Source organism: Lemur catta, chromosome 1 (genome assembly GCF_020740605.2).
Source record: "Lemur catta isolate mLemCat1 chromosome 1, mLemCat1.pri, whole genome shotgun sequence".
NCBI lineage: Eukaryota > Metazoa > Chordata > Mammalia > Primates > Lemuridae > Lemur > Lemur catta.
Window position 1 is genome coordinate 87,467,021 of NC_059128.1, and position 206,089 is coordinate 87,673,109.

General features: G+C 38.1%; 1 protein-coding gene and 1 non-coding gene across 4 annotated transcripts; both read right to left on the reverse strand.

Annotated features, from left to right (window-relative positions):
- Positions 1-9,959: 9,959 nt before the first annotated feature.
- On the reverse strand, positions 9,960-143,192 carry NEDD4 (NEDD4 E3 ubiquitin protein ligase). Of its 3 annotated transcripts, none has more exons than XM_045529783.1 (29): positions 143,157-143,192; positions 123,871-123,944; positions 113,993-114,071; positions 113,853-113,891; positions 90,063-90,116; positions 49,471-49,521; positions 48,006-48,067; positions 45,478-45,580; positions 38,002-38,168; positions 36,039-36,156; positions 35,786-35,953; positions 32,614-32,679; positions 29,929-30,048; positions 28,403-28,606; positions 26,649-26,729; positions 26,370-26,424; positions 26,204-26,262; positions 25,087-25,152; positions 20,967-21,196; positions 20,153-20,274; positions 19,993-20,063; positions 18,433-18,528; positions 18,022-18,095; positions 17,699-17,759; positions 15,278-15,337; positions 15,085-15,192; positions 14,345-14,441; positions 11,569-11,641; positions 9,960-11,065 (listed from the first exon to the last, which is right to left on the reverse strand). In XM_045529783.1, the coding sequence occupies exons 3-29, from the start codon at positions 114,035-114,037 to the stop codon at positions 10,963-10,965; spliced, it is 2,553 nt and encodes an 850-aa protein (XP_045385739.1). In that variant the 5' UTR covers positions 114,038-114,071; positions 123,871-123,944; positions 143,157-143,192; the 3' UTR covers positions 9,960-10,962. The 3 variants fall into 3 exon arrangements, with proteins under 3 accessions (XP_045385739.1, XP_045385729.1, XP_045385750.1); XM_045529773.1 differs by lacking the exon at positions 143,157-143,192 and adding an exon at positions 134,290-134,481; XM_045529794.1 differs by lacking the exons at positions 90,063-90,116; positions 113,853-113,891; positions 113,993-114,071; positions 123,871-123,944; positions 143,157-143,192 and adding an exon at positions 74,478-76,056.
- LOC123631150 lies at positions 11,991-12,094 on the reverse strand. The gene has a single exon (XR_006733020.1). It is a non-coding gene; the product is annotated as a U6 spliceosomal RNA (small nuclear RNA).
- Positions 143,193-206,089: the final 62,897 nt, after the last annotated feature.

The following is a 206,089-nucleotide window of genomic DNA, read 5'->3' on the forward strand; positions in this document are numbered from 1 at the left end:
AACTGAGAGGAGCAGAACAAAGACCCTGACTCAGCCACCCTAGCTAGAGAATCTACCAAGCCCCTTAAGTCTGGTGTTCTAAGCCAAAAGCACCGTGATCCATTAGCCTTCTAATTAGTTGTAATGCTTAACTATTTAGAACATTTTATCCATTGCTGGCATTTAAGTTATTTTGAGAATGTTGTTTACTACAAGTCCTAGTTTAAGAACCTAATAGGTTATATGAAAAAATGCAAGTCTGGTTAGGTCCTATTGCCAATTAGTCCCTGACTCTGGGATGGACAGCCTGCATTTAGTTTATCTACACCCATCCGATCTTGGAGAGAGAAAGGGACACTGACTATATGATTGATCCTCCCAACAGAGAGGTTGCCTCCAAACCTCACCTGCAGGTCAGGCTTAGTGAGATGGAGGTGAGCTCATTAGTTTTAGACATAAATTCCAAAGTTGTATAAAGCCTGAGTCACGAGACCACCCAAAGAGGTTGACTTCACTTCTAGATCTGCTCCTAATTTACTATGTGACCAAAGGCAAACCTTTGTGGCATCTTGTTTTATCTTTCAGCTCTATCAAATGAGACTGATAACATGTACCCTACCTACGTTACTGGCATCTAATAAAATGAGACAATAAATACAAAAATATGTTTGAGAGAATTGAAAGTGCTACCTAAGAGTGATTCAGTGAATTCTGTGTTCTAGCTCTCTTCAATGTCCTAATTAGGAAGAAAAGGAACAATTAGAAAGCTTTCAAACATACTTGTTATGGGTTTAAAAACTATCCACTCAGTGGCTGAGTCACTCTTCCAACCGCAGCTGTATGTATGTCAGATCATTTTAAAAGGGCTGGGAAACCAGTGTTCCACCAGCTGAAAAGACTTCCAGGCCCCCACAACTTGGCAAACGGGCTTGGGAACGAGGCCATCCCCACATTGTTGGCAGGGAAGGCTGAGGTTAGGTCAAAGGAAAAAAGTTATTGTGACTCTGGAAAAGACTGTAGACTCAGAGAAGCAGTGTCTGTTATATTTAACTAGGGATCCAATATAATTAAGGAAAACCTCACATTTATAGCTGTCCCTCTTGGTGTAAGCATATTTGCTCTCTGAGTTCATGCCCATGAATAGTAAGCATCTTTCGGGCAATTCAATACTTGGAAGTATTTCATGCCATAGAGATTTGTGAAATACTTTCCTACACAAGGCCCCAAGTGAAATCTCATGCAGATAAAATAATTCAAACAGCGACCTGTGCTGCGACAAAGACAACCACTGCTCACACCAGAAACTGTCCCGGCTGTTTCTCTTGGTCTGCGGTTGGCTCCCGGTGAACGGAGCCCAAGATAAAATGACAACACTGGGAATACTGGTCCTCCGGGCCCTTGGTCTCCCATTTCTGGGCTCTTTTCCAACCTAAGGGAAGTGTCCCTTTTCCTAGCCTCTATTAATACTGGAACAGGTCCTGCCTTTTAGTATGAACACATTTGGGGTCAGGAATCTTTTCCTTTGTATTATAATTTCAGTCTTAAGTATGGAAGTGAAAGGCCTTATTTACTATAAACTTCAGTCATCAGCGAACAGGTTGGGGCAAACTCCGTTGCTCTTGACTCTCACCAGTCCTGCTAGGGAGGCCAGCCCCAAGAAGGAACCACATTTAGTCATTTAGGGCACCTTAGGCTCCCTTAATGATTTGGAGTAGCAGCGCAGAGAGAGCGTTGCTGCCGCCCCCCAGGGTTTGCAGGGTTTGCGGCCTTACCTGCTGTCCCTTCCTGGAGCTGCCAGAGTCTTGTTCCAGGCCGTTGCTTGAGACCACACAGCCTCTGGTCCTGTCCCTGCCGAGCAGCCTGTACCCTTTTCTCCTTTGTGCCCTTTTAGGCCTCCCTAACTCATCTCCAATCTGTACCTCCTCTTCCCTGAGGGTCTCAGAGCCCATTCTCATTGTGCTCCTCCCTCCCCAGGGCCACCCGGGCGCTTTAGGTCCCCCCACCCACCTGAACTTCCTTAGGGAGGTAACAGGCCTGTTTCCCGGCAGCGAAGTTATCCACAGGTGCAGGGCTGGAGCTCTCACAGCTCGGCCTTCAAACACCTGGATGCTAAAGTGAAGCGTGGTGAGAGGACCCCTTGGCAGTGCCAGGCGCTGCAGGGTCTCAGATGGGAGGGAGCACAGAGAACTTCGGCCTGGCACAGGGCAAACTGGGAATGGGAGTCCGGGTCATCAGTGGGCATCAGGCTACGAGTGTGCACACGTGTGTGTGCAGGTGTGGGTGGGAGGTTAGCCCCGAGCGGAACAGGGCACCAGGGGAAACTGTTGGCAATAATTGCAGATCTTGGTTTAGCTAACAAAGAGGGAAGAAAAACCTAAAAGCTGGTTGTGGCCAGAAAAATGCTACCAGTTACATTCTTTCTAATTTCCCCCCCCACTCACCACTTAGATTATTCTATTAAATATAAAATGTAATTAAATTTACTCAGAAGTGATGTTTGATAATTTGATCAGCTTTTGTACTTTGCCGCACATATAATACGGTCCCCTCACGGGCTCACGATTGTTTGCTAACCTCCAGATCTCGACCCACCTTTACATCCACAGCCGCCTGCCACGGCCTCCCCTCTGACGTCTCCTTTTGGAAACTCCGTCGTCCCTTTCTGTTTCAGTGGTGGCACCAGCACTCCCCAGCTGCCCAGTCGGAGACTCAGGTGTCAGCCTGGGCTCCCATCTGCGCCCACTGTGCCCTCCCTCTCCAACAGCAAGGGCAGGTTCAGCCTCCCCGCTTCTCTCCCTTCCAACTTCTCAGCCCTGACTTCAGACGCTATCATCTGTCCCCGGTGTCACTGCAATGCCTGCTCCCAGTCTTGCTGCCCCTCGAAGGGCAGAACGAGCTTCCTACAGCACACGTTCTATCACCCCATCCTTCATCCTGTAACTTTCCAACGGTTCCCCCACTGTGGACAGGATACAGATCAGATTCCTTTCACCATCAAACCCCTGCTATTTCTCCAACCCGACATAATCTCCGCCATTTCATTCACTGGGAGTAACGCATAATGATCTCTGATGAGTCCTTTGTTTTATTTCATGCTAACTTTCTTTTTCACAGGCCACACGCACTGCTGAAAATTAGAGGGCTGGTTCCAGTTCAAAGTCTTTAGCCGGGCTGAGCTCCATCTGTAGTCTATTAGCCCTCCTGATCGCATTTTGTTATTCTCCTTGCACCAGAAAAAACAAACAGATGCCTCTCCCACAGTCTCTGCCTTCCCCTCCGTGTCAGAGGTTGGCTCCCAGGTGACCCCCTGTGACCCTGTGGAGCTCCCTCCTCGGCGGTGGCTTTACCCTACCAGTTGTCCTGTCTCATCACCACCCCTGGTTTCTGGCTGTTGCTTTTTCTTTTTTTTTTTTTTCTCCCCAAGACGCTTGGGCTCAAGCTACCCTCCTGCCTCAGCCTGAGTAGCTGGGATGACAGGCGCATGCCACTATGTCCAGCTATGGCTGCTTCTTTCTGCTAAACCACCGCAGTCTCTGCCAGCCTCCCCCATCCTGGCGATGCTTTGTCAAGGGCCTAGTCCTGGCGCTCCACACTGTTCCCACACGTTTGCTTCTGCCCACAGCTTCCATGATCTTCAGTACAGGACATTTTGGTATCATTGTTGGGGACCACCTCAGCAAAAGAGAGTGGCTGTCAGCAAAACTCCTGCTCTATCTCCAGCAACTACAGTGGCACTCCGGGTGACTTGGGGGCCTGACTTACCTCCCCATAAGCTGCATCAGCCTCTCACCCAAGCTGCTCGCAGTAAACACAACCTACATGAAAACAACGTGCTCACGGTGCAAACACAGCGCCCCTTCCAACCACATCACCCCTTCCAACCACGCCACCGTCCTTGAGCTTCTAAGCGTAAATTTTGGAATTGCCAAAAAATGACTCTGTAGATCAGCATGTTGCTTGGTTTTCAATATTTGGCTCTCCTGGAGGAACTTCTTCCGAGTCTCCGGGCTTGCTGGGAGGAAGCAAAATAATTTAGCACATCACCAAGTGAACCACCTCTAGCTGCTTCTCACTTCCCTTATGTTTGACCTCAGGCCTCTTGATTCCGGGACTGTCCGACACGGTAGCACCAGTCAAACGTGGCTATTTGAAATCTGGCCAGTATGAATTAAGATGTGTTGTCAGCGTAAGATATATACTAGATTTTGAAGACTTAGTACCCAACGTGGAAAATATCTCATCAATAAGTTTATATTGATTATATATTAAAATAACATTGTGGATATATGGGGTTAAATAAAATAGATTATAATTAACTATGGAATTTCTTAATTTCTTTTCATTTTTTAAAATGTGGCTACTAGCAAATTTAAAATGACATGTCTCCTGCTTCCTGTGACTGTTGGATAGTGCTGGACGGGGCCTGACTCAGGCTGGGGTCTCGGACGTGTCTACATGCACCTCCCACCGGTTTGCAGTGCGTGCTGCGTGTTTCTCCCTCCCCCTGGCCTGGCAACGTCTACATTAGTAACTAGAGGTCTTGCCAATGAATCCTAAATTCCTTTTCACATTGTCCCCAGATGGAGACGGGGTGAGTAAGTAAAGTGAGCCCCGGGGGAAACACAGATATCCCAGAGTCCTCGTAGTGACAAAGTTAATACAGCTTTCTCTTTTCTCTTCTCACACTTCTTTTGAAGAGGTAGACAGGGGTAAAGCATTCCTGAATTCCTCACAGCTGAAAACCACAGCCCTTCAACATCGATTCACAAGCACTGTACCATTATAACAAACAGCAATACTAAAAAAGCAAACCCAGTTGGCTGCTGTCTATACCGTTGAGAGCTTGGTTATCCTTTTGAAGGGCCAAACGTAAGATACTTCACTGTCATCAAGTCTGGAGGAATATTTATGCTATGCTTGGACTCATGCCCAGTGACTGGGTATTAACAGAGTCATTAATCTGGATCATGTTTTCAAGTCTAGCATCAGTGAAAATCCTGTTTGTTTAAACTGAGATTATCCTTAGTTCACTGTGCTCATTACCTCTTATTAGTTTGAGAGAATATGCTTGAATCTCTCATTTACAAAATGTACTTGTTAAAGAAAAACAACTCTTGGGGAGGCATGGGGTCAGCCTTGATGATAATGGATCATTTTTCATAAGTGAACTTAAATCAGGTCCCGAATAATGAATTGAGTGTTGCTCACGAACCCACAGTTGTGGCTTTAATCTCTGGTTAACTTCATAAGGGGAAAAAGTCTGCTCCAGAGTCATGTGACTGCACAGGAACTTGCAGTCACTCAGGGGCGTTTTGAACCCTCTGCCCTTCTCTCCAGAGGTTTAGAGCAGCCTCAACACACCTGCCATAAATGATCCACAGCTCTGGGCTGTGAACTGCTTTCTCCCTTCATAGCTCTGTTTTGGTTGGGACCTCCCCTCATAATCTTGCTTATGATTTTTACTGGAAAGAAAACCAACCTGCCAAACAAATAAAAGCAGCAGCTATGGCTTTTTCTTTCTCCTTATATAATAAGAAAGCTGACAAGGATGAGTTGAATCTAATTTCAGGCCAATTCAACCTTGATGCTATTGAGAAAAATGCAAACCAATGGCTCACCTGAGAGTAATGACTTGGGAATTTACGGCTGCTGACATTGAATTCTGCCGGCTGATGTTAGCATTACTTTATCTATCTGGCTTTTCATGAGCAAAGAATGGCAAACCAAACCACACATTATAACATTAGCTGTATTTAAGTGTTTTTCAAGCTGAATCTCCACAGTCTTACTTTTCTATCCTTTACCTTTACCTTGTGTGGAGGCAAGGTAATATTCTAGGAAAGATCTCATGTCCCCCAATCCTGCAATTTGTGAATGTGATAAAAATCTCACTCCCATGATTGCGTTATGCCTGCGGCACAGTCAGTCGACCTTCAGAAAGGGAGATTATCCAGCTGGGCCTAATCTATTCAAGAAAGCCTTGACAAGCAGAGAATTTTCTCCACCTGGCGGCAGAAGGGGACATCAGAGAGGTCTGGAGTATGAGAAGCCTTTTTGGCCAGACGATGGAGAGTGCCAGTGCTGAGGAATATGGGTGATGTCTACAAGGTGAGTGCCCCCTGCTGTCATTCGGCAAGAAAACAAGGACTTCAGAACTACCCCTGCTAGGGAACTGGATTCTGCCAACAACCTGAAGGATCTTGGGAGGAGGTAAGAGCCCAGACCTCTTGATTTAGGCCTTGTGAGACCCTAAGCAGAGCACCCAGCTGAGCCCAAGTGGACCCTGACCTACAGAACTGTGAGGTATTAAGTGGGTATTGTTTTTAGCTGCTAAGCTTGTGGCACTTTGTTGAGTAGCAAAAGAAAACTAACACACCTGGGTCATTTGTTTGTTGGATTCCATTGCTTTTCTTTTTCGTTGTGGTTCATAAATTCGCTGAGTTTACAAGCTGTGTGGCCTCAGGTGTATTACTTGTCCTTGAGCCTATAAAACCTGCCTTAGTGAGTTTTTATGAAGATTAAATGGGATCCACATAAAGTGTTTACTGCAGAACCCAGCACCCAGCAGGGTCTCAATCAAGCTCCTCTGTGAAGGAATATTTATATGGTCCCCACAGTCTGCTGAAATATAGAGCTTCCCGTCTATCATTGCATGGTTCCGGGCATGTTGTAGGTGCCTCGTACATGTGCGCTGAATGGATCTATACACAAACAGTATTTATCAGATCAAGGTCACATTCAGTAAAGATTTGTGTTGGGAAATGAACATATGAAGATGTACACAAAGTAGCCTTTGTCCTCAAACTGCCCAGAAATGTGTAGGATGGAATTATATAAACAAAGAATTGCAATACAATGTCACCCATGCTCATATATACTGAGGCCAATGCCGAGGCCACAGTGCCATTCCACTGCATCCAAAAAAAAAGAGTGATTTATCAAGTAGAAATGAGGGGCGAAAGCTTTCCAGGTAGAGCAGGTGCAGAGGAGTTTGCAGTGATTAGAGGCTGGAGGGGGCCTGGGTGAGGTATGATGGAAGGAGGAACCGAGACTGAGGACGGATTGCATTCCATGCTAACGGGTTTGGGCTTCACGCTCTGGGGAGCTCCCAGAGGTTTTTTTGGCAGTAGAGACCTGGTCAAATCTGCATACTATTAATAAAAAGGAAACAGCGGTTGTGATGGAGGGACTGCATAGGATGGATGGCAGGGGAAACGATTGGCAGAACAGAAGCAGGAGGCTAGCACGGGGATAGTCCTTAATCTTTAAGGAAAATACACAGAAATCCACTGAGGTCCTTTCTTCACAGAGAGATCCTGAGATTCTAACACCTTAGTTTAATATCACTTGTAAAATAAATGTCTGCCCTGGTGAACAGCCAAGCAGGAACTTTCTGTACAGGTGAGGCAGGGTGTGGGCTGGCTACTGCCCGAGCTGGTTAGAATGGGAAAGGGGGAAGCAGAGGGCCTGAGCCCCGGCGAGTAATAATAGCTACGGTCTGCACCGTGGTGGGGGGCGGGGGGGGGACACACGGGGCTGGAGCAGCAGCTTCCTGGGCTGGCTTGAGGAGCTGGGGGTGGATCCCTTTCTCACCAGAAAACTTCTCAGTGCCCAAAGAGGAGGCAAAGATAAAATACTTAGTTCTGAATTAACATTCAGAACTCCCCAGAAACAATGGTATGAATCGTGGTTGGCTACAAGGCTGGCTTCTTTCATGAGCAGAAGTGTGTCTGAAATCCAGTCCATTCGTAACTTTATTTTGTTGTCTTCTGGATATTTCACTAGCAACTAGACTTTTATAACATTAACTTTGTGTAAAGTGGAGATTGATTATGTGTGGTTAAGAGTTTATAATCATGTTAGTTTATCAGACATAAGTTCAAGATTGTCTTGAGAGCTGGGCGTGGTGGCTCATGCTTGTAATCCCAGCACTTTGGGAGGCCGAGGTGGGAGGATCACTTGGGGCCAGGAGTTCAAGACCAGCCTGGGCAACACAGACCCTGTTTCTACTAAAAACCAAAACGAATAAGGATTATCCTCAGAATTTCATGTGTTGCTGCAAAGGATTAGACCAGAAGGCATCACCCAGCCTACTGGCTTGGAATCACGTCTCTTTAAAAATGAACCACAGTTTTGCTTTTTAAATTAGAATAGCACTTTATTTGTGGAATCAAGGTTTTAAAAAGTCATTTTATACTTTATGCAATAAATTTTGATACATCAATCTTGATATATATTTACCATATCAGAAGATCTTAAAAAATAATGTCAAATAGTTTATAATCAAAAGAATTATGTTTCACTTGATATTTATATGGAATAACTTCAACATTATAAATAAAACACTAAAACAAATACCATTTAAATTTGACTTATGATGAAGTGCATCTGTAATACAATTGTCTGTTAAAATGTTTTAATTAGAAAAAATATAGGCTTAAATTATGTGCTTATAAGTTTCTAGAAAAGTGTGACATCCTTGCTTTATGAAAATGACCCTGCTGATTCTCCAGCAGTAGAATACATCTGGGATACTTTTCTACTGAGGATGAGGGGCTGTGTTTCTCGATACAGGTTTCTTCTGGACTGTCAGCCCGCACCTGGGAGGCCAGGGGGGTGAAGGTCTGTGGCTGGGGGCTGCGGGAGCGAGTCTGGTTTCAATAACACCACGTTTTATCTGAGTCACAGGATCATTCAACTGAGTACCAGTCAGATGAAAAGAAAGCTTTCTATTTTCTCAGGCTCCCATATCTGCCATGATATTTCACAGAAGTGATATTTAAACAATCATGTGGTAAAATCTTGTTTTCACAAAAACAGTTTTCACATTCAATTCTACATAATGAGGACATTTCCAAAATGCATTGGCCCATATTAACATTACTTTGCTGATGTGGAGAAAATGAATTCTGATGGTAAGATCCATATATAGAAAAGCATATTCATATATATCTTTATTCAACATCAGCTTCATTCCTACTTCCTTGTCTATCAGAAGTCACTTTATTCTTAAATAGATTCTTCTTTGGGAGTAGAGTCAGTCTGTACACCTGATTTGATAAAACGTGACAGTCAGCACCAAGCATCTTCTGATTGTATAATACTTCACGAAGCACTTTCCAATTTCTCATCTCGCTGGAACTTAGGATGATCTGATATGACAGTGAGGGTGGGCAGGATTATTCTCATATGACAGATGAAGAAACATGAGTCCAAAGAGGTTAAGTGAGTTGCTTCAGTTCACATGGTTGGAAAGTGACAAAACCAGGACTACACCCGGTGCTCATGCTTGAATGCTGGTTGACACTGGTGAAGACAAAATGCAGGGTGCCTTGATCTGGGAATTGCTTTCCCTAAACCAAGCTGATGATGTGGTGTTTAGAAAGTGGTTTTGCCACTGTCACATTTGAGACTCTACTAGGTGTTGACAGGAACTCATTCATGTTATGCCCCAACAAACTTAAACCAAGAACTGGAGTACTTTTTACAATTCTCACAGAGTGTGTGTGTATATATAATATGTATTTAAGAAGATTCATAATATATATTTACAATTATTTCTACATACCAAGATACCATATTGAGAAACAGGTTTACTTTTTTGTAAGAGTGTTTGCTATATAATCATTCCAGTATAGGTATGAAACATATAGTCTTGGCACACTTTCTCTCTGTAGGTATACTGCAACCTAGAACATTTTCCCTTTTGCCTTATTCTGCTTACCCCTACTTTTGATTGTTTACAAATTCAGTTACACATTTGTAGGTTCCTCGAGGATAAGGACTGAGCTAGATTTCTTTGAAGCTGACAACTCTTACCCCAGGGCCTAGCACAGCGCTATGCATATAGCAGGCATTCAATAAATGTTAGTTGAATGCATGCACATGGTCTTTATATACTTCAGTTTGGTTAAAGTAGGATTATACCTGTAGCATTTTGCCTAAAGAGTTTTGGATTTGTAATAAAACATTTTCTTTAAAAGCATAAGAAATATGGCAATTTAATACAAACTATGCATTATAGCTACTCTTTGGTTATTTTAAACAAATTATTTGGTTTTTTTTTTTTACTAAAGTAATACTAAAAATATAAAAATGCAACTACAGAAATTAGCTTAAACTGTAAACATAATAAACCCTGTAAACATATTTACTACATAACTGTACAAGTATAAAGAATGTCTAGTAAAGGCAAGTACTATACATTTAACTCAGTTCTTCAAGGCATATTTAAAAATACTGCTTTGTGGAGCTTTAGTTGAATGTTTGAAGAGAAAGACTTTAATACTTTTTACCCATTGCAAATGTGAATTTGCTTCACACGTCTTATGAACCACGTTTAGTAAAACTGCATATTAGCAAAAGCCAAATACTTTTAAAGTGAAAAAGTAAACAATCTTTTGCAAGTGAGTCAGTTGACTAAAAATATAGGTAACACACTTTCCAAGGTTCTTCTAAAAGTCTGGGCAGTAAGGTGCATTAGGAAGGTCTACAAAATAATAAATAGCTGCAAGTAGCACTAAATACATTGTAGGTTACTCAATATCAAAGTATTTTTTTCCCCAAATTTCAGTTTTCCTTCTCAAAACCATCTAACTTTCCACACATGACACTTATCACAAATATTTCACAGTTATAACTTCAGTAGTTTAAGAAAGAACCGCCTGGCAAATACTATACAAGAGGTAAATGTCAAGGATAAAACTCACTATTTCAGGCACACAGGACTTGCATACTATAGTGCGAACTCCAAAGATATAACGAAACAACTGTGTAAATGCCACACTGGTGAAGTGATTTTTAAAGAGTGATTGAGATCAGGGTAAAATTGTCATACTGTTTCTTCCAATGCTTTTATATGATGTCCTCCAATATCTGGGAAGAATCAGTGGCCAAGTTTTAGTAGTTCCATGGAAAATTTTAAGCCAAGATTTTGCTTATAAAACTGCGGCAGTAAAAACACCATAGATTGTTATTTGCAGTCTAATCAACTCCATCAAAACCCTGAGTGTTTTCAATTGCCATCTGAAGTTTATCCCATAATTCTTCAAATGACTCATAGGGTGGCAAGTCCAAGCGATTAAAGCTGAAGGAACAGAGAGGAACTGGTTACGAAAGACAGTGACAAAGTATCGCTCCGGCAAACACAGCAATGCTGCTACTCATGATACGTTCCAACAACACGGAAAGACGTGTTCTCACCAGGGGAGTGTAAGACATAGAATTAGCCTCTAGGCATGGACTCTCTCCCATGACTCCTTGGTGAAGTTCTCCTGCCCCCACCTCCACCTCCAAATGTCTAGGTTGCTCTGCCATCTCAACCTCCCAAATGGGAAGTTCTGGTCCCTCCTTGGATGGCCTGTCACTCATGAGATAAAGGGAACATATGGTCAACAGTTTAGATGGGCCTCTCTGATCTTCAGCTACCTGGACGTCAAGTCCAGACTGACCCGGTTAAAGAAATACCTGTTCCTGGGTTAGTGTCACTGACTCCTTATCCACAGCTGCCACTGTCACAGCATAGAGGGGGCTAGACTGACAGAGGAACTTTGCTTTCTAGGGATTGTTCTATTGTTCGCAACTGCTTACCAGGTGTGAGCTCTTGGCAGCTTTTCAGGGGTACCCCACTGTTCAACCGTAAATGACTGTGGTCCGTTTGAGCCTATGAGGAAAAAGAATTTCTTTGGTTTCATTTACTTTACACAGGAATCTGCAGGCATTTCATAACCCACTTTTTCTAGTGTAGAACTTACATATACAGGGAACTAATCTGTTTGATTTTTTTTAAACTTAAATGAACACTGTCCTATGCTTGATGGCTTCATTGTTCAGCTGGGAAATGAGGATTCCTTGTCAGGTCATTTGTGACCACCGTATCACTCTGCCTCGCTGTTTCCTGGCCCTGTACACAATTTCATTTCCATGTGCAATTTTCTTCATGGGTACACAGAGAAAATGAGCATTTTCTTTCTTTCTTTCTGTTGAACAACCTTTGAACTTCGCGAACTGTGCAAAATATGGAGCACTTCATGAATTTGCATGTCATCCTTCTGCAGGGGTCATGCTAATCTCTGTACTGTTCCAATTTTAGCATATGTGCTGCTGAAGCAAGCACTTTCTTTCCCTTTTGAGTACCACTGAAAATAGCTTTAATTTTTTCTGCTTATACAAATAATCTCACTGTAAAAACTTAATGCAATAGAGTAAAATACAATGAAGGATGTAAAAAAAAAATCACCTCAAATCCTACCATTAACTCTGGGTATATGTCCTGTCATGACTCTTTTTGTGCACGTGCATACGGAGAATTTTATGTGCATGTGATCATGTTATACCGTCTACAATTTTCTTTTATTACGGGACATTTTTAGAAATTGTCTGTTTCCTCAGAGTTTTCACTTAGTTTTTCCTTCTCCAACCCTCAACATCCCCCAACCACCAGGTAATCAATTTTGACGACCCAATCTGTAACATTCTATACTTTTCTTCATGTCTTATAATCATTGCAAGTGTGTGTGTGTGTATTTGCCAGAAATAAAGCCTAACTTTTCACATATCACCCATCACAATTATTTTCAGTTAAAATTTTAGTACTTTTGTCATTGTTTTCCATAACATGGAATCATATATATTTCTGTCTCTTGATTCTCTTACCTAAATAATCCATTGTGAAAACTCAAATAACATAAATTTAACATACTTTTTATTGGCTATACAATATTGCATTGTAATTTTAACATTTTGTGGCAACTTCTTTCTGTAAATACATAAGAATTTGAATGTATATTCTAACACAAACAACTTTGGCTCTGTGTGCAGGAAATTTGTCCCAGATTCCAAACAGTGCTGGAAATCAGTGGATGGCTATAGGCCTGAGTTGCATAAAAGAGGCAAGAGGAGCCAGAAACGGCATTTGCTTGCCCTGCCTAGATTTTTTTCTGCTAACTGGCTAAAGTAGAGATGAGAAGAAAGGAGTCAGATGAAACCACTAAAAGGACAAAGGCTAAGAAGTCCAATTAGGCAAGGAATGAGCAAGTAGCAAAGCTAACCACTGTGAGTGGCTACTCTAGGCAGAGAAGTGGCAGCTGTTTGACCGGTTCTGCAAACACACATAAATGAAGCTTAACAAGGAGACCAGGTCTGTCAAAGAGAGAGGGGGACGGCAATCCCATCACATGGTAACAGCTTCTATTTGCATGAAAAATTCAGCTTAGCGATATTCTAGGCAGCAGTTCCTGACTTCTGGTTCCCAGAACAATTCTTATTTGTTGTTCTGAGTAGGGCTCTAACTTCAGCTACATCTTTTCTAAAAGATTTATTCCTGCTATCTTTAAAAGTAAATATCATTCCAATAAACGGAATATGAATCAATATGAGAACAGTTGCTATTATCTACATCAAAACTAGCACTTTTTAATAAAATGTACTTGTAATGTGTCAATCAACTGAAAAATTTGATAGGATGTACAAAATTTCACTTTATAGAAAACTACATTAATATTAACTATTCTGAAAAAAAGATATACAGTCTCATCCCTAGACCTGAGGAATGAGAAATAGCAGCATGACTTTCTCTACCCCTCAACTCTCACCACAAAAGAAAAAAAAAGATTTCATGATCAAAGAAGTTTTGAAAAAAGCTTTTTTTCTTTTTTACAGTAAACGTTCTGAACAAGTCTTGAAGAAATCTATTTGTTTATGCCAGCATTTCCCCAAAGGTATTCTACTATGATAATCTTTGTTTTTTGTTGCATACTTATTAACCTTCTGTGGAACTTTAAATACTTCCCTCGACTATCACACTCAGGTAATGGTTTTTCTGTAATGGAACCATAGTGGGAATAGAATTTAAAGTTCAAGAACAGAAAGTAACTAAGCTCTCTGATGTTTCCAGTTTTCTCCTTCATTATCTGATCAGAAGGTGTAAGTGTATCTTGGCCTACTTCAGTGTATCTGATTGTATCATTTAAAAATCTTAATTCTTTTTAATAAGCTAAATGTTAATATAAATGATAGACAGTTAGGCCGGGCATGGTGGCTCACGCCTGTAATCCTTGCACTCTGTGAGGCTGAGGTGGGAGGATCACTTGAGTTCAGGAGTTTGAGACCAGCCTGAGCAAGAGTGAGACCCCGTCTCTACTAAAAATAGAAAAATTAGCCGGGTGCAGTGGCATGTGCCTGTAGTCCCAGCTACCTGGGAGGCTGAGGCAGGAGGATCACAGGAGTTTGAGGTTGCAGTGAGCTATGGTGATGCCACTACACTCTAGCTGGGGTGACAGAGAGAGACGAGCTTAAAGACTAATCAGATGTGAAAAAGACAAGTGGCATCACTCCATTTCTTTAATGATCTATGGAAAATCCTTACCATATAGTTCAGCAAATCCATTCATAGGCACACGGGACGTGCCAGTGACAAACTGAAGTAATCTTATTCTTTTTTCTGAATCCATCATTAAAACAGCCTGAATAAGATAAAAACGTCATTTATGGAATAGCACTGGAGGAAAAGGTAAAACAATTATCCTGAAAAATATGTTACCAGAATTTACTTAGAGCGTTAATAAGCACTTATTAAATTTGCATGTTTCTTTTAGATAAATTTACATTTATGGGTAGTTTATAAAGTTCCTGAAAATGACAGCTCCTTAGAATAGGATTATAACCTCATGAAGTAACAAAATTTATCTTCTCATGTGATGCATGGCTTTTTAAAAATTGTATTTATTGATACTATTGAATGGCATGCACATTTACCTATGAGAAAATTTAAAAGAGCCATGCAGGAGTCCCTAAAAATACGTTGCAAGTTACTGCAAGTTCCTTAGAGTGCCTACTGGAATAGGAAACTACGTGCCTAGCTCAGCCTGTCATTACCATTTACTACATTCTGAACACTTTACTTACCTATTTATAAATATTACAGAGGTTGGGACCATACCCAGAAGGGGTGTGTATAAATATTACAAAAATCAAAGATAATTTTTGCTGGACTATATTATTCTGTATTATGAAGATACAATCCACAAGTACAGTTAATCAAGGGTGAACTTAAAAATGATTGAATCTGTCCCAAAGCAAGTTATGAAAATGTAAGTTCTAAGTTACCTTCCAAAACCACTGGATGACCTGATGGTTGGCCCCGTAGCCGTTTTTGTACTTCGTATGTTCTCTCCAGTCGTTCACATCCACATCCCCCAATCCACACATAAGAAGCTACATCATAAGAAACGTCAAACTGTAAGCAAGAAAAATACTAGGTACACAATTCCTCTTGTAGCATAAAAATAATATTTCTTACCTCTAGTTCATTTTCATCAAAAATTTTGATGAGATCCTGTGGTATCAGTTCAAAAAATCCCTAGAAGAAAAGAATGTATTTAAAAACTGGTTAGCAGGCTCAGCGGACGTTCCCCTGCTTCAGCTTCTGAGCGCTGTTGGAGAAACCCCACATCCACGTGGATTCCCACCGCTACACAGTCATGGGCTGTTCACTGAGATCTCAATATTGGCAAGAAAATGTTTGTGTCCACAGTGTGTTCTCTCTCATTTACTCCTCAAAGTGGCTGCTTTAAAACTTCCCCGTACTTCTCAAGCCCTTCTTCACAGTAGTTAAGTTCCATTTGAGAGAGAAAATAGGCAATTATGTGGGAGAGAACTCCCTCAAACTTCTGCAAGCCACATGCCAACCGTCTCCCGTATCCATCGTGGCCTCCTTCCCACTGCAGTGGCAGAGAGGGGTCCCTCCTCGTCCCGCCAGCCCTCCACCTGCTTCCTCAGGAGGGCCTCTCCCTAGACTTCTCTCTCCCCACTGGCTCACTCTTTACTCATTTAAATGTGTTCAAGCCATATCTACCTTAAAAATAAGACAAAAAAGCAAATGCCTCTCTTCCTTCTCTTCACAGCCACATTCTTGACAGTGTTGGACACTCCCAACCCCGTGCTCATCTCCTATCCATCCCCCAGCCCACTATGGTCTGACCTTGACACCACTGCCAAAGACAGCTTTGCAGCTGTATCTAATGAACACTTACAATCTCTTGTTTGACTTCTTTGCAGTATGATATTGTTGAAAACATCTTTGTTCTTGAAACTGTCTGCTCTTCATACCTTTATCTGTCTGCCTTGAATTTCCTTTGAAGTCTCCCTTTTACCAGCCATTCAACTGTCCATTCGTATAAATGATCCATTAGAAACAAAACTGGAGATGCTGGTGGTCCCAGGTCTCCGTGTGTGGGGAATCCACTACCACTGCTCTTTCACGTTTTCCATCTTAAGTCCACAGCTTCCTTACATGTGGGCAGATGATCCCCAAATCCATACTGCCACCCCAGATCTCTGTCCTTTAAGGCTCCCTCCCTGGACACCATTCAGATGCACACACAGCTCTCTTCCCAGCACCACCGTCTCATTCCTGTCCTTGCCATTTCTCACTAGGATCACTGTGGCACTTTCCCAGCTCTGCTGGGGAGTCTCTGCCGCTAGTTTTGCCCTCCTCTAACTCACTCTACATACCACTTCCAGACGGATCTAAAATGTAAATTGAATCCTGCCATTTTATTGTTCCATAGCCTTTTAAAAATTTTTATTTCTTTTAGAGATGGAGTCTTGCTCTGTTACCCAGGCTGGAGTGCAGTGAGGCTGTAATGAGCAATTATAGCATTGTAGCTATAATTGCTCATTGCAGTCTTGAACTCCTGGGCTCAAGCGATCCTCCTGCCTCAGCATCCTGAGCTGCTGGGACTACAGGCACGAGTCACCTTGCCCGGCTATGTTTAATAGCATTTAATGCCACCTTCCTTCCCCTCACTGGACTCAAGAGAAAACTCCCAACTCCACTGCTTAACAAACAGGCCCTTTAAAATCTGGTCTGCTCAGCTCTTCGGGTTTATTTTTCCGCTCTTGCATCCTCTTATCCAGCACACTAAACCGCTTACATCTTCTTTTATGTGTGCACAGCCTATCTTATTGCCAGATTTCACACACGCTGTTTCCTCTGCTTAGAACTGCATTTCCCCCTGCTCTAGGGTTGGCTAATTCCTCTAGACCTTCCTCGTCCCTTCTGCCTATTCCAAACCTCTCTTCTGTGCTCGCCTGGGTATTTCACTTTTTAAATCCTACGTTCCTTGATACTGCTATGTCTTTTTTGCATAGCACAGCACCAGGCACATAGTGCTTGATATTGAATACATAAAGCATGTGATACATACTTAAGTTAGCTTAAGAAATGAGTGCTCTGATAATAGCCTATATGTTCACCAATTGGGGAGGTTTAAATAACTTATGAATTTATATTATGAATACAACACAGCCACAAAGATAGCTATATATTTTGACATGTAAATGTCTCCAATAAATATTTGATACGGGAAGAAAGCAAGTCACAAAACAACATGTATGATGGGATCCTAATAAACAAGATATTACACTGTCCCTATAGTACTCTGTGCCTTTGCTCTCCTGAGGTTGCTTAAGGTGAGACAGTGGGACTGGTAAAAGTGCGCAGAATGGGGGCTGAATGTTTATGGTCTAGACTTTTTGAAAGATTGAATTTTAACAGTGAGCATCTAAAATATTCATCTTGTTAACATACAATATAATTTAGAATGGTTTTATAAAGCAAGCCGTATACTTGTTTGTCTCCAATGTGATGAGGCCCTATATTTGAAACTTACGGATGTACTCTGAAATTATAGAAGAGCAAACAAAAGAAAATGAATACCTCTTTAAAAGCAGCCATTTGCTTCTGGATCCGGTTTACAAATCGCCATTGTATTACAAGACTAAAAAGAAACAAAACATTTCATTCTTTTTCACATGAACCAAGAAAAAAATTTTAAGGCATGTTTATTCCAGTTAGAAACAAAACATAATGACTAGCTTAAACCCAAGGCAAAAGCTGAATATGAGTGTGAGACACTACATTGCTATGGAAAAGAACATTGAGATTCTGGCCAAGGGGGAAGAGAAAGAAGGTAGGAAGAGTCTTTGTGGAATAAAATACAACATTATTTCCAGTAAAATATCAACTAATAAAATACTTACTAAATATATTCCTTTTTGTTCTTATTGGTGACAACTATTTCTGATCCACCATTTTTCAACTCATGTTGATGTGTCTAAAATTAAACACAATCCCTTGATATGTTATTTTAGTGAGAAAAATGTTACAAGTATATATACAGTTATACCAAAAACCTGGTGTTTTAAATTAAATACAGTCAAAAGGTAAAAGGTAAGAAAATTTAAAATATTAGTTTTATTAAAATAAATATGGAATGAGTCAAATGTCAAAGAAAGCATACATTCTTGCTGAGAGATAGCTTTTGTTGCTGGAAAATAAATGTAAAAACAGGCCATAGAAATGTGTTGAATATATGCATTAACATCTAAACTTAAGTTATAACATTTGTTTTACAACTTAGATACCATTTTAATCGATCAAATTTCACAAACCTGTCCAAAAAGTTCTTCATCTATGACAAACCTGAGGTCCAATTCTGTTGGATCATTTTCAAGAATCCATCTTAGGGAATTGTAATATTCACTATCCTAGATAGAAAAATTGCATATTTAAAATTTGTATATATAAGAAAGACACCTGAACTTGCAAAAAAAAAAAAAAGTACGCTGAGGGTCTGAGTAATTGGGTGAAAGATGAAAAGGTCAGTTGGACATCCTTTCTGTACACACATGCATGTATTACAAAGAGATGGATGTCAGGTAAGTGCAAGAATAAACATGCATCAATCAATAGAGTGTTGCCTGCTTAAAGGTCCAGAAATCTATCTCGATGTGAGAGCAGTGGAGGTATAGGTTTTTTGTTTTTTTTTTTTTTTTTTGAGACAGAGTCTCACTTTGTTGCCCAGGCTAGAGTGAGTGCCATGGCATCAGCCTAGCTCACAGCAACCTCAGACTCCTCGGCTTAAGCGATCCTACTGCCTCAGCCTTCCGAGTAGCTGGGACTACAGGCATGCGCCACTATGCCCGGCTAATTTTTTCTATATAGATTTTTAGTTGTCCATATAATTTCTTTCTATTTTTAGTAGAGATGGGGTCTCGCTCTTGCTCAGGCTGGTCTCGAACTCCTGACCTCGAGCGATCCACCCGCCTCGGCCTCCCAGTGTGCTAGGATTACAGGCGTGAGCCACCACGCCCAGCCGGAGGTATAGGTTTTATAACCCAGTTAAAGGGTTACTAAAGCAGTATTCAGATAAATCATAACTTCCATGGATATTCAGGAACATTCTGGCAACTTTCTCATAGGCCTGCGAGACTCTGTGTGAAATGTTTAAGTAGCTATGAGGAGGTCGTTGTTTATGCCTGGCCCAAGTTAAAGAAAAATCTCAAATTAAATACAGCAACTCAATTAACCAACTCAAATAACTGTAATCTTATGATTTATTAAAACATCATATTGTTTGTACCTATAATGTATAACAAGAATAAAAAATGTACTTGGTACTAAGGAGGAGTCTTAGAATCCATTTGTACACACATTACATGAGGCTATTCAGCAGCACAGGCAGCAAACAAGGCTACAGTTAGACATTTCATCCTTGGGTTTCTGTTTCTTTGTAGGAGCCTAACCACATGCCCTTGCCTTTGGACTGCCGTTTAAAAATATACCACCACATAAGATCATGATTCAAATACTGATGCAAAAGATATGTAACTTGTTGTATAGCATGTTGAAAATATTTAGGGGGAAGTTTACTGATATGTGCCACTTACTTTGAATGAAAGAAAAAACTAAGATGGATTGATGGATATGTGATAAAATGAATATAGAAAAAAAAGCCAATTATGGGTGATGGATATGCAAGTGTCTACTATGAAATTATTTCAACTTTATTATATGTTAGAAAATTTTCATAATGTTGGAGGAAAAACTTCATTTGTATTTTAAAACTAATTTATTAATTTCTATATCATTAAGAGTTCATTCCTCAAAATGTTCAAGTTGCTTGTTAAATTATACTTCCTTTATATTAAGTATAAGTGAAAAAGACATACCACTGATTCCATATCATGAAGCGTTATTGGCTTGTGTAGCATCATCTTGTAAAATGGGCGGATGAAGAAACCTTGCAAAAATTCAAATATACTTAAAGTGATTACCAAGTGAAAGAAAACAGATAATTACATTAAAAAAAGTTTTATAGTTAATACGAACCATCCAATAGTTTGCCATGGTAAACTGCCATTCCAGCTACCCGACCAATAAACTTGAAGTAAGAGAGGTGATCTTCATTACACAGTCCAGAGTTTGGATTTATCTGTAGGGTATAATTATCCCTGTAAAGACAACCACATTTAAATGTTCCTCTTGAAAAATTTTAATGCAGCAAATAATTATAAATGATCTCCCTCTTTTTAGAGTTGTTTACCTCTCTGAGAACTACATTTAACCATTGGATTTAATGATTTTAAAAATAGTAATTTCTATCAAAAGGTGGAAATTATCCAATTGGCCATCAATGGATGAATGAATAAACAAAATATAGTATGTACAAATAATGTAATATTATTCAGCCTTAAAAAGGAAGGAGATTCTGACACATCCTACAACATGGATGAACCCTGAAAACACCATGCATCAAAGTAAAATCAGCGAGTCACAAAAGAACAAATACTGAATGATTCCACTTACATCAGGGACCTAGAGTAGTCAAATTCCTAGAGATAGAACATAGAATGGTATTGCCAGGGAGTGGGGAGTTAGTGTTTACTGGGTGCAGAGTTTCATTTTGGGAAGATGACAAAGTCCTAGAGACGGATGATGGTGACAGTTGCACAACAGTGTGAATGTACTTAATGCCACTATACTGAATACTTAAAATGGTTAAATGATGAATTTTATGTCATGTATAAGGTCATTTCTGAAACATTAGTTATAATCTCCTTTTTCTGGCATAACATACAACTCTTATTTTGAAAACAGTGATTTTTTTTCTTTTTCTGTATACAGTCAATGTAAAGGTACTTACGTAGCAGAATATTCAAACAACCCATAATAAGGGTTAAACATTTCCTTCGAGATCAGGAAGAACCATTCTCTGGCGACTCCTCCATAATCCAATCCCTTTTCACCATCAAACTCAATCCACAGTCGAGCCTTTAGGAAGTCAGCTTTCTTGACGCCCATGATTCTCCGGTAAGAGTCCTCGAGAACAGTGGCACGGCGAAGCTTCATTTCAAATTTATTTGGAATGTCATTCTGAGAACCCAGAGAAGAACTGGTTTAAATCAATTCAACATAATGACAAGTTTATGTCTCCTAAAAGCTATACCATTCACTGCACTCCTCCCTGTGGGGTCCCCTTTTTTTTAAGGAATATTCTCACACAACTAGGTATATTATCTTAATTTTCCTCTAGGATATGAAAGAGTTCATGCATTTTCTCTAATCACTTAATAATACAGACTTCTGGTTGTTAGATCTAAAGAAGCCATTGATAGTGATGATAATGCCCACATGAAGGTATTTCACGAAAAGCCCTTTCCGTATTAAGTTTCAATGAGCACTGTTCTGTGACCCACAGTCTAGCCATTGCCTACAACGTGTTGCTTGCCTGTCTGCTCAGGGTTCTCCCTACTTCCCTCGTTCCTCTTTGGAGTCTGTCCTGCTTCACTCACCAATAGATGCTAACATTTACAGACTGTGCCAAACACTGTTCCCCTGGAATGGTGAGTTAACTCATTTAACTTCATAACAATGCTACAAAGAAGCTACTATTATTGTATCCATTTTAGAGATGAAGAAATTGAAGAAGGCAGAAGTTAAGAAAGACTTTCCCCTGAATCTCTGCTTTTAACTAGTGGGCTACATTGCCCCATTAATCTTGTGTACATACTTTGTGTATGTGACAAATGTAGATAACTATGCCTTAGGCAGATCTTACTGTGAATTTCACAAAAAATATATGAGTATTTTATTCCTGAGTGTTTCCTGTGCAATTTTCAGGTGGAAACCAGTAAGAGAAAACAAGGTTCTGCCACTTCAAAAAAAGAAAAGGAGGTTAGCTCTGAGAAAAAAAAATCAATTTCATCTCAATATATTTAGGGAAAATGGAAAGCCCTGTAGAAATGTAATAATGTAAGCAGCTTATATAAGCATCGTAAACATAATATAAGCACTTTCCTCTGCTGCTTATGCTATTAAAAAAATGGTAAGCCTAGAGAAAAGCAATTTTAGACTGGAGACGAGGCAGCCAGTGCAGGTAAGCATTTATCAGATGCCTACTCTGGGCCAGGTCCCTTGCTGGGTAGGGACTACAGTAGGCCAGGGACAGGGGAAAATAGGGAATAAAAACATGGCATAAGATGTGCTTGCTTCCTCAAGGAGTTCATAATCTGGTGTGTATGTGAGAAACTGAGACTTAAAAGGGTAGGATAATTGTTAATAGTAGAGATACAATATTCTACGAGGTCATGAAAGATTGAGCTAGTAACTGTGAAGAGGCCATTGAGGAAACTTGGAGAGGAAGCGCGGGAAGGATGGAGGAATGACCTGTGTGAGGGGTCTGGGAGATTTAATGCTAGAGGGTATAGAAGGAGAAGGAGGGAAAAAAAGGCAGGGATTAGAGTGAAAGAGGAAGGTGGGAAAGTAGTCTGGGGCCAGAGCAGGGACACGTGGTAAATGGCAGACTGGGAGGAGAGTTTCTGAGCAGAGGAGTCACATGATCAGATTGGTGGGTTTTGAGAAGCTGATGGGACGGGGGTAAAGGGTGGTTTTAAGGAGGAGGGACAAGAGGCACTCTGGTCAGTGAAAGACCCCTGAAATAGCCCATGTGAGAGAAGACAAACGGAGCTATCAAGGAGCAATGGTAATGGAAGAAAAGAAGGCTACAGGAGAAGCCTTAGTGTTTGAACTGAGTAGCAGACAAGAGCATGGATTCTGGAATCAGACCTGTGTGCAAGTCCTGACTGCACCTGTCACTAAGTGTGAGACTTTGGGCAAGTTACATGTCTTTTCTAAGTCTTAATTTCCTCTATAAAATAGGGATAATAATATCTACTCTTATGGAGTAGTTTCAACAGTTAATGTGATAATGCATTTTAAGCGCTTATACAAGGCCAGGCACGGTGGCTCATGCCTATAATCCTAGCACACTGGGAGGCTGAGGTGGGAGGATTGCTTGAGCTCAGGAGTTCAAGACCACCCTGAACAAGAGCGAGATCCCATTTCTACTAAAAATAGAAAAATTATCTGGGTGTCACAGCACGTGCCTGTAGTCCCAGCTACTCAGGAGGCTGAGGCAAGAGGATCTCTTGAGCCCAAGAGTTTGAGGTTTCTGGGAACTATGATGACGCCACTGCATTCTACTCAGGGTGACAGAGCAAGACTCTGGGAAAATAAAAAGTGCTCACATGGTGTTTGGCACCACTGTACTCTAGCCCAGGTGACAGAGCGAGACCCTGTTGCTTAAAAAAAAAAGAAAAAAAGAAAAGACAGCTCAAGGCTTTCAAGCACTGGTTTTTATCTCTGTCTTGGTGTTCTGCTTTTTTTTTTTTTTGCTATGTGTCTAGATATAGATTTTATTTTTGCAATGCTGCTTGAGACTTTTTGTTAATCTGAGGATTCAGATTCTCTGCCTCCTCTTCATGATCTTGATTCTTTCCTCCTGGAATGACTCTGTGTCTCTTAACCTTTCTTTTATATGTTTATTCCTTTTATATACCTTTGTTGCATTCTGGATAACTTCTGTACAAAGTTTCTCTCTTAATCACCAGTATGATATGTCATGTTTGCTAAGAGCACGGACTCTGGAACTAGAGACTTGGCTTTTCTACTTAGTAACCATGGGACTTGATCATATTACCTACTCTATCAGTGCCTCAGTTTCCTCACCTGTAAACTGTGATAATAGTCCCTTCCATACAAAGTTATTGTAGAAGTTAAATGAATAACACATGTAAACTGATAAGAATAATTCCTGGTATATAGTGAGAAATCAATAGATATTATTGCTTTCATTATGGTTGCTGTTCTGTGGTCTGTCACCAAAAGCTTGTCTCCTATCTCCTGCTGCCTGGAAGACATTAACAATAAGATATTAAAATGTATTTCAAGCACTCAGACTAGCAAATGGAGAACCTAGTGCTTCTATTCCACCAGCGTATTCTCTTTAAGAATGAAAACCTCTACCAGAACAATAAATAAAGATTTAAAATCCCAAAGTTAGAAGTAGAAAACCAATTCTGGGTAATCTTAAATTCTTTAAAATGGATTTAAATGGTTGCTAGTATTTAAGGAATTTATTGGGACATAAAATATTTGCACTAAACTATCATATTTCATTTTTGTTAAAATTTTGGATGAAAAATCTGTGGTAGCAGACACACCATCTTGAATCTTTGGAAAAGCAGGCTTCTGGCTTAGAGTGTAGGAAAGTGTAACCCAATATAGCCACCTAGTGGTAGTATCCCTAAACTGCAGGGAAAGGGGGAAAGGATGAGCAAATTAGAAAGGCATTAAAAATGGCTGACACCAACAGAAATGAAATAGTGAAATAGATGGACAGATGATGAGTTTAGTTCCAAACATTGAATTTTCAGTGATGGAAAAAAGTGTAGTGAACATAACTGATAAGTGTAGGGAGACAAGTAACAAGACCACTGTTCCACTCACAGTTATATTTTTTCAATTATGTAGAGATATATTTGAAGCTATAAAGAATGAATGACTATCACTGGAAAACAAGTCAAAGTATTAATATTATAGTAAAGGAATCCAGACAGTCCTCCAATATAATCAAAGACTAGGCCAGAAGATAATCTCCCAAGCTACTCTTGCTCAGGTTCTATGAAGACCGAGCCCCACAATCCCCACAAGAAAACAGCAGGTTAGAGCTCTTTAAAGCAACCTTTTAACACTATTTTCTATTTTATGAAATATTTTGAAAAACAAAGACATAAAATAATTATGGTCTCTAACGAGATATAACAGCTACTCAAAAAATAAGCATCCTTTCCCTATAAGAAACTATTCACTCAAAGTAGATACAAATGTAGAACAAATATTCTGTTACTTTTTACAATGCATTTACCATTACTTTCAGCCTATATAATGATCATTCCTAAGTACTTATTATAAACATCACTAACCTGCTTCTTCAACTTTCTTCGGAAGAACTCATACTTTCTTTTGTAATCCCTGGAGTAGGGCACTGCCTTTAGTTGAAAATTTTGGAAAAATAAAAAAGGTTTAGGTTGTTTTTCTTCTGGAACAATTTTAAAAGTTCCCCTTGGAGTGTTTTATGAACAGAAGTTAAGGGTATTAAAAGAGAATATTTGGACAGAAAAGTTTAATTACAAGAAAAATAAATATAAAACCTTAAAATGTTTAATTTCTCTAAGATAAAATTGTATTCAGCAATTTCTGTGGCTGTAATTTTCATCATTCAGTATTCTTAAAATGCAACATGCCAGAAACAGGAAATTTCTTCCAAGTAGAGAAATATTAGAAACAAAAATTTCCATTTCTAACAAGACTTTCAAAGTGATTTCTCCATTGAAGGAACAATTTGAAAAGTGTACTTTTTCCTTGACTCTGAGGAAAGTAGCCTTTTTTATCCATTATTTTTAAAAGACTACACATCAAGCTACTAGAGAGTAATCTAGAAAAACCTCTACAATTTTACTTATTTTTTGTGAATTAGAAACAAGTGAAATCTGAATAAAAATGGAAAAAGTAGCTATATATTATAAAAGAGGATAATAATTCTATCACTAATCAGACTCAAGAGTAGTATAATCACTATACATGGTAATGTTTATACTTAAATGTGGCATGTCTTATATACTGGGCATTTATTAATACAATGATTTCTACCCCAAATTCCAAGACATGACCCTGGATTTGAAAGGGTGCTGCTGCTTCCTCATCCTGATACACCCTGGGCTCCTCTCCAACCTGTTGAGGACTCTCAACGTTCTTTTTCAGACAACGGCAAGTACCAGCTGAGCTCAGCAGCCGGCCACCTTAGCATTTTGAAGGTCTGCATTCACTAGTCTCCCAAGGCTATTGTGTAGGGTAAGGATAATTAATGACTTTATAAAATCTTTTCAAATAACAAACTGCAGTAGAGGTGGTGGGGAGAGGAGAGAACGGCACATGTGCTCTCCTCTCAATGCCTGAAGGGTCATGCCCTTGGCCATTTGGTCTTGCAGGGACAGGAGAGAGGACAATCCCATCACAGCACACTGACACACAGAGACTTACTGGTCCAGTTATTGCCACATTCTCCAACCGAGGATCTTCCCATTGTGTTCTTTTTATATCTGAAGGGAAGAAGGAAAAAATGTCCTTATGCACAAAATTCAGTATTATAGTATTAAAAATTCAGTATTACAAAAAATAATGTAATGAAAAATCACACTGTACATACTGTGATTTATGTAGAAGATTCTTCCATCTGTGTGAGTTCTCTCTTCCCATCCTGGCTAAAATTAAGAATGTATTTCAATTATTTTAGGACAGGATTTTCAATATATGGATAGAAAAACAGTATGGCTATAGGGTTAACTTAATTTGTATATTTCATTTTTAGTAGAAGGCATCAACACTTTTAATAATCATATTAAGTATAGTTGTTAAAGAACTATATCCCAAAATACAAAATGTTTACGATAGCCCCGTTACATTGGGAGCAGTTCTGTAAACTTACAGGTAAAGGCCCTAGGTCAGTGGAAGAATCAAGTGACATCTTTCCTCTCAGATGAGCTGGAATTTTCAATCTTGGATCTTCCTTTTTTGGTAGAGTAAGGAAAAAGACAATACACATACATAAATTTTAAAGTAATGAAAGTCAATCTGTTACCATGCTTTCTAATACCCATGGATATTTAAAATATTCTCTTGTAACATTCCATTTATGCTTTATTTCTTTAATCTGTGACATAATTTCTTCTTCTCAAATCTATCACTCTCAGGCTATAATATTAAAAGAAATAAGAATCAGTTCTCAGAGAGGAATCACTACTAACTGATCATCTTTTTCACAGAAACCATTCAGAGTATTTTGCCCCACTCTTTAGGAATTGTGTCACTACATAGGACTTTACATATAAACTGGTGAAAGAATGGAACACTAAATTGGACTACATGTTATCTCTAAGCCCCTGAACATGCTTTTTGGCACCTATCTGTTCGAGTGTTGATTGATTTTTTTTTTTTTTTAATTTTACTTTTTGGGAGGCAGAGTCTTGCTTTGTTCCCCAAGGCATGAGGGCAGTGACACGATCATAGATCACTCCAACCTCAAACTTCTGGGCTCAAGTGATCCTCCTGCCTAAGCCTCCCAAGTAGCTGGGACTACAGGTACACACTACCACGCCTTGCTAATTTTTCTATTTTTTGTAGAGTCAGGGTCTTGCTATGTTGCTCAGGCTGGTATCAAACTCCTGACCTCAAGCCATCCTTCCACCTTGGCCTCCCGAAGTGCTAGGTTTATAGGTATGAGCCTGGCCAAGTGCTCATTTATTAATATTTTTGAAAGATAGGAAGGTAAACCCCAAAAGGTTATTAAACTCAATTCAGATTGTTAAAAAAAAAGAATAAAACTCAAATTATTTGGTTTCATTTATATATATTATTATTTTAATATTTTATTAAATAATTTAAACAATTTTAGTTTCATTTATGCTATATTAGTCTTTTTAACAGTTAATTAAAATCTATCTGCTGCTAATTTTGAATAATTTTTCTATTAGTGGTGAACCAACCATTAAACAACTTTACACCTTATCTTAAAATATAAATACTTGTTCTTCCTAGTCTTAACAAGAGTTTTTTGGTATTAAATGAGATATGGATTCAAAAGCACTTTGGAATTATGAAGCCTCATATAAAGGTAAAGGATTATTACTACATCTCTTCTTAAGCATTTATGGCTGGTGAGCTAAAAACTGGAAGTAGGAAGTAAACATGAGTATCTCCAGAACAATCCAAAACTATACATATATATTTTTTTGAGGCAGAGTCTTGCTCTATTGCCCCGGATGGAGTGCAGTGGCATCATCATAGCTCACTGCAACATCAAACTCCTGGGCTCCAGCAATCCTCCTCCCTCAGCCTCCTGAGTAGCTGAGACTACAGGTGTATAGCACCATATCTGGATAATTTTCTTTTCTTTTTTTGTAGAGATGGGGTCTTTCTATTGCCCAGGCTGGTCTCAACCTCCTGGGCTCAAGCAATCCTTCCACTTTGACCTCCCAGAGTGCTAGGATTACAGGTGTGAGCTACCACACCTGACCCCAAAACAATATTAAAAAGAGACATAAGCATATTCTGAGTATAAATAATATTAAGAATTCAACATATCTTTCAGTGAATACTAGGAAACATAGGTTATACTGAAGATTATAAAGAACTATACATAAGAGATTATTATTATGGTTATAATTTAAACTGAAGAGTTACCCAGGTAGTGGTTTTGGTGTTGTGGTCAATAAAGAAAGGCCTCCCATTTGGTGCATGTCGGACTTCCCAGCCTTTAGGAAGGAATCCTTGCTCGATTTCCGATGGCTGGGTCACCTGCTGTGCTGAGTCACTCATGGGGACCTGTGGTTGGGGGCCTGCAGAAGAACTCTGGCTTGATGGCAGCTGACCGGTCTCCATTGTGGCCTAACACATTAATTAAATCGTGTTGTAATATTTTATAGAGAACTCACAAATAGCTGCAGTTAAAAAGGTAACTTAACCTGCAAGTAGAATACACCCTTACAAATGGGCCCTAAACATTTGAGGCTCATTTTCAAATGTAGTTATGACATATTCATCTTTCCCTAACATTTTAATAACTTTTTTCCCAATAAAGTATTTTGTCAAACTTTATTTTTACAATAATTTATAATTTCTCAACTAATCCTCAAGTGGTCAGATGGTGGTTAACATTCTGTTGTGGATGCATCTGAACAAGGATGCTGGATCCATAGGCTGGAGCTCTCACTGCGGGGGGACCCACAGTGCTTGCAGGAGGAGGTTGTCTTTGCTCCCGAAGGCTCATAAAGTGAGCAATTCCTCATACATAGAAGTAGATTCAAAGGCTGGGCGGACAAAATAAATGGCAAATATTCACTATAGAAATGGACAACTGAAGTGTAATATATTCACATGATGGAGTATTAGCAGTTAAAAGAAATACACTACATCTATACCAACATGGGTAGGGCTTTAAAACAATGTTGACCAAAAAATAGATTTAGATTTGCATAACATCTATGCAAAATTTAAAACACATGGTCATCAATGATATTTTACATTGTTTAGATCTCTACGTAAGTATGTAAAATAGGCTAGAAGAACACACAGCAAACTCAAGCTGGTGGTTCCCTCTGGGGAATGGGACCGAGAGCTTGGCTAAAAGGAATTTAGCCTAATCTGTAAGACTCTATTTTTAAAAATAAAATGCCTAGAAATGAAGATGGTAACTTGTTAATGGTAGTAAATTCTGGGTGTGAAGAATGTTATGTGTTTGCTATATTATGCTCTGCACTTTTCAGTGTTAAAAAATTTCTCAACAAGAGAAATGGTGATAAGATAAATATTTTGCCAGACACTTACAAAGAAGTATTATAAAAGGCACTCACTGTTGCCAAGGATGAAGTGTCATCATCATACATTTCTTTAATAGATACCAATCACCAAGATTATTTTTTAGTAAAATGATGATCTTTAACCATTCAAATTATAAAACCGCCCAAAGACTAGATCATTTACTTTGTGCTTTTATTCCCACTTGGACTTATTTATGTAACAAGTGGTAATCTTTATATACCAGAGATCCACAGGAAATGATGGACACTCAGCTTCAACGTCAGAAAATAATTAGAAGATGCCAAAGTATCCAGTGTATACTACACAGTGATGTAATTAATAGTTTACACGGGAATGTGACCATTTAAATCCTGTAAGAAAATAAGTTAATAGAGAAGATTGCAGGGTACCTGCACAGTGGGCTTTGTCCAAGTGGTAGTTCTGGAATTGTGATCCACATAATATGATCTTCCTCTTTCATCTTGTTTTTCTTCCCAACCTGGTGGTAATCCAGATGAAGTAGGCAAAAGCTAATGTGAAGAATAACAGGAGATTGAAATATTAATTAGAAAAATCCTTTAAAAGGGATCACACCCCTTCTTCACAACTAGCTCTCCTTAAAATGAACTATATTTTGTTTTTTATTTTGAACTAAAACCATTTATTACAATGGAAAATGGGTAAATATTTCCAATTTAAAATGAATCATATTTTAAATAATATTTTAAAGTATACCAAATAAACTATATAGTATTTCACTTGGGAAAAAATAGAACAGACAATAATGATGAGAGAGATAACATCACAAATAAAACATGTCAACAATAACAACCACACACAGTAAGTGCTTTAACATACAGTATGTCATTTAACCCCCAAATTTTAATGAGATAATTGCTAATACCGCCTATTTTATAGAAGAGTAAACTGAAGCTTGAAAAATTGAAGTAATTTACTATGATACATTGTTTATAAGAAACGGAGCTGAGATTTGAACTCAGGTAATTTAACTACAGAAATCAAACTCATGTGCCGAGTCAAGAGTTACCCCTGCCATGTTTCTCTAAGGGCTGGGAGATGCTGTTTATCATAGTTTGTTAAAAATGAACAAAGAAAGTTCTGGTTTTTTTTAGGTTTACTTAAAATAGTCCTAGGTCTAGTCCTTCTTTTGTCATTCTGAACCACATTGACTCTTCCAGGCTTGGCTCGGCTCCCTGGAGTGCTTTACGACATAAAAACCACCACTGCTGGTCTTTCCTAGAGACACCATGTTGTAAGTACGCTGCTGACAGTTATGATGAGCTGTTAGACTACAAAATGACGAAATTAAAAGTTGCCCAGTTTTACAAAAGTTCATCAGCTGGTGAATATCTGTGCATCATAGTGGATATGTCTATACAACGGAATACCATGAACTAGTGAGACAGGCAACAACATGGATATATCCAAAAAACATCATGCTAAGTAAAAGGGGCCAGACACATAAGATAACATATTTGCGATTCTCTTTATATGAAATTTTTAGAAAAGGTAAAACTGTAGCAACAGAGCAGAAGAGTGCTCGTTTGGGGCTGAGGGAACTTTTTGGGGTGGTAAAGTATTCTTAAACTTGATCGTGGTGATGTTTGCACAACTGTATACATTGACAAAAATTCTTTCATTTACATTCAAAACTGGTGGATTTTATGGTAAATTATGCTTCTGTAAATTATATTTCAAGAAAGCGCAAAAAAACCTCCAATCAGTGTATTGAGTAAAAGATGCATGGAAACAGCTTTTCTGGTACATAAAAGAAATTCAACGTTTTCACTGTATGGAGGACATTCTAAGGTGCAGTAGGAAAAATGCCAAGGGACTCTCTTGAGCAGGCTCTGGTCTAATGGAGGAGGCCAGACAGGTGACCGTAAGGGAGGGCAAGGCCGGTGAGGGCCACCTCTCAATGGCATCTACCCTCCTGTTGATGGTCAATATTGACCAGGCCAACGGACTGCACATGTGGGTGCCCCTCCTTCCTCAGCACAGGACCCGTGTCCCTCTCTGAGTCTGGGCCATCTTTTTAAACAGACGAACTACTCTTGGGCTGAGGATCTTGGCACCTCTGCACTCCTATGCTGGAACTTCTACAAAAGCAAAAACATACTCTACTTTTCAAAACTGCTATACAGACAGTCATTCAAAATTACAAATGGTTGGTGAAAAGAGTGAGGAGGCCATTCCAAGTAGGGAAATAGAATGTGCACAGGCTCAGAAGGAGGAGAGAATTAGGACATGGGGTCAGCCTATTAGGAAGAGAAAGCACAGACAGGGATGAAGGCAGCAGGAGGCTTCTGTGGGTGGATAAGGGTAGGCTGAAGTGGCTGGGAGTCCAGGAATTTTAATTTGGTTTAAAAAACAAGTAGGGGCTGCGTAAAGGAGAGGCAAACTCAGAGTAGTTTGGGTTAGGAAGAGGCTGGAGGCTGGGAAACCACAAGGGAGCCAATGGTGTAGGCATGAAGTTCTTAAGGTCCAACCTGCAGCTCGGAAACCACTGAGCAGGAAGCAGAAGGCCCCAGCAGAATGGTGAAGGTGAGAGTGAAGGGAAGAGAGAGATGGGGGAATGATGCGCTCTAACCTGGCTGCCAGGCCTGCCACCGCCAGGGCACACCTCACTGAGTGACCAAACTCTGACTGACGGTTCACGTGTACACAGCAGAAATGGCTGTTAGACACCGTGGCTGTACAAAGCCGGATGCCACGTGCCATGTGCAGAGCAGAGACAGCTGGACACCACGATTCCAAATTGCATGGGGCACACAGCAGATGACTGAGCTCCAGCCAGCACAGGGCTTCAACCAGCAAGCCCAGATACCACCCACAGCCACCGGCGCTCAGAGGCTTTGCTTTCTGAATATGAGAGTGACAGTTCTCTGAGGTTTATCTTTAAAGATCCTTCTCCGGGTTCCCTCCCCCAGCCTCACTGCCAGGAGCCTAGAGTCTGTGCTGTATTGGTTTCCTGCAAGGCAGTCAGACCTTCACATTTAGGCTTCTAAGAAAACAAAAAAGGTGCTGAGTTTTATATTTTTATCGATGACTTGAGGGGAGAGGATGAAACTCACCACAGGAAGTGTAGGCTGTTCCTCAAAAGTATAGGCTTGTAAGCTGCCTCTTCTGCTGGAATGATTCTTGTAAAAAAACACAACAGAATGATGATACCTTTAGATCTCTGGCTTGTCTCTGAGCAGCAGACAGGTAGTGAGGGTGAGTGTGACGGGGCGGGAGAGACGGGGCTGGCTAGGACGTCACTATGGAGACTGCAGGCCACGGCCCTCGCCAATCAGCGCCATGTGCAGACGCCCTCCCACATCCAGCTCCCACTGCTCCCCCAGAGCCAGACTGCCCCCTGGATGCTTTGCCTTGAATGCCTAACAGATACTCCCTCTACGCGTCAGATCAGGATTTGGTTTTCCCCCATCCACACCCATCAAACCCGTTCCTGCTCTGGTATTCCTCCTTTCAGGGGGCAGCACCCACATCCTATTCAGTCTATTTCTTTACTGATTCTCAAATATATCCCCTCTCTACTGTAGTTCAAGTTTGTTCTTTTCCTTTAATTTCAAGCTTTCATTATTTGTCACCTCGGTTATTATGGCAGCAACATCCTAATAGGTTTTTCTGCTTTGAGACTTATTTCCTTACGTCCATTCTCTAGCCTGTGCGCCGCAGCCAGAGAGCATCCTACACACAGGTCTGGTGCTGCTTGTTTCGAGCCGAAGCCCATCCCAGCACAGAACACGATGCTCACGAGCTCCACCACCTGCCTCCTCCTGACCTCTTCAGCTGCCTCCCAGCTCACAACCTACCTGCTGGGCATTCCAGATCACTTGTTTCCTGAAAATCCCAGATTCTTTCTTTCCTTGTACCTTTATATACATGCTGTTGTCGCTATCTGAACTGTCTTAGTTTTGTTATTTAATGATGTCAAATTTACAATGCACGTATAAATTAAATCAGAATATCCACAGCAATGCTGTTTATAGTAACAAAGAGCTGTAAGCAATCTCAAGTCTATAGATAGGAGACTGGTGAATTACCTTAAGGGTTACTTGTACCGTGAAGTATGCCAGTTTGATGGTTGTTTTTGTTGGTTTTAAAGAGTACATCTAGAATTACTGACATGATCCAATGTCCAAGATAGGGCAAGTGAAAAATGCAAGTTATCATCTGTTTAAGATGATCTCAGGTTAAAAAATTATATACAAATACATGTGTAAGCATACACGTTTATGAATATATAATGTTTAAGACAATGTATCTATTAATAGTGACTGATGGAGCATATGTTAGAGGTAAGATGGAAGATTTATCTTATACACCTCAATACTATCTCAATTTTTAACCATAACCATACAATGCTTTGAAAATAATCAATTTTTTGAATAGGTAATACTCACACATAGTATAAAACTCAAAAAGATATACGCCCTGTTTACTCTCTTCCTCTCTTAAGAGGCAAGCAATGTTACCAACTTTCTGTTTAGTTTTCAAGAAATATCTCACACGTATTTATTCTGTTGTTTAAATAATTTAGATAAATGGTAGCATATCAAACACATTATTGTATACCTGGATGGTTTTTGTTTTTTTTTCTTACTAATATCTCTTAGGGGTTGTTCCATACAACATAAACACTCAAACCCACCTAATCTTTTCAGTGGCTGCACAGTATTATTACACTGTATGGGTGTCATGTACTACTTTTATAATTATAGAAAAAATATCAGGAGGAAAGGGAACGAGATCCTATGTGATTTATCACCAGCAAATCAAAATAGCTTACCCTTTCAGTCTTTGACTGACCTTCTCCACTGTCATGAGAAACAATGAAATGAATGGAAGACAGGACAGATAGGAAAAAGAAAGGACAGAGGCCAGGCAGGCAGATCTACTCCTGGATATTCATACAGCTATTCACATACAGCTATCTATGGTGAAGCTTCTTGAAGAAGGCGCTGGAACAGAAGTTAGCAACCTTTTCCCATTGAGGTCTAGACAGTAAACACCTGTGATGGGCCATATGGTAGATGTTATTAATATCAATAACCTGGGTGATACAGTATGAAAGCAGCCAGGGGCAATACTTAAATAGGTGTGGCTGTATTCCAGTGATACTTTACTTACGATAACATGCAGCTGCTGATTTGGCCCACAGGTAATAGGACCCCTGCACCAGGATATAAGACCCATGAAGGTATGGGATTTTTGTCTGTTTTATTTACTGATGTATCCCCAGTAACTAGCATATAGTGCCTTGCATATGATCAGCTCTCAATATTTACTAATTGAATGAAAACCAGGGGAACCCCAACCGGAAATGATCAATAGCATCCTCAGAGAACCGTCCTTGTCTTCTACTGAATCTCACTTGATAATACAGATTAGACAGCTAACCATGAATGCCTCACTCTGGCAGCGTATGCTGGAATGCTTGCTTCTGAACCCTACAGACAGCAATCTTTACAGTGGTTGCTGAAGTGAGAATGTCATCTCTCTCCTTGCTAAGTTAAAGTACAGCAGCTCTTATTCACGTGTGTGTTGGTGACATCTATGATATAATATTAAAACTTCATTATAACTGAGAAAGAGAAAAGCAGCCCCTGACACCCAGGAAATGGCCTGGCACTCATAGATAGGATCAAGACAAAATCAAGACCATTCTATAATCCCATCTGAATAAAGACAAAATGTATATGTTGCCCAAGCCACAAAATACCAAGTATTTCCCTATCTGGCAAATGTGAGTGACTGCTCTTCTTTGACAGCCATAGCTTTAGCCTCACTATAGATAAGGTTGGAGATACACAATCACAGAATTACCACTGCTTCCTGACAGCATCTAATGCAGACCAAAGTCCTGCTCCCTAAAACCTTACTCAAAATCACCTAACCAGAACCCAATCCTTTAAGTCTTTTCTAACACTCTGTTACCAAGACACCTATGGTGTGTGTTCTCCCTTGCTGAAACAAGTAATAAACCCAACTTGTTCAACTGCAGTGTTCTTGGTGGTTTCTGGCTGGAGAGCACTAACATAATGGACATTTGGACTCATGACTCTGGTCCATACCATTCGTGGAGATACTGAAAAATGACCAGGCTGTGAAGTCTCAAAGCCCCTAACATATTGTTACATTCCATTTAAGACAAACTTTTATGTAAAAGTTAACTGTTGAATGGTATAATACGTATAATATAAAATCTTAAAGCCATAACAAAGTCTAAGGGCATCTTACTGAGCTGGACACTGGCTGGCTGGTGGCTGAGTTTCCACACACAGTGAGCCTGGCGTGCAATTCTTCTGCAAGGTGAGTCTGAGCATCCAAGGTACTTGACGGTGGAGGTGACGGGAAGGCCTGATTGCTATACATGGTGGCTTCATCTTCTCTTATAATTTCCCAGTTCTAAAATGAACAGAATAAGCCATACATGCTTTAATTTATTGCCATAACATGTGTCTATCAATGAGAACTAGGAAACCACTCGTACCTCGGAAGACTCCCGGTTGTCAACACTTTCTGTTTCCTCGGATATTTGCCGCCTAGTGGTAAATGCACGCTGTGCTTGAAGTTGAATGTTACCATTCTCAGCATCTGTTAAGTTGTCCCTGTATTGGAAGTGTAAAAAGCCATCACCCTTGTCTTAAGATAGTTAAAATGATAGTCAAAGACTCTGTTATCATTTTTAAAAATATTGTATTAGATCAGAATTTATTGTTTTTAGCCAAAGGCTATTTCAACATATATAGATTAAATGGTGGGCACATTGGTACCTTCAGAGTCCCTTATGGAGTTAAAAAGTTTTTTGTGAAAATGTGTAACGTGTCTTTGATATTTTAGTTCATCGCTGTGTCTAGGATAATGTCTGACAGATATGGGCACTCAGAAATATTTGTTGAATGAATGAATATCAGAGGGTTTCATAAATCATTTCATTACATTATTATTTTAGCACATTGTTACAAGAGTAAAATCTAAAGTAGCTCTACAGTTACACATACATCTTTGTGAATCAGACAATACATTTTCTAGAACTCGTTTTAAGCCAGGAATACAGCTCCCCATGCATGAATGCAGAGGGCAGAATGACAGAGAGTGTCAGGATTCTAGAATTAAAAGCTTAATAGTTTAGGGATTAAATGACACTTGTTTTTTATCATATCCAGTTATGGGCCTGGAGTGAACAAGGATAACAGCAAAGGACTGTCTGAGTTTAGAAAACCTACAGTAAATCAGATTGAACACCCTTACCCCAGTCATTTATAAGTTATATTACTACAGTTATTTGCAGTTAATATAATTGGACTACCAGATCAAGAATTTTGTTTAGATATACAAAGTTATTATTAATTTATTTAATGCCATAAGAGCCCAAGATAGTCAGAAGACCAGTGCTTACTGTACTGTAGCTGAAGAAAACATAATTTTGACAGATGGTTCTAAGGGAATACCTCATTTTTTTCTCCCTGAATATTTGATTTTGGCTACCTGAAAATGACATTAGCCATAGTGAAAGAAATGTGATTCTGCTCAAGTCAGGCTTGCCATAATACTGAGGTATGCAATAGGGCAATTTTGCAGAATTTTATAGTGTCTTTAGTTCTGGAACCTGTATGTCATTCCACAAAGCTTGGTGCCTTTGTGCCATGAAGAACTTGGATTGCTGACTTTTTGGAAGGATTTAAGAACAGAAAATATCTATGAAAGTGTTTGGCATATAGCAGATACAAAATATCAAAGCCAGAAATTAGGAGGCTAATGGACGAGTAAAAAAATTATAAGCACATATCAAACGGTAGAAGACTAAAGAAAAACTTCATAAGACTATAGAGAAGGAGAAATGGAGGACAATTTAACAATAAATATGAATAATGGGAGAATTTACAAATGTATATACTGTCCGATGATGGCAAAAGAAAAATATCACCGAGGAGGCATAAATTAGAATATGTCAAAGGTCATTCTGCCCTTGATCTGTGCACGTTGGAAGTTATACATACATTGACCAGATTGTCAAACGGGTGTTTAATGTAAGACCCTTATTGTTGATCCTTTATATTTTACAAATAATTTATATTTAAAAAATAAGGTACTGTAGAAATTAACATTTTATTATATTTTAACAACAAACTATAAAAAGTCTCCAAGATTTTCTAAATCAGTCTAAAGAGAAAAATGTACCATTTGTGGCTATGTAATAATTCAAAATTTATTAAAATTAAGAAACAATTAAAAGAGTAGCATCTGTGATTCAAATAATTTGAGTATTATTAAATCATTTTAAAAAAAGAAACAGCTCAGGTAGTATTTTTTAAACCCTGGGCCATAAAAATCTGGGTAGTCTTTCAGTTTATGGATACCTATACTGTTATGAATCCATTTGAGACATGACTCAAAATGCAAATTAGTCAAAATGTATCCAGATTACAAACGTGAAAGCCATCAGCACATACTGAGGGGTTGGTCTTTTCCATTGTGTTCTTCTAGATTCATGGTTTACATAGTAGGTCCTTCCAAGGACATCCTGCCTCTCTTCCCATCCTGGAGGTAGAGGAGAAGGTTCTTGTTGCTGCTGCAAATGGCAAGCAGCATCTGGTTGGTCCAAAACAACCCAGCCAGGCTGAAAAACAGGATGTTAACAATTAAGTTTGTTCTTGAGTTTTTTTAACCTTATAAGTTATATGCTAAAACAAATTTTAAAGGAGATTTATTATATCCAGCTCCAGAAATTATGCATAGAATTAGCACATCATCAACTTTTCAGACCATCATATGAATATTTTATGATAAGGAAGACTGCTTTGCAAAATAACCATTTAAATTTTGTTTGAAATTGTCTTTAAATTTTCAAAAAAAGTTTTAAAATAAATCTATTTTAAATTTTCACACACACAAAATAAGTATGTGAGGTGATGGATTTAATTAGCCTGATTGAATCATTTTGCATTATAAACACATATCAAAACATCACATTATACCATGTAAATATATACAATTAATATTTGTCAATTAAAACTAAAATTTAAAAAACATATAGAAAAAGGGACCAAAAAATCTTTTATATAAACAACAATGCAAACTTGGAAAGCACTGAGAAATTGGGAAGCCTAGTTTAAAGTACTAGTGTAATCTTAGGCCATTCTCTAAATTATTAGCAACTGAATAAAGGACAGGGATGGTGTCATTGGCCATTGTCTTTTTCACAGAGAAAGCACCTTGCTTATGGTGGAAATCAATAACTATCCGAGACATGAAAAAAAAATCATTAGATAAAGGTCACATACCTAGAGGCATGACAGGGAAGGGCAAGTGATTTAGAAATAATTGCTACAGTGAACTCTTTAGTGATTGAAAATTCATTATAATTCTCTTGTTTGATTTTTCTCTTTCTGCTCTGGATCAAGGCAAGGCATTTTGGTAAAGTCATAAAATAGCCAAAGAAAGATAAAAAACAATGTATTGGAAGTTTGGTTTCTCTGAGACTACAAAGACTTAGCTAAGGTAATTAAAGTAAGGAAATAATTGAAAAGGGTAGCAAGAGTTAATGCTATTGCACAAGAAACCTCTTAACAGAAAAGTTAGTAGGTAAAAGATTCTCCTACATACTGATATGGTTAGGAAAGCATTAGAGACTGAAATAAACTAGTGAAGGAACTTTAAAATGGTCCTAAACAGACATAAAAGAAGACCTAAATAAATGAAAAAACATAATATTATCTTGGCTAGGAGGACTCAATCTCACAAAGGTGTCAATTCTTCCCAAATTAATCTATAAATGTGCCAAGATTCCAATCAAGCTACTTTATGAATTTTTAAAAATAAGGATACAAGCCAATTCTCAACTTCAAATAGAAACACAAACGTGGAAGAATAACTAACCCAATTCTAAAAAACAGCAAGGAATGAAGATTAGCCCTACCAGATAAAACATTATAAATTACAACAATTCCTGTGTGGCACTGGTGCACACATAGAGAGACAGCTCAATAGATCATAAAGCTCAGAAAGAGACTCAATTTATAGGAATTTAGTATATGATAAAGACATTTCAAATCTGTGGGAAAATAGGCAGGTTACTTAGAAAATGGGTATCTATTTGGGAAATATTTATATTCCTACTTCATACCTTGCACTAGGATAAGTTACAGATGGAGTAATATTTAAATGTTAAGAAGTCAAACCAGAAAGTATCAGAACAAACTTTGAGAAATTTTAAAAATATATTTTAAGAGTGGGAATCTATTAATTATAACGCTATACCCAGAAGTCATAAAAGAGAAGATCCATCAATTTGATTACAAAACCCCCAAATTTGTACATGGCCAAAACTACTAAATAACATAAAAAAGACAAATGCCAAACTAGGAAACATTTTTGGTGCTATGATAATAGACAAAATATAATTTCTTTAATATACACAGAGTTTCTGTTCTAAGGCCTTGGAGACCAGTGGTGAATGACCACCGTGTGCCAGGCAGGTGACAGCTTAGCAGACGGAAGAGTATTTCTCTATGCTGGAAGGCTGGGCCTGAAAATGAGGGGTCAAGGGAAAAGAGCTGGGAAGGAAAGGAATATTTTTTGGTAGGAGGGAGAAAAGGATAGCGGTTTCCGCAGCAAGGCTGGTCTGTTCTGACTAGCTCCGGGAGGGAGCGGGGGGCGGCTGTAGGCTGGCAGAACAGAAGGTGAGGGGCTGGGGAAGAAGACAGAAACAATTATTTTGGGAAAAGAGATCTGGATGAGAAATAAAATTGACACCCTTTCTTTTTCTTCTTTTTTCTTTTTACCTCTTCTCTGAACTCTTTAATTTTGTTTTTTCTTTTTATTGCACAAATTCCATTCTCTCCTTTCCCTCTATCCTCTTGCTTTGTTTTTGCATCTATGTTTATCTTCCTTCTCTCTTTCCTTTCCCTTAAATGATCATTATATAGGATCCAGCATATCTAAAATTAGTCTTGCACATATTGAGTCAGATTTTATTTCCCTGGTCTCAATTTCAAAAGCATGTGAACTGAATTTTTATATTTCACTCTTTTGATAAAAGAATGAAATATTAATTTAAGATTTTTTGGTTGAATATGATCATTGATTACTTTCCTATGAAATAATAAAATTTATTAATAAAAGGGTTCTTATTACAGCTGTAAAGTATTATAAAAATATCCAGAGCTAGGAAAATGGTACCAAAAGAATATTTCTTTAAAAGCTTCTTGAAGCTTTCTCTTAAAGATCTGCTTATTGGGCTGGGCGCAGTGGCTCACGCCTGTAATCCTAGCACTCTGGGAGGCCGAGGTGGGTGGATCGCTCGAGGTCAGGAGTTCGAGACCAGCCTGAGCAAGAGCAAGACCCCCGTCTCTACTAAAAATAGAAAGAAAATTATCTGGCTAACTAAAATATATATAGAAAAAATTAGCTGGGCATGGTGGCGCATGCCTGTAGTCCCAGCTACTCGAGAGGCTGAGGCAGGAGGATCGCTTAAGCCCAGGAGTGGGAGGTTGCTGTGAGCTAGGCTGACGCCATGGCACTCACTCTAGCCAGGGCAACAGAGCGAGACTCTGTCTCAAAAAAAATAAAAAGTAAAAAAATAAAATGATCTGCTTATTGTATTTATGTTACCCAAGTAAATTCAAGGAGAGAAAGAAAAAATTAATTTAATTAAGGGCCCTTTAAAAAAACCTGTTTCAAGTTTGAGGGTAAAGTTGTATAATTGAACACTGTTTAGAAAGACTGAGTTTTTATTTTTTTTGGATAGAATACCTCCCTATTAAATACATATGAGCTACTATTCTTTACAAAATAATTCTCTATCAGCGAACCTCACTTAATTACTAACCTCAAAACTAATATGCAATTGCCCACAATGAAACTGAGTGAAAGAGGGTCAGAAAGAAACCACTCAGAGATAAAACATTTTATATGTTAATTTTGTAAAATACATGTAACTAACCCTGAAGTTACAAAAGGTACAAAAATCAAACGTTATATAATTATCTACCATAGCCATACTTGACTAAGGAATAAAAACTGCCTAAGAGTGAGCTTCTTTTCAAAATTACAATTGTTTTCCTTAAATAGTAGAATTTTATATATTCAGTCACAAACTAGATGTCAAAGGCAAGAGTTCTCTGGTCATTAGCTACACAGAAGGTAAATAAGCACAGATTCATCTGTTTGAATTCCTAGGGCCTTTCATAAATAAACTCCTACACGCTTACATCGCCTGAAATTATAAGGTGCGTTCTGAGGGAGTTCAAACATTGAGATGTGAAACCACAAAATGAAGTGAAGCAGTTCTCCCCACACAAACCGAACTGTGAATGAGGTCCTATGATACGTGCATGTGGGCAAAACTTGGAGCAGGTTACTAAATAATGAAATGCTGTTAAATTTTTTTTAAGTTACTAAATAAAGAATTCTCTTTCTTTACACCAGACATCCTTCATTTCAAACAGAATTCCATTATGCAAGATACCCTAGAGTACCAAAAAGGCAGGTAGAGAAACTTCTAAGAAATAAATATCTTTGACACTTTAAAAATGATTATTATATAAAAAGTCAGAGAAAAACAAATAAGAAAAAAAGTTAATGAAATAAGTGAATATAGAATTAAGAGAGGATAATAAGTTCTTTGATCACCTAACTAAGGCTACCTATACTTGTGATTTGAAGGGAGAAAGTTCTATTATTATAGATTCTCTCACAAAGCAAAATAGCATTAGTGCATTTAAAAAATTTCCAGATTCATCCAGGGTCTATTCCTTAAAAAAACGAAAAAATTCTAGAAAGCTTTGTTGCAAATTCACCGCTTGTTCAAGAGCTTTCTTTCTCAAGGCATGTGAGCACGTGAAGTAGATGCTAGCCCTTGGGAAGGTCCCTCAGCTTCACTGTTCTTATGGAGACCTAAGCAGACCCTCAAAGAGGCAAGAAGGTTGAGGAAGGCACCCAAAAAAAGAATCTTCCAAAGCAATTTGGTGCCATGCGCTGTGTGCTTTTAAGCGTTGTTCAATAAACGATAAAACTTTTTGATAATGTGCCTTCAAAGGGAACCTCAAAGAGCAGGTATTTCTTGCCCCCTTTTCAAATTATAATTTTTCCTGCTGAAAAAAAACCCAGGAGCATCTGCTGCAACTGTGTCACTCTGCAAATGAAGAACCCGAGGTTCAGAAAAGTTCAGCAATTCACACAGGGTCTGACTGTAGCAGAGCTTGCAGCTGAAATTCCAGTCCCCCAAAACATATCATACTTACAAATCAATAGAATCAACATTGTTAAAATGTCCATACTGCCCAAAGTGATTTACAGATTCAATGTAATCTCCATCAAAACACTAACATCATATTTCACAGATCTAGAAAAAATAATTCTACAGTTTGTTTGGAATCAGAAAAGAGCCTGAATAGCCAAAGCAATCTTAAGCAAAAAGAAGAAATCTGGAGGCATCATATTATCAGACTTCAAACTATACTACAAGGCTATAGAAACCAAAACAGCATGGTATTGGCACAAAAATAGAGGCATAGACCAATGGAACAGAACAGAGAACCCATATATAAAACTGTCCACATACAGCCAACTAATCTTTGACAAAGCAGACAACAATATACACTGGGGAAAAGAAGCCCTATTCAATAAATGGTGCTGGCCGGGTGTGGTGGCTCACGCCTGTAATCCTAGCACTCAGGGAGGCCGAGGTGGGTGGATTGCTCGAGGTCAGGAGTTCAAGACCAGCCTCAGCAAGAGCGAGACCCCGTCTCTACTAAAAATAGAAATTATCTGGCCAACTAAAATAAATATATATAGAGAGAAAAAATTAGCTGGGCATGGTGGCGCATGCCTGTAGTCCCAGCTACTGGGGAGGCTGAGGCAGTAGGATCACTTAAGCCCAGGAGTTTGAGGTTGCTGTGAGCTAGGCTGACGCCATGGCACTCACTCTAGCCCGGGCAACACCTCGAGACTCTGTCTCAAAAAATAAATAAATAAATAAATAAACGGTGCTGGCAAAGTTGGATAGCCACATGCAGAAGATTGAAACAGAATCTGTATCTCTCACCACTCACAAAAATTAATTCAAAATGGATAAAAGACTTAAATGTAAGGCATGAAACCATAAGAATTCTAGAAGAAAATGTAGGAAAAATTCTCCTAGATATTGACCTAGGCAAAGAAATTATGAAAAAGACCCCAATGGTAATCACAGCAACAACAAAAATAAATAAATAGGACTTAATTAAATTAAAAAGCTTCTATACAGCTAAGAAAATAGTCAACAGAGCAAACAGATAACCTACAGAATAGGAGAAAACATTCACAAGCTATACATCCAATAAAGGGCTAATAACAAGAAATCTACAAAGAACTCAACCAAATCAAAAGAAAAAAATAAACAACCTCATTAAAAAGTGGGCAAAAGACATGAACAGAAGCTTTCCAAAAGAAGATAGACAAATGGCCAATAAACATGAAAAAAATGCTCAATGTCACTAATCATCAGGGAAATACAAATTAAAACCACAATGAGATATCACCTTACTCCAATTAGAATGGCTTTTATTAATATTAAAAAGTCCAAAAACAATAGATGCTGGTGTGGATGCAGAGAGAAAGGAATGCATATACATTGTTGGTGGGACTGCAAATTAGTTCAGCCTCTATGGAAAACAGTATGGAAATATCTCAAAGTACTATTAATAAAAGGAGACCTACCATTCAATCCGGCAATTCTACTACTAGGTATTTACTCAAATGAAAAGAAGCCATTTTATCAAAAAGACAGCTATACTGGCATGTTTATTGCAGCACAATTCACAATTGCAAAGATGTGGAATCAACCCAAGTGTCCATCAATTCATGAGTGGATGGATTAAAAAAATGTGGTGTATGTATATTGTGGAGTACTACTCAGCCACGAAGAAGGATGACTTAATGCTTTGTGCAACAACTTGGATGGAACTGGAGACCATTATCCTAAGTGAAGTATATAAAGAATGGAAAAACACACACCAGATGTACTTGCTATTAAACTGGAACTAACCTATGAGCACACAAGTGCATAGAGGGAAGTAAAACTCAGTGGAAATCAAGCGGGGGTGTGGGGGTGGAGGGAAGAGGGGATGGGCAAAAAACTACATAATGGGTACAATGAACACTATCTCGGTGATGGGCACACTTATAGCCCTGACTTAAGCATTACAAAAACGATCCATGTAACCAAAAACATTTGTACCCCCATAATATCTTGAAATAAAAAAATAAAAAATAAAAAACCCCCACAAATCCCTATCCGATTCTATCCCAAATACATACTCTCTGCCTCCTCTTCATTCGCCTCAGATGCAATGTAGCTCTACCCAAACACTTGACCTGGACTATTCTGTCAGACATAAAAATTGTTAAATTCTACTCACCCCAAATAAATATGGCTTTTTATTAGATCACTTGAATTCTCTCCCTCTCTTTTTCTCATTCCCCCTCTTTTCTATGAGCCACCCCCCCACAATAATAGGAAAAGTAACAGGAATTCCATTTCATGAGAGAGTTCCTAATTAGTGAAGTCCTTTCAAAATGCCCATACATTTAACTTCCAAATACTAAATTGTGTTCTTACTTTAATGGAGAACATGACATAGTTTAGAAAACTTTGAAAAACTAGAAACAGTTAATGACCTAATTACAGTAAGTGTTTTCATTTATAAACATTGTATTCTTTACTCCCTAACCTCAAGAAGGCCATCAATAACTGCCATCCATTCTACAGAACTATCCTTAGAGGAAAGACATTGTTAATGAATGCTTAGGTGAAATAAATGTCCAGGTAAATAATTTTTATTGCACACATTAACTTCACTGAATAAAGTTATCTTTCTTCAGACTATAGTAAAAATAAGGAATTAGATTTTTTTTCTCAGTTTGACCAAATATTTATAACATCTCACCTCTAATTCCTCAGCCTGTTCTGCGTTCTCTTCTTCTGAGCCACTGGTTTTAGGTAAATAAGTCATTTTTAATCTCAGATAACCTTTAACTCTTGATTTGTGACTGTAGGAAAGAAAACAATTATTCATAAAACTTTAACACTAGAAAGAAAGCACTCATTTAACAAGAGTTATTGAACACCCACTAGCTACAAGGGGATCTATTAGGGGAGATTCAAAGATAAGCTCCAGTATGGAAGACATCTAGGAGAAGGTGTAGGTGGTGGAGAAAAAAGAAACACACACAAATAAATAATTGTTATGCTATAAACAAGATGCTAAGAAAATTTAAGTGAAAGATCAGAGAGAACTTTAAGAAGTTGGCATTTGAGCTGGGGCTAGAAGATTGGGGAGCATTTTGATCTGTGGCAGTGGAGGGAAAGGCATGAGTGGAGAAAGGAACAAAAACAAGGAAACAGATGGGAAATGTGGCGTGTAATTAAGGAAATGGCAGTAGCTGAGTTTGGCTGGATTATAGGATACGTAAAGCGGAGTGTAGGAAGCAGGACTAGTCCAGATGATGAGGTTATGCAAAATAAGAGAACTTTTTAGACTTTGTCTTGCACACGTTGGGAAGCCACTGAGAGTTTTTGGGATAGAGAAAACCATCCTCAGAGATGTGCTTTAGGGACACTAATCTGAACATACTGTATTAGGTGACATAAAAGTGGACAGCAAGGCCTGGTAACTGTCTGAAACTGTTACCTTTCTTTGACAGCTGTTTGAATCTGTCACACATTAATTTATCTAATCTATTTTCATATTGTATCTCCTCTTTAAATAATGAGGTATCTAAGCTAAAGGTTGCTGCCCACTGTAGTAATATGTTAAATCTTTTTAAAAACCTGTCCTTCATAAGCTTCTAATTTAAGGCTTAATTCTATCTATTGCCTCCACCAATTCTAACATCCTAAGATTTACTTTAAAAATCCTTGCTTGTCCTAACTATCCATATAGATTTTTTTTTTTTGGTGATTTTTACAGATGTCAGATATGTAACAATTACCCTTTGTCCTTCTATACAAGAGTCCTAATCCTTTTATTCTGTCTTCAAGAGATGACCTACTGTCCACCCCCATGCCTCCCTTAATCTTTTTAGTTGTTGTTCTCTATTTAGTTCTCAGGAATTTGGCAAATTTCCTGAGTCAGTAAAATCCCCAATACTTATTTCCAAAGCTACTAATGTGGCTTCTGTCTTTATATTTATAAGGGTGTGAACACTGACTTGTTGCTACAAAAGATGGTATAGAAAATATGCTCAGATAATGTATTGTTCAAAAGTTTCTCTACCATTATATGTTTCATGTCTTTCCAACTAGAATATAAGCCTGGGGGTTTTGACTTAATAGAACTCAAACAAAACTAGGAAAGTAGCACATTTTCTATCTGCATAAAGTTTTTTCTGCACTTGCAATAATATCCAATGCAGACAAAAGAAATAAATTGTATTTTTTAAAGATAAGGACACTAGAAAGCATTGGACAAACTGAAAAGCAGGCTACTAGAGCAATCAAATAAGAAAAAATATTTATTTAGTTATTCTTGGTAGGGAGATGTCACAATCAGTTTAAAATTAAAGGAAGAAAAGAGATTTGCATTCCAGATTGCTATGAAAATGAAATATGTGACTTCTTTTATAGAGAATAAACATTAACACAGTGAGCACTTTTTTGTTTTGCTATTTATTTTACAAAGAGTAATTTTTAAAAATCATTTTTAAATAAAAAATTTTACTAAGTTCCAATAATACATTTTTCAAATGCATTTTGTAGTTTAAGAAACAAGACAAATACTACTGTTTTCACAGATGTCCTTTCTCTGCTTTACTCTGACCTTTTTGACAGTATATCCACACACATGTTTTGACTAGATTTAATTTGATGATGTGGTACAGAAGATCAAAAGGAGTTTTATTTACAGCTTAAATTTTAAAATTCTGACAAAAATCAAGTAATTCAGTTTAGGAAAATGAAATTTTAGGTATGCTATTTGGGTTTTAAATTCCAGTCTTCTCTCATGTTATTTTCTCTAAATATTTGAGTCTTCTTAAATACTTTTTCCTATAAAGTATTCAAAATGTAGATAGATTTTTCTGAAATCGAATTTGTACATGTCTAACTCAGATACTGGCTTCAGATGAATTGATGCTTTTGATTTTTTAAAGTACAGTATGACAAAATTATATAAGCTTCAAGATATAAAATAAATATAAAATAAAGACAAATTTTAGCCTTCTAGTCTGATAAATATTAGGAGCATAAATCTATTCCAAAGGGGTATGATCACTTTTCTATATTTTCAGAATTTTTTGCAATGTGCCTATAGCACTTCTTAATCAGAAATAACAATAACGCTTTTAAAAAGATAATAATATAATATTTAGAAGTAGCTTATTTACAAAGGCTTAAATCTGATTTTTCAAAGAGGCTACTGTAAGGTATAGTAAAGAGCTAAAAAACTTCATATGCTATTATTTTATATGTACTGACCTTCTTGGGTGAAGAACAAAATCCTTAAACGTATATGGTCTCTCCATTCTTGGATTTTCTGTCTAGAATAAAACAGTGGGTTTTCAAGATATATCTATAACACCAAAAACATGTACTTTTCAAGAATATTCATGAACTATGCTAAGGCACAATTGAAGTTAGAAATTAGGGAAAAGTACCTTTAGTTTATTAAAGGTTACAATTAGTAACTTGACAGTGCTTTCATTTTGCTGCACAATAGGAATTACAGCCAGCATCACAACTCAGTCTAAAACTAGCTGTGCAGGTAGGTTGTGGAGCCAAAAGGAGGGCAGAAGAGCAGCAGTGGAAGCACAGTGTAGAGTGGTTAGTACATTGGCACCCCAAAAGAATACAGAATATGTACAAGTCAGCAGGTTGGTTTGGTTAGAGCATAGAGACAATTCTAGGAAAACAAACAAGTAAACCACCTGGAAAGTAAGACTGGATTAAATATGTTATTGAAAGCTTATGATCTCTAAAGACTGTAGAAAGCCAATAAATAAAAGACTGATTTAAAAGAATGTTTTCTCTTTTAAAAAGTTCAGTAGTGCTTTGTCTGTTTTCATTATCCTTCTCTGCTGTTTTGCATCGTTAACTACCCCATTCTGTCTTGAAACTTTTTCCTTAAATTCTTGTGACACTGTTTCTTTTCCTGTCTCACTCCTCTGTCTTTTCCTACTCCCCTGATCCACCCACGCTGACTGGGGTTCACAGCTGGCCCTCTGCTTTCCTCTCTCTTATCAGGACAGCCCAACATTGTCAGAGATTCTGCTGTTACCTCTAGTCCCTTTTCCCTACATAATTCACTTTTATGTCTCTGTCACCTGTCTACTTTAAACCTTCACTTTCCCTATTTTCTATTGAAATTCAATATGTCCAAAAATAAATTTCTTATATTTCAAAATGTCTTTCTTCCTCACTTTTCCACATGAGATGCCACCCTTATCTTCTAAGTTCAACTTGTATCATCCTTACTTTTTCTTTATTTTTCCAACCTCCATGTCAGACACTTGATCCAATAATGTTTTATTCTGAAATGTTTCCTGAATCGGTTTTCCTCCATTGCTAAACGCGTAGTGCAGATTCTCAGTGTTTTACATTTATATTGTTGTAAACTATCTCAGTTTCCTTCTGTGAGCCTAGGCTCTCCCCACTCTGGTTATTCAGCAGAAGATTTCCCAACTGATCTTCCTTGCACAATGCTTTCATAATGCCAACACATTTCAGTGGCATTCTATTTCTCACTGGGGTTCATGTAAGGAAATCTTAAACAGCAAATTGAAATGGAAAACTGAGATGAGTTTTTAGAAAATAATATACTTGAGAAATAAAAGCAGTATATATTTAATAAATTGAATATTTATATTAACTATATTATGTATATGTAACTATTAAATTAAAAAGAATAAACACAAAAAGCAAAATAATAGACACCTATACCAACCGGTAATGGATAAAGTGGAACATCCACTTGACCGAGGAAATCATCTCTTGTCTGTAAAAGAAAGAAGAAAAAAGAAAATTAGTAATATGCTTAATTCCTTTAGAAGATTTTGATGAGATAGTGCCATCATTCACAAAAAATATGTAAGTTTTTTGTTTAATCCTATACAGCGCCAATGGAAAAAAAAAGTAATGTGGTACAATTTCTGGTAATGGCAGATTAACATATATCAGATTAATCTTTCAGATAATGATTATATACTCTGACAAAATATAAAAACAACTATTTTGAAAGCACAATAGAGTGACCAAGAACAAGCAGAAAATAGAGGAAGTCAATCCTTGAAAAAAGAAATTGCACTAAGTAGGAGTCAGTATATATCTTTTCCCCTGGCAATAATCCACAGTCCATATTGTGTGGAGCATTTAGAATTTAAGCAGAAATCAGCAATATCACTGGCTTGAGGAGTCAGAAGACCTAGTCTGGGGATCACAGCGTATCTGGCCAGCGAGAAGAAAAATCCCAGAAAGGAAGAAGCCATAAGGGTCCCTCTAAATCTATACAGAAACTCTATCCAAATCCCTAGTTTAACCCTCAGTTGCACAAGTGAAAGACAACAGCTGGAAGGCCGAAAGGATTAAACACAGCATTCAGTTGATGTTCACCAAGGGGAAGATAGAATTTGGAGTTCAGCTAAATTAACTTATTAGGAAAAAAAATCGATACTCTTCAGGGAAAGGTAACAAAATTCATTGTCTCTGTTACATACTATGTACATTGTCCAATATACAATGGAAAATTATTAGACATGCAAATAAATGGAAAATATGACCCAGTATCAAGAGAAAAAGTAATTAATAGAAACCAACTACAAGATGACCCAGATCTTGAAATAAGCAGAGAAATTAAAACAGCTATTTTAAAGATATTCAAGGACTTAAAAGAAAAATTAGAACATCATGAATGAACAGATGGAGAATCTCAGCAGTGAAATGGAAACTATAAAAATGAATGAAATGTATGTTTCAGAGCTAAAAAATGCAATATATGAAATAAAAATCAGTGGATGGGTTTAATTTGTGCTTGAAGATGACTGGAGAAAAGTTTCATGAACTTAAAGATACATCAACAGAATTTGTCCTACATGAAAAATAAAGAAGACTTGTGGAAAATTTTTGAGCAGTCTCATATACGTGTAACTGGGGTCCTAGAAAGAGGGGGGTGATAGGGCAGAAAAATAAAAACAGCCAACATTTTTCCACATTTGGAAAAACACAAGCTCAGACTAAATCAGTGAACTGAAGCAGGATAAATATAAAGAAAACATGGGTAGGCACATTATTATTAAATGCTGAAAACAAAAGATAAGGAGAAAATCATGAAAGCAGCAGATAAAAACAACACATTACACACAAAGGAACAAATGGATGGCTGACTTCTCATCAAAAACAATGGAAGCCAGAAGACAACTGAATAATGTCTATTAAGTGCTGAAAGAAAAAAATTACCTGAAATTCTGTATCTAACAAAAATATCCATCAAAAAGGAAAAGAAAATAAAGAGAATTTTGGATAAGTGAAGCTAAGATAATTTGTTATCAGCAGACAAATTGCTGGCATTACAAGATATGCTAGAGGAAGTTATTCAACAGGCTGAGGATAAGTGGTACCAGATGGAAATTCAGATCTAAATGGAGGAAGGAAAAGCACCAAAAAATGGTAAATAGGTGGGTAAATTTTTGTTTTTTACAAAGGACCTTCTTAATCACTTAAACAACAAATTGTTATTTACAGAAAAAAATTATATCCCTACATTATGGTTTTAAAACATATGTAGATGTAATACAAATGGCAACATTGCACAACAGACAGGTGGAGTAAATGAATCCCTATTGTTTAAGACTCTTACAGTTTATATGAAGTGCTATGACTGATATATGTTAATCATTAATTGATGGCAGAGCTAAAAAGCCAAGGGAAGAATTAAAATGAAGTATCACAAAATATTCAACTAATCCAAAATAAGGCAGGGAAAGAGAAACAGAGACACAAAAAACAGGACGAACAGAAATAAACAGCACATTTTAAGAACTAAACCCAACCAGATAAGTTATGACAAACTAAATATTTCAGTTAAAGATAGAGATTGTCAAACTGAATAAAAATGTAAGACCTAACTGTATGTTGCCTACAAAAGACACCTATCTATTATTATTTAAAAATATTTTTACTAAATCTTTATTCATTTTCTCACTTTTCATTTTAAAATGATTTCATATTTATAAAAAATTACAAAAATCATGCTAAGAATTCTCATATACTTCTTACCCGCTACCCACATGTTAATATCTTACATGTCCATAGTATAATGATCAAAACCTTACTCACATTTTACCAATTGTCCCACTAATTTTAGTCCAGGATCCAATCCAGAATCACACATTGCATTTAATTGTCCTGTCTCCTTAGTTTCTTTTAATCTAGAAAGTACCTTAGTCTTTTTTTGCTCTTCATAATCTTCACATTTCTGAAGAGTACTGGCTAGTTATAGAACATCCCTCAATTTGGGTATGTCTAATATTTGTTCATGGTTGAATTTAGATTATGCATTTTTTTTTGTGAGAATATCATAAAAGTGATGGTTGTGACCGGGCAAGATGGCACAGGCCTGTAGTCTCAGCTACTCAAGAGGCTGAGGTAGGAGGATTGTTTGCACCCAGGAGTATGAGGCTGCAGTGAGCTATGATTGTGCCTTTGCACTCGAGCCTGGGTGACAGAGTGAGACCCCATCTCTAAAAAGAAAAAAGAAGTGATGTTTGTGCCCTCAGTGCATCATATCAGGAGGCACATGATGCCAATTTGTCCCGTTACTGATGATATTAACTATGACCATCTGGGTAAGCTGCTGTCTGCCAGGTTTCTCTTCTTAATATCTTCCTCCTTTTAATTAATAGTATCTGGTGGGAAAATACTTCAAGGCTGTGTAAATATCCCATTTCTTATCATACTTTTGCCCATAAGCTTTAGCATTCATTGATGATTCTTCCTTGCAATAATTATTACTGTGGTGCTTGCCAAATGGTGACTTTCTATTTCTGCCATTTCCATCATTCCTTTTATATTAATTAATTGGAGTTCTTCCCACTTGCCCTCATTTACATAGTCAATTACTTATTTATATTAGCACAGATGCATTGAAATTTATTTTATCTTATGAGATATAATCCATTCCTGTCATTTACTTTGTTATTTAAATTGTCCCAGGTCTGGTCATTGGGAGTCACTTTCAGTTATTCCTCGTATATTTTTGATATGTCCTCATTATTATTATTTTTATTTTTTTATTTTTTTGAGACAGTCTCATTCTGGATTGCCTGGGCTAGAGTGCCATGGTGTCGGCTTAGCTCACAGCAACCTCAAACTCCTGGGCTCAAGCAATCCAACTGCTTCAGCCTCCCGAGTAGCTGGGACTACAGGCATGTATCACCATGTCCGGCTAATTTTTTCTATATATTTTTAGTTGTCTGGTTAATTTCTTTCTATTTTTTAGTAGAGATGGGGTCTCGCTCTTGCTCAGGCTGGTCTTGAACTCCTGACCTCAAGTGATCCTTCTGCCTTGACCTCCCAGAGTGCTAGGATTACAGGTGATATGTCCTCATTGTTTTCTGAGCACTTCTTTACTTTTTGGAACACAAGATGTTCTAAGTTCAGCTTGTATTTTCCTTATCCCTGCCCTACAATCAGTCATGTCTCCAAAGAACCCTGATAAATTTTATTGAAGAATGGTATTTAGATACCAAGATCTGTCTTCAAGGTGCTCATTGCCTCTGGGCTCAAGATATGAACTTTAAATATAAATACACAGATAAATTGAAATTAAAGGTTTGAAAAAAGATACATCAAGTATATGGCAAGTATAAGAAACCAGGAGTGGCTATAATAATATTAGACAAATTAGACTCCATTATAAGGAGTACAGCCACAAATAAAAAGGGACATTTCATTATAATAAAGGGGTCATTTCATAAAGAATTCCTATAAATCAAAAATATGAATCAATAACAAAGAGAAAAACTACCCAATTAAAATGGGCATAAGGCTTGAACAGATATTTCAAACAAGAAGATAAGTGCATGGGCAATAGTACATGAAAAGATGCTAACCACTATTAGTCATCAGGGAAATGCAAATTAAAATCATAATGCAGTACCACTTCAAACCCCCAAGAATAGCTAAAATCAAAAAGTCTGACAATAACTCATATTGGTCAGAATGTGGAGCAATCACAACTCTCTTACTCTATGACCAAGAAATTGTATTCCTTGCTATTTTCCCAAGAAAAATAAAAACAAATATCCACTAAAATTCTTGTTCAAGAATGTTTATAGAATTTCATTCCTAAGAGCTCAAACTGGAAACAACTCAAATGTCCTTTAGCAGTATATGCATTTACTAGAATTACTCAGCAATGAAAAGAAATGGACTGATACACAAAACAATATAGATGAATCTCAAAGAAAAGTTTAATGAAAAAAAGAAGACACAGAAGAGTACATGCTATCTGATTCCGTTTACATGAATTAGAGAAGAAACAAAACAGGAAGACTGGAAGAGCAGATGACAGCTGAGAGACATGAGGGAGTAAGTGAAAGTCCTAATACTAAACAGTAAGTACCCTCCCCACTCCAGTGCCTTTTTCACTTGGCTCCTAGAATACTGGCAGACAAATATACTCTTCCTGGGAAAGAAGACTCCTGTATGGAACAACGAAGCAACCCAGTGGAAAAAACCCTATAGATATTGAAACCTGGAAGTCTTCCAATAAAATGACTAATTCTCTCTGCTCACCCCAAAGTTATGTCCACTAGTTAATAGCTCTGCATGAATAAAAATCTTCCAATAAATATTGGAATGTTATACATTATGGAGAGTCAAGGACTACTTCTTAAAATCTCTGAACTTATAAATCTTTTCTACAGCTTCAGTCCCCATTGGAGAGGCAGTGCTGGTTACTGAAGGAAAGAAACATATCCCAACCCATCTCTCTAAGACATCATCTGTTTTTATTGCTCCATGTTCCTTGTTCATCAATTGTCTTTGTGAACAAAAGTACAGAACGAAAATCCCACATAGTGAGAATTTCCTTGTCTCAAGTACCTCTGGTGTATAAAAATACAATTTAAATATTTCTTGCAATATGTTATCTTCCTTCTTTAAAGCAAATGATCTCAAATGAGTTTCTTCTATATAAAATGAAATGATTTCAAATAACTGTGTTTTCGATATTTGAAGAATGAACAAAGTTTCCAAACTAAAAATCAATATGCATGGTCTGAGAAGGAGTCAGAGAATATGAAACCGGGAACTACCCTGGCAAGTCTGGGACATATGGTTGCTACAAATATAGGACAATTAGAGGTTCTTTTTCCATTTACAAAGGAAAAGGAATAGTTTTAAACTCATTCCTATGAAAGCAAGTCAGTCTGTGATGTTCATTAATATTTCCCTAGCCAACCAATATTGTTCCAAATTCTGAATATCAAGCATTTCTTTGCAAGAGTTATTTCCTATATTTGAAGTGCAATGCAGCCTACTTCATAAAACAAATTTGCATTTGGTAAAATATAAGTAATTTAAGAATGCCTGAAAATCTGAAAAAGAATTTAGAACACCAGGTGATTTTAAACAGGACCATCTGTACTGGGCACAGTTTAGTCAGTAAATAATACTTTTTCTAATATTTTAATGACATTAATTTCAGCTTCTTAAAACAATTTTTAGTACATTAAAAAAGTCAAATTGCTACTTTTGTCAAAATTTTAATTAGAACTATAGAGCTCTAATTTTAGGAGAACAAACTCTTATTAACTTTGATAAGGATAAATAGTGGCTGAATGTTCTGCTTTAAGAGAATCCAATGCAAGAAAAAATCAGAATTTTAAAAACAGTTAAGTTAAAGTGTCACAGCTTTGCAGAATCCTTTCTTTAAAAAGAGTTTACAGTAAGTCTGAATTACAAATAATTTCCCAAGGTAAATCTATTGTATAAAAAATTATTAAAGGAAGAATCACTTCTTCACGACCAGAACTCAAAAATATAGCCCAAGTTTTCTGCTGTAATGCCAAACTTTTTGTTTCAATCATCCTTTTTAATCAGTGAAAATGAATTTTATACACGAACATTAAATATAATATAGTTTATGGTTTTTCAGTTTTCAGACTTAGCTATCAGCACTTTACTAACTGATTTTTAAAAGTAATTTTAGAACATAGTAACACATACACAGGGCACAAAATTAAAAAGGAAACAAAAGAGTTCCTAGCCTCCGGTGATCTAATTCTACCCTCTGTCCTTACAAGAAGCAATAGCTGTTATTTTTTTTTTTTGCGTCTGAGTATCCTGTCAAGAGTTTTCTTTGACATACTGTTATGCATCAACATTGTCTCTAATACTTTGTCCGAATATCAAGTACCTATAGAGATGCTTTACCTTCTTAATGGTTGTATGGCATGCCATTATAAGGAATAACAAAATTTATTTAACTAGTTTCCTACTGGCAGACATTTAGATTGTTTCTAATCTTTTGCCATTATAAACAATACCTCAATCAATAAACTGGTATTTATCATTTTGCATTTTGCATATATAGCCAAGATAATTTTTATTTTGTGAAATGAGAAAGACTAAAGTAAACTAATCTGAAATAGAAACAAGTCTCAATGACGGATTGGCTGCTACAGAAGGAAACATTCTGAGTGAGCCAAAAAGTATATAGAAGTTTAAGTTACCTTTTTTCTCAAAGATAAGATCAAGATCAAAGATTCAAGATCAAGAGGCTTGCATTTGTATGAATATTTTAATTATTGCCAATAACTATTGTCTTCCCAGAGCTGTATTCAAATCCTTTATGTGCAAATGTCATGATTTCTCTGTATAGATCATCTAATTCTCAAGAAAAAAAAGAACTGTACAGACAGTAAGAAGAGAAATTGAACAAACATATAGCCATAATTAACCATATTACTTAAATTAAGCTAAGAGATCAAGAGATATTTCAGAGATCATAAAAGACCAGAGTTAAAAATTCTGAAGTTGAAACACTAAAACTGAAATTGTCTAAGAACCTCTTTAAGGTGGACTTTAAACTTTCATTCTTCTAAGAGGTTAAATGTTTTCTTGATTTGGACACATAAAAAGATATTTTGAGGGCCAGGTGCAGTGGTTCACACCTATAATCCTAGCACTCTGGAGGCTGAGGCAGGAAGCTTGCTTGAGGCCAGAAGTTTGAGACCAGCCTGAGCAAGAGCCAACTGCCACCCCAATATCTACTAAAAATAAAAAAATTAGCTGGGTGCTGTGGTACACACCTGTAGTTCCAGGTACTCAGGAGGCTGAGGCAAGAGGGTCGCTTGAGCCCAAGAGTTTGAGGTTGCAGTGAGCTATGATGACGCCACTGCACTCTACGTGGGGTGACAGTGCAAGACTTTTTGTCTCAAAAAAAAAAAAAAAGTAGATATTTTGACAAAGAGGATACTCACACATGTGACTCTCTAAGAAAAATAAGGAGAATTCATATAATGGATCATTTATAGTATTTTGAAAATAAAGCAAGCATATATTTTCTGCTTGCAGATTTTATAAAAACCATTATTTTAAATGAATATCCTGGCCAAGCATGGTGGCTCAGGCCTATCATCCCAGCATTTTGGGAGACCAAGGTGGGAGGATTGCTTGAGCCCAGGAGTTTAAGACCAGCCTGGGCAACATAGTGAGATTTTTGTCTTTAAAAAAAAAATTGGCCAGCCATTGTAGCATGTGTGCCTAGCTACTTAGGAGGCTGAGGTGGGAGGATTGCTTGAGGCCAGGAGTTGGAGGTTGCAGTGAGCTATATGAACATACCACTGTACTCCACTCCAGTCTGGACAACAGAGCAAAACCCTGTCTTTAAATGAATGAATGAACACCCTTCCTCTCAAAATCCAATCCATACTACATGGACTCATACTACATACTAAATATAGATAGATAGAAAAAAAGATTATTAAAACCATTGTAAATTTAACTGTTTTCTAAGGTAAGCCAATTTTATTAAATCAAATTGCATTTGTATAGCTTCTGCTTTCCTACTTACTTATTAACTTGCTGTATACTAAGACCTGCTTATTTTAAACATTTTTCTAGAAGTTCAAGATTTATTGATTTAATCTTTTTAGTATGCCAAGGGTGAAATGGCATAGGTTAAACAGTTTAATCTGATGTGTGCTATAAAATCATAGTGCTATATAAACTGGGTATCTTTGCATAAAGTGACATTCAATGTCCCAAGCTTGTGATTTGCTCAGCGCCCAGCCTATCTGGTAGAATTGACTATAAGACACAAACTGTACAGTCAGCCCTCTGTATCCACAGGTTTTACATCTGTGGATTCAACCAAACAGGGATGGAAAATATTTGAAAAGAAAACAATGAAAAATAATACAAAAAAATACAGTACAAAATCTATTTATATAATATAGGTTATATACAAATATTATACCATTTTATTTAAGGGACTTGAGCATTGCCTATTTTAGTAGCTACAGGGGACCTGGTACCAATCCCCCCTCTCTCCAGCAGCACCAAGAGATGACTGTATTTTGTTCTTTGACAATAGCTTCACACTACTTGAAAATTCTACAGCCCTTAGCAACCCTCACATCTTTAAAGAGATTTTTACCTAATAGACTGGGGTAGGGTGGGAGTCAGGAGAGACCACTCTCTAAATCAGTTTCAGTTTGAATTATCTTCCTCTGAATTTCAGTTTCTTTGGAGTTCTCCACTTTTCAATTATCACTGACTTGTGAAAACAGATGATATTTACCTTGACAAGTTTATCTTTACATGCTTTAAAGTTTCATTTGTAATTTACTGTGAGGATTTAAAAATATAAACCGTTTCTTAATGTGTTACAGAAAAGAAGGAATCTGAAGCAGAGAAAGGGTAACAGGAATGAGAGGTGGTGTATCGAATATGAAAAGGACTTTGTAATTACTTTCAAAGTTAAAATTTAATATATCCAACACTTTTAAAAGCAATTTCATATTGTAAGTTCCTAAACTAGATGACTATAAAAAGTGAGAAAAAGGTTTTGCATTTATTTCAACTTTCCTTCCATCTCTAAAAAGGGGAGGGGCTCATCTCATTGTTTCAAATTGATATTTCTAAACAAAGGAAAATAACAGGAGGACTAAATGTGTAAAGTTATAATTTAACCAGGAAATGCCCACAGCTAGATACTGATAAAATGGATAAAGCTTTTCCTTTCAGAAAGAAAAGTATTCAACTCTTAATTGAAAATAGTCAAAGAGATTCTGAGCTTTCTAATAAATCATATTAATGCTTTCTTTCTAGAAATATCTGCCAAACTGCTAAGGAAAGGAAAAGGTAAACTTTTGAAGAGATGGAAGCTAATATTCTCTGGAGAATTATCTCTGCATTTTTAAATGAGAAACTAAATTCGTAGATGGCTGCCACTGTTGCAGAAGATGCAGTGACTTCAATTCTAAGAAACCAAAGCGTGGAGCTGTAAAAAATCTCAGATATTTAATTTAAAAACAAGCAACTGAGAAAAGATGAACTTTAAAATGGGTAAACGGAAGACCATCACTTGAAGTGGATAAACGGAAGCTTCTGCTTCCAACCTAATCTAGAGTTGCAAGATTCAGGTTAGACTTGAGTGTGTGTCAGAATCACCTGGTAGGCTTTTTAAAGACAGATCACTAGGCCAGAATTTCTGATTCGTTAGATCTGGGATGCGGCCTGAGAATTTGCAGTTCTTGCAAGTTCTCACCTTGAGAACCACCACTCTATTCAATTCTTGGAGAAAACCAGGAAGAGTAAACAATGATTGTTCACAGCTGACGATAAATGAGCAGGACATCTAAACATGGTCATATAATTGGGATACTTGGTTAAACCAAGATCAAAAGTTTATTTCCTGCAGGACTTTAAGAAGTTAGATTTACCACTGTGCATTGTGATATTCCAAGATACAGCACGTGGCATTATACAAACTTATTTGTTGATGGGATAGGTTTTATATGAGGTATCTTGTAGACTGGTGAGGAACACATTTCAAAAATACTAGCCCAGAGGAAAAGCCATACATTCCTTAGCCTGGGATTCTAGGCCCTCTGCGTTTGTTTTTCCAATCCACTTTGCAGCCTTATCTGTTAATATAAGCCTCCCTAAGAGCTGAAAAAAATCCTATATTTTGCCCTCTCAAACTCACTCTGCACCCTCTTCCTGGAAAGTTTCTTTCTCATCTCTGCCTGTATAAATCCTGTCTGCTTATGAGGCCCAGCTCAATGCCATTTTAATGAAAATTTTCCTGATGAGACTAAATTGCTAATTTCCTACTCTGTAATTCTCCTTCACCTTGTATCTACTTTAACATCTGTATTATAGTTCTCTTCCACTCCAACTACATGGTAAATTCCTTCAGGTCAACAAATGTTAGTGACAGGCTTCTATAGCCAGACTTTGTGCTAAGTGTGGAAGGACGTTTCTGATATCATGGAGCCTACAGTCTTGCATGGTTGACAAATATGCACATATAACTAAATCATGTGTAAAAATTATAAAGGAAAAGTACAAAATTCTATGGATGTATACAAGACAGGGATGAAGGAAAATTTTTATTCTTTGTTATATCCCAGTGTGTCTTGTCTTTATAGATATGTAATACTGAGAGATAAATTCTAAATTAGTTTTTTTTTAAAATTAAAATGGCATGACTTCGTGGTGCTATATCATCTCTGTCTCAATTAATCCCTCCTTTGTAAAAACTAGCTATGTAGACCTGAGGAAGTACTCTATGACATGGAGGGAATTTACCAGGAAGAAAATAGTAATGGTTCTAGCATCAAGAAAATAAATCAGGAATTGTGACAGGAAATGCTACAGTGTCAGAAGTAGATGATATCAGATTTCCCTTGACTTTTCCGGCACTAGACCTTTTAAGTCCCATTTGCCCTTTTCCAAAGGGTCAGTATGTTCAACAGAGTTGGAGCAATAATCATAAGGGTTAAATGACCTGCTCAAATCCCTGCTATCTGACTTCCTTCTTCAACCTGGCCTTGACTTCAGCTTTCTGCCACCAGTTTGGTAACTGGTAATGTTTGGGCCTGACACTGGATTATTGATTCCCTGCCCATGTTTTTCACAGCTCTGACTATGTCTTATGCTCCCAGATCATTTCTTGGCTTTCCTGCTGCAGGGACTGAACTATGCTTTCTTCAAGTTGTGGGAAGTTGTCTTCCTTAAAAAGAGGCCCAAGTTTTCCCCTACACATTTGTCCCTGGCTGTCCCCAGCTGTTCCTGCCCTCTCCTGCCCTCTAGTGGCCATGAGCCACACTCCCATCCTTGGCATGTGGAATCCAGCACTTGGAATCCGTACAGAGTTGGTAAAGTTTGACACATCAGAATATTTTACATGAATCTCTATTGTTCAAGTTCCATAATATTAAACCCTAATTCTATTGATACTACCTCCAAATTAAAATACATCCATGAGAGGTGAAATGCACAACTCAAGTGGATTTAGATTCAAATAAAACTACCCCATTTAATAGTTTACATATAAGAATGTTTAAACAATGTTTAAAAGGAAGGTTAAAAACAATTCCTAAGTTCTTCCACGTGGTGAAAGGCCCAGCAACATACTGCACATATAGGAAGTCATTATTTAGCTCATCATTAGGTTGTTAGATTTATTGTTCCAGATTCCAGTTATAATCATCTTTAAAGGTTACTGAATCTGAAATTTATAAACTACTGAACTTCATACTAAATTTTTTTTCTGTGTATTAAACAGCACTAGCATTAGTAGGTGTAGAGAACACTGTCAATAATTCAGGATTTATCAAAGCTGAAGCTATTCAACTCTTTGATCCTTTAATAATTTCAAACCATCTTATCTATATGTTCTTTGTCTTCCTTGCCTAGATTGCCCCATCAAAACATTGGGATAATGTCTTCTACTCTTTGTATTTCACAACAAAAGACATTTTAAAAGCAAAATATGTTTGTTATATTTTCAATAGTCATTTCCCTAATCATCAACAAATAATATTAAGCACAAATCATGCACAGTAATCTATGAAAACAAAGATTTATTCTCAGTGCAATGAACACAAGTGGGTATAAAGATTGTACATAAGGCCAAAGAATATTTCTAAACAAACAAAATAATTATCAAACAATTCCCAAAGTAGCTTTTCTTCTTCTTCTCTCTCTCTCTCTTTTTTGTAAACCTTGGTATGAGACTACTTTAGGTAGTGGCAGAAAAAAATATTTTCTCTAACAATTTTTACTTTTTGAAATGAATAACCTTTTCTTAGTTTTTTTTTTAAAAGTCAGAATTAGAAATTGATTATGCTTATAATTTCATTACCTGGTTTTCTGATCAAATGTAAGTTTAGCTGATCTATAAACAGCTTTTAAAATTTCCCCCAGGGTAAAAAACTCATGTAATTTTTACTGAAGAATATAATGTATCAATGAAAACAAGAAAAAAAAAAAAAAGAAGGGAAGTGGGTTACTGTTGTTTAAGAAAATAAGAACTCAATGGATCCCTTTAAAACCAATATTTTTCTTGCTTAAACATTAAGGCAGGTACCAGTGGAGAAAAATAAGGCTATTGGGATTCGGCTCCACTTCTTCAGCCACAAGCACCAAATACTGCAGCTGTAGGAGCCTTCCTCCTCCTACACTGGAGCATTGTCAAAGTTGCAGGAGCATCAGTGCCTTGTGGCTGCAAACCTAATGTTCTAGAGGAATCCTGTCCGACAGAACTTTCTGCAATAATGGAAATGTTCTGTGTCTGTGCTGTCCCATGCAGGTGCCACCAATCACATGTAGCAATTGAGCATCTGAAATGTGTCTAGCGCAAAGCAGGTTCTGAATGTTAAATCTGATGTAATTTAATTTAGACCTCAATGGCCACATGTGGCTATGGCTACTATATTGGACAGTGGCGTTTTAGGAAATTTTTAAGTAAAACAGTACTTTCTGACTTTAAGATTTTATTCTTAGTGCTTCTCTTCTCTGAGATTCAGACACATCCCCAGAGCTGACTGATTCCCTACCACACTGTATTCAGAATCACAATTCCATTTTTTTCTTTTTTTAACTAGGTTGGTTCATCCTACCTGAGGAAAGGTTGAGATAAGCTTTTTTAGGATGCTTCGGGGAAAGAACCCATCATAAGGAAAGAAGGGAGAACCACACACCAGTGGGATGCAGCAGTACCCAAAAGTGACTGATCCTGTCACTGCATGTGCCTGGAAATGCTGCTTGACAGGACTGGATTTGTCAAGAGTGTGTGGGAGCCATCCTTTGGGAACCCAGAAATACTGAAGAGCATATTGTAGTTGCTTGGGATCTTGGGTGAACAGGAAAGATAAGTCAGTGAAATTTGGGTTAAAATTGTTAGTTTGTCTCCACTGGTCCCTGCAAGCTGCTGAAGCTTGGGAAACTTAAATTATATGTAGTGAGTCAACAGATTTGACTGGCTTATTTCAGAATTATGGTATCAGCATAATATATTTCAGTGGTTTTACCACCTGTTTGATAATATTTACAAATAATACTCCAGAGTAAAACCCAAATTAACTTTAGAAGGCTAACAAAAAAAATCCTAAGAGCCAAATGCATAATTACTTTCAGTAAAGGGAAGGATAGCTATAAGAAAGCTTTTTAAAAACCCCACCAGGCTGACAAAATTGGGTTGCTTAAATGAATCATATAAAATTGAGTTTTTATGTATGTCTCAAAGAGAGTAACTATATGAAATTAAAACCATAATAGCTGAATTACTTTGCTTTTACCCTATCAACAATGGCCAACTAAACATTTCAATATAAAGATAAATGGGCACCCTAGGATATGTTTCCTTTTGTAAATGTAATCTTTTGTTTAAAACATAAAACAAAAACATAGATAACAGCTAGAAGATGATTCGATTCCTAAAGATCAAGAATAAAATAAAAACCAAGTTATAATAGTGGCTTTTACAAAATAAGGTGTTTATTTTAATGTCTTCACATATAAAATTCATTTAAATGAAAACAATGCCATTAGTGAAAACTCTGGTATCTTAAGTATTGGGATATCTGGAATTCTTTATAAACTGAAGAGAAAAAAATCTACCACTTCATGGCTACAAGCTGATTCTATCAATGACATAAGATCATCTTCATGAGTCAGTATTTTCAATGATGGATAAAAACCAAAAGAGTTAACTTTAAAACTACCAATAATTGCACATTCTATGTGGGGCTTGTGGCCCACATATGGGACTTTCTAGCTGCTAGTTATCTTCTCCTGTTAATTTGCTGTATAATTCTTATTTATTTTTGTCCTCCTTTAGTACCTCTTGTCTTGATATAGTTTTGTTCCCATGAATATATATATAATCAAAATTTGTGAGTATAAGTACAAAGAATTGTGCCTTTAAGATTTAATAAGGCTTTAGAAAACCTGTATTCCTTTGAAAATATAATAAAATAGGAAATTTAGGAAACTTTACAGAGCTGTTTTATGAACTGGAAATTTTAAATCTGTTTGGGAAATAGTTGGTGCTCAATAAGAAGTAGCTATCATTATCTACCTTGTATTGTTGTGGGAATATCTAAGGGCACACTGTAAAGTGCCATGATATGTAACATAATAACTGGTTTATATATGTACAAACAGAATCATATATGCAATTAAGAATCCAAATTAACAGTTCAGTAATAGGAAATGCATGAAAAGAACACATCATTAAAAAGTCATGCAAAAATATGCAGGCTACAAGTCTGGGGAAGCACTTCTTCCAAAACTCTAAAGCAAAGATCATGGTACATTAATTAAGACCTGGAGAAGCTATAAGAGGATTAATGCAACTACCCAAATACATTTTTACCTCTGCCCAGGAATGAGGAAGGTAGTATCCCAGATGTTTGAACCCTAAATGCACTGTGGTGATTAAGGCAGAGATACGGTGTGATTAGGTGATAAATTCCAAGTCTGAACTCAAACTTCTTAGTTTTAGGTTCCAAAGGAAAAACCTCAATTATACTGGTAACAAATATGTTATTAAAAGTTATCTGATTTAAAAAGCAGAAAATCCTATGGCAAGTAATTGACATGTTCAGCCCCAAAGTGATGTGAACAGCATAAAATAGATGAAGAATTACATAGACACAAGTCAAAGAAGCATGTGCCCATCTTGAGCTTCGTGAATAAGAAAATGACCTAGATGACTTAGAGATAGATACAGTCAAAATAGCTTAAAATTACTGTTTGTTTTGTTAAATGCTATTATAGTTGCATAATGGCTTTATATAGGTAAAAAGTACCTATCCATCACAGATGCATTCTGAAGTATTTATGAGTAAAATATGATGCATAAGGTTTTGTTTTTAAAGTTTCCAGAAAAAAAAAGAAGAAAGGAGATGGATGAAAAGATTAACAAAATGTTGATATTTTTTTAAACTGAGTGAGGCACACATGAGGTTCATTGCATTATTCTACTTTTGTTTGCATTTGAAATTTTCCATAATAGAAGGTTTTAAAACATTTGAAAAAGAAGAATAGGTAGCTTATAATGTTGTAGGTAGTTTATAATATTTATTGAAGAAAAAGAACATGAGGATGAAATTCAAAGTGTTACAGGAGGTAAAACACAATGTGTTATTTAATCAACAAAAGTCATCGAAAGAACACAGTAATTATAAGTCTTGTTGGGTCACAAATCATAAGAAAAGAAAAAGAAATAATTAAAAGAGAAACTGATTCTCTAGTAACATGTTAAATAATAACTTCTAAACTTAGTTTTCACTCAACAATGAGAATAAAAACGAACATGACCTAGACTATATGTTCTTCAGAATATAAAAATTATTCATCAGATTATAGTCAGACTGTAATTCCAAATTGAATTTTTCCTTTAGGCCACTTTTTTTTCTTCTTTTTGATGCTATTTTAACCAAAATAACCTTCCCCAAGCAGCTTTATCCTATAGGATACTACTGCAGGATAAAGGTCTGTTGGCTAGTTGTAGAGTAGAAAGGTGTTGTAGAATACCTATAGAGCTGAGTTTTGGTCCAAATATGACATTTAATAGATCTAAGATCTTGAGCAAGTCATTTTAACTTTTCTGAGCTTTGTTTCTAACATGGAGATAATCACTATCTCAGAGTTTTTTGAAATATGGCATATAAAATATGTTAACTGCTTTAAACTTTCACAGATATAAAGAGTTTAAAAAAGGATATATTAAGATTTTCTCTAAGTTAAAAATCATAGTTGAGGTTTCAAATCTCAGTGTCAGTGAACATCCAATATTAAACTCTTTCAGTCAACCACTATGGTCTCTTCCTCCTCATTCTAGTCCCAAACAGGTTTTTAATAAGTTGATTCTCTTCCTGAGTGACAGACATGCTTATTTACACTTAAATGTATTGCCAAGAATGTAAAACGTTGAGAAATATGTTAAGGAAACAACATTTTCTATTATAGTGAGTATTTACTTTAGTCTTTGTAGGAGTACATGTTTCTAGAATACATACAAGGTATGTCAGACAACAGGTATGAAAATCAGGGATCTCATTTATTGTAAATTAATTAAATATCATCAACATCTTAAGAATTCAGTAAGTAAATGTTACTTTTAAGACACGGTTTACCCTGAATTAACTCAGTTGCAGAACCTATAGAAAGGAATCACCTTTGCTCCCAGTTTATCACTAACCACAGTTGTAAAACATAACTGGGCAATGATTGGAAGTTTCTCTTCTGGAGAAACAAACTGACCTCACAGAAATGATACTGACAGTTGGAGGTCTCCCAGCAGTGAAGCCCACCAGTTAAAAAGCCCCACCTCATTACAGAACCTCTAGGCAAGTTCATAGTGACTCACTCTCAAATATGAACAACAGATACCTGGAAGAAAATGTCTATTAATAAAGAGAAATAAATAACAATAAAACAGCAAAGGGACCAATAGGAACCAGAGACAAGGTAGGACCAGAACAAAACTTAAAAACCAAAACAAAGCCTGAAGTAAAATATTCTCAGAGAAATAAGAGATTGTATTTATAAAACAAAGCAGGATGTTAGGAATAGGGAATCATCAGAAAATAAGAAAGAAGCTTATAAATTAAAAATTACCAAAATTTTAAAATTAAAGAGAAGGAGAAACTCAGAAGAAACCTTCTAGGATGTAAAATAAAGAGGCAAAGAAACAATACGGAGAGAAAATTATAAGATCAATCCTGGAAGTGCAAACTTTGGCTAATAAGAATTCTAGGAAGAGAGAATACAGACAAAAAGAAAGAAAACCTTCAATGAAATGACAATTGACTTTTAAAATAGGCACATATGTTACCTCGATAAAAATGAAAATTAATTAAAAATCATACCGGCAATCACATATCTCAATGTTTAGGTGTCTGCCTGCCTGGCGAAGGGATATGGATATCACTATATATTATAGTATTGTTTTCTGGTTGTTTTCTATGGATTATGCTGTCTTTTCACTTCAATTATAAACTCTTCAAATCCAGGAAGACTATTTGCCACTTATGGCAGGCACATATTCTATTTCTGATAAAGACTTGTTAAACTCATTTGCTTTGAAGACGACTTGAGTTTCCATTAAGCTCTGTGACTCCTTAAGAGGGTTCAGTCTCTCAGCCTTGGTACAAAAGTAAAGGTCATTCTTAGCTAAAACAGTCACTTAAAACTCCAGTAACTACTCTGAGAATCCCAGCTTTTCCATCAAGTCTAGAGGGAAGTCATGTTAACATTAGACAATGATAAATTTAAAGCCAGTCAAATGGCCTTTGTTTAAATACCCTTAAAAGTCTTTCCTCATTCAACCTTCTTTTCAGAAAACTTGATCCGAGCCTCCGTCCAGACACACAGTTCTACGGTACCAGTTAGTGGAATATGTAGGCTATGAATCAGACTCCACTGTGGAAACTAATCCTTGAGTCACGATCATAATATTCCATTGGCATCCACCCCAGGGACAAGGTATTCATTTAAGAGTGCCACCCTTCCATGCAAAAGATGAAGCATCGAGCAGCTTCCACTCGTCATCACAGTCATCACTGAAATATCCTAGTTTGGTTATCTGTTTGTGCAAGGCTGTCTGGTCACCCTCACCTAACAGGATCCTGTAGTCACTTCTACCCTATTCCCAAGGGTCCCTGGCTTTATCCATTCATTTAATAAATATTTATTGAGTGAGTATATTAAGCTAGGCACTGTTCTATGTACTGAGGATATAACAATGAGCAAGACAAAAAGTCCGTGATTTAGGGAATTATAGTCTAGTAAATTAGAGCCCAGAAAAGATTACCCATTCGCTTAATCCATTCTCTAAAATCCTTCTCTATTCAATTCTAGGGAATTTACACTTGCTTGCCTCCTTGCCTATTTCTATTACATATTCCCAATCTTTAACTTTTTTTTGCTGCATGTACATCCGGTATCTGAAGTATTAAGATATATGTTTTTAATCAATTATTCATTATAATGGCATTTCAGGGACTCACTAGACATTTCAACTGTGAAATATATTACTATTCTCATGAAAGAATGGTCTTAATTCTCAAAGTGTGTTTGGGGAATTAGCAGCATTGGTATGATCTGGTAGCTTGTTAGAAATACAGAAATCTCAGGCCCCACCCTCAGACCTACTGAACCAAAACCTACATTTTAATATGATCTCCATGTTATTTACATGCACATGAAAATTTGAAAATCACTGGTCTGACATCCTAATAAGCCATTCTCCAATTGTGATACTTAATAAAGCATTTGAAGGCATCCTACAAACAAAAATTTGAGAGGAAAGAAAAAAGGGAAGTAATCCTGAGTATTAATATGATATATAATATTAATATGAATATCAATATTATTTTAGCTACATCATAAAGTGTTATCCTCTCAGCTTTTGTAAGGGGGCAAAAGATTAAAACTCTGTTAAGAATGTTTCTGTACTTAATGAACTGTACTTAAAAATGTTGTCCATTATACTACCAATATCCTTGAGGTAAATTTCTTTTTTCTCAATAATATATTTTTCTATTAAGGCCAATCAAAATGTTTGAGTATTACGGTTTTATAATACCAGTAAGTCAAGAGAAGCCCTAATTGTTCCCTCCCCTCACCCCCAGATATTCTAGAGCCTAACTAGAAATGTCATAGATTCGCTCTTTCAAGGTGCTCTTTGCTGTGACTGGTCCAGGAATTGAGATACAAGGTATATAGACATGCAAGCTGCTTGCCCTTCCAGGCTCTCAGATCTGTTGCTCTTGTTATATCCCAATAGTTTGGTTAAATCTTAGCAAAGGCAAAATCACTTTTCAACAACTGCTCCCATTTTGAGAGCCTCCCCTAAAACATCTCACTGAACTGAGACAGATCTGCTCACCCCTTGTTTTATAATTTTTTCCTTATATCTCTAAGTATTTGTCTTTATCTGACCATAGATTCCCAATTTCACACAAGGGCAAACAAAGAATACTGAACCAGACACTTGAGCAATAGTTCAGATATTTCCCGGATATGCTGACAAGACCATTGGTTCTCTTTCCCAGCACTCATTTGCTCTTTCTGCTGACTACCTTCCTGACCTCAACCTGTTGCCTGGCCGTGCCCAGAGCCTGTGCCAAGCCCCCTTTGCCAAAACAGCTCCCTGGTCCATCTTGCTCCCCTGCCATCCGTGACGGGAAGGGAGACTGGATCCAGAAAGCGAGGGCTTACAGCAGTGAGCACATGGTGGGCTCCATATCCTGGAAGAAGCCAGTGACAGAGGCAGTGACTTATTTGCCAAGTATTTCCTAGGAATAGGCCTTAAAACACTGACTTGTTTTCTACACGGAAGCTCTATTTTGTTTTGTCTCGTTTTTGGTGGTAGCAGGGGATTGAGACAGTTAGTATAATGCTGTCCAAAATGAGTGGTGATAGTCATAAGTAGTTTCAGATTCTCACTTCTCATTTCATATTGCTGAATCTCCATTTCAGTTTTCACTGCCCACACTCACTTATTCTGTAGTTCCAAGGTGAAAGAACAGAGGGCCACAACCTGTTTTTTGTTTTTGTGTTTGGGAAAGAGACTGTACTCTCCTTGTTGAGAGGGATTTGTCTTATATACCATGTACATCTTATATGCCAGGTTAAACTGTGTCTTCTATATAGCAATCATTAAATATACCTTGCCTAAGCTATTTCACACTTATTTTATAACATTCAGCGAGCAACCTACATTGACTCTGTTACATTCTTTCTTCAACCTGCCTTTCAACCCCACCTCCTCCTGAGCCTCTGCTGAAAGACCTCCTAATTGCTATATTGGGTGGGTACTGAAATTCTCTGTGGCACTGCATGCTTTTCTCCTTCCCTTCCCTCTACTCCACAATGCCATGCTCTCCTAGCCTCTCTAGTGATCCTTCCTTAGTCTCTGCTTTATCTCTTCTTCCATCACCTCATCAAAGTTGGCGGTCCCCAGAATTTCAATTTATCCATCTCACTGCATTCTTTCTCCAGATGGGTTCCTCTTTACCTGAGGCTTTGCTATACTCCCAATCTGCACTTGCAGCCTCACCTCTCTCCCGAGCCCTGGTCCTGTCTCTCCAACCACCCTACATGCCAGCACACGACCAGGGCAGCCTTGCAGGAACACAAACTTAACAATATGTAATTTCTTCTTCACCTTCCAAATCTGGCCCCTTCTCCTGAATTCCCTACCTTAGTTCATGACATCACCATTCATCCAGTTGTCTAAGTTAAGAAAACCTTGATTCATTTATAATACTTGGTATCATGAAAATGTATATTTTAAAAACATAAAAATGAACAATTTACACTCTCAAATAAAGACTTCCATTGCCTAACCACTGTCTATTAGCAGAAGATACACTACTCTGTCTTTAGCATGAGGTAGCAGGTCTAATGGGATCCCAACCTACTTCCAACAGATCAGCTCCTCCCACAGCCCTAGGCCACTCTGTGCTTTAGCTGCACTCAACCACATACAGGGTGACATTCTTTCACATCTCTAGTCTTGCATGTGCTACTGCTCCTGCCTAAAGCAGTGATTCTCAACAGGGGCCAATTGTGCCCCTGATGGGACATTTGGCAATGTCTGGAGACTTTTCTTGATTGTCACAGTGGGGGAGAGGGGTGTTACTTGCATCTAGTGGGTAGAGGCCAGGGATGCTGCTAAACATCCTGCAGCCTCCCCCTACAAAGAGGTATCCTGCCCAAAATGTTAACAGTGCTGAGACTGAGAATCTCTGCCCCAGAATATCCTTCTTAATTTCTCTGCCTGGTGAACTCCAAGTCACTCATCAAGATGCAGCTCAAATGTCACCTCCTCTGTGAAGCCTTCCTCTACCAACCAAGTCCTCTCCTCTAGAAAAATATGGTCACATCTTTCTCACTTTCTCATACACACTTCTATTTTAGCACATCACACAATAGACTGAAATTTTTTTTGTTTACCAGTGTGTCCCTATTACTAGAGCTCCTATAACTAGGAGCTCCCCTGAATAGAGACTGTATTTCACTCATCTTTTATTAGCAGTGCTTGGGATGGTGCCTGGCACTCAAATGTGTGCTGGATAAATGAATTAAAGATGGCACATCTACGGAGCATAGTATGTCCAAGCAAACAATTCAGCTCTCTGAACCTCTCTGAAATTAATGATTCCTCAGTTCTAAGAAGTATATATATACACACAAGTATACATTTTTCATCAAATTTCTAAAAGTGGTCATTGTTACATCAGTTTAGAGTCAATATTTATAAGACATATTGGTTATTATAGGAAAGATTAGGTGCTATTAAAAATAAATTTAACCAAATGTCTTTAAATATTCTGCTAAATTTAATAAAATAAGGACAGGGAAAATAATGAAACACTAAAATAAGTATGTATTTTAAATATTTATTTTAGGAAGAACCAAATAAAGAAAAGATTGAAATATATAATCTTGAGATTAGTGTTAAAGGCTTTGAAATAATTGAGATTATAAATTGAAATATATAATCTTGAGATTAGTGTTAAAAGCTTTGAAATAATTGAGATATAAATGTTTTAAAGTTCTATTACACTAGACTTAAGCAATTTACCTACCCAGGATTAAGTAACAGATAATAAACAAAAATTTTCATAACAAAAAGAAAAAACATAAAAACATTTCTAATAAAAACAGGCATATAAGTGAAGAATAGAAGACATGCACAAGCTTGGGCAAAATGCTAAGGTGCATTAAATAATAGGGTAATTAAATCTGAGCATTCTAACAACAAAGGAGATTCAGGAAACAACAGAGAGGGAAAAATAAAATAATAATAAAATTAACTTCTATACAGATTTTAGAAATCTGAATAGTAATAATTTTTGTAACTGTATAAGTATCTTAGTTCTTTAACCTATTTCTGACAAAATATTAAAATGTTAAAACCTCAAATATTTATTTTCACATTGAAAGTCATTATATAGCCTTTACAAAAGTAATATTGTATTTCAAAAGGCATATATAATAAGCATAGGCCAGCTATTGTTATGTTCTTTGCTGTGCTTGAAATAAACATTATCATGTAGACTACAAAGCCCCATCTTCATTTTAAGTTGTAAACACAACACAGCCTGTGTCCCAGATTCAGGTAAAAGCTCTCACCAGATTTTAAAAATTAGTCATTAATGAGCTGCTCAGTGTAGAGAGCTAGAAACTTAATTTTATATGCTAGTGACTGGTAGCTAAACACATAAGAAAAGAATCTGTAGACCTCTCAGTGCTTTAGAAATCAGGGTCTCTGACCAAAGCAGTGATTTAATTTCACGGCTGCTTGGTACAGATAGCTGACATTACTAAATGCTACTCTAATATCAACTTGTTAAATGTGAATCCAGACTCAGCATATCAGAATACTAACCCAGACTAACTGGAGTCATGGGAAATATTTTTGGAGCTGTTTATTTATAAATGAGTTACAATATACCACTATAATTAGATTAATATATAATTATTGATAAACACAGGATTATTTCTAAAACCCATTATTGTTGCCACTGATATGTTTAGAAAAAGCAACATTAGAATCTTCCTCATAAAATAAGACCTTAATTTACTACTTATCAATTAGATCAATTTAGATCTACTATAAATTGAATTTAACTGTCACTATATTATTTATAATACTTTATAAAGAGAAGTTGTCTAATAAACATTAAAAGGGGGGGGAATTTAAAGCTCTTTAGCAAACTGTACACTTCTGAACTACATAATCCAATAAACTACCAAAAAAATAGAATCTTCCCAAAGGCAGACATTTGATTGTCACACACAAAAAATTTAAGTTAGTTTACCTAAGTATAAATAAAACAAATGAAAGTGTATATTTTTAGTAATGCAAGAGGCATTTAACTCAAATTTCATTAAAAATACATTTAAAATACCCCTTTGAAAAGCATCGATAACAATAAACTATAATACTACCACAAAATCAACTATTTTAAGGATATTTCTATGAATATTTCTAGGTTAATTATTCCTTTCATGTTAATTGTTTCATTAAGTGTAATATAAATTTACAAGTAACATTAATGCAATTAGCAAACTATTAATGTTTCTTTAAAGTGTCTCTTTTTTCTGGGGAGAAAACAGTTAACTGGATTATAATCTCCCAAAAGCTGGTTTTAGAAAAGTTTTCTAATGGAATGAAATATTCTAAAACATAGATCGGAATTTGAAATTGGATCTTTTTTTCATCCTCAGTAAACTAGTTGTTTATATTAACATCTGGGCATTGCTAATAACGATTATATTTACCAGATTTCAAGAGAAAGAAAATAAACTAGCAATTACTTAAGACTTTATTTACCTAAAGCTACTTGTCCAGAAGTTTAAAAAAAAACTTAAATATAGATATTGGATGTTATAAAAACATAGATAAACAGATAGGTTTTTTCCTCAAAACTATTATGTACAGTCATCTAGAATTGGTTTAGTTAGAAAATTTTTAAAATTTCCTGGAATCCGGTAAGATGTTCCAAATACAGAAATTTTAAAAATCTATTTCAGTCAAAACATTTTAAATACCTTGGAAAGGCCAAATTATATAAAAAAAACCTCTTGGCTAAGGGTCATTAGAGTTAAATTACTAATATAATAAAGCAAAACTGTCAAAAAACAAGGTAAATAGAAAATTAAAAGAGATGCCTAGGAATTTAAGCCAAATTCAGAAATATAAAACTTAGAATTCAATATTATTGAAAGAGTGAGTTACATTTTAGAAGGCAGTATTAACTAGTGGCTAAAGAAAAATAGGGTAGAAACAAAATTCCTGTGGTTAAGCATATATACAAATGCAAATGACATTTATTTTTCCTCTGGTTTAAACATGCAGCATAATAGTTTTTATCAATGGTCTTATAAATACATGTATTTCAGAGATGTATTTCCTCTATGTTCATTTATAACAAGATCTTCACATTTTGATATGGGGTTTTTTGTTTAAATATTTTAAATGACATTCTATATTTTACTTCATTTCATAATGATTAAGGAAGGAAACTAAATAATCATTTTTGAAAAGAATAAAATATTGAGTTACACGCTATCATACTACGCCATTTGAGGGAAAAACATACCAACATAAAATGCTGTGAAATAGTTTGTTATTTAAAGCTTATTTTTAAACCATAGCAAGTTTTGGCTTAAATCACTTAGTAAAGGTTTTTTTTTTTTTTAAAGAATACATATTTTGCACATTGGTAAAATAACAAATAGAGTAAAAAACTACAGGGGGTTCTTCAGACTGATAAAGTTCATGACTACAAAACACTTGTTAGTTAAGGCCCAGGAAAATATATAAAACTGCTTAGTTATAATAAATTTTAATCAAATACTACATTAAGCTATTCTAGTATAAATTAACATTTACTAAGACCAAAGGAAACTTACCTTACAAGAATTAGATAGTTCATTTGTGAAACCTCTGTTGCTGTCTCTTGATAAATTATCAACTTTACCTTCATTTCCAGATGCAAACTTTATGAGTAGTTGAGATGGTCCCCCCTTAGAACAATTGTGCTTAAGGCTGGATAAACAGGAAATATTTGGATAAGTTCCTCCCAATGAAATACTTCTTTGTAAAATAGCATGGTTTTTGTTTTTCTGTGAATTTGGTCTTTCCAACTCTCCATTGATATTTATTTCATAATCTACGTTCTGGGAGGATGGTAAACATGCAGATGTCCTACGCATGAGCTTAATATACTCGGAATCAGAATTAAGCCTGATTTCTGACATCTCTGGTTTACAATCACCATTTGCTGTTTCACAATCTAATGCAGTTGCTTCCTGTTGGGTGAAATGCACTGAAACAGAAGAATATCCTTCAGATGACTTTTCACAGACAGTCTGTTTTGGACTATTATTTGAAATAACAACTTTCTTTCGTAATGAGCCCTTCACATGAAGTGGCCGTATGTCTCTGACTTCTCCAGCAGTACAAACTGTTTTAGATAACCGAAGTCCATTGACAGCTGTTGAAAGAAATCCCTTAGCACTAGGACCTTCTTCATTATGTGCAATTTCACTAGGAGAAATAACAAACTGGTGTGAAGTTTGATAAGATCCTTTGCTTAGAAGAGTACCTGTACTTGTTGGAGAAGTTGGTGGGGTATTTGAAGAACTCCTAGGAAAAATGACTAAGGATGAGCAACGTTTCAGTGGAATTTTTGCATTCCTGCTCACCGGCAATTTCATAATCTCTAATCCATGCTCCAAGTCATCCTGGACAAAGGGGACTGTACTTGTATTTCTTGAAAAAATGTCACATGGAGTAGTATTCCTGTTTGGCACACTTCTGTTGGAGGTGCTGTCAGAAGATAAATTTCCATCATCACTTGGTGGAAAAGTATAACCACTACTGTCACTGATGACACTGTTAGTGTATGAACCTCCACTTGTGATACTTGCACATGACCCATAATCACTACCATTGCTGCTGTAAGATCCATTATCACTGGTTGAAAAGTTACTAAGGCTACCACTACAAATGGCAGAACTGCTTAAAAGGTTACCATCATTCACAGCATTCAGTTCATTATCAACCACAGCATTGTTGTAAATGCCATCCTTCAAGATACAAGTAAATGAAGCATCATCACCATCAGCTAAGACATTGCTAGACTGAAGACATCCACTGTACCTTGTTGGCTGTAGCGAAATCTGTAGACAGCTGCTCTTTTTATTAACATTTTCAGATGACGGAACAGATGATCTTTCCTGAGACTTAACGTTTTCCTTTATTAACGGTGCTAGTGCAGTCTGTCTGGGAGTCAGCTTCATTTGAACAACATTAGATGTTGAAATCCGTGTTGGTCTTTTGAAGCACATGTGAACATGGCTATCCAAATCATCTCCGGAGGTTTCTGACAAAGGATAAGTATTGCTTCTTCTGGCTGCAAAGTGCAATCGTAAGCTTTGTGCCATTTGTTCTCATTTCCAAACATGTTAAGGGCTGAAAGTCATAACAAAGATCTCTGTCCGTAGACAAGCTAGAAGCAGCTGCACTGCATCGAAAGAAAAAATCATTTATGGTGCCTAAAAAAGCTATTAAGTAGTAGTCTTTATCCTAAGTAAAACATTAGATATCAGATATCACAGAAAGAAAAGGACGACCCATTCCTGAGACTGATGTTTCCAAAATGTCTTGAATCGCTTGTAGTCAAAATGCCTTCACTTACAAAGCACTTGATTTCCAGCGACCTTTAAGCTGAGCTCAGCTGCAGCACACTGACTCAAACACAGCCAACCTTGTTTCAATTATACCTTCTCCAATTTGCATGAATGAGTAACACAAGAACAACAATCTTCTAGCATTTCAAGTTGAAACAGTATTTTTTCACTCCAGCTCTACTAAATGAACATTTAACTATGTGAATCACAGTGCCTATACTTTCTCCAGCAGAGTTTGACCACTAATATTTTTACCCATAGGTATAGAATTACAGGAAGTTGGTAGGAACGAAACCCCATGTATTTGAGTATCAAATCGAAGATTGAATTTCCTAATAGTAGCCATACCAGGAATCTGGTCAAGTTAGTTTATGTAGAAAGGAATATGGACTGTTAAATTTTTTTAAATGAGTAAATTCAAACAGTTGTATAAATTTGGAAATACCAAAACTTCGGGGTAAATTAAAACCGTAGCACTAAATCAAACAGATAAATATCTTAGCTTCCAAAGTACAGTTATAAAAAGTGAAAGCTTAAGGATAGAACTACAAAATTAGCTTGGTAATACTATTGCAAAAATTGAGCATAAGTCTGAGAGGAAAAAAAAAAGTTTAAGAGAAGCTGTCACCAAGCATTTTCTCCTGTAATTTTAAGGCCTTTTCCAGCCAAGTAGTAGAGTCTTTAAATGATGCCATTTATATTTTGACTATTAAAACTCTGCCAAGAAATAGCCTAAGCAAACATTCCATTAAAAACATATGCAGATTAGACAAAAAAAAAAAAAACCCCTACACCCCAATATAGTTGAACACACGGGATATTTTATTCCACTGTCTCTGCAATTCATTCACTTAAGAGAGTGTTGTGGTAAGTAAAGAAGTCTAAAAAGGATTTAACACATCAAATAAACATATCTCAAAGCCAATGCTGTTCTGAAAAACTCTAAGAGCTCTTTGCTGGCCCCTACTGGTGCTTTGAAACAATACATTTAGCTTTTTGATATCTATAAAGAAATACAAACCATGCTGCATATTTCTTTATATAAACAAAGTACATACTTGTTTACATTTTTTAGTACCAGCACTGCCCTAGAGGTAGGATTACTTAACTAGTGCTGATAAAGCTCCCACAGTAGAGAACAGTAGACTGTTTGTCCTTTTAGAGGTTGTGATTTTGTGCATATATTTTTTTCTACTTTGTATTTATTTAACCTTTACTTTATTTTCAGTTTACTAGGCAATAAAACTTTAATATTTTAATTTCTCTCCCAAATGTCATAGACCAAGGTTGGTATTCTATTTGAAAGAAACAAATTTATTTTTAAATAATACTCCAGGGTATATTTAAACCCCTTACCTGAATTTTATAGCTGGAACTCCAGTAATAAACATATACTGGCTCATTCATAGGTAAGTAAAAGGTAAAATAGTTCTGTTGTTTACACCACATGGTACTACACCCAAGTCGTATTTTTCTAAGTAAGTTTTTTTCTAAGTAAAAGCAAATATGTAAAACATATACTCATACTTTGTTTAAAAAATAAAATTGCTTAAGATAGATCTGTTTTCAATCATTTTTTAAACAGTACTTTTAATCAATTAAGACAATAAAATAGCAATATGGGAATTGTTCAATTATATTTGACAATAATAACAATGAGATGGTATTCTTTTATTAATAGCATGTATATAAATTTAGTAATATAATTATTATGTAATTTTGGTTTTGTATAACCTATCTCCCTTATGATTTTACAGACTTCAGTAAATATTCCCTTACCATCCTTTTTTTTTGAAAAAGGAAGAGTCCTAATCATTTTACTTTGCCTTCAAATGACTTCAGCTTTCCTTTTTAGATTCAGTGTGGGGTCTAATAACTCAAAGAATAGATCACTTCTAATAGGCTAAGATCTAACTGCTCATGCCCATGGCCTAAATCTTCAAGTTAATAAGAAAAGCTTCTCTGATTGTTAATATAAAATACTGAACTCCAGGTATTTGGCCAGATAAATGTTTTCTCTTTGGCAAGCCTCACTACGAGCATCAGTTTCACATCCCCTAACTAAATTTTAAGCTTCCATAGTGTGAGAACCATAACTAAACATTTCTTCTGATCCTCTTGAGCTCATCCTGGGCACAAAGTGAGCACCAGAAAACACCCAGTTTACCAGACAGGAGATTGGATGGATGGATGGATGGATGATGTCACCACTGTCACTTTGACTGCCTAATGTTTTCCTTTAGGATTTTTTTTTAAGTTGATCCAGCTGCTACTTCTAAAGAAATATCACAAAGCACTGCAGCTGGACAAGAAGAAATAATGCTCAAAAAATTTACAGCAAGAGTTTCAGCTAAAGAAAAATAATGTAAGAGAATCATATGCACTTCCTAGCACTACAGCCTGAGTTTAAATTCTAGAGAGGCTGAATTGCATTGCTGGCTCAGGTCTGGGACTGCATAGAATCTACACTACTATTATAACAGTCGCACAGCAATCAAGGAACCTGAGGTAAATGTACCCCTCAGCCCAGCAAAGTGCAAAAGAAGAGCATCAACCCTGATCTCAAGTAAAGAGCTAGCCCTCATCTTGGGGGAATCCATGCAGGTCCTATAGAATTTTATATTCTGGAATGAAACAGATAATGTCTTAGGACTGAAGCTCAGGAACCTACATTCTGAGCTGTTGGTTATTGATTATCTCCACAGAAAATAATGTAATTACCTATATGGTAAGGATAGGCTCTGGGTAACCCTAATTGTTGACCAGAGCTTTGAAGGCCAAAGTCCACTGTGTTGGTTAACTTGGCTAGACTACGGTGCCCAGTTGCTTGGTCAAACACCAGTCTAGATATCGCTGTGAAGATTTTTAGATGCGATTAACATTTAAATCAGTAGACTTTGAGTAAAGCAGATTACTTTCCACAATGTGGGGGGGCCTCATCCAATCGGTTGAAGGCCTTAACAGCAAACATTGAGGTTTCCCAAGAAGAAGCAATTCTGCCTCAAGACTGCAATGTAGAAACCCTGCCTGAGTTCCCAGCTTCCTGGCCTGCCCTGAAGATTTTGGACTCAAGTCTGCAACATTAACCCTTACTTGCCTGCCAAACTTTCCCACAGATTTCTGACTTGCCAGTCTCCACAATCATATAAACTAGTTCTTTAAAAATCAGTCTCTCCATATATATATATATATGCATATATATTTTTTATTTTATATATATATATATATAAATGTACTGGTTCTGTTTCTCTGGAGAACTCTAATACAACCATGAAACCCGAGAAGCACAGGAGTCTCCACTCAGAATATAAGTGGCTCTTAAAACTTAGGTGGCTGAATGTGTGCAGGTATATCTCTTAGTATGGTGACACAGAAGTGCTAACTTTTGCATTGGTGGATAGAATTATTTTAAAGGCACATCATTTTGAAATGTTCTATCACTACGACTACCACCACCATCACCAAACTACTGTATTTTATAACCCTCAAGTCTTAAAATGGGCTGGGAAAAAAAGGAATATAAGTCTATTCTTTCTCAAAAGCAAATATCACTTGTACTGAAACGGTTTTCAGATGACTAGAAATTGTTTCTGCTTGAAATTATACTTGTGCTCTTTGCCCTACATTTCCAAAGAGAATTTACTAGGAAAATGCTACATTTTTTAATTTAGTTGTGAATGCCATAGGAGAACAAAGGTAGAGTGACATTTACAGTGGCATAGGGTCATTTGTTGCTATATAATCAGGTCTGTTACCCCCACCAATGGCTACAGTTACTGTAACATCTCAAGTGATCTCTATGCTTCAATTACCTGCTAGGACTAGCAACAAATCAGAGGAACAGAATGACACACACCACCATGTTCTAATTATCTCCAGCTCCTTTTTGCTTGTAAAGTGAGCTTCTTGAGAAAAGCTACATTTCCAATGCACAGCAGAGCATGTGACACAGTAGACACACTAAATGTTGTATCTTAGATAATATAAAAAAATATGGCATCAGAGAGCTTTAAATGCTTGAGTCCATTAATGTTAAATAGCACTTTATATCTGTATCATGATGAAGAATTTTCTGAGTGCTCTGATTGCCACTGTCTCATTTCATCATCACAATATACTTATGAGTTAGGCAGGGAAAATACTGTCATCCTCATTTTTTAAACATGAGAAAATATTTTCAGAAGGATTAAATGATTTGTCTAGGGTTACAAGCTAATGCACCAAATCAGAGGCAGGACTATAATAGAACTTCTGACTCCCTGGTGTGAGAACCTATAATATCTTGACTAACATAGTCCTTGTTTTTGCCTTTAGTTAAAAGTTTAAAAATTTTTATTTGTCGTATTTATGAATCTAGAAATATCTAATTGTTAATATCAGAGGCAATGCTTCTTTCTTCCAACTTATCATGACAGTCTGTACAGTACTGAATACATAGTAAATAGTCAAGGAATGTTAATGCACTGATCAGTGTTTGACAGTCAGTATCAATTTTAGCAATTAAGAAAGAGTCACACCATACTAAAGCTATTGGCAAAAGACAGCTAAGTGGATTTTGGAGAGACAAGATGGCTGACCAGAGACACCAGCTGCCAGATCATCTCAGAAAGAAGGAAAAGTTTTAGAAGAAAAAGAAAAAATAAACAAACAATCACAGATCGGGTGTAATTCTGAAGGAAAAGTGCCAGAACCTACAAGAGATTCCACAGGAAGAAGTTGCGGAGCAGAACAAGGAGGAGCAAGATATTGGCAGAGGACAACCCCGGAGAGGCTTAGAGTCCAGTGAAAAGGATAGGTAGGTGGAGCTGTTTGTTTCTCCCTCTCTCCCTCACATCTCTGGCAGTCAGCAGGTTCCTGAGATGCTGAAGGGCCTTTCTACCCTCATGAGCCCCAAAGCTGCTGTGGCCAGTGTACTGGGAACTTCTTGAGGACAAAGCACCAGCCTGCCAGCCCCCTTGGGGCACTTCCCATTACCACAGACCCAAGCCGAGATGGCAGGCACCATATTGCTTCTCCACCCACTATGTGCCTTTGTCCTCCTCCGGGGGCTTCAACCTCTCAGTTTTTGCCTTGCTCGTTCCCACACAAACATTTCCCACCTCTGGCCCAGACTGTGGAAGCCACAGGGGGCCAGTGGGCCCCAGGGGATCTGCATGATCCCCGAGCCTGGACATTCCGGGCAGGCTGCCTGGTAGAGAGAGGGACAGAGATGACCAGAGTGCTAGCTTTTCTCCATATGGATGCTTTTCCTCCCCTTCCCCTCCTCTGCCCATGGCTGCCAAGAGAGATGACTGAGCCAGGGCTCTCAGAAGCTACTACTTCCTCCCTGTTGGTTCATATACCACACCAGGGCTTCCACAGAGAGAGGGGCTCAAACCTTTCCTCCTAAAGATCTGCATAGGACAAAGGGGTGCTCAGACTGTGAGCCCCCTGCTCACTAGCCCTCCCCAGTGCTGCCTGCCTGGCTGCTCCATCAGAGCAGGGCACACCCTGAAGTGGAGGGACAACAAACCTGCTTGAGCACCCCATAGGCAACTCAGGACCAGCACATTTCTCCCTGGCATGGTCAGGGATTGATCTTCAGGGATCCAGGGACAGGCCAGCAGGCCAAATCCCGTACCCCTAGAACTTGATCATGTTGGGGGCACGGGAGGGAAATTTGTAGCTAATCTCAGGAGGCAAGGGAGCCCACATGGACAGAACTAAAAAGAGAGTGCAGTGTCGGTCCCAGCCACAGTGCACTGGTGAAGCACCCCTCCCAAAAAAGGAAGGCTGTGCTCTCAGGCCAGAAAGGGATCCTGGATGGGGCAGCTCCCAGCCCAAAGTGCCGTCAGGGGGAGCACAGCTAGTCTGAGCCTCTGCCTGCTGGCAGAGGGTGGTGGGAGACTGCAGAGCAGGGGAGTGGGGAAAAGAGCAAAACAAGCTCCTGACGGCCAGATTGTGAATCTCAAATGGCCCTGCCTCCAGAAGCAGACTTTCTGCTGGGTGGGGCCACTTCAGCCCCTCCCTGGCAGCTTTCCCCAGAATTTAGGAGCAAACCTTTGACTCCTGCTGAAACAGCTACCTTATCAGATTTTGTGGAGCCTGAGGGCAAGCTCACTCAACCCAGCCCAGCCCAGCTCAAGCCATCCACCTGCCTCTGCTGTGGCAGAGAATAAGGACTCACCTAGAAGTTCTAGGGCCCCACCCACCACATGGGATATTCAAGTGCTTCTCCTCAGGGGCTACAGCTGGTCACAGGTCCCAGAAACAACATTGCAGTTTGTTCCTTTTGGCAAGCACCATCTACTGAAAGGGAGGTCAATTTGCACAGCCCTTTATAGCATTTACTGACTCAATCATGTAGGGTGTGGTTGATTCCTATCCACAATCACCATCTACTGTCTCAGAGATTAAACTGGGCAGGCCAATATACTTCACACTGTTAAGAAGACCACATGGCTGGGGAAAGAGAAAGGATTTCAAAAACCTTAGGCCTCCCTCATTAAAGAGAGACAGGGACTCTGCCCACACACATAGCTCAACACTGCTACAGCCTACAAACAACTAGCAACTCAGAAAACCACTACATTAAGGGTATCTATAACCAAGGCATCCATCCAGAACCTAGATCATCATGAAAGCACCCAAAAGCAAAGACAGAGGATCCTACCCAACATATGCTACAGACACTCCTTTACAAATGTGTGTGTGTGTGTGTGTGCGTGTGTAAAGCCCCATCTAAAGAAAAGAAAATCCAAAAATAAGAAGTGGCACCTGCCCCAGATGAGAAGGAATCAGTGAAAGAACTCCAGAAGTATGAAAAATCAGAGTGAAAGAACACCCCAAAAGGGAACACCATCTCTCTAGCAATGGATACCAACAAAAATGAAAATATTGAAATGACAGATAAGGAATTCCAAATATGGATTGTAAGGCAGCTCATTGAAATCGAAGAGAAAATGGAAAACCAACTCAAAGGAACCAGAAAAACAATTCAGGAAATGAATGAAAAATTCACTAAAGAGATCAACATATTTAAAAAGAAGAAAAAGAACATCTGGAAATCAAAATTTCGTTTAAGGAAATACAAAACGCAGTGGAAAGTTTTAAGAATAGACTAGACCAGGCAGAATAAAGAATCTCAGAGCTTGAAGACAACTCTTTTGAATTAAATAAGTCAGTCAAAAATAAAGAACAGAGAATTAAGAGGAATGAACAAAGCCTACAAGAAATATGGGATTATGTAAAACAGCCAAATATAAGAATCATAAGCATCCCTATGGGTGAAGAAGAAAACACACAAGGGCTGGAAAACCTATTTGAGGGAATAATTGAGGTAAACTTCCCTGGTCTTGCTAGAGATTTTGACATCCAGGTATAAGCTCAATGAACACCTGGGAGATTCATTGCAGAGAGGTAATAATCAAGACACATAGTATCAGACTGACCAAAGTCAACATGAAGGAAGAACTCCTGTAAGCCATGAGGAGAAAACATCAAGTAACTCACAAAGGAAAACCCATCAGGCTAACTGCAGACTTCTCAACTGAGACTTTACAAGCCAGAAGGGATTGGGGCTCCATCTTTAGTCTTCTTAAACAGTACAACTGCAAGCCTAGAATTTTGTATCCTGCAAAACTAAGTTTCATATATGAAGGATAAATAAATACTTTTCCAGACAAGCAAATACTGAGGGAATTTGTCAACACCAGACCTGCCCTGCAGGAAATACTCAGAACTGCATTATATTAATACATGGGTCTGTACAATAAATGTCCACCAGTGTAAAACAACCCAAAAGCTAAAGCTCGGAGTTCATAAAATAGCACAAGAGATAAAAGAAAGAAATAAGGTACTATCCAATAGGATGAACAGAGCAACATCACAGATGTCAATTCTATCAATCAATATAAATCGTTTGAACGCCCCACTCAATAGACACAGGCTGGCTGAATGGATGAAAAAATACAACCTAAGTATCTGCTGTCCCCAGGAAACACATCTAACCTACAAGTGCTCATATAGACTTAAGGTAAAGGGATGGAAAAAAATATTCCATGCAAAGGGAAACCAAAAGAAAGCAGGTATGGTCATTCTCATATCATATAAAGTTGACTTTAAATCAACAATAGTAAAGAATAACAAATATGGTCATTATATAATGGTAAAGAGAGCAATTCAACAAAAAGATATAACAATCCTAAATATTTATGCACTTCACACAGGAGAGCCCAGATTCATACAGCAAACTGTACTAGATTTAAGCAAAGAGATAAATATCAGCATTGTAATTTCTGGGGACTTCAACACCCAACTGACAGGACAGGACAGATCATCCAAGCCGAAAATAAATAAACACTGGTCTTAAACGGGACTCTAGAACAAATGGGCCTACCGAACATTTTACTGAAAAACTACTAAATATATGTTCTTTCCGTCAGCACATGGAACATTCTCCAAGATTGATCATATCTTAGGTCACAAAACATGTCTCAAGAAATTTTAAAAAATAGAAATTATACCATGTATCTTCTCAGCCACAGTGAAATAAAACTAGACATCAACTCCAAGAGAAAAACTCAATTCTACACAAAGTCATGGAAATTACACAACCTGCTGCTGAACTACTATTGGATCAATAATGAAATTAAGATGGAAATAAAAAAATTCCTCGAACTGATGACAAAGGGTACACAACATATCAAAATCTATGGGATTCAGCAAAAAGCAGTCCTGAGGGGAAAATTCATAGCCTTAAATGCCTACATTAAAAAGACAGAATGATCACAAATCAACAATCTAATGACATATCTCAAGGAAGTAGAAAAGGAAGAGCAAACCCAACCCCAAATCAGCAGAAGAAAAGAAATAACTAATGCCAGAGCAAAACTAAACAAAATGGAAAACAAAACAAAACAAAAAGTACAAAGGATCAATGGAACAAAAAGTTGGTTCTTTTGAAAGGATAAACAAAATTGATAGACCTCTCACTAGATTAACCAGGAATAGAAGAGAAAGGACCCAAATAAGCTCAGTCAGAAATGAAAAAGGAGATATTACAACTGATATCACAGAAATACAAAATATCTGTGAATACTATGAAAATCTCTATGCACATACACTTGAAAACGTAGAGAAAAAGGACAAATTCCTGGAAACATACAGCCTCCCAAGACTCAATCAATAAGAAATAGAACTGAACAGAATAACAATGAACAATGAGATTAAAGCAGTAATAAAAAAGCTTTCAAGAAAAAAATGCCCAGACCAGATTCATTCACAGCCAAATTTTGCCAGACCTACAAACAGCTGGTACCCATATTGCAGAAATTATTCCATAACATTGAGAAGGAGGGAATCCTCCCCAATTCATTCTATGAAGCCAGTATCACCTTGGTACCAAAGCCAGGAAAGGACACAACAAAAAAAGAAAACTACAGACCAATATCCCTTATGAATAGAGATGCAAAAATCCTCAACAAAAAACTAGCAAACTGAATTCAACAGCACATCAAAAAAAAAAAGAAAATCCACTATGACCAAGTGGGCTTCATCCCAGGGATGCAAGGATGGTTCGACATACATAATCAATAAATGTAATTCACCACATAAACAGAAGCAAAAACAAAGATCATATGATCATCTCAATAGATGCAAAAAAATCATTTGATAAAATTCAACACACTTTCATGATGACAACCCTCAAAAAACAAGGCATAGAAGGAACACATCTCAAAATTATAAAAGCCACATATGACAAACCCACAGTCAACATCATACTGAATGTGGAAAAGTTGAAAGCATTCTGACTAAGAACTAGAACAAGACAGGATTGCCTACTGTCACCACTTCTATTCAATATAGTGCTGGAAGTCCTAGACAGAGTAATTGGGCAACAGAAAGAAATTAAGGGTATCCAAATAGGGAAAGAGAAGGTCAAACTATCACTTTTTGGTGACAATATGATCCCGTATCTAGAAAACCCCAAAGACTCCACCAAGAGACTCCTGGAATTGATAAATAAATTCAGCAAAATATCAGCTTACAAAATCAATGTACACAAATCAGTAGCATTCCTATACACCAATAACAGTCAAGCTGAGAATCAAATCAAAGACAATATCATTCACAATAGCCACAAAGAAAATAAAATACCTAGGAATATACTTAACCAAGGAGGTGAAAGATCTCTACAAAGATGACTATGAAACACTGAGGAAAGGAATCGCAGATGACACAAACAAACAGAACATATCATGCTCATGGATCGGTAGAATCAACGTTGTTAAAAAGTCCATAGTACCCAAAGTGATTTATAGATTTAATGCAATTTCCATCAAAGTACCAATGGCATATTTCGTAGACCTAGAAAAAATAATTCTATGCTTCGTTTGGAACCAGAAAAGAGCCTGAATAGCCAAAGTAATCTTAAGCAAAAAGAACAAATCTGGAGGCATCACATTATCAGACTTCAAACTATAGTATAATACAAGGTACAGTAACCAAAACAGCATGGTATTGGCACAAAAATACAGACGTAGACCAATGAAATATAACAGAGAACCCAGATATAAAAACATCCACATACAGCCAACTAATCTTTGACAAAGCAGACAACAATATCCACTGGGGAAAAGAAGCACTATTCAATAAATGGTGCTAGGAGAATTGGATAGCCACATGGAGAAAAATGAAACAGGATCCATATCTCTCACTACTCACAAAAATTAATTCAAGATGGATAAAAGACTTAAATGTAAGGCATGAAATCATAAGAATTCTAGAAGAAAATGTTGGAAAAACTCTTCTAGATATTAGCCTAGGCAAAGAATTTATGAATAAGACCCCAAGGGCAATCATATCAACAATAAAAATAAATAAATGGGAGTTGATTAAATTAAAAGCTTCTGCGCAGCCAAGGAAACAATCAACAGAGCCAACAGAGCAAACAGACAACCTACAGCATGAGAGAAAATATTCACAAGCTGTAACATCCCAACAGGGGCTAATAATCAGAATCTACAAAGAACTCAAGCAAATCAGCAAGAAAAAAACAACCCATTAAAAAGTGAGCAAAACACATGAAGAGAAGCTTTTCAAAAGAAGATAGACAAATGTCCAGAAAACACATGAAAAAATATTCAACATCATTAACCATTAGGGAAATGCAAATTAAAACCACAATGAGATACCACCTTACCCCCATTAGAATGGCTTTTATTAAAAAGTCCAAAACCAATAGACGCTGGCATGGATAAAGAGAGAAAGGAACGCTTACACACGGTTGGTGGAAAGACAGATTAGTACAACCTCTATGGAAAACAATATGGAGATTTCTTAAAGAACTGAAAGTAGATTTACCATTTGATCCAGCAATCCCAGGACTGGGTATTTACACAAAGTAAAAGAAGTAATTTTATCAAAAAGACACCTGCATGCGAATGTTTATTGCAGCACAACTCACAATTGCAAAGATGTGGAATCAACCCAAGTGCCCACCCATTCATGAGTGGATTAACAAAAGTTGTTATAGGTATACTACGGAATACTACTCAACCATGACGAAGGATGAATTAATGCCTTTTGCAACAATTTGGATAGAACTGGAGACCATTATCCTAAGTGAAGTATCCAAAGAACGGAAAAACAAACACCACACATACTTGCTATTAAATTGGAACTAACCGATGAACACACATGTGCACAGAGGCAAGTAAAACTCAGTAGAAATCAAGCAGCAGGGAGGTGGGAAGAGGAGATGGGCGAAAACCTACCTAATGGGTACAATGAACACTATCTGGGTGATGGGAACAATTATAACCCCGAGTCAGGCATAACAAAAGCAATCCATGTAATGAAAAACATTTGTACCCCCATAATGTTTTGAAATAACAATAAAAAAAAGACAACTAAGTGTGGTGGAAATCACAAACACAAGCTATCCCTCCTTGTGGACTACATGCAAACAACTCAAATAAAATAGTTCGCCAACAATACATCCAATGATCAGACAGAATTCACATCAGTATCAGTAAAAATAGGAAAAATAACATAGTATTAATAACACCAAGATCTAGAAATTCAACTCCAAAACATGTAGGTACACTCAGACATGAACATAAGGAGACATAGCGAGAATGTCCATTGACTGGTAATAGCAAAAAACTAGAAATAACACTCATATCTTTTAAGGGGGATAAATATATAAATTATGGTTTTAGGACATTTGCAGATGTCACAAAAACTATGCATCAGTAAAAATGTGTCATCACGGATCAATCTCACAAATAGAACATTAAGCAAAAAAGCATGTCAGAGGAATGCATTCAGAGAGATACTATTTTTATAAATTCAAAAATATGCAAAATGAAAAGTTTTTTAAGGAATACACATACATGATAAAATTATTTTTAAAAGCAAAGAAATGATAAACACAAAATTGAAGACAATGGCTACGTCTCGTAGGGGAAGAAAGATGATGTCACAGGGGAGGGGTTTAGCGAGGGTTTCAAAGATTCTGGTAACGTTCAGTTCTTAAGCTGAGTAATATGTACACATATTTGTCTTATTTAAAATGTTTATATGATACATACTTTTTGTTTGTATATTTCATAATTTAAAAACAAAACACACATACAAAAAGACCCAAAATATTAAATTTCAACTAGTCCTATCTAGAAGGAAAACAGATCTGCAGAGACAGGTAAAAAAAGGAAAACATTTCCTACTGTATATAAAAAGCAAAACCACAAACAGAAACCAAAAAGCTCTGCAACTGACCATATCTGATAACCAAATCATCAACATCTGTCACTCAGCCTTAAACAATCGGATTGCCAGTCAGTGGCAAAGAGTTTCTTTTGGCAGCAAAAAAGTACCTTTGCTTATTTTTATGTTAATTAAAGATTTCATTGGCAATGTCTTCAGTTACTAGTATAATTAGCATTTCTTGAGGGAAAAAATATGTATGTAGTCTAACACTAAAAACAGATTCCTTTTAAAACTCTAGGTTCTTTGTTCACTAGAAAATGAATAAAACTGCTCTGTTTTGGTACTTGTCTATAGTAACTGATAAGCTTTGGATATATAACACTGTTCTCATACTTACCTGTTCAAATCTTAACAGGTTTAAAATATAAATGTAAGATGCTAAGAAGAAGGTTTTAAACTGGATCCCAAAGAGACAAAAATTAGGAAAAGTATAGGACTTCAAATTAGTCTTTATGAAATCAGAAATCAGAACTCAGAACTATCATTTTACAAAAAAATGATACCAAGTTTAACTTTACTTTTTGCCTCTGTAAGATTTGGCAATCCTTTAGAGGACTTCACTTACTCACTCTTTATCAATGAAAAGAGGATAGATTTCCTGTGTGGAAGAGTGGGGATAAGACAGTGGATGGGATGTCCACTGCACACAGGTAACCCCAAGAAAAGCCACCGCAGTGAGGAGGCACAACCCAAGATACTTCAGGTGACATCCCCGGGCCTTGGCCTGCTAATCAGGGTTCATGGGATGAGTGGGAGGGAAGGAATACAAAGGGGCGGGCTCTTACCCTGCCTTCTCCTGTCACAACAGGCCTTGAGTAAGACCTTAAAATCCGTTAACAATCAGGAGAGGTGCTTCGGAGAATGGAATGGTAGAGACTAGCATAAGAAGGAGGAAACAAACTGTGTGTCTTCCTCACCATTCTGCCTACAGTCTCCATAACCACCTGAATCATCTCTCAAATCACAGATTCCCTACCCACTTCCTCAGCTGCTCTACTGAAATATACCCTTGTTTCATGAATATGAATACACAAGCACAATTGAACTTACCAATCGATTTTCATCAAACACTTCAAAAAGGAGCCGGTGCTGCTGAGGATGGACCTAAGTAAGAAAAACACAACGTTTCTTTAAAAACAAGTGAACATCAATCCACAGATACTAAAAAAAAAATGCTCGAAAATGCTGCCATTTGTTCATTCTTATTATTTATGATGTATTTTAAGTTACATGAAATACTTAATACAAGGGCAACCCAGTCCTGGGTCACTCATTTTCTTTCTTTCTTTGAGACAGGGTTTTACTCTGTCTTGCAGGCGCAGGCTGGAGTGCAGCAGTGCGATCACAGCTCACCACAACCCTGAACCCCTGGGTGCAAGCGATCCTCCTGCCTCAGCCTTTGGAGTATCTAGGACTAAAGGCAAGAGCCACCATGCCTGGCTAATTTTTAAATTTTTTGTAGAGGCAGGGCCTCACTATGTTGCCCAGGCTGGTCTCGAACTCCTAGGTGCAAGTGATCCTCCCGCCTTGGCCTCCCAAAGTGCTGGGATTACATGTGTGAGCCACTTTGCTCAGCCTCACTCATTTTCTAAAAGTTTTACCATGACAAAAAACTGGATTTAGTTGTTCATTTTTCAGATTTTTCTAAAAAAGAATGAAAGGAAACAAAATAAAATTTCAAAAGATTATTTAAATGTTTCTAACACTTTAAAAATATAGACTAGATTTTAAAGTCTTATGATCAGTTACATTTAATCACTTTTTATTTATCAGTTTAAACAACCCAAAGTAGAGGTTTATTTTATGGAAACTAGTGTTCTGAGTCCTTTTAGTATTGACTCAATAAAACCATTTTTTGCTTGTACTGTATAAAGTACATAAGCAGTCAAAAGTATGCACTGAGTTTTCACTGTTTAGATTCTGTAGCATGTGAGTAAAAATTACATGCAATGTTTCATTTTTCAAAGCCAATGCTTTCATTTTATGGAAATGTTTCAACATTAAGTTAAAAATCTACTTAATATCAAATACAAAGAAAATCTTTAATACTTTTTTTTGTGCCAGAGGTTAAGGTGATATACAGAAAAGCCTCATATTTATGTTGATTTTTTTCCCTACAATACGTATATCACATTGAACACTATGATGTCTGGAACTTTGGTGTGTATGTCAAGTACTGATAGTCTTCAGAAAAAAAGTCCTATACATGTGACAAAGATATTTAGATACCTGACCCAATGCCTACTCTCCCTTCCTTCTGAAAATAATCCTAATTTTACCTGCAGCCATGTGCCTAGGCTCACCACACTGCACAACTCTTGGGGAAACCATTAATTTTTTTTAAATAGAAGTATAACACATATTCGGTAAAGTATAAAGTATACTAACCTTAACTACATATTTTGATAACATTTTACATATGTATACTGTGTCCTTGTCACCCAAATCAAGATATTGAATATTCCATTCTATTCTATATATTGTTTTCTATGAATGGCACCCTCTGAAATTATTCACCCTGGAGACCCTGAATATTTGTATTTAAAAACTCATCCCTTGCACCTAAGGGGTAACTAACGAGGCCAACCTATTGCCAGTTGTTCAGTGGTACTTCTGGGAGAGCTCCTCAAAGGTGGCTGACTCAGGTAGGAGAGATGTCCCTTTTGCCCACTGCATTTCTCATTCCTGCCTGGAATTTGGTTAGGGTAGCTGGAACTCCTACTGCCACACTGTAACCATGGAGCAACTGAGGATAGAAGCCCCAGTCAAAAGTTAGACATGATGGGGATAGAAAAACAGTGTAAGACAATAATCTTTTCAAAGAAGATGTAGAAGAACTTTTAAGGAAGAGCAGAAACTGAGCTGAGACTGGAAAGATGGGAGGAATTTAAATAAGAAAGTGTAAAAAACATTCACAGCAAGGAGGTCATATGAGGAAAGTAGGTGTGGGGGCAGAATGAGCATGCTCTGGGGAGATCAGACTGACAGTATTTTTGTATTAGAGAGTGCAAGAAAAATGTGGTTAGTTGGGGTAGAGCCAGGGTGGGGGCACTGAAATCCAGAAAAGGAGCTAACACTTGGTTGGCAGGGGGAAAAAGCAGTTTTAAAAGGAGAAATGACATGATTTAAGTCACATACAATAATATTTTATCAATGGTATACAAAATGAATCGGACTGGAGAGTGATCCTGTAGTCTACAGGGACTGCGGCTCCAGTAACTCAGGCATGGAGTGATTAGAGCTTATCCCAGGATGCCCCAGTGAGAGCAAGAGGGAGACAGGGCTATAAAAAGACATTCTGAAGGAAAAACTCAAAAGTATCAGTGTCTGTCAAAGTACCTAGCAGACATTACAGATGTTCAATGAAGTACTCCTAAGAAAATACATAATCTGCTGTCCTGGTTCAGGCTGCAATTAATAGTTCCCGAACAGGATTCTCTACCTCAGCTATTTTATCTTTTTAATCCATCTTTCTTCCTATACCTGGAGTGACTTAGTTAAAACACAGTTTAGGCCATCTTTACAGCCACTGTTTCCTATGTTCTAAATGATAAAATCCAAAAGCCTGAGCATATAATGGTCCTTCATGATCTGAGTCCAGTTTGCCTTTCTGGCCTTGTCTTCTACAACGTCCCCCTGCCCACCCAACACACACACCCTGTGCTCTAACCACGCTAGAAACTCATACTCACGGCTCACTGCACTCTCTGATTTGTACTGCGGATACGTGCCGAGGTCTCTCCACATGCAACACCTTGTCCACTGTACGTGTCCAAATTCTACCAGCATCCAAGCCTCAGTTCAAATGGCAACCCCCACAAAGCCTTATCTCCCCCTCCATTCCTACTCCTCCGTTTTCAAAGTTGTTGATCACAACTTACCACATTTTGCTTTTCATTAAAGGTCACTGGGCATACGTGATAACTCCCTACTGAATTATAAAGACTTACTTACATCTTTTTGTATATCAGAAGCCCACAATAAATGCAAAAATGTAATTTAAAATGGATAGTAAGAATACTGATTCTAAATAGTAACCTGAACAAAAACATTTATCTTCTCTCTCCTATAGATGTGGTTTAAATCATAGGAAAGAAGTCTGTAAAAAATAGAAAACCATTACAGCAAAGATAATATGAGAGGGCCATCAGCAAGGGAGCAATTTCAACAGTTCTTAGTAGACAGATGAAGCAGGAATGGAAATAATGAAGCAGGGAAGAGGAAGCTGAAAATCATCCAAAGATCACCTGTGTTGAGGCAAAGAGGGCAACTGTCCCAGGGACAGAATGTTTCATATACCATTCTAACCTCTGGATGGTACACGCACACACACACACAGACACACACACACACATCATTCTTAGAGATTTCCTCTTTGTGTCTGATTTCAGGTAGAGATTTAACAAAAATGTAAGCATCAGTTTTAACAAATAAAATATAGATAATAACTAAATAACTAAAAACATAGCATGTAATTGTTGAATGTTGATGCAATTTATGTATAGAAACAATAGATGATTTTTCTATTTTATCACCATTATGTCTAGATTACTAAAGATCACAGATGTACAAACAGGAAAACTGTCCCCAAAGGAAAAAGAGATAATTTAGGAAACAAAAGAAAACCATTTTAAAAACTGTAAGTAGTATCTTTAGAAATATTTAGGAAAGTCTTGCATCCATAAAACAAAAACAGGATGCTAAAAGAAAGGGAACAGTTGGAGAACAAAGAAGAGGTCTTGGAACTAAAAATGACTGTTCAATTAAAATAGAAGTGGCTTAAGATAAATTTGTGGAAATCTCCCAAAATGTAGAACAAGAGGCTAAGTTGAAGGAAAAAATGAGATAAATTTAAAAAGAGGGTTTTTCTGAACAGATTCAGTAAAAGAATTAACTCCTTCTACCCTAAAACAGAGGTTGGGCAATCTATGTCTTATGGGCCAAATCTTGCCAGTCACTTACACTTGTTTTATGGCTCACAAGATAGAATTTTTTTTCCTTACGTTTTTTAAATGGTTACATTTCAAATAGATGTATAAGTACCTATAAAACAGCCTTGAATCTGCCTCCTGGCCCACAATACCTAAAATATTTACTATCTGGCCCTTTCAGAAAAAGTTGGCCAACCCCTGTCCTAAGACATTCACTGTATGTTATCTATTAATTTTTCTCTCATGTATCTAGAATGGTGCTGGTTAAGACCATCCTTGGGACATGTGAAAAAAATAGTTACTCAAATCATTTTCTGATTCTGTGGTTCCTATGAGGAATTCTGAATATCACTCTCAATGGCCCTGCATCCAACTAGCTGGAATCCCCAAATTTTAATACTAACAGAGGAAAGAAAATTATTAAAAAAATTATTCACAGAAAATTTTCAGAGCTGAAAGGAAACAGCAGTCTTTTGATTGAAGTGCTTACAAAAGCTAAACACAATGAATTTTAAAAACTGTACATACAAGTTTTCATATCACTGTGAAATTTTAAAACACATTCTAAAACACTAGAACAAAAATAATTATTAAATTTTTCAGAGAGAGAGAGGGAAAGAAAGAAAAGGAAAAAGAATCATATTTTTTAAGAGTAACACAAAACTAAAAGATGATAAAGCCAGGCCTTTAAGTTTCTGAGAAGACATTACATTCAACCTAGAATCCTATGAGTGGCCAAATACAAATTCATCTACCATAGCTAGAAATCAACTTGGGACATGCACATATGAGCTACTCAACAATATAGGAATAATGACCAGAATAACAAACAGAAACAGTTAAGAAGTTTTTCCCTCTGGGAAGGAGGAACAGGAGGGAGGACAGGGCACCAGAGTTTGTTGCTTTTCATTATAAGCCCTTTTATACTCTCTCATTTTTAAACAATGTACAAATTCTTTGATGAGATTTTTGTTTATTAAAAATAGGTGTAAAGCTATGGTCACAAAAAAGAGAGTCTACACGATCATATTTTAAGGAAAGTTGAAAGCAGAACAAATAAAAATATTAATGATAGGCTTTTTGAAAAAAGGATAAGAATGTCAGTCTATAAATGCATAAAACAACAGAGAAAAAAACTTGCCAGAGGAGTACCCCATTTTCCAAAAAGAACAAATGTTGATAAGAAGAACAAGTGTATTATTCTGTGTTCACAAAGAACCTGAAACAATGTTCCTGGAAATTTTGCCAGTGGTTGTAGGAAAAAACAATATAAGTACATCTTGAAAACAGCTTTCTTGAGATATAATGCACATATCATATATTTGACCACTATAAAGCATACAATTCAATGGTTTGCAGTACATTCACAGAATGTGGAACAACCACCACAATTTTAGACATTTTCGCCACCCCCAAAAGAAACCCTGTGCCTTTTGGCAGACACTGTTCATTTCCCTTCAACCTCCCTAGGCAAGCACTAATCTACTTTCTGTCTCCATAGATTTGCCTATTCTGAATATTTCATAGAAAGGGAACCATGCAATATGTGGTCTTTTGTAATGGGCTTCTTTCACTTAGCATGATGTTTTCAAGGTCCACTGAGTTGTAGCTTGTATCAATACTTCATTCCTTTTTATTGATGAATACTATTTCATTGCATGTATATGCCTTAGTTTGTTCATCCATTCATTGGCTGATGGACATTTGGGTTGTTTCTACTTTTTGACTATTATGAATAATGCTGCTATGAACACCTGAGTACAAATTTTGTGTGAACATGTTATAAGAACATTTTAAAATAAAAACTGTGTAAAAAATTAAAAGATTAGACAAATATTTTTGTAAGTATAAAGCATTATATAAAGTATTCTGGCATTTTAATTTACACATTTTATGTCTTTCTGCTTGGTTTCTCTATATAGATAGTTCTTTCTAATCAACAAATATAAATGATAGATATATGGCCATGGGGGAAAAACCCCAAATTGTACAAAAGGATATACAATGAATTATAAATCTCTGTCTTATCCCTGTCCCACCACCCCCCCAGAGCAAATAATGTAGTTTCTTAGGTCCTTTCAGAAATATTTTCTGCAAATGCCAGCATATAAAAGAACATTTTGAAAAATTTCTGTTTTTACACACATAGTATCCTATACACAGTGTCCGTACCTTTGTTCCTTCATTTAATGTATTCTGAAACTAATGCTCTATCAATTCATATAGATCTGCCTATTTTTAAGCAGCTGATTAGGATTTCAATGTATAGATGTATAATTTACTTAGTGCTCTACTGATGGATCCTCCCCCCTTCTTCCTAGCTAATAGTATCTGATTTTATTCAAATATTGGATGGCAACATATTTCAGGGACAGACGGCCACCCCTCACCCCCAGGGGCTGAATCTTGACTCCTCCAAGTGTCCCAGTAATCCCATTCTCACCGATGTCTGGGTTGGAAATATGCACACGGCACAATTTTGGCTCAAGAGGTAAAAGTCAAAATCTCCTGGTGGCGGGGGTGGGAGGCATCTTTTGGGGAAAAGGTTCTTCACTTTTTAAAAGAGTCACAAGGGGAAAAGCTCCCCCTTTTCTGCCTCTGGACATCCTCATGTGAGGATATGGCATTTGGCATTGCTATAAGCATCTGTGACCATGGAGAGAAAGCCAAGAGAATCCCAGAGAAGCTGGGTCAGACGTGACTTCCTTCAGCTGCTGCAGTAACCAACCTTCCCCTATGTTTCTTGTGTTTAGAGATAACCCATGTTGTGTAAGCCAGTTTTAGTTGTTACTTCAAGTCTATTACTTGATGCTGAAAGTGTCCTAAATGACACACTTTCTCAGGGGATCCTTCATTAAATGCCTTAGACTAAGCAACACCCACCCTCCCCCTCTATTCACGCTCCAGTAATCTGTGTTTTCCCTTTCCTAATAAGCATACTGGTAGTTATTTTGAGTTATTTGTGCACATTGGTCCACACTAGACAGTAAGCCTCATTTGTGGATAGATACTATGGCCATCTCATTAATAAGCACTAGCAAAGTGCCTGAGAAACAAGCATAGAAAAATACCATGTCAAATTTTTTTATGTGTGTGTGTAGGTATAGAGTATAAATATATGGATAAAAATAGATTTTAAAAAATCCCAGAAGATCACACAATCAATGGTAGTTTTACGGAGATGAAATTGTGGCTGATTTTCATTTCTCTTCATAAAAAATATCTACCATGTACAAATTATATTACTTCTATAACAATACAAATGTACACATGTACATATGTTATGTAAATCTAACATGATGAATATGAGTGTTAAAGGCAGAAACAGAGCACCAGGGGGATGTAGAAAATGGAGCGGGCTTTTTCAGATGCTCGTGCACTATTCTTGTGCACGGAGTACATAGTGTGCGCATTGCACCTAAAGTGTTGGACATCTTCCCTTCTGTTACCTGTCTGCCTGGTCTCATCTGAGCAACTTCAAGTGTAGATTTTATTATAATTTGCTACTGAGCACTAACTTCAATTTGGAGTTTCCTCTGTTTGTTAACTTACCAATAACAGCTCTCCACAAAAACTTTCTTTGAATGTCATGTTTTCTCAAAGATATAAAAGCTCCCTTCAACTTCTGACCACAGTTTCCATTTGGCTGAATGCCCAACAACCCAGTTTTTATGTAATACTTTATCTCAACAGACACTTTTATGGTGAATACATTCAGTTAAAAACATTTTGGGTCATGTATAAATGATGATATAAATGACAAAGAGGAAAATCAGAGACCATACATAATAATGTCCTTTATACAGAAGATATTAAATCATCATGTGTTTTCAGTTCTTTTTATAGCTGTGATGAATTAGCATTGATCCACATGAATTTATCTAGGTATCCTTATAATAAATTAGAGAAATTTCTGATTGAAACAAATGTGCAGCCTATGATCCCAGAAGAAAGTAATGCTAGCTAGAACATTTGGTAATAGCAAAGTTATGGAAGAAAAAAAAAAAAAAAGAATAAAAGGCAGTAGGGTCCTAAGCCTGGTTTATCAATTATAAATTGCCTTCTTTCAAGATATAAATGAATGGAAAGACGTCCTGTGTTCATGGATTCAAAGGTCGTAATATTGTTAAAATGTCCATACTACTGAAAGCAATCTACAAATTCAATGCTATCCCTATCATAGCCACTGGACCACCAGGGAGTTTCAATGCTATCCCTATCAAAATCCCGAGGGCATTTTCTACAGAAATAGAAAAAACAATTCCAAAATATGGAACTCTACAAAAGACCCTGAATCATGAGAAAAAGAAGAATAAAGCTGGAGGTCTCACAGCTTCCTGATTTCAAAATATATTACAAAGCTATGGTAATTAAAACAGTATGATACAGGCATAAAGACACAGATCAATGAAATAGAGAGCCCCAAAATAAACCCACAATATACAGTCAACTTATCTTTAACAAGGGTGCCAAGCATATACAATCGGGAAAGGATAGTCTCTTCAACAAATGGCTTGAGAAAACTGGATATCCGTATGTAAAAGAATGAAAGATTGGACCCTTATCTTAAATCATACACAAAAATCAACTCAAAATGGACTAAAGACATAAACATAACAACTGAAACTGTGGAACTCCTAGAAGAAAACAAGCAGAAGCTTCTTAACTTTGGTCTTAACAATGATTTCTTGGGTGTGACAACAAAAGCGCAGAGAATAAAAGCAAAAATAGACAAGTAAGACTGTATTAAATTAAAAAGCTGTAGAGCAAAGAATCAACAGAGTGAAAAGGAAACCTATAGAATTGGAAAAATTTTGCAAGCCATTATCTGATAAGGAGTTAATTTCCAAAATACAGAAGGAATTCCTACAACTCTAAACTAAGAAAACTAATAACCCAATTTTTAAAATGGGCTAAAGACTTGAATAGACATTGCTCCAAAGAAGATATATAATTGGCCAATACATACATGAAAAGGTGCTTAAAATCACCAGATCATCAGGGGAATGCAACTGTGCAGCCTCTATAGAAAACAGCATGAAGTTTCCCCATAAAATTAAACAATAGAATTACCAAATGATCCAGCAATTCTACTTCTGGGTATATATCCAAAGAAAATGAAATCACTATAATTAAAGAGATACCTGAACTCCCATGTTTACTGCAGCATTATTCACAGTAGCCAAGATATGGAAACAACCTAAATGTCCATCAAAGGATGAATAAAGAAAATATGGCATAATATATATACACAATGGAATATTACTCACCCTTTAAAACATTAGGAAATCCTGCCATTTGCACCATGAATGAAACTTGAGGACATTATGCTAGGTGAAATAAGCCAGTCTCAGAAGAACAAATACTGCCTGAGTCCACTTACATGAAGTATCTAAAATAGTCAAACTAATAAAGCAGAGTAGAGTGATGGTTACCAAAGGCAGAGAAGGAAAAGGGAAATGGGGAGTTGTCCAATGGGTATACAGTTTCAATTATGCAAGATGAATAAGTTCTAGAGATCTGCTGTGCAACATAGTGTCTACTGTTAACAATACCGTATGGTACACTGAAAAATTTGTTAAGAGGGTAGCTCTCACATTAAGTGTTCTTATAAAAAGGGGGTGGGGAGCAGGAGGAAGCTTTTCTCTTTGATTCAAGGGAATAAACTTTATTCCCTTGATTGTGGTGATGGTTTCTCAGATGTATGTGTATGTTTAAATTTATCAAATTGTATACATTAAATATGTGCATTTTTGTATATCAACTATATCTCAATAAAGCAATTACAAAATTTTTAATAGCCTTCTTTCTTATTTTTGTGGTAACATCTCTAATTCAAAGGTAGTACCAACTTTCAAGCATTCTTTCTAATAGGAAAACAAGATCATCAAAATGAATGGGAAGATTTTTAATTATAATTTAAACAATTTTTAATTTTATAAATTGTAATTTTAATTCTTCTAACAAATATCCATATTTTCTATTTCTACTCATATTGGTTTTGGTATATTTTGTCTTTTAAAGAATTTATCCATTTTAGCTAAATTGTTAAAATTACTGGCATAAAGTTGTTCATATTACCTTATCATTATTTTATTTTATTTTATTTTATTTTATTTTATAGACAGAGTCTCACTCTGGTGCCCGGGCTAGAGTGCCGTGGCTTCTGCCTAGCTCACAGCAACCTCAAACTCCTGGGCTCAAGCGATCCTACTGCCTCAGCCTCCCAAGTAGCTGGGACTACAGGCATGCGCCACCATGCCCAGCTAATTTTTCTATATATATTTTTAGCTGTCCATATAATTTCTTTCTATTTTTAGTAAAGACGGGGTCTCGCTCTTGCTCAGGCTGGTCTCGAACTCCTGACCTCGAGTGATCCTCCCGCCTCAGCCTCCCAGAGTGCTAGGATTCCAGGTGTGAGCCACCTCGCCCAGCCCTTATCATTATTCTTTAAGGTCTGTATGATGTTCCCTTCTCTCATTCCTGATATTGGTCATTTGGGTTCTCTCTCTTTCTCTTGTATGAGTTGGCTGTGATATATGAATTTGATTAATTTTTTTAAAGAACTACCTTTGGTTTTAATTATTTTCTACTTTTTGTCCATTTTCTAGTTCATGGATTTCCACTTTTATTTTCTCACTTTTACTTTTTTTTTAAAGCTTAAGATGTAAGCTTAGATCATTGATTTTTAAATCTTTCTTCCTTTAAATATAAGTGTTTAAGGGTACAAATGTCTATGTACTAAACTAGCTTCATCCCTCATTTTGGTATGTTATGGTCTATCAATCAGTTAAAATGTTTTCTATTATAATTTCTCTTATGATTTCTTTTATGACCCATGACTTTTTTAAAAACATGGTGCTTAATTTCTAAATATTTTTTATTTTTCCAGATATTTGTGTTTTTGAATTCTAATTTAAATGAATTGTGAGCAGAGAGCATATCCTGTTGAATTTCAAGCCTTTTAAATGTATTCAGACTTATTTTATAGCACAATATATGGTCTATCTTGGTGAATGTTTCATGGGCATATAAAAAGAAAATCAGTAAGTACACAGATGATTTGAACGACACTATCAATCAACTTAACCTGTTGGGCACATATAGGACATCTAATAGCCATGGCTATTCTACATATGCCAAACAGGTTAAGTTGACTGATACTGTCTTCAAATCATCTATATACTTACTGATTTTGTCTAGTTGTTCTTTATTGAGAGAATGATAAAGTCTTCAGCTATTGTGGATTTATTTCTCTATATAGTTTGTCAATTTTTGCTTCATAATTTTAACGATTTATTATTAGCAGCACATACATTTAGGATTATACGTCTTCTTGATGAATTAGCCCTTTTTATGATCACAAAATATCCTCTGTCTTTAGTAATACTCTGCCTGAAGTTAATGTTAATATAGCCATTAACAATTTTGCTTCTAGTGTTTGCATGGTGTGTCTTTTTCTGTCCTTTTACTTTTAACCTGTCAGGGTCTTTAAACTCAAAATGTGTCTCCTGTAAACAGTATCTAGTTGAATCTTGCTTTTTTATTTTAATTATTTATTTTTGGGGGCATAATTACTGACATGCTTGGCTTTACGACTATCACACTTCTATTTTTTTGTTTGTTTTTATTCCTTTTCCTTTTTTTCTTTTTAAAAATTATTAATTATTTCTTGGTATTCCATTTTATTTCCTTTATTGGATCTTTATATATAATTTTCAATTTTAATTCCTTAGTGGCTGCACTAAAGATTACTATACATTTCCTTAAATTATCACAATTTTAATGGCCAGACAGTTGAGCCACTTGGATTTCTTTATGATCTCATTCAATAGAATCTACTGTGAAGAGCACAGTTGACTGACAGCCCCCAGCTGGGCATGTACATTTGAATCTACCTGCTGTGTTCTCGTTGCTTGCTCAGGGCCAAAGCCTGAGCACAGTGGAGGTTCTAGAACCAAGCCAATCTTGCCCAACACTGGACTCCTCTAACAGACAACCTTCGCTTGGAGACTTCCCATCAGCCTAAAGGAGACTTTCTCAGAACTGTGCTTTGGCATGAGGCTCTTCCTACCCAATCTTTCACCCTCTCCTTGCATAGGTGTTAGATCTACACCATGATGAGAAGGCTCTCTCCAGCTGGGGCCTCCTCCAGCTTCAACCGTCACAGGTGCTTCCCCTGTAAACCTCCTCCATATCTAATCCCATCTTGTTGTCTGTTTCTTGGAGGTCTCAAACCAATACAGATGGGGTGTGTAGTGGGGTATGCGGACTAACCCACACCATGTGGCTGGTAAGGAGTGCCCCCTGCTGAGTAGAATGGGAGGGTGCACATAGTCCCTGGCACAAGGGGGTGGCCCAATTCCTAAAGATTTCTCTAGTGGTGTCGTAGGGCCATGTCCTGGTGGAAGGAAACACCCCTGTCAGGGTGATGTTTAAGGCACTTGAAAGATATGGGAAGAACGGTGCCTACAAGGACAGTGGAGTTGGCTAGTTATTACTACATTGTATCTATGTCTTCCTAAGAGATACTGAGAAAACAAGGGAGGTTAACAAACAGCTAAAGGTTCTATATGAGAGCCTATCGGTAGCTTGTAAGGAAGCCTTTATCTCCTGAAGTATAAAAGAGGACACAACTGAGGAGCAGACTCAAAGTGGACAGTCAGAGCTGTAGAGCTCCAGAGACATTTAAGTGCTCAGCCACAGCAGCTGTATTATGCTAAGGTTGGGGCCCTGGTAGGGAAGACTTGGGATCCTGACACTTAGGAATAGGAGAATCTGGGTGGATGTTCCCGAGGATTTGGGTTCTGCAGGTCACTAAACGCTCACAGCTTACAGAGTAGCACATCCCTCTATAAGAGCTAGCAAGTCCCCCACATAGGAAGACACTCAGAGGCTTCTCCCCTCAAGGAAAAGGGCTTCCCTGCTCAGTTCCCCCCTCATTTCTCTCCTGGCTGCCCACATAATAACTTGCATTAAATCCCAGCGTAACCCAGCTGGACCTGATAAAGGATGAAAGAGATGACATCTTGAAGAAGCTTCAGGAATTAGCTAGCATGTACAAGCAGGAACCAGAGGAATCCCCATGGATTAGGATGCTTGCTCAAAGGGCTAGAAACTTAAGACTGGCACTTTGTCAGGACCCTGTCAAAACTATGAGATGAAGCAAACTTGCTGCAAGTGTGGTCCCTAGAAGCTTGGAAAAAAATGGTGATCCATGCTGAACCAAGCAGAAATGCCCAAGTTGCCATGGCAGATGGTAAGGGAAGGAATAAAAAGGCTTAGGGAAGTGGACCTGCTGGAATCAATATATTACGTAAGGCCAAAAGACCTATCAGATGCTCATGTTCCATGGGTGGGCCCAAAGGCCACACCACGAACCACAGTCATCAGAAGTGTGTTTGAGGGAAGGGCAGCAACATCACCAAGAAGTTTGGTGGTGGCTCTATTCTGCACGCCAAGACTGATGTGGTCACAGAGCTGGGCTCATTAATAGCCATGAATGGGGACTGTCCAGCCCCACCTCCAGTAGTAGAGGCACTCAACTGCCAGGAGCAAGGGGGCCCACAATCATTGTAATGACCAACCAGCTCAGACTCGACCTGCAGAGAGGAGCAAAGGGGGCAGGTGACCAAAGAAGGTGCTGCTAAACATCTATAGTCATAAGAAGGCAAAAAGGGAGAAGCAGAAGGCTAAGGAAAGTTGCTGCATTGAAACAAAAATCATGATCCCTCGTTCAGTTCCCTAAACTTCTGAGATTTTGAGAGCCAAAGGCCACTGTCTGAACAAGACACACACAGTCCCTAGGAAGGACTCTGAATCACAGCAGGAAATGTACATTGTAATGATTCTCCCCTACCTTCTCCAAAGGAACCCAAGGCCATTTGTTTGGGTGACTGTATATGAGGGAAAATGAATACTCAGACTTACTGAGGAATGATGGAACAAGATCTATGTTGATACCCAGAGACCCAATGCACCATCATGGTTCCTCTCTTAGAGCAAAGACAATCAGAACCAGATAATAAATGGAATCCTGGCTAAAGTCCAGCTGATAATGAGTCACCCAGTGATCATTTCCCTGGTTCTTTTTTTTAAACTCATTTTTTTGCATCCATTAACCAACCTCCCCCATCCACCCCTCCCCCTTCCCTTCCCAGCCTCTAGTAACTACTATTCTATATTCTATTTCTATGATATCAACTTTTGTAGCTTCTACGTATGTGTGAGAACATGTGGTATTTGTCTTTCTGTTCCTGGCTCATTTCACTTAAAAGAATGTCCTCCAGGCTCATCCATGTTGCTGCAAATGACAGGATTTTATTCTTTTTTACAGATGAACAGTATTCCATTGTGTATATATATCATGTCTTCTTTATCCATTCATCTGTTGATGGACGCTTAGGTTGATTCTATATCTTAGTCATTGTGAAGTGCTTTAATAAACATGGGGTGCAGATGTCTCTTTGATATACTGATTTCCTTTCCTTTGGATGTATACCCCAGTAGTGAGTCTGCTAGATACGACAGCCTCCCATACTGTTCTCCATAACGGCTTTACCAGTTTATATCCCCACCTATAGTGTATAAGAGTTCCCTTTTTTGGACAACCTCACCACTACATGTTATTTTTTGTCATTTTGATCATAGCCATTATAACTAGGGTGAGATGATATCTCGTGGTTTTGATCTGCATTTCCCTGTGGATTAGTGATATGGAACATTTTTTAATGTATCTGTTGTCCACTTATATCTCTTCTTTTGAGAAGTATCTATTCAGAATATTGGCCTGTTTTCAAATCAGATTTTGGTTTTTTGCTGTTAAGTTCCTTATGTATTCTGCATATTAACTCCTTGTCAGATGCATAGTTTGCAACTATTTTCTCCCATTCTGTCAGTTGTCTTTTCATTCTGATGATTATTTCCTTTGCTGTACAGAAGCTTTATTGTTTGATATAATCCCATTTGTCTATTTTTGCTTTTGTTGCCTGTGCTTTTGAGGTCTTATTCCTAAAACCTTTCCCCAGATCAATGTCCTGAGACATTTCCTCTATGGTTTCTTCTAATGGTTTTAGAGTTTCGAATATTGCATTTAAGACTTTAATCCAGGCCGGGCGTGGTGGCTCACGCCTGTAATCCTAGCTCTGGGAGGCCAAGGCGGGTGGATCGCTCGAGGTCAGGAGTTCGAGACCAGCCTGAGCAAGAGTGAGACCCCGTCTCTACTAAAAATAGAAAGAAATTATCTGGCCAACTAAAAATATATATACAAAAAAATTAGCCGGGCATGGTGGCTCATGCCTGTAGTCCCAGCTACTCGGGAGGCTGAGGCAGTAGGATCGCTTAAGCCCAGGAGTCTGAGGTTGCTGTGAGCTAGGCTGATGCCACGGCACTCACTCTAGCCCGGGCAACCAAGTGAGACTCTGTCTCAAAAAAAAAAAAAAAAAAAAAAAGACTTTAATCCATTTTGAGTTGATTTTTTTATATGGTAGGAGATAGGGTTCTAGTTCATGCTTCTGCATGTGGATACCCAGTCTCCCCAGTTCCATTTATTGAAGAAACTGTTCTTTCCCCAATGAGTGTTCTTGGCACCTTTGTCAAAAATCTGCTGGCTATAGATACATGGATTTATTTCTGGGTTCTCTATTCTGTTGTATTGATCTATGTGTCTATTTTTAATGCCAATATAATTCTGTTTTGGCTACAATGGCTTTGTAGTACATTTTGAAATCCGGCAGTGGGATGCATCCAGCTTTGTGGTTTTTTTTGTTGTTGTTCAGGATTGCTTTGGCTACGTGAAGTCTTTTGTGGTTTCATATAAATTTTAGAATTGTTTTTTTCTATTTTCTGTAAAGAATGTCAATGGTATTTTGAAAGAGATTACATTGAAACCGTAGCTTGCTTTGGGTAGTATGATCATTTTAACAATATAGTTTTTCTAGTCCATGCACATGAGATGTTTTTCCATTTTTGAGTGTCCTCTTCGATTTCTCTCATTAGCGTTTTGTAGTTTTCCTTGTAGAAGTCTTTCACCTCCTTGGTTAAGTTTATTCCTAGTTATTTTAATTTTTTTCATAGCTACTATAAATGCGATTGCTTTTTTGATTTCTTTTTCAGCTAGTTTTTTGTTGGTGTAGAGAGATGCTACTGATTTTTGTATGTTGATTTTGTTCCTGCAACTTTACTGAATTCACCAGTTCTAAGAGGTTTTTAGCAGACTCCTTAGGTTTTCTTATATATAAGACCATGTTATCTGTAAACAGACAATTTGACTTCCTCCTTTCCAATTTGGATACCTTTCATTTCTTTCTTTTGCTTAATTGTTTGGGCTAGAACTTCCAGTACTGTGTTGAATAGGAGTGGGATAGTAGGCATCTTCATCTTATTCCAATTCTTGGAGGAAAAGCTTTCAGCTTTTTACTGTTTAGTATGATGCTATCTGTGGGTTTGTCATATACAGACTTGATTGTGTTATGGTACATTCCTTCTATACCTAATTTGTTGAGAGTTTTTATCCCAAAGGGATGCTGAATTTTATCAAATATTTTTTCTGCATCTATTGAGATGACCATACTGGTTTTGTCCTTCATTCTGCTGATGTGATGTATCACATTTATTGATTGCTTATGTTTAACCATCCTTGCATCCCTGTGATAAATCCCACCTGATCATCGTGTATAATCCTTTTGATGTGCCATTGGATTTGGTTTGCTAGTATTTTGTTGAGGATTTTTGCATCTATGTTCATCAGGGATATTGGCCTATACTTTTCTTTTTTTTGTTGTGTCCTTATCTGTGGTAACAATAGGGACTTGTTGGGGTCTTCTACTTATCCTTTCCCCACAAGAGAAGTCCCTCCTCGCTCCAAGCCAATCCTGGCAAGGGAGACAAGGTAGCAGAAGATAAGGTTGCTTCTGCCACGTTCTTACTGTACTCCCATGTTCTCATAGCCTCACTCCGCTCCCTGTGCTGCCATCCTGGGCTTCCGTGTTCCACAGGGACCTTGCAAATGTTCTTACTGTACTCCAGTGTTCTCTCTCAGACACTCCAGTCAAATTTTAGTTGTTTACTCGTTGCCTTGGTCCTTTTCTGTGAGGGGTACCAGCACCAGGTGCCTCTATTCAGCCATCTTGCTTATGTCATTCAGGCAGATTTCTCCCTGGTTCTTAAGTGTATACAGGCATATCTCATTTTATTATGCTTCACTTTATTGCACTTTGAAGATGCTGCATTTTTTACAAATTGAAGGTCTGTGGCAACCCTGCTACCAGGAAGTCTATTGGTGCCATTTTTCCAATAGTGTGGGCTTACTTCCTGTCTCTATGTCAGATGATCATTAGCATTTTTTAGCAATAAAGTATTTTTAACTGAGATACATACATTGTCGTATTAGATCTAATGCTATCGCACACCTAATAGACTATAGTGTAGAGTAAATGTAATTTTTATATGCACTGGGAAACCAAAAATTTTGTGTGAATCACTTTATTGCAATATTTGCTTTATTGCGGTGGTGTAGAACTAAACCCACAATATCTCCGAGGTATGCATGTTATTGGGATTCACATAACTGGCAGCTGGATCTGCACCCCACCACCATGGATCTATGGCCTTAGGGATAAGAGTTATCATAGTGAGAAGGCCAAGTGGAAGCCTCTAAAACTGTCCTTGTTTCTGATCAAAATAGTAAATCAAAAACAATACTAATTAGATATGACACCAAAAGCACAAGCATCAAAAGAAAAAGCAGATAAACTTAACATCATCAAAATTTAAAACTTTTGTGCTTCAAAGGGCACTATCAATAAAGTAAAAAGCCCAGAGAACAGGAGAAAAATTCTGCAAATAGGTATTTTATAAGGGACTTGTACCTAGAATATATAAGGAACTATGACAACTCAATAATAAAAAGACAAATAAACCAATTACAAAATGGGGAAAGACTGTGAATAGATATTTCTCCAAAGAAGATATAAAACTGGCCAAAAGCACATGAAAAAATGTTCAACATCATTAGCCATCAGGGAAATACAAATCAAAATCACATTGAGATACCATTTCACGTTCACAGAAGGGCTATAACAAAAAAGGGCAGATAATAAGTGTTGGCAAGAATGTGGAGAAATCCAAACCTTTATACACTGCCGCTGAGAACACATAATGGTACAGCCACTTTGAAAAATATTTTGGCAGTTCCTCAAATGGTTAAACACAGGAGGTGCCATGTGATCCAGCAATTCCAATCTTAGGTATACCCCCAAGAAAATGAAAATATATGCTCACACAAAAACTTATACACAAACATTCATAGCACCATTGTTCATAGTAGACAAATAGTAGACATGACCCATATGTCCAACAACTGTTGCATGGGTAAGTAAAATATGGTAATCCATACAATGAAATATTATTTGGCAATAAAAAGAAATGAAGTACAGGTTGAGCATCCCAACACCAAAACTCCAAAACGCTCCAAAATCCAAAACGTTTTGAGCACTGACAAGATGCTCAAAGGAAATTGGTCATTGGAGCAACTTGGATTTTCAATTTTTGGATTTGGGATGCTCAACCAGTAAGTGTGATGTAAATATTGCAAAATCTAAAAATATCCAAAACCTGAAATACTTCTTATCCCAAGTGTTTTGGATAAGGGATACTCAACCTGTATTGATACATGGCTACAAGATGGTTGAACCTTGAAAACATTATGCTAAGTGAAAGGAGCCATACACAAGGGACCACATATTTTATGATGCCACTTATATAAAATACCCAGAACAGGCAAATCCATAGAGACTGAAAGTAGCCTGACAGTTGCCTGGGAAGAGGGGCAGGCACTGGAGGAAAATTGGGGGGAAATGGGGAGGGACAGCTAGTGAGTATGGGCTTTCTTTATGAATGATGAAAATGTTCTAAAATTGATTTTGGTGATAGTTGCACAATGCTGTGAATATATTACAAACTATTGGCTTGTACACTTTAAGTGTGTGAATTATATAAGAATTTTATAACTTTATAATTTTATAAGCTTTATCTCAATAAAGCTGTTTAAAAAACAAAACAAACAAAAATATTGCAACCCAGTGGGAATGTCAGAGATTAGTGCCACCACTAAAACCGTAAAGAATCCAAGGATGGTTCCTGTAATATGTCCATTTATTATTCATTTATTTATTTTTTTGAGACAGAGTCTAGCTCTATTGCCTGGGCTAGAGTGCTGTGACATCAGCCTTGCTCAGAGCAACCTCAAACTCCTGGGCTCAAGTGATCCTCCTGCCTCAGCCTCCTGAATAGCTGGGACTACAGGCACGTTCCACCACACCTGGCTAATTTTTCTATTTTTAATAGAGACAGGGTCTCACTCTTGCTTAGGCTGGTCTCACACTCCTGAGCTCAAGCGATGCTCCCACTTCGGCCTTGCAGATGCTAGGATTACAGGCGTGAGCCACTGCGCCCAGCCAATATGTCCTCCATTTAATCTCCGGTCTAGTCTCTGCAAAAACCTAACAGACACTGGAGAATAACTATACAAGCAAACTCAACCAAGTAATAGTACCAACTGCCTGCTAGTTCCTGGATACAAGGAGTCCAGAGTGGTCTAGCAGCCAGTGTAGACTGAGGTTCCATGGGGCACTTGCCGTGTCCCCAGGAAAGATTGTGCTCTCTTTGAGGACTCAAACCTCTAACCCTGCAGAGCCCAGAAAGGTGTGAATGGGAAGCATGAAGTCCTGCAGTGGATAACTGACAAATTGGAAGTGGCACCACTCCTACTCCTACTCCTTTGTTCCTGGACCCATGTATACTTCCTGTTGGGAACACCATTTCACATTGAGGTCTCTGATTCAATGAATAAACTATCCCAAAGAATGACACCACATCTTTCCAGAATACTGCCTCCAAACTCGTACTTCAGTTGTGCCTTCAGTAGGACATTCCAGTGCTCTATGAGGATACTTGCTTGTGGATGGTGTGGTAGGTGATATGACCAATGGATCCCATGGTTAGGGGCTCATTCCTGCACCTTCTTCTCTATGAATTGGGTCCCCTAGAAGGACAAATTGATGCATGGATTTTCAACCGTATGGATTATATATTCTGTAACCCCCCAGACAGGTGTGCTGGCTGAGGTTATGCAGACAGGAAAGACAAACACATACCCAGAAGAGGTATGAAGACAAATTACTGGCCCTTTCAGAATGGAAGAGGCTTAATATAGTGAATTTACCACAAAGTGGCTATGGTCATAAAGGTTAATAATCTGCAGTTTTATTTTCTTATAAAGCCTCTTGTCTGGTTTTGATATCAGGGTAATGCTGGCCTCATGAATGAAATGGGATATGTTTCTTCCTCTTCTACTTTCAGTAAGATGTTGTGTAGAACTGGAATCATTGGCCGGGCGCGGTGGCTCACGCCTGTAATCCTAGCACTCTGGGAGGCCGAGGCAGGTGGATCGTTTGAGCTCAGGAGTTCGAGACCAGCCTGAGCAAGAGCGAGACCCCGTCTCTACTAAAAATAGAAAGAAATTATCTGGCCAACTAAAATATATATAGAAAAAATTAGCCAGGCATGGTGGCTCATGCCTGTAGTCCCAGCTACCTGGGAGGCTGAGGCAGTAGGATTGCTTAAGCCCAGGAGTGTGAGGTTGCTGTGAGCTAGGCGGATGCCACGGCACTCACTGTAGCCCGGGCAACAAAGCGAGACTCTGTCTCAAAAAAAAAAAAAGAAAAGAAAAAAAAAAGAACTGGAATCATTTATTCCTTAAATGCACAATAGAATTCAATAGAAGAACTATTATATCTGGGCCTGGAGTTTACTTTGTTGAAAAGTTTTAAACTTCAGATTCAATTTCTTAAGAGATATAAGACTATTCAGGTAATCTATTTCTTCGTAAGTGAGTTTTGGTAGTATTTATCTTTTAAAAATTGGTCCATTTCATCTAAGTTATTGAATTTATGGGAATAAAGTTGTTCACGATATTCCTCAATATCCATTTCATGTCTGTAGTTTCTGCAATGATGCTACTTTCTAGTTTATTAAGGTGGAAGCTTAATGATTCAAGACTTCTCTTCTTTCCTAATATAAGCATTTAATGTTATGTATTTCCCTCTAAGCATTGTGTTTGCTGTAACCTATATATTTTACTATTGTATTTTTATTTCATTCTGTTAAAATATTTTCTAATTTCCTTTGAGAATCTTTATTTGACCCACGGGTTATTTGACAGTATTTAACTTTCAAATATTTGGAGATTTCCCAGATACTTTTATGTCATTGATTCCTACTTTATTTCCATTATAGTCAGAGACCATTTGCATAATTTCTATTCTTTTAAAATTGTTAATGTTTGTGTTTGGGCCCAGGTTACTTAGTAAATATTCCATATGCACTTGGAAATCTATGTATTCGATTGTTGTTGGGGTGGAGAGTCGGTAGATATCAATGAGGCAAAATTGATTTGATAGTGCTGTTCAGGATCTGCTATATGTTTACTAAATTTTTTTGTCTACTTGTTCTACCAATTACTGAGAGAGAGAAGACTGTTGAAATCTCCAAGTATAATAATGTATTTGCCTATTTTTCCTTTTGGTTGTATCATTTGTTGGTTTGGACATTTTGAAGCTTTGTTATTAAGTGCATACACAGTTGGAATTGTCATGGCTTCTTCATGAATTGGCTCTTTTTATCATTATGTAATGGCCCTCTTTAACCCTAGTAATTTCCTTGTTCTGAAGCCTATTTTGTCTGACATTAATATAGGTACTTCAGTTTCTTTTGATTAATTTTTGTATGCTTTTTTTTCCATCTTTTAACATCAACCTATCTATTTCATTGTATCTAAAGCTTTTTCGAGGTATAATTGACAAGGAAAAATTGTATATATTCAAGGTGTACATGTGATGACTTGATATACATATACTTGTGAAATAATTGCAATCAAATTAACATATGGATCACAACATCTTTACTATTTTTGTGTGTGTGTGTGTGTGTGTGTGTGTGGTGGGAACACTTAAAATCTGTTCTTTTAGTAAATTTCAAGCATACAATATAGTATTATTAACTATAGTCACCATGCTATACATTCGATCCCCAGAACTTATTCATTTTACAACTGAAAGTTTGTACCTTTTGACCAACCTCTCCCCATTTCCCCTATCCCCTCAGCTTTCAAGTTGTTTACAGCATCAGATTAAATCCAATACCCTATTAGTGCATCATGGCTAAAATTGGAAATATCAATATGTTTCTTTTAAAACTCTTAGAAAAAACAGCAACAGCAGAATAACTTTTTAATGATAAATAATAAAAAGCTATCCATGTTTAATGGAGACAGGCTAGATGCATTCCCATTAAAACTGGCAACAAGACAAATATACATCTATCATTATTTTGACTAAACAGTATTTGACATGGGCAAGCCAATAATATTAGAAAAGAGAAAAGAGTAAGTGCAGAGAAAACTTTGATACCTTGAAAATACATGTATCTCTGAGAAAAATGCAATAAAATAAGTAAAACAATAATAAAAGTACAAATAAATATAAGTTGAACAACCTGGGAACTTTAAAACTCTCTCCTAAGCAATATTTGTGCCAAAGAAACAATCAAAACCAGACATTATCAAATCTGGAATTTATTCTGCTGAAAGAGTAAAAACAGATATTTAACTTCATTTTTCTCCACATGCCTATCCAATTGACTCAATACCATTTCCTCAAGAATCTAAAATTTCCAAACTGATTTAGAATGCTATTTCTATGCCATAGGAGACAGAGTGGGAAAAATCTTTCTCTAAACAAACAAAAAAATCCCAGAAGCAACCTAATTAGTACTGTTGGCTGGATTTTCAGCAATAGCTTCTTTGACTTTTGCTTCAGCAATTTCTTCCCATCTAATCCACTTTATTAAAATAGAACAAAACAAAAGAAACAAAAACCTTCACACATGGAATAAGGAAGAGTGGCTTCTGTTTTCCTAACTGAAACCAAGTGTGGTGCCACAGAAGCCTCCAGAGAGGCTGGTGTTTCAGGAATGGTCGGCTGTATCAAACACGGCCAAGAGCACGAGTAAGATCAGATCACACAAACCTGGCAACACTGATGACCTTCACAGAGCAGTTGCATCTGAGCAATGGGGGTGTGAGTTAGATTAGAGGGGGCTAATGAGTGTATTGGAGAAGCAGAAATGATGAGGGCAGACCATTCTTTCAGACATATTAGTTATTCGGGTGAAGAAAGAAATGAGTAAACAGCTAAAGGGGAATAGGGAGTCAAGGAAGACTGTGTTAAGAATGATACAAGTGGGAATAATTCAACAGAAAGGGGAAATTACTGCTGGGCCTCTCTACCACTGCTGGCAGCGTGTTGATTCTCGCAACAGTAAGGACTCTGATAAATAGGCATGAGGGGACATTGTCAGTTTGAGGGCACTCCTGAGGAGCCAGAAATACTGCTGACTGAGTTTGCTGTTTGGAGGTGGGGTGATGGGGAAAGGCAGAAACGCAAATGAAGGGTACGGACTGACTGATAGGTCCTCCTCAGCTCTTGCCTGGTCGGGCTATTTAATAAGTAAATCACTGGGGAGACACAAACATTGCATCATCATCATGGGAAAACACTACAATCTACTACATTGGAATAAGACTACCGTACAGTCTCCAAATCAGTTCTATTGGAATAAGATAATTCCAGTTTTACAATACTCTTTTACTTTTCCATTACTTTACATTTATGTTTTTCATAATAAGATAAAAGGTTCCAGGACCATGTCATACCCAATTTTAATTCTTTTTAAATTTTTAAAACTCCAAGCAAATTCTAGGATACATTTTAAAATATTGTGAGAATTTATAATTCTAACCTATTGAGAAAAAATGTTTTTTCCACTTTAATAAAATAAAATGCATACTTACTCTGAATAATATTTCTTCATTCCACTTTGGATTCAAAGTCTAAAAAATAATAAACATAGTATAACTAATTTTTTTATATTTTGTCATATAAAAATATAAAAAGTACATTTAAAAAATTTTCAAATACTATTAAGTCTAACCTTTTTAACGGTTTTCGTTTGCACACTTGTAAGAACTCCATTCATTGGGTCATATAACGTCACTCTCACATAAGGATCACTGTTAAAATTTTTAAAAAAGAGAAAGTTTTAACTGTTGCTTACTCCAAGCTCAGATTATAAAATTCACAGAGTTTTCCTTGTTAACAATTTCTACAATTATTTCCTATGCTTAAACATCAGGGTTCCTTAGGCAAGGTAAGCAATTATAGTAATTTTTGCATCTTGTTAAAAAGCTAAAGTACTGTTAGTGAAATAGAGAAAAAATGAGAAAGAAACCATTTTAATCACAGATCTAATGGTTTATAACCTTTTTAGATTTTTAAAATTTTGTTTGATTTTTATTACATTCTTTTGTCTTTTTAGTCAAGATTGGTTAACTCAATGATTTTAAGACTGGTTTTGCAAGACCTCAGGCTGCTCTAAGTTATCTCATGGGTGTACCCTCTTCTTAGAAAATAAAGGCAAACTGCTTTCACCTAAAAATAATTATGTCTTATATAACTACTTCTACAAAAAGACATGGAGAAGGAAAGTCTTGTGACATAGGTTTGCAAAGCACAACTCTGGCAACTTTACTTGTCCATGGTCAAATTTCTCCCATTTCCTTTGAGTATCCCAAGTACTCACCATTCACGACCAATTCCCCTCAACCCCAGTTTCCTCATACCACTTCACCTCTTACTTTAATTGAGCAAAATCAAAGCCATCAGACAGTTCCCAATATACTGGTATTTATCAGAATCCATCCTTACCCCTAACCTAGTGATTCAGGAGTCGCCCTCCTGTTTAAGGCCAATCCCCCTGTCCAGTTCCCTCCCACCTCCTCTGGAATCTTGCATCATCTGTTTTCACTGCTCTCTTTCAGACCTCCAGCTTTTCCTTTGACCTACGTTGTCCTAGGCTAACGTGTTTTCTTAACTCCTCCTCCCCTTGACTCTCCCTCCTTCTCCAGCAAAGCAAATGTTTTCCCTTATCAGTCAAACTTACTAAGAGAATAATCTGTAATAATAATCACAACAATAACACATATAGCAATTACTCTGGCCAGACACTGTTCTAAGCAGGTTACACACATTAATTCTTTGAATCCCTATGACCACCTGTGAAGTATGTACTATTCTTTTCTCTATTTTTCACACAGCTAGTAAGCACAGAGCCAGGATTGAAACTCCAGTACCTGGCACCAGAGACCATACTTTTAATCACCACAGCATGCCACCTGCCTTTCTTCATTTCTTTAATTCCCATTGCTCTTCACAACCTTACAGTGTGGTTTCTGTCTCTTCCCTTCAGACCCATTCTTCTGAAAATGCTCTTGAAAAGTCACCCATCTTGCTAGAGCAATCAATACTTTCCAGGTACTTATTTTTTGGCCTCTTTATATTTGATACTACTGACCATGTTCTCTTTGAAACACTCATCTCATTTAGCTTTCATGACACAACTCTTCAGTTCTCTTCATACCTCTCAGTCTCTTACATATGCTCCTTTTCCACTATCTGCCAGTCAAATACTAATATTCCCTAAAGTATTGCCCTGGCCCTCTGTTCTCTCTCTGTTTTCCCATTCCAATCTTGATCTCATGATTTTTACAACTATATACTAACACATATAAAATGTAAATGTAAATATATATCCCTGATCTCACCATCCAGCTAGACTGTTCCACCTGTCTGAGAGTTTTGCCCATTTTTAATTGGCTTTTTTAAATTATATTATTGAGTTGTAAGAGAACTTTATATGTTAAGGATTAATGGCTTTGTCAGATAAGTTTGTTTCTTATTGTGGTAAGAACACTTAACATGAGATCTACCCTCATATTTTTAAGTGTACATATGTTATTGTTAACTTTAGGTACAATGTATAGAAGATCTCTAGAGTTTATTCATCTTGCTTGACTAAGCTTTATGCCCATTAATTAGAAACTCCCATTCCCACCTCACCCCCCTGGAAACCACCATTCCACTCTTTGATTTTATGAATTTGACTATTTTAAATACCTCATATAAGTGGAATCATGTGGTATTTGTCTTTCTGTGACTGGCTTATTTCAGTTAGCATAATATCCTAAAAGCTCATCCATGTTGTCACATATGGCAGAATTTCCTTCCTTTTTATGGATGAACAGTTGTCCACTGTATGTATGTATGTATGTATGTGTGTGTGTGTGTATATATATATATACACCATATTTTCTTTATCCATTCATGTTGATGACATTTCCAGATAGATGTCTGAATATATTTTCCCCCAATCTGTAGCTTGTCTTTTCCTTAACTCTGTTTCTCAAAGAACAAAAGTTTTAAATTCTGATGAAGTCCATTTCAACATTTTTCTTTCCTTTATGGGTTCATGCTTTTTGGATACTAGTCAAGAAATCTTTGTGAAAACCGGCAGAGCAAAGATTTTCTCTTGTGTTCTTCTAGAATTTTTAACATCTTAGTGCTTACTAATTTTCTGTATGATGTGTGGTAAGAGACAAGGTTCGTTTTGTTCCATATAGACCAGTTTCTCCAATACCATGTACTGAAAAGACTATCCTTTCCCCTTGAATTATCTTAGCACTTTTGTTAAACAGGAACTGACCATATAAATGTGTATATGTTCAACCACACATATTTCAACACTTCTATTTCTTTAAACCATATATCTATTCTCATGCCAATGCCACTCTGTCTTGATTACTATAGCTGTATAGCAAGTCTTGAAATTCAGTATAATTAAGTCCTCCAATCTCGTTCTTTTTCAAAATTGTTTTGGCTAGTCTATGTGCCTTGATTTTCCATATAAATATTTGAATCAGCTTATCAATTTCTCCAAAAGAACATGCTGGGATTTTGATTGGGACTGTGACAAATCGAATCAATTTAGAGAGGAATACCACCATCACAATGTTGAGTCTTCCAATCCATGAACACGGTACAGTTATCCATTGATTTAGATATTCTTTGATTTCCCTCAGCAATGTTTCATAGTTTTCAGTATACACTTCTTTAAATTATTTAACTGATGTTGATACAGTGACTTTTTATCTTGTGGCTTGCTAAATTCACTTATTAATTGCAGTAGTTTTTTTTTTTGTAGATTCCTTAGGACTTTGTATATACACAATCATATTATCTGAAAATAAAGACAGTTTTATTTCTTCCTTTTTGATTTGTATTACTTTTATTTTTTTTTCCCTTGCCATACTACATGGCTAAAACATCCCATACAGTGTTGAAGAGAACACAGGGGCAGACAACTTTGCTTTATTGCTGAGCTTAGGTAGAAAGTGTTCAGGCTGTAACCATTAAATATGTTGTTAACTACTGATTTTTCTCTTAGATATCCTTAATCAGGTTGGCGACATTCCCATCTGTTCCTAGTTTGCTGAGAGTTCATATCATGAATGAGTGTTGAATTTTTTGTCAGATGATTTTTCTGCTTTCATTAAAATTATTGTGGCTTTTAAAAATTCTATTAATATAGTGAATTACACTGATTAATTTTCAGATGTTAAACCAACTTGGCATTTTATTTTGCTGAGAGTATTTATCATGAATAGGTGTTGGATTCTGTCAAATATACATTCCATACTAATTGTGTATATTTTCATACACATACTTTTTTCTTTGTTACTATATCAATATGATGAGTTACACTGATTAATTTTTGTAACATTGAACAAACTGCATCCCTAGGAAAAACCTTACCTGGTAATATATTGTTACATGTTGTTCAATTTTATTTGTTAAAAATTTGGCAAGAACTTGCATCTATGATCATGAAGGATGCTGGTCTTTGTGATGTCTTTGGCCTAATAAAATGAATTGAGAAGTGTACTCTATTTTCTGAAACTGTGTAGAATTTGTATTATTTTTTCCTTAATGTTTGATAGATGTGTCCAGTGAAGCTATGTGGGACTGAAGTTTTCTTTGTGGGAAGGCTTTTAATAACAAATTCACTTTCTTTAACTAGTAAAGGGAAATTCAAATTTTCTATTTCTTCTGTGGTTAGTTTTGGTAATTTCTGTCTTTCAAGAACTTTGGCCAGGTGTGATGGCTCATACCTGTATTCTAGCACTCTGGGAGGCAGAAGGGAGGATAGCTTGAGGTCAGGAGTTCAAGACCAATCTGGGCAAGAGCGAGACCCCATTTTCATTAAAAGTAGAAAAAAATTAGCCAGGCATAGTGGTGTGTGCCTGTAGTCCCAGCTATTTGGGAGGCTGAGGCGAGAGGATTGCTTGAGCCCAGGAGTTTGAGGTTGCAGTGAGCTACGATGATACCACTGCACTCTACCCAGGGTGACAGAGTGAGACTGTCTCAAAAGAAAAAGCAAAAACCCCCACAACTTTGCCTACTTCATCTGAATTGTGTACAGTTCTTTATTGATATGAAGTTGTACAAAATGTTCCCTTTTTGCCTTTTTCATTTCCATTGGATCTATAGCAATGTCCCAGCTTTCATTCCTATTATGGATAATTTGTGCCTTCTATCTTTAACTTGTATCAGTCTAGCTATTGATGTCTTCAAATAACAAACTTTTGATTCCAGTGATTTTTTTCCCCATCATTGTCCATTTTGTCCTTCATGGATTTCTGACCCTTCTATTTATTATTTCTTCTGCTTACTTTGAAATTAATTTGCTCTTCTTTTTCTAATTTGTTAAGGTCAGAATTCAAACCATTCATTTATATCTTCCTTCTTTTCTAAGTCAAGCATTGTAAAGACATAAATTTCCCTCTAAACATTACTTTTACCCACATCCCACAAACTGTGATACTGCTGTACTTTTATTTTTATTCAGTTCAAAATGTTTTCTAATTTGTCTTGCAATTTCTTCTTTGACCTATAGATTACTTAGAACTGTGCAGTTTAGTTTCCAAATGTTTGCAGTTTTTCTAGATCCTAATGTTACTGGTTTTTAATTTAATTCCATTGTGTTCAGAAAACATCCTCCATATGATTTCAATCTTTTCAAACTTTCAGAAACTTGTCCTATGGCCCCACACATGGTCTATGTTGGTGAATGTACGATATGCACTTGAAACAAATGTAATTTATTGTCATATGCCCCAGCATATTGTAGCAGACAGACTCTAGGGTAGCTCCTATTATCCCCACCTCCTAACGCTCATGCCCTTTGTGTTCCACCTTCTCCCAAGTGTAGGAAGGACCTGTGTATTCTAACCAACAGATTACTGAAAAGGTGACAAAATGTACGGAATTATGCTACATAAGATTGTAACCCATCTTGCTAGAAGTCTCTCTCTCCTTTGCTAGATTTGAAGAAGCTGTCACCTTGTGAGCTATCATTTGAAGAAGGCCACATTGCAAGGAGCTGACGGTGGCCTCCGGCAGACAGCCATCAAGAACCTGAAGCCCTCAGACTGGCGGCCTGCAAGGAACTGAATGCTGCCAACACCCACATTAGCTTGGAAGTGGGTCTTTCCCCAAGCAAGCCTCAGATGAGAGTGCAGCCCTGGCCAATACCTTAATTGCAGCTGAAGTGAATTCCCATAATTTTATGTTGCTGCAGCATCCATTCCAAATGTAAACTGGATTTTCTCATACCAGAAGCAGGGCTCAGTCACCCTTGACAGTTTCTAATTCTCCTTCTCTTCCCAGTTCCTTAATGAGGTCGATCCAGGTATCTTCCTTATACAACTGCCTCCTGGTGACCACCTCCCTATGGAACAGCCAGATACAACCTACGTGACTCCCCCCACGGTCCCCACACCCCCGAAGACTGCTCACATATGCCACAGTGATCATCTCTCAGTCACAGTGTAACTCCATGGAACTCACACCTGCTTGCTCTAAACCCACCAATCAGAAATCCCCGGGGGAAAACTGCTTCGGTAATGCCCTGGACCCCAACAAAGGCCTCAGCCCACAGGTCCCTTGTTCACACGCTCTTTCTCTCTCCTGTTCCTCACAGCTAGTTGAAGGTGCATGTCCTGGATGGCTCCCGCCATCCTGTTGGCCCCAGGAGGCATACTGCCCTCTTCTCTTTTGCATCTGTAAGTGATAAACTGCTTCTGTTATTTCACGTTTTGTGGAGTTGCCTCCTCTGTGTCTCACCTGACTGCCACACCCAAGCCTAACTTCTTTCCTGGTCAGGACTCTCCTAGAGAGTGGCTATCTGCTAACTTGTTAGGAATAAACTGCACATAGGTCAGACAAGAGCCACAAGGGCATCTTTCAGGATATAAAATTTTCCTGCAAGAGGGACACCTGGGCATGGGTCGGACACAGGCATTAGGCCATCCTCCATGATAAAGAAGTACCACGAAAGGCACACTGTATGCGTCTACAACCAACTACCTGGAGTCCTGTCAGAGCGGGGGTAGAGTTTATAACCACTATCCAGAGAGACCTCAAGACCAAATTAGAAAAAAAAAATACAAAAGCAGCTTTGCAAAACTCTGAAGCAGAGGACCCAGCTAAATAATGCAGGGACTTCTGAACCACAGAAACTGTGAGATCATAGCTGTATGTTCTTTTAAGCAACTAAGTTTGTGGTGATACTGTCATGCAGCAATAGATAAATAACATACATATGATCTATGCTGGTGAATGTACCAGGTACACTTGAAAAGAATGTGTATTGTACAGTTGTTAGAAATAGTGTTCTTCAGGCCAACATTGTTCGTAACATTACTCAAATTTATGTTTTTGTTGATTTTTTTTACCTAGTTGCTTTATAAGTTGTTGAAAGAGAAGTGTTAATGTCGCCAACTATGATTGTGGAATTTTTTTTTTATTTCTCTCTCTAATTCAGTCAAATTTTAATTCATTTATTTCCATGTTCTGTTAGCAGGCACATACACATTTATGACTGTTATATATTCCTGATATTATTATCATCATGAAATGTCTGAAAATATTTTTTGCATTGAAATCTAAATTATCAGATATTAATATATCCACTTAAGTCTATTTGCATAGTATGTCTTTTTGTATCCATTTTCTTTCACCTTAGCTATGTCTTTATATTTTAAGCACATCTCTTATAGACAGTATGTAGTCGGGTCTTGCTTTTTAATTTATTCTAACAACCTCTTCCTCATATTTACTTTATTATTTTTTAAGGTAATTATGGATATGATTGGATTTAGGTCTACCGATTTATTATTTGTTTTCCATTCTTCTCCTGCTCCTTCTCTTTTTTTGATCATTTATGCTTCCTTTTCTGGCTTTTTATTTTTTCAAGAATTTCATTTTAAATTTTCTATTGATTTTTTATCTATAATCCTTTGCATTATTTTCAGTGGTTTATGTAGATATCATCACAATATATACATCCTTAATTTTTTATTCAACTTACATTTAATATTGTAACATTCTACCAAATAGGTCCATAGCCCACACCCACCCTGTCTTTATTGCAACTTTATTCAATAGTTGTTGTATGTATTCCATTAACATATAATACTATAAAACAATGTTGTAAGTTGTAATTTCAATAGGCATATGTTTTATTTTAAAAAGGTATGATGAAAAAAGCAAAAAGTCTTTTGCATATCCCTAGATATTTACCACTTTTGATGCTCTTTATTCCTTTCTGAGGATCTGAATTTCCATCTGGTACCAATTTTCTTCAGCTAGAAAAACTTCTGTTAACATTTCTTACAGTGCAGGTCCGCCAACAATAAATTCTCATAGTTTTCTTTTTTCTGAAAATGTCATTATTTTGTCATCATCCTTGAAGAATATTTTCATTGAATATAGAATTCTGGATTGATAGTTGTTATTCTATTGTTCCATTTTCTCTTGGCCCCCACAGTTTCTGGTAAGAAGTTAGTCCTTAATTGAATTGTAGTTCCCCTGTATGTAATATTTCATTATTTTCTCTCTCTTTTGTCCGGATTATTTTTTTTATACATGGCTTTCAACAGTTTGACTATTATGCACCTCAGTGTGTTCGTAGTCTTTATCCCGCTTGGTATCTCTTTTCTTTCTTCTTTTTGACAGAGTCTCACTCTGCTGCCCTGGATAAAGTGCAGTGGTGCCATCATAGCTCACTGCAACCTCAAACTCCTGGGCTAAAGCAATTCTCCTGCCTCAGCCTCCCGAGTAGCTGAGACTACAGGCATGCACCACCACACCTGGCTAATTTTTCCATTTTTGGTAGAGACAGGGTCTTGCTCTTGCTCAGGCTGGTCTCAAACTCCTGAGCTCAAGCTATCCTGCCGCCTCTGCCTCCCAGAGTGTTAGGATTACAGGTGTGAGACACCGCACCCAGCCTCACTTAGTATTTCTTGATACTATAAATTTATGTCTTTAATCAAATTTGAAAAAAACTTGGCCATTATTTGTTCAAAAAATATTTTGCCTCATTTTTGTCCCTCTTCCTCTCCTTCTGGGACTCTAATCATACATGTTAGACTGTTGGATATCATCTAGCAAATCCCTGAGGCTCTGTTCATTTTTCCTCTGATCTTTGTCTCTCCCATCTTCTAATGCAGTAATAATTTCTACTGATTATCTTTAGATTCAGTTAATTTTTCCACTTCATCTCCATTTGGCTGTTAATCTATCTAAGAATTTTAATTTCAAATATTGTATTTTTCAGTTCGAGAATTTTCATTTTTTATGGTTTCTATTTCATTCCTGAGATTTCCTATCTTTTGTTTTATTGTGAGTTTACCTTCTTTCCTCTGCTGAAAATGTGTTCTATTTTCTTGGTTCTTTACAGAGCAGGTAATTTTGTATTATATCCAAAACATAAATATTAAGTTTTGGAGACCCTGGAATCTGTTATTTTCCTCTGATGAGTTTTTGTTTCTTTGTTTGCTTGTTTTATCATTGCTATAGTTTGGATGTTTGTCCTTTCCACACTTCACGTTTAAATTTGATTCCCAGTGTGGCAATACTGGGAAATGGGGCCTGTGTGGGTCATGGGGACAGATCCCTCATGAATGGATTAATGCCCTCCCTCAGGATGAGTCAGTTCCCATTCTATTAGTTCCCACAAGAGCTAATTGCTAAAAAAAAAAAAGCTGGCACCAACCCCCCCCCCATTTGCATCCTCTCTCGCCATGTGATCTCTTTGCACACTGACTCCCCTTCTCCTTTTTACCACGAGCTGAAGCAGCCTAAGTCCCTCACCAGATACACATGCCCAATCTTGAACCTTCCAGACACCAGAATCATAAGCCAAATAAGTCTCTTCTTTATAACCTACCCAGTCTCAGGTATTCTGTTATACAACACTAAATGGCCTAAGACAAGCATAATATGAATTACCTTGTTTGGACAAGAACCACAAATCCTGTTTCTTTGACAGTAACTCTGATCTCTGTTCAGAGCTTTTATCTTTAACTGAGTTGCTGAGCTTTCCAGCTCTGACCTTTCCAAAATCCTCACCATTGCCTTGTTTCCTTCAGATTCAATCTACTGGTTTCCCAGGCCATGACGATTACAATTTTTCCAGGTTCTGATTCCACCTGCCCTCAGACTAATTCATAAAGTTGGGAACTTATTCAGTACAACAGGCTTCCTCCAAACATGGGAGGATCGGCCTGCTCTGGTCACTCTCCACTGCCTTCACATTGCTACTTTTTGCATTATGTCCAGAGTTTATGGTTGTTATCTGCTAAAGAATTAGTCTATTAGAATTTTACCAGTTTCCAGAAGTAGAACTCAATAATGTATCTTATAACTACCAGTTTGATTTGTGCCTTTGCCTAATTTCACAAATTCAGTAACTCACATACCAAAAGATTTAGTAAACCACAAATTGGAAATATTATTATCTCACTTTACACAACAATTTAATGATAATATTGATTTTTCATTTAACCAAAGTTTAGGAAAAACTAATTAACAAATGCAAAGTTATAAAGTTACAACTCAATTTGACATACTTACCTAGCTCCCAAGATGTCCTTCTTGGCAAGGCCAATTCCAGCTATAACTTTCACCCTCACAATTCGTGAATTTTCCTAAAATCAAAAATTTGTATTTTATTTTCATGTACTTGTAACTTAGCTAAGACACAAGCCTTTAAAAATTATATATCAAATAAAGTAATTGGGATATTTAAATTAATTGGAGAAAGCTTTTTCAAGAATTTGATTAACAGCTATATAGGAGAAAATGAAAACTAAATTATTATTTGTAGATGACCTGATTATCTATAAAGATAAGCATAAAACTGGGGTCAAATTGTTACATTGAATAAAAATTTATCATTGCTTCCAAGAAAATCTAAAGCCAAAGAATTGGAACTGATATAAATTTAACATTATTGCCATGTACATAACACAAAATCAAGAGTTCATGATTATTTGTAATACGTACTTAGAAAAGGTTATCATTTTAAAAATCCCACTCAACAGACTATAGATAATATTATAACACAGTGATATTATGTTAAATATTTTGAATATCATAATGGTATTAAGAATTTATATAACAATGTCTTAGATTTAAGAGATACATATTGAAGTATTTAGGGATAAAGTGTCATAAAGTCTGCAACTTATTTTCAAATGGCTTAGAAAATAATAAGTTGAACATGAATGTGTATATGTGTGTGGGGGGTGTGTGTGTGTGTGTGTGTATCTCTGTGTATGAAAATAAAGAAGAATAAGCAAAATGTTACCAATATGTGGATCTAGCTGGGTATATAGTGTTCATTATACTACTCTTTTAAATGTCCTGTAGATTTGAAGTTGCTCAAAATAAAAAGGTGGGTAAGAAAATATTATAAAACCGATGCATATTGTTAAAAATTCACAAGTAAACAAAACTGTTAGACAAATAAAATTAATAAGAAATGTAGAAAACCTTTATGGGTAAAATTATAAAATACTGAAGAACATAAAGAAGACATAAATAAATGGAAAAATTCACTGTGTTTATGGATAGAAATATTTAATATTATTGTCTGATTTCTCCAAAGTAATCTGTAAATTCAATACAATTCCAACTCCCTCCTTAAATTTTTTCAAGTAAACAGTAACTTGACCACTATCTTACACTACATACAGAAACAAATACCAGATAAAGTCTAAAAGTGAAAAAGAAAACTTTAAAAAATTCATAAGAAATTTTAGAATAATTCTATGACATTTGCATAGGAGATTAAAACAATACAAATGCTAATGGAAAAAATTGTTAAATTTCACAACATTAAAATTATATACCTTTTGTATAAGAAAGGATACCATGTGCAAATGAAAAAACAAGGAGATACACAGGATAGAAGTATCTAAAATATGTATCACTGAGACAAATGATGTTTATGCAGAATATGTGAAGAACTGAAAATTAGCAAGTAAAACATAATTAACCTAATATAAGAAATCATAGAGAACGGACAATAAATACATGAAAAGATATTCAGTTGTACCAGTAATCTGGGAGAACTTTAATACACTGTGAAAGTGTAAACTGATAAATTGTTTTGAAGAGAAGCTTGGCATACCTACTAAAGTTCTTAACTCATAACCCAGGAACTCTACTTTTAGATGTATACCTAGATAAATTTGCACCTATGTACACAAGGACATAAGTACACCAGTATTCACAGGAGCATTTTTTAAGATCAACAAATATGAAATATCGTAATACAACAGACAGCAAATTAACTGGTTCTCTTCTAAAATTACTCTGTTGGGAAGTAGTGCTTGTATTTCCTTCTGAGAAGTCTGAGTGGGAGAAAATATACATGTCACAGATTATTTATTCTAACATTCATTTATTTCTAAAGACTTACAACCACCCTTGTTCCTGGAGGTCTCACTAAATAACTTAGATATAGTTATGGCCACATAATGACATTAAGATTAATGACAGATCATATAAAAGACAATGGTATAGCTGAGTGTGATGGCTCACGCCTGTAATCCCAACATTTTGGGAGGTGGAGGTGGGAGGATCACTTGAGCTCAGGAGTTTGGGACTAGCCTGGACAACACAGGGAGACTTCATCTCTACAAAATTTTTTAATTATCCAGGTGTATGTGGTGGCACTAGCCTGTAGTCCTAGCTACTCTGGAGGCTGAGGCAGGAGGACCGCTTAAGCCCAGGAGCTCAAGGCTGCACTCACCTAGGACTGCACCACTGTACTCCAGCGTGGGCAACAGAGCATGACCCTGTCTCTTAAAAAAAAAAACCAACACAAAGACAATGGTCCCATAAGATTATAATACCATATTTTTAATGTACCTTTTCCATGTTTAGATACACTTAGATGCACAAATACCATTATGTTACAACTGCCTACCGTGTTCAGTACAGTAATATACTGTACATTTTGTAGCCTAGGAGCAATAGGCTATACCATATAGCCCAAGTGTGCAGTAGGCTATACCATCTATGTACGTGTAAGTGTACTCTATGATGTTCGCACAATGACAAAATCGCCTAATGACACATTTCTCAGAATATATCCCCATTGTTAAGTGACACATGACTGTGAATGGAATATTCTATTAGCTCTAAAACCTAGATAGTAGATTAAGATAATACAAAAAACCTTGATTTGAGATGCTAGGTAACATATAACTATCCTCCATCATCAAATAAAATTAAATAAGCATAGCTGATATTGCAAGAAAGAAGGGAAATCCTCAAGTATCAGAAATATAGAATTAAAAAACAGAGGAAAACATGTAAGTTGGAATTTCAGGTTTCTTAGGGACTGATTCCCAAAAATCTGAAGATACTTACAGATTACTCTTTTTCCTGCCAGATCAATGAATAAATAGGCCAACTGAAGTATTCCATTAGCCCTAGCAGCCAAATTTTCACTATACCAGTTGGCTGGGAAGTGGCCATACCACACTGTATAGGTACAAATCTCCAAGACCAAATTCTCAAGATTATAATCTTTTCTATGATGACTCAATTAATAATTACAAATTTTTCAAGTGGTAAAGTATAATGGAAATAGACAACAGCAAATAATGTTACTTGATCATCTTATCTTTTCTAAGCTCAGATAGCAGTTATAATTTGGATATGATCTTAATTAATGACAGATTACCATATCCTTCTAAAAAAGTTAATCCATATTCATAGAGCTCCTGATATTAAAAAGCATCCATGTTAGCCTTGACTGAAACATTCCCAGTCTCCTGGGGAAAGATGTAACAAGTATTAATTAAAAACAATTCCAGGGTATTATAAATTACACAGCAGTCACAGACACATTTAACTTTCAAACTTTCTGCTTGCATTTCCCACCACAAAAATCAGAACTAGTTATTTTACATGCCATGGATAATTGGTAAGAAATTACACTGACTTACAGATTGTTTCATAAAATTAAATAAGAATGCCATTATTTTCATACTTGCATTTATTTTAACTTCAGTTTATAATTTCATGCAAGAGAATTGTCAAAATTAGTCTTTTCAATTGCATCCATGTGCTGAGATCACAATCTCTCACGTCATTTTGAAAATGAAGGACAGTGGCATAAATGCTGCAACTAGAGTCAAAACTCTTCAATAATTTTAGAATTATGATATTAAGTGTACTAAGAGACAGAAATCTGGATAGTGCTCAAATGAGTAAAAAGGAAAACATTAACACCCCATCCTTAATCAAAACAGAGACAGGAATATTATCCTCAAACAGACTAGGGTTCTTCATTAAAGCTTTAATCTTCCCCCTTCCATTCGTAAGAGTTTATTGGTTTCGAAAATAAAGTGGAAAGTTGCAAATTGCAGGCAAAGAGATGTGGCTTTTCTTAACGACAAGGAGAAACAAATTGGTAATATGAGGCAATGGCAACGTGCTATCTATGCAGTCAGCTCCGGTAATCCAAGGCAGCCTTCTAGGGCTGAGATTTTCTCCACAATTCATGAAGACATCTGCTAACTGCTACTTAATTTCCTGTCAATCCAAAACAACCAGGAACAGGAAACTCAGAGCTTTAGGTCTTTCCATCTCTCATAGGTCTTGGCAGAACTTATGTTTTGTTACTCTCTTCATCCTTTTCCCATTCCTCTGTCCCCTCTCCACCCTCACAAGTCTACTTTAAAAAAAAATACCCTGTGCTTAATTATATCTGAGTTTTTATAATATATAAGCTGAGTTTCCTCACTCTTTCACTGTTGAAGTCCTATCTCACCTGAGCAGAATCCTTTTAAGCCATTAAAAAATGTAATTATTAATATTTTTAATTGTTTAGTAATTGTGATATTAATTAGAAAAGTCAGAATGCTTAATATATATTATATCATACTTAATATGTATCATACTTAATATTCATAACTGTAAAAATATGTACAGATGGATACAGATTAGAAGGAAATGTGCAACAATGAAAATAGCTATTAAAGTAATGAAATCATCAAAGTTTTTACTTCTTAAACATTCTGTAAATTTTACACTATATTTTTTTTTTAAAAAAAAGTACTGTCCTTTTTTCAAAGCCCAAATGCCATCTTTTCTAAAAAATCTTCATAGTTGAAATTAATCATCTCATCATCAGAGGCTCATTTACATAGCATTCATCACATACTATCTTGTATCTGAGGCAATAAAATTTATGACTTTCTCCACTATTAAAATTGTGAGACTTTGAAGCCCAAGAAATGTATCTTTTCATTATCTTTGTATCCTCTGCAGAACCCAGCAGAATACTTGGCACACAGGGGGCTGAAAAATTCTCGATTAACAACAAATCTTTCTAAAGTAGCTTAAAATAGGAATCAGGCACCTTATTAAATGCAAGGAAAAGTAAGCCCCCCAGGTCCCCAACCCAACTTGGGCCTATGAACACTAGTTCTGAGACCTATACCCCCACAAAAAGCTGGAAGACACCTCTCGGAAGAAACAGTGATCCAAGGGAAGAAAAATGCTTTAAATAGTGATAGGTGAGAATCCCACAATGCAATTGGTAGGTTCAGAACATCCTACTGTAAGATTCTCCAGTCAACAGTACCTAACCACTAGTATAAACGATGTACACCACCAAATAAGGGAATAAACTAGGAAAGAAGAACACAAGAGATTAAGGAAACAGCGGATTCAACACCAAAAAGAGAGCAGGTAAATTCTCACAATGACGGTAAACGGAAGCCCACAGACGATGGCTGTGCAACAAGTGTGGAGAGCAAGCAGTCCAGATGCAACGCAACATAGGAAGAGGCAGTCTCCAACGAGAGGAAAAGGAAATGGATAGCATTCATTTCACATGTGCATGTGTGTGTATGTGTGTCTCACACACACATACACACACACACACACCTTTTACTGCACTGGATGGTTTTAAAACTCTGTCCAACAGTTCGCGATTAAATTTGTGATGGGGTACAGAAAACTAAAGCAAACAAAAAACGTACAATAAATAAAATACTCATTTGGTAGCACTAAATGCTGGTGAGGATGTGGAACAAAAGGAACTCTCATTCATTGCTGGTGGGAGTGCAAAATTGGTATAGCCACTGTGGAAGACAGTTTCTTACAAAACTAAATATACTCTTACCAAATAATCCAGCAATTGCACTCTTTGATATTACCTAAATAAGTTGAAAACTTAAGTCTGCACAAAAACCTGCATATAGACATTTATAGCAGCTTTATTTATGATTGCCAGAATTTAAAAGCAACCAAGATGTCCTTCGGTAGGTGAATGTATACACTCTGATATATCCGAAAACTGGAATATTATTCAGTGCTAAAAAGAAATGAACAGTGGGGCACAGGGGCTCTCTCCTGTAATCCTAGCACTTTGGGAGGCCGAAGTGGAAGGAACGTTTGAGGCCAGGAGTTCTAGACCAGCCTGGGCAACATAGCGAGACCTCATCTGTACAAAAAGTTTTTTTTTTTTTTTTTTTTTTTTAATTAGCCAGGTGTGGTAGTGGACACCTGTAGTCCCAGCAACTCAGGAGGCTGAGGTGACAGGATCTCCTGAGCCCAGGAGGTTGAGGTTATAATGAGCTATGACTGACTCACTGCACTCCAGCCTGGGCCACAAAGCTATCAAGTTGTGAAAAGATATGGAGGAAACTTAAATGTATATCGTGAAAGAAACCAATATGTAAAAGCTACAAATGTATCATACTGTATGATTCCAACTATATGACATTCTGGAAAAGGAAAAATTACGGAAACAGTAAAAAATCAGTAATTTCCAGAGGTTGGGGGGAGAGAGAAATGAATAAGCAGAGCACAGAGGATTTTTAGGGCAGTGAAACTATTCTGTACACTATAATGGTGGATACACGTCTTTATATATTTGTCAAAACCCATAGAATGTACAACACCAAAAGTGAAGCCTAGTGTAAACTGTGGGCTTCAGGCGATAATAAGTCAGTGTAGGTAGGTTCATTGATGTAACAATTGTACCACTCTGGTGCGGGATGTCGATAGTGGGGATGCTGTTCACGCTTGGGGATAGGGAGAATAAAGGAGCTTTCTGTCCTTTCTAGTCAATTTTTCTGTGAAACTAAAACTACCCTAAAAAATAAAATCTATTTAGGAAAAAAAATTAATAAATATGGCACCATGATTCAGATGTGAATAATACTCTATTTACATAGTATAATAACATAAACACTGAATATTTAACAAAAAAAAATTTGCTAGGGTGGGAGGAAGGGAGGCGTATTTTTTTTTTTTTTTGAGCAAAACATGCTATATAACTTATGGTGACCATATTTTCCAAACAAAAAATTGGAACCTATGGATTGACAGCAGTTCTCTTCCTCTGGTAAATTTATTTGAAATATTTTACAAAAAAATAAATGCTAGGTCACCCTTCCTGAGAAATAAAATAAATCAGAGTGTCCTAGTAAAGCTGGAGTCCACGATTGCCATATATTCGCTGCATACAATCAAAATTCTTCAGGAGTTTTTGACAGTAATAACCATAATAAAGAAAAATACTCAGAATGCTTAGATTTAGGAGAAAGCAATCATTCTCAAAGTGGATTCCCTGGGCCAGTAGTATGAACATCCAGAAGGGAATTTGTTACATACGCAAATTCTCAGGCTCTGCACCTACTGAATCACACATGCTGGGGTAGTCTGTGTTTTAGCAAACTCTCCAGGTGATTCTGATAGACACTCAAGCTGAGAGCCACAGGTATAGAGCATGGGGATAGGAAAGTGCTGCAGTTAATGGACAGGAGGATTCCTCATTTCAAATATTAAACTTTATTCAATCAGTACTAATTTCCAGAAACACTGGTTCATAATAACTTTACATATTAACACTACATTCATCCATTCATTCATTTATTTAGAGATGCAGTGTTGCTCTGATATCCAGGCTGGGCTCAAGCGATCCTCCCACCTCACACTTCAGCCTCTGGACTACAGGCAAAAGCAACCACATCTGGCTATTTTTTTTTTTTTTTTTTTGAGACAGAGTCTAGCTCTATTGCCTGGGCTAGAGTGCCGTGGCATCAGCCTAGCTCACAGCAACCTCAAACTCCTGGGGTCAAGCAATCCTACTGCCTCAGCCTCCTGAGTAGCTGGGACTGCAGGCATGCGCCACCATGCCCGGCTAATTTTTTCTATATATTTTTAGTTGTCCAGGTAATTTCTCTCTATTTTTAGTAGAGATGGGGTCTCACTCTTGCTCAGGCTGGTCTCGAACTCCTCAGCTCAAACGATCCACCCACCTCGGCCTCCCAGAGTGCTAGGATTACAGGCGTGAGCCACCGCGCCCGGCCTCACACCTGGCTATTTTTAAATTTTTTTTTTTTAGAGACAGGGTCTGGCTATGTTGCCCAGGTTGGTATCCAACTCCTGGACTCAAGTAATCCTCCCGCCTTGGCCTCCCAAAGTGCTAGGATTATTCACACGAGCACTATCACATTTAAAAGTAGTGTTAAGCCAGGTGTGGTGGTGCACAGCTGTAGTCCGGAGGCTGAGGGTGGAGGATCACTTGAACCTAGGTGTTTGAAGTTGCAGTGAGCTGTGATGACGCCACCGCACTCTAATTGGGCGACAGAGTGAAACTCTGTCTTTAAAAAAAAGTAATAATCATCTGCTTTTACTGTAATAGAAATGCTACTGTACTTTTAATCAACAGCAGAGGGTTGCCTATTCCCAGACTGGTCTGTGAATTTTAGACATGAAGTAGCTGCAATGTTTTTCTTCTTTAAAAAACAAAAAAAGGGGGGAGGTTCCCAATACCTCTTTTACTTTTTTGATGGATCAGAAAATAAATGGCAAATGATAGTGATGAGATGGCAATGTCTACCAGAAAACAAGCGATTTTTGTCTTTCTCACTAGACAGTGGACTCATAAAAGGATGAGACTATCTTTTTTCCCTCAGCATCCCTGATGCCTGGCACAATGCATGATGCAGAGCAGACAGCTAATGAATGTCTGCTGAATGAATAACCCAATTACAATCGAAGAAGTGGAAGATGCTTCGTCATCATGTTTCTTATCTTCCTATCTCATTCTCTTCCTCAATGGATAAAGCAGAGGGAGAGAGAAGGAAATTTGAGTCATGGAGCTGACAGCCAGACCCCCATCATGTGAATAGGATAGGCTCCATGCCATGAAACTTTCCAGAAATACAAATCCTTCAGCAAGTTCAGGAAGTCCTCATTTCAAAGGGTGGAGTTTCTGGCCTGTAGCCCCTGTTGCTTAATGACCACCCACTAATGGCCACAATTACTTTTATTTCAGGGGTACAGAGGGGGTGACAATTGAAAACAGATAAATTAATTAAGCAGATAATTAAAAACACAGATCCTGTACCAAGAGGGAGAAAACAGATGGTGAATATTTTTGGCAGTATTATATTTTGTCTGTGATCAATTGGCTGTGCTGGAAGGGGGTGAGATGAGAAATCTGGAATAGCAGGGCCTATCTCTGGGTAATAACTACATCAGGGAAAGAAAGTCCAAGGCCAGCTTGAAGTTATCTGCACTGGGCAGTATATGTAGCAAGCAGGGAGATTTGACTGACAAGAAGAAAGCTATCCCAGGTGCAAAGCTGCATTATCTTCTGATTTCTTCTGCTGCACAATAATGGGGCATTAGCTAGAATATTATATTTACCTATAACATACTGACTGTTGTTTCTGAGGGACTACCTGAGCTGAAGCCAATTGTCCATCATCACTTTGCTTCTCTTCTGGCAGGAATACCTAAGAAATTAAATCCTAATTGCATCCCATAAGCATTCTCAAAATACCTTGATAACTTGCCTGCATTAACAAATTGCCCACAGTTTATAAACAAAGAACTCTCAAGAGAAGTGTCAAAGACATTTGAAGACACCAAGTTATCAAAAGAAAGAACTATTACAACATTTTTAGAAGATACCTAAGCAAGGAATATAAATTAGGCTGACTAATTTCCATTAATGGCTCCAATCTTGATAACAGGTACATGTGACAGCTTAGTCAGCCAACAAGAACGCAAATATTTGCTTTTTTCCCAATCTGAACCAGTCATTGTTAGACTATACAGCCTTTTCATCTCCTGCCCATTCCCATTTCTAAGACAATCACCAAGCACACAGAGAAGCCACATCTCATTGAAAACGGAACCTTTCCAAATGGCCTTACTGTATTTTTTAATAAGCAAAAGGCATAACCAGCATAAGTTATTTAGCGGAGAAGAGACAGCCTTGCCTTCTTCAAATCCCAGAACTTAATTTAGTTTTCTTTCAATCCCACAATTTATGTGGGAAGTTCTTTAAAGTATTTATACTCTTTTGGCTTTATTTTTTAACGTCAACGAAGACCGTTGAAACAAAGCATGAACTTCCCACATCTGACACTTGTTGCTAAACAGGAGGAGGAAAATCTATCTTCCTGCCTCTCCATCCCTGTCTCTAGTTAGGGGATTAAAAAGGGGTTTAGATAAAAAGGAGAAAACCGAAACAGCTAATGACAATTCACTGGCAAGTCTCCAGATCAAAGTTCGTAAAGTCGGCCTGGCCCTGCCAGAGCAGGCTGCTCAGCAGCCGGGATGCTCAGCTCCGCGGAGACGCGCTTCCCCCGCAGCACCCTCGGCCGGGGGTGGCCGGAAGGGCCGGCGGGGTGGCAGGCGCCCCGGGCGCACACGCCCCGCTAGCTCGCGGCCTGGCCCGGGTCCCCGGCACTTCCTGACGGAGACTGAGAAGGAAGGCGGCTGCGCCCCAGCGGGGAGCGCGGTGTGGAGTCCACAGGTTTGCTCCCTCCAGCAGCCCTCGCCCCGCGCGCCAGGCCGCCCGCACGGTCCCCGCGGCGCCCGCGAGCCGCCCGCGCTCGCGCAGAGGGAGCAGGGGCTGACAGCAGAGCCCTGGCCGCGGCCGCCGCCCCGTCGGGTCCCGCCGACTAACAGCCCAGAGGGAAGCCCGCCCCGCAGCCCCCGCACCTCATCCTCCGGGAGCCCGAACACCTCCACCGCGCAAGTTGCCATTTCCGAACGCTTCCAGCCAACCGGACGCGCTCGCCCCCGCCCAGGGCCGGCCGCTGTGGAGACGAGGGGGAAAAGGGGAGGAGGCGGGGACGAGTTGGAGGAAGAGGGGGCGGCGCTCCCCCCGCCACAGCTGCACCTCCCCCGGCGGGAGGGGGCGCGGCGGGAAAAGGCTGGCGGCGCGCGCTCCCGGGGCCGAGCGGCGGCGCGCGTGGCGGGGGCGCGCGTGGCGGGGACCGGCGCGTGGGCGTGGCGCGGGCGCGCCCTCTGCCCCGGCTCTGGGTGCTTTGGGGCGACGGGCCTGCGGGGGAGTCGGGGAGCCCCAGGGCATTGCGCCCAGCAGGCAGGGGAGGCCCGGGAGACGTCAGCCTTCCGCAGGGCGGCCAAGCTGCGGTTTTGCTCAGCAACAGGTCTCGCTGAGATCCGACGCAGAACTCGGCCTCTCTCCAGAAGCCTGGGAATAGGCGTGTTTAATCCAGCCTAAATCCTAAACTAAAAATTTTAGCGCTTCCTTGCTGGTTAAGGCTGCGGATTCCAATAGAAGCTGGACCTTGGGACCCCTGAGCGTGGCAGACTAATGGGGAGGCCTGAAAGTATCTCATCAGTCTCAGACTCAGGATCTGAAATTCTCTCATGTGATTTGTAAACACTGCCAATTCATAAACTATTACCTGTCCTATGGTCTGTCCATCTGTAAAGCCCACGTCCAACCTCCAGGCTTAAGCCTCCATACCTGCTTAGCTAAACGTTGACCAGCAGCACCACTGGAAGGGAGCGAAGAAAAGGCAAAAATAAGATGAACTAGGACCTCTTGTGCTTGTGGAATAATCATGCTTTTTTATACACCTGTCTGATAGGTTTAATAGTTCCATAATTACAGAAAGACCTCCATCACATAAAGCCCCCATAAAAAGGACTGGAGAAAATTATAAGCACCCAAGCCAAAATTCATAGCTTGTTTTTCTGCAGTTGCAGAAATTTGCAAAACTCTACAATCTCAAAATCTAATTTTTATTCTCCTCAAGGAATTCAGAAGTGAAGATAAGTCTAAATGGCACTAATTTGACTCATGATTTCTTATTCTTTCTGTCTGGATCCAAAATCATGAGGAAATAAGCAGGCAGCTGCTGATACAAGATGATCTAGAGTAATAATTATGTTCCAGCCAAAAGCTAGGAGGGCCCCTGTGCAACTGGCACCTGGAATTAGAAGGAAATTCAAGTAGAGTAGGTGATATCAGCTGGTGGTTCAATAACCAACCACCATCTAGAAAGTTGTTTAGAATGGAAAACTCTCTTCTTTACAAATCACTCAACTGCATAGTATTTCATGAAGGTCTTTTGACCACCTAGGCTGCCTTCAATTAAGTTCATGTTGATTTGATGTGAGTATGTATATAACCTTGTAAATGGTATGTGTCAAGAATGTGATACTGTGCATAACAATTTTTTTAAAACCAAGGACCATTTGGTTGTTATTTCATCACATTTGTTGCAACTCATTGTATTGCAGAGTTAAAACACCTCAGCTTTCAACTGTTATCTCCTCTTTTGAAATAAACTATCTTACATTGGCTGGCCAGTACAAGCATGGGTATCCTCCGTACTCCATTAATGCACATGCATGAAAAAGAAAAGGAAGTCTGGATGAAAACATATCACTTGGTTAATAATGGTTATTCAAATTCAATATTTCCAAGTCTCCCATAATTGGTTATAACAACAGATTAGTGAAGAAATATAATAGACTGTTTTGCCTAGAATGAATCCAATCCATCTATTCAATTTGGCTTTTATTCAAGTGCAAAACCCTAAAACAAACAAACAACAACAAAAAAAACCCATGATAACTGCAGAGACGGCCAATGTGGATCCACACAGGTAAAAATGGTCAGGGAAAATTTCAAGAAGACTTGGCATCAGTCTCAGCTGGAGGCATTTGTACTTAGGATAAACAAATCACACAAGCTAATATTGTTTAATGAGTTTCAGAACACCATGTAGCTGAGTTTCAAAGCCAACAACAGTATGAGTGATCAAGTTATAGCATGCAGTTCAGTACTACTTTAGACTATTTCATGTTGCCTTAGGTTTCCATTAGCAAAATGCCATGGACTCAGTTTCTTATTCCTTTTGTGCTCCTCTTTCTTGCTTGTCTTCCCATGAGGAAGGATTGTCCAACAGCAGCTCTATCTGTGCGTTTTAACCAAACACATCCACACACACTATCCTACTGTCTACATGAAGCAGAGCTCCTGAGTAAATCACAAGCAACAGCACCGATGACTGACAGTACTCTGTGTCCTTCTAGCATCACAGAAGGACCTAGTAGAGAAGCATTCCAGTGGAAGGGTAGGTGAAAAGAGACCATGAAATGTGAGGATAAGGTTGCCTTGCTTTGCCCAAAGTAGAAATGTTGCTATCTTGGTTTCTCTCTTTTTCAATTGACTGCAAATATGAAAACATGACAATGCACATTATAGATATTAACTACTGTTTTCTGGATGATGGAAAAAGAGACCCTTAGCAACTGGTCTCTGATCCCAAAGGACATTTGCATATGGCAGTACTAGGTTGTAAACTGTATCGCAATGGTCCTTTTCCTTAGAAGCAATGTCTTCTTCTTGGATGAAGTATTTTGTACTTGCCAACCTAAGTGGACATGAGAGAGACATCCTCCAGGAAAAGCTCATGTCCTTTCCAGTGGTGTACACCACTCTTCTTTTGGAGGCCTGCCATTGCCTTTACCGTGGTGTAGGCACGGTAGAAAGCTTAGATTCTGCCTGTCTTCCCAGTAGTGGAAAACATAGTCCTAATTAATCTGTTACTCTCTCCCAACCCTCTTTTGCTAAGGTTGATTCTAAGTTCTAGCAGGCTGTTATAGTGCTACATCATCTTGGCAATGGGGGTTCTCATCACTCTATCCTGGTGTTAGTAGATGTGTCCTTGTTCCCACTGCTCTCTATGTGGGCATCTTTAACAAGTAGAATTACATTTGGCCGTTAGTAATAGTCACCTAAACTTTAATAGGATTTAAAGATTCATGTTATATTTCCCTCTCATTATAAAAGTCTTGAAGTAGGCAGGCCAGGGTAAATATGGCTATTTTGCTCCACAAAAGCATCAGAAATTCAGGCACTTTAAAGCTTGCTGCTCTGCTATTTGTAGGTGTGTCCCTTATCCTCACAGTCCAGAGAGTGGCTCAAGCTCCAGCCGTACATCCATATTCCAGGCAACAAGGCAGAGGAAGGAATAAAGAAGAGAGTCTAGTCGCATGCCCATCTTTTAAGAAAGGCTTACAGAGCCTTCTACTTAAACTCATAGAACAGAGCTGAGTCACATGGCTGTATCTAAATACAGGGTAGACTGGCCAATACACTTTTTTCTGGGAAGACTTTTTTGGAGTTCTATTACTAGGGTAGAAAGCAACAGGTAGAGCAGTCTCTGCCCTAACATCTTTGCCCTCTGACATCCATGGAGAAATGAGCACCCCTCCCCGCAATCTGTTTCTGATCTTCAGGCCACGGAATCTTAGGCTCAATGATAAAGCCCCTTCAGGTCCTCTGACCTTTCTCATCTGCTCCTGGCCCTTGTACATCATTCTGTGGCTACAAGATTTGGGGTCTATCTCCAGCTTGCTCTGAAGACTGATGTTTTGTATTACTTCTACAGTACTGCTGCCATTCATCTCTGGTCTGAGGAGGGGATGGTGGGTATTTCTGCAAAGCTCACCGTGTAAGATTGTATCAAGGACATAGGTCACCTCTCCTCTTGGATTCCACAAATAAGGGTTCTGCCATTCTCCAACCTTGAAGAAAAATCCTAAGGGCTGGAAGGGAGTTCTTGGGGCCTTTTCTCAGAGATAGTCACTGTGTCCAGTACTGTCCAATAAAACATGCTTCAATGAAGGCCATCTACTCTACCAATATCATAGCCATTAACTCACATGACTGGTGCTTGAAATGTGGCTAGTGCAGCTGAAGAATAATTTTTTTAATGAATTTAAATTTAAATAGTCACATGTGGCTAGTGGCAAGAAAATAAAGTAGGATTGCATTATAACCCAAAGTATAAAATAAATATACAAAAGTTCATACTAATATAAATAAATGGTTAAGTAAATAAAAAGGGAAAAAGAGACATATCTGTCAGAATTCCAAATAAATTATTGTAGCTATGCTAGATACCCTGTGTAATGGTTAATTTTATGTGTCAATTTAGGATACCCAGATAGCTGCTGAAACATTATTTCTAGGTATATCTGTGAGGATGTTTCTAGAAGAGATTAGCATTTGAATTGGCAGACTGAATAAAGTAGATCTGCTCTCACCAATGCTGGCGGGCACTATCCAACCCATTGAGGGCTTGAATGGAACAAAAAGAGAAAGGGCGAATTCTCTCTCTGTTCTTGAGCTGGGACATCCATGTTCTCCTTCCTGCCTTCAGACATCAGTGTACCTGGTTCTTGGGCCTTCAGACTCTGGGACTTACACCAGCGGGTCCCCTGGGTTCCCAGGCCTTCACACTCAAACTGGATTATACCCCCAGCTTTCCTCGTTCTCCACCTTGGACACAGCAGATCATGGGACTTCTCAGCCTCCATAATTGCGTGAGGCAATTGTTGTTAAATCTCTCTAACTCTATCACAGAGATAGACAGAGATAGAGATAGATACATGGATATAGATAGATTATCTATTATCTACATCATATCTGTATATCCTATTGAAGTTTCTCATCAGTTTAGTACTGATGTGCAGGAACACAACTGAGTTTTGTATATTTATTTTAGTATTAAACAAACTTAATGAACTTCATTATGTCTAAAATAATTCTTTTCACTTTTAATGTGAATATTCCTTAACATCTTAAATGATAATTTTGTTTCTTCCCTTCTAATATTCTCAGCTTGCATTTCTTTTTCTTATATTAGTATCCTTAATACTTAAATAGGCATGGTGGTAAAAGGCACAATGGTCATGTTCCTGGGTTTTTTAAATAGAAAATTTTTTTATTGGTACATGTTAGACTTACATATTTTAGGGGTACTTGTAATAGTTGGATACATTCATATAATCGAATCAAGGTAATTATAATATCTATTACCTTAAATATTTCTCTTTTCTTTATGTTAGGAACAATCAAATTATTCTCTTCTAGCTATTTTGAAATATATAACTGATTAATGTTGACTATAGTCATCCTACTGATCTATCAAACATCACATCATGTTTCTATCAAACTGTATATTTGCACCCATTAATCAACCTCTCTTCATCCCTTCCTTCCTCTTCCCATTCCTGGCCTCCGGTAACCACCAATATATGCTCTATCTTCATGAGATCCACTTTTTTACCTCCTACATATGAGTGAGATCATGTAATATTTGTCTTTCTGTGCTTGGCTTATTTCACTTAACATAATGACCTTGGTTCCATCCATGTTTTCACAAGTGACAGGATTTCATTCTTTTTCATGAGTGAATAATATTCCATTGTGTGTATATACTACATTTTCTTTATCCATTCACCTACTGATAGACACGTTGGTTGATTCCATATTTTGGCCATTGTGAATAGTGCTACAATAAACATGGGAGTGCAGATATCTCTTCAGTATATTAATTTCCTTTCTTTTAGATATATGTCCAGTGGTGGAATTGCTAGATCATATGGTAGTTCTATTTGGGGATTAATAACCAGAATATATGAGGAGCTCAAACAACTCAATAGCAAAAACAAAACAAAACAAAAATCCAAATAATATGATTAAAAATGGACAAAAGACCTGAATAGATATTTCTCAAAAGAAAACATACAAATAGCCAAAATGTGTATTAAAAATTTTCAACATCATTAGTTATCAGAGAAATGCAAATCAAAACTACAATGAGATATCATCTTACCCCAGTTAAAATGGTTTTTATCGGCTGGGCGCAGTGGCTCACACCTGTAATCCTAACACTCTGGGAGGCCAAGGTGGGAGGATTGTTTGAGCTCAGGAGTTCGAGACCAGCCTGAGCAAGAGCGAGACCTCGTCTCTACTAAAAATACAAAGAAATTATATGGAAAGCTAAAAATATACATAGAAAAAATTAGCCAGTCATGGTAGCACATGCCTGTAGTCCCAAGCTACTTGGGAGGCTGAGGCAGGAGGATTGTTTGAGCCCAGGAGTTTGAGGTTGCTGTGAGCTAGGCTGATGCCATGGCACTCTAGCCTGGGCAACAGAGTGAGACTTGGTCTCAAAAAAAAAATGGTTTTTATCAAAAAGACAGGCAATAACAAATGCTGGCAAGGATGTGGAGAAAGGGGAACCCTCGTACACCGTTGGTCGGAATGTAAATTAGTACAGCCATAGTACTCTATGGAAAACAGTATGGAGGTTCCTCTGAAATCTTAAAAATAAAAAGTCATATTTCTTATTTTAAAGAAAATTATATTTGTTGTAGTGTCTTTTGTTTGATTTCGTTTGGTTTGGTTTATTTTTATTTCTGGGCTTTTTTTCCCTATCATTTTTTTGGCTAAGTTCTAAATGGATGTTGCATTTTATTTAATAATGTTTTCTATATCACTTGAGATGCTCTTTTTTTCTTTTAATATTTTAGTGTGGTAAATTTTGGTAAACTATGGCATGATGATTAGATTTATGTGTCAATTTGACTGGATTAAGGGATGCTCAGATAGCTGGTAAAACATTATTTCTGTGTGTGCCTGTGAGATTAGCATTTGAATGTAAGCTCAGAAAGAGGACCTGCCCTCACCAATGCTGGGGGCCATCATCCAATCCACTGAGGGCCCAAATAGAACAAAAAAGTAGAGGAAGGGAGAATTTGCTCTCTTCTTGAGCTGGGACATCCATCTTGCCCTGCCTGCAGACACCGGAATTCCTGGTTCTTGGGCCTTCACACACAGACAAGGACTTATACCATTGGTTCTCAGGCCTTTGGGCTTGGATTGGAATTATACCACCAGTTTCCCTGGGCCTCCAGCTGGCAGACTGCAGATCATGGGGCTTCTCAGCCTCCTTACTCAGGAGAGTCATTCCTTTTTAATAAACTTTTATTTATCTGTATGTATCCTATTGGTTCTGTTTTTTTTGGAGAACCCTAATATGCATGGTAATTAATTATGATAAATTTTACATATAGGGACGTAGTCATTCCAGATTTTCCTAGTCATTTCAGGTTTTAACTTAATCAAATAATTTTTTCTCCTCATTGTCATAAGCATGTTCAAATAATTAACTGGGAGGTGATTAGGCCGAGATGGCTCCAGTGCCTTGGGTTCCTACGTAAACAAACTGAAGCCCAATGTAAGCAGTAAAATGAAATTTAAGCTTAACCAATCAGAAACCACTAATTAACCTCTACACGGGGACTTTCTACCAGATCATACCCAGGTAAGGCAAATGCCTAGCTGTAGCCAAACAAATAATTCTTTCTTTCCACATTTGGCCTGTAAAAGCTTACTGGCCATGCTGCTGGCCAGAGCCCTCTGAACCTCTTCTGGCTCTGAGTGCTACCTGATTTCTGAATTATTCTTGGCTCAAATAAACTATTTAAAGTTTTAATGTGGCTAAGTTTATCCTTTAAAAGTTTGAATCTACATACTAGGAGCTTGTGTGTGGTCATGCCAGTGGAGGAAGGTGTCTGTTTTTTCACCATTGCCTCTCTCTGTTGGAATATGTAGCTGTTGTCTGTTTACTTATCATTCTCTGGTTGTTGTCCTGTCTCTAAGAGCTCCTCTGGTTTGCTGGCCCTCTCTCAATGACTTTTCATCCTCTTTTAAGGATTCTGGAAACTTCCAGGTGGTCTCCTCTACTACTCTGGAGACAAAACTCTTGTGGGCTGGACTCCAGCACACTCTGTCAAATCATATTGTGATTTCTACTGCAGCTACTGCTGCGAGGCTACGCCAGCAGAGGGAGAGCTGCCTGGGGTTTGTTATCACACAGGGCTCCTAACATTATCCACATTTTCTCTTAGATCTCCACAATTATTGGGGAATTCTATAATCACCCACTACAGATACTCAGCAGTGAAGATGTAGGCAGGGAGTAGGGGCTTTCCCCAGAGACACCCACTATCTTGCTTTCATCTCTCCCTCTTCAGGGTAGGAAAACTGGCTCCTTCAACATCATTCATTCTACCCAAATATGTCACTTATGGCATCAACTTTGGCTCTTGCTACTCAAAATCCAGGCTTTTGAGACTCAAATAACCTTTTCTCTCACTTATTTTTTTCTACCAGGAGATTCAAAGCTCCATTTTGAAACTTATAAATGAAGCATTGACTCATCTTTTTCTCTTTTTATTTCTGTAGTAACAGCCCTACCCTGAGGGCAGTGATACAAAAAGCCTCGCTACTGCTGGGAAGGGGGAAGGGGAGGGGAGGCAGGATATTCCAGGAATATAAGTATCAGCGATGAAAATTCACAATAATAATCTTGCCACAGCTTCCACACCCTTAGCCCTTTCCTAAGCTTCAGACATGTATTTTCCACTAGCTTCTCTGCCTGAATATCATGAAGAAACTTTAAACTTAATAGATCCCAAAGTGACCACTATCATCCTATTTTCTCTGTCTCTGGAAATGGCCTTATTACCTACCCAGTTTCAAAGGCAAGAAACTTCTGAGTATCCTCAAATTCATACTCCTTGCCCCCACTGACTTCTTCCCTCCACCAATTTGTTATATAACAGAAATTCTTTTCCCTTTCCCTGAGAAATTTTCTCTCATCTTATTGGTATCTATGGCTAATGTCAGTGCACCTATCATTCTCTTGTTATTGGCCCAGACTGGTGGCCCTTTGTCTTTTTTGTCTCACCTTGTGTGTCCTGAGAAACGTTTGCACGCAGGTGGTTTCAGGTGGGACATGCTCCCAGCCAGTGCTGTGCTGGACTCCACTCGTCCCGGCTCCCAGAAGCCACCTGTGCCCATCTCTATCCAACTGCAGATCTGGTGAAGTCATGTTGGCAGCTTGAGATTAACTACAGTGTATTTACACCCTAGAAACAGGCAAACAGTACAAACCAAGGTCATGTTTTTTCCTGGAGAGCCAGTTATTAAACATTTACCAGCTACTTCTGATCCTAGGAAATGTGAGTAGGGGATTGAGGAGAGTAAAACAGGGAAGGGAGTAAAGCCAATGCAGTAGTTTCTGAGTTATTGAGTTTGATCTATATTATGAAGCTGACCTGGGGCTCAGTCTCACTAAGGACCCCTGAGGAGCCATTCAGAATGGACCTTAGAACTGTCCTTTCAAGAAAAGAGTACATATCAACTAGTGTCCATTCCCCATTGGACAGGGGTTGCCTCATAGGGTATTCACTCCATCACATTTCCAGATCCGCTCGTGTGCAGAATGGCTGAGTAGGCTCCCACAGGCATGTCCGACAGCAGTGTCAGCGAGGCCCAGGGGCAGGAAGTGAGATATGTGCTGAACCACTGAATTGCCATCTGATTACATCTCTGCACAGCTGGCTGCTGCCCCAAGGTCTGGAGCAAAGGTTAGCTGAGAGGATATGAGGCAGAGTGAAAGAGGAGGCTGATATACTGTCAGATCTGCCCCACACTTAGTCCATTCTGTCACAGAGCCTTTGAGCTGATGGCCAGCTTTTACCTCTCCAAAAGACTTAAGAGACCAGGGTTAGTAGAATAAGTTGCAGTGTCTACCGTGCTAACTGGTCTCAGGGCCATAATGATACACATCATTTCCCTCCTATACCACCCACTTTAAATTTCCCCACCCTTGGCCAGCACTTCAGCAAATCTGGGATGTTGCCTGCAGGCGACTCAGATTTTCATCCTCAAGAGGTCTGAATTGTCAGTTGTGTCAAACTTATCGGGCCATGATTGCTGTAATTGCCCACTTAGTGTTATCATTGGACATGTAAGTACTAAGATCTGCTCCAGTGAATTCCTTGAGTTCCACACATACTCTTGCTTGTCTTTCTTGTGTAGCTCAACTGTACCTCCTCTGCCTGCCAATATGGTAATTCCTTTGTTTTCACATTGGTCCGCTAGCATGAGAAACTCAAAATGACCAGGTGGTAGTCATAGCTTCAAGTACAGTGGGAACACTGCTGTGTCTCCTGGAGAAAGTGTCCCTTCCATCCCACCCTAGGAACTAGGATTTCTAATCCAGCAGCACCTAAAATGTGAGGGTAGGAAGCACCAATTCCACAAATAAGTCATTGAGATGATTGTGAGAAGAGTCCAGCTTACTGTCACCCTTTGGGTCATAGATCTGGAAGTCTAGCTGTTAGCAACATAGCACCATATGTCAGCCACCTTACTGCCCATTATAGTAGCTGTTTCCATAGGCCTCTGCTCTTCCAAAATTCTATCATCCTTATAAATACAGTTTCAGGTCAGTGTTTGCTATTGCCATCCCTGTCCTACGGAGGATAGCCAATGAGCTCAGAGCTCTCGGTAGCCCCTCACAGTGCCTTCCTTATTGTCCTAGTGAAGGAGTGTCCTCTTAGGGAACAGAGTTGGGAGGTGAGTTCTCTGACCCCACATTATAAATCAATTCTATAAATCAATTCTCCTTGAGCCTTCAGGTTTCTTCCTCAACGACTCTGCCAAGACAGTTCAGGCAACTCTACCTTATTTGCTCTCTGCACTAGTTACATCCAAACTTTGAGGAACAATCCCAGCACCATATTAAGACTGGATCTAGGAATCCTTACCAAGGGTTTGAACCCTGAGTCAGAGGAAAATGCTCTCATGTTAATAAACTCCTACCATCCAGCCTTTATATTCTGCCATTTGTAGACGTCAAGATCTACTCTTGCATTTGCTGTCTTGGTTTCTGCCAGGTATAGTAATTCTTAGGTGTGTGCAGTATTTCCTCCCAGAACAGGGACTGTGTTTCTTTGATTAGGCTGTGCTGTGACCTGACCCCAAAATACATCCATTTTTTATCTGAAGGCTTTGATGGCACAGGATCTTGAAAAAGACAAGCATCATCTTGAGAGGCACCTGCTCATGTAACACCTTTGCAGGGTCTCCAGGTGAGGGAGGCTGCTAACTCTGGCAAAGGAAAGGACTGCTTCTGCCAGTCCAGAGGGTTCTAGGGAATCTGGGTGTACTGGTTTCCTTGGGCTGCCATAACAAATTACCATAAACTGGGTGGCTTAAACAACATAAATTTATTCTGTCACAATTCTGGAGGCCAAAAGTCCCAAATCTAGGTGTCGGCAGGGCTGCACTCACTCTGGAGGCTCTGGAGGAGAATCTGTTCCTTGCCTGTCCCAGCTACTGGTGGCTGTTGGCATTCCTTGGCTTGTGGCTACATCGCTCTCCGCTCAGACTTCACACTGCCTTCTCCTCTGCATAACTGTGTTAGGTCCCTTCGTCTCTCTCCTATAAGGACATTTGTGATGGCATTTAGGGCCCACCAGAATAATCCACATTTCAAGATCTTTAACTTAATCACATCTGCAAAGACCTTTCTTCCAAATAAGGTAGCATTTACAAGTTCCAAGGATTAGGACTTTTTTTCCCCTTAGGATTAGGACTTAATATCTTTGGGTGGCTATTATTCAACTTACTACACTGGGGTTTCATGATTCTCAACCTCTTCCAACCAAATGCCCCCATCTGAGGTTTCAGGGGCCAGCATTTGCCCCATCAGAGCCCTGACTTTGGCATGATCAACCTGTTGAGGCTATGTATTCAGTCATCGGTGTAGCTGTGCCACTCTTACTGTTAAATCTCAAGCCTTGTTTTCAGCACAGTTATTCCATAAGTTTTCCCGTGCTTTCTGCCTGCAGTGCCCTTCAGCCTCACCTTTCTTTGACTGGAAGGCAGTTACTCATTTTTCAAGATCTAGCTCAAATGTCATCTACTCCTTGAATTCTTCCACAACTTTACCCTCATGCATGAATTAATATCATCATCATGGGAGTGTGTTAGCTACTGCAGGAGCAGGTTCCTGATAAAAAGGATGGGTCCGGCCCCCTTTCTCTCTTGCTGGCTCTCCTCCCTTCTGCCTTCTACCATGCAATGACACAGCAAGAAGGCCTTCTCCAGATGCAGGCCCCTCGACCTTGGACTTCCCATCCTCCAGAACCATAAGAAATAAATCTCTATTCATTTTAAATTACCCAATTTCAGATATTCTGTTATAGCAGCAAAAATGGACTAAATTTCTAAGCAGGTATTTTTGACGTCAAAACACTATACCTGTCTAGTGCACACGGAGAGTACAAAAACAACTTGGCAGCTCTTATTGGGAATACTTATAGAATCACAGCATTTTAAAGCAAGAAGATGTTCCTCATCCTCTGTGTCAGCTGATGCTGAAGGAAATAAAAGTTTTTATTGAAGGATAAATAAAAAAAAATACAGACTGCAAATGTAATTTTTTTCTCTATGTTCCATATTGAGCTTTTTTTTTTTTTTTTGAGACAGAGTCTCGCTTTGTTGCCCGGGCCAGAGTGAGTGCCGTGGCATCAGCCTAGCTCACAGCAACCTCAAACTCCTGGGCTTAAGCGATCCTACTGCCTCAGCCTCCCGAGTAGCTGGGACTACAGCATATTGAACATTTTTGATTAATCTTGTGTATAGGAATGTTTTTCCTTCTCACTACTGCACTTTTCTTTAAAAAACAAAAAGAAATGTTCTTCCTATTGTGTGAAAAATTATAGGAAACAATGTGAAATCTATTACAAGCCAATTAATATCAATACAGGAATAGCTTAAATAAATTGTGATATATTGATACTCTGTATTTCCATAAAGCTGCTGAAATATATAAATTAGGTGAGCATGCAACACCATATGACAAGCCAAAGTGTTAAAGGGAAAAAAGCAAGTTGCAGAACAATATATATACTGTTCCCTGTATAAGTGAACTGTGCAAATCAAACTTATAACAATGGCTACTTCTGGCACAGGGGGAGGATCCTTGGATTTGGGGAATTAAAGTCAGAAGGGACTTTAGCCTTATATATAATGTATTAATTTTTTAAAAGAAGAATATGTTAATCTACTTTTTTGCATTATAAAGAATTAGTTAAAATACGATTAAATGAGATAATGAATTAAAAATACTGTTAATTGTTACATTAAGATTTTAATAAACACATAGACTATTAGATGATATTTGGTACAATTTAAATAAGATTTAACCAAAATTACTCCTGATTCTTATTTGATAGCAATATTGAAAGGGAATAGTTTTAGAATTACTAAGAACCAGAGGACTTTTTAGGATACTTTAAAATTTCTCTTCAAATGAGGTAAAAAATGCTGGTTCATGATGGCTCCAGGCCACGGCCACTTCAAAAGAACCAAGCACAAGAGATCAGTATTTAAGTGAAAAACATATTGTAAAATATACATCACTTACTCTTGACTGCTCAATGGATCTTCCTTTGGGAAAATTCCACTCTTCCTACTTCACATAAATCTGAAAGAATGCCAATCAAACTCCCAAGCCCCAGGCCGTAGTGTTGAGACAATCAAACTCTCTCCTGGGAATTTAAATTTTAGGTGTGAACTCTAATAAAAGACTCAATAAGAAAACAACAGACAACCCAATAAAATGACAGGCAAAATACTTCAACAGGCACTTCACAAAGGAGAATATCTACTTGCTCAATGAACACATGAGAAGAAGGTGCTCAACACCAGTAGTCATCAGGGAAATGCACACAATGAGATAACACTACTCACAAAGCAGAAAGGATAAAAAAAAATTTAATGACAATACCATGTGTTAACAAGGATCTGCAGTAACTGAAACTAATTCTCTCCTGGTGGGAATGTAAATTGGCACAGTCTTTTTGGAAAACTAATTGGCAATCATTTACTAAATCTGAATGCATGCTTACTTTATCACCCAGCAATTCCACTCTCAGAGAATGGAAACATATGTGAACCAAAAGAAGTGTACAAGAACATTTATTTGTAGCTTTGTTTATAATGTCTCCAGATTGGTAACAACCCAAATGTACATGAAGGGTATAGTATTCATAGAGTGGAATACTATGCAATAATCAGAGAAAGCTACTGTTATATGCAACAATAAGGATACATCTCACAGGCATACTACTGAGCAAAAGAAGCCAGACATTAAAGCATACTGTATGATTCCATTTAAAAAAGCTCAAAAATAGGTACAACGTATTATGATAGAGAGTGGATACTTTGGAGGATGATGAGCAGCAGGATTATGAAGACTTCTAGCACACTGATAATGTTTCATATCTTGATCTGGGGACAAGTTACATGAGTGTGTTCACTTAGGAAAAATTCATTGAGCTGCATACTTAAGATCTGTGCAGTTTTTAAGTGTTATACTTCAATTTAAAATGTTTATAAAATAAAATTTCTAGCAGAGACACATGGAGATGAAAGGCAGTTAGTGCTAAGTTATCCCAAAGCTAGATAAGACTGTCCGTGAGTTCCCACTTCTGAGGCCTCCAAACAACAGAGCTGTTCTAGTTTCTCTCCTTCCCAGGAACTGATTGTTAAGTCCTTTTTTTTTGATACTCTGGACCTTACAATAAAAATCTCCCCCTAACAAAGTAAGAATTGGTTACTTATTGAGACTCACTTGAGTTGCAGGAAAAATATTGATACTATCCTTGAGGTAAGTAGTGATTTTTTAAAAAAAGAGACAAATATGTAGTATGTAAAGTGGCAGAAAAAAATTATTGAATACATTGGAATGTTTCACTGCAAGCAAGGAATTTATATAACTAGTATCTGTACCATAAGGGAATACCATCTAACTTAATAGCAATAAAATCCAGATCTAAGATCAGAATTAAAAGAATAATATCCACATGGATAAGAACAGCCAAGGCTGTGGGTCTCTTGCCAGTTACTACTCTTGAGCTCGCTGACGCTGACGTAAAGGTGATTAACTGATTTTAGTATTCCTTAGTGCAACCAAGAAGGCTGGAATGTTTAGACAAGAATGTTTAAAATTGCTAACTTATAAGGAGAAAGAGGGTGCTTTCTGTTACAAGAAAGTCCCTTTTGTTCTGCTGAATACCTTGATAGGTTTGGATATGCAAAGTGAGCCTAGAGCTAAATTTGGGTTTAAAGAGTTGAATTGTTCTGCATTTTAGACAAAGAAGAAATTGGAGTTCCTAGTATGCTCAGTGAGGGGTGGGTGGAGGAAAAAAAGGAAAAGGATGACAAGAAGCTAGGGATCACTTGAGAGAAATGGGCAGGAAAGAAAATCCCCTGGGTTACCAACGCCTTTAAAAATAAGAGTGTTTAATGTTAAAGATGTTTGGATTTTTAAAATGTAAACCCCTTATTTGTTCCCCCAAATAATCAATCAAGTTTACTAAATGCAAAAATATCTCTTTTGTGTGTGTATGGATCTTGAACAGAGGGCTATGTTCCACATAAAAGTTGGTATGAAGTTCAACAGACAGGATAAGTTCAATGGACACTAGAGAGTGAGATGATCCACAGACTGAACCAGCGCCAGCAGTGAACATATGAGCATAAGTACATCTAGAGTTCAAAGAAACCTAAGGGATTGCTTTGACTTTCTACAGAGCCTGGAATAATGGGTTCAAGGCACTCCCAACATAATCTCACAGGCAAGGATAACTCCATTGCACATTCTGTACACAAGACTTTACTAACGACTGGGAAAAAACAAAAGGGAAATAAACACACCATGTAACGCCAAACTAAATTGTCTGGTTGTGACTTGCTCACCAGAGCTCCCAGTCCTCTGCCCACTTGCTTGACCTTAGACCTATCATTTAGGGGAGTACACCTGGACAGGATTGTATCCGTTAAGAGGCTTTCTACCCCAATTAACAGAAAACCAACTCCAAGCCTTGAACAATGAAGTTGGCTCACGTAACCAGAAGTCTAGTCATATTCAGGCATATGATCAAGGTTCTTGCCTGATTTTCTTGTAGTTTTTGAGAGTTAATATGTAACAGATGTAAAGGTCTGGAAAAGGGCAATGAAAGGTTTCATGAGCTGTTTCTTTAAAACCCCTCCTTTTTGGGAATGAAAACTTGCATTCCTTCCTGAGGCCAGTGATCAAACGGGCAGAAAAGTGTTCTTTGATGTTTGCTTTCTATTCTCTTAAAACCACAGGAGATGGCTCAATAGAATTGTCTGGACAAGGGTCACAAGACCGTTGTCACCAGAGATAAGGTTGAGATAACCCAAGACTAAAACCAATGATTAGAGTTAAGCAATAATGCCTGAAGCTGTGACATGTGACACCAGTCATATAGACCTGAACCCAACCTCTGAAAACCCCTTTAAAAAACCCTGTTTTACTGCTTAAAGGCAGGATGGTGGTCTTTGAGACTCTAGCCTGCCGCCCTCCTCCTTTGCCAGCAAACTAATAACTTCCCTTTACTTTTTCCTCAACTTGTCCTTATTCTTCGTTCTCATTGATTCGGCCTTGGGGACAAGTACCAAGCTTTTGGTGACACATTCTCCTCCATGTGTAGGTTTCATTCTCAGGCTAGCTTCCCTCAAAGACACAAAACGGCTGCCAGCAACAAATGAGGCAATGGGCTTCTTTGCCTACATGCAATATGGATGAGAGAAACTGACTTTCTATCGCTACCCACCAAAAGCTTTCAATAACTCAAATTTCATTGTTCAATTTTGGGGCACATTCCCATTCCTAAACCATTTGCTGGCCTGGGATGGGATTACATGATTGGTTTGCCTTAATCAGTCCTCACTTTTTGAGCTGAGGATGGAATTAGCTTTTCCTTAATCCCAAAGGCTGGGTAGGATAAGGACAGACACCAGACCAAAACTGGAGATCTGTGAGAAGGAAGATTTGGGAAATGGATTATAGGAAGGTACCAAGAATATCCACTATATATATTTTCTACCTTCCTTAAATTCTTACACAATTCTTCCCCTTGCTTTTTGTGATCCTACTGCACTGGCCTTCTTTCAGATCTTCAAACATGCTTTGCTCTTTTCCACCCATGATCCTTGCTCAGGCTATTCCCTTAGCCTTGAATTCTCTTCTCTCACTCCCTTTCCTGGTTAAATACTACTCATCTGTGGACTTTCCACTTAAAAGTCATTTCTTTGGTAAAGTCTTCCCTCAGCCCCATACTACCTCATGTGCTTCTTCTTCCAACTTGAACTAACTTAAGCAAACGGAAAATACAATCAACTCTCATTATGTTCTGTAAAGTTCTCAGAAACACTAGATTAATGAATACAAGCCATTGTTCCCAGGGGAAATACAAGCTTTGGTTCCAGGTAGCCTCTGGTCACAACATTTTCATCGACTGATCAGTCTATAACCTTGTTTTGTGTGTGTTTTGGTTTAAAGACACTTTACTTAATATATATTGTTGATTTCTTAACATTGACCTCATGGCCAACAGCACTCTAACTCATGCCTGAACAAAGCTTATCTAACACATGTGTTTTCTCCATAAGGCACATCACAGCCTTCTTGCACTCAGGAACACTAAACAGCACTTCAGCACTAAGCTTGAGGGCCATTTTAAACAGTGAAATCAATAAAAAGCACGAAAATGTGAAAAACTTGTCACAAATAGCCTGCAAAAAGGACACCTGTTTACAGTATGAGAGCTGAAGCAAGAAAGCAGAGGCTTTGTTCAACCTTAGCTGGAAACACACAAATCAGGACACTCAAATTTTGTGCAGCTCTGCAGGTGTCAATGAATGATCGTGAAAGTGCTGTTGAGGCTCTGAAAACAATACTCCAAAGTATGGCTGCTTGGCATGCTGGGTGCTTTGTACCAAAGGAGAACCAAAGTCTCACTGACCTCCAGTGCTCCTGTCTTCCCAAGAGCAGGGAGGGGCTTTCTCTGAATTTCCCTTATCTGCCTAAAAGTATAACAGATCCTCCCAAAGGGACTTATTTGTCTCCTTGCTGGAATCTCATCAACCAAGGAAGATTAACTGTATCACAGGAGGAGAGACTAAAGGTTGGTACCCTGCCCTGTTAGACTTTGTCAAAAGCTACCACCTAGCCTTCTGAGGGATGCTACCTGAGGGATTTTCTCTGCATAACAAGGCAACTTTTTTGAAGACAAGGTCTTCCTCTATTTCCCAGGCTGGAGTGCATGATCATAGCTCTCTGCAGCCTCAAACTCCTGGGGCTCAAGTGATCCTCCTGCCTCAGCCTCCTGAGTAGCTGGGACTACAGGTGTGCGCCACCACACCGGGCTACAAGACAGTTTTGTTCACTATGAATTTCCTCCCTCACCGTCTCATAATCTGTCATAACCTCCCCACAGAAGCCCCAAGCCCCTATTTCTTTCTGTAGCTCAGGAAACTATAAAAACTTCAATCATCTGGCCCTCCTTTGAGTCTTATGTTTTGTGAAGCTCCTGTATGTATGCACATAATGCCTTTTCTCCTGTTAATCTGTCTGTCAGTTTATTCCAGAGACTCAAATTATTGAACCTTCAGAGAGTAGAGGGAAAGTTTAAAACTCGCCCACAGTTTCATGAGTATTGATTTTGGGGTTATAAATAAATGTTAGTAGATAGGCAGATTTGCAAGTACAGAATCCATGAATAATGAGATCAGCTGCATATTGCTTTAAACCTGGAAAGCCCAAAGCGGTGAATCGGATTCCAGGCATGACTAGATCTAAGAGTTCCAAGTCTGTCTCTCCTTTTCCATCCCTCTCTTGCCTCTTCAGGGGCTTTGTTTTTGCAATGGCTCTCTCCTCTCAGCGCAGCAGTAGTCCCCAGGCTATGTAATTCTTAAGTTTACCCACAAACCCGAAAGGAAAAGAAACCCTTTATCTCCCAACTCTATGTATTTGATCTAAGAGTCTGACTGGGCTTTCTCGCACCCCTTCCCACCCCACCGCTGAGGCAGGTGCGAGTGTGTCAGCCCCACCTGGGCCATGTGAACAGGGCTCCTCACTGGGAAGAGGATTTCTGTAATCCAAAGAAAGGGGAAGGAGCAGAGATGGATGTAATTAGCAAGTATTCACTATAGTTGGCACACTTTCAGGATTCCCTGAAATGAAAAATGGACATTCTTTTAAAAATAATTTCTAAAAATATAACTTTAAGAGTAATAATAGAAAATACATGCATTTGGCATATCAGTTAAAAAGTGTGTGTGTGCTTTGCATGAGGCAGGCACTGTTGTAAGCCCTTCATATTATTAACCCATTTAATTCTATCAACAATCCTCTGAAGTAGGTCTTGTCAGCATTCCACAGTATATATGAGGAAACTGAGGCACAGAGAGGTGAAGCAAAACATCTCCAAGGCTACGGAGCTGGTACGCGGTGGAGCCAGGATTCAAACCCAGGCAGTCTGACCACAGACTGTGCTCTCACCCACTATGCTATGCCAGCTACTCTAGTTAAAAATAAAAAAAGTCAGAAAATAATTCAGTAACAGCCATGTGCACAGACCAAGTATAGCTTGATATTTTGCCACTTTTACTTGAGCGCACACTCTGAAAAATACGTAACAATGGCCAGAGCATATTGCCCTGCCCTGGTCCCATTCCTTCCTCTCCTCTGCTTTCAGAGGCAACAACTTTTTTTTTTTCACTTTTAGTGCATATGCATGTATCCATAAAGACTCTATCAATTATTGAATGTGTTTCTAAGTTAAACATACATAGTATCATAATTTATAAATTATTTTGCAACTTGCTTTTTAACTCAGCATTTTTTGAACTATACAAGTTGATACATATAAATCAGATTTATTCATTTTATCTGTTATCATTCCACACACAGAACAGCAGAATAAACACCAATGTAAAATCATCCAAAAGCTAAAGGTCAAAGGCCAGATACCACAATGGCTCAAGAGAGAAAGCAAAGCAACAAAGTTTCAACTCAACAGAACGAACAGAAATCTGCCCCACTTATAAATTCTCTCAATAAATGTGAATGACTTGAACTGCCCACTAAAGAGACACAGGCTGGCCGGGTGGATAAATATACACAAGCCAAGTATCTGCTGTCTTCAGGAAACACATCTAACCCACAAGGATGCATTCAGACTCAAGATGAAGGGATGGAAAACCATATTTCAAGCAAACAGAAGCCAAAAGAAAGCTGGGGTGGCAGTTCTGATTTCAGATAACTTAGTCTTCAAATCAACAAAAGTAATGAAAGACAAAGATGGTCACTATATAATGGTGAAGGGTACAATTCAACAAGAGGACATAACAATTCTAAATATTTATGTACCTAACTCAGGTGCACCCAGAATCACAAAGCAAATCCTACTTGATCTAAACAAAATGATAAACAGCAACACTATTGTATGAATAAAAGAGTTTATCCATTCTCCTACTAAGGGAGAGTTAAAACAATTCTGCCATTTTTTACTTCACTACTCTTTTAGTTACTATAATTTTTGGGAGTTTATTTTAAAAAGACAGATCTTGCTCTGTCACCCAGGCTGGAGTGCAGTGGTATCATCATAAGCTCACCGCAGCCTTGAACTCCTGGGCTCAAGCCATTAATTGCTATAATTTTACAGTACCTTTTGACATCTGGATGTCTGGGTAGTGAAGTTCCCCTCAAAATATCTCTACTGTTCTCTGGCCTTTACCATCTGAATTTTAGGATTGCTCATTCAGATTACATAAAAACCCAGCCATGACTTTGGTTTTGATTGGAATTGTATTGCATATATAGGTTAATTTGTGATGAATTGACATCTTGGTGGGATTAAGTATTCCAGTTTAAGAACATGGCAGATCTTTCCATTCACTTAGGACTTCATGAAACTTCAATAAACATTTAAAATTGTATCAATAAATGTTTTGAATATCTTTGGCTGGATTTATTAATATTTATAGCTATCTAACCAACTTGGTTGCTTCATGAATGGGATTTCTTTTTAATAACATTTTCAGATTGCTGTTACTGTAAGGAAATGTTTGCTGCTATTATGTGAAAATGCAATGAATTTTGTATATTGAGCTTAAACCAACCTTTTTGGCCTCTCTCATTAGTCATAATGGTTTTATGTATCTTGAATTTACTGTGTAGATAATTGTATCATCTATGAATAATTACCTTTTGCTCTTTCCTTCTAATCCTCATACCTATTTTTTCTTGTCTTACTACATTGGCTGGGTCCTTCATGACAATTCTGAATAGAAACAGTGATGATAGGCATTGTTTTCTTTCTGACTTTGAAAATATTATTTCTAATATTTTGCCATGAAATATGGTGTTTGCTGTACATTTCTTATAGCTTTATTTTATAAAGGTAAGCAAGTTTCCTTATATCCCAAGTTTGCCTAACAAGGATTTTTTTAAAACTTTACCTAATTTGCCTTTTTTTTTTTTTTTTGAGACAGGGTCTCACTCTGTTGCCTGGGCTGGAGTGCAGTGGCATCATCATAGCTCATCGCAGCCTTGAATTCCTGGGCTCAAGCGATTCTCACACCTCAGCCACTGGAGTACCTGGGACTACAGATGTTCAAGACCATGCCTGGCTAATCTTTTTTTTTTTCAAGAGACTGGGTCTTGCTATGTTGCCCAGGCTAATCTTGAACTCCTGAGCTCAAGTGATCCTCCTGCCTCGGTCTCCCAAGGTGCGGGAATTATAGGCATGAGCCACCGTGCCAGGCAATAAATGATATTTTTATTCCTTTAATAGTTACCCTTAAAATGTTAACATGCATGCATTATGGACTTAAAATATGAAATTAAACACATTTCTACTCTCCTCCCACCTCACATGTTCTGGTTGCTGGTAATTTTTTTTTTATCCCAGAACATTATGAGGGTACAATGTTTTGGTTATATAAATTGCTTTTATACCATTTGAGTCAAAGTTATAAATGTGCTCTCTTTGTAGATAGTTATTGTGACTCATATTAGGGTATGTCCTAGAAAAATTATGAAGTAGACACATTCCTTGATTCTTCCTCTCCTTTCTGCATTCTTGCATCCTTCCTTCACCTGTGTAGACTTTTATCTGAATCTGCATAATCTGGTTTTAGTGCCTTTATACCCTTTGCTATCAATACCAACACTGTCACGAAAGAATCTTATTAACTTGATCACAATAACTAGTATGACTTAGCATGTTACATCACCCAGAAGAAATTACATTTCAATATAAAAGAAATGAAGGTATCAATATTTTACAAATGGAGAAATTTAAATAGAATTGTTATTTACTTGGTCAGGTGGCTCCCTTGCCACTACTAAAAATATGTGATATGTATTGCTAATGTCTTCTCCTCATCACTTTTGTTCCATCAATAAGAATTAGCAAAAGCTGATGGAACCTTTTCGAATTATTTTTCCCCTTCACTATTTCTTACTTCTCACTGTCTTCATCAGTAATATTCTTTCTGACTTATGACAGCATTCAAAATATTCTTTTATTATCTCTACATTAGTAACACAGTATGAAACAAATATATCTTGTTTTCTTAGTTTATTAATGTTGATATGAATTGCGTCAAACCTGTAAATATTTTTTAAAATTCCAAAAAGTTGAGCAGCATCAGATGCTTCATTTTCATGGAATACATTTAAATATCTAATGTGTTTTTTAAAATGTTGCTTAAATATTTTTAGAGAAAAATGACAAAATGTTTAAAACCAACTACCTATATTAACAATTAAAATTTAGTATTATTTCACTTATGCTTTTTCACATGGTAACATAATCCATCTAATGGTAATTTAAAGAGTACCCTAAAAGTAATTTAGAATAGTTCATCTGGTATTTCTCAGATATTTTATCCTTGTATTGTTTCCATGTTTTCTCCATTAAGAATCAGTTTCTTTGTGTGGTTAACTTTTTGTTCTGTATTGAATGGTTTCCCTTGAACATATTCTTGAAAGAGAGATTGCCAGAATAAAACAGGTCTGAATGATTACATGACTTTTGGGGTGACCACTTTGATGCCTAATTCCAGGAGGCACAATTCACATGGGATGTCATGTGGGTGATGCTCCCTGCAGTCATTCAACAAGGTATCTTGCTCTGGTTCCATAGTGCTAGAGTGGTCACACCATTTATTGTTAACAATGCCTATTTTCCCACAAGGCTTCAAAACAGTCCAGACAGTTTTATCATTTTGTTTACTTTTGCTAAATTGTAAAATGTAAATAAGTATGCAATATTTTAATTTGCATTATTTAATTACTAAAAATCTGAATATTTTCTTGGTTTACTTTTCACGTTTCCCTTTGTAAAGAGCTGTTAGTTAAGATCCTTCAAATGAGTTAATATATGTAGAATGCTTAGACTAGAACTTAGCATATAGTAAGTTCTGAATATATATTACTTGTTCTCCTTATTATTATTATTAAAATATTTTGTTGTTGTTACTATCATCCCTGGACTTGAAGAGGCAAGACTTGGTACATGGATTTTTACAAATTTCTTTACTTTTTAAATTAGCAAAAAATCAGTTATTGTTATTCATGGTAGTTATGTTCTATAAAGTCACCCTGTATCTGTTTGCTAGGTCTGCCATAACAAAGTAGCACAGACTGGAGACTTAAGCAACAGAAATTTATTTTCTTATAGTGCTGGAGGCTGGAAGTCTGAGGTTGTTAGGTTGGGACAAGGAGGAAGAGAAACAGATGCTTTGTCTACGGATTTTTCATTGAGAAATAGATGGCACTAGGAGATGCCTTGTCTATAATGGAGAGAACAAATTGACCAAGGGCTTCCAAGAAAGAACAGATGACATGTCAAGGGGGCTTCCAAGGACTGAACAGATGTTTGGTCTATGACAGGAAGCCTCCAAGGACTGGCCAACCAGAAAGGTAGAAAGGGCATAAGGTGAAGATATGACCAAGGCCACAAAAGGGGGTCCTTAGAGCAGCATGTGTACAAGTAATGTGATAGTAACCTCAAGTGACCTACCCTTATTAACATAGTAAAAATCACACCCAGCATCATGACAGTTTACAAATACCATGGCAACCCCTGGAAATTGCCTTACAAGGTTACAAAGGGGGAGGTTCCCATTTCCAGGAAGTTTCACCCCTTTCTAAGAAAAACCAAGAATATTCGACTCCCCACTTAACATAAAATTAGGAAATCAGCATAAAAGGGACAATCTTGTTAAACTCAGGGTCTCCTCCACTTGTGGGGGTTGATCCATTCCTTCTCCAGAATGTACTGTGCTTTAATAAACTTTGGCACTTTGCTTGCTTCCATCTGCTTGGTCTGCCTATTTGCTCTGTCAACTCGGTACCAGTAACCATGCTTCGGTACTGGGAACCAAGAACCAGGAAACACAGACCTGACACCTGGTCCCCATGCCTGACAAGGTCGAGGGGTTGTCAGGGGTTGTCAGGATTGGTTTCTTCTGAGGCCTCTCTCCTTGGGTTGTAGGTGCACATCTTATCCTTATATCTTCACGTAGTCTTCCCTCTGTGTGTGTCTGTGTCCTAATCTCCTCTTCTTATAAAACCCCAGTTATGTTGGATTAGGGCCCACCCTAATGACCTAATTTTAACTTAATTACCCTTTTAAAGACCCTATCTCCAAATACAGTCACATTCTGAGGTACTGGGGATTAGAATCTCAACATATAAATTTTAGGGGGGACACAATTAAGCCCATGACATGCCTCAACCACTGAATTAGCAAATGCTGAACTATTGCTCGAAACCTAAGTTCGATGCCACGGAGCTTCTGGTGACAACATTTTTGTCAACTGATCAATACAGAACCTTGTTTTATGTGTGTTTCTGTTTAAAGACACCTTATTTAATATTTATTGTTGACTCATTAACATTGAACTCACAGTGAATAGCACAATGACTCACAGCTACAGGAAGCTTATCAAACACGCATATTTTCTCTGCAAGACACACCACGGCCTTCTTGCAGTTAGGAACACTAAATAGCACTTCAGCCCTATGCTTGGGGGCCATTTTAAACAGTGAAATCACCAACAAGAAACACAAAAATACGAAAATGTGGCATTAAATAGACCTCAGAAAGGAAACTTGTTTACAGTATGAGAGCTGAAGCCAGGCAGGGCATCGACCTCAGATGGGAACAGCCCCAGTGGGCCACTCGGCACATGCACGTGTCTGCAAATGACAGCAAAAACATTGCTAGTATTGGTTTGGGGGTTATAAATAAATGTTAGTCAGTAGGCAAATTCTCAAACATGGAATTCGTAAGTAATGAGGCTCAAGTGTGGTTGTTTTTTTTTCCATTTTGGAGTGAAAAATATCTAAGCCTGACATAAAAAATAGAAAACAGAAAGATTGGAGTTATTCTATATGCTTTTGTGGCCTTCTCTACATATTTGCATCTGCAACTCTTATTCTGCTTTTTTCCTGGTCCCATGGGTAAATGGCCCTTGCTCCCAGTCAAGGGTAGCCCCTTCCTTTGATGATCCAGATTGCATCCCCTCACCTGCTCTAGAATCCGTTTCTGGCCTGCATTATTAGATTTTCCCTCTCAACTGGAATTTTTTTCCCATCAGCATACAAAATGTCATTAACATCTCCCATCTTAAAAAACAACCACACAACAAAAAAACTCTATCCTTACTTCAGTCTCCTGAATTCTCACTTCCCCTTTACAGTAAAACTTAAAAAAAAAAGAGCTACCTAAACTTGTCTCCAAATGCTTTCCTCTCGTCTTCTTTTTTTCTAAATCCCTTTTTAAAATAGCTGTGAATTTACTTCAAATGGCAAATATTCTATGGAAAAAAATTTTTTAAAATACAATGTTACTACATTTTAAAAAATATGTAGGGGAATAGTGAAATAAGATTAATAAAACATTTATCACTATTGAAGCTGCATCTATTCTTTTTATTTTCAAATATATTTGAAATTTTCCATAATACAATGTTCTAGAAGCGTGCATTGAAGTCTTTTTAACAGTCATGCCCCATTCACCTCATCTCTCCCTGTCCTCGACTTATAATCACTTTTCTTATTTTCTTATGTATCCTTTCAGTGCAGATACAAGTAAAACTAAGTGTATATTCTTTTCCTTTCTTTTTGATGCACGAGGTGGCACATCACAGACACACTCCTGGGATTTGCTTTTACCACATTAGAGTGCATGTTAATATGCTACTTTGTGTGAGGGACATGTGTCGTAAAAAGGGTTGTGCAAAACATTGCTTTTCATGTCGTGAGACAAAGTAGCAAATGTAAGAAACTATGTGTTTGCTGCTTTCTGCTTGCCAGTGTAATTTCACAAGCCCCTCGCTCTGTCATGATGCATAGCTCTCCAGAAAAATGCTTTGAAGACACAACAGCAGAGAGACAGGGTCCCCATGTCTCTTGCCTGAGTCACTCTATTTCTTAAAAGATACATGGCCCCAGTCCTCGCCTTTTCCTACACATAGATAACATCTGACAGGGTGAGTGATTATGCCTCTGTAATCTATAACCAGATGTACTCTCACACCCAACCTTGATGTGATTCTGCTTTAATGTCACTTGTGGGCAAGTTTGACGTAACTTCTGAGCACAAACTGAGCCTCCATCCACTATCTGTATATAAGCTATAAACTAAAACGCCGTCTGGAGCAGTCTGGCAAACTCTTCTCTGAAAGACTCTTCCCGGGCTGTAGTCCTCCATCTATAGTCCTCAGTAAGACTTCTGAATAAAACTAACTTTAATTCTTTAAAAGCTTGCTTTTGTTTTTCCTTAGTGGACAATGTTTAGTTATCTTTTAGTTGAAGGAGCTCAGGAAATTTCACCCCAAAATATGACTCCTTGGTATAAAGAGTATTTTGAATTACAGGCCCTTCAAGATCAAAAACAGCATTGGAGGGGGCTTCCCCTCTATCTGCATAAACCAGACTGATGGATCAAAAGATCAAAGGGGGCAATTGACTTCCCTTCTTCTCCCTGTTATCTCAATATATCTGCAGGAAAGAGGATCAAGAATGCAACCAGACCTGGCCCAAATCATTTAAATTTAATTCCCATCCCTCAGGTTAATTTAATTTGCAAAGAGAATCATTTACAAGTCAATCTGTTTTCCCATCCATTTGTCCTCCCTGGCACCATTTGTCACTCCTAAATAGAATTACCTGTACTCCTCATTTCCCCTCCCCTCCAAGAAGACAGGTATAAAAACATCTGAACTTCATTGGGATATTGAGTAATCACTCTGTGATTCTCCCCATGTGCATGGCAAATAAACCTTTCTGTTATTAATCTGCCTTAATTGTGAGTTGATCTTTCAGAGAACTTTTGGGAAAGGGCACCCCTACTTAGTCCAGAGTCTACCTTGCATGAAGATCCAGGACTTTCCTTCTGCCTCTGGCCTCCTTCTTTTCTTCCTCTCTCAGGGACCCTGTCTCCCCCCACCCCCACCTCTCATGCTTCTCCTCAGGCCCAGGCTTTGTCCTAGAGGGCTGGAGTCTGATTCCTGAGGTCCTTCGTGTTCCTGGAGCAGCAGTGGCTGCCATGGTCCAGCTTTTGCATCTTGGGAAGAGGTTCCATTCCTTCAGGTCCTGAGGAGTGAAGCTTCCTTTGCAGGCACTGACCACTTCTCATAGGAATCTTTGGTGCAAAGTCTCAACAAGAATTTCTTTCCATTTGAGGGACAGTGGGTGTGGGGAGGGGTGAAAAGGAAATGAGAATATAAAGAACAGAGTTAGGAGGAAGGAAAGTCAAATCCAGCCACTCATTTAAAATTTTCTGATGTTTGGATTTATGTTTACATTCTGCCTATCAATAACCTCTATTTCTCCCACCCAAGTACTAACCAGGCCTGACCCTGCTTAACTTTTGAGATCAGACAAGATCAGGTGCATTCAGGGTGGTAAGGCTGTAGACCCATTAGCTTCTATTTCTGTTTATAGAAAATTAAAAAAATATGTAATTGTTTTATAATTTAAAAGGCTACTTTTCCACTAAAACTTGTGTCTGGAAATGCTTTTTATTTTTCTGGAAATTGTTAGCTATTTTCTATAGAGGTTTTATCAGTATTTTAATTGTACTATATTAGATCCATGACTAAACTTGGAAGGATATTATGTTCTTCACTATGTTAATTGTTTTCAACCTGGAAAGTGACACATTGCTTCTTCTTGTTAACTCTGCCCTTACTGTAATGCTGTTTTATTAGATCTGGTTGGGACCTTGTTAGGCTAATTTTATAAATGCCTTAGCACCTTAGCATAGCTAACATATGTTAGATTGATCAGAAGACCTTTGATAATAAGCTAAGGAAAAACACCAGAACAACATACTAATGGAAAGTTTTGAAAGCATCAAAACAGTTGGAATAGTGATGCTAATAATCCTAATTAGCTTTATGGATTTAAAAATTCCCACATCCTCAGGTGACACCTTTCTGTCAATAGAGGGGCATGTCACAGGCTCTATTAGGACCCCTTGTCTTCTGGTCAGGTATTTCAGTGCACTGTCTAACCTATTCCATTTGGCTGAACACCATCTCTCTTCTAGGCTAAATTATCTTGTGGTTCAAACCCTTCTAGGTTAGGGTTGCCAGATAAAATACAGGACAGTTAAATTTGAATTTCAGATAAACAATAAATATTTTGCTTCAGTATAAGTATTCCCAAATACTACAGATTTGAAGTCTATCTGAAGTTCAAATTTAACGGGAGACATCTCTATCTATCTTTCTAAAATTTTTCCTAAATCTGCCATCCCTACCCTAGGTATTACCATTCAGTTTTTATTTTCTGGTCTAGTTTACAAATAATGTGCTGGTTAGTGAAGATGAACATTTTGAGACTGGTCAAATAATAAAAATTCCATTTCTGAAGTATTCAGGGGCCTTTAGTCCACAGCTGCCAAGATATAATAGATCTGGTCAGAGGCACCAGTCCTTGTCATTGACGTGAGTCAATGGTACAAACCTATTGAGCTGATCACTCCCAATTGGCTCTACTAAGAAGCCTGATTCCTAGTAGTATACCTGCCTAGGAATCCATTCTTCCCTATTTCCTCCTGACTCTCTCAGCATCTATTCCTCACCTGTGACCTGATTTGTTTGCGATCTCAGATACTGACGGACTCAAGCTCGCTTATGGAAATGTGCTCACCGTGTGTTCCCAACCAGCTTGTCTGACTTCTCAGATGCCAGCTCCAGCCTGTCCGTGGCTTCCTGCCATCCTTCCCCACTGTAGGGTACTCTCACACCCCTTCCAGCCACAGTCTTGTTCTCATATTGCCCACGTGATCTTTAAAGACTCTGTTCCTCACCAGAAATTTGTGAGAGATAAGAAGCCCCTGACACTTAGAGCTGCCCTGGTACCCACAGCTATGCCTTGGCATCTTCCTGCTGAACATAAACCATTTCACAGAGCAACAACATCAGACAAGGCCATCCCATGACCAGGATGGATCAAGACAACAATGAGACCTCTCCATCATCATGTCTGAACACAGACAAAACTTGAACATTACCCTCACCACAAAAATGACCAACCAAACATGCCCCTCCCCTAGCTAACATGAGTGACTGCTGCTGTTTTACCAATGATGGCTTTAGCTTTATTCATCTTCCCTCCTTCTAGATAAGAGTCCTTAAGATATCCAATCCTAGAATGACCCCTATTTGTTGACAGCCTCCAATCCAGAGCAAAGCCCATCCTTAAACGCTCCCTAAAATTACCTAACAAGAGCCCAACTTCTAGAGTAGGTCTTTTCAAATACTCCACTGTTACTGAGGTGCACACCATGATGTGTGGTCTTCCCTGTTCACAGGGGAGCAATAAATCCAACTGTTGAACTAACTGCAGGGATGTCCCTGGGGGTGTTTGGCTGGAGGGCATTGACAACTCCAGGCAACCTATGCTTCAGCATCAATAGTCTTCAAGGCCACGGCCAGGATTGAGCCAAAGTGGCAGGCATTTTGTCAAGATGTAGGCTGTGCTGTATTCCCCACAGGTACCCTTATCCCTGGCTCCTGCCTCACCAGCAAAGGCTTCGAGGCAAGCTGCAGTGTGTGCCCACCTACCAGAGGTCGGGATGGAGGACTCCACCACCTTCCCTCTCACCCAGGACCACCTGGCTATTGGGCGCCACCCCCACTCTCAGCACTGCTCGTTTCATTATGAGTGGGTGGGGCAGATAAATCTAGAAGAACTAAGCCCTCTGGGGGCATTAACCATCTCATTTAAGAACAGTGGTTTTATATCTCTGTCCTTATACCCTAGAACAGCAATCTTTTCCTTAGAGGAAGCACCTACTTCTCTGTCAGTGATCAAAGAAGAGCAAGAAGAATATTAGGCTCAGCATATAATCAATTCAACATGGGTACAGGAGCATCTACATTATTAAAGTTCAGAAGGGAAGGGTCCTGTCTAGGCTATAAAGCTGAAATGAGCAGCTTCAAACACCCTTCAAAGTCCAGAACTTTCACCGCACAGATATGATAGTCTTTAAAAAAAAAAGTCAGGATAGGTCAGGCCTGTCTAGGAACCAGCTGTAACTAACAAATCTGTGAAGTGAAGTCCTCTCTCTGGCCCCAAACATATACCCATTGAAAACTGTCAGCTATGCCTAGCAGTATTGGCTGGATTCCATTTTTTTAAAAAAATTACTGTCTTGTACCTCCCCATCTGAGAACATGAGCCCCTAGCCTCTGTTAGGGGATGTGCTTTCTTGACTTCTCCTTAGGTCACCAACACGGGCCTGTCTGGGAACAGCTTCCAGCCCACCTGTTGCTGGCAGCAGGGTCCTGCTGCCCTGATCTAGAGAAGTCACTCCCCTACCCATGGCTTTGTACTCATGGCTCTCACCACTGTCCCCACTGACCTGGTTCACCTCCCTTCCTGGCAGGAGCCGCAGGGCAGTCGCCCCCAGTGGAGGACTCCCCTTTTCTCCCCCTTCTCTGTGCACAGCCCTCTGCTGGGCTCTCTTCTTTCCTGCCCAGTGTAGGTCCCCCCTCCTCTTTGCCACTGTCTCCCTCACCTCACTATTGTTTTATCTGAGTTCTCCAAGTGTTAGTGACATGCAGTTTTCACAGCTTTTTGGAAAGGAAACCAATCAGATCACTGCATTACTCAAAATTAAACTAGATGATCTCTAAGGTCCCTTTCAACTCTGCAATTACATGATTCTTTGGAGCTACTGTTCTCCCCAGCTTTTACCTGCTAAATAAATAATCCAGTTAGAATATCCACTTCAGTCACCACTGTACTGACTTTCTTTAGAGTGGATTTAGAGGACAGTGTAACTGGCTCTGTGAACAAATTTCAGTGACCCTTATATGTTTTTTTATAATCCTCTCATCCTAGCTAACTACTTGACCTTTCGAGTTGTTTCCCAGAAATGGTAGATTTTCTGCAAGACAAAGGAGCTGAGATCCTGAAGACTTCCTGACGCCAAGATTCACCATCCCCCACAGCCTGTCCCCAGTGCATTTAGTCCCTCCTATAAAAGCCATGATCTCTGTTAATCAAGAGAGACTGATTGAGGCAGCTTTTCCTATTCTCCTGACAAGACACAAGATGTCTGTCATAGTAAAAACTTCCTTTCTTCCTTTGCAATCCTCATTGTCTCGATAATTGAATCTTTGTGTGACAAGCAACTGGATCTAGGCCAAAACCTCCTTGCGGTTTCAACAACAACAGAATATTGGCTTGTAAGCAAGTTTCTCAACCTCGCTAATAATCAAAGAAATTCAAATGAAAGTAACAACAGAGGATTATTTTCAATCCATCAAACTGACAAAGATGAAAAATATCAATAAATCCCCAGGTAGGCAAAGTTGGTTGTATGGTGCCTTGGAATGATCTTTCTGGAAAATAATCTAACACATATTAATATTTTAAATATAGGCCAGGCACAGTGGCTCACACCTGTAATCTCAGCACTTTGGGAGGCCAAGGTGAAGGATCACTTGAGGCCAGGAGTTCAAGACCAGCCTGGGCAACATAGTGAGACTCTATCTCTACAAAAATTTTAAAAATTTAGCCAGTTGTAGTAGCACGCACCTGTAGTTCCAGCTATTAAGGAGGTTTAGGTGGGACGATTGTTACAGCAATTTGAGGTGTTTATATCTATCTAGATTAACAAGGACGATGTCAATGATAGACTGCAAGTGAAAAAGTTAGGTTACTAGGCCGGGCGAGGTGGCTCACGCCTGTAATCCTAGCACTCTGGGAGGCTAAGGCGGGTGGATCGCTCGAGGTCAGGAGTTCGAGAACAGCCTGAGCAAGAGTGAGACCCCCGTCTCTACTAAAAATAGAAAGAAATTATCTGGCCAACTAAAAATATATAGAGAAAAAATTAGCCGGGCATGGTGGCGCATGCCTGTAGTTCCAGCTACTCGGGAGGCTGAGGCAGTAGGATCTATTACACCTAGGAGTGTGAGGTTGCTGTGAGCTAGGCTGATGCCACGGCACTCACTCCAACTCGGGCAACAGAGCGAGACTCTGTCTCAAAAAAAAAAAAAAAAAGAAAGAAAGAAAAAGTTAGGTTACTTAATTTGTGGACTATGAATACATTGGGTTGCAGTCTGAAATGTTGGTTTTTAGTGCGATCATGGCCAAAGAATGACCAGACACACCAAAGTAAGGCAAGCATAAAAATGATGTTTGTTGAGGAAAGAAAGATAGGGTTATAGAGCAAGAATAAGAAATAGGTTTACAGAGCGAGATACGTAGGCCACAGATGACAACCGGACCCATTGTCATAGCAAAAAGAGACAGAGCTTGGTTATGGTCTGGGTCTTGTTTTATAGTGTCCAGATAGAGACCTCCGCATGGCTCAGACATCACCCCGGAACCACTTTGATCAGACAGTTGGGAGTTTATGACCTGAGTCTTACTGAGCATGCGAATCTCCATTGAGCTTCTCTGAAAGCCCATTTGGGGGGGTGAACTGCAACAGCACCCACTTTTGTTCCTAGGAGACCTGGAATCCCTTGCTATCTACCTAACGGTTACATTTATTAACAAACTATAGGCATTGAAATCTGGAAGCTTACACACAAAGTTATTTCTGAGGAGTGGAATACACGTTTTTCATGTGTTATCAACCACAACTATGTATTTCCCTTATAATAAAACTTCATTTTGAAAGAACAAAAAGGCAGGACAGGTGGAAAATACAGAGCAAAAATAACTGGCCTTCAGCTGGCTTCTGAATGCAAAGAGGGACTACCATCCAAAACCCAGCTTTACTCCCATGGCTGACAACAGCAAAGTGAGACAATGTAGGAGGGGAACTTTGGCTACTTGTCTGAGCCTTGAGCCAAAGCTGAAGTCTGCATACAATCTGAACAAAAGCTTTGAAAATGATTAACACCCAGCTTCAGCAGAAGGTAGTTCTACTTCTTTAACAGGATGTGGCAACCATTGGAGCAGGGGTTCTCTGGCCCCAGTCAAAGCCAGCAGAAACTGATTGCTGCCAAGATGAAGCCCAAAGTTGACTGCTTGTAGACCTTTTTTTCCTCATTTCAGTGCTAAGAATCATGCCCAAGGGTGGAGATTTAACACGTTGTGAGACATGCGATGTATGAAGAAGCATGATCGCAGGGTGGGTGGCTGCCAACAAAACTCTGCCTCCACATGCTATGATTTCAATGCTGGGATTAAACTCTCTCTCTCCTCTTTAAAAGTTCCCCAGCCCTTTGTTTGGGGAGCCAATCTAGTTGTTTCTTAACTAGTACCACCTCCCTTTTATTTCAACAAAAGCCCCAGTAAAGCCTTGCCCGTATAAATTTCTTTTTCAGTCTCATGCCAATTTCTATTGACTCGGGGATCAAGAACTGTAAGGCTGGCAACAAATGTACTTACAGAAAATATCATCATCTAAGCTTAAGTCAAAAAGACTGTCTTGGCTAAATAATTCATTATGGAAACTTTTGCCATGAATTTATGTTCTGGAGAAAGAGATAATGAAATGGAATATATAAATTTGTAAAGTATATCATCTTCTATTTTAGAAACCATATGTTCAAGCAAGCATTTCTAAATTTATACATTGAAAAAGTGTTTGTATACTTGAGGTTAGAGAGCTAAACTTTGTAGAACATATCTCATGTGAACTGGCAGTGGGGTTTACTGAAAATCATGATTCAGAGTTTTACCACATGGTAGACTTCATTAAAAGATATTACAACTCAATAACACTATATATATCTATATATCTTTTAATTACCATTGATTTTAAGTCCAATTTTTCTCTCTTTCTCTCTCCTTCCTTCCCTTCCTTCCTTTCCTTCCTTCTCCCCACTTTTTCTTTTTTAACTCAACTAGTTTGCACAGGGATAGTTTACCAAAGAGTTGATTTCTATATATCGTGTAAACCATACTATTTATGCATTTAAAAAAAAATTTAAACTCCCAAGTTGCCTGGCTAGCTCAGTCGGTAGACTAGTGGTCCCCAACCTTTTTGGCACCAGGGACTGTTTTCATGGAAGACAATTTTTCCATGGACGGATGTTGGGGGGGTGATTTTAGGATGATTCAAGTGCATTACATTTATTGTGCACTTTATTTCTATTATTAGTGCATTATAATATATAATGAAATAATTATACAACTCACCATAGGTTGGAGACTCCTGCAGTAGAACATGAGACTCTTAAACTCCCAAGTGATATCACCTTTTCTTAGTTATTTCTTCCTATCACATGCGATCTTCAGAAAGGTAAAGAGATTGAGGCCCTACTCACAATTAGCTACAGCTGTCAGGAATGATTAGCCATCTTCCGTCTCCCCAGGAAGGCTGTGAAACAGAACCACCATGCAAGTTAGGCTGGTGGTTCCCCCATTCAGACGCTGTAGTTCATCCTAGCTCAGAAGAGGAAAACAACATGGTTTTGTACTAGATTACGGGATGAAAGATGGGAAAAATTTTCTGGCTTCTCTGAGGTCAATCTTCTAGCAAGACTTATTTTATCTTGAATGTTTCCAGAACATTTAGGCACCAATTCTCAAATATAAAATCCTAAACACAAAAGTCACAAACTATAAGGGATTTTCGAAGCAGTCATTCTTCATGCCCATCTGTGTCTTTCTTTTCCTCTACAAGCACGGATAATTTGGAGTTAACTGTAGAGCTAATGCTTAGGCAATTAATCCCACATAATTTCTGGGTTGAAGGTGAGAAAAAAGGAGAAAGGGCAGTTCCTGTACCTTGATGAAACACTTTATTCCATCTGCAAAGTAGCTGCAGCTCACACGTGTGACTCATGTTGGAACAGTGCGCCAATATAGCAAGAGCATCACGTGCATGCCGGCAAAGTGTTAGACCACAGGCCAGTTATCTTATTCAGCTGATGCCATCCTGGAATTTCCTGAATTGAAATACAATTTAGAGCCAGAAGGGAGAGGCCCTGGACTGTTTGATTAGAGCATCAACTTTAGCTAATTCAAAGATCAGCAGTCCACCCTCTTAATCACCTCCAGACCCTCACCACGTCCCCTCACTTTGGTTTTAAGCATTTGTCTATTTCCTTCTTTCTTTAGGTGTGAGGTAATAACAATAATTGTTAACAGTTACATTGTGCCAGACACTCATGTAAGAGTTTTACTCTTTTAATCTTCACAACAATCTAGGAGGTAGGCAGTCCATTTTTCAGATAAGGCAACTGAGATGTAAAAATCCCTTGTAATTGCTTTAGGTCACACAGGAGAAAACGTAAGGCTCTTCTCTTTGAGACTTACACCTGAGGACCTTCACCTTTAGTGGTCAGATTGTGTCTAAGTCCTCTAGAGAGTCCCACTCTTGGAAAGATCATGTCCACCATGAGCTGTAACACAGATGTTGCTACTTCAGTACACTCAATGCTCTTGTCATCCATTTTTAACCTCCAAATCGCAGCTTTCTTTTAATTACATTTAGAATTTTATTTTTCAACTATTGTTTCAGATTGCTTTTAGTATTTCAAGATTGTGTTTATTGTTTTACCAGAAAAGGGTCACCACTGAAGATTCCTCCACTCCCGCTTTTTAAGATTTAAAGAATGGATAAGATTTAAAGATTTGTTTATTTAGTGTTTTAAGATTATTTTCAGGTAAAAGGAAATGGTCAAGTCTTAATCATCTTTTATACCTTATTATTTCATTCTGGATTTAATAGCAATATTTACATAAATAAGAGATCAGAAAAAAAAATAGACAAGGAATATGTTGGTTTGATAATTATCCCAGCTTCCATACAAAAAAATGAGTATGTCTTTCACTTTTTATCATCATATAGGAATATAGAAAACCATAAATATGTAACAATCCTGGAGGTGATATTAATGATGGATTCCATTCAGCCCTGGATATTTTGGTGTAACAGTTCCATCTAGTAGCTGCACCAATTCTAACAACATATGCCTGCTGGCAATTCACCAAGAAGGGAAGAGTATACAGTGCGTATATACATCAATTGCCCGAGCTTACTGCCTAGACACAAGGTGCCCAGGGCAGATGTCTTTAGCACCTTCTAGCCATGGAGGAAATTAGAGTTAATCAGAGTGAATGCCAGCTTGAGCCTCTTTTACTACTTTCAACAACATGGAGTTCAACTCTTGCTCTCATGCAAGATGGAAGAGTACCTATAAAGGGAGATACTAATGGGAATTAGCTGGTTTGCCCTACAGAACCCTGGAAATGCTTGTGAATTTGAGGTGCTAGGAATCTCAGAAGGGAGGGGTGAGGTGTGTGTGTCGGGGGCAGTGTGAATAAGGAGCAAAGGCAGAAAGATTGTTTGCAAGTCTGTACAAGCAACAGTCAGATTCTCAGGTTGGCATGCACACTACAAGTAGTCAGGCCCCCACCTCTTCCCAACACTAGCAGCAGAGGGGGTGTTTTAGAGAAACTGAACCAGGGATAGAGGAGGCTGAGAATGAGATAGCAGATTTAAAACAAGGTAAGTGATATTCTGCATACAGAAAGGTAAAACTGTAACAGAATTAAGGGCCTGAAAAAGGGAAAAATGTGTTACAAGTTGTCTCTTTAACATCCCCCCCCCCTTTAGGAATTAAAACCTTCATTCCTGCCTGAGGCCAGTGATCAGTGGAGCAGGGGAGTGTCCTGTGTTCTTTGTACCACAGAAGATGGCTCAATGGAATTTTCCAGGCAGAAGTCATGAGAATGTCTTCACTAGAGGTGCTGTAGCTAAACAGCAACAGCCCAAAGCTGAACACTCCCTTTAAAAGCTCTGTATTTTTGCTTAAAGGGAAAGATGATGGTACTTTAAGACAAGAGTCTGCCATCCTCCTCATTTGCCAGCAAATCAATAAACTTTTCTTTCTTTTTCCTCAAACCGCTTGTCCTCATTCTTCATTTGGCCATGGGGACAAGTACCGAACTTTTGGTAACAAAACCTCTTTTTTTTTTTCCCACTGAGTTTCAGAATAACAATAACCGATCTTATAACCACAGGCTGGAAACAAACGGAGTGATGAACAGCCTCAGGAAAAAAATGGTGTCTCTATAGCGACCCTGACCTCTGGGGTTACATGAAAAAAAAGCCAGCCACTTGATTGCCCTAGAGTGGAGAATACCAACCAACAAACACTATTCATTCACACCACCTGAATTAGATGTAAAAATATATATACATATTAAATATTTTAATATATATATGGTCATAGTAATGAAAAACATTGAAAATGGATTTGTGAAAAATTGTATTGGAAGGATGGATTAGGAGAAATCAAGGGAGTATGAATCTTCCTCTACTGTGACAATAGATAATTTAGATAATCTCTAAAATTGATGGATAAATAGCAAAGTTTGCATATTAGTTAGAAATATGAAAGTAAATGCTGGGAGAAACATAAAAGAAATGAAAATAGTTACATCTAAGGAGCAGAATGAGAAGATGAATAGGGCAGGGATTGTTGTGTTTTATTACATGCTTTTAATAATTATATGAGTTTGCAAAAACTATGTACTAGTATTATAAATACTTTTATGAAAGTGATGTAATACATAGTTAGTAAATTAGATTATTTTCAATGAGTACCTTAGAGAGTAATAGCTTAGTTTTATTAAACATATTATAGATAAAATAACCCAGTTTCCTTCCAAAAGGAAGTATTTAATAAATTATCCTCTTCAGGCTGGGCGCGGTGGCTCACGCCTGTAATCCTAGCACTCTGGGAGGCCGAAGCGGGTGGATTGCTCGAGGTCAGGAGTTCGAGACCAACCTGAGCAAGAGCGAGACCCTGTCTCTACTAAAAATAGAAAGAAATTATCTGGCCAACTAAAAATATATATATAGAAAAAATTAGCCGGGCATGGTGGCGCATGCCTGTAGTCTCAGCTACTCGGGAGGCTGAGGCAGTAGGATCTATTACGCCTAGGAGTGTGAGGTTGCTGTGAGCTAGGCTGACGCCACGGCACTCACTCTAGCTGGGCAACAGAGCGAGACTCTGCCTCAAAAAACAAAAAAATTATCCTCTTCATTGATGCTTCCCATACAGAAGCTAACTCCTCAGTGTATGAAAAAGATCTTTCCAGGAAGGAAATTCCATGAGGACATTAGAATCCAGAGAACGAAAGTGAGAGGGCTGTCTTTCAGTAGATGATGCATCACTCTCTAAATTAGCCAGGATATCTTTGCAGTAAACGGCTATTACCTTCCTAGAAGTTGAAAAGCAAGTACTTCATTATTTAAGAATGTTGTTGAACTGTAGTCTGAGATAACTTGAAAACTGTGGAATACCCCAAAAGCAAACTAAAAAATTTGCAAGCCTTTGATAAATACACCATTTCCTCATTAATTGTACAAGGCGAAAAGCTTCTTTAAAAGTATTTTTAAAACACACTATCTCATCATCAGTATCAGGTCATGCCCGAGGTAGAAATCAAGACTAGCTACAGACACTAAATAGAGAAAATCTACAGGATCAGGAAACATAGGTCAGGGCTTACTTATCTGCTCATTCAGTACAAAGAGTTATATGGATTAAAGACTCCTTTCAGGAAAAACTGACAGTTCTTTCTAGAATCTCCTTCTAAAGGAGTAACTAAATAATGTGACCAAAGTGGAGATCTGAAAAAACAAGATACTAAGTAAATAAGGTCTTAAATTTATTCTACTTCCTCATAAATTTACCAAAACAAGTTTTAGTTCAATGACTAGTCCATTCATGTCTTTCCGTATAAAGGTGATATTCCAGTCTAAGTAGGGATTCTTTCCAAAGAGAACCAGACTATAAAAAGATCTTAAATGAATCAGAAGAAATAACCAAATGTCATGAGGAAATCTCTAAGTGCAGAAATTTTGATAACGCCTTTAAGCCATGACTCTGTTTAACATCCATCTTTCCACAGTGGCTTTGTAAGACATGACAGGAGGGAAGTGGGTCATCAAATGTTTTTAAAGCCATGATAGTATTCTTGAAAAAAATATAAAGGGTAAAAACAAAACTATGCCAACAGCAATGATTTCAAAACAAAACAATATTTCAACTTGTTCTAAAGGAGTTCTGGGATAGTATTTGGAGATTTCAACCTTGAAATTTTTTGTCTCCTAAAATTATGCTGCAGTTTTCTACACATTGGATAATGGCATTCACTGTTTAGTAAGGGCAGATGCTGCCTACAAAGAAATAATTTAATTGAAGGGCTTGTTTTAGTCCATTTTCTACAGCTATAATAGAATACCACAGATTGTGTTATTTATAATGAATAGAAATCTACAGGCGTATCTTGGAGATATTGCATGTTCAGTTCTAGACCATGACAATAAAGTGAATATGGTAATAAAGCAAGTCACACACAAACTGTTTGGTTGCCCAGTGCATATAAAATTTATGTTTTTACTATACTGTGGTCTATTCAGTGTGCAATAGCATTATGTCTAAAAAATAATGCACATACCTTAATTTTAAAATATTGCTAAAAAATGGCAATGATTATCTAAGCCTTCAGTGAATCACAATCTTTTTGCTCATTGAAGGTTTTGCCTCCATGTTTATGGTTGCTGGCTGGCTCAGGGTGGTGGCTGCTGGAGATTGGGGTGGCTGTGGCAATTTCTTAAAATGAGACAACAATGAAGTTTGCTGCAGCAGTTGACTCTTTTTTCCATGAAAGAGTTCTCTGTAGCATGCAATGCCATTTAATAGCATTTTAATCATAGTAGAACTTCTTTCAAAATTTGAGCCAATCCTCTCAAAGCCTGCCACTGCTTCATCAACTAAGTTTATGTAATATTCTAAATACTTGGTTGTCATTTTAACAGTGTGCACAGCATCTTCACCAGGAGTAGATATCATCTCAAGAAACCACTTTATTTGCTCATCTGTAAGAAGCAACTTTTTATCTGTTCAAGTTTTATTATGATATTGCAGCAATTCAGTCACATCTTCAGACTAATTCCAGTTCTTTTGCTATGTCCACCTCAACTGAAGTTAATTCCTCCATTGAAGTCTTGAACCCCACAAATTCATCGATGAGGGCTGATATCAACTTCTTTCAAACTCCTGTTCACACTGATATTTTGACCTCCTCCCATGAAAGACAAATGTCCTTAATGGCAGCTAGGATGATGAATCCTTTAAAGAAGGTTTTCAATTTACATACATTGCCCAGGTCTATCAGAGTAATCACTACTTATGGTAGCTATACCCTTACCAAATGTATTTCTTTAATAAGACTTGAAAGCCAAAATTACTCCTGGATCCATGGTCTACAGAATGAATGCTGTGTTAGCAGGCATGAAAACAACATTACTCTCCTTGTACATCTCCATCAGAGCTCTTGGGTGACTAGATGGATTGCTAATGAGCAGTAATATTTTGAAAAGAATCTTTCTTTTTTGAGGAATAGGTCTCAGTAGTGGGCTTAAAATATTCAGTAAATCATGCTGTAAACAGATGTACTGTCATCCAGGCTTTGTTGTTCCATTTATAGAGCACAGAGTAGACTTAGCATAATTCTTAAGGGCTCTAGGATTTTCAAAATGGTAAATGAGCATTGGCTTCAGGTTAAAATCACCAACTGCATTAGCCCCTAACAAGAGAGTTAGCCTGTCCTTTGAAGCTTTGAAGCCAGGTATTGATTCTTCCTCTTTAGCTATGAGAATCCTAAATGGCATCTTCTTTCAATAGAATGCTGTTTCATCTACAATGAAAAATCTGTTGTTTACCATAGCCACCTTCATCAATTATCTTAGCTAAATCTCTGGATAATTTTCTGTTATGGAGATGGCTTATTTCCCTTAAACCTCATGAATCAATCTCTGCCAGCTTCACACTTTTCTTCTGCAGCTTCCTTACTACTCTCAGACTTCACAGAATTGAATAGAGTTAGGGCCTTGCTCTGGATTAGGCTTCGGCTTAAGGGAATGTTGTGGCTGGTTTGATCTTCTGTCCAGACCACTAAAACTTTCTCTGTATCAGCTATTTCACTTTCTTGTCATTTGCATGTTCCCTGGAGTAGCACTTTTCATTTCCTTCAAGAACTTTTCCTTTGCATTCACAATTTGGCTAACTGTTTCATTCAAGAGGCCTGGCTTTTGGCCTTTCTCACTAAACTTAATCGTTTCTAGCATCTAATTTAAAGTGAGAGACATGTGACTCTTCCTTTCACTTGAACACTTAGAGGCCACTGTTGGGTTACTAATTGACTAATTTCAATACTGTGTCTCAGGGAATAGGGAGGCCTGAGGAGAGGGAGAGAGATGGGGGAATGGCCATTTGGGGGCAGGGGAGCAGTCAAAACACACACAGCATTTATTGGTTAGGTTTGCTGTCTTACATGGGAGTGTTTTGTGGCGCCCCAGAACAATTACAGTAAGTAACAACAAAGATCACTGATCTCAGATCACCATGACAGATACAATAATAATGAAAAAGTTTGAAATCTTGCGAGAATTAGCAAAATGTGACACAGAGACAAGAAGTGAGCACATGCTGTTGGAAAAATGGTGCCCATAGAGCTGCTCAATGCAGGGTTGCCACAAACCTTCAATTTGTAAAACACTCTGCAAAGTACAATAAAGTGAAGTGCAATAAAGCAAGGTATGCCTGTATGTGGCACACAGTTCTGGAGTCTGGGAAGTCCAAGATCAAGGGACCTCATCTGGCGAGTGCCTTCTTGCCAGGTCATAACATGATGGAAGGTGTGACATGGGTTCAGAGGGCACAACACAGAGGAAGTTGGGCCAAAGCCTTCCCTTTCTCAGGAGCTGACTCCCACAGTAACAGCATTAACCCCTTCATGAAGGCAGAGCCCCATGACCTAATCACCTCTCAAAGATCCCACCTCTTAACACTGCCACAATGGCTATGAAATTCCAACTGCATTTCGGAGGGGACATTCAAACCACAGCAGGGATAAATGTATTGCTAAATTCGCACCTGGCAAAAAAAGTCTAAAATCACAGTATTTTGTGTTTGTATGAGCCAAGCCTTTGAAAGGGAAATGATTTTGTTTTTAAGTCAAAGAGGGCTTGGTTCCAAAATCTAAACCAAATTGGAGGATCAGAGTTTAGGCTTTATAAAAAGTAACCATAAAGTAGGGAACAATACAGATTATGACTCATGGGCAGTTCCCCCGCCTCCCTCCCAGGCAGGAAAACCAAAGAAATTTTTCTCAGACTGGGAGACAGGAACCAGAGAAAGAGAGAGAGGTGAGCAAGAGCTGACGGGCCTGAGTGGGGCTGCTCCCAGGCCCCTTTTGGTCCAACCTGCAGTGGGGAGACAGGTTAATGGAGCTTGTCAGGTCTGGCCTCTTGGTGGACTGTTGTCCTGGTTCTTTGGCTCCTTGCTTGGAAAATTCACAAGCAGGCCCAGTGTGATGGAGTGACCATAGACAGGAAACAATTCCACACAAACAGCTTTCATTGCAGAAAAGAAGGGAGCTATACAAAGCAAGAGTGTGTTGCAGAGAGGAATGAGTCAGTCTCCACTCCACTCTACTCCACACGAGTGGAGAAAGACATCGAGGACTCCCAGGTGGTTTCCTTTTATTGGCCTGGTCTGGGGGCAGGCTTACGGGAGGTGTGGGATGTTACCAGATGATTGATATACATGATTGACAGGTGTTCTTATAACAAAGCTGCAGCTCCACAGGGTGTTAATGCCTCAAAACCTCAAGTTCCTGCTCTTTGCGGTTGTTAGCTGTGTGTTTTCCTGCAGCCCCTCCCCGCCCCACGCCACCCCTGCTTCTCCACCCCTAGAAACTGCCCTCCTGGTCTGTGTCTGCCACCTGCAGATTTGGTCCCTGCCTAACAAGCTTGGTTCAGTCATAAGGGCAGAGGGAGCCTGTGCTCCACTTCCCACATGGAACGCTAGGAGGGGACCCTGGGCACAGTGACTCACGCCACTACAGGTAGCCTCAGTAGAGCAGAAACGGTGCCATAATATGTTTGGTAGACGGCGAGGGGCTCAGTTGGTGCCCGGTTGGTCTCCCGTAACCTGGGGGAGATCTGAGAGTTGCCCAGTCAGCCTCAAATTGGGAGAGGACACAAGGTGCACAGGCCAGGTGTGCTAACTGGAGGTGGACAGGGATAGCTGGTGGAAGAAGAAATAAAAGAACGTGGACTGCTATAGTGAAGGCTTCTTTCTGGATTCTGAGTAGTTCAAAGAACTGAACTTCTTTTGGGAGAGATAAAGACGCAAAGCAACTCAGGCCATAAATGTGAGGGCTTAAGGGATATTTGGAAAGACTTCGTTTTGGAGCAAAAGACACGATTTTATAGCAAGGCTTGAAAGAGAACTCACTGTTAGTGATGCAGAAGCTGAGGCTGACCTGGGAGATGTGGGCAGAGAGGTAACAAGGGGAGGACCACACTGGTCTGGGAGAGCTGCAGCTCAGGATGCGCCCATGGCCAGCCAAGGAGGGCTCTGTCTCTGCAGGGAGGAGAGCAGATTTGGGTTGAGGAAACAGCCCACACTTTGTGTTGCTCTTAAGGAAAGACAGCCACTTGCCTCTGTGGATGGAAAGTGCAGGGTTTCAGACAAACATGCCTGCTCTGAATTTAAACACACGGACCACACACACGCACACACACAGATATCTCATCCCACACCTCCCGTAAGCCTGCCCCCAGACCAGGCCAATAAAAGGAAACCACCTGGGAGTCCTCGATGTCTTTCTCCACTCGTGTGGAGTAGAGTGGAGTGGAGACTGACCACCAGGTACACCAAGTACAACCCTATGTGGGAGTCCTATACACACAGGTGGGGATAAAAGCGATGCCCCTGGGGCTATGGTGCACATCCATCCTACACAACTCTGCCTGCGGGCCCCGTCTAACCCTGCTGGAGCTCATCCCTCATCAAGGGAGGCTCTGTCTGCATCGCAGCTGAAGCTTGCTAGGGGGTGGCGTCGGTGGGAGAATGAAGGGAAGCCCCTGATGAAGGGATGTGAGAATTTTACTTAAGGCCAAGGCCCCTGTGGTAGTCCTACAGGGCTTGTGAAGAGAGATGGAAAACTGATTCTACATGGAGGCCTTCTTAGAAGTGAGGACATCTAGATCAGAGTAAATGTCTTTGTGGAGATCACAAATAATTTACTAGGAGAAGAAATGGATTCAGAATTTTGGATGATACTTGGAAATTGTAAACCAAGATTTATTTTCTTTCCTAAAATGGTACTTGTTGCCCAGTGATTGTTCACCCACTAGAATGGCATTCATGGCTTCAGGGAAAAGCTGATTCAGCCTAGAACAAAGAAGTCAGTCAAAGGGCTGAAAACTGTGTGTGTGTGTGTGTGTGTGTGTGTTTTACAATCTGGGTGGTGTATCATATCTAGTCTGTGTATGTGTATGAGATATCTGTGTGTGTGCGTGTGTGTGGTCCGTGTGTTTAAATTCAGAGCAGGCATGTTTGTCTGAAACCCTGCACATGTGGTATGTTTGAAGTTTATGGTCTTAATGACTCAGATGCAATGAAATATAAGTTTCTTTATTTGTCAATAAAAATAGAAAGCCCTTCATTTCTACAAATGGTGGAAACATATCATCCTGTTCCTTTAAGCTAATTTGGATGTCTCCAGTTTAAAACCTCATTTCTTTTGGAAAAATAAGTGATTCAGGGTTCACATTTAGTTCCAAACCAAACTCCATGTTTAGGCTTCTGTAAATCTCGCTTTCCCTCTGGGCGCAGGGCTGTGGCTGTGTGCAGGTGGCAGGTGCCACGCACCCAGCGCTGCCCTGTGGAGGGAAGAGTCTGGCCCACCTTGGACCCCAGGCCCTTGCTAGACTCAGCTAAAAGTTCTTCTCCCTGGATGTGGGGGTCTGTACTGTGCGCACCACTGGCTACCACTCCTGCCAGCCTCTGCTGTGAGTGCCTGTGGGGCTTGGCCTTGGCCTCCTGCTCCAGGTGTATGTCCTCCTCACCCAGAATTCAGTGCCCCTGGGCCCGAGGGCCCTCTCAGGGGTTGTGCATCCTGCACGGAGGCACGTGGCCTCTGGATCTCATCTAGGACACACACAACCATGGAAAACCACAGCCCGGATTGCGAGTCTGCCTAACCACCCCACCCCGCGGCTGGTGCTCTACTGTCATCCCATGTTGGTACAGCACAAGTGCAGGGACACAGACTAGTGGAACAGAACAGAAAATCCAGGTATAAAACCATCCTCATATAGCCATCTAATCTTTGACAAAGCAGACAAAAACATACTCTGGGGAAAAGAATCCTTATTCAATAAATGGTGCTGGGAAAACTGGATAGCCACATGTAGAAGACTGAAACAGGACTCACACCTTTCATCTCTCACAAAAATCAAATCACGGTGGATAACAGACTTAAACCCTAGGTGTGAAACTATTAGAATTCTAGAAGAAAATGTGGGAAAGACTCTTATAGACATTGGCCCAGGCAAAGAATTTATGAAGAAGACCCCAAAGGCAATCACAGCAACAACAAAAATAAATAAATGGGACCTGATTAAATTAAAAAGCTTCTGCATGGCCAAAGAAACAGTCATGAGAGCAAACAGACAACCTATAGAATGGGAAAAAATTTTCGCATACTACACATCTGATAAAGGACTGATAACTAGAATCTATTTAGAACTCAGGTACGGGGCATTCTTTAAGGCAGTGTCCTCCCAAATTTCCAGACAGAAATAGTGCATCAGCCCCCGGCTCTAGGAATCTCCAGCATTTGGTTCTTCCTCCCCGCCCCCATCCCCAGGGACAGAGCTGGAGAAGCTTGTCCTTCCCAGCCTTCTCTCCAAGCTCCTCCTCCCAAACCAGGAAGGGTTTTATTGCCTTTTTGTGTGACAGGAAGTTGCTGTGACCTCATGCCCTATACCCTATGGTTTATATTAAAAACTCTAAACTTAGCCCTCTGTGCTTTGGATCTAGACATTTAAAAGGAATGTTTTGTAAGTTAAACCCACAGCAAAACCCTGTTCTATCTCAAATGGCTGGCTGTTGCCATCAACGTGCAGGTGGTGAGCCTGTCAGTCCTCCCTGCCCTGCCCTGCTGTCTGGTCTGGGGGCCCCAATGCCTGCAGCTCTGCAGGGGCAGCTGGCTCTGGCTGGGTGCAGCACTGGGAGACGCCAGCAGGAGATGGGGATGGGGGTGGGAAAGAAGTCCGGGTATGAGAGGGGCAGCCTTGCAAAAATAACAGGAAAATACCTAATCCTACCTAGGAAAAATACCTAATCCTACATTTTCCGCAGTAACGGTTACAGATCAATCCTACGAGTTCTCTCACTAACAGGCACCCTGCAGGAGTTCTGTTTTGCACAACTTCTGAAAGAGCTGAATGAACGGAAGAGAGATGTAAATCTCTCTCCTTCAAAATTGTTTTTTGAGAATTTGCTTTTACAGAGTTCCTGAGTAAACAGCCAAAGGAGCCACAGCCTTGACCTATCTCGAGGACAGAGTCACATCTCCTGTGATAATCCCACCCCCTTCTCTTTCTTTGGGATGATGTGCCTTCTCTCTCTCTCTTTCTCTCTCATTCTGTCTTTCTAAAGGATAAAATAAACTTTTTTTTTTTTACTTTTATATATCTTAATCTCTGAGTGAGGACTCTTTCTCCACCTGGCTGTGAGCACCTACTAAGATTTTCCACCCTCACAGCTATTACAGCCCCGCCCCCCACAGCATCTCTGGCAGGGGCTGCTCTATCCCCCTGTGGCTCCAGCGTCCTCGTCCTCATAGCAACACCATCTCCTCCCTTTGTCTCTCCAGTCTCGCTGGTGTTGTTAATCCCTTTGTGACTTCCCCATCCATTCCACAGTTTCTCACCTCCTCCATTTCCTGCCTATCCAATTACCTATGTTAATGTTCCTGGTTCTAAGTTCTTAGGGTGGTTTCTGTTTTCCTGGTTACATTCTCACTGATACATCTGGCTTTCAAGAGTTAAACAGGGACTTTTTGCATTCCTTCTATAAAAATCCTAACTCTTCTTAAAACAATGGATGCTAAATTTGGAGGAAAGTCATAATCAAAGAAGTACAAAAAAAAAAGCACATTAATATATTTCAAAAACCTCCCTACCAAAGCATCCGGAGTGCTGCATTCACTGTGTTGCTACTTGAATAGACATTTTTGCTGCCTTAACTGTGTTCCCTGTAAGCTCATGGGGCAGAGTTCTCAGACATTCAAATAATCATGTGATCTATTTTCGGTCCTGCACTCTGTATCTTACCTCTTACTTTTAGCAGATTATACCCCACTCAATAACATTCAGAAATCATTTGCTTGCTTTTTGCAGAACTCAGCTTAATGAAGTAATGGTATTTGTGTTCAGTTGTAACAAACTAGATTTTACGCACTGACCAAAATGTAAATGCAGTAAAGATTTTTAGAACATTTGCTTGTAATGACTGGTAATGGCCAGTTCAACAGAAATACTAAAATTCGAATATCCAAATGAGTTGATGTTGAGGTCACACAAATCAAATGTCTGTTGGGCCACACAGGTAACGTACATGAGAAAGTAGATCCTGCGTGTTACACGGGAGCTGTGGGACTGTGGAAAACAAACAGGACGTCATATATTACCTCAGGAGGAGGTTCTCCACCCAGCCCCAAGTGATTATGTCATCTAAGACTGGGGACCCTTTATTATGCAATTTTCCAATTTTTGAAGAGAAGCTGGAAATCTAGATTGTGTGTGAAAACTCCTGACTTGTAAAATAATAATATCACTTAGCAAAAAAAAAAAAAATTTTTAAAACATTGTGCAAATTTCACAAAACATATCTTGAGCTGCATAGAACCCTAAGTCACCAGTTTGTCATCTCTGTCCTATTTGGACATTTGACATTGGAGTAATATATATTATGTACTCAAATAATGCTGCCTTAGCTCAATAAAACTTGCAAACTGTTGTTTTAGAGTTATAGCCATAATGTGGTATATTCTTTTGAATATTCTCATTTGTATGAAATTGACATCCTTTAAATGTTGCCAACTTTTAAAAAGTAGCCAAAATAACAGCAACATGGATACTTTTTATAATCAGAAAAAAAGTAGGGCTCACAGGCCTGAGCCACGGCGCCTGGCCAGCAGGCACTAAATTTCTGTCTTGAACTGGTGAGAAGATGCATTCTCCATCTAGTGGTAAAACTGAAGAACTGCATGCAACTTTTGCCTTCTCTAACACAATGATGAAATCTGGAAATAATACAAAAAAGAAAAAGAGCACCTCATTTGATATTATAGATTGCCTCAATCTTAATATATTTTGGCAAAACTATAAAAAAGCAACTGTTACTTTTAAAGCAGACATAAATCTTTCTTAGAACATTTTTGTCAAAACACTGTCCAAGCTAGGTGCAGTGAAACATGCCTGTAGTCCCATCTACTCGGGAGGTGGAGGCAGGAGGATGGATCCCTTCAGCTCAGGAGTTTGAGGCTGCAGTGTGCTGGGATCGCACCTGTGAATAGCCACTGCATTCCAGCCTGGGCAACACAGGGAGACACTGTCTCTAAAAACAAACAAACAAACAACAACAACAACAACAAAAAAAAAAAACAGGAAAAAATAACCAATAACCAACCAAACAAAAAAATACTTTGCCTAATACATTTCTCTAAATGATTAAAGATGATACAGATGATCATAAAGATTCCTTTAAATAGGTAGGTTTACTTTTATATCAAGCTTAGACAAGTGTCTGTCACCATTACTTTCTGACCCATGACTAAAGGCAGATATTCTCAGACTCTTCCAGTATAGCAAGCTTGTATTTGTGGAAATCATGAACTAAAGTATTCTCTATGAGATCTGGTTCTCTGTATAATTTTAACTATTAATCACTCAAGGAAAATTCCAGAAAAGTTGAGGCTAACACTATGAAACATGAAGTTTTACAGAAGCATTTATAGCAGGATTGCTAGTAGCTTGGGGCCTACCCAAGACCTAGGGGTCTTACCTGACAGCTTCATGACTTTGCTACTTTCATATTTCACATTCTCCTTACTCTCCATTCCCCCATTTAACAACATTTCAGGGGAAAGTAGCTCTTACCAGCAATGGTGTCCGCTCTGGTTACTTGGAGACCGTGCTTTAGCGTTGGTATCTTTCCTTTAAAGAAATTTAAGCTAATAAATTGGCTTCCTAAAAGAAGAAAAAAAGAAGAAAATGGAAAGTTAAGGTGGTTGTGACATTAGGGCTAAAATAAAATTATAATATAATATTCTCATGGAGTGAGTTTTTAGATGTCATATATTTTTTTATGTAGACAATCATTCTAGTTTTGCTCTAGTCAGCTCTTATATTCTTAAGCAAAAAATATCTGGCACTGACTACAATTCTTGTGGTACAGTTTTCCCACTGGTAATAGATTGAAAAATAAGGCCACAATATTTTGCAACTCTTCCCATCAATAGGTGGAGAAACTACTCAGTTTTCAACTAGTTCTCTATCTCTTGGATCTATGCTGTCAATTTGGCTTGCTTTGACCAATAGTAAGAGGTAGAAGTGACATTGTACAAGTGCTAGAGACTCAGCTTCAAGGTGCTTACGTGCCCTAAGATCCCCACATAAAGAAACTGGTCTGGCCTACTGAGGATGAGAGGACATGTGAGCAGAACCAAGATGCAACAGCTGACACCTGGCACCAACTGCCAGCCTTGTGAGTGAAGTTGTTTGGACCTTCCAGGCCAGCTGACCCTCCAGCTGAATGCAGCCACCTGAGTGATCCCAGGCAACTCCAGCAGAGGAACTTTCCAGTTGGCAAGTATTATACTAGTGTGAGAAGTAATATATTAGTCAAAGCCAAGTCACAAGGCCAGCCCAGATTCAAGGGAAAGGAAGACATGTGGAAACCCAAAGAAATGGCAACTATCTTTAATCCATCATTGTATTTCTGTTTTATCTGTTGCTTTGTAACTAGCTATTTCCTAAACTTAGTGGCTTAAAACAACAATCATGTATTTATTCAGAATTCTGCAATTTGGGTTTGCTGGATTTAGCAGGACAGTTCATTGCATACACCTGGGATTTCAAGATAGGTTTACTCACATGTCTGGTGTCTCACTGTGATGGCTGGAACATCTGGGCTTGGCATCTTTCTGTCTCCACTTGGTCTGTCCATCTGGGTAGCTGAACCTCTTTCCATGGTGGCTCAGGGCTGCAAGAAGGCAAAATTGGAAGCTGCCTGGTCTTTTAAGGCTTATACCCAGAATTGCACAGTTTTACTTCTGCTGCATTCTGTTTGTCAAAACAAGTCACAAAGCCAGCCCAGATTCAAGAGAAGGGAAAACAGACTCCATGTTGCAATGAAGGGAACACAAAAGATTTTGTGCTCATCTTTAATCTACCACAGTCCAACCTTTAGCCATAAATTATTTGCATTTCTCCCACATGCAAAACGCATTCATCTCTTCCCAAGAACCCAGTGTCCCAGCCAATGTGGCAACAGTTCAGTGTTCAGAATTTCACTGTCTGCCTCAGGTCTGTATGTGGATGAGTTTGCTCAGGTGGTTTTTCTCAATTTGGAAACCTGTGAACTAAAAATTTCAAGTATCTGCCACCATCACTGCCCTCCCCCCAACCCCACGTACAATGGAGAGAGGCAGATAAGATAACTGTAACACACATTCCCATTCCCAAGGGGAGGAGCTTGAAGGCACATGGCAGGCACAGGTCCTTAGTAATTCTGAAATCCAGCCGGGCACAGGTTGTTACTTAATTAGGGTCTGTTCCTGCTCCCTGCAAATGGTTCCTTAATCAACTGTTCTTGGTTGTTGGCTCTGTCCTCTGAGACTTTTTTCCTTTTCCATGAGAAATGGTTCATCTTTGCAGCTGAGTAACTTCTCAGTCTGCCTCTTGCTCACAGAAAGTTGGGGACCCAGAGGACCCTTTTCACTTTGAATTGCCTTTGTTCCTTTCGTCTATGTGCAACTCCTTTTCAAAATGTGGGTTTTCTGTATATTAAATTATAATTTACTTCATTAGACAAAAGTCACACCCACAGCCACACATCTTTTGGAGCAGGACCTCTCTGCTTTGGGGCTGTGAGGTCTTAAAACAGGTCTTACAGCTGCATCCTCAATTTGATCTTGCAGACTACTGTCACATTTTGCTGGCAGCTTCCTGAGGTTGTTTCTTACTTTGTGAACCCCTGGGGGCAGGCAAGTCTGGGAAAGACAGAGTTTTATTTTCCAGCCCAGGAAGTCCTAGGTTGGAAATATTTACTCTAAATTTTTCTTGAAAACTGAATTGCTACTTCTTTGGTTCATCTCTCCTTCCCATATTTTATCACAGGCAGCTAAAATAAGCAAATTAGCTGTTTTGGCATTTTACTTGGAAATTTCCTTTGGCCAGATCCACAGGTTCATTAAGTATTAATATATTGTCTACCTTCCATCTTACAGTAGTCACCAGCTTCACCAATTGTCCCACTGCTTTAAAACACAGATGACCAACTGTCCAGCCTCCAGTAACAATTTCCTCCCTGCCTTGCCATCTTTCCAGCCTTCCCCAGTAGCTGTCTCAAAGTCACCTGTTTTAGTTTTTTGTTACAGCAGCACCCCCACTTCCAAACACTAATATCTGTTTTAGTTATCTATTGCTATGTAAGAAACCACCCCAAAATATAATGGCTAAAAAGAACAGTGATTTATGATATCTAATGATTTTGTGGGATGACTGTAGTGATGTGCCTTCATTTAGGCGCTCGGCTGTGGCTGGACCATCCTCAATGGACTCCCCTCCTTCAGAGTGTGTTTCAGGTAGCCTCCCATCATTCAGTGGTCTCTAGCCTAAGTCACTTTTCAGCACGGCATCGAGCTTCTAGAGAGAGCATTCCAACAGGACATACCCCACTGTACAAGTGCTTATCAAGTCTTCTATGCTTGCTACTGTCCCATTGACTAAAGCAAGTTGCACGATAAAGTCCATCAATGTGGCAGGAGCTACCAAGGGCATGCATTCTGGAAGGCATGTTTTATAGGGGAGAGTGTCTACCATGCTCTCCAACTTTATGCCTTACCAATTTCTCCCTTGTTCGTTATGCTGAATATATATTCTGTGTTCCTTGTTGTTCCCTGACACAGAAATCTCTTCCTTGCCTCAAAGTCTTTGTGTTTAATTTTCTCTACCTAGATCATTCTGTCTCCAGTCTTCAATTGCTATTTCTTTTATATTCTTTTCTTTCTTTTTCTTTTTGAGACAGAGTCTCACTCTGTTGCCCAGGCTAGATTGCCGTGGCGTCAGCCTAGCTCACAGCAACCTCAAACTCCTGGGCTCAAGCAATCTTCCTGCCTCAGCCTCCCAAGTAGCTGGGACTACAGGCATGTGCCACCATGCCCGGATAATTTTTCTATATATATTTTTAGCTGTCCGTATAATTTCTTTCTATTTTTAGTAGAGACGGGGTCTTGCTCTTGTTCAGGCTGGTCTCGAACTCCTGAGCTCAAACAATCCACCCGCCTCGGCCTCCCAGAGTGCTAGGATTGATTACAGGTGTGAGCCAGCGCACCTGGCCTGTTTCTTCTTTATTCTTTAGCTATTAGATGAAATGTCACCCTGCCCCTCTCCCCAGTTACCATCACATTATCGTGTTTCTTTCTTTCTTGCCATCTGAAATTATCTTGTTTATGAATTTTCAAACTTGTTTATATTTTCCCTTCCCCTACCAAAATATAGGATCAGGGGTCCTGTCTCCTTTGCTTACAGATATATTCCCAGCACCCCAAATAGGCCAAGCACATAGTAAGTACTTAAAGTTTTTTAACAAATGGATGAATGAATGAAGTAACTAAATCTTACCCTAAAGGAATTTATAAGTATATATGTCTATTTTTACAGAAACTATCTCAAAGTTTTAAACAACTGCTGACTACTAAAAACCAGGAATGATTAAAAAAAAATTGAGGGAGAACTGGTCTTAACATTAGCTATAGCTTGCTGATATATTTAAAGGAAATGATATATTTGGGATTTGCTTCAAAACAATCTGGAGAACAGGGAAAATGAATTGAAGTACAGATGAAATGAAATTGACTGCACGTTGATAATAATTTAAATTGGGTTAAGACTACACAAAGGCTTATTATATTGTTCTGTTCAGTTTTATATTTGTTCGAAATTTTCACAATAAAAAGTTCTAAAATTCCATGTGGATTATTAAGGGACTGAAAAGCATTAGAAAGATTGCGACATTTTTTTCACAGCTATGAACTAATTTATTAATATTACCACTTTTCCTATTTCTTTTAAAAAGAGATTTCTATCTTCATATGATGGAAAGAAGGCATTTTTAAAAGATCATCTAGAAACTTATATTATCTTCATTGCCTAGGAAATCTGAGGCTTATTTAGATGCTGCATTTAACTTGTAATAGAACTCATTTTAAGATGTTCCTGGAACTTTGAATGCATGAAAAATTTCTGTAAAGCAAATCATTTTCCAATTGATTTCCACTCAGTTTTGAAGACATGCTCATACACCTCCTGTTGATTTCCCTGTCTGCTAATTATAGCTGAAGGCAAGAGACGGAAGTGCAGAAGTGCATGTACTCACTGGCACTTCGCCTTAATCTGGGGCTCAAGGCAGGTATCTGATGTGATGAGTTTTTATGTTCTCTGCCTGGATCAGGAAGGAGGCAGGGAGAGGGAGTCTGCTCCAGTAGACACCCTCCTCATGCTGACAGCTGCTTTGCTGGCTCTGACAATCAGTCTAGGAGGTTGCTCATCTGTTGGTAGAATTCAATCAGTAAGGGGATTTTATTATTATACGTCTTCCACACAAGTCTTAATGTTGGAGAATATAAAAGAAATATAGCTTGTTTCCTGGTAGCAAGGAACCTAAGACTTAGAGGGCCCAGGAACCAGTCCAGTATTCAAGCCTAATCTGATATTTTCCACCCAAGGTGGCACTGGAACTAGAAGAAAACCATTGTAAGGATGAGTGTCACCATATCCTGGGCATTTGTTTAAAAGAATCAGGACCATGGGCCCAAAGCATCCAGCGACAAGGTCTTGTTCCTGAGTGAGCAAAGGAAGAGATGCTGGAGTTCTTTGGGCAGAAAGAAGACCAGGCAGCTGGGGTTTAGGCAGAGCAGAAAGCTGCTCTTATACCCAGAGTGACCCCTAGAGTTATCTCCAGGGAAATCCATTCAGGAAGACCCATTTCGCTTGCATTTCTGCTCCTGGAAGAGAGATAAGGAGCCAAATGTGAATTTGTTTTGAAGGAAGTCTCTTTGCTGGGGGTTTGTCCTCACCCACAGCTCACACATATCCTTCATACAATGCTGTCTGATTACAGAAGGTGGTTGGAAACAGGTCAAGAAACAGAAATGAGGGAGTTCTGGTTTCCAGTTCCACCTGTAAGAAGCTTGGAAGCTGCAACTCCATCCTACAACAAGGAAATAGCTGAACAGACTGAAAAATCAACAGCTCTTCTTGGATCCATAAGAGAGGTGAGGACACAGGGCAAATGGCTGCCCCCAAGATTGGAGAGACAAACACGTGAATACAGGGAGTCATGGTTTATCAGACAGAGACTCACGAGTAGAAATCAACACTGGAACCAGTGCCAGGGTAGGAAGACCTGGATTATAATGGATGAATTGCTGGAGGCTCAGCGTGGACAAGCCTGAGAGTTAAAAATAACTGCAGGAGAACCCAGTCATAGGTGGACCCTCACACTTTTGTGAGATTTACCCCCAGGAGCTTGACCAGGTTCTCATAGTAAATATCAAAGAAAAATTCCATGGTGCTTCCAGCAAGGGATGGGAGAGAAGGACACATTTTTAAATACCCCAGAGCACTCATGTTCTGCTCTCAGGAGAAACTATTTAACCAGAGCCCAATCTGCTGGGGTTTTAACAGAGCATAAGTGACCTGGGAGAAGGGAAATACCCAACTTCAGCCCACTCTAGACATTACTTCCACCTAAGGGTGGGTGTAGGGTAAGAGGAACTGAGAAGCTCTTGTGGTTCACAGCCTAGAGGTACAGGCTCACCAAAAGACTGAGATCTAATCACAGGACTTTCCTCCTCCCCCAGCGCATCACCACATTATTAAGGCCTACTTACAAGAGTTTCTTTTACACGGTACATCATGTCCTGCCATCAAGAAAAAAATTATAAGGCATTCTAAAGGTAAATAAACACAATTTGAAGAGAGAACATGCTTCAGAACCAGGTATGACAGGGTTGTTAGAATTATCAGATTGGGAGTTTAAAACAGTTATGATTAATATGACAAGAGCTCTAATAGATAAAGTAGGACAGCATGCAAGAACAGATGGGCAATGTAAGCAGAGAAATGAAAATCCTGAAGAAAAAGAAATAAATGCTAGAGATCAAAAACACTGAAACAGAAATGAAGAATGTTTTTGATGGGCCTATTAGTAGACTGAACACAGCTGAGAAAAGGAATCTCTGAACTTGGACATCTCAATACAAACCTCCAAACCTGAAAAGCAAATGGAACAATGGATGAAAAAAAAAAGACCAGAACAGAATATCCAAGGACTGTGGGACAGCTACAAAGATAATAATGGGAATACTAAAAGGAGAAGAAAGAGAGAAAGGAACAGATGAAATATTTGAAACAATAATGACAGAGAACTTCCTTAAGTTAATGTCAGACACCAACCCACAGATCCAGGAAGCTCAGAGAACACCAAATGGCAAAAACAAATAAAAAAATTTTTAAAAAACCTCCAAAAATCCCAAACAAGAAAATGCAAAAACAAACAAAAAACCACAACTTGCATATTATTTTCAAGCTACAGAAAATCAAAGATAAAGAAAAAAAATCCTGAAAGAGGCCAGAGGGGAAAAAACACACCTTACCTACAAAGGAATAAAGACAAGAATTACATGTGACTTATCCTCAGAAACCATGGAAGTGAGCAGAGTGCAGTGAAATAATTAAAATGTTGAGAAAGGTCAGGCAGAGTGGCTCATTCCTATAATCGCAGCACTTTGGGAAGTAGACGTAGGAGGATTGCTTGATGTCAGGAGTTTGAAACCAGCCTGGGCAACATGGTGATACCCTGTCTCTACAAAAGATTAAAAAATTAGCTGGGGGAGGGGTGGCATGTGCCTATATTCCAAGCTACGTGAGAGGCTGAGGTGGGGGGAGGAGGAAGATCATTTGAGCCCAGGAATCGATGTTACAGTGAGCTATGATTGGGTTACTGCACTCCAGCCTGGGCAACAGAGTGAGACTCTAACTCTTAAAAAAAAAGAGTATTGAGAGAACAAACTGTACCAACCTAGAATTCTGTACACTGAGAAATTATCATGCAAAAGTGAAGAAGAAACAAAGACTTTCTCAGCAAACAAAATTGAAGGAATTTGTTACTGGTATATGTTCCTTGCAAGAAATGTTAAAAGAAGTTCTTTAAAGAGATAGAAAATAATTCAGGTCAGACACTCAGATCTACATAAACAAAGGAAAAGCACTGAAGATGAATAAGTGAAAATAAAATAAAAAATTTTATTTTTCTTATTCTTAATTGACCTAGCAGAAAAGTTTGTTCAAAATACAGCAATGTATTCGATTATGTATGCTTATGTATATATCTGTGTTTATATATCTTGAGAAAAAACCCAAATACACACACACCCACATACACACTTATATATCTTTATATATAAGTTAAATGAATATTATAAGGGATGGGAAGGAGGAATTAGAATTATTTTGTTATTATAAGGTACTCACAATACCGGTGAAGTGATATAATGTTATTTAAAAGTGGGCTTGGAGGCCGGCCGCGGTGGCTCACGCCTGTAATCCTAGCACTCTGGGAGGCCGAGGCGGGTGGATTGCTCGAGGTCAGGAGTTCGAGACCAGCCTGAGCAAGAGCGAGACCCCGTCTCTACTAAAAATAGAAAGAAATTATCTGGCCAACTAAAAATATATATACATAAAAATTAGCCGGGCATGGTGGCGCATGTCTGTAGTCCCAGCTACTCGGGAGGCTGAGGCAGTAGGATCGCTTAAGCCCAGGAGTGTGAGGTTGCTGTGAGCTAGGCTGACGCCACGGCACTCACTCTAGCCCGGGCAATAAAGTGAGACTCTGTCTCAAAAAAAATAAAAAAAAAAAAAATAAAAGTGGGCTTGGATTAGTTGCAAATATATATTGCAAACTCTAGGGCAAGCACTAAAAAAGTTTAAAAAGAAATATAACTGATATGCTAAGAATGCATAGAAAAAGGAATCATGTAAAATGCTGAATGAAAGCCACAGAAGGCAGACAAAGAGTGGAAGGCAAAAATAGGAGCAAATAACAAGGGCAACAAATAGAGAATGAAACAAATATGGTAGATATTACTCCAACTATATCAATAATCACTTTGAATGTCAATGGTCTAAAGGTACCAGTTAAAAGACAGAGATTATTAGAGTAGATGAAAAAACAAGACCCAATGAGATGCTGTCTACAAAGAAACCATTTTAAATATAAAAACATATAGATTAAAAGTAAATGGACACAGAAAAATACACCATGCTAACACTAATCAAAAGAAAGCAGGAGTTACTATATTAATTTCAGACAGAGCAGACTTCAAAGCAAGGAAAGACGAAAGTTATCAGGGTTAGAGAAAGGCATTACTTAACAATAAATATGTCAATTCTCTAAGAAGACATAACAATCCCTAATGTGTATGTGCTTAACAACAGAGCATTAAACTATGTAAGGCAAAAACTGATATAACTGCATGGAGAAATAAATGAATCCACCATTATACTTGGAGACTTCAACACCCCTCTGTCAGAAATGAATAGATCCTTGGGCACAAAACCAGTAAGGACTTGTTGAACTCAACAACATCATCAATCAACTAGATATAATGAACATCTATAGAGCACTTCATCCAACAACAGCAGAATGCACATTTTTCTCAAGCTCTCATAAAACATCACCAAGATAGACCACATTCTGAGCCATAAAACACACTTAACTAATTTAAAAGAATAGATATCATACATCTGCTCTCAGATCACAATAGAATTAAACTATAAATCAAAAACAGAATGGTAGATGGAAAATCTCAAAATATGTGGAGATTAAACAACATACTTCCAAATAACATATGGGTCAAAAAAGAAATTTGGAGAGATTAAAAAATACTTTGAACTAAATGAAAATGAAAACATAACTTATCAAAATCTGTGGGATGCAGCAAAAGCAGTGCTTAGAGGAAAACTTATAGCATTCAATGCATATATTAGAAAAGAAGAAAGGTCTAAAATCAATGATCTAAGTTTCCACCTTAGGAAATGGGAAAAAGAAGAGCAAATTAAATCCAAATTGAGCATAAGAAAAGAAATTAAAATTAGAGCAGAAATCAATGAGATTGAAAACAGGAAATTGATAGAGAAAAATCAATGAAACCAAAGTTGGTTCTTTGAAAAGATCAATAAAATTGATAAGCCTCTAGCCAGGCTAACCAAGAAAAAAGGAGGACACAAATTACCAGTATCAGAAATGAAAGAGGGGACATCACTACAGACTTCATGACCATTAAAAGGATAATAAACAAATACTAGGAACAACTCTATGTTCACAAATTTGATAATCTACATGAAATGGAACAATTCCTTGAAAGATACAATTTGCCAAAACTCACACAAGAAAAATAATCAATCTCAATAGGTCCTTATCTATTAAAGATAGTGAATTAATACTTAATATGAAAGCAATAGGTACAGATAGAGGTTTATTGGTGAATTTTACCACACATTTAAGTAAAAAATTATACCAATTCTCTACAATCTCTTTCAGAAGATAGAAACAAAGGGAATAGTTCCTAACTTATTCTATGAGGCCAACATTTTCCTAATACCAAAACCACACAAAGACATTACAAGAAAACTACAGACCAAATCTCTCATAAGTATAGCATCAATAATTTTCAACAAAATACTGGAAATTGAATCCAACAATGTATAAAAAGAATTATACATTATGATCAAGTGGGATTTATCCCAGGTATGCAAGGCTGTTGCAACATTTGAAAATCAATTAATGTTACCTATCACAATAACAAGTGAAAGAAGAAAAGTCACCTGATCATATCAATAGATACAGAAAATGCATTTGACAACATCTAACACCTATTCATGATAAAAAAAAATAAACAAGCCTTTCAGTAAACTAGGAATAGAGGGGAATTCCCTCAACTTGATAAAGAATATTTACAAAAATCCTACAGCTGACATCATATTTAATGTTGAGAAACTCAAATATTTCCCACTAAGATCAGAAACAAGGCAAGGATATCCCCTCTTACCACTGTGTTCAACATCATACTGAAAGTTCTAGCTAATGCAATAAGTCAAGAAATGGAAATAAGGGATATCAATTGGGAAGGAGAAGCAAAACTCTTTCTTTATGGATGATATGATCATCCTTGCAGAAAATCTGAAAGAATCAAGAAGCAAAACTCAGGGAGCTAATAAGCAGTTATAGCAAGGTTGCAGGATATAAGATTAAAATACAAAAATCAATTGCTTTCCTATATTCAGCAATGAACAAGTAGAATTTGAAATAAAAAACACAATATTATTTACATTAGCATCACCAAAAATGAAATACTTAGGTATATATTAAACAAAATATGTACAAAATTTATGTGAGGAAAACTATAAAACTCTGATGAAACAAATCAAAGAAATGAATAAATGGAGAGATATTCCATGTTCGCAGATAGGAATACTCAATATTGTAAAGATGTCAGTTCTTCCCAACTTGATTTATAGATTCAATGAAATCCCAATCAAAATTATAGCCAGTTATTATGTGGATATCGATAAGCTGATTCTTAAATTTACATGCAGAGACAAAAGACCCAGAATAGTCAACACAATATTGAAGGAGAAGAACAAAGAGGACTGACACTACATGACACTATGTACCATAAAGCTGCAGTAGTCAAGACAATGTGGTATTGGTGAAAGAATAGACAAATAAACTAATGGAATAGAATAGAGAGCCCAGAAATAGACCCACAGAAATATAGTCAACTGATCTTTGACAGAGGAGCAAAGGCAATACAATGGAGAAAGGATAGGTTTTTCAACAAATAGTGTTAGAACAACTGGACATCCACATGCAAAAAATGAATCTAGACACAGACTTTTCACCCTTTACAAAACTTAACTCAAAAGGCATCACAAACCTACATGTAAAATACAAAACTATGATACTTCTAGAAGAGAACATAGGAGAAAATCTAGATATCTTAGGTTTGGTGATGGTTTTTTTAGATGTAATACCGAAGTGGCAATCCATGAAAGAAAGAACTGATAAGCTAGACCTCATTAAAATTAAAAATTTCTGTTCTGTGAAAGACATTGTCAAAAGAATGAAAAGATAAGCCAAAGACTTATGAGAAAATATTTGTAAAAGACAAATCTGATAAAGGACTGTTATCCACAATATAAGAAAAAACTCTTAAAACTCAACAGTAAGAATACAAACAACCTGATTAAAAAATGTGCCAAACGGCCGGGCGCTGTCGCTCACACCTGTAATCCTGGCCCTCTGGGAGGCTGAGGCGGGTGGATCGCTCGAGGTCAGGAGTTCGAGACCAGCCTGAGTGAGACCCTGTCTCTACTAAAAATAGAAATAAAAATTATCTGGACAACTAAAAATATATACAGAAAAAATTAGCTGGGGATGGTGGTGCATGTCTGTAGTCCCAGCTACTCGGGAGGCTGAGGCAGTAGGATCGCTTAAGCCCAGGAGTTTGAGGTTGCTGTGAGCTAGGCTGATGCCACAGCACTCACTCTAATCCGGGCAACAAAGTGAGACTCTGTCTCAAAAAAAAAAAAAAAAAAAAAATGTGCCAAAGACCTTACAGACACATGACCAAAGAAAACACACAGATGACAAAAAAGCACATGAGAAGATGCTCCACATCATATGTCATCAGGGAAATGCAATGCAAATTAAAATAATGAGATATCTCTACATATCTATTAGAGCGGCCAAAGTCCAGAACACTGATAAACACCAAATGCTGATGAGGATATGGAATGATAGGAAAAGCACTGGCCCAGGGGCCAACGAGCCTGAGTCCTCATCTTGAGTCGTTACTTATCCTCACCTTTCCAAATCCCATTTCCCCATCTGAAGACAGAAGGAAGTCATCCAACTTCTCTGAGATATTACCAGGCTCTAAAGATCCAGGTATCAATACATGCTGAAATAAAAACTCATGGAATATTGCAGACGGGCAAACTTAGGAGGGGTTTTGTAGTTAGAGCCTATAGAAAACCTGATCCTCTTATGGGCAGGTAAAGGATCATCAAGAAATAGGAGAAACTATAATAGTTCCTCACTTTGCAATTAAGTCCAATGTCCCAAGCTGACTTTGGCTTTTTGCAGTAGGTTAAAGGAAGGTATCTATGCAGTGCTCAATGAAGGTTAGTCTCCTGCCCCCTTCCTAAAGTGAAGCCCACCTCACCCAGACAAGAGAAAGAAGCACTTCTGATTTATAAATGCAAACACAGGCCTACATCAAGACTTCCTTTAAAAGGGCTTATTAAAACATTTTTTAAAATACATTTGCATATAATAATTTTACAGACTACAGTAGACTCTGGTCACCAAATTAAAAATATAAAAATATAATATTCTTTTTGAAATTACTTTTGATTTGAGGATGTTTCCACTTACAGACTCGTGCAATAAAATAGTAGCTTAATCAAAGATTAGTTTAATGCAAATATTTGGTATCCTACCAGAAAGACCATAAGGCTATTGTCAAATCAGTGAAATTTCTGTATAAGCAGTAAGGGTGGCCATCTGGTGTGGTTGGCAAAGAAATTAACATATTTCAAGATGCAAACATATCTCAGTCTTTCCTTACAGATCTCTAAACAGGCATCTTGGCTACAGACAATTTGGGTCTAATACCTAGTCTTTAAACTGATACCCAATGTCTTTAAAAAGGCAAGAGATATTAGATAATAAATGTTTTATTTATTTGCTATAGAGAAGCACAACAGTTTCTTAGCTTGATACTTTGTGCCTCCTTGAGAAAATCTATCTGAAAATTGTTCTCATGAATTCAATTCAGCAAACAAGGATTGTATCCTTGCTATAAAACAAGTCATTGGGCTTTGTGTTTTGATGCATACAGTGAAAGGGGCCTTTAAGTTTAGTGGGTATATGGAAACATCCATATTTGCCCATACAAGGCCAAATACTATCATAGAAACCTGAATTGAGTGCCCCCAGTCTTCTTAGTGCTATAGGCAGGGACTGGCAAAGGCTCCCCTTCAGCTGACAGTTGTGGTAGATTTTTAAGGAAAAGTATTAAAAAACAAACGCAGAGAAAAAACAGCCCGAACAAGACTTAGAGGCACAGGAACGTGTGCTTTATTCAGGAAACAGCAAGTGGTTTTGTTTTGAGGTACATTTTGTAAAGTGAAGATCAGTAAGCTATGTGGTAACAGTGGTGAGTATCTATTATGTTTTTGCTTAGCTTTGACTCCCCTTTTTCTTTCTAGAAGAAGCACCTCAATTTTCCTTTAGAAAGACTACACCTGCTCTCTTCTCAGTGCACGTGACTTGAAGGAGTTAATTGTGCAATGCCATAAATACCTTGCAAATGAGCTTGGATTTTGAGTGATGTCTTTTAAATATTTTATTTGACAGAGAATTGAGAATCATAAATACTATAATATTTTTCATAAAAATGTTCAAACATACGTAGACATTAAAACCAAGCAAAATAATACAAAACCCCAATGAATCCCCATAACCAGATTAAACAATTATCAAGATTTTATCAGAAATTCTTCCTCTATCTTTTGCCAAAGTATTTCAAAGTAAATTCTAGATAGCTTCTGTTTTTACTTCTTTATATTTCAGTACGTATCTGTAAAAAGTAAGGACATTTTTTCATTAACAAAATACCATTATCACACCTAATGATTCCTTGGTATCAATAAATAGCCAGTCCATTTTCAAGTTTCCCTGATTATCTCAAAATTGTCTTTTTAAGGTGGATTGTTTAAATTGTGTTCTAAACGAGGTCCACACGTGGCATGTGGCTTTTATATGTTTTAAATGTATTTTAATCTAGAGCAGCTCTCCTCACTCCACTTTTCTTTCTTTATGCCATTGACTTGCTGAGGAAACCATATCAGTTGTCCCTTAGAATGTTCCTAAATCTGGATTGGTCTGGTTCCTTCCCTGGGGTGTTATTTAAATTTTCACTTTCTCTCTCATATTTCTTGTAAATGAAAGTTTTCCGATGCCTGCTTGTTCCATATTTATTAATGGTAATGCTAAGATTGATCCTTCCACTATAAAATTTTCTAACCACCTACTACCTATTGGTTTCATCCATTGATGATCTTTTCCTGAATTGTCTATTTCATTAGGGCTCTCAAAGTGGTGATTTTCCAATTTTATCATTTTCTCCACACTTATTACCTGGAATTTTCATTAAAGAAAAATTTCCCTGCATAAAGTAAACTATTTGGTTATTCTAAATATAGTTGTTATGGGCCAATTTCCTAATAATTGCCAATTTTCAGGGTACTGCTTCTCTTTTTTAAAAATAACCTTTTAAAACTGCAGAACATATTAATAACACAGATACAGAAAGCCACATAAAACAAACTAATGCCTTAATAAATTATTATAAGCAAACACCCTTGTAACCACCACCTGCCTAGGTGAGAGAACAGAACTTGGGCAGCCACCCCAGAAGCCCATTTGTTCTTTTACAATAACTATTTCCTTGCTTTTCTTCATTATTTTCATTATTTTATTTAAAAATAATTTAAATAAAATTTATTTAAAATTATTTTCATTATTTTATCACCCAAATGTACATCCATAAACACTATAGTTTCACCTGTTCATTTAATATGAATTTTAATATGACTAAAGGTTTCTTTTAATCTACAGGTTCCCCTTCTGTTGCTTTTTTTTCTTGAAATTTATTTGTTGAATAAACTGGACTGTTTGATCTGTAGAGTTTCTCAGACTCTGGTTTTACTGATTGTATGCCTATGACACAGTGTATCTTGATCTGTGTATTTCTTACAAATTGGTAATTGGGTATGGAGACTTGATGAGATTTCAGCTTAATTTGGGGGGGCAAGGTTACTTCATTGTGGGTGGCATTCTTTTGTTAGGAGGCACATAATATCTGCTTGTCTCTTTGCTTGTAATGTTAGTAGCTGTTGATGCCCATCTTCTAGTTCAATTCAATTCAGTAAGGGTTGCAAATTGCTGATATTCCAATTTTTTCACTCCTTCCTCATTCATTAGCTAGAATATTTCCACATAGAGCAGCTCCCCCTCATCTGCTACTTGGTTGTCCAGTGGTCCAGCTTTCATAGGAAAGGCACGATATATATTTGGTTCTTTCTCTTTATCAATTTAAAAAATAATGAGTTGGTTACTTATCATCCTCAATAAGTGACCAATTAATTTTTTAGGATTGTTAAAACTCATGGATTTAAACATGTTTTAAGTGTTTCAGTCTATTTAAGTTATTATCCTTATTGAGCTTAGATTTCCTCATCTTTGGCCAGTGGCAACTTGACTTCAAGTTGGCTTTTTAGTCCTTTTGACATGACTTCAGTAGTCTTTGAAAGCTTCCTTGGTATGTGATAGCAAGATGTCCCATGAATTCATACTGATACTTTCAATTCAAAGTCATAATGTAGGGTTTTTAGTAAACATCTTATGTCTTACATTGGTATCTCCTTTCATCTGAGAATCCATGTTTTCACGGACACAAAAATGATAGAACTAGAATATCACACAACTAGTTTGCATTATCTTGCATTACACACACAAGAGTCTCAGCAAAATCACCCATTCTACCAACACCATTATTGAAAAAGTTAAAAAATTGTTTGCACGTGCTCTCTCCATTTTCTATAGTTGTATTTTATCTACATTTTCAGAGAATATTATCTAATACATAGTATACTCTCTCCCCTTTAACCCTCAGGTAGTCCTGGTTTTACAATAGGTATTTAGTGCTTACTGCCAGTCCTTAGGTTAGCCTCTCTAGTCATTTGGATGTCTGAAGTTTATTCTTTAGTAGAGTCTTTAGGAAATGTGCAAAGAAACACTATTGAATGCCTGTGTCCCACAATGTTTTCAACAGAAGATGGTGTAAAACTTAGCTTTTTGCCAACCTGATAAATAAGATGTGGTATCTTGGTGTAGTTTTAATTTATATTTCTCTTACTATGAGTCAGGTTGAGTTTTTTTTTTTTTTCGTGTTTAAGGACCATTTATTTTCCTGTGATGTTTACATCTTTTGTGTATTTTTCTATTGGGGTTTTCACCTTCCCCTCCTACTATTTTAGGACCTCTTTCCATATTAGGGTTATCACCCCATTATATGTGATATAAGTTGCAATATCTCTTCCTAGTTTGTCATTTGTTGTTTGAGATTACTTACTTATAGTGCATTTTTGGCATGTGATTCTACAATATATTCAATACCTCGTTGGGCTAGCACCTTAAACACTTTTTTTTTCAGATATTTTGAGCTATAATTGTTTATATTTTCACTTTAAATGTATATTCAAATTTTCTAGCTCTGGAAAAGAAAATCATTGACATTTTAACTGGGATCATGTTATATTTATCAATAAACTTAGAGAGAATTGATATCTTTATGATGTTGACTCCTTATCTAAGTATATTTCTTGTTCCATTTGCTCTTGCCTACCTTGGGCTTTTCAATAAAAGTGTTTTAAAAGTTTTCTTTGCATAAGTTTTATATGTTTCTTGTTAAGTTCATGCCTAGATATTTTATCTTTTTGGTTATTAGCATAAAAAGGGTCTTCTCTTGCAATATATTTTTTAACTGGTTATTGCTTATATATATGAAGACTATGGAAGACTTCTGAATACCAAAGGCTTTTGAGTTAAGGATTATTATGATGACATTGTATAAAAATTATTAAAGAAGTGGTAGATAATTCAGTATTTCAAGTGAGAAATGTATCCCTGAATAAGGCAGGGTCGGGAAGAAAAAGAGGGAACAAATAGATATGTATCTCAAAGGCATAGAACTTGGAAACTAATTAGATGTTAAGGAGAAGATGAAGGAAAAGGCACGTGAGCTTTCACTGGTGACTGCAATGATACATTGTTAACAGAAAATAGGAAGAAGAGAAGGTTGGGGGAAAGAAAATGAATTTCAGTTTTGGGCATTTAGATTTTGAGACTGGAAGTCAATAGAGAGGTCAAATATTTGCAAGCTACACATCTGATGAGGGGATAAAGAACTGAAGCAAATCAGCAAGAACAAAACAACCCCATTAAAAAGTGGGCAAAAGACATGAACAGAAGCTTTTCAAAAGAAGATAGACTAATGGGCAGTAAACATATGAAAGAATGCTCAATGTAACTAATCATCAGAGAAATGCTTATTGAAACCACAATGAGATATCACCTAACCTCAGTGAGAATGACTTTTATCAAAAAACCCCAAAACAATTGATGCTGGCGTGAATGCAGAGAGAAAGGATCACTTATACACTGTTGATGGGACTGCAAACTAGTGCAACCTCTATTGAAAATAGTATGGAGATTCCTCAAAGTACTAAAAGTAGATCTACCATTTGATCCAGCAATCTCACTACTGGGTATTTACCCAAAGGAAAAAAAGTCATTTCATCAAAAAGACATTGCACTAGAATGTTTATTGCAGCAAAATTCACAATCACAAAGATGTGGAATCAACCCAAATACCCATCAATTCATGAGTGGAGTAATAAAATGTGGTATATGTATACCATGGAGTACTACCCAGCCATAAAAAATGAATTAATATATTTTGCAACAATCTGGATGGAACTGGAGGCAATTCTCCTAAGTGAAGTGTTGCAAGAATGGAAAAACAAGTACCAGGTGTACTCACCATCAAATTGTAATTAACCAATCAGCACTCATGTGCACTGATGGAGGTAATGATCAACAGAAATCATGCATGTGGGAGGGGGTAGGAGGGGATGCGTGAAATCATAGCTAACGGGAACACTGTATACCATCTCAGTGATGGGCACACTTATAACTTTGACTCAAGTAGTACAAACTTTTTACAAACTTTAGTATAACTAAACCATTTGTACTCCTGTAATATTCTGAAATTAAAAAAACATTTAAAAAAGTATATGGGAGGATGTGTAGAGGTTATATGCAAATATTACACCATTTTATATAAGGGCATCTGTGGATTTTGGTATCCACAGGAGTCTTGGAACCAATCCCCCTTAGATACTGAGGGACAACTATAAATGTAAAAACAGGCTTTAGACTGCCTCTTGAAATGAATCCTGGAACAACAATGGTACAGCTGACTGTCAAGGGAATCCCCTATGTGTTCATCCTGGAATTACTCCAGAGAGTTGCTGATACTGCTGGTACCATCACTGGCACCACTTGACTGACTCTAGACATTGACAAAACCGATGGTTTGGTACTGGAACATGGACCCCCAATTCCTAAGAATCACAAGAATGGACTCTCAAACATTGCTGCTGAAAAACTTCGTCTCCATGAGCCTCCTTGCAAGAAAAAGTCACCAGAAAAGAGTAGGAAGATGGCTTCTGCTTAATTTTCATCCTCCAGATCTTTGAAGAACAAATCTAACAGATGAAATGCAATTCATATCCAGAATCTAGGTGTAAAGAAGTCTAGAAAAGGTTTGGCTTTCCTGCCTTTGCACAGCAGGTGGAGGGTGGAACAGAAATTAAGCAAGCCAATCCACAACATTTGCCTCAGCAAACTTACTATGTGTTCATTCAAGATGTTGGCAAAAATAAACAGGCCAGAATCATGTGTCACACCACTAGAAAATGCTCTCCAGATGGATATCATTACTAATATTCAAATAACTCTCCCAAGGTCATGACTATAATTGGCAGAGCTGAGACTTAAACCCAGGTCTGACAGCAATGACCAAAACAATGTAAAGCCTTTCAATTTGATCCATTAATTCTCTTCAGTTATTTAAGCAACTCAGAATCCACCTATTCTTTTTTTCCCAACAGCTATGAAAGAGTATTCAAATGCTGTGCTAATTGGGGTATTCTTTCCAGGATCCTCCCCTGATTTACCAATCTCAATAAGAGATGCAGTTTGTCATTCCTGGGGGGATCCATGATGGTTTAACGATCCCCATGCTAATGTAACATTTCCTCCTCCTGCTTAAAACCTTCTAGCAGCTATGTAGGTTAGAATTTGGATTTGTGTTGAGTGAAGTAACTCAAAATAAGTATGAATTAAAGCCAAAAGACATTTATTTCTCTGTCATGTAAAACACATTCAGAGGTAAGTAGTCAGGACTAGTAGGGCAGCTTACCTTTCAAAGTGACCAGGGCCTCCTGGCTCCTTGTATCTTGTCACTCTATCAAGCTCATCATGTGGCTTTACCTCAAAGTCCAAGAGAGCTGCTTGAGTTCTAGCCATCACATACTAGTTGCAGCCAGCTGGGAGGAAGGACAGGAACACTTCAAAAAAGTAGCACATAAACCTTTTGGTTATATCCCTTTGGTCGAGTACTTGGTAAGTGGCTCTACTTAACTACAAGGGATGCTAGTAACGGTAGCCTTTCATTCATATAGCTATGTGCCCTGCTAAAAATCAGGGACTTTACAGTAAGGAAGAAGCGGACAATGTGTACTAGCAGGTAACAGCAGTCTCTGCTATTGTGACCTCATTGCATCTGGCAAAGAGATTCATTGTGACTCTTTCTCATTATATTGCAAAATCTCAAAATGGCAGGATGTCTTCTCCAGCACCTGGTACAGAGACTGACACATTTTAGGTACTTTATCATTTGTTCAACAGTCTAAGTTTTATTTTCTGATGAAATTTTAAAAGTGGTTTAAAAATGACAAAGTAGACCTCTAAGACATGTGCTTGAAAAACAGTATGCAAAACAAAATTCTCTACTTAAATCTTATTTCTATCAATACATCAGGGTGTGTATTTCCATGGAGGGAGGAGAGGTAAAGGAACTTGAATAACTTAGAGGAAAGTTACAAATTAAAGGTAAAATCGAAAGCAACAAAAATGAAAAAGAATTGTTGAGATATAAGGATTGAAAGTTAAAGAGAAATTTTAAAAAACCCACAAAAATCAAACTTAATCCTAAATTTTAAACCAGAATGAAAATTTCAAAGATACCACCAGATCAAACTACTGCAGTAGGTACAGTGTAGACAGAAATCTTAAGTATAGCATAATGGTTAAGAACTAGGCTTTAAAATTAAGATAACCCTGACTCTTCCTGTTACTACCTCTGTTACCTTCACCAGTTAATCTCTGAACTAAAATTTTCTCCCCTGAAAAATAATATTCTTTCAGAATTGTTACAATGAGGAAATGAGAATAAATGCAACTATTTAACATTGGGTCTACTGCAAAGAAATACTCTATTTACAGTAATATCACTGTCATGATACATTTTACTTATATAATCATTTTCCCTTCTCTCCAAGAATTAAGTGCTTCTTAAAAATAAAACCTCTTGAAAATTACAATCTTTTTGTTTCACTCTTTCTTTTAAGCAGATTATAGCTCCAGGGCCGGCATACATTTATTTATTTATTTATATTTTTGAGCCAAGAGTCTCGCTCTGTCACCCAGGCTAGAGTGCAGTGGTGTCATCATAGCTCACTCAACCTCAAACTCTTGGGCTCGAGTGATCTTCCTGCCTCAACTTCCTGAGTAGCTGGGACTACAGGTGTGCATCATTGCGCCTGGCTAATTTTTGTATTTTTTGTAGAGAGGGGGTCTTGCTTTTGCTCAGGCTGGTCTCAAACTCATGAGCTCAAGCAATCCTCCTACCTCAGCCCCACAGAATGTTAGGATTACAAGCATGAGCCACCATGCCTGGCCTGCCACACATATTTTGAAAATTTCAGCTTATTGGCAAATACTGATAAATGATCCTACCCACAAATTTGTAATTTTAATTATTTAAAAATCCATTATAGCAATGGATGTCAAAATCAATCTCTACTTCACAGATATAACAAAAATAAACATTTCATCTTCTGTTAATAGGAGCTGAGGCAATTTGCATTTATGATACTCAATAATACCTGATTTTTCAGCTCGTGGAGTAAAGGCAAGATATCAGTTACCAGTAAACTTAATACTTCTAAATGTAGTCCTTACTAAGAACCTTCTTTTGCCCTGAAGAGTGTAAATCCTCCCCTCTTTTCTACATAGCATGTTACATATATCTCAGGTGCTTACCAAATAAGATTTAATTAACTCTTTACAATAATTGTAAGCCCCTCAAAGGTGGGTATAAGATCCTACTCGTCTATTTAGTTTTTGCACTAACCACTGCTGGTTGTCTCCCAAATAGCAAGTTCCCAATATTTTTCCAACTTTATGTAACTCATTTTAGACACATGACCACGTGCTCCAGGAAGTGGGCCCCTACCCTAGCTACAAAACATGAATCCAGAATCTAAGCTAAGTGATTTGTTTTGTCCAGAGACTAAGAGGGTGTGTGTGTGTGGAGGACCCAGGGAGGGCCTAATGGGAGATTCTGAGAAAGATTTTTTTTCTCTCTGATAAAAGGCAATGAGAATTATCTTTACTATCCTGCTTGGGATGTATGAGGGTATAATATCTGAACTGTGGCAGCCATATTGTGACCATGAGGTAATAGATGCAGAAAAGCAAATCTGAAGATGATGGAACAGAAACACAGAATCTTATCCCTATAAACAATGAGCCACTGAATGAACCCTTGAACCTCGTATCTCCAGTATTATTATTAAAAGTAAATGTCCTTATTAGGTTTAGGTTAGGTTTTCGATTACTTGCAATGAAAAGCATCTCAGGTGTTATACAATATACCCTGCCCCCACCAAATTTCTTAATGGCTCATTATATCCACTGGTCATTATGTTTGCCTGCTCTTGGTTTTGTATATTATGTATATATAAAAGTCATATATCTATATATATGACTTTTCTCCCTTTCATGTCATTGAGCATTGAGGATTCTAACATGCTTATTTTAAAGTAATATCTAAGTAGGTTGACTTTTATTTTGTCTTGAGTGATTACTGATTGTCTTTCTTAGGATTAGTTGCATTTTCTTCAAGTACTGTGAAATTTTGATTTGTAGGCTCAGCTCATGTGGAAGCCTTCCTGCTTTCCCCACTTTCTAATCTCCACTCTTCTTTCCTTTTGTAATTGCTTCCACCACTTGGCCAAATTTGGGGCCTCAGGCCTGCAGTGGTGACAGTGGGATGTCACAAATCTATAAAGACCTATACACACAGATGAGTTGACTCAAGACCTGTCTACAATATAACGCACTGGTTGTTACTGATTCTCAGTTTCAAGAGTAAGGAAACTCCATCCCAGATCTTGGTTTCATTACTTTGCAGGAGTTGAAATTTCTGGCTGCTTCTGCCTGCTTCCAGACCTACAGCCCACTTTCTTTTTGTTTACAAATTCAATACACTTATTTTGTACTTCTGGTTCATGGAAATGCCTATATTGCTTT

Bases quoted from the DNA above. Each gene is read 5' to 3' on its own strand.
- NEDD4 (XM_045529794.1), bottom strand. From the start codon at position 76,013: ATGGCACAAAGCTTACGATTGCACTTTGCAGCCAGAAGAAGCAATACT. The intron at 26,730-28,402 runs GTAACTCTTCAG...CTACCAAAAAAG, and splicing joins ACACCAAAACCACTACCTGG to GAAGATCCAAGATTGAAAAT. The intron at 20,275-20,966 runs GTAAGTACCTTT...TTGTCTTTACAG, and splicing joins TTGTTTGAATATTCTGCTAC to GGATAATTATACCCTACAGA.